Raw genomic sequence first — 288,358 nt, 5'->3', positions numbered from 1 at the left:
ACTTCTAAAAATCCATACACTTCTTCATCATCCTAGCAAAAGTAATTACAGACATATGTCTCTTTGTTTTGGAATGGTATATACTTTGTCCTGGACTTAACATTGCTTTTTAGGTGTGGTTATCCATTCACTTGAAATCAGTGAGAACTGCACAAACACAGCCAAAGGGAAAGTGAGGGCTACAGGAGTGTGCATTAACACCAAATACCAGGAGGCCCAAGAAATCCACAGCAATATCCTCTTGAGAATATTGTTAATGGCAACTCCATCTCTCCTTCAGGTATAACAGCTGTTGTGCTGATACCAGAGCATACAGGGAGTGATGAAGGGAAGGCAAGAGAAAGCATGATCATCAGTTTGTTCCAGCTCTAATGAGCTGTGGTGGGAGTATTGCGTTCTATCATGGCTGGTCTGGTGCAGACTCTGAATGGAGTGGCAAACTAAAGCACTATCAGATAGAATCAGTTTTGTATTCTTCTGCCTTTCAGGAGTTTAATAACCAAAATAAGGAAAATTTTTTCATGGTTTAGAGCGTCAAAGTAATGAAGGATGTACTATGCATTGCTGAGACCACAGAAGCACAGGGAGAACAACTGGTGAAATAAAGGAGGTGGGCTGAAAGATTACAAATCTTCTGTCTAAGGAAAGAAGTACGTGTATTTGGTTTGGGAAACAAGAAGATTTCACAGAATCAACTATCGAACTCACCAGATCCAAATCTCTTCTTCCTGACCTTTCACTAGCCAATTTACTTTCACAGATCACCAGAAACAGAGTTCTCATCTGCACCTTCAGGGTTTTCACCTAAGAATTCTTAGTCAGAAAGCAATGAGACTTTGCAGCAAAATGTGGTACCATGTTTCTAAGTGCCCCATTGCAGTAGCTCATCTCAGGGAATTCAGATAAATAACCTGATTTAAGGACTCTTTCAGGGTAAATCACACAGCTCAAAAATAACCATAGGCTTAGATGAGAATTGTGATTAACAGCATCCCTGTGTCATTTGGCACTGCCCTTACCACATTCCCATTGCAGTTTCAGTGATTTATAGAATGTGTGTCTCCATGATTACATGGTAAGCTATAAAACAGTTTCTTAGAGCTGGTTTTTTTTGTTTTGTTTTGATAGTGCATCAAATGTTTCTAAAGGCTCAGATAGGTTTCTTTGAACTGATTTTTTCTGCCTTTTTTTTTTTTTTTTTCCTGCCAAAACTAATGCCAGTCCATTTCAGATAGTGATGAAGGATGGTAAAAATTCATAGCAATGGAAATAATACCAGAAGAATGTGCTTGTGAAGTGGGAGTGGCTACCCAGCAGCACAGGCAATGCATACAAAGTAGTCAGGTGTTGTTCCAGTGAGACAGAAACTCTTGTTATTGATATTTCTTTTCCAGCTCAGGGAAGTCTGCCTTAGCTGGGTTATGAAAAAAAAAAATAACAGTAAAGTGAAGCAGGTTAGATAGCTTGGCAAACACTGAAAAGAACATGTGCATGCACATACTGTTTGTGCGTGTGTGTGAGCGGGCACGTGCATGCAAATACTGTTTGTGCGTGTGTGTGAGCGGGCACGTGCATGCAAGTACATGGGTGGCTGTCTCTTTTTTTCCACCTCATTGTGAAAGTGGAGTGAAAGGGCACTGCCCACGCTCCCCTCCCAGGACTTGACCCAGTGGCAGTGGCCTCACATTCCTCAGCTGAGAAGTGCGTCTGTTTGCTTGAGCTGAACCAGATGAAAGCAGCACTACCAAGCTCTCACTTTGCCTCAGGCCCTTGCTTTTGAAGGAGTCAGCCCTGCTGTTTCTCCTTGGGACTTATCCCTGGTTTGAGAAGACTTGACTAAAAGGAAAACCTTCCGCTTTTCAGTTGCCGCTGTAGCTTATTAAGGAGAGAACATGTATTTTTCATTTGCAACTTCATTTGTTTTAAATACAGCACTAGTTTGAATTTTATGCTTGAAAATCACAACCCCCAAGACAAATCAATGCTTTCATAAACCGGAACATGTTTTGAATAAGACAACTTCTTACAATTTCATTAATAAGTAAGAACACATTTGAGCTCTACTCTTGGTCCACTATTTCAGTAGCTGGGGCATTAGAGGTGGCATTTGGCAGTTGTAGTCCTGGTGGTATCACTGACCAGCTGCCTGGGCAAGTCCTTTCACTTCATTGTGCATCTACATTCCAAGAATTACACATTTATATCTGACGTTATACTGTGAATTGGGCAGGGTGGGCACTGTCTCTTACATCTACATTTTGTATTGTGTTCAGCATGGTTATAGTTAAAATATATTGATGCTTTTTTACTAAATGATGGTATAATTTATCTGAAGAGACTATCACTGAAATGTTGAACATAATAATGTCTTGATATGATCACCTTCTGAAGAAGAAGCTCATTTAGTGGAAGGCTCATGTCAGGTCTTATGCACTGGGGTATGAGATGCTCACAACTGTCTCCTGTTAATGCTCTCCCAAGCAGATCTGTATGTTTCTATCACGCTGTGCAGTTCTGAAGCATCTCTGGGGTGTTCTGACTCACATCTGCTAGAAACAGTTGGCCAAGCAACCTGTTAACCAGATGCATCTCGTATTTTAGGCCATGGCAGGAAGAAGCCAAGGGACAGTAATGCAGCAGGGAGATGTGCAGTCCTTTCCCTATTACTTGTTTTGGTACATTCATTTCATGATTTAATGATGCTTTGATGGACTTCATATGTTTTGCAACACAGAGCTGCAGCACACTTCATATGAAGAGACAATTGTGGGAGATATTAAGAGGTGTCCAAATACAAAGGGTATACCACCATGGTATTTTTATATTTTTTCTATATATTTTTCTTATAAGAGCTGATTATAAAAACTTTTTTAAAAAAAACAACAAAAAAATAACACAACTTTTTGCTTCCCAAGATGGAAATATTCTATTGGAATGTCTCTATTTTTCACATGTATGCACACAAAGTTTTTCATTTACCCTGTATTTCAGTCGTCACAATCTCAGTTCATTCTAAAGTTTAATCCATTTCTAAGACCAGCTGGATCTTTTTTTTTTTTTTTTTTTTCCATTGGAAGAAACCAAGGCTGAGTCAAATGGTTTCAGTGGCTTTTTGTTCTTTTCTAGCGTTGTCTGGAAGCAATTTTCTCAAGCTTTGTAATTTATTTGTCATCTTCCTCAAAATCCCCACGCAAGAAAGAATGAGAGCCTTTCTTTGGAATTAAAAACAAACAGAAGAAACCTTGACATTTGATTTTTATACATATCTTTCATATCCTGAGTGTAATAAATAGATGTTTTAAGTATTGATGGCTGGGATCTTGAAGAAAAGAAGTAATGACTGAAGTCATGTCTTCCGGAGAACAGAAGTGATAGTTGGTGTCTCCAGGGATTCAATTATACATTACCTAATGAAATTCAAGAAACTACATGTTTTCATGTTGTAAAATCTAACATACAAAAGGAGAATGCATGTCTCAATCTTTAACCTGATCTTTAAATGTTGCTTTTATACTCATGCTGACAAAGTAACTCTACAGTAAAAATAAAATCCAACAACATTGTCCTCTCCTACAAATGCCATTTTCTTCTGTTTTGCTTTTTTTCACAGTATGGGTAAAGAGGTTAATGGTCTCTTGAGCACACAAGAAGATTAAATTTTGATAATATAAGACCAAACAAGACACAGGAAAATCTATATTCAAAGCTGAAGGCCCCTAAAAGGAAAAAATCCTTATCTTTGGTTGTTCTTTCTCTTACCTTTTACTTGTTCATTTTCTGTTTTCTTGATACAACTCAAATGCTTCCACCTAGCAGAGCTGTGGCAGAATGAAATAAGGTATAAAGCTTGTTCTGAAACACACAGGTTCTAATTCGTTCTTGAAAAAATAATCCATATCTTCAACTGCATCTGGAAACTCACATGAACGTTTGTGAGAATTCAGTTTGGCCTGTATGCTGCCAAAACGCAGTGTTTAAGTGTCAGGTGTCATATTCTGTACCAGCTATGGTTTCTGGATTGATTTAAAGTTCAGTTCCTCATAATATGTGCAAACAATCTAATCTTAAAATGGAAAAAGCCCTGACCTGTGTTCAGAGCAGACCGAAGCCATTTGCAAACCAAAGATGGGGAACAGCTTTCCTCAGCGATACTGGAATGTAGCCTGGCATCAACACTACAGTACTTGGTAAACATAAGTTATGAAAAACAGAAACATTCAATAAGAGGAACAGGTATAGTCTCTACATATACCCAGTTACCTCCTATAACTTACCAACATTAGCTCAGGCTTACTGGACCAAATGCTAGTCAATGAGCTAATTTCCATGTGCAATTTGTTTTCAGTGTCAGACACAATCACTCTCAAATACTACAAGAAGATAGTAGCATTGTACTATTTTCTTGCTACCTTATGTCCAATTCCAGACAAATCCTAAAAAAAACCAATCCAGAGTTACATGAATTGAACAATAATGTGTTGTTCTAAAGTATTCTTCAGGTATTACAGTAATCATAGTCTTCAGCCAGTTCACTACTTTATAATGTCTTCCTCAGTGAAAACATAGCAAAGCAACAAGCTGGATATTTCCCTCAAAAAATCATGTGCATTCTTGAATTTTCCTCCATTACCCAAGCAAGGATATTATTGTCTCTCACTAAAAAGTCATTTTTATAACTAAAACTGAGTTGGAATTATAATGTTGAATTTACATATCTGACAACATAAAAGCCTATCAATCTCTTGCTGTTGCATGTCATGTAGGCCTTTTCATGAAGGAATCAAAAAGTGGTTAGGATGCCTACCTACACTACTCCTACTGGGATCCTCTTTTAGAGTCTTGTACCTTTGGTGGTTAGAAACATTATTCTAATCTCCCTTCTAAGTTTATTTATGATGAGTTTAATAGTTATTCTCTTTTTCAAGTATAAATGCACCACCTCAATGCATTTATAGAGAGCAACTGTTATTTCTTCTCAGCCTTCACTTTGCTAGAGCAAATAAACCGAGCTCTCTTTCTCATTAGTATAAGTATCTCTATTTCCTTGATTGACACTGCAGGCCTTCTTTAGATCTGCATTTCATTTGAACAAATGAGCCTAAAAATAAGTGAGAGAACTGCATACATTTTTCTAGATGAAGGCTTCCACAGGCTACCTGTTCTTTTCTAGAAAATACTGTTCTGGATACAACTTGGGATTGTATTTGCCTTTTCACAGCCACAACAATTAGGGGACTTGTAGTAATTTTCCAATTAGGTAACCTATGTTGATTTTTTTCCTCTTTTCTTATTACCAGATACTGAATATCCATTTTACAGAGGACATTCTCATTATTAACAAGATTAGTACTTTCTACTACTAAATTTAATCCCATTTTAAATTAATCTAATTCTCTCTCAATAGTTTCTCAAAAACTCTGCATTAATAAGAAAGAGAAATGGATGTAGGGAGGTACAGTGACTTGACATCAAAGATAGTATTAGAAACAGGATTCAGGATTTAAAACTTGCTGTTTATTGTACTTAAATTATATATTTTTTTGTATTTTTCATGTTCACATTTTGAAATTAGTTGGATTGACAGAGAATATTCTTCATAAAGGTGGGCATGAGGGGGAATTGTTGCCTCCTTTGTCTAGTTCCTGCATTAAAATGTAGAAGTCTCCACAAATTTTTCTTTCTGTCGTACTCCCATCTAAATATATGTATAACCCAAACTCCGTGGAAATCAAATGGCTTTAAGCAACAAAGTAGTCAGTGACTGAGAATTGCTGCAAGATGTCCTAGGACATTATTCTCTAATGAGACTGCACTTCTGGTTGCAAGACCCAAAAAAAGTGTTGATCAGCATGTTGGTTTATCTTAGTAAGAAGACTGATTCCAGGAATTAAAGTTTGGAGAAAAGAAACATTTATAATGTCAATATTTTTATCTTTTTTTTTTTTTTTTTCTTTCCTACTTCTATGCTTACCGGATATTTCAGAAAGGCTTTTGTTCATAATATTGAACATGAAATATATAGCACAAACCGCACTGGATGAGGAGTTTACATCAACATCTTGCACTGGTGACTGATACTATTTTCTGTAAGTGAAGGTATTCTTTTTCTGAACTGAAAAGCATGTCTGTTTACAATTCATGATTAATTATGCTATTCTATAAAATAATCATGCTAAATACAGATTGATATAAAACTTTGCATCCTTTTTCTAAAAGCTCTATGTTACTTTGACAGTTTTTTTCTATTGTTTAGATGAAGGGGCAGCAGAACCCAGTGGTTGCACGTAGAAGCCTCTACTTCACTACAGAAAATTTAATGTCATGGCATACTCCATAGAGGTCTGTCACTGTTTACTATGCCAGGTGTGGATAGCCAGTAAAAATGTTTTGGGTTTTTTTCAGTACAAGCCACTGTGCATGTTAGAACTTAAAGGGAATGTGAATAATGTTGAACACATAGGATGTTTCTTCTCTCTAGCTTATATTTTTAGTAAGCATAAACAAATCTGTCTAATTTGCAAGAGGGCCACTTTTTCCTGTGCCACCAACACACTGATTATTCATTCTGCAATACAGCTATTTGAGACCTCTAGAAAGTATTTCTTGTCCCTATCGTGGATTCCTAATTCTTAGAAAACCCTCACATATGCTTTTCTTATGATTTTTTTTTTCTTTTGTAGAGCATGTGGGATTACATGAGAGCCTTTAATAAAATTCCAGGAAGTACTAAGAACTCCTTCATAAATTTGTTGCATTTTCCTGAAAAAACCCTTGGGCTCAGAAAAAAAATTAAATGGTAGTAAGAAGAAACACTATCTCCCTAGAAAGGTTTTTAATTGTACATAAATGTACATTTTGTTTGTTTGTTATATTTAAGGGCACATTCCTGAGTCTTGCTGATAAATCGTAAAATACTTATCTATCTGTATAAAATTTTCTCTTTCTGTACATGGAAGAATTTTTTTACAAAGCAACTTAAACAGTTTTTGTTCATATAAAGTTCAGCATTTCCAGCACTTTCTCCTGTGCAAGAACTTTCCAGGGGCATGAATTTGGGACAGTTGAGTCTTCATGTAAGACATTTTAACCTGTTAAAATATATATTTTGCCTTGTTCAGCTGAATCTATTCCAGTTTGCTATTTACCTATATATTTAGTTGAAATAATCCCTTAATGGAAAACTGCTATATCTGTGTGACCTAAGTTTTAACCGTTTAGCTTCTACAACCTGTTGCTTCTCTTTCCTTGATAAATCATTGTTTCATACATGCTGTTGGCTCATGTCCCAGTGTCATGTTAAAAATTAATGAATCCTGGTTGTTTGTGCTGATAGAATGTTCATCTACTGCTTCAACATTGGTCATTGAACACTAGAAGAGTCCCTGGGGTAGGCAGACTAGTTTTGGCCTTCAGAAAATACATACAGCTACATGTTGTAAACTGGGATGTGGAGCTGACTATGCCAGTCTGACCAAGTACTCTGGATGTGCAGTATTTTGCATTTTGTGTAATAAATCAAGCACTGTCCATCCTGTTTAATATTTATTGACTTTTATTACAAACATGATGACTTCTTTACCTAAGCATATTTCTTTTTCTGTTGAGAATTCTCCAGTAATTATCCCCATTGATATCTACCAGTCCAATAGAAGCTTTACCTTCATGTGCTATAAGTTACGACTTTTCATAATAGCAATATTGTGAGTGACTTGTTCCCGTTAGATGAAACTCTTTATTCTTTCACCAATGCTTATGTTACAAATATAGTATTAGAATGTTTCAAGCTTATGAAGTGCAGTAGTTCCCATGTTTCCTTCATGAGTGACTGAATGAGCTCATCAATAACAAGCTAGTATAAAAAGACTTTTATTACTGCTTTAATTTTTTAATATTTCCTGTATGAAGAGCGAAGCGACACTTATATTTTCTCTATTTGTCCTCCTCATTTCTAGAGAACTTTGTGTCTGCCTTGCACTCTAGTCTGTGCAGTCAAGAGGTGACCTGAAGACAGTGACTTCAAAGAAAAGACACAGCCAAGGCTATGCTTATTCACTGCTTGACTTTTAAGGAATTGGTGTTGTTTAACAGGAGCCTCCACAAGACAACCACATTTGATCAGATTCTGCAGGAGCCTCAGAAGGTGCAGCTCCCCATGTAGCACTTTCTCATGCCTGTCAGTGAATGGATTCTTTACAGGCTCCAATATGGGCTACAGCAGATCCTATCATATGCCCTTCTTTTTTTTGTTTTCTCATTGCACATGAAAGCAGACAGAAGCCTTTATCACTAGAAAGAACATTATGAAATGAGAAATTATTTAATAGTTGTTATGAAACCAGTTTTTATTTAATTTCATGTATTGCAGGTTTTTTTCCAAAGTTACTTCAGCTCCTTTAGAAATAAAAGTAGGAGTCTAACCTCAGTTAAATCTAGTAAAAATTTAATCCATTAACTGTCATGTATTATATATATGAAATTATCAGTTAAAATATATTTTCAGTCTCATGAACAGGGCTAAGACACTATTCCTTTTCCTTCTGCTTCCTCCATAGGTTAATTAACAATTGAGATGAAAAGCAGAAGGAAGGACAACTCATCTTTTAGTGCCTTACAACAGGAAATTGCATTGAAGACCAGGATCCTACATCCACAGTGGAAGATCACTTGAAAGTACTGACTCTAATGAGGAGAGAAAGTAAGCAATAATTAATAAGGAAGCAAGAAAAATTGCAATAACAGCATGGCTATTTTGAAAAAAAAAACCCAAAACCACACCCATTTTGCATTTAGAGAAGAAATCACTTATGAGTAATCACAAGTAATTTCTTATTATAATTTGTTTATTCACAAAATGTTTCCTCATACACAATCTGTCAGGAACTACACGGAAATTTCAACTAAGGAGCTACCATTCTTCAAACAAGAAACAATTGTGCTTGGTTTTGTTCCTCTTTGACACTCTTCCTAATCTACACCAGACCTGCTCCAGACCCCAGGTTTTAAACCTGACAAATGCTTTAGCCTCAGGCTCTCTGTGGGAGAAGAGAAATTATTTCTTTTTGAAAGTAAGTTTTCTTTTGTTTCATTTCTCTGTCATATGGAGTTATCTCATAGATTTAATCATGAAACAAAAGAAAAATCTTCTATCAAGACAGAGTTCTTACTGTTATGAACATTCATATATTTATTAATGACTTAAAACATGAATCCTAGCAAAGATGAACACTGTAAGGTTTAAACATTCTAGAGTAAAGATTATATGCAAATACAGTGGACAAAAATCAAGAGGCAAGTGCTTAAATATGTAACTGATTTTTCATATATAATATATTGGTTTTATCTGCACATACCTAAACTTGAGTCATTTTTCTGTGGTACAAATTTCTTGTAAGGAGAAAATTCAAACCACCACCTCTATTTTGTCACATTCCACAACAAAATATGATGAAGTGTTAAACTAACAGAGCTCTCTGAAATCAGATCATGGTAGGAGGTCTTAAGCTTTTAGCAGCTGTCTAGCCTGTAAGACGGCTGTGCCAGAAATTCTAGATCTAGGTCTGCTGTGACCTGAAATTTAATTGTATAACTGTAGCAAAAGCACTTCTCGGTCATTCAGCCAACCTTCTCACACTAAGCTTATTCTCCAGTAAACAAGGTAACAGTCATATATCACTGATATAAAAGTGTTCTGGTTTTGGTAGTGACCCTTCCCATAACAATCTAAGTACTATATTAATTCTGAGCCATTTCATAAGTTTTAATTCCCCTGCAGGAACCTCTAATGTAGTATATTGTCCTTAGGAAAAGCTTTTTCAAGTTTCAGAAATCTTTCATGATTGAACCTTGTTAAAATGCACACCAAGGTATAAAACAAGCAGTTAATGGAGCAAAATCTTTCCTCTAGATTATTTTCAATAATGATTATATGTCAGGACACTATGTAGTATATTGTATACTATTGACAATGAAGTTAGGTCTTCACACCAAATACAATGAACTGTGTTGACAAATAATGAAAGTACAGAAATGGCCAACAGGGAGAGAAAAAAAAAAAATTGAATAATCAGTTTCCATGTGTCACACAGCCTCTCTCTGGAAAATTATCCAGAATTTTTAAGGATGCTTAAAAAAGTTGATCTCTCCAAAATACTAGAATTATACTGTTGCATTAGAATTGAACATCTGCATCTGTTTCCAACATTATTTATCTGTGTATCTCAAATTTTAAGACAACTGTTGATAGTTCGATTTTTCAGTTTTAAAGGTGGGGAAACTGAGGCATAGGACAATTAAACCTTCTCCCCAGGTTCACAAGAGTCAGTGCCTAAGGTGGAGATACAGTCTGTTTCCCAGCGCTAGGTTCTACCCTCCAGAACTCCTGCTTGTTACCAAAGGCTGGACAGTGATAAGATTTGTCCAACATTTCAAAGATCTAGATAGACAAAGTAAGTATTGTAACAATAGCTGTAAAATGAATGGGGAAAAATTTGCATGTCTAACAGATGCACATCTTTTGACTATCTTCAGGAAATTAATACCACCCCTGACCAGATATTTTTCTGTCAAATATTCTTATTAGAATGTTGTAATTACGAATAGCCTAGAAGGAATAAAAATATAAACAAAGTGGGGACAGAAACGGAAACCTGAGGGTAAGGAGAACACAGAGAAACTGCTGCAAGATTAACAGCATAATAAGATGGAAGAAAAATAGTAATTGAATTACTTTTAAGTTCCGTGAACTTCAAATCCACACCTCTCTTTAGAAACTCCTTTTTGAAACTGTCAACACCCTAGCTTGTAAGAATGAATCCTCATCTAGAACTATAGCAAAAGCCACATCTTCTATTGCCATAGCAGAGTAACAAAAGTGTGGTAGAGGAGTGAAGGCTGTGAAGAAAGGAGTGAAGAATCTGCAGTTATAGAAGTTTTAGGCAAGGGAAAACTATCCAGATTGTGGAAACAATTGAATAAAAATAATCAATAAATTTTAATAGAAATTAACTGCACCTCCTCTCCTGTTTAGATCTTGTGATGTAAGAGTATAGTGGACACTAGCATTCTTCAAAAGGAATATACTCCATTAACCTCACAAGGAAGTCAAGACGTCTATTTGTAGACTTGACTATGTGGGGAAATTCCTGCATAGTGAGTTAGTTTGTGAATTTACAGCACAGGAGCTTCATTGAATTAATCTCTCAATTGAAGAGACTTAGATTTTGATTCCTCTCAACTTAATTTATTATTAGGATTCTCATCTGACTCAACAAGGTTCCATTTATTCATCTTTAAAATAGGCAGACATGCCCTTTGGAAGGATTATGAAAAGAACCATTGATTATGAAAGGAACATAGTTTACACTAGGTGACTAACGTTCAGATTTTTCTCATATAGTGAGATTATTCTCAACATCACTGTTGACTAAAGATAAGATAGTTTCCTCCTGATTACAGAGTAAGCTTTCAAGAAGAGTGAACAAAAGTAGCACAAGCACTGTAAATCCCATACAAACTTATTGTGTAGTACCATCTCATTGTAAATACATTCAAATATGTTACTTTTAGACATGAAAAAGTTATTTAGACTTCAAAATCCAATTTCTATCCTCACTGGCACAAGACCACCACCCTTTACCCTGCTCAAGAAATATAACTTTTAAATTTCAGAATCTGAATTAGAACTTTATTTAATCTCTTCACCCCTTTGTATTTATAAACGCTACAAAAAATTGCAATTTATGCATAAACCAAAGCAATCTATAATTTCCCATCTCTTTACGCTCTACAGAAAAGGAATCTAGTATATTCCTATGATGATGATGAATCTAATTTAGTACTTTATTTCGTCTTTTCGGCTCTTTCTATTTATAAAAGCTGCAGAAAATTGAAACTCATACATAGAGTAAAACAATGTATAAGTAATTAAGGAAAAGTACTTAGCAGTTGAAATGTGATAACTATAATGTATTATGATATAATTTTACTGTTATAATTTCCTGTCTCTTTAAATTCTATGGCAAAGGAATCTAATATATTCCTCTGCTGATGTGTTGGTACTTACACTTCTTCTGTTTGATACCTATATATCTGCTGATGTGTTGGTGCCTATAGTGTTTGCAAAACAAAATCTATCACTGTACAGTTCATCTGTTCCTGTGGTCCCTCTGATTCAGTGTTTTCCACATGCTTGTTCACATGCTTGTTATAAGTGTCATTCAATTGCTTTGTTTATCAACTCATTAGCCTTGATTGGTGCAGTGAGTTATCTGTCAGTCTCATAAAGATTTTTACCCTGTTCAGTATGCTTGGCACCCATTATGTTTCCTTTATTCTACTGAATATGATACCATTTGGTAAATTTATTCAGTGTATTATGTCAACTCAGTTATATGTTTAATCTATTTCTTAGTGAGTTGTAGCCTTCTTGTAACATGTCATATACAAGCTTGGTATTTTCCCACTTACTGCTTGTGTAACTTGCAATATGTTATGCATCCTACATCATGTTAATCTGTAGTTCGCCACTTTATTTCTCTACTGTGAATGCATTTTATCAGTTTTCCATCTAAAAGGAAGCTAAATAGCTCCTTATGAACAAGTCATAGTGCATTTTTTAAAATGTGAAGTCTGAATTCAAAGTTTCTAATATTTTTTTAAAAGAAGCAATTTATTAATGTAGCTCTAGTGCCAAGACTGCTTTCTTTTAGTGTTATATTTACCAAATAAAAGAAGTAGAGGACTGGGATAATGAGACAAGAGTACTTGTAAATATGTAAAACTCAGAAGCCCAAAGGGGCACTGTCACTCGGCGGTCAGCGGCTGTTCTATCAAGAATGCTCAAGAGTTAAAAGTCTTAAACACCTCTTAGATTTGTCTATCATACAGAATAACTGTCCTGCAGTAATCTGAAACACACTAGTTCAATATCTACTGCCCTTGTCCTGAAATACCTGTTCTTCCTGAATATGTCTAGAAGATACCTTCAGGGAGGATGATTAGCAGATTAACCCGTAATCTTGATTTTCCTCAAACTGTTCAGATTTCAGGACTGCTGCCTAAACAAGGAAGATACTCTTTCCAGACAGCAGTGTCTGATAGAAATTAGGTATATCAGGATCTTGTATGTGAGATTATGCAGACGTTATTACGACTGATAAACAGACTCGTGGTAATTGCCTTGGAGAGAGTTACCTTGTTTACTTAAACACAGTGTCCATGTCAAATGCAGTAGGAATTTTAAATTTTTTGATGTATAGGCTGACTCTAACAAAGCACCAACTGATTGTCACAACAGAACAGATTAATTTTCTTATAAATTTAGCCAGAATTGATGACTTTATTGATCTTATTCAAGCTGGTTTTCTTTCCCTTACTGCATCAGCCTTGACTTTTTTTCCCATTTAAAAAAAAGAAGAAAAGTTTAGCTCTTTCTTTCAGCACGGTTGAAGAAATATAACTTTTCTCTCCTCACAGAACTCTTGCAAATGTTTCAATGATGAATTCTAGTGTCTCCAAACTTCAGAGCACAAACATAAAATTTGGCAGAAGCATATCCTAGAAGCCAGGTACTTCCAGTTTCTTCCATCATTAAAATTATCCAAACTGTAATTCGGTCAAATCTTCTACCCAGAAAATGCTCAGTAGAACACTTTTAGACTTCAGAAGAAAAAGATATCTAAAGATTCTCACATGATTTGGGCTGATTCTGCAACTGCTCTTTCTAGTTAATGAAGAACACTGTGGAGTTAAGTACTAATCTTCCTACTAGTGTCCTGGCTTCAGGAAGAAGAATAAAAGCCCAAACAGAGATGAGAAAAAAGCAGAAAGAGGAGGATGACTGAAAATCTTGAGATAGTAGGGGAAAGTAGTGGCAAAGAGAAAAGCAAATATATAAAAAACCCCTCCCAGTCATTTGAATGTATCATGTGCAGACTATGCAATGAGCTCCAGCATTCATGAATTACAACTCTGTTTAGGAATGGGATATAATGATTTGTAGGCATTTCCATGTATGCTTGCTTTAGACATTGCTCTCTCTCCACCCCTCTCCCCTACTCACCCATCTCCAGTAGTAAGCCTTCCATCTAAATGTGTTTTAGTGCCATTTTAGTGGCTTGGGGTTTTTTAATACGGTATGTAGTTACTTGTAATATTCACATATAATACGGAACTTAAAAAGTCTCAGAAAGATACTATATTAATCTGATTTCACAGTTGTAACCTCTTTGTACTGCTAATGCAGCACATATGCACTTTTTGCTGATATATATACACACACATGCACTCATGCACAGAAGTATACATATATATGCCTATATATATTTCAAACACTGTGAGCATGTACTCACATTTGGACTCTTGCATTAAATTAATGTTCTTCTAATATAGGTCACAAAGTAATAACTCATAACTTAGATGGCTTGTGGCATTTTGGTGGGTATGAATACAACAGTTTATTGCCGCTACCATACAGTATTAGAACATGAGTTGTCCTGTGGGAATAAAAAGGACTTAATAAATTGTACAAAAGATCTCCCTTGTAGTCATTGCTAAGATAGGGAATACAAAATAAAGGAATCAGCGCAAGAAAAAGCAGCTGTAACAAATGAATGCTACCTCGGAAAAGTTAATTCTGTCTTTATTTTTGTCTCAAATTTCCTGCTATAGTGTTTCAGCAAGTCAGTTAAGCCATTTCTGTATTATCCTTCAGCAAAATAAATTATCCTGCTAGGGTGCCTCATGCCATCACAGCTACACTGCTTTGGGTACTCATGCTAGTTCAGAGCCACTGCTAATATCCCCCTCCACCCTGAAATGTGTGACCATGGGAGACAATCTGCATTTCACAAGGGGACCACATTCTAGCAAAATTGATCCTACAAGTTTTCAACTTTTGAGATTCTGGCTTGCAATTTGGATGCTCTTTCTATAGAGATCAAAACCCACTAAAGTTATCTAGAGGTGTTCTTCAGTGAAACACCATGGTGCAGTGAGGGCCATGGCTGCTTAGGGGATAGGGAGGCAAGAGGTGAGCACAGTAAGGTGGCCAGCAGCTATGGGGCCTCACCAGACCCACAGTGCCTGAGAAAAACACCTGGGCCAGCTTCAGCTGGGACTGACACTCATCAGACCAGTTCATGGTGGGACAGGTCCAAGGTCAAGCCAGAAAGTCAGTCCTGTGAGTCAGGGTCAGGTCTGGTGAGGGTTGCCTGGGTTGAACACAGCCCTGGAACCACTGGGCAAGTTGATAGTAACGAGGCAGGTCCAAGGCCAGTTCACTGATCAGAGGCCAGAACAACGGGGCCCGTGGCTGAGCCGGAGGCTGGTCCTGCAGCACAGTGGCTGTAGGACAGAAGGCCTAGGGGTGACCTGAAATGGGGCTTCTGGGACCACAAGCAGGGGTGGGGTAGTGTCTTCTGTGCAGCTTGCCAGGGCCAGGAAGGCCCCTCAGCACACTCAGGGAGGACCCTGACATGAAGTTTAGGAAATCAAAGCTTCTACATAAAAAAAAAACAACCAGAAGAGGCTTTATATTTATAATTTTTAATGAGAGATACTGCAGCAGTTGCTGGTTAAATGGACGTGCAGTCTAAAAGCATGTGCAGGCCTGGCTCGTGCTGCCCACAAGGTTTTGATATTGTTGGCTCATTTAAGAGTGCCCTTGAGGAAGTACAGCACGTCCCACACAGCTGTAGTCCAATTTGATGGGATAAACTAGGGAATGCATATTGCCAAAGCACTTTATGAAAGTCGGTCCGTCTTGTATTTGGGTTTCTAAGAAAAGGAGAGTGTGGATATATTTTCAGTTTTATTAAGGTTAGCAATTAATGATGACACCCACAAACTGACGATGATGGCCAGAGTCCAGAGCAGCAAGCCCTCTCACTGGCAGAGCACCTACTGAATTCAGGGTCACATACTTTGGGCTTGTAGAGTTTCCATCATGCTTTGAGCAGAGCTTACAAAGGCAAAGCTTACAAAGGCAAAGTTCCACTTGTGGTATCAGCTCATGACAAATGGAAATTGCCTCCTCCAAAAAAGCACTTGGACACTCATTACAAAACCTAAATCTAACTTTCTTGTTTTGCTGAATTCACAGTGGACAGAATACAAGACATAGCAGCTTCAGCACTGGTGAGGCCACACCTTAAATACTGTGTTCAGTTTTAGGCCCCTCACTATAAGGAAGACACTGAAGTGCTGGAGCGTGTCCAAAGAAGGTCAGCCAAGCTGGTGAAGGGTCTAGAGCACAAATCTTATGAGGAGCATCTGAGATATCTGGGATTATTTAGCCTGAAGAAAAGGAGGCTCAGGGGAAGCCTTATCACTCTCTAAAACTATCTGAAAGGAGGTTGTAGCGAGGTGGGTTTTAGCAAGGTCTTCTCCCAGGTAACAAGAGACAGGAAAAGAGCAAATGGCCTCAAGTTGCACCAAGGGAAGTTTAGATTGGATATTAGGAAAAATTTCTTCAGCAAAATGGTTGTCAAGCATTGGAACAGTCTGGCCAGGGAAGTGGTTGAGTCACCATCCCTGCAGGTATTTAAAAGACAAAGATGTGTAGATGTGGCACCTCGAGACATGGTTTAGTGGTGGACTTGTCAGTGTTAGGGTAACAGTTGAACTCGATGACCTTAAAGGTCTTTTCCAACCTGAAAGATTCTATGATTCTATGAAAAATGCCTGCCTAAACCAGGCTCTTCTTGTAATGTTCCTGGAGAACCTATTCAGGATTAACTTCCTCACTCTAGAGGAAAGCTACCACCTCTCCTGGGTCTTGTAGGAACTGAAGAGCCACATATGTCAGCATGAACAAGCAGAGTCAGCATCTTCTTGAAAGGTTTTTGTGATTGCCTAAAAAGACTTCTCCCACTATAGGAGGGATTTTATACATTTTGTCTGGTGAACTATCAACATCTACTACCATCTCTACCCTACTATTTGGGTAATATTTCTTTACAGAAATTTAGAAACTGTGATTTTGAGCCAGGGTTGCGATAAGGCAACCCTGAATCTAAGGCCATTGTTCCTTTTTGAGGAGCAGAAATAAACACTGGCATAGTGTATTCAGTAGCTGCATTTATACTTCTCTTCTGAAGCCACATTCTAACCTCACCCTCATCCCTATCACCCCTATTTTCCTGACCAGGTTTACTGGCCCGTAACTTCTTTCTTCCATGGCTTACTTGTTAGAACCTCTGCACATCTCAGCTCAGCCACTTTAAGGTCAGCTATAAAACACAGAGATCCTTTAAACTCCACAGCAGAGGCTCCTGCCTAAAGTCAGCTGTGGAATTAGAATTAATAGATACCCTTTAAAGCTCACTATCCTCCCCCGAGCACTCACAGATTTATTGGAAAACTGAAGAGACAGTAGCCCTGGTTTGTATTTCTGAGCTGACATCAGTGTGACTGACTGTAGGTCCCAAGGCCCCTGCTCTCATATGTGCTGCCTGTGCCGGGCTTGGGAGCTTGGAAAGCAATCATATACTCATACTAGGCAAAGAAGTGAGCCTACCAGAGATCTTATATAAATCTGCTCCTGGAGTAGATTTATAAGAGTTTATAAAAAACATTTATAAAGTAAGTGTATTTTTTCAGGTCCTAATTTCTGAAAAGTACCTTCACAAAGGGATTTTGAATGGGTACTAAACATAGACAATAACTCAAAGTAGAGATGCCATTACTTTACATTATTTCAGCCCAGTTTATTGAACATACAGTTTGCAAACATCTGCTCCACTACAAACTGTGCTGTTTTCTTTGAGTGTGTTATGGCAAATGGGTACAAACCAGCAGAAAGCCAATACTGACCCATCCAATCTTACGAGAAGTTTGGAAGCTGCGCTTCATATCTACCATCTGTGTGCAGGTTGATCCACTCTGCCCTATTTAACTCTTAATGGCAAGCACTCTCCTTCAGTCGATCCCAGGCCAGAGAAACACACAAGAATCAAAATATACACACAATTTTGCTCCCAGTGGAGTATATAGACCAGGGCAAATCTGACCCCACAAGTATGTGGCTATGCGGAACTTAATGTGGCAATTTGTAGTGAATGGGATTTGCAATCACTGCTCTAACACAGCCTTTGGTTAATGGCAATATAATTGGTGGCAGAATGTGACAGCTTGTGTACAAAATACTCTAATTAAACACTGGAAAAAAAAATTCCTCAATTGACCCACCAAAATTAGGAATTTTACAGACTTGCAACTTCATGAGATCTGAGAAACAATACTCCAAAGGACTCAAATGAAATATCTTGTGGGGTAACAGATTTCTATCTGAAAGTATGTAGGAGACACTAACTGGACACTGCTAAATTCAGGTTAGACCTGCTTTTCTAAATTGTCACCATTTTAGAAGCTTCTGGGAGAAAAGAGGTTAGGGCAGATAGGGCACATAATTTAAATTCCAATTATTGAGGATGTTTTCACACGGAACACAGACTGTAGTGACAGTTTTTGCTAAAATGATCAAAAAATATTAAATCAAACAATCCAGTGGAGAAGACTGAATACTACAAAAAAGTCTGCAGTAATTCACTGGCACTGATTCTGCAATAATTTCCATTACAAGCTTTATTCATGTTTTTCCCCTTGTTTTTGATGCTATCCATGGATATTGAAGTCATGACGAAGTGTTTTAAACATTCAATGGAAACAAAATATTACATTAAATATGCTAGTGTTGACAGATATTGGGTTTGACAGTCACATATCAAAGTAATTTTTGCAATAAATTGGTTTTGTGCTTAACCTGTTTGAAAGTGAAAGTGAATTCATATGACATCTGACATTAACAATGAAAAAACATACTGAAATAAATACCAAATGCCCACATAAAATTTAGAGTTGAATTGTAACATAGAATGCTTGAATACTTCTGAAAAGCAGTTGAGGAAGGCAGGATAAATTTTGGTTATCCTGTGAGGAGAAAAAGAGGTAACATTCAAATTATTCAAATTGTATTATTCACCTGGGTTTAATTTCAAGGTTAGAAGCCTGGCCAATATATTAGACCTGGAATCTTTAAGAAAATATTTTCAACATACTTTATAGCTTTATTCAAACTAATAGCATTTTTGATAAAACAAGGTATTTTTGCCCAGATCACACTGCATACACTAACCTCTCACAAGGTTTATCCAAGCAATCAGTGCCTAGAACAAATAGCGAATTTCACTGAGAACATTTCAAATGATGTCACATACCATCTAGCAGCTGCTGTACTAGTAATACCATAAAATAAATACCAGCATCTTTTGAGGTGATCTTCTTTCATGGATTTGAATGTGTTCTGCAATGAAAGACAAGCACTGGCTGCCAAATTTGCCCCCTGCTCATATGCATATACACTTCAGTGGTGGCTTATCTTGTCATTGCAGGAGACAGAGCAAACAGCAGGTGGAGGGAGCCAGCGCTGCAAGCAACCAGGCTCTCGAATTCTGCTTAGCGATTTCAGGCATCGATATGAACCGAATGCTTCAGCCACCCTCACCCAGCTTGACTATTGGAGTGCTGACTGTGAAAGGCATGTGAGCTGTAAAGCTTGTCTGTTTTTCTCAGCTATCCAAGGAAACTATGTGTCTTTCCCTATTAGCTTGGCCTCTCACATATCCCTGCACCATCATGGGTACAGCAATGCGGATACCATGACAGCTTTGATTCTAGTAATAATACTAACTTTGCCTCTTGAGTTCTGCTAACATAAAAACCTGGTGGGATGGGTGTCAGTACTTTCAAAGTAAATTGATTAGTGCTGAAGGTAGCAAGTATTAACAATCTAGTTTGACTATCAGATCTTCCTCTGAGACAGTTTTAGGACAACCTTGATATTCTTATTAAATCTTAATCTTCATCCATTTAAATATTCATTTTCATAATAAGTCAGTGTATCTTTTTTAAACATTCCTTCCAGTTTGTTAGTCTTTTATTCACCTGAACAATCTTTCTCCCTCTTCCTTGGAAAGTTATTCTCATCAACTTCTTGTACAGCAGGCAGCCATCACATAGAGGCTGTTCCTCCTGTTCAACCTTAATGTCTCCTGTGCAGTGTATTCCTGGACTTGTTTCCTTCAACTGATCAGGACTAGTCTCGGCTGCATCCTGTCCCCTTAGTGGAGAAAGCCTCTTAATCATCCCTTTCATCTTTCACTGCAGGCAGCTCTCCCTTTTCCATTCCCCTTCCCATCCCTGTGGTTTATCTTTCCTGAAGGTTATAGCATTCTCCAGAGATTTAGTCAGACAGTGGTAATGAAGACCAGTCTTAGGAAACTAGGTCAGATATCTGTAACTTTCAGGATTAACATCACAGATGCCATCATGTGAGTTCATGCATAGGTACATGGCAGCTGATGATCTGCAAATCAGTATTGGGTTTCCTGATATTAATATTGTCTTCTTGTTCCCCAGTTCCCCAAGAATGCTGGTCCACGTACAGTCCTCCTCTGTATCCCCATGCCCTTGAGCAACTTGATAAGCAGGGAGGTGGATAAGCAGCACATCCCCAGCAACTTCCTTGGGTTTCTGGAGGGTGAGGGCTGGTGACTGCTTGTGAAAGCTCAGACTCATTCTGAAACTGCCCTGAATTCAGAGGGTTGATCACAGGATATGACTGCCAGCATGACACACGCAGGGGAGAAGTTACCAAAAGTTTATATTGTGAGTCTCTTTATGGAAGAAATGTTGCTTAGAAAGACCTCACAAATGAGATGTATAAAGCCAGTTCATGGGTAGAATACATCCATCTTGGGGACCTGGAAGCCTTTTCCTGTACATACCTTTCAAACACTGGGGTATGAAGATATGGCTACTGTCAAACCCAGTCAGCAGAACAATCCACTCTCTGAATGCCTACAACAATCTTTCCTGCTTGTGTGACCATTTTCACAACCTTTTAAAAGTCTTTTCTTACTTCCCCCCAAATGCCTCTATCAATGTACTTACATTCCCATAGCACTTTCATTAAACCTGCTGTTGTTCCAGTTAAATGTCTCCTAACAACTAATCTAATTCCAGTTGCTCTGAGTAAAGAATCTTTCTACTGTGTTTGCCTCTTGGCTCATTCCCTACCTGACTAACAAGGAAGTTAAGAGCTGAATAAATGGAAGCCCTGTGGCTTTTATATCAATGGATGAGCCTTTGTTCTCATTCCTAAATGAATCTCACTTTCAATCTGTGTGCACGGCTGAACTGGGTCTGTAAACTATAAGGAATGGCTCCTCGGGTATCTCGGCTGTGGATTATGAATTTGTCAGGAAAGAACAACTGAAACATGAACAGAGATAGCAAAGTGGACTCAACATGTATACAGCACATATACAAGAGAGATAACTTTAACAACTGTGTCATAAACATCTTTCTGTGTTGAAGTCCCAACATACACAGAATTTAGTTGTTTGGGGGCAAGGAAGTCAAGGGTGAGGAGTAAGACAACGGAAGATTTGTGGTTCTTAGGATTTGGATCCAGGTACATTTTTTTCTGATAATGAAGCCATTTTAAGAGGTTATCTACTCTTATTATCCTATCCTGCTTGTTCCTTCCTTTGCATAGCAATCCATTACTACTGCAATAGTATTGATACACAACTTGATTTGATGTCAGTTCGTAAACTGCATCATGGAAATGGTCAGGTTAAACAATAAGCAACTTCAACTACTTGTTGCCTTCTGCCACCCTTAGCCATGTAGATCTTGGCCTTGCCATTTACTTTAGGAGAGATGAACTTGTTGGCCAAGTTTTGCAGTTCCTGACAGCCAGCTCATTTTCACTACCTGGTGCTAGATTGAAAAGACAGAATCTGGGGACAATGACCGGACACTACTGCATTTCTGTCTCTACTAAACTACTTTGGCACTATTTTCACCAGTACTCTCTTCACTATCAGGAAAGAAATAAAGAAGTTTTTCTTCTAAACGTCCTAACTCTACAAACTTAGTAACAATCCAGTGCTACACATATGATTCAGATGAAGCTGGCAAAATCAAAATGAAAAACACTGTATTAGGAATGCATATCCGGCCATTGGTGTGATGTGCCAGCAGTGTAAATGAAAAGTACAAGGAACAGAGATTTGCTAAAATAAGTAATCCTTAAACTACATGAACCATGTATCCAGTTCGGCTAACCACAGAGAGACAAGGACCTATTCTGAGAAAAGTCAGGAAAGATGCTCAGCATGTACTCAGCAAACAAATGTTTTCCTAGTATATATAAACGGAGAGATCTGCTTATCCTTTCGTATATAAAAAGATTTCCTACTGATATCATGTATGTTTATATCAAGTACAGACAAATAATGTTGCGCATTGGCTATATAAAATCTTCCTTGATTTTAATGACACCACAGTATGAAAGTGTCCTTAATCTCTAATTATTTTTTAGTTCTTTAGCTAATGTGCTTGTTATTATTTGCAAAACCAAAACTTCAACTGAAGAAAAAAATCAGACTGCCCTTTCTTCCTTCATCTCTTTCCTCCAGATGAAATATCAAATACTGAATTACGCAGATGAAGGCTTTAGCCAACAATTTCAACATCATGAAAACAACATTCATCACAGCATGGCTGTGAGGTATGCTATCCAAAATACCAAGGGTGGAACAAAGAATCAGCATTTTTCCCCTTAGAAGGGACTCACCGTTGTCAGATTTTGAATCCCTCCAATGATGGGTAGCCCCATGACTTCAAAAGGATTATGTGAAAAACAGAATATTTGTCAAAAGAAGGACAACAGATTCTGACTCTATAGGCCATAAGTAGGGCACTATGAAGCACTCTGATCTCTTGCTGTCCGTGAGGTATTTGTGCTGGGAGCAGACCTCTTTAGTGCTCTGGAGGTCAAAGCAGTGTATTTCCTGAATGCTGTACTAATACAAACATTTTCAATGAAAAATAAATAATTGAAACAAAACAAATTATGTGAAATGTTAGTCCTATTGACATAACTGGAAAAAATATCCAGTGGTTTGAATCAGCCTTCCATTCTCTTCTGATGTATTTAGCCTAGCATTTAACTCACCGTAAAATCACTCTCCTGCTTCCGTTGCCCAGAACTATACTATACAGTATGGCTGGAGGCAGCAGCATCCACTACGATTCACAGTCTGTTTTCAGTCCCTGCTGTATGAAAGGAAGGATGGACTTTGTACGGGTGTGAGCACAGTGGTTCCTTCTCTCTGCCAGGACATTCATTCTTCCCTTTTATTCTGAAGATGCCCTCTCTGAGAACGATTTCTTTGGGATGCTCTGGGTCAACGCTGTAACCAGCATGGTTTCCTGAACTGGTCTTTCCCTTGCCTCTCTGAAACGCCTCACAGTACACAGTGAGAACTCACACTCGCAGAGTGGAAATACTCAGTTGTACATCCAGCATCCTCATATTGGTGCAGCTGCAAACTGAGGAAGGATACTCTGCACTGCCTTGGATGAATGTGAGGTTATAACATCCAGCCAACAAAGTACGACAGTATATGAAACACTAAAGCACTACCTTGACTAACACTAGTTAGTGAAGACACGATGGCAGTTTTACGTGTGATTTCTAATAGAATTAAAATCCAGATGAATAATTAACAAAAACTTAGGGATACATGCTGCTCTTCTGCATTTTTGAGCAGTTAATGTGTCCTATCTCATGTTTCAGTAGCCACAGACAATGGTGGTCAATTGTAGTGTCTGAACAATATCTTGTTTTTTAAGGCTGACAAAAATGTGGACTATATCATGTTATGGTACATAATTTGCAAGCACTGAAATAATACAGTCTTTATCCTGAAGCCCTTATAAAAAATGAAAAACAGAAAAAAGGGACAGAACAAATTAAGAGAAAGAATGTTCTATTCTTTGCAAATTCGGGTTAACTCAGACATCTCTGGCTTTAAAAAAATTTTTAAATGGGGCAATTTGAGAGGGTATAAGTTTGAAAAACATAAGGGAGAGGAGAACCAGGAAAGGTGAGAGCTGTGGATAAGAAGGTGCAGGAGCTGGAAGCTGGAGCAGGCATCAGAGAAGACAGAGACTGTCAGATGAGTGCTCCAGAAAGAAGTATTTGCTGAAGCTGCTTGGCCACACTGAGTCGCTGGTAGGTTCCAACTGCATTTTTTCCTCATGAAAAATCTACCTGTTTGTGCAGCACTGAGGAAATGCCACACAGGCCTTAATGCCTCTGCTGCAAATGCCCCCACATCCTCCAGCCTTAGTACAGTAGTGACCATATAAGCCGTTTGCATTCTGCAGATGTTGTGGCAGCAGCAGTCCCCAAATCAAATAGGAAATAAAAATGTGCATACATAAGATCACGATAGTAAGTACAGTTCTTCTGTGATCTGCATCATATTTGTATTACACTAGGGAATGCAGACATAGTGTAAATTACTGTCATTCTGATTCAGTGATATTCAACACTTGCTAAGCAGAAAGATTCATAACTAACATTTGCAAAAATCTTTAGGCTAAAGGCACAATAAAATCTTATATTTATACTTATTAACTATGTTGTGCATATTTACAACTAGTTATTTCATTTACAGTTTGTTACAATCTTCAGTTTGTAAGTCTTTAAGAGACTGAGTGTGGGTGTAAAACATTGGACTTGCGCAAGAAGGTTTGAAAGCTTCCAGGATAGAAGGGACTTGTGTACGATGACTGGATGGTAAGTAAGGACATTTTTTTTTTAATCAAGTGGTATAAACCAAACATTAAATATTAGATAATTGTACCGCTAATGCAAAACAAGTAACAAACAGACACCATATTTTCTTCTCTATCGCATTCATAACCAAAACACATCGCTTTCTGTATCTGGCCTTTTGTTTTCTTCAGTCATAATGCTATAAAGCTGTTCAAGGCACACTTTCATTCAAAAAAGAAATATTGCTAGTTTTATTCACCATTGAATGAGATCTCCTCTTTATTAGGTTAATGTTCTTTGTATTGCTGACCTTGGTGATTCTCTTCTACATTAAAAAAATATGAATCAGTGTAGAGCTGGCATACATAGCTAGCTGCTTTACCTAAACTTTGCTTCCCAACTGTAGTGTGGGGAATGGAACATGAATGAAATAATTACCCAGAACATGCAATCAGCCTGGGATTCATGCCATGAAATATCATTTAGGCCAAGAGTCCAGCAGAACTCAGAAAAAGTCCTGGACATGTGTGGATAATAAGAACATCCAAAATAAGCATTTCTGAAAGCCCACAGGAGTTTGTGGAGAGAGCTAGGCTTCAAGGCAGATATCAACATCTAACTAACATGGGTTAAGAAGAACATTTCTGTGGCCAGCTGATTCTGTAACATTTTCTGAAGGAGCTGATAGGGGTCCCTGTCAGAAACAGCACACTGAACTACTGGCTTTTGGCACAATTGTATATGCCGCTCTCGGATTTCTTGCTGCAAAGAGGAGATCTGTTTTCAAATGTCCCAAAATCCAAAGTAAACATTTCTGATGGTATTGAAGCTAGGAAAAGTATTTCTAAAGGGCTACTTGGTGAATGTTAGTATTTCTCTTTGCAAAATGACTGTAAACTTTGTTTTCTTCTGCTATATTACATTTAAAAAATCCTAACATACATGAGATGTTTCCCATGTAAACAAATTCATTCCTTCCAGAGGAATGTTATATGATGACAGGGTATTTGAAATGGTCACAGTGATCATGTGGTGAGATGATGAGACACTGTCTGCATTGGGGTTGAATGTAGTCTACTCAAATGTTTTTGGTATCCCTGTGAATATTGATGGAAAGCAAAACCATAAGCATTGGGCAAACAGTTAGGACCTTCCTCACCACCTGACATCATCAGGGCCTAAAGCTTTGGTATACAATGTGTATAAACTCTTTGTTGTTGCTAACACTAATTTAGGTGATAATTAAGCTGGCTCTAAATAGTTTAAGGATGGCAAAATTTGGTTAGTATGCTCATTTTTCTGCAGTTCTGGCAAATTCTCTTGGGATGCAAATAAATTTTGTGCTGCTATCAGAAATCTTTGCCTCTATTTATACACTTCAGGGACCATTTCTGTCCAGCACTTCATGGGGAGAGGTGACACAGGAAATGTCAATACTGAGCCACAGCAGCTGATTTTTCAACACTTCTTTTTTGTGGAGGCAGACAATGTTCCTTCAGAGTTAAGAAAATCTTTTACTTGGGCCGCTTTTGTTTGTTTTGCTAACAAAGGAAACGGACTAGCGTTTAAACTTCAGTATCTTTGTTTCATTTCTCCGAAAAAGTAATGTAACCATGATATATGTACAGAAGGCCATGCTACAGGGAAAAAAACCAAAAATGACAAAACCAAACAAAAATTAATCCTGGGCAGTACTTCTGAGATACCAACTGTGCTAAGTAAAAAATGGTATGGATCCTGTCTTAAAGAAATTGAGCCAATGTGAACATCCTGTCAACTCTGAAGAAGTAGTTCATTTACATCTGGATACTGTGGTTTAATTGAAACAGCACATGCTGGGGTCCCATGAGCAAATGATAATTTCCCATGTCCATGAGTTTCTCAAATAAAAAACAAGTAATAAATTTTTGTAAACCAAAAATACTCTAATTTTATTTCAAAGGGCAGATCAAATTCTGCTCTTAATACATGGGTGCAGCTTCTCTTACACCAAAGTAACTTAAAACAGAACCTGATCTTTTTTTCTTGGAAATAATGGGGGGGTGGGGGGGGGTGGGGGGTTAGGGGTTGTGCGTTGGTTTGGTTTTGTTTTGGTTTGGGTTTTTTTTGTTTTGGTTTTGTTTTGGTTTTTGTGTTTTGTTGTGGGTTTTTGTTGTTGTTGTCTTTTTGTTTGTTGTTTTTTTGTTGTTGTTGTTGTTTTTTAATTTAGGAATGAAAAATGATCCTTCCAGGGCTTTTGGAAAGAACCATTCAAAAGGTGTTCAAAGCCTGAGAAATCTGAACTTAGGCAATAGCTGCAGAACTGTGACATTTAACACAGAATCACAGAAACACAAGCAATACTAAGTTAAACAGCACTGACCAGTTCTACTGATTTTAGTGGAACTGGACCCTTTATGCCATCAAGGGATGTCTGAAAAACCCACCTCCATAGATATGAATCTGTTCACAAGGATAACCAGTAGTATAGGATCTCTTCTTATTAGTGAACTTCAGTGACAACAACAGGCACTTTTGATTGTTCTGTCTACACCTTCTACTTCTGCCATTACCTGGCCAATTTAACAAACTAACTAAGCATTTGAACTGTAAAAGTTCAGTTCACCATACACTTCCAAGACTCATATGGATCCTATGGGTCATCAAAGCATATGAATAGTTCTGGGGTTCTTACAGAGGACTAGAAGACCAAAGCGCAGGCTCTGTTTTAGCATCTATATTTAGTCACTATTACCTGTTATAGAGCTGCTGCCTAGGTTACTGTATCTGCAGACAACTGGGAAGGAAAATTAATGCATTTGATTAACACCTTGGGAACTGTAAAATAATGGTTTTAATGCATACTTTAAAGCCAAAGCTAACAGTAAGACCTATTTAGATTCCCTGACACCTCCCATTTAATGGTCCTTTTTCAGGTACTTATAGCATTGCCAAGCTTCAGTCATTTGGGATAAAATTTTCCATCTTAGATGTCTCCATTGGACCAGATTTGATTTTTTTGTTTGTTTGTTTTGGGAATATTACAGCAAAAATATCTCAGCTGCTTTCAAGAGCAAGGCTATGGAAAAATAAGTTTTGTCCATGTGAACTGACTCCAATGACCTTAAACTGTGTGTTTCAAGTTTCAGATTAAAACCTGGGATGGACGGAGGGACGAAGGAGTAAGCACATTTTGTATCAAGGATGTGCCTTTTGCTATTCGTCTGAAATCTGAACTTAGTTGATCAAATTTCATAGTGTTGGGGGGTGGGAGGGAAGCTCACACATGTTCAACAGATTAATATTTTAACACTTTAACTCCCCAAAGATGTCATCCATAAGGGACTGAACATGATGTTCTCATGACTTGTGCTCTGAGAGCTGAGTCTGAGCACCTAAACTGAGGTCAGCAAACATTTCTTTGGTTCTCTCAGTGACACTTCTGATTTAGGGAGTTAAAAGTAGAGGACGAAAGAACTTGGGGAGAGAGAAGGGAGTAAATTGTGATGGGAGTAAGCCACAGGGTACTACTGAGTGGGATGGAAATAAGAGATGAGATAGGATATGAAAGCAGGGTACAGAGGGGAAGGACAAGATTGTCAATGTAATCATAACTGATGAAGTAAAGACAGGCTTGGACTAAGAGCTTGAGAGATTTGAGATAAGACTGTCATCTTAAATTTTAACATTTCATAGCCTCATCTCTTTAATTTTGTTTTTTAACATATCTTTGTTGTATATAATTGCTTTTAGAGATGAACAGTATTACATATATCTCTGTTTCACTCTCCTTCATCCTAAACCTCAATTTAATTATCTGCTGAAGTGGATGTTGATAAGAAAATATGAATATGTTCCAGCTAACTTCTAAGAGAAATTTATCTTTCCCAAAAACTACAAGAAATGTTACTTTGCAAACTAATGCCCAAACACTCAGAATCATTGTAGAACACTTTATTTCAGTCATTGTAAATGAGCAAGTACTGTGAATAATACAAAGTACTTTTGAACCTGAGCACTTACTTCAGGTTTAGAGAATGGAAACACTTCAATGCTTTGTAAGTCGTTTCAGGTCAAGAAGCCTAGGGCAGCACAATTCAAACGGATCCAGGTTCTGACAGTGACCTCACCAAGAAATGCCCCATACCTCAGTATAAAGGAACTGCATGCCCCCGATTTGAAATCTCCATGGTTGTTTGGTCCTCAGCTACTCATAACAGGGAAGTCTGTGCCCAAACTGGTTCAAGTGTTCAAATTGGCATCAGCTCTGAGGACAAAGATACCTATCAGTCAGCCCAGTGTCAATCATTCCTTCTGTTCTCAGAGACATCTTTAAATCTTTTCTCCCCCACCTCATCCTCTCTCAAACTCTTATTACTCCTGATAGTGTTCTAGCAGATGAACTGCTTGCTGTGTTGAGAGTTGAAACACTGGAGAAAAAGGAGATATTTTCTGCTGGAACTAAATTATTGTGTCTTGAGTAGAGACACTAAAACTGTATTTATCTTCCAAAGGCAATTCTGATTAAACTTATCACAGAATTTAAAATAGTGCAAAATTTCAAATGAAACCCAGATTTTTTTTCAATTTCTAAATAATACTTAATAAGAGCTGAAGTTTGCATACCTCGTGACTTTGTTTTTCTCTATGAGATGGACTCAGACATGACTGTTGGGCAGATAATTATCCCACCATATCTTGCTGTCTCCCCTTCTGGAGAGGTTAAAGAATCAGATGTCAAAACTGAAAAATTCTGTGCAATAAAAATTATTAATAACCTAGTTCAATAAAATTTTTTATTAAATGGAGATTTATTTTTCTTCCCAGGATGTATCACATAAGACAACTGGAGGACAGGGAAAAGTAAATAATCTTGCTTTTCAGTATTTTCAAACTGAAACTCAGCAACATTTGAAGAAAATATAAAAGCAGTCAGTAACAACGAACTAGTTACACAATCTTGTGATCACTGTCTTCACTCCTTGGTATGTCTGCAAAACCATCTTTAGCATAAATCAGAGACACCAGGCCTGGCATCAGTGCTGGCTACAAAAGTGGATGACTGTGTGAGGGCCATTTGCAAAACAGGATAGTATCCAAGGGGTGAGTGAAGATGGCATCTGATGTAGTGGCACCAGATAAAATAAACATTATATTAAGATAAACTCCTTGTTATGGAAAAGTTACAGCTATGACAGTGTTTATGTGATCTAGATTTCAAGAGACTGAGAGCAATGTTTTTGTCTGTGATCTGTTTTTTATGAGAGAGTAAAAACACTAAACCCACAATATTTCTAATTAAAAAAACTATTCACAGTATCAACTCAGCTGTTTCTTTTTTCTGGGAAAAGAAAAAAAAAGGGTTCACTAATATAGCCATAAAATAACTTGCCTTTGGTAGTGTATTCTGCGTGCTTTATTGACTGTACTGCTGAGAAGAATAACAGTGAAGCCAAAGATAATGGTGAAAAATTATCTTTCAATACAAAAATGAGTGATAATGCTGCTGAAAAAAACCCCCAACCAACCCCAAACCCCTAACATTTAAAAGGAATGAACTGAAGTTAACAAGAAATGCAGAGCATTAAAGCACATGACCCACCTGCCATAGGTGCTGCCAAAATCTAGACTGCCAAAAATCTAGTTCTACTACTCTTTCATAATATGTAAGTCAATATGTAATCTAAAAATCTCCATGTTTATGTTTTTCAGAAATCTAGATATTGACTTTACTACCAGTCTCTCATAAATTTTTTAGTGGAGTATCAGCAAAGTCCATAAAATTGGGACTAACACAGAAAACACAAACTAAACAATGAAAAGGCAGATATATTTATCACTGCAGATCAATAGTTTACAGCCTCAACTGCTTAAGAAAATTTGGATGAAAAACTCTGGCTGTCATTTTAATGTGTTTATTTTATTTTCAGATCTGCCTCCATTAACGATGAGTAACTCCACTTGGAAATCGTTTACATAAAAAATAATGTTTTAATGTCATTGACACAGACATTAGTGCCAAGGCTGGCAAACTCATAAGAAAATGTAAGCACCTTAGTGCATGTCCCATAGTCAGAGATATAATCACTGCACAACTGGTAACAGTGGGATGTTCTTCCAATACAGGATGCAGACCAGTACGGCACCTGTACGGATGTAGTCATCTGAATCTGGCTTGATATGGCTCTTTGCTAAGCTACCTGGACTAACTGAAAAGCTGTATTCTGACAGTATAAAATGTCTGAGGAAGTATTTAAATAGTAGGACGGGATGACTTGTTGAATGCACCACCTCCAAGTTAGTTTAAACAGGTCTGCTCTTTCTATACTCAGTACAGAGAGACATGCCAGATTCTACACTTCCTGGGAAAGAGCCTTAAATCCTTCAAGCTACCACAGTTTCAATTAATTTGAGGATACTATGATGATTTATACCAACTGGCATAGGGTCCAAGACCAGTCAGAATATAGAGAAAAACAGACAGATTTAAGATGCAGGAAACATGTTTCAAGCAATGTCTGAAGGCGCTGCATATAAGTCAGAGGAGAATCATTCCTGAAAGGAAGGCTTTAAGGCTATCAACTTTTCTGGCACTTTTCATAAGCATTAAATTATCTTAAACAATCAGTAAAAGTCTTTTTTTCTGAGGTGATGAGTGATACAATCTTGGCTGAGCTAAGTCCAGAAATGTATCATAAGATACATTTAAGAAAGAAAGCGGAAACAAGAATCAAGAATTTCTAAACCTTTAAACCCTCTAATCCTTTTTATTTTGAGTCTGTGGATATAGTTTTAGTCATACAATTAATTACGCACAGGAACGGTGATTGCTTTCAAGCAGGACGACACAAAGCTTTGCTCTGAGAGGTCACCAAATCCTGTCTCACTTTGTACATTTGATTTTAGTGTCTGCCCTGCCCTCCATGCCACCCCCAGCACCAGGAAGCAGATGGGAATTCCTTTCCATCCGGCCACCAGGCAGGAAACATTTGACTCTTCGACAGCCACAGACAACCAAGAGCTGTGGTGGAAGAGCACAACAGGAACTGATGGGCTTTCAGACACTGCAGCAGCATCCGACTGATGGGCCATCAAGATTGTTATGTACTCTCTTGTCCTACCCAAACCTGAGCATTCTTGAAAAATTAGAAATGTTGACCTCAGGTACAAATGCTGGAAATGGGACTAATTAGTCTGGGAATCTGTCTTGAGAAAAATCACTCGTTCATATTATCCAGACACCCATTATGCCAAGACTATACTTGCTCTAGACTACATGTGTCCTGTCACCTTTGTTTTACAGTATTTTTTGATGCAAGTCCATATTGCATTTTCATCGTGTAGCCATCCGTGCTTACATTTGAAACTTGATTTTGCTTTCTTGCTATATCAATACAAGGAAGAGGTTTCTCTTCAAGGTACAAAATAAACGGTCTCATTAATGTATAAATCTGTAATGCATTAAAATTCAGAATGACTCACTGTGAGTACTGCAGTATGGAGTATTTATGGAGTCTAACACAAAATTACATTTTGTTGAGTTTCCACCTTTCTTGCATTTAATTCTAAGCAGATCTATAAATACAAATAAAACTCCTCCATAATATTAATACTAATATCAACTAAACATAGTCACAGAATAGTTCACAGAATAGCTGAGATTGGAAGGCACCTCTAGGGGTCATGTTGTACAACCCCCCTACTCAGAGCAAGGACAACTAAAGCAGGTTGCTCAGAGGCATGTCCAGATGGGTTTTGAACAGCCTCTCTGGGCAACTTCTTTCAGTGTTTGACCACCCTCACTATAAAAGTTTTTTCTTATGTTTAAATGGAATTTCTTGTGTTTCAATTTGTGTCCATTGCCATTTGTGCATTCACTGAATACCATTAAAATAACAATAATAAATATAAATAATGCTAATACAAATACATGAAATATTAATTCTAAGAGGATGAAGAAATAAACCATGAGACAAACAAAATGGGAGATATTATAGCTAATGAAATTTAGGACACTGTTAGATTAAGGACACAAGAGATTATTAGACCACTTCATGTGATCCTATAAATCACAAGCTAAGAATTCTCATCTGGAGATTCCTTTACTGAGACTGTTAATTTTATGTTGTTGAAAAGGGCATCTGATCTTGAGAGCGCAGAAAGAAAAATAGTTGCATATTGAATTAATTAGGAATTAGAAAACATTTCTTTTTGCTAAATTTCTTCCTCTTTGCTCTATATAGATGGAAACAGGTCCACTTGGTTTAGGTACTTTGTTTATTCATGCATTTATTTGATAGTATATGTTCTCAGTTTTGTTTTTTAAATTCCTGGGCCCTGCACTGCATGTTGCAAATGACATAACAGTCCTGCATGAGCATCCAGTTTAGCCAGTTCCCCATCAAGGTGGTTGGAAGCCTGAACACCATACAGAGATCCTGCTGAAATTCTGTTTCAAAACTTGTCTGACCTTTCCACTTCTAGTTCTGCTAACTTCTTTGCCATTTACACTATCCGCCTTCTTTACACTTCTTTGTGATGAGTTCTGCTTTAATTTCAGCCTTCATGACAGTGGATGAGATCGTACATAATCCGTTTTGTCTCTAAGTAGCAGGTCTCTTAGCTTTGTGTAGACCAAGAAACAAGTGGCTGTTCATATTCCCCCGGTATGGATGGTGTATAATGAAGCATTTAATTTTCTCCACAGTCAGGACAAGAAGGTGTTTTTCAGCATCACTCTTAGTCCAAGCCTAGTATGTGATTTAAGCTAACTGGATCTCACCATGTATCTTCAAGGAAGGTTATGATTACTTTGTGACTGTGTCTGATTTCTTCTGTATTTCCAGACCATTGATTTACACTTCTGAATTATGTGGCTTAGAGACAACATTGATTTTATAATGAATTTTTTGTTCTGAAAAGTGTTCTTAGAACAGAAAATCAGCTATGCTGTACCACAATATTATCTCTTTGCATGTGCTTTTTAAAGAATAAATTTCCACCAACCTAAGTTGTAGCAGAGACTCATCAGTATAAAACAAGCCACAGCAGAATACAAAAATGGACTTTAGAGCAGTTTTAGTCTTAATTTAAAAAAAAAAAACAACAAAACAACAAACAACAGCTCAAAACTTGAATCAACTTACTGACCAGGTAAGAACTGAAATTAAAGTACTGGAAAATAAATAGCTTCTATTTAGCCACATCACAACTATTTGGGCCTTTTCATGTTGCTAAAGTATTCCGAAAAGACCTGACAGCCCTTGACAAAAACAGAAAAGTCAGGGATTAGTGGCAAAAATTAAATCATATCATGACTACTGAGGAGGCAAGTAACTAGTTTGACATTCAATTCTATCATTGTATGAAGCACTCAGAAGCTACTCCAGTTTTCAAAACTACATTTGCATGTATTGTTAAAGTGACATATTAACAAAGATCTGCCCTGACGTGCTGACAAGCAGTAACTATTCATTTTACATGAATTGTTGTTTATCTATCTTCTAAATCCCAGATAAATATCTGAAATATTTCAAGATGTCCAGTCATAGAGAGGTAAATAATGAGAAATGAATTCACCTGTTTGTATTCCAATTTCCTTTTCTATTACATAAACACAGATATTTGCCAAATAAATGTCTAAACAGTGTGTGAAATCAGCTCTGTCTTTGTGACTATTTGCAAAAAGTGGGTAAAAGATTTTAACACTGTCCAACAGTATAGTAATTCGGAGCTCATGATTTTGGTTTTGCCGTGTTTGACTTGCATTAACTACGATGGCATTTTTGTAATGTGGACTTACACCTAGTAATAACTAACTTGAAGAAAGGTGTTAGATCTGATTTCATACTAGCACTAGCTCTCTTCCATTATTAGTTAGAAGAAATCCTACTGAAAGCTGATGATAGAAATCAGCAGGTAGGATTACCAGTGAATGTATGTAAAATTTGTGATACTGACTGGATCAGATTCTGGCAAGTCTAGATGAAAAAAATTTTCTTAATGCAGTCTTAGAAAAACAACCATTAATTCAAAGATATTCCATCAAACAACAATAAGACATCTAAGATACTTTTATCTAAATATAATATGATAGTGGAATATTAGGAACACTTCAAATATCTCTGCTGCGAGTACTTAAAAGATATACTAGCCACCTCTTAGAAGCTCATCATTGAGCTGAGTTCATTTCTAGTTTTGTAAGGTTCAGTCACATGTGAAGAAGCAGAGGTTTTCCATGAAATATAAATTGAAACTTCACTAGTCACTTGCTGTCAACATTTAAAATTATGTGTGGTAGATGTGCTTTAAAGAAAGAGAACATTAAGAAGCCTGCTTTTCAGTGAAAATGCTTCAGAAAACCGATGCATGTAAGTTCTGTCTCAAAAATTACTATGAAGGCAAATGCACAAATTTACAGCTTAATCAGGGTGACAGCTGTTATCATACTTAACATAAGGTGAAAGTTTTAGTTTGCAGATAATTTTATCATTGATGAGATGAAGAAGATCAATGTTAAGGTCTGCAAGGGCTAATTCTAGGAAAGAAGGACTACACAAGACTTTAAATGGCCTATGGCTTCATAACCCAGTTTTCCTAAGGAAGAATTCAAAATAAGCAGGAAAATTGATGAGCTATGGTTACATTTTCTTCTCACTATGATGGAACTTGGTGCTGCTTGGTGTTGTATGGTGTAAGGTTAAGAAAATTACCACCTGCCTGAAAGAATGGTGGTCATAGTTACAATTTTCTTGTTCAGGCGAGAATCGCTTCTGTTTGCATCGACAAGACAATTTAATGGTTGATTATGAACAATTTGTGTTCCATTATATTCTAATAGAAGTATGTGTAACATCAGGAGATAGAAAACCAGTGTTGAGGTCACTTAACTGTCTTTTAGTATTCAGTATTACAAAGATTTAATTTCACATGAGCTAGTCCAGAATGCAGAACAGTTATAGTAGATCTCTATTTCTTTCTCTTCGGTGAAGACATTTTATATGATGCTTTTGTGATTTAAGTGACACTATGTCTAAAACGTTTCCAATTCATTTAATTATTCTCTGTTATCAACAACTCACAGCAAAATTAAGCATTCTGGAATCTCATCTTGTTTATCGGTTATAGAAACACCATGCAATCGACTATATATACTAATAAAAAGCCCAAGCCTCCTGAGTGATTTAATTACCTACTGTCTCCTCATTCACAGTTCAGTGTCTTTCCTGGTAAAACCATTTTTAAATCAGCTAAAAATGAACACACAAATTATACTTAAAAATTAATTTAGTTTGTACATGTGTATAAAAATAATCTTTTCTTCACTATTCTTTTCCTCAGCTTCTATCTACCTGTTCCTTTGATGCAGTCACTGTCTATCCTGATTATTAAAAACATTCATCAGGAAGTACACATCATGAAGAATGAATAATATACTCATATTTTTGAAACAAAATGTTACGTTATTATTGCACGTTGATAAATTTCACTCTATATAAAAAAACCCAAACCCAACGTTCAACATAATCTAGACATTACACAATACTTAGGGCATAATGTAGGTATTATACAATACTTAGATAGTGTGGTAGACGGTGTTACAGAAAAATGTTGAGGTGAGCCATTAATTGTAGTGCCAGTTGAAGTACTGCTGACAGGTATAACTAAAACAGATTAAGTATTTCCATTTCAAATTCATTCTGTCAATCATTTACAACTCTGAAAACTTCAGTTCTTGAGCTGAGATTATCTGTGCATTATTTCTCCTTATAGGACAAATAGAAATATTTGAAACTTTGAGAGCAAATCGTTCATCTTTTTCTCTTCTCATAGACAAGCAGCTAGTTACACATAAAGTAATTATTTTGATTTTATGAATAAAAGCCCTGTGGCTGAAGACTGAAAAATTAAACTGGGCATACAGGTGTATCTTTGAGTATACAAGACAATACTTTTTCCTTTTCACCTAGAAGCGAGTTTTTGAAAATTGATGTGAGACTTCATGACAAATATTACAACGATAATCATACTCTTAACAAATTTGGGATACTATGTTGCACAAAAAAAAGAGACAGATTGTTCATTGTGCACATTCCATTAAGTATACTCACGTGAAGAATTATTTAGGCATATGATCAAATATATATAAATAATCTCTACTAAATGATGTAGGTTTAATCACAAGCTTCAGTTTAGACACATATTACTCCTGCTTTTTCAGAAACTAACATTCATTGCAATAACATATCATCCCACTGGAGAGCTCTTCTGAGTATCTGCAAATTTTTTTAGATTTCATTTCAGTCAGTCTTTTGGTGCTACGAAAAGAGATCCCTGCGCTGTGTTGTTGAATATTTACTGATGAGAAATAATAATAAAACATATAATACTGGATATGCCACATTACTTCTGCTTTTAGGCATAGATTGATACTGCATAATCTTCAATCTGCGATCATGAATCTGATTGATTCTACACCATGCTCTCCAGTCTAGGGAGATACACAGGCAAGATTAGAAAGGCTTTGTTTCAGGGTTTCATGATTGCAGACTGTAAAGCTCTGTGAAACAGAGACACAGACAAAAACCTGTATGTGTGCAAGGACACGGTCAAACAAAACCTTACCCGAATAGGAAGGCTGCAGAGGTACTTCAGGTGACATAAGCAATGGTGCACAAAACATATCGGTGCTCAAGAGCTTTCTACAAACCCTTGTATCTACCCTGGTATATCTGACATTACTTAAAATTTTGGAAATATTACATGATACCATACTAGTTGCTGTGGATATCTTAATTTCAGCATTTTGCACCTGGGAAACCATGACTTCATAAAGTTCTTTCAGGACATTTTTTTGTATGTTTAGTTGTGCACGAGAAAAGGATAAGAAACTATAAGTTTACAAGTTACATCACAAAACAACTTCCTTTCTGCTTCTTGCCACACAAACACCATATTTAAGGAAATGTGAAACAATAAAGCTGAAAAAAAAAAGACTCTCATCAAGTGTATTAGCAGTTTGGTCCAAATAATAAGTATGAACCTGAATGTAAAAACATGGGTTGTTTCTTACAGGTGGTGTGGACATTGAGAAGAAAAAACAGACTATAAAGTTTCAGAGCTATTTATTTATCTTCCAATTAATATTTACAGTGATTCACATTTTCTTTGTGTTAACATTTGTCAGTGTAAAAAAACCAAGCCATACAACTGGAAATAAAAGCAGTGGGACATGACCGCTGTTTGTTTAATTCACTGCATCCATATCCAATCTGAACTTGCAAATTAGAAAAGCTGAAAGGGTTACTCTGAGTCTCTCCATTCTGCATAAGGTTACTAAACAAAAATGTGTATCTTTATGTCCTGGCATCTTCACTCTAGAGTTAAAGCCTCAGCCTCAAACAGATTTCAAATCAGATAAAAGCCCAAGCCTCAGTATTACTGATCTCATGATCAGCTATGATTTCTACCACTAAAGCGTATGATTTTTGTGCACCTTACCTTGACAATTGATAAGGTATGGAATTCTGTAGTTAGAGAAGACAGGAACATATTTATCTAATTATTCAGGGTTTAGACCTACAAAAAATCTTCAAAATTTTCATGATGTAAACGGTCATTTATACATATCAATTAGCATAGAAGTACAAAGAAAATCACATCACATTTCCATGTAAGTCCATTTCTCCCTTAAATCTCCCCTTTTTACGTTATATGATGAACATACAGCTTGATATGAAAGGGTAAAAGAATTATTTTCATGTAACTGATTTTTAATAAACAGGGTGGCATCTTGGAGCTCATCTTTGACATTCTTTATAATGACTTTTTCTGAGCAAATTATCTATCATGAGTGGTTATTAAAATAAAAGACCAATTTCTTTAATTGCTGCAAATTGCAGAGTTGCATATATAATTGCTGTGAATTACTCATTGTCCCAGTCTTGTATTGCTTCTATGAACAATCCCAATGACATCTATGGGTGGCCAGTTAACAGATAAAAATCTACTTAACAGGAGAGTAATGTAACAGCTTAATTATTCCCTGTGACCCATACTAGATATTACTGTCAAAATGAAGCAGGGCATTCAGCAGTCTTTATTTCAAAATGATTTTGTGAGTAACAATAACTTTCTTTGCTGTTTTGGAATGTGTCCTTTTCATTCCTGTATTATTTTCTTGAATAGTAAACAATAAACATACCTCAGTCTGTGAGGCTTTCTGCTGTGGCATCCTGAATGCCTTGAAGTAAAGTCCTTGGGGAAGTCAAGGTGACCTTTCAAGGTAGTACATTTAAGTATCAAGCATAATCCTTCTGCAGGCCAAATTAAGATTATTTATGTAAAAACACAGCTGTCTTGCTAAAGGAAGCCATGTAGTTTTGTCAGATGACAACGTTTAGCAGCATGCTTGAGATCTCTCATCCTGTTGCTTCAACCCTATCACCCTAGGAAAGAAAAAGAAAACAAATATAAAAGAATGGAACTCAACATCAGCAAAATAAACAAACACCTTTCGCATAGCAAGGTTGTTAATAGCTGACAAGCTACGTAGATGTAAAACCTTTCATTCTTGCACTGGAAACAGAGGTAAAAACACTCGCCTCACTATCTCTGCAAAAGTTGAAAAACTTCTGAGCCCAGGGAGGAATTTTGTGGTTCTTTCTTTGTTTTCTATAACCAGTTTAACCACCTCTTGTCTGTGAGAACATGTAAGTCTTTTAAAGACTGATTCACCCCAAAACTATTCTGGAATCAATAAACCACTGAAACACCTGTTAAAGTGTTTTCCTTTCCAAGTCAGCATATGCTTAAGTGTTATCCAGAGAAAGGTTTACTAAACTGAAGCCCAAGAAAAGTATCATTGGTTCCTACATAAAGTCTATGTATGTATATGAACTCCACTGACATTCTAAACAGATAAAATCCTTGTATCTGGCATTAATTTAATGCTGCCATATAGAAAATGTCAGCATCCAAAGGGGTTTTTTTTGCATTCACAATAGCATTTTCTATCTTGCAATACACTATGGCCAATAATGAAATATTAAAATGACTGTTTAAAAGGTGTTTTACTGTTTTAGATACCAAAATGTCCTTAACATTGTCCCTTGGTTATTTTATTTAAACCACTTGAAACATGCTCAATTTGCAATCTGTCAGTATGTACTCCAAAAGTCCAGGTTTAAAGCCAATAGTTAAAAGACTAGTTACAGTCAGAAGCTGCAGTTATTTTCTGTTAATCCAGCAGCTACATATTTAGAATACCCTGGTAGCACCTCTAGCAATTTCACTAAAAAATTGTAAAGCAATAATATTTTTGAATTACTATGGTGGGAGGGGACATAGAAATTCAGAAGATTATAAATTTTATATTAAAATATTTTATGTATAAATATTTCTGCTCATTTCATGGTCAAAAGTTAAACACAAACATGGGTAAAGCTCTAAAAAGTAACTTCCCTTCCACTTCCCGAAGCTGTGTCAGGAGCTCACATGACCTGTATTCCATTCACAGTACTGTGGCAGAGATCTTCCCAAGAGAGAGCATTCTAGCATGACAATGCATCTATGTATAGTAACAGCAAATCAAATTTAAGAAGACCATGGGAACAACTAGAAGAACATGGAGGAATATGGAAACTGGAGAAACTACACCAGCCACTGTTTCCAGAAAAAAGAAGGGAAATGTAGGAATCTAACAAGATTAAATCTGAAAGAAATTCTAAGTGTAACATATATGCAGGTGAAACAAAAATCTATGAGAACAATACAATCTGACATAGCTGCAGCAAAATAGCTAAAAATCACTGTTTTTGAAGGACTCAGTCCCCAGGCATAGTGCATCTTAAACTGACTGACTCACGACATAATCTGCCTTCAATATTATTTCCTAAGTAAATGAACTTACGGAATATGTATATAGTTGAAATAGTTAATGAATATAATGAATGTAATAGGAGTTAATGAATATAATGGGAGTACTTAAGCACATGAAAAAAAGGTTTCCTGTCTGGAGCAACAAACCTCTAAAATGGCTTGTCATCCAGTGAAGCAAGGCAAAGCCCAAACAGTGTAAACAAAAGTACTAAAGAAACATGACTATTACATGCCCACAACTGAAGAGTATTACAGATATGTTAAAAACAATATTTTCTGATGTCATAGACAAAGTACTGGCAGATACTAGTGGGTAGGAAAATCATTCTTCATCTCATTGAAGTAGATGGGTAAAGATTCTAGACGTCTGCAATGGAAGAATAGCACTATTGTTGCTCTTATCTCTGACTACTAAGTTAGTGACATTAGTGTCAATTAGTGTGGATACTTGTTTCTGACAGTAAGACACATTGCAGTGGGATTTTCACAGATACCTTTCACTTTCTGGTATAGGAACACTAAAACATAATTTCTTCCATTAAGAGGCAAGGAAATGAATTTTAAGTAAAGAGTGGTGGTGAATAGAGTTAAATCCAGCTGGCAGCCAGTCACGAGTGGTGTCCCCCAGGGCTCTGTTTTGGGGCCACTCCTGTTTAACATCTTTATTGATGATCTAGACAAGGGGATCGAGTGCACCCTCAGTCAGTTTGCAGATGACACCCAGTTGGGTGGGAGTGTTGATCTGCTCGAGGGTAGGGAGGCTCTGCAGAGAGACCTGGACAGGCTGGAGCCATGGGCTGAGGCCAACTGGAGGAGTTTCAATAAGGCCAAATGCCGGGGGCTGCCCTTGGGCCACAACAACCCCCAGCAGCGCTACAGGCTTGGGGAGGAGTGGCTGGAGAGCTGCCAGTCAAACAGGGACCTGGGGGTGCTGATTGACAGCCGGCTGAACAGGAGCCAGCAGTGTGCCCAGGTGGCCAAGAAGGCCAATGGCATCCTGGCTTGTGTCAGCAATAGCGTGGCCAGCAGGGACAGGGAAGGGATCTGACCCCTGTCCTCGGCACTGGTGAGGCCGCACCTCGATTCCTGTGTTCAGTTTTGGGCCCCTCACTGCAAAAAGGACATTGAATGACTCGAGCGTGTCCAGAGAAGGGCAATGAAGCTGGTGCAGGGTCTGGAGCACAGGTCGTACGAGGAGTGGCTGAGGGAACTGGGGGTGTTTAGTCTGGAGAAGAGGAGACTGAGGGGAGACCTCATCGCCCTCTACAGCTACCTGAAAGGAGGGTGCAGAGAGCTGGGGATGAGTCTCTTTAATCAAGTAGTAAGTGATAGGACAAGAAGTAATGGCCTCAAGTTGTGCCAGGGAAGGTTTAGACTGGATATTAAGAAGCATTTCTTTACAGAATTGGTTGCTAGGCGTTGGAATGGGCTGCCCAGGGAGGTGGTGGAGTTCCCATCCCTGGAGGTGTTTAAGAGTAGAGTCGACATAGTGCTGAGGGATATGGTGTAGTTGGGAACTGTCAGTGCTAGGTTAACGGTTGGAGTAGATGATCTTCAAGGTCCTTTCCAACCTAGTTGCTTCTGTGATTCTGTGAAATAAAAATAGAGAAACTGTGGTATGATACTTGCAACCCCCTCACAGAGGGTAGCAAACAAAAGGCAAAGGCATTCCAACATAGGTACAGACCTGTAGGTACTAATTAATGACGAGCCTATCAGAACTCCCAGGGCCTTTCAGATAAAACAAATGTGCAATGGTGTTTACATGTGTTAAACACTTAAGCATTATGCACAAGGAAAAAGAGATATTAGTGATTCACGATCACTGAGATTACCGAGAGCCACACACTAGAACTCCGAGGCACTCTGATCTTATTACCAAAACTTCATGGATGCAGTTTAGACAAGTCACTGATGTGCACAGCTGAATTTTATGCTAAGCCAGTCTTTGAGCATGAAAATATGGCAAGTTAATATGATCCTCAACTCATTTGGCAGCATCAGCAAAGATAGTTACAAGGCCATTTTAACAGCAGAACTGGGAAGAGTCAAAAAGCAATTATGTACTGACAGAAATGGATAGCTGCATAGCTTCTGCTGAGACGGTCAGAAAATCGTGACGATGTTGCATGGGCTTCACAAGAATGATGGAATTATGAAGATGAGGTAAGTATATGCACTGCCAGTAGCAAAAAGACTTAAGACCCAGAGCACTGAGGACAAGTGATAAACTGCCCCCAAATTATCACAGATCTGCAAGTAGGTGAACAACTGTTCTATATGTGCAGACATACATCTAGCCACAAAGAAAGTGAAAATTTGCTGCATTTTTTTACAAATCTTTCAGCAAAGTAGAGATGGACTTCTCATCAAAGCTAAATAGAATTGCAGTTTCACTGCAGAACACTTTTCACACTTGTGGACACTAGCCAAGGTATAAAATACTGCCGCATTGCAAATTATAGCAAAAACAATGACATTTTTCAATAAACACAAACATCATCTGATTTCAGATGACAGAATCTGAGAGGAGACAGACCATTTTCTATTTGCTGTCTTGCCACAGAGCGAGTCACCACTGAACCCAGATAAATTGGTTTTCCAGGCGCAAGGTATTTTTGTCTGGCTTTGACTCAATTCTCTTTAATCGAAATGGAGTCAGAACTAATCCATTCCTGCAAAAAGATTTCATCTTAATTAATTGTGTTTATGATTAAACATTGACTAGCCAAAGAATTTTCAACTGGTTCGGTATAATGACCTTATAAATGTAACTTTCTCTACTGGCAGTAGTAATAACAAAGAGAAGACACATGAAAGTCAAAGCCTATTCTGGCAAGCAAGCTAATGACTGCCCAGACAAGCTCTACTGTCAGGATAGACACAACCAGAGAATTTCCTGAGCATAAACTAAACACCTGCCATCAGGCTTTATAACTCCTGGTTTTGAGCTAGTTCCCAAAAAGAAGAGCTTGCCTTTTCTTACATAGTTTGATGTCACTGACTGATTTGGGCCCTTACAGTATCCTACAAGAATGTCTGATGGAATGGTACCCTTCATTGCACTGTAGCCATCCAAATGGGGATGCATGGTATAACATGGCACTGGAATGTGATGCTCATATCTTGGACATTGGATCAGGATAATCATGAAATAGAATGGAGGACAGACAGTCATTAAGATGGACATGTCAATACTGAAACACTATGCCACTGAGCTATGACTGGTAATCAGCAGCATGTCTGCAGTGCAATATGTGATGTTAGCAAAGTCCATGGTGCCTGCTCAGAACAATCAAGATTCAGTGAGACTGAGCCCACTAATAGCACCCTCCAAAACCACTGCCTGAGTCTCAAAGGGCCATTCAGTTAAAGGAGTGCATCTCCTATAAACGGTGTTCAGCTGCCCTTGCAAAGAATATCACAGTTTTCCCCTCCAGAGGGGCAGATTAGTCTTTCATGTCTCCTTCTCTACCTCTAGGTAATGCCTCTTCCTGGCACTCACTAATCATAATGTGTTACAACACATCGCTTCACAATACTAGGACAGACAGGATTTTCCTTCTGATGGTGATAGAGCTAAAAGAAGCAGATTTGCTGATTCTCTCAAAAAGAAGTACACTGAAATAGGTTTGAAATTCACTGGAAAGAGTCAATACACTATGTGTGAGTCTCTGTAAAGAGAAGAGTAGCATCGAAGAGTACTGCTGCTCAAATACAGTAGTAATTTCTTCATAGCTGGCAGTGTGTAAACTCATTTGAAAGTATATATTATTCTGGTGTTAGCTTTCAGAGATGTGACTTAGAATTAGTACTCCTGTATCAGACATTGCCCAAGAAATAAAGGAAGACATGATTTTGGCCTGCTGTGTCAATAGTGGCAGCTATTTGATTTAAGACTGAAGATGCCTCTACATTGATTCTGATACAGTACTTGAAAAGGAATAATTGATAAGATATTATTAATCACTCCAAAGATTTCTAGGCTGTGTGGCAAACAATATACCAGAGTTTTAGAAGGAAAAAATTATTCAGAACATAACATGCCCTAAGGATATACCATTTAATTTAAATAATTATCATTTCACTGGCCAACAGAGGAAAATGTTTTAGTCACTTTGTTTCAATGAATGTTGTGAGAGGTTTCGTTTTAATCTATTAAGTAAAATGTCAAACAAGTAACTCCAAAAATCCATTCAGAAATGATCCAGGTTGGTCTAGTAGTTATAGGTGTGTTGTAAAAACAGATGTGTAAGTAAAGCGTGCAGCAAAACACTACTTATACCTCTGCATGACTGTTAAAATCAATTATTATATGCTAAGAACCAACTGATACTTTTATTTCTGCTGCAATAATGTGCGGTACTGAAAAACTGCTTAAATTATTCTACAAATTAAAGTATTTCCACAACTTTGCCTTGTTTGCACGTCAGAAGGGCAAGCCGACACAGAGGGTCATGAGTAATGTGAGACTGTGCTTCACTGTGTTTCAGGTCTATATATTTTCTTTACAGTTGTAAGGAAAACAAGCAGCTCCGAGTATACAAGAAAAAGTAAATACCAGGGAAGACATTTCCACATCAGAGTAGTTACATTTGATAAAATTGCATATTTTTTTTCTAGAATATAAGAAAGAAAGCATTCACAGAACAAATGTGAAAACAGTTGAAAAGATCCCAGGTTCCTATCTAAATAGTTGACACTGAGATGCGATCTGATCAGGAGTATTGCCCTTAGACACCTGTAAATGATCATAAAATCACAGAATCACAGAATGGTTTGGGTTGGAAGGGACATTAAAGATCATCTAGTTCCACCCCCTGCCATTCCACTAGACCAGGCTGCTCAAAGCCCCGAACAACCTGGCCTGGAACACTTCCATGGGGAAAGCCACAACCTCTCTGGACAACCTCTTTCAGTGTCTCACCACTCTCACAGGAAAGTATTTCCTCCTAATATCTAATCTAAATCTACCCTCTTTCAGTTTAAAACTGTTACCCCTCATCCTAACCTTACACTCCCTGATAAGGAGTCCCTCCCCATCTTTCCTGTAGCACCCTTTAGGTACTGGAAGGCCGCTATAAGGTCTCCTTGGAGCCTTCTCTTCTCCAGACTGGACAACCCCAACTCTCTCAGCCTGTCCCCATAGGCAAGGTGCTCCACCCTTTGATCACCTTTTTGGCCCTCCTCTGGACCTGCTCGTGCAGCTCCATGTCTTTCTTATGCTGAGGGTCCCAGAGCTGGACACAGTGCTCCAGGTGGGGTCTCATGAGAGCAAAGTAGAGTGGGAGAATCACCTTCCTCAACCTGCTGATCACACTTCTTGTGATGCAGCCCAGGATACAGTTGGCTTTCTGAGCTGCGAGCACACAGTGCTGGCTCATAAGCAGTTTTTCACCCACCAGTACCCCTAAATCCTTCTCTGCAGGGCTGCTCTCAATCCACTCATCACCCAGCCTGTATTTGAGCTTGGGATTGCCCTGACCCATGTGCAGGACCTTGTTGAACTTCATGAGGTTTGCACAGGCCCACCTCTCAAGCCTGCCCAGGTCCCTCTGGATGGCACATCCCTTCCCTCCAGTGTGTTGACCACAGCACACAGCTTGGTGATGTTGGCAAGCTTGCTGAGGGTGCTCTCAGACCCACTGTCCATGTCACCAGCAAAGATGTTAAACAGCGCTGGTCCCAATCCTGACCCCTGAGGAAAGGCGCTCATCGCTGCTGTCCACTTGGACACTGAGCCATTGACTGCAACTCTTTGAGTGTGGCCATCCAGCCAATTCCTTACCCACAGAGTGGTCCATCCCTTGCATTCATGTCTCTCCAATTTAGAGACAAGACTGTCATGCAGAACATTATAGAATGCTTTGCAGAAGTCCAGGTAGATGTCATCAGTTGCTCAGTCCAGGTAGATAATGGCAGTTGCTAATAAATTCAGTTCAGTCCATTATTAACCTATAAAATTCTTCAATCAACTTTCCTGAGAAACAGCATACCAGGAGGACTTTGTGGAAAAGTCAATAGCACAGGGTGACCTTAAAATAGGAGCGCATCAGCTGCTGAGCAGATTAATCAACTGGTAACAGCCCAGCACCTGTTAGGGTTTTTTTATGATCCACTGGCCACATACATGTTTCTATTAACCCTGCTTTTTTTCCTCCTGCCTCCCAGGAATGATATCACACAATACTCAGCACTTTTTTCCTCCAGCAGAGAGGATATCTGATGGTCAATGCACTCTGATATAAAGTAAAGGAAGATTTACTGATACTGCCAGATGAAATGCTTGGCTACTCTTCAGGATATCTTTTAGATGAAGGGTATTTCCCCATCAAAAGTAATATAAATGTCAGTACCATAAACTGTAGACATGCAGCCACACAGAACACAAATGAAATCCAGCTTTTTAAAGGAAATACCCTCTAGCCTAAAAACTATTGCTCTAGTGCAGCAGAAATCTGTTTATGTGGACTGACTAATCATTGTTAATGATTAGTTTCTTATACAAGATCAGGCATTCTTACCATAATTTCTTAAATTTAAATTATTATTTAAACTAGTGTTTAGTCTGTCATCCTAACAGCCAGTAACCATAGCCTTACAGATTAGTGCTTAAATATGATTGCTAAGTGCAAAGGAGTTTTGATGAAAGTCCCAGGCAACATGACAGAGAATCAGGCAGAGCTAAGGTCCTGAAACAATCTGGTATAGTAAATTACATTCCAGAAATAGTGCATTCATGAGAAATTAGAGGCATATCTGTGCTATGCTCCACTGTGCTGTATAGATACACTCCTAAATCTGACAAGCTCTGAGAATTAAATTGTCTTACTTCTTCATATTCAGTGTGGATTAAATTCAACTGCTATAAAAGTCAAAGTCACATTCATATTTAGAATGAAGTCTCTGCCCCCAAGACTATTTATCCTCAATTTGCAAAACAAAATGCTCTTCATTAACAAAAGAATATCTGAATCCAACACCACAAACTCACAAACTGCAGCACAGAAGTGCTGCAGCTAATCTTAGAATTAAATAGATCCAAGCTCAGTTAGATAAACCTGAAGATGACAGTGATAAGTAAATTGCTGATGTGAAGACAGTGAATTTAGAAAGCCCTTCTGTTAAATGAGAGTATATTTAAGTACTTCTATTTATCATAATTACTATCTTCTGTTACAGGGGAAAGGATGGTCTCTGAAGTTGACAGAAGCTAAACTACTTAAACTTTTTTGGGCAAAAGTATTTGAAATATAAATATATCAGAAATGCTAGGAGTAAATGTTAATAGGGGCACAGATTTAATGTAATAATTACTTAAGTAAGGGAAAATGTTGCCTTCAAAGTGAAAGCATAATTGTCAAGTGAACCTACTCTTAAGTTACAGTAATCTATTATTTACTATGGAAGGGATGAAGTCATATGCTGTCACTGCATCCAACTGCTATTGATAGAACAAACACATTTCTGTATGATTTAGGAAGCCAGCCATCAGTAAAATTTCTGCTTTATCTTCAGATATACTATAAACCTTGATGTTGCAACAACAGGGAGGATCACGACAAGCTGAGGCCTATGCCTAAAACAATGGATGGCAACTTCTTGCTTATGAACAGACTGCAAAAAACAACAATAAAAGCTATGAAATAAATACCATTATTAATCACTACTTGCAGCTGGGTTACTTGAAAGCAGGAGAAAGTCCAAGGTGACCTCTTAATTGCAAACAACATCATGTGTGTAGATAATAACCTCCATTATCCCTCCAGATACTTCCCACAGCTTGCAAACATTGTTGGTTTTCCCTCAGGGAGAGAACTAAAGAGCAATTTTATTATATCCCAGGAAATACAGAAACATAAACAAATCTAAAAACCTAAGATTGAAGTTGGTTTACTGGAAAAGGAGGCTCTTCCTTATGCTAGGGTGGACCTTGGTCCTGCAAGTAATACAAAGGGAATAAATGCAAGTGAAGAAGTACTGGCTTCAAATCCTTGTTGCTTTCCTAACTCCTTTCTTACCAGCATGTAAACTCCTATTTATTTTGTCCATTCACCACAATGACAAATCATTATTATCTGGCTGGGTGTATTATTAGTAAATTGCCTAACAATAATTGAGGTGCCCTCTGTTCTGAAACTAATTTTGTTGAGTTTGACTTGTGTTTTTCTACCTGTTACACTGGACTGCAACCTCCCAGTATTAGACAATCATCCATTCTAGTTACTTTATTACTTGCCACATGCATCACTAAACTGTTACTGAAGTCACTTGACTTGGTTGTAAAATTATCAACTTCCAGATTTAAAGCTTCAGAGGGACTAGAATTGTCTCTAGTTGCCACAGATTTTAGCATTTCTCTGTGAATGCCATTTTTGCTGGGCTTTGAGCCTTCCTTTTGGAGAATCACTGATGATTTTCAACCACAGAGCATTGCTGGAGGTTAGACAACAATAAAATGGATTGTTAGTTGTTGTTACTGTCTGGTATAACAGTGTTCCTACAGACTATCTTGTGGAAACAGGTGTAGTTAGAAGAAAACATATACCTGGCAATCACAAAACTTTACATGCTTGTGACATCAGACATCCGCATCACTCACGCATAAAGAGACTTTCACTGGCTCACGTGGTGCTTATGAGAAGCTGATTTTTGTTTTATTAATGGAAATTGATATAATATAGGGAAGAGTGAGATATAGATCCTGTAGCTGATACATGTCAGATCTTCCTTCCACCACACTGTCATAGTGTTAAGAGATGTTATTGTCAATTCCAGCTGATTTAAATATTTAAATAACAAGGCACTTCTTTTTTTCACTCCAGATGTGCAAAGCCCCATGGACTCTGCAGTAGGAACACATATCATAGATGTGATCTCTTCTGTTAGAGATTCTAAAAATGAAATCTTGGGTTAAAACTTGGTCTGTATTAACTAATTTAATACTTGATATGCTCAGGCATGGTATTATTTCCTAACAAAGAGCATTCATTACAAAAAGCTGAAGTCACTAAATACAACCAAAGCATTTATTTGTAAAACCATTTAAAGAAAACAACAAACTAAAAAAGCAGGGCCAAAATTATTCACACATTTCCACAGAGACTAGTCATTAAAATGCTCTTTTGGTGCTCAAGTTTTACACTGATGAGTATTTAGAAGAAACCCCACATCTAAAAACTCCCGTGCTTGTTAATTCATTCCACATAAAAAGCTATTATATGTTGTATGACTTAAAGAACGTTTAGGAAAGAGATTATGTTCTGCTTGGTTTTACATTAGCATGGGCATAGACGCTAAACAAAATTAGCAAGAAGGCACTGAGACTTCCTGGGTAACACAAAAGTTTATTGCTTCAGAGATTAAGATTCTGTTCTGCTCTTTTTGAGCTGAATCCAAAAATAAAAATAAATATAAATATTTATATATATAAAGTGCCTATCACCATATTGATAAACATTCTTTGGAACCACACTGACTCCTTTTGAGATGCTGAAACTCAATTATTAACCTTTCAAACTTTCCACACAGTTTCATTTCTTGAACAACTACACACTTAGTATATGTAAAGAAAATACATAGCAATTAAACAGAACTTTCGTTCTTGGGAGTCCTTCACCTTTAAGTTCAGATTCTGATTCTGTTAATTTTAATGTACTCTTCTTTTAGTATTACTTTAATGGGACTTCAGCTAGTGGATTTTTTCATGTTTCTCAGCACTGATTGATTTCTGTCTTCAGAAAAATAAAACTTTTGAAACCGGCAGTTTACCAAAGCATGACATTTACCTGGAGTGGTAGAAACCTATGTTTTAGAAATGTAAGATCAAAGACTAGTATTTGTATGAGTTACCATTACAGAGACATTACTTTTGTCTACACTCATTCCTACTCCATACTAATTACCATTTAAATCCTATTATAAGTGTGAATAAACTAATATCCTATTGTAAAGATGAGTTTAATCTTGCCTTAAGACATCAATTTATCTATTCAATACTCAGAAGACTGGAAAATTTTCAGCAGGGTTTATGAAGAAGGTGCTTTTCGAGGACAAGCACAGCAGGAGTTTTACAAATTTAAAAACATCTGAGAACAGTTCAAGACCCAACTTTCTATCAGTTAGGAAATAAGAAGGAAAAAAAAAATGGATTTGGTACATGTTCATTACTAATTTTCTTTACCTTCTTCCTGTATGAATACACCCCTTGAATCAGTTAATAATATTTTCCAAGTATGGTAGGTATTATTTAACTTGAGACCTATAGGTGCTGGAAAAATTTGGACCTATTGCTCAAAACCAACAATGTTTTTCAAAGAATGCCATCTTTAGCATTGCAGGAAATCCTGCAATATAAAGGTAAATAAAGCCCTAACTATAATTACAGAATCAGTAGTTTCAGATTTAAAATTACTTTAAAAATAAGATTTAATTGAAAGTAAAAAGACTCTGACTCAGAACAATATGCGTATTTTTATTAACTGATCTATTCTGTGAAAAATAAACAAACTCTATCCAAACCCACAACTTTAAAATTTGCTGTCTCTTTTTTCAAAGCAAGTATGCTTCATACAATGGGAGACAGATGTTTCCATGTTTTTGTATAATTTAGCTTACTAATTTAGATCTCAGTTTATTATTCAGATGTTTGATGTTGTGATATATTTAACTATTGATCATTAAAAGAAAGGAAATGTAGTATTTTAAAAACTAGGTTGTTAACAGGTTTAACAGATAGGTTTTAACAAACAGGTTTGAAGAAGTTTATGAGTTTGTATGCACCTACTCTGAGACAGATAAAAGTAATTAGAAATATATTCTGCTTTGCACAATATAAATCATGGATTAAAAATGGAAAACAAACCAGGTTAAAACAAGACAGCAAAAGCAAACAAAAAAGAATCCTGTGCGGTGAAACAGAAGGGGGTTCTATTTCATGGTATATCCCAAGATTTATTGATTATAATTTTTTATTCTATTTTTACTAGAAATCTGTTAAACAATCAAAGTAATCCATTTTCTATTAACGCAACCTATAACTAAATATCCAAGACTTCAGTTGATGAAACACAGAGAAATCAGAGCTCTTGATTATTTATGCTGGTCATGGGAAATACTTTTCAGGGGAAGGGGAGAACTGATACTCTCCAAGCCTCTTTTTCTATGCTCAGTTATTCATCTTCCAAAGATCTCCCACTCTCATCTTCCCACTCTCTTGCTGAGGTGCTTTTCTGACAGAGGATTGAGGAACATATTTGGGATCCCTGCTCAAATTCCCCAAGGGACCCAACCTTGGATTTGTCATAACAAATAAGCCAACCTCTTGTAATCACTTCTAAAAAGGTTTTCAGAAGTTCATTACATAAGTTATCATCTATCTCACATTACTCTAACCCCATGATACAAATGTCAGCATGCTGATGAATAGGTCACGTCCAACCCTTTCCTTCATCATATGGCTGTACAAGAAGGGCCTTACAAATCATGCACTGTAAAGGTTTCTGCTACAGCTGAAGCAACCAGAAGACTAACTTGTGTACTCTATTTATAGTGTTTCTAATTATGTGTGTATTAAGTAGCAGTGGCACTTAAGATGTGCTTTAGAATAACTTCCTTTTCCACTGACAGTAGTTTTTTCCAGGCTGGCTCCAATTATCTCAAGGATCTCAGCTTGACATACTAACATACCACTCACACATATGCTTAGGACAGACTTGGGATGGTATTGTCACTCTGCCTAGAGACCAGCAACTTTAGAAGAGATGTTCAGATACCAGTTCAGCTAACGTAGAGAAGTCACGATCATATGTAATGTAAATTGAATGTGGTGGTCTTTCTTCTCTTTTTTTCCTAGTTGCTACGCTGTAGGATAGCTACAGTGCTTTGCTATTACTACCACTGCTAATAGTCCTTCAATCTTTTAAAATACAATTTTGACATTCATGTATATGGTTCCATTCAGACTCACTGTCACAAAATTCCATGGATCATTATAGTTCTTGGTTTTTCAAACATCATCTTACAGACTAATGTGAAAAGTTTTTGACATAAACATTACAATCAAGGCTGATTTTTTGTAAGAGATCAAGGGAACAAAAGCAGTTTCGAATGATGGTAGCAGGAGATGAAAAACAAAAATCTCCTTTGTAGAGGTAATTTTTACAAGGCTTGATGTACTACTTTTTATTTAAATTTATCATCAGAAATTACATAGCCAGAATAAACCAATAATTGCACGGTGTGTTCAATTCTGTCATGTTACATGCTTACTATATCCATTGATTCAAATGGGATTGTAAAATCTCACTTGATTGATAATTCAAGATTTAATCCTCTGAATCCACTATTCTTTCATACAGGATTTGAAAATCTTTCAGTGGTACTGTTGTTGCCATTTTACCTCTTCCAGAAAGAAATCATGAGAAGCTAATTTTGCTTTGAAAAGAAGGAAAGCAGAGAAGAAAAGTGCAACCTTATATTTCATAGTCAGCAATAGCAAAAATAATTTAATTAATATTTAACTATTTGGTAACTGTACCTTTAAACATTACAGTGACCTTGTTTGAAGAGAGGATTCCTTCACAGTCTTGAAGTGGAAAAATGTGTTTTTAAGTTTTGAACCCTAAGGAAGACTCTCAATCTTTTCTTAAGGAAACACTTTTTGATGGCATCATTCTTCATGTTGTTTCATTATTTAAAATAAACTTGCTCCCACTGTACAAAAGACTTATCAGCATCTGGTAAAGTTATTTTCCTATTTTTGTGGAAACAGGCCAAGATGTGCAATAACAGCTAGTAACTCTGTAGTAATGAAGTAACCATTTCCTGGAAATTTAGAAGTTAAAAATATTTTAACAGAAATATCTAAAAAGCAATATTACAACATAGAAACCAGAGTTCATTGCCTTACTTCTTTAAAAGAAAGTATTAGAAATGTGTGTAGTAAAGGAAATGTTATCATGCAGCATATTATTCTTTAGTAGCTACAGAGTCATACTTCCTACTTGCCCCCGATTTTCTAGTCCATATGGCTACATCTAAACTGCAAGGCAAGAAAAGGTCTGGCTCTGTGATCATTTACAGGCCTGCTTTGCACATTTTTTAGTATGAACAGCTGAGCAAACTTGGGGTTATTTCAGGGAACACACACAAGTTAGGGAAATCAGGCTTATGCTACCCCTTCATAAGGACCTCAGCACACAATGTGAGGCATGGATTGGGGAGTCGTGCTGTGCTGTGCCATGCCCTGCCCTGCTGCCTCTCTGGATTTCAGCGGTGTTGCGGAGATGCCACGTTGTCATAGGATCCCTCCTCGAAGGGCCAGCCACAAGGTTGTCTGCTGTGGGAGGTGAACAGAACCACTGGACAACCTGAAACAAGGCTGTTTCTGGGGTTACACAGATACCTGCAGCTGAATAGGCTCAGGGTGAGCCCATGTGCTTGCTGACCACGCTAATAGCAGCATGGATATAGTTTATATTAGTATGAACTGTAGACAAGATATCATAAGTAGATGTGACAAAAAATGTAAGCAGGGAAAGAGGGAAAATCTTTTTACTTCTCAGCTATTATTGTCAGCCAAGAGCTAATGAGAGAGATGGGAACAGAAACCAGATCTATAACCCTGCCCCATACTAGAGCTTCCCCCCACTCCCCGCTGCTTTTTTTTTTTTTTTTTTTTCCATCTTGTTGTGGATGGATTTGTTGATTTAGAAATATCTTCAGAACTACTGCAGAACAAGCTGAAGCTAACAGACTACACTGAAGTATTTTGTTTGAACTCTAGAACTTACTCTGGCACATCTTCCTTTTATTGTATTGCTGTCTCCTCGCTTATCAAGAAAAGAATGAGGATGTATACTAACCATTTTAATTGGCTCATAGGGCTCATGATGACTTTGACAACTGATGTATGTTTGATATCTACATGGCAGTCATTTATTAATGCTTTGGTCAACATTTCTCCATATTTCATTCCAGGAAATTCTTCTATTCAGTCCCAGTCTCCAGAGCTAGATGAGCTGAGTGTGGGTACAGTTTGCTGATCTTCCCAAGGTTTTGCTTATCCTGCAAACTGATGATCTGGGAGAAAACTCATCTAAGAATACTAAAAATACCATTCATCTTGTGCTTTTAGCTTCACTGGTGACTTGATGTTCTTGCTTCTCTCTCTGTGTTGGTCTTTTTCCTTCTTACCCTTTCTATACATATACGTATAAATGCAGAAACGTCACCACTCACACTTGGAGCATCCCCTCATCTCATCTTCCCTTACTTCTGCCTTCAACACTCCTGTATTTTACTCCAGGAAACATACTTGACTTCACTCTGCCCATGCCCTAAGATTAGTACCTACCTGGCACTATCTCCCATGAAGGCCAGACTCTCTCTGTGAAGAGGTGAAATGCTGACAGGATGTAAAGAGCAAACCCTTGCACACTGTGTAGATTTTAAGGATAGCTGATGCAGTGTAGACATATGTTGCAATCTTTCTCACCAGTGCCAGCTCTACATTCAGATGGAAAAACACTGGGGGATCATTCCAGTGGATCACTGTGAGATTTCTTCTCAAAAAACTCATGGTAAGGAACACTAGAAATGAAGGAATAATCTATATATACATACATCCCAGTGTATATAATACTCAATACATACTCTCTCTAAGCTAGAATTCTTCATCAGGGGTGAGAAGACTTTAAGACAAAATAAGATCCTGTAAAAATTTTCATCTTGAATTTAACATGGACAGTGTTTTACAAATTTCAAGCCAAAAAAGGAGGTTATATTGTTTGTTTTGCTGTTTTCTTTTTATCCAACTGCACTTACAGTTCTAACCATGAACAGAAAATATAGGATCAGAAAGATTAAAACAAAATAGGAAGTTTTCATTTTCTCACAAGTTATGGCATATTTTTTCATCACAGAAGATCCCCTTTTCTCTCTTCAGGAAATCACTGATTTACAAACAGTAATCATGGGACTGGTGGGAACATGGAGCTCAGAGAGTTATCTTTCCATTTAAAAAACAGACACCTTTTTTGGGCTCTGTACTGATTAAGCAGTGTTCTGCTGACACAGCAAAACAAACAAACAATCTAACTAACCTCCTGCCATACTCTGCACTGGCTAAAAATCTCTTCCAAGATTCATGTCTGTACAGCTCTTAGAGCTGTTTAAAAAATATTGTTGTTTTCTTTGATAAAAGTTTTTGTAACTCAGAAATATTAACTGTCCTTTGTGTTGCTGGATAAATGCAAGTTAAGAAATCTTTAATCCTGCTTAAAATTTCATGTAGTTATGTCTTGAGAGGAGTTATGAACAAGAATTGTGCTTAACTGAGGACCAGCAAAGAGAATTTTCTGCAAAGGCAGATATTTTCAAGTTTCATTTTCATCAACAAACTTTGAATAAAGAAATGGCAATCTAAGAGTTTAGTAAAAATAAATTATTTGTCATGTAGTGATTAATACAGATAGTCCTTGCATATAGCCTACCTGTCACATCTTCTTTCTACATTCTAATTGAGACACTTCACTACAACAGGTTGTACTATGTAGTTTAAAGAAGACAGGGGTTACTAAGGTTGGAGCTAAAAGTCTACAAGGGATTATCAGGTAATCATCAAAGTATTATCTGTTTTAGAGCACCTGGATTCACATGAGAAAACTTACAGAGAAGTCTAAATGTTAGTTTGATTAGATACCTGGTTATGATTTCACATGGCTCAAACCTGTTGAGAATTTCCCCTCTAAAAGCCCCACATTCCTGTGGTATTGCAACAAATGAAGCCATCTTAAATTCACTAAGAGTGAAAGTACTGTTCAGCGGTGCACTCATGACATGTTGATATAGCAATTTAACCTACAGCACATGTATTCTAACTAGTAGATTTCTAGTAAAAATATTGATTTTACTAACTAGTAAAATCAACACAATGTAGAGATCTAGTTCTGCAGGAACATACAGACATCGGGTTTTTTCAAACTGTGACTTAACATGTGTGTACAGATCTGAGGATTTTCCTAAGTCCTTGCATCCTAAATGGAAAGAACAGAGGTGGAACAGAACAGACTGAAGAAAATAAGCAAAGCAGCAAGTCAAAATGTCTTTGTGGGCCAGATGCAACAGACAGCTTAGGTCCCTAGTGTGCACCTAAGATTTAGACTGATTATGTATTTAAATCTGATTCTCAAACCCAGACACACTGCTTTTCATGTTTTCCATTACAGCTCCCTGCGTTCTTCTGAGGATGATGAGAGTTTTCCAAGTCTCAATGAACTGGTCAATTCAATGCCTGGATCGATTCCAGGATCCAGAGACATATATTTCTGCTAAAATACATGATGTGACCAGTCTGATAGGTATTCTCAAACCACTCATAAAACACACCTGGAGCACTGAAGTCCCTACAAATGCAGTAGCAAAGCTGCTTTCTATTCAAGGAAGGAACCTGGTGAGGAGCTCCTGCCCACACTCTCTACATTATACCCTACAAGCTAGTACACTCACCATATTGTCTTCCATTCAGGACCACCCTACCACCTTTAGTATTTTGCTAAATAATTCTTCCATGTGAAATACAAGAGTGATGCTCAGAACAGGCATTAGAGACCATGAGGTTTTGCTCCTAGAGAAATGCAGTAACTAATAAACTACAAAAGATTCCTGATTCTTCTTAGGTTTTTTTCCTGGCTCAGTGATTCTCGATTTTTCCTGCACATTTTCAATAAATGCAATGAAAAATATTCTCCTTTAATATTCTCCAGTCTCTGATTAGGATTTTGTTACATGTGGTGAAAGCTTTTGGCATAAAAGCTTTTAAGCAGAGAAAAACACTGACCAAAATCTTGTATTTCCTGGTAAGGCCTCTCAGTAGTAACCTATAGCACAAAAGATGGGCACCACCATCTGTCCCTCTGGCCATATCTTAGAAGAATGAGCCCTGTCCAGGTGTTTTTTAAAGAAAGAGTTTACAGCTGTGCTCTGAGTTTTGCACGTCTGCAGAATAGAGAGATCATTTTTAAAGCCCAGAGAAGATTATCTGTGGGCTCCAGAAAGAAGAAATATTCAAGAAGGGTGTCTACCCTCAGTAGTTCCTTTTCTAGCATTCCTACCACTTTGTTAGTCTTAGGCAGCTGCCTGTTGATTTTAGGCAGCCGCAGTATCAAAGTACTGCAAGTTTTGAATCTCATTTTGATGCACTCCATTCCCAGAAGCATTACAGGAAGGACCGTGATGCTAACTCGGTGTTCCGAATTCACCAAGAGAAATAGACTGAAAAAAGATCAGGTAACAGGTAGGTTTAACCTGGACCAGTGCAGATTCTGTATTCACCAGAGAGGCATCTTAAAGCTAGGGTGGGACCTCCAGATGGTGAAGTACCTTTAACTTCTCTAGATTCACTACTCATTTCCCATAAACCTACATATTGCATTGAATTAGCCTCTTCAAGCCAAAGAAGTTTTACCATTGAGGCAACCATGAGTAGCTTTGCTCAGCATGGCAAACTTTTCCTGTCTGACGACAACTGTGATTAGGAAGTATCTGTTTCATCCAGATTTGAAAATCTTCCCAGTATCAATTGTAAGTGGAAAAAAAAATTTCCAATCTTGTAAAACTAGTGAAAAAAAATCAGAAATTTGAGGACATGTATATATCACTTAGGCTTTCTTTAGGAAAAGATCTTGAGCAGAGTTTCTAAAATTTCTCAAATTAGCGGTAGTGGTAACAGTTTGCTTTTGTTGCTGATTTATTCACAGGAAATGGCTTTACAGCATAGCAACACACCACAGATAGGATAATTAGGTACTGTGTTTTGGGCACTCACAGTAGGTTTTCCTCTAATATACTAGAAGAGGAATATTTTAAACAAAACATTTCAGAAGCCTTCGACATCTCTTAACATCCGGAATAACAAACTGTCTTGCTACCTTTGCATAATCTGCAACTCCCCAGCATCTGCAGGAAATCCACAAGAAAAACCTCACTTACGCACATATTCACCACAGCAAAATCACGTGGCCAGCAAGGTGAAAATAACAGCTGAAGCCTGATGCAGCTGGAATACATTTGAAATATAAAAAGACAAAACCACCTAATCCTCAGCATTATTTCATATATATAGTTAGATAATAATGTATATAGTAAATATAAATTTAAATGTAAATATATAAATTACACACACACACCATTAAAAATACAAATATAAAAAAATACAAAAAATTAACAAATATTTTAATGTAAATTTTTTAAATTGCTAAAATGAAAAATGTGTATGCATATGTACTAGAAGGACACAAACACACACTTACTCACTCTGTTATTATAATCTTTTATGTCAACAGAAATCTTCAGTACTGTTTCTAACTTGTTGACTTTGGAATCGCCTTAAACTGATCTTTGAACTTTGGGGTTTAAAAACTACATATATATCAATTTATATCCACAATTGCACATTTTATAAGACAAATCACTGGATAGCTTTAAAAAAAATCAGTGAGACCCTATTTTAATTTAATGCATATCTCATTAAGAGATCTTTTTAGATAACTGTTTTTAGTCCTACAAGGAAGTCTTAAGTTATGATTAATTTGTTTAGTGCCACTGCAAAATACAAGGTGAAATACTTATGTCAGAGCTTTATAGCAGACTTATAGGAAGCATGTAGTTAACTTCAAAAAAGGTCACATTAGTCCTTAATTCTGAACAAAAATATAACACAAGACTAGGGAGGGGTGAACCGCTGCTGTCCAAACCCAAGCCAAATACGAACATTTTCTTGAGTTTGAAAAGGTTATACTAAATTTGCTTATTTGTTTTCTTTCAGTTTTATGCACTTCCTAGATTCAGGCAGAAGCTCAAATATCATACAGTGCTAAGAGAAAAGCTCTTCCTCTGCTACTGTATTTCTGCTCTGATGAGAAACAGGAAATACCAGCAGTCTCATGAGAGTCCCTGTTCTCTGAAGATCTCCAGCTCAAATGGGGATCATTACACAAACCCATCTGAGCCTGAAAGCCTTTTGAAATTGGCCTCTTTCTAAGTGGGACACACATAAATATGAAGTGAAACAATGCTGTTTATCTGACATGGCTACAACAAACATTAACTATTGATAAACATTCAATGGAAACCTTTCCAACTCTATATACAGATCTCTACATATAAAACATTCTTTAACAAACAATTAAAAGTAAGATTTTCAAATGGGGGTTCAATGTCTTTGCAACACCTTAAAGGGACTGGATTTTTACAGTCTGCACGGTCACCTTTTCTGATAAGCAGAATCCTTCAAGTTTTATCATTAAGTATACAAAATCTTAATCACCCTGAACTGTGGTTTTAAAATCCTTGATTAAAAGTTTTAAAACTCAAAAGCTATTCAATTTTGATTAGCAGCAAGAGAATACATAAGCAGTGTGGCTACACTGGTGCCAAAAGTAATGCTGACAACAGTCAACAGCAGATGCTTAGAGAGAGTATAAAACAGATAAACAGAGTGATTCTTTCTCTAGAAAGAATTCTGGCAATCTGGTAAGGGACCTTCTGAGACAGAACGGATATTTGTACCATTATGTTTACTGGCAATATGAATAAATCATATGTGTATTTTTAAATTTCATTTTGAAAACAATCATATTTTTGGTCTCAGGATCTTGGGGTGATGAATCCAACAACTTAACCATACATTGTGTGAAAAAGTGCTTCCTTTGTTTTGCTTTAGAGTTTCTGTATTACAAAGTGCATAATTATTCCTTACTCGCCTTCTCCATGATTTTATTATGCTTTTTCCTCTCAACCCACCTCTGGTCTTTTTCCACACCAAAGGGGTGTTTCCTAATCTATTAACTCCTCTGTTCCACGCTCCTGACCAGTATTTTTGTACTTTATACCCTAATACTTACTTTCTAGAATAAGGTAACCGGAGCTCCGCTTAATGTTGAAGATGTGAGCATATCCTGGATTTATTTAGTGGTGTAATGACTCCATTTATTTTTGTCCTCTGTTCCTTTCCTTTTTCTTTTTATAATTTTGGCTGGTAATATGTGAGCTGATGTTTTCAGAGGCTTGCCCAAGGAGGCCAAGATGTTTTTCCTTAAAGGTAACAGCTCATTTAAAGTCTATTGCTTTGCAGACATAATTAAGGGTTTTTTTCCCACCTTGTACATTATCAATACGAAGACTCAAGCATTATCTTTCTACCCATTTACTAAACATTACAAAGTCCTTTGGCAACTAGCCCTAATTTTAGCCATCCTGAACGATTTCTGATTGTTGGAAAATTTCTTCATATCCTTTCTCCGCCACTTTTTTTCAGTCTGTTTATGAACAGTCGAACACATTTCCCAGCACATACCCTTGTGAGACTCCAATGAAAACCTCCCACCACTGTGAAAACTTACTCATCTTTTAACCAATAATTTATCCTTGAAAATATATTTTTTCTTTTCTCCTGCAGAAGTTTGGTCCTTCAGACCATTGTGAAGGACTTTGTGAAAAGTTTTTGGAAATCCAAGTATGCTTGACTAACTAGACGATCCTCATCCACATGCTGTTGACTCTTTCTAAGAATCGCAATACTTGAGTGATAGTATCTTCCCTCTACAAAATCCACGTTAACTTTTCATCTATGTATTTGGCTATTAGGTCTATTTATTGTTATAATTTATAAAGATTTGTCTGGTAATGGAGGCAGACTTATAGTCTGTAGGTTGCCAGAAGTCCATGAACTTCTGAAGTCTGATATCACACTTACCTCCTTCACATCTGCAGATACAGTGACGGCTACAAGAGACATGTTGCACACATTTCTTAGTTCACTATTTTTATAGCTGAGCTCTTTTAAAACTCCAGGGTGGGTCTGGTAATCTGATTATTCTTATTCAGCATTCTACAGATCTTCTTTAATATACAGTGGCAGATTGGCATTCAAAAAATATGATGGAATATATCCTGCAGGTTTCCCATGTAATCCGATACATACCTGTACTATTCTCATACAGAATGGCATCTTTCCACATCTTCTTGATGGCACCCATGCTAAGGACTGGAGTTGGTATGAGTAGCTCAGTAAAACTGTTTTTTAAGATTGTAAACTGTGAACATGAAACCTCTCAGAAAAGCAGCTAGGGTAGATCTTAAGAGAACTATGTGTCTTTAAGAAAAAGACAAAGCTGAGCTTGAATCACTGACTAAAGAAGCAAGCACAGGCTGTGGAGAACTGCAGTGAAGCGGCAACTACAGGCAAAAGCTTCTATCCTGTCCACATCCCACTAAAGGTGAAAGAATAGCTAAGGATAGACAGTACTACCAGATTAATACAGTTTTAAAGGGAGCTACTTAAAATTTTTAAGAGCTTTGTCATTATGTCTAATGTTCAAACAATTTGATACATTTTTTTTTTCAGCCATAAAGAGGTTTTGGAGGAGGAATATAGAACATAGGAACTGACATATGAGATCAGAGAAGGTGGCCAGACTAGGAGCAGTGTTTACTATCCTATCTGCAGTAGGGGTCAGTAGGTTTGCTACAGATTCAGAGTAAAATATTATAGCAAAGTGCAAAAATTATATCGCTTCTTAACTTTCTAAATCTCATCTAGGTTAGGTATTTTATATTCTCATTTTATACTGTCTTGAATCCTCATTATTTCTAGAATCTTCTGTCTTGTGGAAATCCATTCCACGTATTAAATTTCAATTTTGTGATTATTTTTAATCTATTTTAAATTTATTACCTTAAAACACCATTAACATACCCTGGGGTTTCTGTTATGAGAGAAGATATACAAATATACAACTATCTCACTTACTACTTGTATCTAAAATGTCTTAAATCTAATGAGTTTGCATGCTAAATTTCAATCACTCATTATATATTACATACAATTTTAATTTCATTCCACTCATGGTTTTTTAGCTCTGGTCAGAATGAGACATGTCAATACAGCAGAAATGTTGTTCTACAGCAACTTGTGTTCCCCAGAATTACTAATTAGTATAGATTAGAACAGATTACAAGAAAGCCTCTAAACACTTCTACCTCAAGGTTTTAGGGTCCACAGTTTCAGATATTATTGACCAGATTTAGAAAGGTGTGGGATCTGAACGATGATTTTTGAATTAGATTTCTGAAAAACTCATCTCTCTGATTCTATGTAGCACCTTTCCTTTCTCTCTACTCTCCCACTGGTCCATTTCCTTCATTTCTTTCTTGTTCATGTTCCCATTTGACATTGTTTCCACTTTACAAAGCATGCATTCAGATTTTTACAACGTACTTTTTTTCTGTTGCTTTATAAAAGTCCTAGACAAAAACACAACTGTAAAGACCTTTTTATAACACTGTTACAGACTGTCATTTTAACAGCATCATCTGTCATCTTAATAATGTCCCTCGTGAAAGACTGCAGCAGAACATATCACCGCCTGTAAGAAATCCTGTCAGACAGTCCTGATAAGCTCCTTTCAGCTGGAGCCTATTCATACTGTATTTAGACACAGTAACACTAGGCCTGCATACTGTCAATTTTCCCCTGGCCCTTGTAGGCTGTGGAACTGCAGGCAGGCTTCCCCTGACCGCTCTAGAACACTTTTTGCACGCAGTTTTTCTGTATGTCCCCCAGGCTAGTCTTCCTCGGCCTTCAAGACAAGGGCTGACAGTATGCCTATCCTCCCCTCACCCTCTGGGGACTCTGTGTTACAATTCATCCTTCAAGAACATGTGAGATGGAGGCACTATCTGCAAGCATCTCTTTGTTGTGCATGATTTTAAAATAAATTTTGGACATTCTTTCAGGTGAGGTCATAGGACTATGAGGAGACATGAAAAACGGTTCAAACCCATCCCAAATTCTGCCACAGGCTTCTCCTCCAAATCATGGGATCTGTCTTCCACCCAGCATGCTTTCCTCTTTCTTGGCTGCTTCCACAATGAGTCCCTATTATAATAAGAATATTATCTGTTCTTCTGCCTTTCCTAAGCCTCCTGTCCAAAAGCTTCATTGGATAAGTCAACACAAGGTGTGACAGGCTTCTGCAATTATGGTCTTAATCATGACACACTCTGCAGCCAGTCCATCTTCTACTTACACATCTGTTTGCAGGTGGTCTGCTGCTTGTGCCAGCTCCAACAAGGAGGTATCTAACAGCACCCCCACTGAATTCAGAATTGCATTTGGAGGTCTGCTGTCCTTAATGACCAAAGATACTGTCTTGAGGGCAACTGTCAAAAGGCAGTGTAGACAAAACCTTTTAGCATCCTCTCCACCCATCTACTGGAGCTTGACAGCAGTGCGTTTTTTAAGACTCAACATTAGACTGTCATTTCTTTGTCCTCCTTTCTGGGGGATTTCCACATTCAAACCACCATCCCCAGCAGAGCTCTTGAAGAAGACTGACTTCGTGAAGGATGTGGTCATCTCATTGTTGCAAGTCAGGACAACTCAAGATTTTTCATTACTATAGGCAAAACTGAACATAGAGGAGGCAGAGCAACTGCCCTAGGCTCCATACCCCACCCTGTCACCACTCCGTTAGTCCACTAGCAACACAACCTCTCCTTTCAGCCGCAAGGAGTGGAGATAGGGACCTTGCAGAATGGGGCTGAGCGTGCAAGTTGCAGGGCTACCAGAATCCCTTAATGTGGTTTTTGCTTGAGCTGCTTGAACCTTGTCTATGAGAACTGCTCTGCTGCTGTTATTACCACTTAAAAGTGACATAATTTCAGAGCTGAACTGCAGGTGCAGCCAAAGAAGATGAGAATCCCTCTCAGTCTTTTAATTAAGGACATGATTTGGCCACCCCTCTTTTAGTTTATCTCTGCAGGCACCAATTCTAGTTTGACCATGCTTTTACCCAAACAGCTTCAACATCCTCCCATCTGCATCTGGGGGGTTGAAGCTCAATGATCCTGCACTGCCCACATCTCACACAGGAGCCTGACAGCATTTGGCTGACTCCACACACATGGAAATGTTCCCTTACACAGTGATTCACAAACAGTAGTTCCCCAAATTGCAACAGCGCTTCTTACAACAGATAAAATGTAAAATCCAGAGCTAAAAGCAACAAGACAGTGAGGATAATGTTATTTATTATTTTACATAGTATATAGATGGTATTATATTGTGTATTATTAATACTGCAATGAACTGATCTGTAGGCAGAATATGTGCTTAGAAAGAAAAGAGTAGTTCTGGAACTTAAATACATACTCTTTAAATTTGAATTTTAATCCTGGAACCCTTTCCTAAAGCTGAACACAGCTAAGCATAGTGGATCCAGGTTTTGGTTTCTTGTGGTTTTGTTTGTTGAGGGTTTTTTTTAAATTGATAATAAAACAGTAGAAGTTGGATGGGAAAGAAAAAATGTCAGTCTTGGTCTATGGACCCTCTTAACACTCCACATATTTGCCTCTAAAAATGCCTATTTGTCATCATCTTCTATATTACACTGAGGTCAAGATATGATAATGACAGAAGACTAGAAAAATGCAGACAATATTATCTGTTATGTATTTGGTGGATAAAAGATAATCAGGAAAAAAGACATATGAACTGCAATTTCCTTATCTGTATTATATATCAACCTGCTTTGTGTTGGAAGGCTAAATTTTGTGGAAAGTGCATTAAAATCAATTTTGTAAAAGGTCATTTTTGCAACAACAGCTAGCATTTCCTAACTAACCTTGGGGACCCTTCAGTAAATTATAATATCCAGTAGATATCATCTCTCTATTAATAGATACAAAAAATGTCCTGCTCTTCCTAACACATGTGTATGCCACATATGGAAGTAATTTCCTGTTACAGTATTATCTGGGCTATGAAAAAGACATTCACTTCCAAGACTGACAACTTTTCTTGTATTTTCCAGCAGGCCTGGATACATGATATGAAAGCTCTGAGGAACAGAGCTTTTACATCCTATTTATTATCCATTTAATAGAAACAGATTTGTAGCATGAGGAGATGTATTACCATGGTCATATATGCATTTCCCTAGCAGGAGACAAACATTATTTTCTACTTCATCTACATGTGCTACAGCCAACATCCTTATTCTTCAAAAAAATTTTTGTTAATGAAAGTTTAGTATATGTACAGTCTTTAAATTTTGTAAATATGTTTATTCTAGTTTGCAAACAAAGCTTAATCAATTAAACTGTGGTTATTTAAAGCAGACAGTCAGAAATAGGTTGGGGAGTCTTGATATACCTCGTGCTGCCATAACTTTAAATACTGTCAGTCTTTAGGATCAGGTTGTATGCTGTTTCGCTTGTGCCATAGTCTTTAAAAGAAACCAAAACCTGGAGATTAATAAAATAAAGTTTAGAATATTGTGCTTTCAGACATAAATATGTAGAAGAGAAAAACCACAGCTTTCCAGAAGGGAACTTACTACAAGACATTAGCTGGTTGAAAACAGTGTTATAATCACATTTAATAATGATTTATTTATACAGAATAAGGTACTTGAAATGAACAACTTTATAAAAATACACAGTAGAATAAACAGTAACTATTCTGAGAAAAGAGAGGAGGTGGATAGTTCTGCTCCCCTCCCTGTTGCACTCCGGCTGGCCTGGCCACATCTGTCAAGTGAGCAGTTTGCAATGCTACAGCTGCACCAGGCAACGGCCTCGCTGCTGATGCAGTCACACAGACAAACCTGGACCTGGGCTGGAAGATCATACCTGCCTGGAAGGAGGAGGAAAGTAGGACAGGGCACCACATGGAACAAAGCACTTCTGCTACTCTAAGCTGCACTCACACTTAGCACAACTAACATAGTATGTAGCTGCAGTAAATACACTAGCAAAGCACGCCCAGTATGAATCCAGTTGAGGCAATGCTTGTGCTTAGAAGGAGTGTGGACTAAAGAGTAACAATGAAGTACTACTTCGTATACCCTTAAAAGAAAGGGTATATGTATGGAAAGAAGGAAACAGAGAGAAATTTCTAACTGTAAAGAAAGTGATTATATGCATTTCATCACCTAATAGTAAAGAGATGAAGAAAAAATTAGAAGACTTCAAAAAAGCACGATGGTCTCTTCTGTGAGTGTTCTTATGGATTATTAAACGACATATAAATAGGAAAAAAGGTCATCAGGGTACGCTTAAAATCAACAAATACGCTAAGTCTAGGACACACAGTCTGTCTATAAAACCCATTACAAGCAGGCTGTATCACATTCCCTCTCATAAACTTGCACACTACAGTGCCAAATTTAGGTTAATTGTGAAGTTGGAGGCAAATGCAAAAGCATTTCAGTTGCTGAGAAATGCTTCCCTTTATTAAAAAAAAAAAAAAAAAAAAAAAGAAAGAGAAAAAAAGCAGCATCTCCGGAGGTTCACTGCTAGCTTAGTTTCTGGTTTGTGTCAACTTGTTTATATCAGCTGCTGATTTGCGTCACTGGCTTGGCTTTGTGGTTGTATCTGGGGCCTGATGGACACCCTGGTGCATTAAGAAATTCACCACAACAGTACAGCATGTTAAGATCAGATAGCACAACCTAATGTTGTTTTCTTAAGCACACACACCACACACAACCCTACTAAAAAATTACTGGAGGCAGCTAAGAGAGGCAGACTATCAGTTTGATGTAAACCAGGTTTAAACTCAGATAATCAGGAAAATGTCTATGTAGCACCAAAAAAGTGCATGCCAAATATTTTTAAGGGTATCAAAAAGTTGTACATATATTTTTAAAAGGGCTCGTATTTCTAGGAATCAAGGTACCTTACATCTCTTAACTTCCTCTTAAGGTTTTAATACAAGCATCTTGAACGACTGCATATTAACTGTGTTGTGCAGGGAAACTTTTTGAGATGTAAACCAGTATTTTAGCTATGGCTTTAATTAGCTCCTTGGAAATCCTGAACATTTAAGCTTGAACATCTATCTGATCTTTTGGAATACTAAGCGCAACTTAACTTAGATGCTTTGCTTAAAACCTACATATTTTATAATATTTTCACAGTATATAGGGTGCCCATACAGAAGTCAATATCTCATTTTAAGCTTTGTGCCCATGATTAGACAACACGTGTTCACACATACAGAACTGGCTAATGAAAATGCTTATCTAAACTGAACACTTCAGAAATGAGTAAAAGGTAGTCTATGATGCCTTCTTGCTATACCAGATGTATAAAGCTGAAAATGCCAAGCAGACTACCGCAATTCTGAGGGCGGACTTCAGTAAAGCTAATAACCTTTTACTTCAGCAAAGCTAATAATCTTTTACTTCAGCTGATGTTCTGCTTCACATTTTTTGTCCAAGCTTCCACTACTAGCCTTACAATTCTTTCTAGGTTTGTGATGGTTCATAGAAGGTCTAGGGAATAAACAAAGAGAATACATGTCTAAAATCTTAACAGAGCTATTTCATAAGAGAAAAAAATATTTTCAAAGCCACATTTGCTTTATGCAAATGTCTTTTAAGAGACACTGAAAGTAGTTCCAAGAGCCTCAAAATACTCAGTGAACGAAAATATAAATTTTCTGTTTAAAAATTACAAATTTGATCAAATTTGTGTTAAAATATTAAAATGACTTTCAAATAAACATTATGGTTGAAATGGTTTGATCAATCTGCTTTATTTCTCTTTTTCAAAATTCCAAAATATTTGGCTGTTGCCCAATTGGAAATGAAGTCAGATTCTGAAATCTCAAATTCTTGAGTAAAGTAGAATGATTATCCCCCAGTTTGTTCTGATAATATACTATATTTTAGATGGAGGAGCTGAAGTTCTAGAGATTAAACAATGAGTTCAGAAAAGCCCACCAAAGCAAAATAACTTAAAGAATAATAATCCAATTTTAAAGTAATGGGTCCAGGAATAATCCAGGACCAGACTGTATAGTCTAGAGCTGGTTTTCAGAAGTATATGGTTCATTCAACAGAACATGGTAATGGCTTAAACGCATTTTCTTTTTCTTAGAATCATAGAATCTTTCAGGTTGGAAAAGACCCTTAGGATCATTGAGCCCAACCATCAGCCCTACTCTACAAAGTTCTCCCCTACACCATATCCCCCAACATCTCATCCAAACGACCCTTAAACACATCCAGGGATGGTGACTCCACCACCTCCCTGGGCAGCCTATTCCACTCTCTGACCACTCTTTTCGTGAAAAATTTTTTCCAGTCTGAGCCTCCTCTGTTGGAGTTTAAAGCCATTCCCTCTTGTTCTGTCACTAATCACCTGTGAGAAGAGACCAGCACCAACCTCTCTACAATGTTCTTGTCTTGGTCCTCATGAGGAGAAACATAAATAGTGCTGTTGCCTGCACCGAAAATGGAAGTGAAGGCCACAAGAGCTGCTATAGCAGCTTCACACTTCCCAAAAGATTTTACAGTGCAGGAGTTACTCCTTTAGTAATGAGAGTATAATTTCATGAGGGGGGTGGGGGGGATGGTGCATTATTGCTCCTATGAAGTAAAAGAGCTGACCTCTGTATCTCTCCAAACACAACATCTTTTTCATCCTAAGGATCTTCACTCTTTTCCCCCTCTCCTACCTGTTAATATTAACACAAAAGCTCATATAAAATCCCAATTGGAAGGTGTTAGCCTACAGTCATCACTCTCAATGGACACCAAGAGCTTCAAGAGGTGGAACATGTGGTGTCAGAGAAATGTATCACTTGGCAGCTTGGTTTGCTGTGTTTGACCTGCATTTTGAAGTAAATAGCAGCTTCTGTGCAGAGTTGTTATGATTTACTCTTTCAGAAGTATAATAAAAAAGCAAATATTGGAGGCAATTTTCTTTTCTTTTCTTTTCTTTTCTTTTCTTTTCTTTTCTTTTCTTTTCTTTTCTTTTCTTTTCTTTTCTTTTCTTTTCTTTTCTTTTCTTTTCTTTTCTTTTCTTTTCTTTTCTTTTCTTTTCTTTTCTTTTCTTTTCTTTTCTTTTCTTTTCTTTTCTTTTCTTTTCTTTTCTTTTCTTTTCTTTTCTTTTCTTTTCTCTTTTCTTTTTTCCTTTTTTCTTTTTCTTTTTTTTAAATTAGTAATCCCTGTTAAAGCACAGTTGAGAGAAGCAAAGGAGTTCTGATTTCATTCAACACCATTTGTAAACATTTCCACATCTCTGTGTGTATCAGGAGTCCTCAGCTCTGAAACTGGGAGCTTCTGAAAACAATGTGAAGTGTTAACACAGCTGGTGGAGTCTGCCACACCAGCTGGAAGAGGCACACTAAGGATCTGGTGAGTACAAGTAAGCCAGAAAACTGAGCTGGAGTAGCTCTGTGGTTTCAGGGCTGTGGCACAGACCTTGGGCTTTAAGGTATTCTTGTCCTGCCAGCTCCAGCACAGGAGGGAAAGACTCAGCTACAAAGAAACCATAAGGAGCAGTTTGCCCATAGCTCGGAGCATGAAGACTGTACTGAGGGATACCAGCCCTCCCTGGATGCCCAACTCCAGCATGGGGAAGATGAGAAGAACACAGAAGGGGTGAGCTGTGGTGTCCAGTGGCAATCTCACTGGATCTGTGCATGAAAGAACACCATCACCTCGTCCACGTGTGAGCTACTTCCCTCAGGGGCTTCTCTGCTCTCCACCACTACAATCAGTCAGGATTTTTGCCTTTGCCATGTTCTCAGGTCTCTTGCTCCTCATTCAGCCGTCCCAGAGATTCTCCCCGGTTCCCAAATTCTGTCCTTTCAGGCCTCCTTAAAAATAGCAGAAGGGCCCTGAAGTATGCCATTATGACAGTCAGAGAAACTTGGAAAGGAGAGTTTGCAAAAATATTTACTATGTGAACTCCCTTCTGGTTGTCTTCATAGGAACTGAACTAAGTGACCAAGGGGGAAATTTGAAACCAAAGCTTCTAGCCGAACCCACAATTAAATAGAAAATCAACATGCCCTGAAATGACAACTGAAAAGCTATGTCAAAAGCACAAGTCTTCACTGTCTTTATAGCTTTACAATAATTTTTTCCAATTTGTTTAAGTATGTTCTAATTGGATAAGAAACATGGGAAAAATGACTCTCTGGTGTTTTGCTGACAGCTTAAACTACTTCTGTTTAGTTCACAGGTTTGACTAACTGCTTACTGTCAATTCTGACTGTTAGTCACTTACTTTGATGTAGTAAAGTTGGAAAATAAGAAGTTAAGTTAGTCCTTTAGTCCAACAATCCTCCCTAGCTGAGATCATAAGAATGTGCAATTTTGGCTGTAATACTTACATTTTATTTCTTCAACCATTTCAGTATTGGGAGATAATTATTTTATTGTAGGAAAAAGGTGTATATGATTTAAAAAAAAAAAAAAGACAAGTAACCACTTCTGAAATAAATAACTATGAATTGAAAAGTGTACATAATGTTGTCAGAGCCTTTTCACTTAGTTTTTCACACTCCTACTTAATTTTATGTAACTGACACGGTAAGTGTGATACCATGGGTGAGGCAGAGTTAGTACAGTTAGATAATGTGGTAGACATGGTATCAAATTGCAACTATTCCTTTTTAAAATGCTGTGCTTGGTTACAGATTTATATACCAATAAATAGATAAATTTGTTCCCAAGGCCATATTTTTTTCCTCAACACGATTCATAAGGTGTGCAGACAATCTGACCTTCCCAACATGCTGCACCAGCTGGTCTAAAAGCAAGAGATACAACCCACACCCACTGTGCTTCTCAGCCTCAGAACTAGAAAATTTACAAATAATCCCAGGGAGAGGGGTTAAAGGATGGTTGTGAATTCACATATAGACAAAATATCTTAAAGAAGAACTGTAGATAGCTGTCTTTCTCCAATGACTACTTGTTTATAAGTACTTTCACACTGTGTGACTCTGTGTAAGACACCTAAAAAATCATCATTGTCCTCAGGAATGAGTCTGGCCTTTGAAGCTGAATAGAATGTCTTCTGAAGACAAATCTCAGGGATGGTCACTTCAAGCCTAACAGAAAAGGCTGTTAGACCTGAAGTGGTTACAGGCATGATAAAATATGATTAACTTTTTAATGTTGAAATATCTATCCCATCTTTCTGCCACTGCTATGAAGAGAGAAGGTACTTTTTTAACATGTTGGCCTATCAACATAAAAAGTTGAAAGCTTGCCTATCAATGAAGTTATAGAGGGAAAGCTTGGTAATGACAGGCTGTAGCTTAGAAAATATAAATATTAATCTGTGATTAATCTTCTGACTCAAGTGAAATTGAAGATGACCTCAGGAAGAAACTCAGAATGGGTGTGAACTGTGCCTTTGTCCTGAAAAATATATCAATAGAGATCTGCATGAAGGACAGCATTTCTTACTGAGGCCTTGGGAAGCTGTCTTCATCAACAGATGAAGGAAGGATTAAGTAACATCATAGTAAGTAACCCTCGTACTGAAGCTTTATGGTATCCCATTGGGCCTGTCGAAAGATTGAAGCCAAGAGACACTTCCAAACACCACTTCAAATAGCAGGACATGTACTGCAGTGTTCAATTAAGTTTGAAGTGCTGAGGAGGGCAGTCTTTGCCAACAACAAAATAACACCTTGGTGAAATGTGTGCAGATGCATCCCAATAAGCAATGCCAGATGATAAAGCACTTTATGCCAGATATGGCAAAAAGGGCCAAGTCTCTTAATATGCACAACTACACCAATGCCAACAAGAACCAAGAATATTAGACTGCCAATCCTGACTTCTCTGGGGATGTTTCTGTAATGTAAATCATCCTCAAGCAAGAATACTTCAGGTTCAGGAAGTACAGTCTCTGTAGAGTTTTGCTCTACCATGCAGAGATAGTTACAGCAATGTAGGAGAAAGTCATTCTTAGCCCAAGAAAGTCACTGCTTGGCACCAGTGAAAGCTGCGCTGATGATACCTGAAAGCCCACTTCATTGGTTGCAGGCACATGGATTGTCCATAAGAAGGAATATTAAGTATTGTTCAGATGAGACTCCTGAGGCTAAATACTAGAAGGAGAATGACATAACTTCAAAGGGAAGGAACAAAACTTTCACCCAAAACAATGAATGATACAGATTTAAGTGGTCAGATTTAAAATGTTGAAGAGAGTAAAAAATATGGAGTATTTGCTCCTTTGTTCCAAAGAGTTGAAAGTGAGGAAGAGCTCGTGGGCATGCCTTATCAAAAAAAAAGTTCTTCCATGGTAAATGTTTGGCCATATGTACAGGGACAATGTGACTGTAGATGAGAGAGAGAGGATATGAAGGAAAATGTGATTTGGCTAAACAGCCTGCCAAATACCTGGCTTTCTTTAGGGATATTTGTCAAAAATTTCATGTTTTTAAGCTGTTGCAGAGACAATACAGTTTTGTGAGAAATATATGAACAGGTCAGTGTGACACTTATTGTATGAATGGATAACCCATTTTAAGACAGAGACAAAAGCTGTAATGAAGTTATTTCTCAGCTTACATGTTTAATCAGTGCCAGTATCACAGAATGAAAACACAGTTTAATATGTTACAATATCCAGCTACTGGCTTGGTGATCACTTCAGGTCAAAGATTCAGTCTGCCTTCTCCCTACAGTTTAACAGAACACAGGTTTGAGGTTCAGAAGAGCAGAATTCTTCTCCTCAGTCTGTCAAATGACCTTCAACAAATTAGTTCAGTGTGTCACAATTTCCCTACAATTAAATAAACTACAATGATTGTGCTTCTTAGCGAAGTACTTTCAAAGCAACTGATCAAACTTCTAGAAACTGTTCAAGTGCCATTATTTGTGTATGTTTATTTGAATGCACCAAGTGCAGGTTAATATTATTAAGCTCATTATTTCTGTGTAAATACAAACATGCTTTCACACAATTTCTTAATGTAATGAATACATTCATGTAAATTACAACTGTTGTCTTTCTGGTAACTTTTAGAAATTCCTGGACAACACAGAGTAGGGCTGCTCTCCCCCATGACCATTTTTCAAGCAATCTATATTTCTCAATTTAATCTTCATTTAAAGTAGTTTCCCTCACACAGAGGGAAGGTGTCTAACAGAAAAACAGTTGTGTAGCTAGAACAGGTCATTTAAGATGCTAAAACCCTTTCACCCATCCCTCTCACATCCCTGCTGGAAGCCTAGCAGACTTGGTAAACTGGAACAGGCATATGCTTTTCAACTATTGCTATGCACAATCCATCAACTCAGAGCAAATTCCCCCTCCCTGCTGTTAAAGCCAAGACTTGAGGCTGAATCTGAACAGCTAATACAGGATCACCGAATCATTCAGGTCGGAAAAGACCCTTGGGATCATTGAGCCCAACCATCAGCCCTACTCTGCAAAGTTCTCCCCTACACCATATCCCCCAACATCTCATCCAAACGACCCTTAAACACATCCAGGGATGGTGACTCCACCACGTCCCTGGGCAGCCTATTCCATGGTCTAACCACTCTTTCTGTGAAAAATTTTTTCCTGTCTGAACCTCCTCTGTTGGAGTTTAAAGCCATTCCCTCTTGTTCTGTCACTAATCACCTGTGAGAAGAGACCAGCACCAACCTCTCTACAATGTCCTTTCAGGTAGGTGTAGAGAGTGATGAGGTCTCCCCTCAGCCTTCTCTTCCTCAAACTGAACAGTCCCAGCTCCTTCAATCTCTCCTCACAGGATTTGTTCTCCAGGCCCTTCACCAGCTTCATTGCCCTCCTCTGCACTCGCTCCAGCACCTCAATATCTCTCTCGTATTGAGGTGCCCAAAATTGGACACAATACTCCAGGTGAGGCCTCACCAGTGCAGAGTACAGGGGGACTATCACCTCCCTACTTCTGCTGGTCACACTATTTCTAATACAAGCCAGGATGCCGTTGGCTTTCTTGGCCACCTGGGCACACTGCTGGCTCATCTTCAGCTGTTTGTTAATTAGAACCCCCAGATCCTTCTCTTCCAGACAGCTCTCCAGCCACTCCTCCCCAAGCCTGTAGCCATGCAGGGGGTTGTTGTGGCCCAAGTGCAGGACCTGGCACTTGGCCCTGTTGAAACTCATCCCTCTAACGTTTGCCCACCAATCCAATCTATCCAAGTCTCTCTGTAGTGCCTCCCTATCCTCATGCAGATCGACACTCCCACTTAACTTGGTCTCATCTGCAAACTTACCGATGATACACTCTATGTCCTTATCACGATCATCAGTAAAGATGTTAAACATAAATGGTCCCAACACCGAGACCCGAGGAACATCACTTGTGACTGGCTGCCACCTGGATTTAGCTCCATTGACCACCACTCTCTGGGATCGTCCATCCAGCCAGTGCCGTTCTTGACCCAGCAGACCGTTTGCTCGTCCAGGCCATGAGCAACCAGTTTTTCTATGAGAATTCTATGGGGAACTGTGTCGAATACTTTTCAAAAATCCAGGTAGACAATATCCGCAGCTTTTCCCTTATCCAATAGTCGTGTCATTTTATCATAGAAGGAGATCAGGTTTGTCAGGCAGGACCTGCCTTTCATAACCCCATGCTGACTGGGCCTGATCCTCTGGTTGTCCATTATATGACTTTTAATGGCACCCAAGATGACCTGCTCCATGACCTTCCCTGGCACTGAGGCCAGACTGACAGGTCTATAGTTTCCTGGATCCTCCTTTCTGCCTCTCTTGTAGATGGGTGTCACATTTGCCACCCTCTAGTCCAGTGGAATCTCCCCATTTAGCCATGACTTCGGGTAAATAATGGGAAACAGCTTGGTGATACCTTCATATCTTGTTCTGTTAACCCTGCAACAAGATGTTAGGGAAAGTTAAGGCAAAATATGTCAATACTCTGATGTTCATCAGTGAGTTTACTGGCTCATTATTTTTTAAATTCATTGCATCATAGGATATTCATATTATGACAGGATAAATTAGGCTGAAATGGACCTCAGAAGATTTCTACTCCAATCTCCTGCTTAAAGCAGGATCAGCTGTGAAATCAGACAAGGTTTCTCAGAGCTTTATCTGAGAAAACAGATTTATTCAGGCTATGCAGAATGCACAGCCCCACTGGGAAAATTGTTTCAGTGTTTGACTGTCCTCATGGTAAAAAGTTTTTCCTTACATCCAGTCTGAACCAATCTTGCTTCAGCTTATACCCACTGTCTTTTGTCCTCTACCACACAACATTGTGGAAGAGTCTGGTTCCATTTTCTTGATAACTTTGTCATGGCTAGGGCGAGACTCTGCTAGGTCTCCCCAAAGCTTTGTCTGTTTTGGAATGATCAAGCCCAGCTCCTTCAGCTTCCCTTTAAAAGGCAAGTGCTCCAGGCTCCTGATCAACTTGGTTATCCTCTGTTGAACTTGCTCCAGTTTACCAGAGTCTTTCCTAAAATGGAGGTGTCTGAAACTAGACACAGCCTTCCAGATGTTATCTCATGAGATCTCATGAGTACTGAGCAAAGGGGGATAGTTACTTCTCTTGATCCTGTTAGCACGGATCAGGAAGCTGTTGGCTTTCTTTACTGCCAGGGAATGCTGCTAGCTCATGTTCAGCTTGCTGTCTGACAAGACTCCCATGTCCTTCTTAGCAGAGACCTTTCACCATCTCTGTCTAGCAGTTCCTACTGTCCAAAGCGGGTCTTATGCTCATAAGTCAAATTCCTGTCAACAACATCAGCTGTGCAACCAGACATTGACGTGTGGAATCTGTCTGCTGCCCCCGAAGCCTTTCCTCTGCACTGGCAGGACTCAAGGCACCACCTGGGCCTCTGTTCCTTTGACCCTCATTCCTGAAGACATCCAGACACTCCTGATATGCTCAAGGTTCCTGCCCCAGACATTAATGCTGCCAGTTGCAGCAAGAGAAATAGTACAAGGGCCAGACAAGCCTTGGCAGTTTCTTTGCAACATGCTGGATCCAAGTTCCCAGCAAGCAATAGACCTCCCTAGACAGCAAGTCATATCAGCAAACGGGGCCTTCTGTACCCCTAGAGGTGAGTCCCCTACTACTATCACGCACAACTTCCTCTTGGTGCTAATGCATGGCTCATCGGGTGGCTCTGTTTCTTCCCCAGAGATGGCTTTCTCTCTTTTGTCTGCTACCAGCACACTGAACCAGTTCTGCAACTGCAGAGATGACATCCTCCTCTTGCCAGGAGTCACAAGCTTCTTGTCTTTCCCAGTCTGGGACTCTCCATTTGCCCTACAACTGACCATGCTCTCTGGCTGCCCTCCCTCTGTACAGGTACAGGTTCAGTCTTTTGCCTCTGCAGAGTCCCTATGAAGATGTTGTCAACATCTTTTTTATGTTTCTTGTTGCTGTGCAGTTTGCCCTCTTGCTCCCACAGCTCCTTACCTTGTCAAAATATCTCCTCATCTAATGCACACCTTCTGCAGGCAAGGACACTGTTTTCTCCTGCTCCAGCCTTTAGGAGATGCACTGGCTACTTTGCAGCCTGAGATCTGGAGAGCTTTATTCTCCCACTGGAGCTGTGACTTGAACTGAGGCCTCTGCTGTGCCAGGGGTAGTTGCTCTATTTGGTGCTGGGAACTGTGCCCTGTGGTGCAACACTACTGATGAGTCCCACATAGCCTTCAGCAGATTTCTGGCCCCTTTCCATGTGCCCTTCTGAGCAAACTGCTGCCTCTGAGAGCTGTGCCCTGGGACTTGTGCTCTGGGACTGCTAACACCAGCTGAATGGGTACTTGACCCTCCCTAATCAGGACCAGCCTTTCCTAGCAGTAGAGGCTGGATCTGTGGATGCCAGGAAAAAAAAGGTCCCAGAAGATCTAGGAGTGAAGCCCAGAGCTGCTCAGCAAGTGGTGAGCACTGGCAGAGAACAGGAGCCCGAGAAGCAGCCCAGCTCCCCAGCATGTGCCTAATCCCACAAATTTCCATTCTGAGTGCTGAGTCCCTCTTTGCAGCTCCTAGTGCTCCCTAAAGAACAGTGCTGCTCCAGGCTTAGGTTGCCTCCACTGCAGGGTCCCTTCTCATGAGACTGGAACCCCACTTGCATATGTCCTGACACCATATCAGTGTGCTCATGAACTCAATCCCACTGCCTGCACTGCCCTCACAGCAGCTAAAAGCCCAGCACAGGCGATGGCCCCTCCAGGATGAGACTCCCCCCTCACTCCCACTTGGTTCTGTCTCTTCTTGCAAGACCAGCCTGCGAGAGCACCCCTAAAGCACTGGTCAGGCATGGAGGCCATCACCACTCACCCATGCCACCTCCACAGCAATGGAAACCCACCACAGGCATCTTTTGCACCTTGCCAAGGTTCTCCCCCAAGAGTCTCTTGAGACTATGAGACTGCTCGAACGCCCTCTGAGCAGGTCTCACTTAGCTCATGACTGCAGTTGCCACCACACACCCCTGCCACCGGTGTTGTCCTCATAACATCAAAAGCCAACAGGATTCTTGGAGAAGCCATCACTTGATTTTTAAGACAGATTTATATTTTCTACTTTCCAACAGCAGTTGGTTTTAAAGAGACTACATGGTTTTGTTAGCATCTCAGGCATTTCATTCTTAATTCCTCAGACCCCTTGGGTGGAGAGTATAAGGGTCTAGATATTGTTCTTCTTTAATAATTATTTTATTCCACTACTTAATTTTGAATGCTTCATTCACTGATGATTGCTTTATCTTACTTAAATGAAAAGTGGACAGATAGTCCCTTAAAATGTCATTTTTCCTTTTCCTGGGCTGAAAAATATCTCAGCCACCCAAACAAGAAACTATGTTATAAAAGCAAAGTTACACACATAAGGTCATGCCGTGTCCTTCAATATGCACATACTACTCCCACTGAAATGGAAAGGTTGAATGCACACTGAAGGGTAGGCTTTAGGTTAAAAGACTGATATCCTGTTTAGACTAAGATATCATCAGAAATGATAGGATAAAAATGTCACCAAATATTTTTCTTGTATCTTTTTACAGTGTTCATGTAATTCTTTGGGCAGAAGGGTCAAAACAAAATAAAACTCAACATTTCAAAGCTCTAAATAGGCTAATAAAATAAAATAAATGCCAAAACTCATAAGTTGTAACAAACTACTATGAGATGGAGAAAATATTGGTGAGAAAAATATTTCTAATACAGGATGCCAAATAGACTCTTACAGATGACAACGAGGCAAAAAGACTTTAAATACAAGAAGAATGTGCTTTAAAATAAAGTGGAATAATAAACTGAGATTTAATAATAAAGCAAGTAAGGACTAAGATTAACTAAACTGTGCCATGTGAAAGGTTATGAAAAGACTGTGAAGGAGGAAGAGTCTTTGACGGGCGCATGTGCAGTTCTCATTGCTATTGATGTACATACCTATCAGAATTTGTACGTACCTATCAGAGACCATGTGTTTCACTGTATATAGAAGAATTCATAAATAATGAGAAAACCTCCACAAAAATGAGGAGCAATGATTTATCATTATCATTCCTTCAGCCCTCTGACCTCACCAGTAGACACTAACTTATCCATTTTACATTGGACTGAAGATCTGTGTGATGAGACTGAACTCATATTCTTTGCATACCATCAGGAGACAGGTCTGGAGTCATGAATTGCCCATGACAGATATTGCTACCACATCCTCTCAGGTTTTAGAATTAATTGAAGGACTTGCATAGAAAGTACTTTCTTAAAACGCGAGGTCCTCTCAGACCATAGAAGCAGTGAGTATCCGCTATCTACTTCTTGCCACTGAAGGATTAAGAACTTGAATGTAAACATCCAATGGTTTTGAACACACCATTCCGAAATATTGTGTCCAAAGCAAAGTATTTGAGGACTTTAGTGGGGTTTTAGTTCTTCCCAAGTGGGTACATTCTTGACATTTTGTCCTAATGTCGGATGAAAAATATATACAAATCTTGAAAATTTCCACAGAACTGAAATTATGTTTGCCAGCTTGCATTAGTTAGCCCAAAAGTAATTTCAAAGGAAAATGCAACTATTTGATATAAGTATGGATGAGAACACATATTTTAGAACACAAAGGGCTAAAGTAAACTTAAGCTGTTGTTTTTAACAATAAACAAATATTTTTGTAGACACGGGGAGTGAGCCTGAGATGCCTGGACACTGCATGTACTGAGCTCAGAAGTGCACCAGGATGCAGTGCTTGGAATTGCTCTTGCTTGTGGGTTCATTGCACAAGGGAAGGAAGGAAGATCTGTGGAGGCCATTGACATCTCCAGAGTCACTAACATGCAAAGTGAAAAACTTTTTCCTGCAGCTTACAAGAGGTTTCTCAAAAGTTATACACTTTCAGTCTTCTGCAGTGCATCTTGAGTAAAGTCAGCTGACATGCTAACACAGAGCTTTGACTCAGGAGAATGAGACAATGTCTTTGTCAGGACCCTGAGTGCCCTAACAGGACTCAATGGCCTTTATCAGCCTCGCCTGGGGACTCCACCAACACCTTCTGCCAATTGGCTAAGGAGCCCCATTTAAGCTCAGGCTGTGTCAGGTGCTTTGGGCTGTCTCTGGCTTTTTCCCTTTTGTCCTTCCTGAAGTTGGTAGCTGGTAAGTGGTTTTAATTACAGAATCCCTCTATATTTTGTCTATCTGCTGTTGTTGTTGCTTATTAAGTCAGCCTGAAAGAATTCACTATAAAACTAGAAAATAGCAGCCTTGTAATTCATCACCCTCTATCAGCCTCTTAGGATGATTTTGTCAAGAAGCAAGTTATATATGTAATAGTACATTTGTGCTGGTAAAGGTCAGTATGTTAACAGAGACATAAATTGAGTAACACGGCACCGTGAGATTTCAGTACAATCCACCAAGGTTTCCTATAAAGTTTCTTAGTAAGTCAGCATATTAGCAACGGTACTGTAACAGGTCATTTGATACTGCTACCATGTCTGGTTATTAAAAGCACATTACAGAATATTAATGTCCAAGCTTTTTCATTCACCTAGTAAAACTGCTTCTGCATATACTACTACTTAGAAGATGAAAAAAACCTCTTTTTTTTTTTTTTTTTTTTAAAAAAAGCAACTTTAGTAACTGCTTTTTAAGTGATTTGGTCTTTCTGGGATCCTAAGAATATACCAAAACAGCTTATCTGGAGGAGACATATAAGGCAAAATACTTTATGTTGTCAATTTCTCCCCTAAATAATTCAAAATAAATAGTACTAATAATTAAAAATCCCAATTCAAGTATCAGTGTACCTATTTCTTTTTCAGTTCCTAAGCTATGATTGTATAATCACTATGGATAGAAGAAACATCATGACTAATCTCGTGGTTCTGAAGCTCTACTTGAAAGTATCAGTCAGCACAAAAGCTGACCTTCAATTTTTCTTCTGTACCAGTTATTTTCCCATTAGCAACTCAAGGTAAGCTATATAGCTTCAAGTTATAAAATCGAGTTCTGAGTGTACATAGCACCCACTTGTCAAATCTGAAACCAAAATTTTGCAGAAAAACAATTTAGTAACTTATCATGACAATGAAATACAAAGGGTAAGTATTAACAGCATGCATCCTTTGCTGCTTCAGATTATTTTAAATGGGTAATACTATAGTTCAGTTAACAAAAATGTACTCCAGCTAACCTGTGGTGGTATGGAATAATTTTGCGTTACTAGCAGTATTTGAAATGGGAGTTCTATTGTATTATGAAAATGCTAAGAGTTAGTCTTAATTTGCTCAACAAAATCAGTACACGGTTCCTTGAATAACAAACCCCAAACACCACATGGAATTTCCTCTAAAAGTCAGATTTAGGACCTAGCTGAAGACATTCTTCCCAGTGAAGCACAGGGCTGAAAAGCTAAGGTTGCTGCTAGATCCTGTAAGGCCTAGGAGGCTGGAGCTGGCAAGTGGGTTTTGGCTCACAGTTCATCTGGCACAGCATACAGGTTGTTGGCCTGCAGTTAAGGCCAGGGTTCAGGTCTGATTGTGTCAGGTTTTGAATTAAGGACAGCAGGGACTGAGGACCTATGTTTATCCTGGAAACTGCAAGGACTGTGGTGCTGATGCAAGCAGCAGCAATGAAAGATTCATGGCAGATTACTGTGCATCTGGTGGTCACTGGTCTGTAGTTAACCAAGATGAGTATTATGCTTAGGATTTAAGGTAGCAGAGCTGTTAAGTTTGCTTTGCTGTACTGTGTGAGGTTAGGAGAAGTAGTGTAATAACTAACCGTGGCAAGGGTGAGTAGAGCCAGCTTACTGTTGCATCAGAGTTGCATGGCAATGATTATAACTGGTTTGAATTAAGTTCAAGGTTATGATTTGAGTAGGGTCTGGAAGTTAGTTTTAACAATGGATCCTTTACAGCCTAGGGTGAGATCTGAAGCTGGGAATGTAGGAAACGCTGAGTTGCTTGGGAGTTGAAATTTAAACAATATTGTGTCCTGGGTTCTCATACCTTGCTGGGATGATGGCATTTGCCTGTACTTGGGTTGGGAAGTATTAGTGGGTCTTACAGTATAAACTATGCTAAATTCTGCAAGACCTGAAGTAGTAGAACGTAGCTAATGCTGGGAGAAACAATGGCTTATGACAGGGCAATAATGGACTGCTTGGCTATTATTAAATCTAGGAAAAAAAATGATTTGCATAGGAGTCACGATTGACACAAATAGACTGGCAGTGACAATGAGTTGCAAATCTTTTAACTTAAATTTGTTACAGAACACAGCTTTGCCATCACTGTCGTAATCACCCTCTTCCTACTTTTATCCTAGAAAAACTGATTGGCTTAGTGAAGTCAGTATATTAACATCTGTTAAGACAATACAGAAGACACAAGTTTTCTATGCTAAGGAACTCCAAGTGTCAAAACAGTATGATATGTGTTATTTGTATATAGATTGTTTAATTTCTCTACTCAGTGTGTCCAAATATTAACATCTCCATCAAATTAACAATGCCTTTGTTCTTGTAATATCTAGTACTGTCTAAATAAAAAGGTGCTGGTGAAGCCAGACAACTGGCTTCTCCCCATTTTTGTAATTTTGGAACATCTGACTGTGCTCATTGCAGGAGGATATTTCAGAGCATAGATAATACTACATCTACAACACTCATCTGTGCAAATGCTGAATGTATTTTGTCTTAGTCAAAAAATGATTTTTAAGTCTCTAGCAGTTTTCACATGTTCTTTTAATAAAAAATCTGAGAGTTGGTCTTTGTCTTTCATCTAGTAGGACTGCAAAGTTGTCCAAATATGAAGGCCATTGGAGCAAACAACATCAGTAGTGCATCTTAGGAGATGGAGAACCTGTTTATGAAGTTTTTGTAAAATCAAATAGATGAATTTGCAACTGCTTAATTTACTGTTCAAGATGTATAGTGGAACTCAAAGATGGAAGCAGCTGAAGAGGTTTATGATAGGTAATTAGTAATAATAATATCGTCAACTAGTAAGTGTTATGCCCACAAGTGTCTCGGGCAAAGGAAGTTTACTGAAATACTTAAAAATGGTTGATTTCTTAATATTTAAATAGGTTCATGATATCATTACATGAGCATGGTAATAAAGTCCTTTGTGTTTCAATTTGTTGCAAATTGGTAGCTCAAATTATTTTTACTAAAAAAACCCTAGAAAATTAATTACTTTTTCTCTGTTTAAGTAACAAAGGCCTCAAATGTGGAATATGACTTTCTCTTTAACGATCCACCACATATTCAGCTTGAATATCTAGTTATATAGCAAGACTATTAATAATGAATTTGTTAAAGTATATCCAGAGTCAGTGTTTTCACAATTTAAATTTCATGCTGAAATTCTCACTTTACACTATTTTGAAAAAAACTATATGAAGTACCTACCAGGGACTGCAAATTTCAGATCTTAGTTGTATTATAATCAACTACTTCATCATGAAAGAATTATGTCTACAAAAAGTTAAATCCTCAGCAGTTTCTTGTAAGTCATAACCTCTTAAAGTTCAAGGTGACAAAACTGATGATAAATTTAATGAGTAACTGCAGCAGGCAGGATAGTATTGGGTTGATTCATCACTGCTCATTAGTCTTCAGTATCAATTCAGACACAGTCCCACCTCATAACCAAAGTGTGCAGAAACAAAGTCATTATGACTATTTTTAATCTGAAAATATTTGATCTGCATGATCATGCAATGCTTTCCTCAAATTCCTAGGCTTCCTTGGGTTGCCCCAAAAATAAAAGTAGGGGAAAAAACCCAAACCAACCCAAACCCAAGATCGAGAATAAAACCACAGAAAATCAGCCAGCTTTTGCCACCTTGTAAAATCTCTTCTAGTTCATTTCTACAGTATTTTATTTCTTTTCTCTGTTTCTCTATGGTGTGGAAGTCCATCATGACACTTTAAATGTAAGAAGAAAGTTTCACTGAAACCTTTATTCAGCTTTTCTATTTACTGCATTTGGAAAGTGGTAAGTGGAAATTAATATGATAATGATGAGAAAACAGGACACAAATTTATTCAGGAACTTACTAAACTGATCAACAAAGTTTTGTTCAGAAAAGAATAATGTAGCACTCTATGAGAAGGATTGGCATTAAAAGAAAAACTGGATGCATATGAAGCAATGTTTTAAATTTGTAGAAAGGTGGTAATTTTTTTTGTTTGCCACACGTGGAAGTTGGAAATAATTTTTCTATACAATGACATTGTATCGTATTTTTAATTATTGCTCACGCAGAACTCTAGGTACACACAGAAGCAATTTATTTTTAATTTCGACTATTGCCTACTCCTATTGGAGTGTCTCTCTTTTAAGATTTTTAGTTTCTGTTCAGAGCATAGCATTCAGATAGAATCTGTGTGCTTTAAAAGAAAGACTGGGGTTTTCTTACCAGTGCACCATGCATTTCAGTACTGAATATAGCTGTACAAAGTTGTCAAAGTCAAAATAAAACTCTTGGCCTCGTCTGCTTGAGAAAAGGAATGTGTAGAAGATCCAAGTGAAAATAAAACTCTACAAACAGTAAATTTAAGCACATCTTACTCAGTTTCTGTGCAAAACAGTAGCAGTTCAGAACAGAAACCACATAAGAAATATTGGCTTTGCATTCTCCTCACCCAGGAAGAAAATTGGTATCATTATGGCTTAATATTTTTGTGAACATGTAACTCAGTTTACATCCCCGTGTTTGCATTATATGAAAGTTTGTGTTCCTCAGTCTCTACAATGCCATCCTTCCCAAGGAAAAGTGAATGTATTCCTTGTATCAAATAAGGCATCTCAAGCTCTTCTGTGTACGTTATCCAAATACATAATTAGTCCTTAGCTTCATGATTTCATTGTGTAAGCATTTTCGAAAGCTTATGGAGAGAAGTGGTCCAATATTACAAAAAATTCTTTTTTTATAAAGAACACTTACTGTGTTGTGATTTTGAGGATCTGTCTTTTGATTAGTTTTTTTGTTGTTTGGTTTGGTTTTTTTTCTTCAGCTCCTTTGTCCCTGAAGAATGTAGGTCAGTAATAAGTCATTAACTTGACAGCCTGGCCCAGAGTATGAACAGGACAGTCTAAGGCAATCGATGAATAACAGATCCTCTCTCCCTAGAGAAAGACTTTTACTCATACCTGTTGAGAGACTTCTTTCACCAAATCTGGTGCCCAAGTTGCCAGGAAGTGATCAAACCATTTTGGTTCACTTGATGTTCCCACCAGATTCTTCAGGACTTCCCAGCCTCTATAATGGCATGATGCTCCAATAGGAGTCAGGACATGCTAATGATGTTCCCACCCATGGGGGTAATGGAACATCTACTATTTGCCACCATGAAATCAGACTTAGGACCATCAAAGATGTAGGGAAAAAGTAAGAGTAAGTTTATTTCAGTACATTAAAAAGATTACATTACAAAGAATATATTACTACATTAGGAGAAAAATACAAAAAGAAATTACAAAAATACAGTGTCCTTTGGACATTCTGTCTGGAATTCTCTGCTCTGCCTAGCTGGCAGAACCAAGACTTGAAACTTAGTGGAAAATTTTTTGCAATGGTTAAAAGTGTGACCCAGTTCTTGGAAGAACGGCACCTCCAGGCACAGCCTTCTTAAGAACTACTATTTGGGGTAGAGTAAGGAAAACCCCCGAGTATAAATAGACCCTTGTGTATTTCCTGTAATCTTTAATCTTTGTAGTTATTTTAATAGAGATAACAAATTTCAACTTCTGTGCTAATGAAATGCAGTTTGTGCCTAAAAAGCAGCCCATGGTTGGATAATTCTAGAGACTGAATACCTCATTTATCAACAAAGAAGCACATTCTTACACTGGCTTTTCTGTGTAAACTGAGTGTGACAGGATATTTTTTAGGACTTGTACACACAAGCTCATTTCACTACATAGTTTTTCTATAGTATATACATTTGAAGATTAGTTATTGTATAATAATTGCATAATTAAGAATTACTCTTGTACTGGCTCTTTGTAACAGCTACACATGATCATGAAGGAGAAAATGATGGAGGTAGGGCTATGCTTACATTAGGTACATCTAAATCACAGCTAGTCTTATTTCAAATATGACACTGTAGTAGAGAAGAAAATTTCAGCTTCTGCTATAGGAGTTCATGATTCTGTATATGTCAAACCCCTGGGCCCCGAACCAAACTTGCCCACAAGTTCATTCTGCTCTTCTCTGTCTCACCTCTGCTTTCTCCAAGCTATCAATTTAGAGCACTTCCAACTGATACACCAAGAGGAAAAAGAAGGATGAAAAAAATAATTCCATCGATCACAGGCTAAAGAAACAGCTGAACTCCCTCAAACAGGTGGACTTTCTACTTCTCCCTTTCTGGCTTTGAGACCAAACCAGACTCCTGAAGTGGTTAAGGAGAAAGCAGGGCTTGTCTCCCAAGGCAGAGCTGCCACCACAGAGGTGGCCAGACGAAGCCTAGCTTGGGGCTAAGGATGCTCTTTCAAGGAGCTCAGGAAGACTGTGGAACAGGCACCACAGTTTTAGCTGAAATCCACCAATTAATGAAAACATTGTGAGAGTTGATGCTGCAGATAACGTCAGATTAAACTGTGATTCCTCTCTGGCCTTGGACCAGCGTGAGGTTTGTATGATCAAGCACAGAGCTTATGAAATGCCTGACTAAATGTGGGAATATTACCAATGAAACCAGTCTGACACAAGGGCACAAGACATCAATGCCTCTGTCATCCAAGTTGCCTTATATAATAGCCGAGTAAACTAGGAAAAAAAAAAAGCATAGGAAAATCACAAATTCTTCAAAGTCTTTTAATTGAAAAGAGAATAATGTGTAGATACAACCAAAGCAAAGTTTAAAAGAAAAAGGTGTTTTTCAGTGAATAAAGCCCCTTATTTCTGACATATACTTACACCTCTGTGTTACTAAAAAAATAAGCAGTGCATATATCAAAAATCCGGACTTTTTTTTTAAATGAGAGACAGAAACTTGGGTCTGAAGCAAGCAAATGCTGTCAGCTGCAAACCACTTGAGAGATGATGAAGTTCCACAGCATGTGTGGGTCATGGGAACAACAGTACCTATTAGGGGAAATCTTAGTCCTCCTCTGTGACTGAGAAACATGACATTTTGAGTGTGCAGTGATCATTTTTTTTTAAAGTGCAAAGAGGACTGTGAAATTGAAGTGTCTTATCTTTAGCCATTTATAGTTGACAGCTAATTCACTAAAAAGTTACAAAATTCCATATATTTTTCTATTTTTAGATAAGTGATCTGACAAATTTTCCTTTTCAGATGAGGCCACATCTTTTACTCCACAAACAGGGCTTTATGTAGTTGCAGTGTAGTGATTACAAGAAGGCAAAGTATGCCTCTGGAGTTCTTTTCACAGCAATTCTTATCAGACTGTCTATCAAATAGTAAAACTGAGAATAGCATTCAGCTACCTTGAGAATATTGTAGCATTCAGACTTTTTTTTTTTTTGTGCATAAGAGAACACATATTTTTTGACTCAAATGTTACAATTAAGTCTATAATTGTGATTCAGCTATATGAAAAAAATGATGCTTTTTAAGAAATTAACATATAAAAGACTGATTCTCTGAAACAAGCAAGAAAGCCTCTCAGTTGACGTGAAGCAGCAGAAATTGATCTAAATTATTATTTGCCTCTAAGAGGGGTCTTGTATTGAAGTGCATGAAAAGAATTTCCAAATCAGCAACCTACAATTATAATTTGCCAATATGTGGCTTCATATCAGAGGCTGTGATGAAATGTTTGGTTTTAATCTGTGAAATATGGACTTCTCCCACCAAACACAGAATTTCACATTAATATAAACTTGGAGTAATATAATCAAAAGAGGCATACTTGTTAGTGCCATAAAATGAAACAGAACAGAAAATCTGAATAATTTTTCCTTGATATTCTTAAATTTCATAATATTTAAGAGCTGAAAGGACCATTAAATCATCTAATCAATCTACGGAGATAAGAGGCTAGTAGATTTTATCCAGGCACATGTACATAAATCTTAAAGTCTTTAGTAAAATATTTATATTCTCAGAAGATTAAGTTGTATGTCCCAAGCAAAGACAAGGGTTTGGCTCTCAGCAGTGACAGATGCTGGCTAAACCGAATGAATGAAATCAGCAGGCAAACCACACTGGTAACTGCTGAAGGAAGCAAAAGTTTGCAAAAGTTCTTGCCAACCCAAGCCAGAGGAAAAAACTCCTTCCCAGTTCCAAAGGTAAGGATTAGTATGAACACAGTAATCACCTCAGCCTTGAAAGCTACTTCAGCACAGGCACTTACATCACCTCAATTTTCTAATAAACAGAATTAGTCCTACATTGTAACTCTTCCATAGTTCTGATTTGTTATCCTTCTTTGGACCCTCTCTAAGAACTTCCAAGGCTGGGCAAGGGCAAATATAAAAGGGCAGGGGAAAGATTAAAAGTATTGCTGGGAATTACTTAACAATAAGTTTAGCAGCAGTTCCTACTGAAAAAAAAAAAGAAGAAAAAAATAATCATGGAATAAATCAAACCACAACATGATGGAAGCAACACTCATCATAGGTGTGTTGAAAGTAGATTGTGTCAGACTATAGTTTCTTTCTGAGAGAGGGTAACAAGCTTTATGCATTAGGAAGAGACAACAGATGCTATATATCCACCTTTTGGAGAGTTTTTGACACTGTCTTACATATCACTAGTTTGCTTATGAAAATGTTACCTACTCAAGAGGAAATTAGTACATAGATGGTATAAAACTGGTGGAAAACCTACTGAGAAGTAGCTGTCATTGTTTCACTACCAATAAGGAAGGCTGTATCGATGTGACATTTGCAGGAGTCTGCCCTGGGTCTGATACTATTTGATGCACTAGTTATTGAACTGGGCTTTATAATAAAGGGGAAGCTTTTTAAACTGGCAGTTACACCAGTCTGTGAGGAACTGCAAGCATTTTGGACAGGAGGGCTATAACTCAACGTGATCTTGACAAACAGGAAATAAATCCGAAAAAGGAGACTGCAATTCAGTAAGGACATGTGCAAGACTTACACACACCGCACTAAGCATGCATATAGGTCAGGTTGGGGAATGTTTAGCTGGCAGCTCTGCTGAAAAGGATCTGAAACTACCAGGTTGACAAGCTGTATGTGAGTCAACTATATCAATGCCATTGGGAAAAAGCACACATAACTATCAACCAGAAGACTGGTAAAGCTGTTATTTTACCTTTTTCAGCACTAAGGCCTTACCTGCAATACTGTGTTTAATTCAGGCACATTTGCAAAGATATCTGGACCAATTCCAGAGATTAACACAGCAACCGGCATGGCTGAATGTCTGTAAAACACCATCTACGAGGAAAGACTGAAAGCATTGAGATTGTTCAGGCTGGAGAAAAGATTGAGGGGAAAAATTGTTAACTGTTCAAATTCTGAAGAATGCTCCTCTTGACTGATGCAAAGAGGAAGGCAATAATCCACTCTTTTTGCAGGGAATGGGAGTAATAGGCCTAAGCAGCAGCAAAAGGAGCATTATTAGCAGAGACAGAGATGTGATTGTCCCACTCAGTGCTTGTCAGGCTGCACCTGCAGTACTGTGTACAGTTCTGGTCCCCACAATTCAAGAAAGATGTGGACAGCCTGGAGAGCATCTAAAAAAGGGCCATGAAGATGATCAGAGGGCAGAATAACCTGCCCCATGAAGAAAGACTGAAGGAGTTAGGTCTTTTCTCCCTGGAGAAAAGAAGGCTCAGGGGGGACTATCACAGTATTCCAGTATTTAAAGGGTGGCTACAAGGAGGACAGAGGCTCTCTTTTCAAAAGTAACCACATGGACAAGACACGGGGCAGTGGGTACAGGTTGCACTGGGAGACGTTTCATCTTGATATAAGAAAGAAATTGTGAAAAACACTCAACCACTGGAACAACCTCCCTAGGGACTGAGTCCCCATCACTGGAGGTTTTCAAGATGTGACTGGACAGTGTGCTAGATAATCTCATCTAGGCTCCCTTTCATATGAAAGGTTGGGCCAGGTGGTCTTTCAATGTCTTTTCCAACACGGGTTGTTCTATAGTTCTATGAACTTTCTAAGAGCAAGGGTAACAACACATCAGGGCACAACAGGTGAAGAAGTTACGGCAACTCCATCTCTGGAAGATTTTTAAGAACAGTTTGTGATTATATGGGTATAGTTTACCTTGCCTTAAAAAGGACAAATAGACCGCAGGTCACTTCAGAGTCCTGTATTCTATGATTCTAGGGCAAGTATGTCAAAAATACTTTCCTCTCTTCACCTCATTTGATTAGTACCAGTTGCTGCAACTTCTAAAAGTAATCAGATGAGCTAGTCTGAGATAGGCAGGCTCTATCAGGTCATTATGAAATTTAAGTCTGGGCACACAAACAAAAGGTGAGACCTATAAAACATCAAAATTACGTAATAATGCAAAGTACACTATGCAAAGCACACTAAAAAGCAGTCAGAAACGAAAGCGATTTCATATCTATTCACTAGTAACTGGACTCCTATAACTCCGATACACTATATAGGAGTGAGAATTCAAGTGTTCTCCAGCTTTATCCAATAATGCAGAGAAGTGGGCTGCCGTGTGGAAATGGAAAACCAAAAACATTTAGACAAAAGAAGGTGATTCAATAAGCAGTATAAGAAAGTTTCAGAGAGTTGGAGTAATACAAAAATAATCTTTTAATCCTGTGAGGATCTGTAGGCCCAAGTCAGAGAAATGATCAAGAGACCAGAGACATTTAAACTATTGTTGAAATGGAGAATGATGGAAAATTACTGTATCTGATAAGTAGAATCTGACTACCTATGATCTTAGTAAAAGACTGCTAATAATATAATGACCATAGGCAAGAAACAGTTTGTAGAATCATAAAAACATCTAGCAAGAAACCTTACCCATCAAAATACCAGAGATGAGAGAAGGAAAAGTATCTAGTGAGTATTTCAGGAGTAAATCAGCTAACATTGATACTGTCATTTTCCAATACACTGGTATTATGCAAAGTAGGTTTCCCATTTGACTGATTTATGTACCTTCATCTGATATCTTTGTCCCTGATGTGGTCAGGTTGCTATGTCCTTGTTTTATAAGGGTTTTTTTGCAGTGACAGGAAAGCAGTGGCAAAACACATGGGTATTAAGTTCTATGTCCTGAAGCAAAAGATTTATCTCTATTCTCTTGCAATAACAAGAGAGTAGCTGCCTTTACATCACCTAGCTTAGCAGAAAGAGGATATAGAAAGACCATAAGAAGAAGCTGTATCAGGCAAGAAAAAAATGGTACAAACACAGAAAAAGGTGGCAATACCATGTTAAGTACAAATTCTGACTGCATTCTAAGAGTAGACAGAGAAAGTCTGAGAGAAAAACAGTGTAGAAGCAAAAGAGGGAGGATCAAGGACAATTCCTAGTTTTCTGGTCTCAGAAACAAAAGTTAAGAGCTGAGTTAATAAATATATAATGACATCAGAAACTGGGAAAAGAAAAACTTTTTGCCAATAATTTCTTTCGAAATGAAGTCATGCCTGTACTCAGGAGGTAACAGAATCAAGACAGGCATGTAAGTAGGAGTTAGAAAATGTAGAATTGATAAAATGTACATAGAAACAATGGCTAAAATAGATACTCATTATGCATTGTAAAGATATGTAAAAAACCTGTCAAGAGGGGATTCTTAAATATCTCTAGACACAGGGAGAGAAGATTGTAGAGCTAGCCAACACTGAAAATTGAACAGGTAGAAAATTATCTTCAGTTAATTCCTGGTTTCTTGGTCAACAGAAGAGGCAGAAATGGGAGAACAGAGACTTAGATCTTGTCTATGTTGGGTATTGACTGCAGGATTATTTTTCTAAACTAAATGCATCTTTACAAGTAATTTGTGTTCTTGCTTTGCACATTACTTAAGGAGGAATGTTTTATGAAATATAATGTGTTCTGTTCGTTTTGCTCTCAATCATCAAACCATTTGGACGTTTAATTAGTAATTTTCGTCACTAAGTTTCATTTTGAATCAATTTTACTCAGGAATGAATCTGAAATGTCAACTTACGCTGACTTCTAAAGCATCTTTGTAAACCTCATGTATTTTTGACAGAACTGTGCATTTAAGACAAATTAAATGCGAAGTTTTGATTTTGGTGGATACCAAAATCTGACCATACCACAGTATCAGCACATCACCCTACTAAAGGCAGGATTACCGAGTAACTCAGTGCCCATCACTGTAGAAATAAACTGCATGATAGGTTGAATGCAGAATTTCAGCACAAAACTAAGATGAGACTTCTGATGTGATTTGGTCCCAGATTGTTTCACAACAAAATGAAACCCAGTAAAAATTTATCTCATCTTTCTTGGAGTTTGAGTAAATTTTGAAAGTCACTTCAAGATATCTATCTCACTTTTGACTGCTATTTAGACATGCTCAAGCACCAAGCTGCTCTCTACAAAAAAACAGTTCCTTCATATGCATTTGCCAAGTGCAATACGTTCAACTGGACCACCTAGGGTCCATCTAGAAAGGCAGACTCTTGTACTTCATTGCAAATCTAAAGTTTTGTTATTCCTTTGATAATCTTCCCAACAGGGCTTGCAAACTTGCCATGAAGGCAAACAAATTCACTTTGTTTCATTTACCTCTCAGATACTTTCAGTGAAGCTCTAGCAAGACTCCACAACAGATTGATTAGAAATAAATAACAAGAGGGCTGCCCAAAAGTGTATCTGCAATGGAATTATTCAAGTATTTTGCAAGTTAAAAAATGGCAACCCTTTTGTTGACAAGAGTAGTGATTTTTACACAAGAAACCACTGGAAGCATGGAAAGAGATGAACCTTAATAAAGTACTGAAGTATAAAATATCCCAGTGAGATAAACAATGATTAAAAAGACAGGCTTGAAGGCTTTGAAAATAGACTTATGAGAACCTACCAAAGGACAATGAAGTAAAAACTTCAAAATGACCTGCTAAAAAAAGAAAACCTTTTAAAAGAAAGAAAAAATACCAGATGAAACAAATCAACAATTATATTTTAAAGAGTAAATTACTTTTATAAAAAAAGATTGTGGCAAGTAGTCTACAATTAAAAAACTATTAATCATAGGACACAATAGGGAAATTCGGGAGAGCTAAGCTCTCATCATTTTTCTTTATTAAAGCACATTGTATAGCTATTAATAAACAAGGCAAAAGGAAAGCAATGTAATTAAAATATATGCAAAGATGCATTAATATACAAGGGGAACAATGTTATTTTTAAAAGTTAAAAAGCAATAATGCTGCACTTACTTGCAGGCAAATTCTAGCTTCAATATCCAGTGTTTCCAGAATACTTCTGAAAAATTAGATTTAATGATGTGCTGTTACACTGCCATCCTGTGGCAAGGCACCTTCAGCTGTCTGTGAACATAAATACAGTTCTCCTGACTATAACTTGCTTTCAAAAAAGACAAGAAACCATTTTTGTTCTGAAGACACGAAATCATCAGCAGAGATTTACCTATGCCTCAGGAGATGTTGCTGAAAATACACTAAACCTACTGAAATCATGATCAAAATTTCGCTTCAGGGGGCTCATAACCTCATTGTCTGGAAAGGCAATTTGATACTACGGCTTCTGAAATGTAGGTTTTTGGCATTTAAACAAAATGGGTTTATCTTATTCTTTTCCTCATGTTATAAAAATATAATAGATAAATAATATAAATAATCTAGTATGTTGAACATATTGGTATATAACCTGAGATATGAGGGAGTGTTGATGTGATCCTCCTATAAACATCAGCCTGTGTAAAATGAAAAATAAAATTACTCGTTAAAAATTCAGGAATCTTACATTTCCTACTAACACCAGACCCTAGGATTATGCTACTTTGTAGTTCTAGCCTTGATCCAAGTCTCTGCATTAATACAACAATCAAGGCTTGAGTTTCTTAAAACATTTCAAAATCCTATGCTAGAAACACCTTCAAATAGAAGAAAAGTGGTTTTCTTTAGATGTTTGCTGAATTTTAACACCAGAATTTTTTGCTCTTGGTCTACAAGTAAAAATTATAGTAAAATGTGAAATAAGTCTTCTACATTACAGAATTTTAGCTTTTGGAAAACTGTCACCCACAATCAGGTGATAAAATACAAGAAAAAAACGTCATGGCAATAATTATTCCTCTACTCAGGGAAACACTCTAAGACAATAACTATGGCTCAACAAAGCTGATGAGGATAAAGGACATTCTTAAACACATGCAAAAGTTCTCTTCTGAGAAAGGATTGACTACATTATGCTTATGTATCCCTCTGAACTAAAGGCACTAACTTTAGGAATAAGGGATGAGTGAAGGATTGAACTAACATGGAAATCTTTTAATCTCAAAGAGTTGAAGCTTTCTGAGAAAAGGCCACGGAAATGTACACTGCCAAATAGGCATGTACATAGATTTATACTGCCAATATCGGCATATGTAGAGAACATCAGCTTTCCAAAATAGACCTTATGACTTGCTTGCAAAGCACTAGAAATTTGGAATGCAAGATACAATAATCTCAGGATGCAGAGCATCCTTCACAGTTGGTCTCTAAGTTTATTAAAGCAGCTGGTGATTGACTTTAAAATAATTTTTGTGACATTTGTCTTATCGATGTCAGTAAAATCTTCTGAGTTGCCCCATAAATTACTCAAGCTTCAATTTATGTCAATCAGACTGTTTGCTCAGAATACGCAATAACATAAACTGAACTATATTTGACTATGAAAATAACCCACTCGTTAAAGTATTATCTTCTGCCAAAATATCACTGCATCTTTAGAGCTAAGTTGCCCAGCATCAAACGCTGTTTCTATTTTGTTCACTCAAGTGACACCTAGAGGTTGTCCCCTGCATGTGATAGATTTTACTTTACCCTTTTGTTGAAAATTAGGCTCTGAGAAGAACCTAGACCCATTCTTCATCATTCTGGAATTCCTGAGAGATTTTCAAAATACTTCTGATATCTACAAACTTCCTACCTGTATGCTACAATGTTATCGTTGTGCATGTCTCTTTCTACTTCCCACACATAGCAAATGCAAGGCCTTCCGTATACAAGCCCTTGCAACTGAAAAATCAGGTGAACACAAAGAGCATGAGCTTTTCAATCCACTGAAAATGCCCATACATCCATAATAACTGCTTTAGATTTTTCAAAAGTCTTGGTTTTCTCCTTTCATCAGAACAGGATTTGCATAGTTGTCTATGCTTTTGGGCAGGATGTGTTATGGTTGGAATATGCTTTCTTTTCTTTGGTCTGTTCCACAGGCCATCAAAGTACAGACAAAACTCATCCTCTTATTTTTGGGGCTGTGAGAGTTCCCAGGCTGGATTTCTTAATGCTGCTCCTGACTTCCACTGCTTTTGCAATAATGAGCGAAGTCTAGATCTTAAAAAAAAAAAAAAAATCTCTTCAAGGAAATGGAACAAAGGGTATTCATGACACTGACATTGGAATACATATCACAGCATTTTCAGATGCAGTGAAAGTGGGATTACTAACCTGAAGAACTGCTTAATATCAGCAGATCATGTTATGCACTATGCAAAGTGCACAGGAAGAACCGTAAGACATAGGATCTCACAGGAAGAAATGGGGGAAAATAATCTTCTTTAGATCAGCACATCAAACGTTGGCTTATAGTTGCTGTGTATCTGAAATACTCTTAACTCCAGAATAGCGATTTTTAACTATCCCAAGCTGAAGGTACCAAATTTAACATATAGACATATACGCTTGGTTTTATCAAATAATCTATTGTTTATGACTAAGATCTGCAGTGTTTTCTTCTGCCTATTCCCCCAAAAAATCCAACTAGTCAGCTGAAGATGTGAGATGGAATTCTTCTCCAACATGGAAAACAGGCCTGACTACTATTTGCTTGTAGAACTCAGACTGCAAAAATACCTCTGGTCTTTCACAGGTGTAATGGCCACAGAACTCTTTAAGATGTTCTCATGAAACAAGTGTTCCTGGAAACTTGACACGTTTGTACCAGTAATAGGAAAACTTGTTGACATCTAGTGCCAGGTTTATTATAGAAGGCCTTGTAGCCTGTTACTGCTGCTGACAGGTCAAATCTTAGACAATACCAAATCTGGTTTCTATGTCAATGATCAAATATGACTGGATTTGAATTAACCATAACTGAGCCTGCCAGCTGCCGTATGCTACTTACCCTGCCAGGCTCAGCTTTCATCCAAGCTCTGAGGGACTTGCATCGTCTTCCCTTTTAACAGATTTGAAAAGATAGATCTTTCTTCAGTCTTGCTGTCAGAAAAGCTATCTAGCAATAGCCCCAACATTTGTCCTTCTAAGAATTACAACCCTAGATACCCTGGGATTTTATATGGTGGGCACCAACCCACATCTCCGTCCTGTGAGGCACAGAAGATTCCCATTTAACCCCAATCCTAATCCTCACAGGAAGTATAATTTCAAGACTAACAGCATTCTTTAAAATTTACCATAAAAGACCCATCTCCTTTCATTTCAGGCTGCCTCACTTTCTACAAACCTGTTGGTTTGTCCTATCCAGCAATATATTCTACAGTTCCTGCTGTCCCAACTATTAGAACTTTAAACATAACTAAAAGCCTCACTATAGTGAATTCCATCTTATTTAATTCTGCCCCAGAAAGCCTTCTTCCTAAATTACTAGCATAAAGGGTGCAGCAATACTGTTAGCTTTGCAGTCCCTTCCATTTCAACCGCACACTAACATCAACAAAAACAAGTGACTCAGCTTCCACAAATCCTACCTCAAATTCCCCTTTCTTCAGTTGTTATCTGCACTAGCCTCAGAGGACACAGGACTCCCTGTTCAGCCCTTACTCTCCAAAAGCCTAAATCTAATTCTAGGCCTTCCCCTCATCTCTAAGCAAGTGATTCTACTGTATGGTAGATATACTACTATACAGCCTCAAAGCCTGTCACTACAGCCCTCCCTAGCAGTGTAGCCATGGGAGGGTCCAGCAGTATAATTCACTTTTTTCTTTCCTAATATGGCAATGACTCTCTTAGAGGACGGAATATGCTGAGCCATAAAAAAAGTCCCCATCAGAGAGAAATCTCAAATAACCAGGATGAAGACTTCACTGAGATGGCACTGCAGACTGTGCTAGAATATCTGTGTACATGCACAATATGTAGGCTTGTGTTTACTGGGGAGGACAGTGCTTATGCAGCGTTGTACCAGGTAACTGAAAAACTGTGCAAGGGAGCTCTCAGGCTACTGCACAAGATAGCTCTTAGGAGTCTGTCTTCATCAGTCGCTGTCCTATAATGGATTCTCAAGAAAACGTCTAGTTTTCAGGACAATTTGCCAGATCATGGCTGACAAGCTAGGTATGGATCTATTTGTTTCTCGTCTGGAGTTGTTCGGATTGGTACTGGCATTTATAAAGGAAGGTACTGAAGAGGTAGCTTTTCTGCTGCAACCTAAACAACTTGTAGAGATGACATAAGTCTAGTCAAACAGAGGTAACATATCACAATAATCATACAACAGTATTCTCTTGGGGAACCATTTTGTCATTTTCTCTACATTAAAAGTTGGGGTTAGAATTTGGATTAGTTACAGCGTACAAAAAACATATGGGCTTTTTTCCTGAACATTGCTAGGCTACAGACACAGAGTGTGCTATAACCAGGAATGGTGTCTTGGTTAATGATTAGATCAGAATCCATTGTAGTTGTCCTACCTACACTGAACATTTGGACAAAGCATCAATCCTATGCTGCAACTTTCTGGGACTGCACCACTAAAATAAAGGTGGCCTTTGACTATTATGTCTACCTTATGACTAGCACTGAGACCATTTTAAGTGTCTTGGTTACTGTAAAAGCTAGCACTAGAACTGTCATAATTATAACAAACAACGTCATAATTATAACAAACAACGTCATAATTATACAATTCAGGAAGGGACATCTGGATATTGGATTATCTGGCCCAATCTCCTGTTCAGTACAAGGCCAATTTCAAAGTGAGATCAGGCTGTTCAAGGCCATGATTTAATTGAGTTTTGGGTACTACCAAGGACAGAGATACACCAAGGATAGAAAGCAGCAAAAGAAATGCTGAAGAGCTGTAATTTTAAAATTGTGTTACAGTAAGGCAATCCAGGTTACTTATCTTATGATAAAAGAAATACCCCTACCTACCAGTTGAGTGGGTGCAAGCATTTGAGAAAGCAGAGGACAGATTAAGTACCAGAAAGGGACAATAGCATCTGTCACTAGAAATACCTGAGAAACAAAGTTTCAGAATGTGGGTTCTTCTGGCAGCCAGTGTAACTCAACAGAATTTGAGTGACTATGCTTGGGAACTGAGTGTCATGACCACAGTATCACAAGCATTAGCTCACCTCTAGGTTGCACAAATAGCACACAGTCAGCTGAAGACTAATTTTACCCAGCCTCACTTCTGAAAAGATATGGCCACATTCATCCAAAACCTGCATTAATTTCTTGCGCCTTCTGGTGTTTGAAGGAACTTTGACATCTACAATTGTTACGAACTTTTACACAGAAGAGAACAGTGCTTCTATGACAGTAATTATGTCATTCCTACAGGTAAGAAACCCCACTGCTTAAGTTAGCTGCTAAATCAGACGGGAAATAAGTTTCTGCAGTATCTGCATAGTTTCAGTACAACCATTTGTGCTGCTATTTACAAAACGCAAACGTTCCAAACATTTTTATAGACACCCTCCTGACTCCAATCGAGGCCACTACCTAGACTTTACTTTTCAGCAAACAACTTTGTTAATCTGAATTTAAGACAGTTACAGTGTACTTTTGACAATTTTTTAAACATATCCCTGAAGGGCTCCCGTTTCTAAAGCTTTTCACAGTATTTTAAATTCCATGTTTTCAAAAAGCATTTTGTAATCAGCTCATCAGCCATGAGGAAAGCAACACTAAACAGGCTTGGAACACAGGAGGAGGTACTGCTGAGCCAATTACTGAGGTTTTTCTGTTTTGTAAAACACGGTGCCCTAGTCTTAACAACGACATCTTTGCAAGGCACACCGCTCTCGGGCCACCAGGCCTCTTTTGTTTCCCAGGTGCAGTCCCAGGGGCGGCGAGAGAAGCTGAGTGCAACGTCCTGCTTCCTGGGGCCCGTCCCCCGGCCAGCTCCGCCAGACACCGCCGGCCCGCACCCTGTGGCGGGCCCGGCGGCGGGAAGCTCCCCCGCGCCCCCAGGCCAGCGCCCGCGCTGGCGGCCCGGGACGCGCGCAGCCGGCTTCCCTGCTCGCACCGCCAGGCCCAGGCCCAGCCCCGCTCCCGCCGCCTCAGGGCGCCAAGGCCGAACGGGGCAGCCGCCCGGCTCCGGCCGCACAGAAAATGGGCGTGAGGAGAGGCAGGGCCGCACCCCCGCGCAAGAGCGGCCCTCCGAGGCCGCCCCTGCTGCGCAGGCGCTCTCCCGCCGCCCGCCCGCCCGCCGCCGCCCGGGGGCGCAGCGCTGCCCAAACCGCCCCGGCGGCAGCGCCAGCGCCAGCCTGGCGCGTTCTCCGTTCCCGCCCCGCCTCAGCCCGCTCTGCTGCGCGCATGCGCCGCGCGCGCGGTTTCCTTGGCAGCTCTGGTTGTTTTCGGCGAAACCAACTGCGCGGAGCTGCGGGGGGGAGCGCGGGAGAGCCCACCGGTGGGGGGAGGCGAGGCAGCGGCGGCAGCCGGGTGGCCGCGGCGCCGCCACCGAAGCGGACGGGGCCGGCGTGAGTGATGCCGTCGCGCTGCGGCCAGGGGGAGGGGGCGGGAGGGAGCGGGGCAGCCTCCGGCCGGGGCGGGACCCTCCGCCTCGGTCGGGGAGGCCGCGTACGGCCGCGGGGTCTCCTCGGGCACTCCCGCCGCCGCTGCCGCTCGTCCAAAGTGCGCGGCTCCAGCGGCGGGTAGGCTGGGGCACGCCTCCCCGCCGCTGTTCCCTCCCCCCGGCTCCCCTTCCCCCGCCCGGGGCGGGGGGCTCCGCTCGGGGCATCGCAGCCGTGACGGAGGGCGCTGCGGTGCCGCCCTTGGCGCGCGCGGCAGCGGCGGCGGCGCGCGCGGGTGGCGTTAGGCGGCCGGTGGCGGGCGGGAGGGTGGCGGCGGCGGCTGGCGGCCAGCACTGCCCCGGGCCCGGGGAGCGCCGGGCTGGGCCAGCGGCCTCGGCGCGGTCCCGCAGATAGCGGGAGTTAGGCCCCGCACCGCGCCTGGTTTCTCGGAGCGACCCCGGGGGCTGGCGGTAGCGGCAAGCGGAACAGGCGGCGTGGTCTCGTCCTCTGGTCTCGGGGCAGCGTGAAGCCGTCATCCCTTAATCAGCTGCTTTTTTTTTTTTTTTTTTTTTTTTTCTTTCCCGCTCTCTCGGTAGAAGTTTTGCGGTTTACCCAGGTGATGAGATGGCATGGTCAGTTGGCACTCAGCGCTCCTCCGTGCCCGGCGCGCTGAGCCCCGAAGCAGCAATGCCTCCCTCGCACGGGGAATGGGCGTCCGCACGTTAAGCGCGGTTAATCCCATCGGTTATACCCGTTGTGGCATGCGCTGGGAATGTGCCGTTGTTGCTTACCGTTATTCCTCTACGCAAAGCAAAGTGCCTGCCGGGTTGGAAATTAAAATGGTTACGGTGGTGTCTTGATGATAATTTTCATAATTATGATCTAAGTTGAGGCAGAGACTTAAAATGTAGTAAACAATAAAAGCTGTATTTCCTTACGTAGAACTGAGATCCATAGTTTTTCCATCAGGGCAAACACTGTTTTTAACATCCTGACCGACAAAAGGTACTGTCAGTGCTAGGTGAACAGTTGGACTAGATGATCTCCAAAGGCTCTTTCCAACCCACATGATTCTGTGATACTAGATGTGGGGAAAAACAAGGCAATTACTCAGAAGCTAAAGCTTTCTGATACGTTACTATTAGAAAACTCAGGTAGCACCAGCTTTTTAGAACATCCTTTTAAAGTAGTGTGAACACAAGGTTTTCACAGGCATATCTAAACTGGTAGAAAGCTACCGCACTTTCAGTAGCGTTTATTTGATATACAAGTACGTAGGTATTTACATGGTAATAGTAAAGCTGTCAGTTTTCTGGACTTAAATACTGAATTTTCATGAATGAAACCAGAAATTTTTTTTGATGTCCCATTAGTGAAGAGCAACAGATTCCACTCAGTGTTATTTTGCTGTTCAATTCTGAGTGAAAGCTATTTCAGAACTTGAAGTAGTGGTACCTACAGATAGCTGAATTCGAAACCTACTAGTAAAAGCCAAGATTTCCCACTGTAATGACTGATCTTATCTAAAAAATTAGATGTAAACAAAGCCTGATGTTCTACTTGAACTTGGCTTTTCAGCCACTGAAAATTACATTCACTTTTTGTGATAAAAGAAAAATGAGCTATTAATGAAAATCTTGAAGCATAAATATTTTGTCAACTCAGTTTCGTAAATAGTCTTAATTAGGTAGGAAATTTGCCACTTCCCATTATGTTGTACAGATTCTGTATGCTCTGTTCCATTATAGAATAGGTTTGATTTTTTAAAAAAAAAATATTTGTGATCAATAAAAGTATTTTTTGTGATTAGTGGGTTTTGTGACATGGTTTGCATAGAAAATTCTTATCCTAAGGATGCAAAATAATACAGCAAGTCAGCAATATTGTAAAATGTGAAAAGAGCAAGAATTTAATGTAGAATTACATTTATAAATACAGGTGAATATTAGAGAAGAGCAAATTAGATTATTTTTCAGGAAGGTATATAATAATTTGTGGAAGCTTGGGCTTCACAATTTTGTTTTCCTGGTTATTTCTGATGGCTGGAATATGCCACTGTTCCAAGCATGTATTTTTGTTGTTCCTGGATTGTTTTATATTAACTAATGTGGAAGAGATTAAATCTGATCAGGCAAAAATGCGTTTTACAAGATTAATCTTAATGATAACGGATTTTTTTCAGATTGGGGCACTGTGATTACTGAACTTTGATATACAGTTATCTCCTATTTTAAGGTGAGATTATCCTGAGTAAACAGCCTTGTTCTTACCCTTGTTGATTAGTAATCTATATTTAGACAGGTCTAATAGTTGCTTTAATGGACCGTGTCAAAGGTCATGTAAATCTAAATTGGGCATGTGTATAAAATAATAGCACTATCTTTAGAGGACTTTATTTCTTAATTTTACTGCCACAAGAGGATACACTGTTATTGAATAAGTAGAGGTAAACAGAAAATTATGCACTCACTGGTGAATTTGGCAAATTATGTATTTTGCAAAGAGTGCTGGTACATGTGAGATGAGCCTAGCCTTTGGAAGGGTGTTTGTTCCATTGAAAGCAAAAGTATTTGCAAAATTAATTTGCCTACAGGGTTTTTTTAGTGGTGTGATTTATTTAACCTTTGACCATAAAATTAGTTCCATACTTGGAACAGGTATGCCCTTTACTTATCCTGCTGTTGTGTTCTAGATTGTCTCTCATATTTTTTGTTTTAAATCTAAGAGCATGTCAGCATTTCATTTGTTGTTTGTAAATAGGTTTTCTGCGGGGTGGTTGAAATCAGTCAACTACTCTTAAAAAGTTTTCCATGTTCCTGCAGTCCTCAGTGGATGATAAAAGTGATAGGATCTGCTGTATTTTATAACTATATTTAGTTTTCTACTCTTTCAAATTGTAAGTATTTTTTAGTCAATTGTAAAACAGCTGCTTGAAAAGCAGCATTTAACCGCAGGACTTTTAAAATGGCCATTTGGTATAAATTGCAAAAGCAGATTTATTTTTCAGTAATATTTTCTGTTTTGATTTCTTATAAGAAGTGCTATTTTTAACTGTTACTGTTTTAGTTGTGACAGTAAAGCTTTGCTTTAGGAGTCAGAATGTGTTTTAGTTAGTGAAATATTGCTACTTTGTCAGTGACATGATGAAACATATTACAGAACAAACCATTTTTTTTCTTTCTATGAAAACCCTTGGTCCTTTCATTCCTGTTCCTTTCAAATATCCTTAGATTGTTGGATGTTTAGTATAAATGCTTTGCTTAATACATGAAGTAAGTTAATGACACCTGGCCATTGACTAATGAGCACTTTTATTAATGCCAGTCCAACCCTGACACTTTGCCTTGTTTTTCTTAATTTGGTTTGGTTTGGCTAGCCAGCAGACCAAACTAATGTAAGTAACAAATGCGAAATGATGTGAAAGTGCATAGCCTGTGGGGAACAGGAAATAAGCAAGTAACACGGTGCAAGGGAGATAAGAAGGATCTGAGGGTACGGTAGTGCAGGTACTTGAGAACGTAAATGTAGCATTGGCTCTTTCCTATAGTCGTAAAATGTGTGTGCCCAGGAGTGCTTTTTAGTGTTGAGGTCAAGTGGTATGTCTGGCCCACTTTAATGCTGTTAAACTCTTAGCCCCAAATCAGTGGCCACTTGCAAACTGCCTATTAATAATAATCACACTATGTCCTAAACCGTACCCAGGGATTGCTTGGGTGAGTGTTAGGTGGCTTGGACCAAAATGCTGCCAAGGATAATGCAACCATATAGCCTGGTAGTATTTTATGCTATGTCTTAGTTAGGATAGATATAGTCTGGGTGTCCAGTGAATGTAAGTTAGTGGTATCTAACAGAAGGTGTTAACTAGGGAGAACTTGTAGCTGTTGCCTGACAGGCTGTAGGGGAGATAGGTATGATAGTTCATTGCCTGGAAGGCTAAGGGGAACATAACACATTCAGAGAAGGCTGGGTTTCATTAGTTCCAGTGTTTACAAAATATATTTTTGTATTAAAGTTTGTTGTAAAACAGTCTGAATTTTCTTGATAAAAAGATAAAGCGGGGTAATGTTTTTATTTGCCCTCAAGCTTTGTTTGGATTGCATTTGTAGGCTTTTCTCTGCAACCAGGAGGGCCTAACATTTTTCTTTAGAGAAATGAGTTTCATGTAATTGCTTGTCTGCTTTATGTAAAATACAAATGCTTTATGTAAACATAAATATTTAGAGATTTGTCATAAAGTTAAATTTGTTGGCAGATATTAATCTTTGCATTGAAAGCTATCAGCTGGCTATGATGTGACTTCCTTGGTGGTGCTGTCATGATAGGAACCTGATTAGAAAGGCTTCAATATAAATGGCTTCATGGATCATTATTATTTAAATTAGCTGTAGGTTTTTTTAGAAGACTGGAGGCCTACAGTACTGAAGCATTTGGCTATTGCTCAGAAATATATAGCTAATTAAACTGCTGTAGTGTTGGTTTTTATTTTCTTTCATACAACAAGTATCAAATGGATGATGAGAATCTTGAGCTGAGATTTGATGTCAGAGAACTTCTAATACATTAGACAGTTTAGAAATAAATATTTGCTTAAAAGACCTGCACTCATCCTTGATGACTACAACTAGCATGCATTTAGTTGTTAGCTTCAAGTCTATGGGCCAATTACCTTAATGAAAGTTGTTAATTACTTTAAACAGAATGGTGAATTCTGAGGAAGAAGCAGCTGGTGTGTTGAGCCACTTCTGAGGACTGAAAATGCCAGCAGGTAAGAATACTTTGTCTTTGATTTTCAATACGTATTTCATAGTTAAAAACTAGATGCAGGTGATAGGAGTTACTTCTGTCTATAAATTTTTAATGCTGCATTGGCTCTGTTTTGAGTCCATGTTTATAACTGATTTTCAAAGTGTTGAGTTTTGGGGTTTTTTATTTTAAATTTAGGGACTTTTCTAAAAATTGTAATGACAGTGGTAAATATACCATAGCTGAGGATTCAACTATCTTTTTCAGTGGTGTGCCAGATTACATTCTTAATTCTTTAGCTAAAAATTAAGCATCACCTCAGGGGGGCTAGAACATCTACTGCTTCGAGGGTTGAAATGCTGTTGTTAGCAGTATTGTGATTCACAGAAAAGCAAGGACTCTCAGCTCCAGCTGATTTTGGATCTGTGCATGCTCCTGCCTCTTACTGATCAGTCTCTGTGGTGCTCCTCTGGGTTCCAGACTCAGTAGGAACCCAGATCTGATGCTTCTGGGGACAGCATGTCACCTCCGTTATCAGTGTGCTACTTACTGTTCATAAACAGCGAGGGCAATAATCTGTCCTCTACTTTGTGCTGATCCTGATATGTGTGCTCTTCAAAACTTGCTTTCTTCAGGAAACGGAGTAGATGGTGGTGATTTCAGCAACAAGTAATAGTGTGGTGTGTTTGTACAATGTCGCTGAGTTATCCTTGTGTGGTTTACATTGTCATGGAAATTCTTAACTGAATACTAAGTGAATTTTTGTTAAATTTTCCCTGATAAAACAGTTTTTGTCCTTTGTGATTTTAAAGCATGATTACGCACTTTTTTAGCAATACTGATTACTGAGCTAGTGAATCATACTCTGGATTTCATTTTGTAGTTGAAAGTGAGGCAAAGGCAAAAACCAAAGTCCGATTTGAAGAAATCTTCAGACGCCATGCTGGTCTAGCAGCCACAAAGAAATCAAAGAAAAAGGAGTTTCAAGAGAGTATTGTGGTGAGTTTGAACACATACAAGCTTTGTTTGGTTGCCTTCCTTAATGAAAAAAAGATCAGGAAAATGTATTGTGAAAAGAAGATATAAGCATTTTTAAAAAGTAAAGTATATTTCTGCATGCATCTTTTGTTTTTGATATGGCTTTTATTTGTTGTGTGTGTACCAGCAATGCATCCTTGTAATTTGGAGATATATAATACTGGTAAAAAGAAAGTGGCACATGCATGCATGCACTCATTGAAAGTCTGACAGTACTTTTTTCCCATTCACATCTTTCAGAAAGGTTTTAAGATCTGCAAATTCAATATTGACTTTATTGAGAGTTTGAGTGATGGGCTAGTAGAAATATGGCTGTAAAAATATTTAATTTTGAGTGTACTATGTCTGTGTACTACAGGTCCATCTGTGTAATACATCTGTGAACTGAGAACTGATAAGAATTTATAATAATATGAGATAATAATTAACTTTATTCCCTAAAAAGTACTGGTATAAGAATAAGAATTTACAAACTATATTAAACAATATGTGGAACTTATTTTTTTCAATTTGATCTCAGTAATCAGCATATTTCTGTGAGTGCTGAGCTTTGTGTCTGAGTGCTTCTGTGTTTACATGTCTACTTAGTACACACACATGAAGGTTTTTTTTTAAAGATTTGGGATTTATTTTGTAATTTGCAGATTAGGAATGATTCTATCACCCTGACCTTATGGTTAGATAACATTATTGTTTGTGGCATATATCTCATTAAAAGAAACTCAGAGATTCCTCTGAATTATGGTTCATACTGTAGCTTTTTTTCCTGAACAGAAGAATAAATATTTAACATGAGCCCTTTATATACCAATTATGGATTTACAATGTTTGGAATTTCAAAAGAAAGCAGTTTGCGTAAAAGGCAAATGTTCTGTTCTTTTATTTTCCTCCTGTTAGGTTTTCTATTTTCAGCCTTTTTTCTTACAATTCAGTTCTTACCAGATGTTGGAAGTGAATGTTCATTCTTTAATACTCATTTAAGACAAAGAAGTGGTATTTTATATAATATCAGAATGTTACAAGTATTTATTATATATGGACTATATTCAGAACAGTTAAACTTTGTATTCTTATGCTGAAACATAATTTTGTCTTTAGATTGACAATTTGAAGTTGATATTTGTGTGGATTTTTAAAATTTTGAATTCTTTGTAGTATATGGTATTTAGTAGTCTATACAAAGAATCAACGTAATATCTAAAATATATCACAGAAGAGTTAGAGGGTGGGTTTTTTTCTTCTTTTTTGCTGGCATGTGTATAAATACAAGACAATTCTTCCTTGGTAAGGTTTACTTTTTTTGACAAAGCATGAGTTGTTAAATCTGTACTTTATAAGTATTTCTGAGCACATAATTTATGTTCATATGCAACTACATATTACTCATATTTTAAGCTTACTTTTTCTTTAAAATTGGTTTCCATTCCGGAAGTCTCTGATGTAAGACACTAGGGTTTTGGAGTTACCTAGAAACACTTAAAAATGCAGTGAAATGAATCAGGTGTTAGTGGTATACACAAAAATTGAGGTGTTTTTAGGATCAGCATGGAAGCCCAACTCTATGGTTTTGTTGACACCATAGATTTTTACCAGTCAAATAACTAAAAAACTAAGAACTTGAGGAGAATGTGTATTGAAACCTAATACTGACTATTTTGAGTATTTTCTTAAAGTGTGGCAAAGTTGCAAGAGCTCAGGTTGGTATTTTCCGTGCTGGTTGCATTCAAGTAGAAATTTCTATAAAAGCTTCAGCAAATAACTAGTCATTTCTTCGTAAGAAATAAATATGTGTGGGAGGGGAAGAGGAGGTAGATGGGGGAGGTTGACTGGTTTTGTTCCAGTTTTCTTCACTTTATATAATTCAACTCTATACAGTTTCACATATCTTGAAATAATGTGAAATTTATCAAGTGATGGTTGTCTTTGTGTCACGCACTTGCCATAAATGGCCTCCCAGATTTGATCAGAAACAGATCGTGGTTGAGAGCCTATTTCCACTGGAAACGTTCCACTCTGCTTCCTTTGTTTGTCTTTACTGAACCTAGCCTTTCATAGATTAGTAAAACCTTTCCCATCATAGTCCCCTGTTTCCTTGAAACCTGAGTTCTGGAGCTGCAAGACGTTACTGTGATTTTTAAATTACAGAAGCAAGGGTAAGGTTGCCTGCCCGTTTGCCTGCTCTGATTTCTGTGCCCATTGTTGTGAGAGAAGGGAAGCAGCCTGACTGGAAGAAAAAAGGCTGATATCAGTAGGTTGAGTCTGAAGTCTCAACTAATAGGAATGAGGAGCTTGTAATGGAGATGGGGATAAACCTCAGCTGTGGGTAGTGAAAGGTCTGCTTTGTTGTTGAACAGCCCCAGGTGCAGTCAGTGGGTATGAGGCCTGAAGGCATGGCTGAAAAGACAAGCAATTGGGACACAGTCAGAAAGCGAATTTGCTAGTATCCCTTTCAGGCCTAACCGTCACCATATTTCTTTTTAACTAGTTGTATCTCCTGTTACAAATTGTTAGAATGAGGCAAGCCTCAGACCAGGCAATGCCCAGACCATTTTGCCCAGATAGATTAATCTGCCTAAAGTCAGTGTGAAAATGATTGAGTTTATTTGGTTCAGTCCAAATTTCATAGTAGAACAGAGGATGTTTAACTGAGAAAATGTTAGTGAAATTTTCTACCAGGTGAAAAGCAAGATACCTTTATGGAAGCAAGAACTTGTGCCCTAGAATGTAGGCTGACCATTGGATGGGCACGCATTGGTAACTGAGGTTTTGTATTCAAGGCAGGACTGCAACAGATTTATCCATGTGAAGCTTTTTACTTGTTACCTCACTGAGTCTGCTCCTTCCCTGGGTGACAGATTGCAGTCTGGAGTTTCATGAGGGTACAGGGAATAGGAGTCTATCTGCAGGCTTGAAAATTCTTGTATTCTTTTGGGTAAGATGGATGTTTTACAGGTTTATTCTGACTAATTCACTACTTTAGCTTCTGTCTTAGATGTAAAACACAACCTGCAGAGTTTGAGGTTGTAGAATTTTCCCAGGGTCTGTTTAATAGCCCATTTTTTTCCATAAGCTGACAGGCACTGAACAGTTGTTGAGATTTTCAATGGTTTTTAGCCCTTTGTTTCTAATATTTAAAATAGGAGAACTGCTAGTAGCTTACTGTATCCTTGACCTACACATTTTCTCAATGTTTTCTGTTAAAATTTGGTGAAACTTCTCCAAGCCCATCCTATCTGTAAACTTCTCGTTTTGAGCATCTACATTTTGTAGTCTTATATGAGCAATCGCTGTAAAATTGGTTCCCTAGCACATTAAAATTTTCTTAAACATCCCACCCAACTAGCTGGCATCACAAGTACATTCATTACTAATTCAGTTATCAGTAAATAGTCTTTTACAACCAGTACATACAAACACTTCAGTGGGCTGGCAGTGTCCATTCCTGATTTTTCAATTTGTGCCTGTATTATGGGAAGAAGCTCAGGTACCTCTGTAAATCTGGTTATCTGAGTTTCCAGATAGCCTGGGCAAAATCACTTGATGTGTTTCCAGGTTCCAGTTATGCATATTTGAGAAGCCTTTTTAAAAAGGAGTAAGATTATTAGGCATCATCCCTGCTATCAGCTCTGGAGTGTGAATGGCGCGTGATGTGACCTGGTGTTGGCTCACTGTGGTACAAACCTTGTACAATTGCCCACCTGCATGCTTCTTGGCTGGAGCCCATCTCTCACTCTTGTCAAGCCAGTAGTGCGAGTAGGTCTGTTCTCCAGGAAAAGTGCTTGCTCTGCCCTGGTGACATAATGTGGCCATGGAGCTGTTTTGAAAAAAACCCTTATCCTTTGTTCCGTGCTTTAAACTGAGGAGGTCAGGTTAAGGTCAGCAACCCTCTGGAGTTTCTCCAGAGACAGGCCTATCCTCTGAGCTGCTTTTTCAGCCTGACTGTCCTTTCTAACTCAGTTCAAGTGCAGTTATGTAGAGATGTTTGCTCTTGGTTGATCTTTCTGTCTTGCATTTCAGATAGGGAATCTATACCGCTATCCCTGCCTCTGCCTGAGACCTAATCTGATGGCTTTTAGGAACCTCTTGGCTTTTACTTTCCCTCCCATCTTTCCTCTCTGTTTAATTACATTATGAATTTAGAACATATGGACAAAGTGGCCTGAGTTAAGATCATACAGACCTGTATCTGCAGAATTTGTGTTTGAACTGCTGAAGCACCTTTGTGTTGCCTGCAGTATATATTAATATTCCAGGAATTTGCTGTAGTTTGAGATTGTGTTTTATTTTGTTATAAGGATATTCTGTTTTGGGTTTTTTTGTACAAGTAAATTTGCTATTATTAAGTGACTGTGTGCTGCTGCTTACTATGCATGACACATTTGTGGTTGTATGTTTTTGTTTGTAGGCATAATAAATAACAAGTTCTAGTAAATATGTCATAAAAATTTTTGCAACAGGTAGGTTTCTTTGAGGAAATGATTCTTGAGTGTCAGTTATTTTAGAAACTCTTGAACAGGTCAAAGACAGTTCTACTTCTTGGGCTTAATGAATTAATCAGAGAATCATTCAGGGTGGAAAAGATCCTTAGGATTATCGAGCCCAACCATCAGCCCTACTCTACAAAGTTCTCCCCTACACCATTATCCCCCAACATCTCATCTAAATGACCCTTAAACACATCCAGGGATGGTGACTCCACCACCTCCCTGGGCAGCCTATTCCACTGTCTGACCACTCTTTCTGTGAAAATTTTTTTTCTTAACGTTCTGTCTAAACCTCCCCTGTTGGAGTTTAAAGCCATTCCCTTTTGTTGTATTGATAGTTACCTGAGAGAAGAGACCAGCACCAACCTCTCTACTATGTCCTTTCAGGTAGGTGTAGAGAGTGATGAGGTCTCCCCTCTGACTTCTCTTCCTCAAACTGAACAGGCCCAGCTCCTTCAGTTGCTCCTCATAAGATTTATTCTCCAGGCCCTTCACCAGCTTCATTGCCCTCCTCTGCACTCGCTCCAGCACCTCGGTATCTCTCTCATATTGAGGTGCCCAAAACTGGACACAATACTCCAGGTGTGGCCCCACCAGTGCAGAGTACAGGGGGACTATCACCTCCCTACTTCTGCTGGTCACACTATTTCTAATACAAGCCAGGATGCCGTTGACTTTCTTGGCCACCTGGGCACACTGCCGGCTCATGTTCAGCTGTTGGATGTTCTATCAAAGGCAAAAAGCAGCATGACCTTAGCTATTGGTCACTGTTGGGTCTTAATTGCCAGTGTGTTTTAACCTTCATTCCTTATACCGTGCAGTTAAAGCTATCTGTAGAAATGCAGATAAGGAGGTGGACAACCCATTAGAAAGCATTATTTTGGTTTCTATAGTTTATACAAAGCTTGTTGCTTTAATGTTGGGTTTATTTCCCTTATTCTGTATTTTCAGTTATTTATATGAAATCTTCCACATCCTCTTAAATCATTGACTTATGAATAAAGAGGAAATTACTAGACTATTTAAGCAAGTAAAAGATGAAGGTATAAAGACATGTTTCTTTCATGATTTGATATTGAGATAATTTAAACTATTTTTAGACATAGGATGTTAAAAATAAAGATACCAACTGAAAAGATACATGAATGGCTTTAGATAAGCATACTTGCATGAGATTTTAGATGTTTCTTTTTTTAACTCATACTTTATTAGGACCATGTTGTTTAATATGTAGCATTAGGAAGTCTAGTTAGTGCATTTTTAAGCTTTGTCTCTTACTTCAGACGTCAGCATTTTTTTCTGTGTTAAATGTTGTCTTGGCATATTTTTCTTGTCACATTGCTTTTATTTAACAGTTTTCCTGTACAAATAATAAACTTCCTTGATGTATTTTCTGTGTTTTTACTCATATACTTCAAACTTTCTTTTTTCTTCCTACTCTTTCTTCAGTACTTAGAGTACTTTACTTGCTCTCCATGTCCTATCTTCAAGTGTCAGATGTGAATAAAACAAGATAGTGATAAAGGTATGCAGGCTCACATAATTGAGGGCATACAAAATGGAGGCAGATGACTTGCACATTGAGTGTTCTTTCTAGTCATGGAATATTATTTTTACAGATGGGCATTTTTAAGTCAGGATCCGTCCTCCAAAGCATGCCTGCTGTTGCAACTTCATTCTCAGCTTTTTCTTCTTATAAGCTTGTACATATTGGTGATCACTCATTACACATATTGTCCCTTTTAAAAAATGTTTGAGGCAAACATAATAATGCAACTGGGAGAAGTACCCCAGCTAGAAGGGGAAGATGTCTGCGTTTATTGAGGAAGGAAGATGGTCTTGGCAAAGAAAATATTGTACGCAGATACTTACATTTTCTCCAACTTTTTAAATTAATTTGCTTTCTTAATTTCTTAAAGTCCTTTCTAATGTTTTTTTTGTGGAGACTCCAGAGAGTTTATGCAAGACAATGAACCTCTGAATTTGCAGAAGCTCCATCAAGGATCACAGATCTGTGTGTTGAGCTCCTTACAGAATTAGACCTTAGTTGCTTGCTGTTCTTTGGAGTTATCATAGAATAGTTTGGGTTGGAAGGGACCTTTAAGGGTCATCTAGCTCAACGCCCCTGCAGTTGCTAGTTTCTTCCAACTAGGTCAGGTTGCTCAGGGCCCCCTCCAGCCTGGCCTTGAATGTTTCCAGGGATGGGGCATTAGAACTTTTAGTAAACATGAATAGAAATCTGAAGGAGGGAGGAAAGTTTACAATGTGTTTGTTAAAAAACACCAAAAATGGGCAGGAGGAGTACATAGACACATGCATTAGCTGAAATTTGTCTTAGCTGTTTATGCTAGACTGGTCTCTAGATCAGCTCTTTGTCATTCTACTAAGAATTATGCAGGTGTTTTTTTCAACTTTTATGGTTTTTTTTTAAAAAAAAAGTCTTAATGGAAATCTCTTTTTGTCAAGCAACTTTTGGTAAAAGAGACTACAAACAACTGAGCCTGAAGCCTGTCTCTAACTTGCATTTTACATGGAAGAAAATACTTGATTTTGTGCTGCATGTGATCTTCAAGTCTTCCATAGTCAAGCATTGGCATCTGTTTATGGAGTAGATTTGTTGATGTCTTTTTTCACTGTATATACATAAAAGCAATTTAAAAACATAGTGAAACAAAATCGAGGATGATGTGCCCAAATACAAATTTTCTTTTTCTGTGTCAATTTTCTGTTGCCTTTCAATTTGTTACTTGTTAATTTTAAACAAGAAAATAACTCAATCTTTGATTTCATTTCTCTTTGTATAATATTGCTAAAGAAATAACAAGAAGTACTATGGTTATCCTTAGAACGTAATTTTTAGTACAAGTATGTTTTATGTTCTTTTCATTTATAGCTTGACACCTTTAGAAGTAATATTGATCTAGCTAAGGAAAGCGTGAATGATGAAGCAATTATAAACAACACATACAATCCTGAAGAAGAGAGTCCCCGATTTACAAAAAATAAACTGAGAGAGAAAGTCTCAATTGCAGAGAAAATAAACAATGATATTGTTAGTGGAGAGGAGAACAAGCAACCAAAGTCTAACAAGAAGAAAAAGAAATCACCATTGCAAGAACAATTTAATGAGGAGGAAAATTTATATGAAGCTAAATTGGAGAGTTTTGAGAAAAAGATCAATGATCTTCCAAAGAAGAAAACAAAAAGTAGATCACAAACAGATGTATCTCATCAAGAAGGTGATAGAAAGATTAAAAATTCCTTGTCTGAAGCGAGAAATATAACTGAATTAGAAGACGAAGAAGAGCTAATTCGAGCCTATCAGCTGCATGTGGCTGAGGATGAGGCAAAAGCAATTAAAAAGAAAATAAGAATGAAACTTAAAGAACAGATGTCCGAATTCACCTCCACTGTTCAAAGCTATGAAGTTGTATTGAACAATGAAGTGGGCAAAAAGAAGAAAAAGAAGAAAGAAATAGCAGTTTTAAGTGAAGCTGAAACAAGGTACCATGATAAACTGTATACTGTGTGTCTGTGAATCTTAAGTGAAATGTTTCATTTTGTTTTAAGATAGGCAGAAGCTTTCTGATAAACCATACATATTTTCTAAGTGATAAACTGGATGATTCTGTTATGAAAAAATATAACCAAATCCTTTTTCAAAATTATGTCAAGATTAATATTTAACTCACAGTTTCTTTTTAACTTCCTAAAAAATATCCTCCATTATATCTGATGTTTATTTTCTGTGGAACTCACTCTTAATTAACCTAAGATAATTTTGTGCATGTTTTCTTAGTCATGAGTCATGGCCAGCAGAAGAGTATTAGTTTAACTCTATTCACATGAATGGTACTGCAATTATCTGGGAACTAGGGGGAAATGAAGGGGGGAGAGAAATGAAAAAGGCAAGATATTAATGTTGGGGGTGTATGTTGCATTTTCAAGATACACAGATGATGAGTTGCAGAACTAAAGAGGAAATTTCAAGATCATGGATTAATAATAGTAATGAGCAATTGTATCCGTGTATGCAGTAGAATGCAACTGCTGACAGTAATCCATTATGTTGCAGTGCAATGTCCCTTTCTGAGCTACAGCATCCTCCAGCAGAAGATGGCAATGCAAATCAGTCCTTGGAAAGACTATTTACATCAGAAGGACAGAATCTGGAGGAAAGCATGGAAAACCAGAAACCTAAAGCAAAGAAGTTTAAAAAAAAAACCAGAAAAGGTCTGCCAAAAAATGTTAGGATGGTGTGCTGCTTTGTTGCTTTATCCAAGTCTTTTTTTTTTTACTTTTTTTTTTTTTGCACTGCTGCAAAAATATATGTCCATAGTAACACAGAAGTGATTGAGCTGTTGAAGTTAATTATGCTTCATTAATTACTATTTTTGTTCTTCCAATTCTGAGGCTAATTTGTGAGGAAGTTTATTTATCAATCTAAAATCTTGAGGATTCATTTACTGTAAATACTTTTGAAGTGGCTAAATAGTTTAAAAGTTGCGTTTTTTAAAGCATAATATAATGATATTATAAACCACCTTTCAGTGTATTACTTAGATGCATATTATAATTTTTTAAATTATTTTATCATTTTTGTTTATACTATAAATGGTGTATCACCACTGTTTAACCTAATACCCCATTCAAACATAAGGAATACTTTTTCATGCAATGCATAGCCAAATTAGGGAATTCACTTCTCAAGTGTCGTGGAGGCTAAAATTAAAAAGTAGATTAAAAAATTGAGGTTATAGAAATTGATGAGAAGTAGATGTTTTGATATCTATTTAGTATTGTGGTTTCACTGTAATTTGTAAATGAGGAAGTTCTGAAAACAATGGTATGTTCAGGGGAAATGCACATAGAGAAGGCATCAGTTTCTGCTTGTCTTGTTTTTTTACATTTTCCTTAAAACAAGCAAGCAAACAAAAAAAACCCCTGCTATCGGCTGTAGTCCAGAGCGGGGTATTGAACTGTAGGGATTTTAAGACATTGTGGTACAGAAGAACCTATGTCAATCAAGAGGAAGATCTCTGATTTTAAATAAAAATGTTTGTTAATAGGAATAAATTATATTAATATATATTCATGTGTATGTTCATACATGTTTAAAATGCTGCAAATTGGAACATTTTGTTTTAACTTATTACATAAAGAACACGTTAAATATTACTTTACTATTGATTGCTAAGACAATACAGAGCATTTTTACTCCTTTTAACTGCCATTAGTGGAACATAGTAACCTCTGTTTACTTTGTTCCTATTTCTAGAAGAAAACACAGAAGTTGCTGCAGAAAAAGGTGAAGCCATGAAGAATTCAGAAATTTCAATTCAGTCTAAATTTGCTTTTGATGATGATCTTGTGTTGGGAGTTTATATCCACCGATGTGATCGACTTAAAACTGATCTCCTGGTGTCTCATCCCATGGTTAAAATCCATGTTGTTGATCAGAGAAGTGGCTTATATGTCAAGAAGGATCATAGGTGACTTTTAATAACTGTTTCTATTATCAGTGATTACTATAAATGCATAGATCCTTCCCTAGAAAATTAAATATGAAAATAATGCTGAATGTTAAGTTTGTGAGATCATTCATTAGTTTCTACATCTATGATAATATATATATATATATATACACTCCTACAGTAAATTAGGGCGTTATTTTTCTTTTGGTTTTGGCACTTTTAAATACCCTGCACTGCTATATTGTTCTCAAGGTCCCCCGATGTACAGCACGGTTTGTTCTGTATTCCTTTCAGAGGAAAACTTTCCTAAATCTCAAAAATATGTAGAAGCAAAGATTGGAATAAGCAAGCAAAACTCTTGTAGCATAAATGTCTGCCTTTTTTATAAAAGAACTTTTAAAATCCTGAAATGAAGTTTAATTCTTCATGTTTCTAATAACTTGTTTTCACTGTCATTATGCATAATTTTCAAATTTTTAAGAGTGTTTAAGCAATAGACTGTACCATGATCATTATGCATAAATTTGGTAACAGTAACTTGATTGTTACAATTTTGAACTTCAGCCTGTAGCATTTCTACATACATTGTAAATTGTCTTAAATTTTGTGTGGTTTTAGAAAATTTTTTTCTAAAATCAAACAAATGGTATCTTGTAGGTTTTTTTGCTTTCAGTAACTGAAAATACTGTTTGTTTGAGTTGGGTTTTTTTAAGGCCCTATAACAATTGTAACTATTTGGAAATTTTCAAACAGCAAGAGGAAAGATTCATCTTACTCTGAGCAAGAACAAATAGAGCACGTTCTTCCTATTTTGACACAACCATATGACTTCAGACAGTCTAAATCAACGGTTCCAGAGTGGGAGGAGCAAGTAGTATTTAATGAGTGTTTTAGTTATTTTATTCAACAAACTGAAGAAAGCCCTCGGGTAATCCTGTTTTTTGAGGTAAGGTTAAATGTTTTGTATCCAATTTATTCATGTTGTGATTTTCTGTTTGTTTCTTCAACAGTATATATTTGACTGATTCAGGTGTTTTATTTCAGTTATATTGGGTTAATAGCGTAACCTTAGAATACAGAATTAAGTGGATATACCAAAAAGTGTTATTCGTGATTGCTAATACTCAAACATTTTTTGTAGCAAAACCACTGTGTTTTGATAGTGGAAAGGAGGACAGAGCTTTCTTATTAAATCAACTGTCAAACTTCTGGGAAGGGCTGTTAAGATCGTTCCAGATCAGGAGGGATGGCACCATATATAAAGGATATCAATTTTTCATTTTGCATATTCTTGAAATCTGAGAAGAAGCTTGAGTACCAGAAACTCAAAGATGCAGTTTGCCTGCTTGTAGCAACACCTCTTTTCCCTTGTACTGGTGAACAAAGCTGTTGCATTTTTTTCCATTAACGTTTTAGACATCTACTTCTCCTCGCTTGTTCTTGGCAAAGTAATTATTAATTCATCCTCCAATACAGTTATGCTTAAAGGAAAAATGACAAGGTGTATATTCAACATGATTTTGAGCTCAAGTATTTCGGTATTTGTAAAGACAGAGACTGTAGTATTAACCTGAAAATGGGAACCTAATACAATAAATGTTTTTTCATTCCTTGTTTCTTATATTTCAAATAGATTATATATGCAGTATCACAGTATGCCTTTTTAATGTTCTGTGATACTCATAAATGAACACATTTATCAAATTAAGAGTGCTTAGTTGCTCAAGGCAAAAGTAATTACATTTGTGTGTAAGGATTCTTCATGTTAATGTTGGGACCAAAAGTATGACTATACTGAAAGCATGCTGTTTGACTTCAGAGTGGTTTATGAAATATCAATTTGAAGAAAACATGATTCCAAGGGTTTTTTTGTATACCATATAAACCTTCAGGAGTGGTTAAATATGAGAAGATTCTGGTCACTGACCAGAAAAATTAAGCATCATGGACATCACTGGAAGTGTTGAAAGTCAGGTTGGACAAGGCTTTGAGCAACCTGATCTAGTGGAAGATGTCCCTGCCCATGGCGGATGGGTGGGACTAGATGGTCTTCGAACATCCTGTCCAACTCAAACCATTCTTTGGTTGATTCTGTGACATAAGTGATAAAGGTAGGAAAGGAAAACTAACTTTTTGATGGCTGTTTTCCAGCTAGATTAACATCCAGTGGGTTTTAGCTGTCAGATTTGTAAACTGTATAGGATTTATGAGAATTACATATGAATGTTTTCTTCTTTTATTGTGACAGAAGGGAAGGAAGAACAGTTTTTTAAAGTCAGCTTTAACGTTCTTTTTTTAAAGCAGGTCATAGTCATCAGATAAATGCCTAAGGATCTATTATTTTTAATTGTGCACTTGTGTGAAAGAAGTACTGTTTTTATAATTTTTTAAAACTGAATTCTGCTTATTGAATCTTGTCTAGCATATTTTCAGCAGTATTTTTTAATTACTATGAAGTATATAGTCATTAGAAATATATTCATATTTGTACCAATACTTTCAGATCCTTGATTTTCTAAGGATGGATGAAGTGAGAGCCAGCTCTGATACACAAATTCAGGAATGTGGTTTCCGAAAAATTTGTTGGGCATTTCTAAAGGTATTGTAAATATTTAAATGAAGAAACAAAATTTGTGAATCTTTTTATTCAGTTATTTAAGATGATAACTGTACTAAGTGGGAAAAGATTTTTTTTAATCTTTCCAGGCAACAGATGGAAAAATAAATCCTTGCTTGCTTGACTGTTCTCTCCTTTCCCTCTTCCTTTGCCCTATAAAATTCACAGTAACAAGCTTGACAATAAAGAATATGTATTTTTTCAAGAAAGTACAGAATGTGTAAAATTTTTGTTCATAAAATACAGAAGGGGTTTTTCTCTGAGTGTTTTCTGCGTGTTCATGAGATTGTGCAAAGAAAATGATAAATCCACTAATTTTTCCTTCTCAGCTATTCTGTATTCTAATGACATTTTCAGTGGGTCAGTCTTTTCGAAGACTCCCTTGCCTAATTATAAAATACCTGTCATTTTTAGTTGCATAGTTTGAAATGCAACGACATACATGTAATTTAGCCAGCACGACTTGTACCTTTTTGCCCTTTTAAGAGACACTTGAATGTGCCAGTTTGGCCTTTGAGAGCTGACAAGCTTTAATTTGCCTGAGGGTTGTTCCTTTACACCTACCCCAGTGGATGGTAGATCTTGACAGCCATTGAGCAGTCCACAATATGAGAAATACAGGAGAAGATAATGGACTGTGAGTTTATGGGAAGGGAGAGAGACCTCCATATCATTCCATACAGAGTCTCTTCTCAGCTCTGCCCAAGATTAATCTACTGGAATCAGAGGTCTGGTGTTCCTGTCTGGATGTATAGCTGGTGGGAACTGTTCATCCAGGCATTCAGTGCAAATGAAATTGTGGCCTGTTCTTCCTACTGCATCTGCCTGCATTAACCTTTCATCAGTATTAGTGAAAGTAGAAATGTCCTCAGTGTTAATGGCAGTAGGTACACTTGTTCTTTAGTTCAACACAGAAAACTGTTATTTCCTCTGGATGGAGTGGTTACTGCTTTGCAGTATCTTCTGCTCTGAGTCAAAGCCTTACCAGTGCCCTTCACTGCATTGTTCAAATGAGGCAGATTTGAAAGAGACTCTTTGTGGATTAACAGTCCTTTTGAGATTTGAGTGATTCCAGCAAGTAGTGATTAAAAAAAAAACAAAAACAAAGGTGGTACTGCAGAGGTCTTCCGACATACAGGGTGTTACTGCTCTGCATATGAAGCATGTGTCAAAACTAGGCTGCCCTCTAAATTTAATCTTATGATCTGATCCTGGGAGTGTTTAATACATACTTACTTCATTACTTCTAGATGTAGTAGGATGGTATATCTTCCCAGTGGGAAGTGAATTTCAGAGTTTATACTGTAGTTAAGATATTAAAAATAATAACTTTTATTACTTTTATGTTAATGTAACACACTTTTTCCTCTTTTTAATCACCCTTCCAGCTTGTAGGTGCAAATGGAGTTCTAAACATTGATGGAAAAGTCCGTCTGCAATTATATTACCCACCTCCAAGGACCAAGGCACATTCGAATGCTGTTGAGGTTTATGACTGGTGGGCAAAATGTCCTAGAAATCGTTATCCATCAACTTTATATGTGACCGTAAGAGGCATAAAACTGCCAGATCATGTAAGTTAAATATATTATATATATTTACAAATATACAGACTTCTGTAGAAAGTAGGAACTAGCTAGAACATGCGAGTATGTGTGTTTGTATGCACGTATAGAATAGTTGTACTTATATGCAGTATATAAAAGACTTAATATATAACTATAATAAGAACTTCGCATCTTAAGATACATGTTCCAAACTCAGCCCTTCATAACTATCTTTGAAAAATACGCATACTTTCCTATCTGCAACTTTGTATTTTTTGCCATTGACAGAAAACTTTCAGGGTACTTTCTTGAAGATTGATACTCCTTCTCATTAGGAGAAATGCCATTTTAAGTCACTGGACTCATACAGGTGTGCAAATTGTGTAAGTGAGAGAAGATTTAAGTCACTTAACTGTGATTCCCTGCACCCTCAAGCTATAATGAGTCAGGGTTTTTTTCTGAAAAATGAAAGATTCTTTAAAGACAGGCTTACATTGGTACGTGCCAAGATGTGCATTCAAGATAAATACAGCATTTGCTCTTCTACAGTGCGAGTACAATATTGTTCTGTTACATAATTTTCAATATGTATTTACAGTACTCATAAATCTTTCTTCTGCTCACTGTTCATACAATCAAGGTTAATCTGTGAAAGCCTAGTGAGATGTTGTCCAAACCCAAGCTAATCTGTCGGATTAGTTCCTATGTTTTGGGGACATTTTTCTAATCTGTGTACTGGAATGACATCTGCAGATCTCTTGCTCAGTCAGCTTCTCTAGTGGTAGGAATTCTGTGCTCTTGAGCAGCTGTGCTTCATCTTTCTGGAAGCGTTCTGAGCCTGTCTTCATGGTCTGAATGTTTTCAGGATATGTTTAGGTGCTATCACTGGTTTACAGCTGTTCATACTTTACAGTCTCTTTGAAGTTCAAGTGATGTCATAAAATTGCATAGGCTTTCTGAGCTGTGCTTGACTTAGATATTATTTCATTCTTGTTCTGGTAAGTGGCAGATTTGCCAAGGCTGGGGTTGAATTCCAGATTAAGAGTCATGGCATGATACGGTTTTCTGTGCATAGATTTCTGCTTCCATTTAAGATCTGTTACAGATCCTGCCTAGTCTCCTGCTTCTCCAGAAGGGCCCAGGTCTCCCAAACCTTCTGCATGGGCTGGTAGATATGAACATAGATGTCTTGGGTAAAACAGGGCATCTTGCATGGAAGTAGACTCCTTTGTGTGGACAACTGGTTTAAGCTCGTAAATTGGTTTCTGCTTGAGTGGTAGGTGTCCAACCTCCCTTTTTAGTCATGGGAACCTGGACAGTTATGCACCCTGAAGTGGATAAAGAGCAACTGTCAGCCTGGAAGAAAACAGTAATTTTGCCTGGTATTCAGATGTGTTTCTGAAGAGACTTGTCTTTGTGAAACTGATCAGAACTACAGCTGGTTCTTAGTGGCCTCTGTGCCCCTCAGCCATGGGGCTGCTAGGCTGCTTCACAGCATTAAGGCTTCCTGTGTGTTCAAGCTTGGTGTAACTTGTATGTAAGGTTTGGTAAGTGTGTTTACAGAAGTTTGGAGAGTATATATGGTTTACCTACAATAAAAATCACAAATGTCCTCCTTTTTCTTTGCAGCACTTAAACATAGTTTGTTCAATACACAATACTGGTAGTATCTTTTGATTTGAAGGTGGTAGATTAATGTCAGTGGAACTATTTACATACTGAAACGATTTTTTTTTATACAACACGTTCACCAGGTAGTAGAGTATTACTAATTTTCACTGAACCAGATGGTTAATAAAAATAGATAAACATTGATTATTTGAAAAATCTCTGATACCATATAATAGACACAACTTTGGAAGCTCAGATTACTTTGTGACTTGCTGGCACTTTAATTTTTTCCTATGCAGTTTTCATGTATTAAGCCTTTACTAATCTATGTTTTTCAGATGTAAAAATGCAATGCATTTGAAGTTAAAAATACCTTTTAGTCTTCTCAGATATTACAGTGTTCATTTTAATAATATTTTTTCATGATACTTACTTTTGTTTGTTTTAAGGTTGCTCCTTCTTTCCGCTCTATGATAGCTGTTCAGCAGGAACAAAGTAGTGCAACTCTGTGTGAGCCCCAGGGAGAAGGATCTAAAAAATCATGTGAACCTTTTCCTCAGGAGAAGGAGCCGTTTAAATGGACAAGATTGCCTGGACAGGTGAGGTGTTTTTCTTTGTTTTTTAAAGAAAAATAATTTGAAGATCTACTATATTTTCATAACTTTTATTTTTATGATCTAAGTATTATGAAGCAAGTCAGTCATTAAAGCAAATTAAACAATACTAGCATAAGAAACTCTCAGAAATAGTAGAGGATACTTATCTTCTTCCACATATGGTTGATTTAACCATTTTTTCCCAGAACAATCAGGTATTTTTATCACCTGAATTCTCCAGTAATTTGAAAGAGTTGGGCTATTCAGGTAGTAGAAGTAAGACAGGAAGTCAGTTCTGATATTTCAGCTTGACTGGAAATATATTTTCCTGTTTTTTTTTAATTCCATCAGTTAAAGTTATTTTTTAGAGTGTAACAAAGGAATTTTCATTGAAGAATCTTATTAAGAAGGTTCTTGATGACTTCATCCTAACTTCTAGATCACTGTAGCTAATGGAATTAGCAATCATAAAGGGAATATTTTTGCAACTATGTCCATAAAATGATTTCATATTTTTCTGTAGAACGGCATTAGTGTGGGTTCATGGTTCTATAAAAATTTGAATAATACAAAGATATGTTGATTTTAATTTTGATTCCATACTGTAGGTCTTGTACAGATTCTTTCAAAAAGAACACTAAATATACATGGACTTAATTTTATTTCCTAGTAATGTTTGCTGATAATAATAAAATAGTAAAGAATAGGCCAGTCTGTTTTTTACGATGAAAATTTTCTTTCCAAAAATGGCAGGATACCTCAAAGTTGTATTTATGTTAATATTCATTACTTTTCAGAAAGTTACCATTCTGAAAGTAAGTGTGCAATCAAAACCAAGAGAAATGTGATCCTAAGAATATTTGCCTGTCATCATTAAAATAAAATTTGGCAGCTAATTTATTCTTAGACTAGTCCATGTACATATTAAAGAACTTCAGTAGCAACGGTGATGTATTTTGTGATGTGCTGTCTTATGAAAAAGTTTCAGTAAGGTGAGCCTGATGTGGCATGTCTGTTTGCCAAAGAATATTAAAGCAGATGTGTGCATTTTAAAATGTATAATCGCTCAAAATTACTATTTCCTTTATATATATATATTTAAATTATTGTTTTACCTTTAAAGCTTTTTAAAGAACCACAATATATCTGTAACTGTCTGCATAGATACAGATGGATGATGTTATTTTTCCAAAATGTTCTATAGAATTATGAATTATTTGATACATGAATTAAACATGAAATTAATTTGATATGTGAATTGTAGCTGCATGACCTGTAAATTAAAAAAGTTTGTTCTGAACTGAATTATTGATTCAACATAGTAATGTTTTATTTTAGAGAGAGGTTAAAAAGCATAAGAAGGCTTAATTCCGTATATAGTTTATAACAAGATGTGTTTACCTTTATTCTGAAGTAAACAGTGTATATTCAATTTTTTCATAAGTAGATCTATTTGTATATTTTTAAATGCATATGAATCTCTTCATGCTCATTTTTCGTTCATAAAGATCAATCAGGTTTTGGTTAAATAATCATATAACTACTCTGGATATTTTAATTCTCCTTAAACTTTGTATTTTGTTCAAAGAGAAAAAGCCCTTGGGTGAAAAAGAGGCAATAATTTGGGAGAGAGGAGGGGGAACTATAATACCTGTACAATTTTTTAAAATGTTTTATCGCTGTTTAAAAAAAATCAGGAATTAAAATACAGATGAGGAATGTTAAATGTGATTTGGTAGTACAAAGGTTTGAGTGCTTGGACTTAGTCTTCTGAGTTCACACTGCAATCATTTAAATTACTAACAGTTTTGCTTAGACTCCTTAAACAAGCTTGACTTACAGTCTAATTCTACAGTTAATATTATTGATGGTGGTCTTCAATAAGCACTTCTTAAGATTAAGGAAATTACAATTTAAGATTTGCTTAGGTTTTTAAAACTTATGGTTGTCTGTAATAATGGGTTGGAAATGAATATACAAACTAGATGTGGACTAAGTTCTATGCAACAGAACTGTCTCTCTTTAGAAGAATGAATTTTTCTTTTAAATTCCCTTAAGATGTTTGTAGCTTTTTAAAACATAAGCATGACAGGAACTAGATGTATTTTAAGCATTGGGTAGTTAGAATTTATAACTGTGTAATCCCAGTTCTTACCTGAAACGCTAGGCTTGCCGCATACCGAACAAGCATCTGTTCTCACTGCGAGGTGGAGATGCAGGCTGTTTCTGTATTCGTTTCTCTCATGATGGGAAAACACTGGCAGCAGCATGTGCAGGAAGGAATGGCTATCCCATTGTTTGTAAGTTTAAAATATGTTTCAGTTGTTTACTTTTTCTTATAACTCGTAGTTTGAAATTAAAGGGTAAAAGGTGTGGATTTTTTAGAGGTTTTCTTTTATAATCGTGTTTTGCAAATTGTTCTGTGCATTAAAGGCACTGGGGAAAATGTTCTTTCTGAGTTAATAGGGTTGGAGCTGGCTTTTCATACATGGCAATGTATATACAGTTTAACAGTATGAAATACACTATTTCTGTGCAGAGGTCTAATGGAAAAAACTAAATCAGTTTGCATAGGAACATATCTTCCGATAATAAACTTTTAAGTGAAATAACTTTTCCAGCCCCACCCCACACACTTTTTATGTAAGTTTTTCTCCTAACCTGTCATGAAAGTTAGGTACCCAGAACACCATCATCCCCAGAGAGACTACTGGAGGCTGCTGTCTTCCATGGTTCAGTTCACTTAGAACTACAGATATTCATTATTATTCAAACTTGGGACTGCTTTTTCCCCATAGCCTCAACTGCATAGTTCTTAAACCCTGCATAAGAACGTTGAGATTTAGAGAGAACAGGATTTTACGTGTACACAAGGTAAATGTTTTAATGCAAGGAACAGTAAGTCTAGATTCCTTTATTACACAGCCCCAGAAAATTATCTCAGTGTTAATCTATTTCAAAGATTGGTCAAGTAGCTGCCAAAATTTAAAAAAAAAAAAAAAAATTATAATCCTAATCTGTTTCTAATAATTTAAAGCAAGTAGACTGTTTCGTATGGGTTAAGATATTCGTGACATCCATGAACCACTAGATGGAAGTATATGCTTGTGGTCCATGCATATCTAGCAACTCTTTGATCTTGTTCTCTGAAAATGAGAAGGTAAAGAAAATTATTTGTGCTAGCAGAAACTCAGCCAAAGATTAGACTAAATTTTGCACTAGTGATTTCATATAATTGATTGTAAATACTTACAAAGTTTTTACTTTTCTATTTAAACTTCAATAGTGTACGAAATTCCTTCTGGACAGTTCCTGAGAGAATTTTATGGTCATCTTAACATAGTGTATGATCTTTGTTGGTCAAAAGACAATCAGTACCTTCTTACAGCATCCTCTGATGGCACTGTCAGGTCAGTATGATGAAGATATTCTGGGAGATAGCACCAGAAACAGAAAAGAAAGTGGTCCAGTTTCATGTCTTGCTACAAACTGTGCTATAATGTTTTAATTAAGATTTGATTACACTGTGATATTCTATAGCAGTGTAAAAATTGTGATGGAGTTAATCACTTATGCTGTATTTACTATATTGTTTTCTAATGTATATGTATTTGAAATCAAATCTTTTCTAAAAACCGTAGTATCTAAATCTACAGTGCAGCAAAAAACCAAAAGGCTTTATATTTCAGGAAGTCACTGAGACAGAATATTCTGTCCTTGGAGAAATTGCCGTATTGTGAATGCTGTATTAAGTTTGCAAATTTGAACATGACGTAGGAAACAGAAAGTTTAAGACGAGTTATGTCTGTAAATTGGCCACACTGCACATATATATGTTTGGGGTTTTTTTAGTTTTTGGACAGTTAGTTAAATAATTCAACTTAAATTGCTGTAAATGAAATTTGACAATATTATTTCTGAGACAGAATGTGTACACATTTTCCTCTACATTTAAAAAATGTACTTCAGTGCAGTGTTAAAGTTGAAATACTAATCTGTTCAAGGTTTAAAAGCAAAACCATAAAAATTGTAGAAATACATGAAAATATGGCTGTGATACAATTCTATTACGAGCAACTTCATAGGTTTTCATAGGGCGCTTTTTCATTTTTTTAGCTCTTCAGATCCCTATCTGTTGTTTCTGTTACGCAACTCAGTAATGCTACAGGCAGTTGCATAATTGAAATGCCAGAAGAATTGTTAAATGATATATTGTATGTGTGGAACTGAGTTGGTTTATTTTTTTTGCTGCTTGTATGTAGGCATAAAAAAAGAGTGTTTTAGGAACTTAGCCCATGTTCTTATTTAATCTGTTTCGAAATAAAAAAAATTTACATTGAAGTAAATATAAATTTCAGTCATTTATATTACCTATAAGAAGGCCCAGCTGTTCCTCAGTTCTTGAATTTGTGTCAGCAAGTTGAAACTGTAGTGGTTTGCCTCCTTTTCTGTGTAGCACGCATAGTCACTACATGAGTTACTAGTTCCTGTGTTTATTGTCCATTGCCTTAAGCACCTTACAAAGTCTGAGTGTAGGCAGGGAGTTTCTTCTTTTTCCCTTTTGCACTGGGAACACTTTGCCATTGAAATATGGTAGAATTGAAGGATGAGGACCAAAAAGTACCCCATTGCTTTAAAGTTATTGCCAGTTTGTTACTTGGATCATCACTCAGACTGAGTTCTAAGGCAACTTCAAGGGAAATTTGGGAACTTATGTGAATTCTTACTTATATAATGTTTCATGTTAAACTTGAGCCTTCCCAAGCTTTAATGTTATTAACTTGGAGCAATAAATTAACTTTTATGTTGTTAGAGCAAAACCATTCTAAAAGGTAGGTAGACTACTTGTGACCTTTGCACATTAAGTTGCAAGTTAATTGCTATACTCTAAGGGATTGCAGTTTTGTAATGAACTTGCCTCGGAGTTAGCTTAGAATTCTTCAGTAGCCACCAGAAGTAGTCACCCCAACTGGAAGGGTGGCACTCAAACAATTAAATTCCATATAGTAACTGAGCACTGTCTGAAATGTGCTGCCCACTTGTATTTCATGATCCAGGTACCATTCCATTCTTTATGGATTCAACTTTGGGCAAGGCTCAGTAATAAAATGCTTAGCATCAAACAGAAAATACTTCCTAAGAAAAATCTGATCTTACAGCTGTGAGTGGTAAAGGACAGGAAATAGATGAATAGTAAGAACTGAATTTATGTGAAAAAAACACCCTTGAGATCACAATCACTGTGTGGAAGGTAATTGCTCTTTTAAAACTTTCTGGGGTTTTATTTATATTTACTAGTCCTAGATGTTCCTTTGTGGGTTTTTCGTTCTACCTTCTTTTTTTTCTCTCTTCTTTTTCTAAATGACTGATATCCCAGAAGGTCTTAATAATTTGTTTCTAACTCCTGAAAGAAAAGAAACCGATCCACTCCATTAAATTCTTTATATATATTTTAAAATGTGCAAGATATCCATGAAATGAGTGGATAGTCATGAATTCATTTTGAAGACAGAGTACTATGTAAAGTAGCATATATATCTTAATACCTGTTAGAAAGTACCATATTAAAGGATTAAATATAGGTGGAACAAATCAGTGGGATAAACAGGTGGCAAGCATTTGCCTCTAGAACCACCAGCACAAACTATGACATCAGTTAACCTGCGTATGTGATTGCTTTTATCAGTATATATCCTAACCTCCTTTCCTTTTAGAATGTGGAAAATAGAAACGCAGGCGGCATCTGCAGTGAGAGTTTTCCCTCATCCTTCATTTGTTTACACTGCAAAGTACCACCCAATTGCTGACTCGTTGGTTGTGACAGGATGTTACGACTCAGTGATTAGAATCTGGAATGCAAATGTGAAAGAAATTCATGGGCAACTGCTACAGGAGCTTGATGGTCACAAAAGTTTCATCAACACACTTTGTTTTGATTCAGAAGGTATGTACTTTTTTCAAATAGTCTTCAGTTGAAGATCAACTTGAGTGTTACTAGTTTGCTTTATTTCATAGAGGCAATGTGAAATGCTATAATAGAATGGAATAGTTTTACCTGTGTTTGCAATTAATATGTTAGTATGGATGAACACAATGAGACACGTGGTCCCTGATATAATCTGACAGTAATCAGAAAAGGTAAGCGTAGAAGTGACAGGCAAACAAATGTGTAATGAACAGGCAATGATTACTGGGCAAATTTTAGTCATAGTTTAGTTTTAATTGTCCCTATAACTAGCTATTATTAGTTAGCTAATACTTTGTACATACCGCAACAAAAATTAGCGAAACATAAAGCACAGATGCGACTGTCCTGAGGAGACAAATGCATTGAGATGCAGGTGCAAAGCCTAGCAGTGGAAAAAAGGCAGGTTTGGCTAGAATTCTTCTAGGTGGAAGAATTTAAAAGCAGAAGCAGAAAATCTGAAACCAACTTCTAGAGAATTCTTAGAACAAGAGATGGCATGATCAGAACAGTAGCAAAGACAGCTCCACCATATTGTCATTCAGGGTTATCAACTCGATACAAAGATTTTTAAAAATGAGGTAGCAGTATTTAGATTGTGAGAATCATAATGTTAGACTGAAGAAGTGGGAAGGTGATGAACTTCTCAACATTGACAGAGAATGTGAAAACCTGAGAGTTAAGGACAGAGATTTGACCGTTGTGAATAATGTTAAATGATAGATTAACGGCTGAATGTGAGTGAGAGGGATGTACTGATGTATGCTAGTGGAGGGTGGGAAGAGTTGAAGATGGGTGAATGAATAAGATACTTGGAAGCGTTTGACTTTTTCTGGTATTAGTGACATCATTAGTAGTCAGGTTGTTCGTTTTTGGAAGTGTTCACTGGAATAGGTTCTGTGAAAAGGAAAAAGTTGCATTTTTATAAATTTGTGTTTAATAATTTTATAAAATTGTGCTTAACTTATGAACAACTGCTGGAAAACAGTATTTGTTCCTGTTCAAGGTGCTCTTGGTGAATGTATAGGTAAGTATTAGGCTATCATGCAAAGCTCATTGAGCTACAAATTCTCATTTTTGGCTGGTTCTAGAATATGAGTAAAAATAAAAAAACTTAAAAGAATATTCAGCACCCCGGTATCTAACTTATATCCTGAATCCAAATTTATAGTACCAACTTACGTCGTGCGGTATAAGCAAAATGTATTTGCAGTGAGTATATCATAGCAAAAGAGAGGAAAGAACTAGTGTTCACCTATTCACAAAAATAATAGAAAAAAATTGTTTCTTGTTCATACATCCTTTTCTGTATTAGTTCTTTTGTGTGGTGGTATTCTACTTATAAGACATTATTTCACAGGGCTCCACATGTTCTCAGGAGATAGTTCAGGACTGATAATAGTTTGGGATACATCTGTCAAAGGAAGTTCCCACCACCTGTTTAAACACTGGAGGATTAATAAGGTATGCAGGTTTCTTAAACTAGCATTGTAATTTTTGTGTACTATTCCAGATCTAGTCATTTGATGTGAATTCAAATTTTTTTATGCATTAACTTTGTTAACTGAAAAGGTGTATTTTCTTTAAATAGCGGTACAAAAGAGCTGATAGAACATGCTGTGATTCACTGACTTAAAATTTTTGAGTTGTTTTTCAACATTTTATATATATGCTTGAGGTTTAATAGCACTGTATTAACATGTAAGTGCTAATGCATTAGGTTTGTACTCTAGAGACAACAATAAAATAGACCACAGGCTTTACAGATCGCCTTTGTTCATACCTTAGAGGCCTAATGTTCAGTCAGCATTTCTGTCATCAGCTGTGTTTCAGAAGTTCAATGTCACAGCAGAATCTGCCTTGTGGTTGTGAAAAGTTGATGACCAAGGATGTAATGCCTTAATATAGGAACAAACTTTTTCTTTAACCAAATAGAATAAAATGGACGGAAAAAGAATAACGCAAGAGAAAAATGAATAATGATGTGTAAAAATGTGAGTTTTAAAACACAAACTTGTATTTTTTACTTTATTTTCCTTCTTTCTGTAGGAAATAAAAGAAAATGATATTAAAGGAACACCAATAAATCATTTGGAGGTACATCCAAATGGAAGACGTTTATTAATCCATGCCAGAGACAGTACCCTGAGAATCATGGATCTCAGAATGTAAGTAGATTTTTGGTGACAAATGCATATTTCCTTTTTTGCTTTAAAATTTACTTGGGGAAATAAAGTACCATAAAATTATTAAATGTATAGTTGTGGAGAAGAAAGATGACCTAATAATCAAGGATAGCAATATTAGGGTTAGGAAATCATTTCAAACCACTACTGTATTCCAGACTTTTTGTGTGATATTGGGTGTTTTACAATAGAATATCCAAGAAATTACTAGACTACTTGGGAGCTTAAGGAGGCATGGAGGAGAAGGCACTGGTCTCCTAAAAATTCAGTTCGCTTTTAAAAATGCAGTCTGGGCATGAAAATAACTGTAAAATGATAACATTTATTTGTGCATTAGTTTCTCATTGTTAAGACTGTGGGAAGAGTATTTTGATAATGGAATGAAGACTGTCATTATAAATACTGAAAAATGCAGTGAGGTACATATTGTGGTATATTAAGCAGGTATATTTATATTTTTAACTTAGTTTCTGATGATTTTCTCATATTTAGTAGTTATGAACATGATTTCTTAACAATAAAGTACAATAAAAAACAAGGAGATAACAGAATCCCCTGAGCTGTTGAGATTGGAGACTGTCCAGTTCTACCCCAATAATCAAAGCATGAGAGCATGTAACTCAGAGCTTTGTCCAGTTGGGTTCTGAATGTCTTGAAGGATGGAGAGTTTACATTTGTGTGAGCAACACGATCTAGTGTTCATTCACCCTCAAACTAAAAAGATTTTTTTTTTCTTCATTTTAAATGGAATTTCCCATATTTCAATTTGTGTCCATTTTCTCTAGTCCTTTCATTGGGTGAAATTGAGAAGAGTTATATCAGTTAATAAGATGCACCTGAACATTCTCTTCTGGAAAGTCACCTTAAAGATATAAAGACACTTTCTAAATTATTTGTCCTTAATTTCATGAGTTCTCTTCCTCCCTTTGTCACGCAGAAAATCAAAGGTCCCTTGTGTTCTGCATGAGAATACCTGGGGATGTTATCTTTACACTCCCATAGTGTGAGAAACTACATTCTTGTAGAACATGCTTTTGTACATACATAAACTCTCTCAGGAAATCTCACTTAAATAATATACTGGCTTGGATGCTTGAACTTGCTGAAGACTTTCCAGTCTTATATTGCACTCTTCATCTTTTACCATAAATGATAACTTCTAATGACCATGCTAGAAGGCTAAACTATCTACTCATTCAAAGCATAAAATCAGTGGTTTAACAGAGGGAACCTGTAGTTTTTAAAGCAGATAGTATTCTATGACTACCATTCCTAGAAAGAGCAGAATTTTAGTTTGAGAGAGAAAAATAAACATGCATATTAATCTCTAAGAAAGGGTTAATATGGTGTGCAATTTCTCAATTATTTTAAGCCACTTTATCCATAGGACATGTCATCTCCTTCTGTCTCCTACACCTTCGGCCATGTATTCCTAGTATTTTCTTTTATCAGCTCTAGAGATCTTTTGATGCAGGGTTAAGTCAGATTAGTGAACTGATCCGACTAAAAATCAGCCTACAAATACAAATGATTAATTTTCATTTTTATCAACTATCTGATCTAACTCATCTGATAGCTGCCCAAACAGTAGAGAAGAAATGCGGGAGAGCCTGGGAAAATAAGGGTGGAGAGGACAGCAGCAGGACTGCTGCTTTGACTGCAGCCCACAGTTACATTGGCTTAAGTCTATCAATAAACCACAGGGTCAGATACCCAGCAGTGATAATTTTACACGTCAGCTTTAACTGTTCATTCCCTGCATGAGAAAAGAGGGGGTGGAGGTCACAGATCAACACAATTCACTTTGATTGACAGCTAGTTGTTCTTAACTTTACTCTTTCAACTTACTTTTTTTGATCTTTTTGGATAATGCTGTTGTCCTGTCACTCAGGTATGTGATCAGGGATTTGGGTTTGGTTCAGACATCTCCTTACGGTTTCATATGTAGGTTAGTTTTACATCTTGCAGAGCTCTTCTGCATGATATCTCAGAGATACTATCTTTCTTATTCACACAGCTAAAACTCTTATTTGGGCTAATAGGGTTTTTGCACTGGGATCATTAAAGCATCCTTTTCTCTTGCTTGCCAAATACAATTAATTATTTGTAGGGTATATTTATTCAGAATATTGTTAAAAATAGTTTTTCTGTCATATTAACTGCACGGCATTTCTCCCAGCATATCTCTGTTGTTTTTGCAGTAACACATTTTAGAATTTACTGTCTTCTGTCTTTGAGGGCTGTCATGGCCTACTGACATTCTTTTAGCCTGAAGTTGGATTGTCTGTTCTGAAAGTATCTGCTATATTTGCATATTATTCTTTATCTTTAGCTTGGCTACAAAGAAATACATAGGTGCCACAAATTATAGAGAAAAGATTCACAGCACCATAACACCATGTGGTACGTTCCTGTTTTCTGGAAGTGAAGATGGAAAAGCTTATGTTTGGAATCCAGAAACAGGTAACTAATTATTTTTTGGTCTTAAATTGGGTTGTCAGGGCTGAGGGGGAAAGGGTTTTGTAAGCTTTATTGAAGCACTTTTGATATGGAATAATACTTCAGTAGGATATTCTTAAATCCTGAAGCCTTAGCTCCACCTTTTAAGTAGCTATTATTATCTCTAAGATTTAATTCTCTGGAGGTAATTAATAGGCAGAGGTAGCATTTGTAATATCCAGCAGGAATAGAGCACCTGAAGCTCAGCTTTCTGTGTACTGTGATTCTTTCCATGTGGAGGGTCTTAAATATTTTAAGTCAAATCAGTCTTTCTGTTGTGTTTTTTGGATTTGGGAATTAAGGTTTTTTTGAGCACACATTTGTCTGTTTCACAAGGGTGGTCAGAGACTCTGAATATTTTTGACCTTTGGAATTATAAGGTTTCTTCATGAATTATTCCCCAAACCAAGTAGTTTCAAAATAGCTACCAAAATCTTACTGGAAAAATGTTAAGCAAATGTAAGATATAGAGTTTGTCATCTTCATTGTACAGTGAGGTAAAAGGGACAAAAATAACAGTACAACTAGCAGAATACACTTTCTGGTTTTGATGTTGTACTCTCTCCAATGATGATTAAATTATTTTTAAAAAGGAAAAAGTAAATATTTTAAAACTGGCAGCTAACAATCTTGCTTTAAATTTCTTTCCACATTTCCAACTATATTACATCTATGCCACTACATAATTTGTCTGAAAACTTAAAAAGAGGGAGGAACTTTGTTATTAGTATGCTTACATGCTATACTTGCATTCATAATGCCGTCAGCTGAAGAGATAATTTTATTTATTTTTTTAAATAATTTTGTGCTCAACTTTTACTCCTATAGTCAGTATGATATAATTGAAATTTACAACCAAGATAGCTATCTCTGGCAAAATGCAAGCACAAACAAATACTGTGGAACGCCACCTTTCCAGAACTTGCTTATCAGAACAAGAGAACAAAGACAACCTGATGCATTCTCTGGGGTTTCCTGCAGCTGTTGCAACAGTACTAACTTTTCTGACTTACTGAATAAGTTAAAAGCATGCAATATTTTTTCTCTTATGCCAAATACTACTTTTCAGTAAGGAAATTGGCTGAAGAACATTTATTTACGGTGGCCGTCACTGCATTATAGTAATACAAGCTTTAACCAACTGTTCTTTTGCTGTGTCAACTATGTTTCCATGGTATTAATAAATATATTTCACTTCTCTAGGAGACCAGGTGGCCATATATTCTGAACTCTCCTACACATCTCCACTTCGTGATGTTGCCTTTCATCCACATGAACACATGGTGTCATTTTGTGCCTTTGGTCAAAACCAGCCAATACTTGTATACGTTTATGATTATAAAGGTACAGTACAAATTTTCTTGATGCACACTGTAAATATTTTATTTCAGAGGTGATTTGCTAGTATTTGTACTTATTTTGAAGGAAAAAGAAAACAGTCATTTGATCATAATACATATCTTTATCCTGGGAGATATCAAAACTGAACACGACATGACCCTGAGCAATCTGCTCTAGGTGACCCTACTTTGAGCAGGGGTTTTGGCCTAGCTAGTCACCAGAGGTCTCCGGTAACCTCAAGTTTAAATGTGTTATTGTATGTCATCCTATGTGATCTTTACAGCACTTTATCATATATGGGCAGTGTCATACAAGTATTTAAAAGCCCCTCTTCAGTATCAAGGTAGATTATGGAGCCAGAAAATACCGTCATTCTGAAAATTCATTAATAGCTTAATAGAAATCTCAGTATTTTGTGCTGGCTATATTACAAAATAATGTTGAGGAGCTGAATAGAAATAATGAGAAAGTATAGATTGTTTTAATAAACAGGTGTTATGTCTGTGGTGTGATTATGTGAGATATTTATTCCCCATGTTCTATTAAAGAGAAGATAGTGATAAATGCTAACTGAATTTTTGATATACAAAATAAAATTTAGACTTTCCTTTGCAGGCTTTTCTGATAGTTGTGGTTTTTTGTGGTTAGCTTTAGCAGTTTCATTGTTTCAATTAAGGATACAGTTGCAGATGTCATGTTGCATCTAGACAGTAGATGATACAAACTATGCAATAAATTTTGCATATCTGTAACAGATTTTTGTTTTAATTATATTTTCAATGAACATTGATTTATAAAGCTAATCCTGTCTTATACACTTGCTTTTTAAATAACATGTATCAATGAGATTACTCATATCAAATCTTACAATTTAGGTTATTTGTCTGTTGAACTGGTTGACTTTTACAGGAAAATAAAGTGGAATGACTTTACAATCAATAGTCAGCATTAAACTTTAACCCAGTAAGATATCTGCATTATAGAGAGCAATGGAAAATATTTTGGGTGAAGGTTTCTTTAAAATTTTTAGACTCTTCAGCAGACAGTCTTTAAAAAGCTAATAGGGTAGTTTTTATATATATGTGTGTGTGTATATTTAGAGATCATGCAGATATCACACTGGTAGTTATTTGTATCATCTGACTGCGTAACTAAGTCACTGGTGACAGTAAGATTTTGCATAGGTTGTGGTCTTTTCTACATTATCTGTTACTAACTTTTTGTTCCTTTTTTGGTTAAAAGCAGACACTTTTTGCTTTCAGAAGATGGTCTTACTGCCTTAGTGTTGAAAGAGTTAATCATATAGTAATACTAATTTTAGTCACTGACACAGTTTTTAAGACTCCAGCAGTATGTGTTTTACATACACCAACAGTTCTATGAATATCCTGGACAAAACTTTCATGAAGAATTATTTAAACTTTGTGGCTTGAGACGGTAATACAAAAAATGTCAATTGATTTGTTTAAATGACAATGAGCGCAACTTTCATCAAAACTATCCTATTCTAGAGTAGGCTACTTCCTAAGAATGCCTCCTGTGCCTGTATATATGTTTAGAAATTCGTGGAATTTCACTCAAGTATAATCTCACTTGAACTGGGCTGGAAAAAATGTGGTAAGTACCTAGTAAAATAACTGACTTGAACTCAGTGCAAGCTCTATAGCTTTCTTGGCCTTGAAAAATTCCCAGGTTTTTTCTTGCCCCTTAATATTTCTGAATGGAGAACAGCATTGTTTATAAGCAATACAGAAATACTAGTTCTGTGTGAGAGGTTACCGAACACTGATAACAGAAGAGAGACATTGACTAGGAAGAGTTAGGGAGAATGGGGTAGCATGGGAAAAACTCCTTGTCGTTTTCAGGTTTTGTCTGTAGCACTATTGGTGCAGATTCTGATGGCATTGAAGACGTGGCTGGCAAAATCACAATGATCATTCCTTTTTTTTTTTTTTTTTTTTTCCCATGGCAATGTAAGGCTTCACCTGACACATTAATATTGATTATTTCTACAGTTGCACAACAGGAAGCTGAACTCGTAAGAGATCTCACTTCATCACTTACCACAGCTGCACCAAGAGGGCCACAGTTCTTCAGCAGTTTTTCTGAAATTCCTGTACAAAAAAGTTCAGTGATGTCTCCAGCAGATCGGTTTGCCAGTGTTGCAAGAACATCAATGAGAATGCAGAAGGTCAAACAAAAACTTGATTCTGTTACAGTAAGTAAAATTTAATTAACTTCCAAAAGTGTATATAGTCTTCTCAGCCAGAGTTCATAATCTGGGACTAGTAGGTGTAACAAAACACATATGTGTAGTCTTGAGATCTGTTCTTCAGAAATGAATATACTGATATTAATGTACCATGCTGGACAGGTACAGTCCCGGAGGGGATTTTGGCTGGTGGAGGACCTACACTAAAGCAGTTTAAAGGAGCAAGGAAAGGCAAAAAGAGCAAGCCACTAAGCAATAACCCCACTCTCCTGCACCACCCATCGCCCTACCAAAGACACCGAGTGTAACATAATGGCAAAAGCAAGGAGACTGGGGACTAGAAAGGAGGAGAGACAAGTGTCTGAAGTGAAGTTGAGGCTGACAAAGAGGGAGGAAAAGTGATTTCTTTGTGTGTGTGTGTTTGACTATTTGTCTTGTTTCTCGATACCCACATCAGTAATTAAAGCTTTTGTATTGGCCATAGATTTAATTAAGTGAAATTCCCCGACTTGAGACAATTTTGCATGTGACAAGAATGCAGAATATTCCTGAATAGTGCTGTGCAATTATAATTACTGTTCACAGTGAGATGAACTGTATTTGGGTTTGCACTTATTATTTTTCATTTTTAAGTCCTCTTGAGTGCATGTAGTTCTAGGGTTTTTTAATGCAGTTTTAGGCATTGTCTGCATTAAGTAGTGAAGCACAAAAGAAGCAGATGAGTAGATGAAAGCAGTTGTGGCAGAGGATGCTGTAGCTACTCTCATCTGGTGGGTGCAGTATTCCCTGCCTGCATTATCAGAGATTCTGGACAGCCCCAGAGTATAATATATTAACACTAAAACTTAAAATTTCTACTAATTTGTAATTAGGAATTAAACTTTTGGATGTATATGGGTTTAAATGTGTGCAACTCCCTTTTTCATGTGAATAATGATGCATGTATGTAAGTGCAGGCTTTGCTGAGAGGCTTGCTGGAATGTGTACTCACATAAATGCTTTGCAAAAGTGTTTGTCAAAGTAGGCCTCATAAATGCTGTCACTCAGCTGTGTATGTGAGAATGTGCAAATACATCTGGTTAGACAAGTGAAAATGGAGAAGGGAGATTTTATTGAGCTGTGTGTAGGGTGGCAGGCTGCCCCATGATAGGGTTGGAATATGAAAATCCAAGTGAGAACACAGGTGTTACCTTGTACGTATTCGCCTGACAGGAAAAATAAAAGGAAACTGGAAACTGTAAACTTTGTACTGGTCTTCGGGTCATGTTTGCATGCCAGTGCTTTGTCACAGATACATGGGGATTACCATGTGGGACAAACATGTTGTCAGCATACCTTGTAGACAGTAAACCTGGCCTGAGGTCATGCCTGGGGTATGTTTTATGAGGCAAAGATGCTGGAACCACTGAACAGCAGATCTGCCAAAACAGGGGTCTCTGAGTTTGTGCGTGAAATTAACAGCAGTAGCTAATGGATAGAAAATTAAATTCTAATTGCAAAGTTTGGAGGTCTGTGACTTAGACATATGATTTAAAAATGTAATGTGAATACATTAAAAATTGTTTTAGGCTAGATAGAAATAGAGAACATTCTGAGCCTACATGAGCTTGGGTTTTTTGTGCTGTGACCAGTGCCTCCTTTCCGGGTTCCTTTAAAGCCAATGTTTTTTTTCTTTTTTTGTTTTTCTTCTTTGCTACCTAAACAGGAACCTTAATGAATGAGAGAGGAGGTTTCTTTTCTCCCTCTCCCTCTCCCTCTCCCTCTCCCTCTCCCTCTCCCTCTCCCTCTCCCTCTCCCTCTCCCTCTCCCTCTCCCTCTCCCTCTCCCTCTCCCTCTCCCTCTCCCTCTCCCTCTCCCTCTCCCTCTCCCTCTCCCTCTCCCTCTCCCTCTCCCTCTCCCTCATTAGCATTCTTGTTAGCCCAGAAAATGTGTAATTAGAACCAAGATTTGAATACTGGGATAAAGCTGTAGTAATTCACAAAAGCTAGAACATTTTATTAGAAAAAGTAAATGTGAATTTCTCTGTGAAACCAGAATTCAGAATTGGCTTCTTTACCACATAGAGAAATTACTGTACAGTGAATTTTGGCAGCAATTATTATCTATCTCTGATGCTAATGTATGTTTCTATTCACAGAAGTTTTTGATAGGAAAACACTTAACCCATCTCTAGTCAATGAAAGAACTTTTAAGTGCTTTTCATTCAGTGTTACTATTTATGTATTTAAAATCTGACTTCCATCTAGCAGTCGAATTACCTATTTATAACTTTGCATAACAAGGGGGTGTCATGTTATGTAGATATGGGGAGAATGGCTTCCTTTAGAGATAGACTATCCTAGCTCTGAAATTGTGATTTTTAGATGTCAAAATTTCCATGTTATAATTTGAAGAAGAAAAAAATCTCTGTAGTGCTTGAGGACAGCATCTATATATACTCTGTAGTACTAGTACTAGAATCACTTATATGTTGGCTGCCTTGTCTCTTATTATGTGAATACTTCTGAATTAATTAAACGTGTGTTTGGCTATTCCAGTCTTTAGTTCACAATGTATTTCTGAAAAATGTTATTAAAAGGTTATCAGAGTGGTTACCAATATTTTGATACTCAGAGGGTTTAAAGTGCAATAATAAGTGCAATTAAAGTGCAACAAGTAACATGTAAAAGTATTCTTTCCTATATACAGAAATGCTTAAAACTTTTTTTGAATTTTTTTTATCATTTGAGTATATTTATTACTATGCCAGAGTTCACTAAGGGAGTAGGTACTGTGAGAGATTCCAGAAGCTTATATCTCAGATTGTATCTAATGTACTGAACTTTCATCATTAAGCTGTATGACTATAAAGTATGGTCTTATATGATACTTTGGTATAGTATTCATCATATACTATACTGTGTGGTCCTTTCAGATAGTTTCCTTTTAGGATTTAGTTGAGATGCAATATATATCTTGTGTGAAAACAACAGAATTTCTTCTTTTCAGAAAAAACATGCAACCTTTTTAGTGAACACATACACATGATACTGATACTGTCTAAACCATCAAATGGAAGAAGCTGTAAACTTGTACTTTGTCTGCAATGAGAACCTAGAGGTAGAGATGGATGCTGAAGTGGTGTCTATTTTTTATGCTACCATTGTCAGTCCTGTAAGAATCTGTCCTCTGGGTCATCTTGGATTTGGTAGATTGTGAAATACCATGCTTGTCTTCTGAGTTTTAGTACAGATTGGGAAGAGTTCTATAGTAACTTAACTACAACTTCTACCTGAATATGAAAACTGGAGGGTTGTAACACATTACGTACTAAGTGCTCTTAAAATATTGCCAATTCAGTTAATATTTTTGGCGAAGTACAAGATGATGCTGCAATGTCTTTGCAGGCTGAAATAGCTTTTTCACTTAATAATGCTTGCAATACAAAATTTTTATCTACAGACTGTCAGAGGAGGTACTGATATTCTGTATTCTTATCTGTCATATATATAAGAAATTTGCAGTGTTTTTAAAACCTGTTTTTCACTAAGTTCATAGAATTGGCTTATATTTCTGTTAAGTTTTTCCCAAAGAAAACTTGCAGATTAATAGGAAGACATTTTTTTTTATACTGTGCATACCATAGTTGAAAAATAAAAAGGCAAGAAATCACTTAATTTAATTTCTTATTAAAAACAAAACTGCAGCTAAATAGTTTTTAGGAAACCATAAGTAAGATCCATTCCAAACCGAATATGAGGAAGATACATGTGTGCTTCTACTTAGGAAATCCAGGATAGGCCCATATATTCAACACACTAATTGGTTCTGGACACCCCTTCTGAAAAAAAATATAGAAAAATGAGAAGTTCAAACAAGAGTAACACAAATGCCAAGAGCTGTTGAAGAGCTTGCTTGTAATGAGATTAAATTGACTAGAGCTCCTCAGCTTTGCACATCATGCAAGTGGGGATGAGTGAGAGAAAAGTTGTGACAAATATATGAAAACATGAATGATACTGGAAAAAAACCTGTTTCACACAGCTGAAGTGGGGCCATACACTAAAGTTACATACACAGAGTGCTGTGAAGGCCAGAAGTGTACATGGGTATTTCTTCCTGGTAGCTGATACAGTGCTGTGTTTTGGATTTAGTGTGAGAATAACATTGATAACACACTGATGTTTTAGTTGTTGCTAAGTGGTTCTTATCCTAAGGTAAGGACTTTTCAGTTTCCCATGCTCTGCCAGCAAGGAGGTGCAAAGAAGCTGGGAAGGAGCCTGGCCAGGAGAGCTGACCCAAACTAGCCAAAGGGATATTTCATACTCTAGGATGTCATGATCAGTATATAAACTGGGGGGAGCTGGTTGGGAGGAATGAATTGCTGCTTGGGCATCAGTCAGCAGGTAGTGAGCAATTGCATTGGGCATCACTTGTCTTTTCTTGGGGTTAATTTATCTTTTTTTTTTTATTCTGTTCCTTTTCATTACTATTATTATATTTTTATTATTATTTATTTTAGTTGTTAAACCATTCTTAACCTACAAGTTCTACTTTTTTTTTTTTTTTTTTCCGAATCACTTCCTCATCCCACTGGGAGGGGGGAGGAGTGACCGAGTGCCTACATGATGTTTAGCTGCTGGCTGGGGTTAAACCAGGACAGTGGGTTCACAGAGATTTTGGAAAAATTCGTAAAGTAGAGATTCAGCAAAAGCTATTGGCTCAATGAATCAGTATTACTGCCAGCTGATGTGCAAGTTCATAAACTGCTGAGTGATGGAAGTGGAAGGGCCCATAGGAGAAAAATCAATCTGAACTTATGTACCTTATTTGCTACAGTTTACTGTTGAAAAACATGAGGATGGATATTTAATACAGCATAATTATTCTTATGCTATGGTGTATATAGACAATACATGTAAAAGTTATACAGACAAGGTTGTGGCATTATCATGTTATTTATGAGTTGTTTGTGTGATAATTCTCCATAAGAGTTACTAATATTCTTTTCATTGCATCAGATTAGTAAATAATTTTAAAAATAATCAGATTTCAGTTGAATTTAGTATGTCTGTTAAGGTTACTTTTCTTCCAATTTTGCTTTTACAGCAATTTCAAGTCAGATCCATATGGCCCATAGGCTTGGGTTTTAGTTTACTTTCATGTTAGTGGAGAACATGATCCTGTAACATAGGCAGTATTTTTTCTGATAACCTGTGCAATACATTGCACTGAATTGAGGGCTTTTAAATTAAATAGGTGCTTTTGAATAGTGCTATATACTTTTTCCTATTCCTTTCACAGTATTCCTCATCAGAATGGTAGGAGATGCTTTTCTTACTCTAGGAAATTCTACTGCAATTATTACTTTAAACATAACTACTCTCAGTTGCAGACCTACAAGGGTGTGTTTTATAAGCCATGGTGGAACCACTTTTGGGTCTGAAATCGTATAACCCTGTGCATTTCATTTACTGGATAAAAAATTTTCATATATATGTTTTTTCCGTTTGCTAAGCAGATACTGTTGAATTGTGATTGCATAGATTGTTGATGTGAAATGGCTGAAGTATTACTAGATTTATACAGGTAAAATACTTAACAGCATATGAAAACTTTGCCAGAATTTTACTTTGTGTAAGATTTTGGAAATTGTAATGAATTTTCCTTGTCAATTCATTAAATTTGCCAGTTTTAATTATGTTGTCAGTGTTAGAAAAAGTTGAACAAAGAGCTATTTTTTTCTGTGGTTTATTGCATTGTATTTTTTTTCCCCTCTGAAAATCTTACAAAGCAAGTTAGATCCTTAAAATCTGTAATATTTTCCTACATTGAAATGTTCTTTGCTTAGTAATTTTTTTTTCTAGGCATTCTTCATCTTTAGCAAACATCAGATGATTTTTAAAACAACACAGTCAAAATAGATGTAAAAGAAAGGAAACTAATGTCTGTATTATGCAGGTGAAGGAACTTTGACATGGGTATAAAATGAGTAGTTTCACAAACTCTATGCTCATACTGATCTGTATGGATTTACTGCAGTTAGTTACTCTGCAGTAATCACTAGTCTTCCCACACTTAGTAAACAAAAGAACATAGGTAAAATACCTTGCTTTAACTACTAAATAAAGGTCGTTGTCTATGTAGTTATCTTGGCAATAGTGTGTTGTAAATATGCCTTCCAGCTTGGCAGCAATGCAGCCTGAGCCTCCTCCAGAGTAAGATCTGTACCAGAACTCTGAAATTCTCCACTAGAGTGGTAACTAACATGGAGCATAAAGAGACTAAAATGGCTCTTTATGGTAAGACTGTACTTTCAAATATATGGTCATGGGAGTGTTTATTAAATTCCCTGCATATTTAATTCAGTTATATTAAGGACTTTTTCCTCTCTCCAAGCTTCTGTTTAGCATTAGCAATAAATTTAAGGAATTTCTATTTTAAACTATTTCTCGACTCTTTTATACTTCCAATTATAAAAGTTAATGAGGAATTGTGTGCATCTTTTGTTGGATACACAGATTCCTATTATCGTAGGGAATTATTACAAATTTTACTGTGAATATGGAATTCAAATCTGCATGCTCTCAGGCTTTTTACTCAAGTGATGTAAGTGATCTGTATGAATCTAGTTAGAGTATCAGGCAGTAATACTTGCACAGCAGTCTTTCATCTGTGCTGTAAGCACAGGATATCTATCTTTAATTCTTGCTTAATGTTTGCTGACATTACTATTTGAATAGAAGTCTAAAGTAGCAATAATAAGCTGCAGTCAGCTGTGACAGAAGATTTTGTTCCTCTACTGACCTTTGTCAGTATTAGCTTTCAGTAATTTATGTTTTATATAAAGGGTATGTCAGACATGAGAAGTGAATTGCATTAATTTTTTAGCATAAAACTATATCCATCATAACAATTTTATCAGAGCGTAAGATAAATTTGTCAGAGGGTGTTAAGCATTTTAATATGTGTGGATTTTACTGATTGGTCTTTTAATTTTATTTCCAGTTTTACCATCTTAGTTTTCTCACCATAAATGTTTGTACAGCATTAAGGAAAAGTTACTCACTGTTTTCTCCCTGTTGAACAAAGCAGACAAGTACATCTGAGTAATACTATATTTATTCAAATCATATTTTATAGCAGAGGATGCTAGAAACACTCATGGTGGTAAAAACCAGCAAATTGCATCTCCTTCTGCCAGCTGGCTTATTGTCACCAAGGTGTGGAGAAAGCAGCTTTTATTAAGAACTTTTTATGACAGAAAACACCATAAACAATGCACTGAGTTAATTTAATAACATTGTTGACAGCTTTTTTTATTAATGGTTATTGAGGCTGCAATAGAATTTCTTGCAACACGTCAGGTGCAGAAAGGAACATTGATCATGGCTCAAATACTGAGATACTGTAAATTGAGAGTTAAAGAAGGATATACAAGATTAAACCTCTAAGAATTTTTAAATAAAGTTTCACAGATTCCTTTTGTATGTTAGCTGAGGAAAGCATTTGTTTTTCATTCAAATAAAGGATAGAGAAAATAACTTTCTATCTTTGCATCCAAAAGTGCTGCTTATTCTGGGGAAATCTGGTCACTTTTTTTTTTTACCTTTCTCTCTTTATGGTTACATTACAGTTAATCTCTGGAATAATAAATGAGGGTTTGTCAACATAAGAAATTAGATTATACTTTTTGTTTAGGTCCATAATTTTAGAAACAATTTAGTGAAGAGCAAGCCTGTTTATACTATTTTTTTAGAGTAATAGGAATAATAATGAAATTTTCACAGAAATACATATTTTTTTAACATCTCTTTGGACAAAACCAAAGAATTCGAAAAGCCTTTAAAAAAATCTACTAAAAACGATTTTATATATTATAGGAAAAGCTTGGAGTCTAACCAGATACTTGGAGGGATGACGGGGATGGGTGGTTACAAATGTCTGAGTGCTTACATGATTACCTGAAGCTGTATACTGCATTTAGTCATGTCCTAATATTTTTTACCAGCTAGTACAGAGGAATAGGTATGTATTTGACAAGACGTGAGGCGGAAAAATTTCTGGTGTCTGTCTTCCTTCGTAGGAAGAGAAATAAAATTATAGGACAAGTGTCTTTGGGTGTGTTTTGTATGTGACACAGGTTGCATCCATTTTTCATTTGCACAATTAAAGACATTTTTAAGACATGGATTTATTTTTTTTTTTCCCAGTCATATGTTCTTTGATATCAAGAATCATAACCAGCCACAGAAGAGGTCACAGTTTACATAGTCATCTACTTGGCTCTTACTAAGCAAGACAAATCTACTTGGTGATGACATTGGCCAGTTCTCCTAAAATGTGTATATCCAGTATGTTCTTAAGATGAAATGCCAATTTGATACAATCCAAGACAGCTCATACTCTCTGTACTTAATAGCTGAGTGAGTCTACACAGCCTGTTCATAACTGAGCCTGTATTTAACTGGTTTGTGTCTTGTAAAAAGAATTTGGTTTTCCTTGTGGCTGAAGGAAGCTTACTATTCCAAATGTTTCTAGTAATTTCTTACTATAAAGAATTTCTTACTGTTCTTACTTAGTAATTTCTTAATTTCTTCTTAACATTTTTTTAAAAGGGAAATAAAGAAATAAAGCAAGCTTTTGTGGTAGGCCTGTAATTGAAATACCAGAACTCTCTGGCAGAACTGAGGAATTGAATATATATAATTATTGTGTGATGAGACATATCATCTGTAGACAATGGCTCTATCTAAACTGTTGCATCAACACCTAGCTTCAATTTTCATATGTATGTCCTGGTCAATTCTGGGCTTCTGTGGGAAAGGATAGTGGAGTACCCAAGTTACAATGGAACTATATTGCCATCTAGATGAGTTCCTGATCTGGATAATCAGAGTAAGAGGACTGTAGAGAGCATCAGGGGAACACACTTGCTTCAGACAAGCAAAGTAAATATGTTTCAGTTTTGCCTATGTGTAATGAAATGATATTTTAGCTGTCTTTCCCATTTAGTCTAGAAGTTACTTAAGAGCAAACCAGATTAATCTCTAAGTGACTGCAGGACACCTACCACAGTAGAATCCCAGCCCTTGTTGGAGTCCTCCTAATGCTACTTTCTCTCCTAGAAATGATTGCATTTTTACATAGATGTAAACTTAATTCAACCTACATTGCAAACTTAAAAGCTGTAGTACTGCACTCTTACTTTAAGCATTGCTGGTTATGTATTTTCCTCTAGCATTGAGAAAAATAGCAGAATTTATGTTTTATTTTTATTTCACATTCAATTGTCAACTTTTAAATTCTGCAGAATCATGGTTTAATCATGCCTTTAAAACTGTCTTTAAATGTCTTAAACTGTCTTTAAAAGCAGTGTCATAGAGGCCTAAAGTTTCAAAAGGGAAGTCTAAAAGATTAAGAGGTAGTATAGAGCTGGCCAGCTTGATTTGACTTGCAAGTGTATATGGAAATGTCAATTATATTGGTTGCAAAGGTCAGAAAATTGCATTCTCAGGAAAAAAAGAAAAATTGTTATTGTCAGCTTGTCAAGTCTTGCAGTATTCTGTTTTTTGTCTCATGCAATTCACTTCTAATACGAAAACTAGTTCCACTGAAAATGTATATTTGCATAATTTGCATAGAGCTGCCCTAACACAAAAAAGAAAATGCAAATCAGCTTTGTTTAAACTTGGCAAAAATTATGTAGGTATCCTTTTTCACTACAAAGACTACAAGAATGTTATAACTCTTAGTTTTGCTTAATTCAGGATAGTAGTAAACTGTGTCTTTGATAAAGCTGTGGTTTGTGCATGAAGCAAGCAGAGCCTGTTGTGAAAAATAAGTAGATTGATGGTTGGCTATCTTAGCCAACTTTACTCGTTGTTGTGAAGGTATTTAGCAATGTCTTCCCACAGCATGCATTTAAAAAAAAAAAAAAAAGATTGCTTCACTCTGTTCCGTAGTTAGTCTCAGTACTGTAGGAGAATTAATTATCCTTCACAGGACAGTGTGGTTCACCTGAAAAAAGTTCTGCTGAATCATTAGTCCTCATTTAATAGTTAAGTGGTTCCTCCTTCTGTTATAATGTTGTGGGCTTTTTTCCTCTTTGGGACTTCTAGAGATTTAAATAATACTTAAGAGCCAGTGGCAGCAAGGTCATTAAAACTGATTCTGTGTTTACTTTGGATGGACAGTCTTTTATAGCTCATCTGCGCTGAGCTTCACTGCAATTAAGAGGAGCAATGAATCACTCCTGTAAGACTGCTTAGATTTAAAACTTTCTTTTTAATATCTCTCTTACAAAAATAGTTTTTATTTTGTTTTTAAGGACTTGGAGAGGAAGGAAGAGTTACAAGATAGAACTTACGTTTTAAAGAGGCCAGTTTCCTTAAATCTTCAGGCACATACATTCAGTCTTCTAATGTACGTGTCTATTGCATTTGATTTCAAACCATGTATAATGAGCATGTGTAATGAGAGTATTTGGGTAATTCAACAGGAAAATAAAGAGAAGTGAATTAAATGCTGTACAGGAATAATTTACATAGAACTCAATATCTCTTATATAATTCATTCAAGCACCACAATCAAGACAAGTTTCTCCTGATACTTTTTCCCTCCAGGATGAACCAGGAAAGTGTCTGTTTAAGTGCTAGTTTTGAATAGTTATCTGCTGTGTTTAGTTTGATTTCCAAAAGCTGATATATTCAACCTGTCTTCATTCCCTGGCAGTATCTGAAACCAGCTTTTTTACAGCGGGTTTGAAAGAATATTCCATGAGAATACTTGACTGGAAAACATACATTTGTAACACTGATGGTGTAGTGTTCACTCAGCAAGAAATTCATGCAGGGGGAGATCATCTCATTTGTCTTGCTGCAGAAAGGCTCTCCCTAGGGCTAACAGTGGATATAAGAAGATGAAACACTAGAAAGCTGAGCTCAACGTGTTTGTGGAACAGATTATTTTTCTGTGTTTGAGTAAACACATAAGATAATGGCTTTACACCATATTTGTGTGTAGCAGAGAAAACTTTATGAAACTTAGTCACTTGCATATGTAAATTTAAGAAAAACAGATTGATTTTGTTGTTCAGAAAAACAGGCTTCTCTATTCTGCTTACATTTTGCAACTACTGTTCACTAATATTCTGTTAATTTGTACCCTGAGGTAAAATCTAGCTGGTTTAATGCCTTTTTTATCATATTCACTAGTTGATCTGATTTTCTGTCCTGATTTTATTTCTCATTCATTAGTTTTGGAGTATAGTCATTACAATTGCACACAGTTGCTGAGAGAGTACTTGACTAGTAAAAGACAGTGTTTATTATAAACTACTTTTCAGTTAAATCCATATTGCTACACAAAAACCAGATCCATTAAGATGAAGGTCTAGTGTGGTAATACAGAGATGATAGCAGATACCCTCTATGGCCCAGTTGAGTTATTCAACACGTTTTTAGTGCTGTATTACCTGAATCCCAGTACATCTGCAAATGCCCAAATATTCTGCATTACTGAAACCTGTTGAATTGTTTAATATTTATTAAATGACAGAAATAGTAGCTTTATAAATTATATCACTTCTGGAATTAAATCACTGATTCATTTTGTTTTAACTGTCTCATTTCTTTAAACAGAATTTACAAGCCAATAGATTGAAAATTTGCAAAATGTCATTGTTCTGTTCTGGCCCACAGCTAAAGTTTAAGGGTCTGATCTGGAGTTTACTGGGGCCAAAGGAAGTGCTTCACTGACAGTGGGCTTTGAGTTGGATTAAGTAACTGTATGCATTTATTCAACGTTGTGAAATAGGCTTGACTTTTGAAAGTGTCAAGGATTATGTTGTTTTATGTAAATAACTCAAATTTTAGCATATGAATCTATTTTGTTTGAAGAAAGTTACAGATATTTTATTTAAGGTGTATTTTTTCCTCCCCCTTGGCTGTATTATCAGGGCAGCCAGTGAAAATATGTTTACCAAGCAGTAAAGTTCTCATCTGGATCGTGTAAAAAAACTAAAGTTGTCATAATAGATTTTTTACATAGACTGTATTGGATAATATGTCAAAGAGTAAAGCTTGGGAAAGGTTTTTGCTTTGAGATTGCTGCATGTTTATCAAGAAACTCCATAGCAAACCACATTCTAACTACATTATCTTTGTTGCTATGGAAGTTAGAACTGCAGATTTTTTTTGGATAGCTTACAGAAAGGAAGTACCTGGTATTCTGGTCTAAGTATGCTTTATTGATTTCTGTTGGGACTAATTTAAGATATTTTTTTTTTCCCTCATTCTAATATTGAGTAATCTCTTCATAGATGCAGTGTAGTTTGACTATCCAAAAATGAGAAGTTGTTTTACATATATACATTTATAACCATATATAAATGTCATTTTTATACACAAAGATGCAACAAGATACCAGTTCAAATGGTTCTGTTCCATTGTCTGCACTGCTTGAGAGTTTGTATCCATATGTAAACATGCAATTCAATTTATAGCTGCATCAATAATTTTTCAAAGTCTGTGTCTCCAAATACTCTCTCAAAAAAAAAAAAAGTCACTGAAGTTGTTATTTAGCATCAACTTGAGTCTTAATTTTTTTCCTGGATTTTAATAGTTATTTATGGTAAGCAGATATTTCTCTTTTAGCTGTTGCATCAGTAAGTAACCCAGGAAATTACACTTTCTGATTTGTCTTTCCTATTACAGGAGAGCTCAAATCTCTTGCTTCCTGCACCATCGTCACTGTCACCACACTCCAAGCTAAGACTGCCAGGCACTCTCTGCACTCCACTGAATCCTCTGTATTCTTTTACTACTAAAAGTGGTAAGTTTCTTTCTTTATTTCTTCACTCTCTGTAGGGAATGGATAATAACTTCCATGAAGATTTTTTTCTGCCTTTATTAATTCTGCTGTGCAGATCTTTTGGGGAGCGTCCTGGTTGTTATATGTGATATAATTTATAAAATGCAGTGTGATACAGTCCAATACTGATATATGTTCCTTTTTAATGCTTTTTTTTTTTAAGCTGTACACTTTAGTGCTGTAAGTTTCTAGAACAGTATGAGATTGCCAGCTTTTCTTAATTTAATATTTTATTACTTAATAAAGTGACTTAAAGACAGACACTGAAAAACAATAAAATCATATTTTTAAAAGCATATGAACTAATATAAGCAAACGGTAACAAGAAAAACAGTTTACTTAAGAATGATACAGCTCAGAAGTCTATTTGCAGTTGTGTTTGATCTATTTTTAGGGGTTTGTTTCTAAAGCCATTTTGTATTCAGAGATTTTGAGAAAAAGGTAAACAATGAAATAATGCATTTTTGTGATACTTTTCTAATAATAGCTGTTGCATTCCTAATCATGATATTTAGTAATAAAATTGATAATTTCATGCCTTTTTCTTTCTTGCACACCTGCAAAATAAGACAATATCGGAACCTTAGTTTCGAAGTGGTTGTTTTGTATTCTTCAGAATAGTAAAAAGAAGACCGGGGGAGGGTGGAATATATAATGAACTAGAAACAGGTAATAGAGAGTTAAAATGTAGATAGTAAAGATATAAATGGTCTCTACAATTATACAGAATTATCTCCTAAAACCAGACAATTTTCTTCGCAAGTCAAGTTATTTTTACTTTTTCAGAGTGGCGGGGGAAGAGGATCCTTAGTGTGGACTATAAGATTGACCACTAGTCTCTGAATTGCTCTTAGACACTAATTCACAATGCAAATACCCGTACACCAAGTAACTTCTGTATTTCCATGCTTTACCTTAACAAAAGGGTTTAGAGCCATTATATTAATCTATCTCATGCCGCTGTTTATTGTTTCCAGAGTGCGTAAATCTTGCAGAAACAGTAGAATACATATGCTGACTTACATATTGTAAATATTTAAAATAAGTGGACTAACCCTTTAAAGAACATTAGCATATGTTTTAAGTGGCTATGCCTAATATTGCTCAAACCAGTTGTCTTGAATTTTACTTTATGCAGAAGCAGAGATAAATGTGTTGATGGAGACTTCTTAAATAGCATGAACAAACATAGATATATGTTACAGCTATTCATTTGCACGCCCAGTGTGGATTTTTCCAAAACTGACTAAAACTTCCAGACAGTCTATAGGTACAGGATATTATTTGTGTGAGGGAAGTATAGTAAAAAAGAGGTACATTTTAATGGTCTTTCAACAGTCAATGAAAGCAATGAGAAAATAGATATTTTTAGGGGAAAAAGACCATAAAATGCTAGTGGACCACAATTGAAATAGATTTTCCTGTAAGAAAATATTTTAAAACCCTAAATTACTTCTCTGACATTTTGGGCCTCCAGTTTGTTCTGCTGTGATGGAGTTGTTTTCAGTGAAACTTATGAGGAAGATGTACTCCTCTATTTCATCTTTCCCCATTGGTTATAAAGTGTGAAGATAGGTGCTCGTGTTCATAGCTCCTAGCTGCCAGTTTAATTTTACTTTAGAATAATAGAAAATCTATACTTAAATGTATCTATTCATTTATGGATTGTGCTGGAAGTACAAAACCTTTTTCTTTCTGTGTTGATTTCATATACACGATTATACATGCTTTTCTGTACTTATGTTGGACTGTTAACAACTGCCTGTAATACAGAGATCCTTCATTTTTGTCCAGCAGATGGTTACGTATTCCTGAGGGTTATGTTGGGAGTTACTCAGTTTTCTCATTCTCACACTTTCCTGTCACCTTTAGCTGTGTATTTAGTGCTTCTTAAAGCAAGATGCAGAATTCCCATTACAGTGAAGTCCCTTACGGGCAGTATGTGTAAAGCTCTGCTGGCAGTCTTTTAACCATGTAACACATGTATGTGCATGCTGTATTAACTTGATAGGGTTGTAGCTGATGTCTTGTGATATGGACAGTGTAGTAGCCTGGATACATGCAGGACTTCCTTCTTTTTACAAGACAATTTAATTATCTAGGTCTTGCGCTAGGTAGGAAACAGTGGAAAAATGGGGTATTCACCTTTGTCTATAATGGACAATAGCAGTAGTACTGCAGATGTTTCCTGACTTTGAAATCTTTTTGTATCCAGATATATTTGCAAAAATAGTTGTAATTTTGTAATACTTTCATAATAAAAGTAATATTCACTACTGTGCCTTTTAAACATGCCTATTCATTCTAACAGATGGCTTCTGTATGCTCTCAAATGTATAGTATGTTTTGGCTTTTCTTCAGGTGCATACTTTCACATGTATACAGGTTTCCATGAAGCCCCAGTCCTTGTTCTGCTATTTATCTTCCTCACTTCCCTCAAGATCAGTTATCTCGTGGTCACTGAGGCAGGACTGCCTTTGTCTCCAACCAGTTGTGCTTTATTCATTATTAGCATGTTCAGGGGTACAGCCTCCTTAGTCAGCCTGTCCAGCATCTGCATCAAAAAGTTGTCCCACGTGCATTATGGAAGTTTGAATAGCATGTAGCCTGTGTTTTTGTCTCTCAAGCAGATATTGAGGTGGTTAAATACCTCCATGAGAGTCAGAGCCTGTGACTGTGAGGCTTCTTGCTCTGTTCAAAGAAGGCTTTATCCACTGCCTCTTCTTTATCAGGCAGTTTGTAGGTGATCACCCCACAATGTCCATATTTTGGCCTCTCTTCCAGTCCTGACCCATATGCTCTGAACAAACCTGTCTACTGCTCTGTAGCTCTGCACATTTGAGCCTCTCCTTCATTCTATACAGCACTCTCATTCTTGTCTTCCTTATCAGTCCTTCCTAAAGAGCCTGTGTCCACAGGCTCTCACAACACTGCAGTCAAACAGTAAGAAACATAAATACATAAATATTTTATGTGAAGGAAAAATTCATGAAACACTGAAAATATAGTTCAGTGCCATTTATCATTCTAATATAGCCCCTTCCCTCAGCAGCAATATTTTATGAAAGCAAATTTGAATTACTTGGAAACCACTTGGTTTCATATGTCCTTGAATAATTCATAATGTGATAGCAAAGATGCCTCCTCTTATTTCAGTTTTTCCTCTGTTCTGTAATGTTTTAGAGATGCTGAGCACCCATTTCTGGTTATTTAATTAAGTTTTTAAAAAGGTAAACTGTTATCTTTATGAAGTGACTCCATATAGCGTGAAACAATCCGCTAGGGATTATTTTTCTGCATACTCAGCTGCTGTAACTTCTAACTATAAACTAATATCAGATCCTTCCTGATGTCCTTAAAGAGTTTGTTCAGTTCCGTTCTTTTCATCCCTGATCTTGAATTTACATGTGATGCTTAGATAACCTAACTTACTTTGTTCTAAATGAAATAATTTGCTGTTTAATAGTCAAATAGAGAGCTTCAGCACCTTACATAAAAAACATTCTGTGCTTGAGTAAGATGAGTAAAGACAAGATCATGGTATCATAGAGGTGAGAAGGCACACCTCTGGAGAGCATGTGGCCCAACCCTTCTGCTCAAAGCTGGTTGATCTAGAGCAGGATGCTGAGGACAGTGTCCAGTTGGGTTTTGATCTAAGGATGGAGACTCCACAACATTTCTGGACAACCTATTATGATGTTTGACCATTCTCACAGTAAAGGGATTTTTCTTATATTTAAATAGTATTCTGTGTATTTCAGTCTGCACTGGTGCATGAGATTATTACTCCCTGAATTCAGGACTTTGCATTTCCCTTTGTTGAACTTTATGAGGTCCTTCTTGGCCTATTTCTGCAGCCTATCAAGGTCCCTCTGAATGGCAGAGCATCCCTCTGGTGTATCAGCCACTCCTCCCAGTTTTTTAACATCTGCAAGCTTGCTGAGGATGCACTCAGTTCCATCATCCAGGTCATTAAAGGAGATGTTTAACAGTGTGGGCCCCATTATTGACCTCTGGAGTGCACCAGTAGTGACAGGTTTCCAGTTAGATTCATGCAAGTGGTTACAAACCTCTGATCCCTGCAGCTCAGCCAGTTTTCAGTCCGCTTCACTGTCTGTTTACACAGTCCATACTTTATCAGTTTGTCTGAGTCAGGTCATCAGCAGACTTTGTCAGGATACAGTGTTGAAAGTCATGCTAAATTCAAGGTTAACATCTTCTGCTTTCCCATCAGTGCTATATAGTGCTGTGCAAGAGCTACATTTAAAAGTGTTGTCAGGAGAATGCTTAGAATTACTAGAAAAAAATTAATTATTTTTGACAAATAGTAATTAATGACGTAGGTATCTCAAAGCAGATACAAGAAGTGGGTGAACTTGTTTCTTATGTGTTACGTATAAAGCACTTCATTAGAGAGATTTCTTAAAATTTTTAAAAAATTAATTTAAATTTAATAAAACATATTGTGTGCCACCTTCTCACAAAGATTGTGTTGAATTTGAGAAGAAGGCATGGAACTTAGGTTTTCTTACTGTCCATATTGATAGCCTGTCAGTCGGAATTTTTCATCGAGTGTAACTCATTTTGCCATATTAGGGGTTTTTTGTGTCTGCCTCAGTAAAACTGCAGTTGTGCTGATAGCTATTTCAGTTGTTTGAAAATTTTGCTAGATGTGTCTTTGGAGAAGGTCATCCCTTTCAGTTTTACCTTTGTAATTTGGATTCATAAGATCTTATGGCCGGTCCTATTTTTCACTCCACTGAAATTTCTCCATGTTCTATATATAGCAGATTACTTGATTCCATCTTGATTATTGTGTAGCGTACTTTAGGGCATCTTGTCCCTAAAAGTATGTAATATTTCAACTTGTTGAACTTTTATTCTTTCTTTTCTTTTTTTTTTTTTTTTTTTGTAATAAGAAAATTTGTCCAAGACCTGTCTTTGATAGTCAGAATTGAGTTTTTACATTCCTTGTGCTGTATAGCTCTGCTTATGTTCATGCTTCAGTGCAAATTTTATCATACCCATCCTGTAGTACTACCCTGCAGTACTGCGTTGTAGCATTATCCAGGACTTTCTTAGACATTTCTATCTTTTCCTTGTCATGTTCTCACCTTTGTACCTTCCCATTCCTAGTTGTTATTTTTTAAACAAATAAGGATGTAGCAAAAGCTCCAGCTTTCAATTAACCATTCTCTAAGGGGCATTAAAATCCCCTCTGGTTTTGTTTGCCTTCCCTCCTTAAGATTGAGGGCATCTTTGGACAGTGAAATCACCTTCCTATACTCTCAGACACTGTTTTGCAGATCCATGGCATGCCATGAAAGAAATGGCTGGCATTTTTAGGCTTTATTCAACAGTGACTCTTCAGTAACTCCCACTGTTTTCAGGGCATGTTTTCTAAAAGAAAGTTTTAGGTTTCAAGTAATTGTAATTAGCAGTGACCCTAATTGTTAAGTATGTGGGAGATTGAAGCTCTACTATAAATACTGCACATATCTTTTCACTAAAATTTTGACTTCAATAAAACCAGTTAATTAAACTTGCTCTTAAAAATTAATTACGTATGTGCTAGAAACGTGATGGTTCTTGTATCTTTAAAAAAAATCTCAAAAACAAAAAACACAACGCTTTGGCAGGGTTGAGAACAATTAGAAATTCTCTCTCCATTAACACAACTGACAATCAAAGGTGTTTTCCACTTATATAAAGTGTAAGCTTCAAAGCAACCTTTCTCGTTCTCTGAAGATATTAACAAAACTGACTTTGTATTTACGTCCTCCGTTATATTTGATAGAATATTTAAAACTTTTTTCAGTCTCAAGCAAACAGTGAAATAGATTTCTACATCAAAGATATCAAAAATATTTATGCATCAACTAAATGCTCTTAAAATACTATTTCGATTCTTGTTTTTTTAGAAGTAGAAAAAGGACATATATCAAATAGCAGAATTCACATTTTTTCAGAGATACTGCAGAAGCACTGTCAAAAGTTACATCTTCATATGTATATTGGTATCATTGATTACTTTTTTCAGTATTTCATACTTTCTTCCCAACTCTATAACATCTGTCTTCAGTACTACCACAGTCCTGGAAGACTTTAATGTTTTTGTTTCTTTGTTTTAAGGGTATTTGTCTTATTTCTGACATAATTTCGTGCCACTCAAGGAAGAATGTGTGTAGAAAGCTAATTCAGTGTGACCTTATTCTTTTCATCTCATAAGAAATTGTTAGGGGGAAAAAGCCTCATGCAAACTATCATTGAAAATGTATCAAATGAACAATTTAATTCAGTCCTACTGTTGGAATTGCTTAGTTTTCTAAGTTGAGTAATAAAATATCCTGAAGAGATATTTATAAAGATGAGAGTATATATTAATTGAAGGTTGCATGTATATGTACTATAGAGTCCAAGTATAACATGAAATATAATGTTTGTGGTGTATCTCTGGCTTATGTTTGGATACAGGTTGGTGGCATTTTCAAAGACAACTGAAAGAACTGATTGACAGATGGAACATGACTAAGAGAAAGCAGGCAGTACAGCCAGCAGTGTTGTTGGCTTTCTCACACTACTGTGCTGAAGTTAGATAATGCTGACCTTGGGGGGCCATTTTTGATAAGTGGAAGTGCCAGTAGGAGCGCCGGTTGCAGAAACCTGTTTACTGGGGTCCAATCCATTCAAGAAAATTGAATGGCACACAGATCATTGAATACGTACATGTTACTTGGTTTTGATCCTAAAATATTACTGTAAATACGGTATTTTACCAAGTTTTAAAGTTCAATCTCTTCCTATTTATTTTTTTAAAAGAAATAGCTTGAGTGTAAAAGACTTATTGTGGAGAATATAAACATAAGAAAAGAACTCCCAATTTTGTCTTGGAAGAATCTGATTATATCCATTCCCTGTTAAACTGTAATGTGTGTTGCCTCATTAGCTCACCCAACAGCTTCATTTAGATTTGCTGTGATGGGGAAAGCAATTAAGCCTGCAGGGCTACACAGATCAGAGCTATGGAAATGGTGTAGCAATTTGCCATAATGTCCAAGTCACTCTGAGATACAACTTACTAAAACTGGGGCAGGAGCATATTGTGGTGAAGAGTACCAAATACACACCTAGAAGTGGTTCAGTACCCACGCTATTAGTTGAAAGTGGTTTGAGTATAATACAAGCTGTTAGGAGGAATAGGGGTGATGGAAACCAACTTTCCTTATTTTTATATATGCGAGAGCTTACAGAAGTAGGTAGGTAAGGCTTAATAATCTCACAGTCTCTCAATTTCATTAGTATTGGTGAGTTTGCTGGAGGGGGGGGGGGGTGTTATATTGATTAAGAAAATAATAAAGTGAGATTGAGGCCTGCACAGAAGGGTTTTAGTAGTTTTCTCCCTGGTGGCCTGATATGTTTATCTTTTCCTATTTATCTTTACTACTCCAGAGGGAGAAACACAAGTTTCCTGTTCACTATGGGATAGTTGTAATGGCCTCAGTGGGATCAGGCAGTCCGGTGGGGAAAATACCTTGGATTTCGTAGTCTGCTACCAGCTGTCTTTTAGTCTTAAAATATATGGAAATAACACTATTAGTATGTCCTGTAGAGGTGCTGCCAAAATAGAAAGTGGTCTAAGAATACACGAGAAGAAATGTTTGCAGAATGGTTAACTTCCTGCAAGCTACAGTCTGCTTATAGTAGCTTATGTCATGTTTTTGAAAAGGGTGAATGTGCGTTTGATGAAAGAAATGTGTACCCAGTACTTATCTCTCACTTCTCAGTTATGTTTCTATGTATGTTTTTATGCAATTTGCTTTTTCCCTGCTCTGTCATGTATTTGAAGACCTGACGCATTTCAGAAACTTTTAAAAAATTTTCAAGAGAATTTGTCTAACATTTTTTAAGGGATGGAATTTTATTGAAATGTGTATTGAAATTCTAATAGGACAGTGGTTCTAAAAAATTGAAATCTTCTCCTATAGTTTTCTTCTGCATTCCTAAAAGTAGAAATCTGAATTGGTTTTTGTTATTTAAACAAATATCTAATTTCAGCCTTGCAGAATTCTCATGTTTTGCTGTAATTTATAGAACTCAATTACTTATAACTCTGATTGGATCAAGTATGTATGTTTTCCTTCTTTTGGAAACCGAATTACTTAAACACCCCAACCACCCCCCAGTTTTGATAACAAAAATGTTTGAAAACTGATGAGAAAGTGCAGAAAACTAGCACTTTTTAGGTGAACAAACTTGGCTTTAGTCGCTAGTTTTTTGAGTATATTATTCTGGTTTTTTATTTTCTCCTATTAACCAAAGATAATACCTTTACATTCATTAGAAGGCTTTATTTTAACTCTAAAGCACTGCATAGTCACAGAGAAATAATGATAATGGATTAAGTCTTAGATCTAATTACCAGATTTTCTCTTTATTTTTCTAAAGAGGATAAGAGAACTGAGTAGAGACAAAGTACCAGCTAAACACCATGGATCAGCTCTTCAGCAAATGAGAACTGACTTAACTACACTGAAGTTAGGTAAAAATATTTTTACCAAAAGCAGAAGAACATGAGGTCTAAAATGTTCTTTATATATGTCTGTGTGCTAATTTGAATGGGAACTCCCCTGGGGAAAATGATCATTCATTTTAAGGTATTTGTATCTCTCACTTTTACTTAGGGGAAAAGCGTGAGAGAGAAGGGAGAAAGGAAATAAAAATTTTTATTATTATTATTATTGGCTCATAGAAGAATGGAAGAACTGAAAAATTCAACTTAAAAATATTTTTCTCAAAGTTATTTTTCTTTTAAAACAATAGAAACATCCATCACAAGATTTATTTTTTTTATGCCTTTCTGTTTCTTTTCTAAGCTATTTTTCTATACCATTTACATTTTGAAGAAACTGTGTCTCAGTTTCTTCAGTGGAAATAGATTATGAAGGCTCTGTTGTCACCTGCATCCAACCTTTCCATGTACTTTGCTGATCTTATTCCTTCTGCTCAGTCACTAGAGCCATCTCTTGGATGTTCCACCTTGCACCTGCATTGACAGTAAATAAAAATTAAGAGTACCAGGACACAGCTGTGCCCTCACCATGGCTTGCAGGCAGCTCAATCAATTCTGCAGGGGAAGGAACTTCCTCAGAGCTCTGTAGCCCTACTGTGCCACCAACATCAGTTGCCAGTGTCAGAGTTTTCACTCAAGGCACAAATACAGGACCTTGTTTTAAGGTAAAGAGCTAAGTGTTTACATTTCTAAAATGAATAGTAAAAATGATTTTTTAATTTGAAAACAAAAGATGTATAAATAGATTAATCTAACCACAAAAATGTTCTAATAGAATAATAAAGTCATAGAGACAAAACCATTAACATTAATGACAATCTATTTCTTCTGTTTTAAAGGGTTGGTTATCCAGTTTCCTCTATCTGATTGATAAGATGTTATAAATGTCAGAAGAGTTTGTATTTTCTGGTTAAACTTGCTAGAATTGTTTATACTGAGATCAAAGATACTCATGTTCCTTTATTATATGTTCTTTTTCATGTCTCTTCTAGGCAAGTTAATTAAAATATTTCACTAAAAATTACACTAAATACGTAGCACAATAACAGTAATCTTTGAAGATTCCCAAAACTTTATCAGAAGAACACCATTTATATTTACTTGAAATTGGTGTATGTTGGGGTAATTACTGCTGTGCCTTCAGGCTAAAGGAAGTACTCTGAGCCAAATTATACAAGGGTGTGGATTAAATGAAGCATTACTCTCTGCTTGGCAGCAGTGGATACGGATTGCAAAATCAGGGTGTGACGTAGTACTGTGGAAAGACTCTGCCAACAGTGATTTGGCCTGAGTGTGCCCTTACTTTCTCAATTATGTGGATCCTAAAACGACCAAATCTAATTAATTCCGAAGTAGAGAGGTCCTGTTAACTGTTTTCAGTCTGAGCTTGTCTGTACTTTCAAATAGAGCTTCTCTGTAATTTTTGAGCTATTTAGCCATGAGACAGTAAGGGTTGACAAAGTGCATGCTTAAATGCAATTCTAGCTGGTTTCAGAGGTGAAAACAGTTCTTCTGCCTAAGGGCTGTGCAATATAGTATCAGTTCCCTGTCCAGGAAAAAGTTTGGGTCAGTGAGGGTGCTGCTGTCTGTACAGCAGTAAGCTTGAGTGAGTAAGATAAGGAGATCAATCCCTCCTTGCATTGCTTCAGTCCTTCTGTCCCTATCATTTCCAGAGGAGCAGGGACAACTGTGCAAAAGTAGCAGCCATGGTGCACAGTAGGGAAGCATCTCCTTCTCCAAAGAGAAGACCTAGGTCCTTTAACTTCATTCCTCGTTTTGACAATTGAGCAAAAACCAAGTGCGTTAACACAAACATGCATACATATTTTTAAGATATATTATCTGTTCTTTTTTTGGTATACATACATACTTTTTCAACTATTTTAAAAATCCTTTGATAATTTTCTAGGCAGATTTTTTATCTGTGTGAAACCACTAAACTTTCATGGATTCATATGCAGCTGTTGTTACCCTTGTTACTGAAGCACCAAGTTCAGTGAGAGCATGATTCATTCTACTAATCCATTGCCTTTTAAATTAACTTTGGGTGTCTGTGGTCCGTATTATGCTCTACAATAGACTGTGGTACCAGTGTAGCTTGATATCGTGTTGGTCCTGTAGAAACTAATGATAGATGACGGTGGCTTAGGAAAGCATTAAGAAAGCAGAAGGCACATACAGAGAAGTGAAGGCCTCTATGGGTGTTTCACTTACACGTTGCTATTGTCACACAATCTAGTGACTCAGTATTATTTACAGTGCTGGCCTCAATGTAGTGCTTTGATCCAGATGAAATGAGAGCTTCATTGGAGCCTGCCACCTCACTGTTAGCTTGCTTTCTTGCTCACTGGACACTGTAAGGAACAGTGATTCATTGCTTGTTGACTTCAAATGAAGTGATGGAATTGCCTTAAAACTCTACTCCTGAAAACTTGTGTTTAGGTGTTTTCTGCAACCTTATGGCACGCTCCAGAGGAAGGAACCTGTGCAGTCCATTACTTCGCATCTTTTCCCCTCACAATTAGGGCTCAGTTTCTTCAGTTTTTACTTCCTTGGCAGAGAAAAAAGATCTGAATGACACATAGGCAAATTCAGTAAAACTCTTCAGTCTCTTCTGCTCACTTGACCCCAGGCTTTGCTGTGCTGGGCAGTCTTTCTGTAGAAGACTCCTACTCAGACTGTGTAACAGATAATATTTGAAACTGTATCTCTCATCTGAAGATTGATTCCAGCATATCGCATCCCCATGTGCTTCTACAGATCACATCCCCTTTTCCTATCCTGTCAGTATCTTCTGTTTTGAATAGAGGGCCACTCTCTCTACTTCAGCTGTCTATGCAGGCTTCTGGTGCCTCTGATTATTTTTTTCTCCAGATTAGCTGAAGAGTGTTTCAAGTGACAGATGTTGATACCTGTCCTTCTAGAATTCATTCAGAACCTGACTGGTCAAAGGAAGCAGACTGGTGCAGCTAATATGACAAAGAATAACATATAGAAAATTGGAGCTTACTTAATAATATAAGTTGAGCATCTTTTGGTGTGATAAATTGCCTAGTAGGAGAAAACATTTTGAGAATTGTTGCACTAAACTTCTAGTTGTCACTATCCAGCAGTAGAGCATAAGAAGTGATTCCCTGGGGTTTGGTTTTTTGTTTTGTTTTGTTTTTTTTTTTCTAGCAAGGACTGTAACTGCTAAGATCCACTTTGTAAGATGTCTTTTTTTTTTTTTTTTTTTTTTTTACTGTTTTCAGGTGAAGATCATAAATAGGCTATGTTTTCCTGCTCCTTGCATCTTTGAATTTTCATTTATGAATGACCATATTTAAGCAGAGTTCACTTCTGTAAAAAAAAGATGGTCTTGTCCTTGAAGTCTTTTTTTTAGGCTGCCTCAATTCAGAGGAGGTCTCAGTGAGGTCTGTCACCTTCTCGTTCAGGAGAATCTGTTTTAACAGAGCTCTTTAACTTCTGTATGGTGCACGTTGCTAGTTGAAGAACTTTGCTTGTGAGCCAGCTACAAGCTAAAACTGAGTGGGTATTTATCTCCTTTAAGGACTCAAAGTCACACTCCTGAAATTTTTAATTTTAGAAATGTATTCAGGACTTGTGTTTTAAATTATGTATTGATTAATTAGTGGTAACTTTTCACCTTTGGTGTCCAGCAGTTCAATCTGACAATATGTTCAGCCCAGTTAAATTTGCTTCAGATTTGGCTGCTTCTGTATAAAAAGCAGAACCAACAGAAGAAGAAGGGTGGTGGTGCTACTGTGAGTGCAGTGCCTGCTTAATACACATCTATAATATACCACATCATGTACCTTGATAACAGTACTTTATTGGAAATTTGTTTTGCTTGTGATAAAGAGTATAAAGGACACTTCCATGTTTTTTTGTCTACTCATACATGGAAAGGATCTTCAGCAATTGAAATTGTAGTTTGGATTAAGAATCTTGCTGCAAATCAGCTTTTCTTACCAAAACAAATAATATTCAGGGTAAGTTCCAGGAATCCCGCAAAGAGAACAAGGTGTGTCCAGGGTTGTCTGTATCACCAGTTCTTGAGTTAATAATTTGGCACATGCAAATGTGCAGAAACCATCAAGGAAGATTTAGCAACTGTGTGCTTTTATGTGAACAAGGCTGTTAAAGCATATGCTTTGAGAATTTCAAACTTAGAGTGTTACTAGACAGTTTTCTGTGTTTCGTACAGTTGTTTGGTCCTTCTGAAGAAACAACTGTGTGGCAGATAGCAATTAAGTTGATTTTAAAGAAACCTAGATGTCTTTCACAATGAGTAATGTATAGAAATGGGTTACCTTCATAATAAGCTATGGAGAAGAGTTTTCTGTCCTAACCTCAGTAATCCCCTTTCTTACTGATGAGTGAAAACTTAACAGTTGCTGCTTTTGTGTGAGTTTTGAATTATTGGAGATGCAGTGACTTTAGCTGATGCTGTTAGTCAAACTAGAGAAGATATGCGATATTAAGCTTATATATTAAAATACTGTAGTTTTTATCAGTTTGGCACTACCCATGTAATGATGTGAAAAAAGCTCTCATGTTATTACATTAAGTACTTAATCAAATTGTATTTCATGATACTGTAGAAAATACTGAAAATACAAATTATATTTCTGTATTCATTCTAAATTTAATTTTCATATTCTGTCTACATCTTTAGACTTGCTGTCCGAAATAGTCTTGTTTGTAAAATTCCTAAACAAATAAGATACAAATTCACTGGATAGGACTGTAACTTCTACTTGCTGGTTTGATGCTGAGACAGTGTAAAGTCTTACTTTCTTCTAATACCAATTGCGGTGATTTGGATGGCTGATTGAACCTTGGAGAGAAGTCTGTTCTCTCCAGGATATCCAGAGATCTGGAAATGTGGTCTTAGCTTCATAAGGCTGGACACATTTCCTCTTTATGAACCTGTCTGTCTTGGTTTTCTGTCTTTTTACCTCTCCTCAGATCAGGTACCACTTTGTAAATGAAAGGGAGTATTGGCTCTTAGTGATGTTCTTTGCAAACAGTTTCCTTTCCGTGCTTATGTTTTGCATAACCTTCACCTAAGACCCAAGGAAAAATCTGTCTATAACAGATTGCTTTTCAGCTCTTTATCAAGTGATAATTCAATCTTTCTACCAGGGTCACCTGTACTAGAAGGTAGCCCTTAATGGCTAGGTCATCTTTTACTTTTTCCAAAACAGCATAACATTTGGTATCCACATATCTGTATAACCAGTGTAACTTCTGCTAGAGTACTTGCATGGTGGCTGAAGGCTGAGAGCATAGCAATAGTGATACTTTGTAAAAAGCATTCTTAAAGTCTCCTGCTGTAAAAGTAGTTGCAGGTTGCTGTTACATTCTAGAAAACTTTGTGGGCCTTGTAGGTGAAGGAGACTGAAAAATCAGCATCATTGAAATCTGTACCCAACTGGATCTGCAACGTGGTACTTTCATGTTGGACTTATTTTTCAGTTTATTTTCCTCTCTAATGGATGATACCAATATTAGTCTCAAGCACTTTGTCACATATTATTTAGAATCATAGAATCATTTAGGTTGGAAAAGACCCTTGGGATCATCGAGTCCAACCATCAGCCCTACTCTACAAAGTTCTCCCCTACAACATATCCCCCAACATCTCATCCAAACGACCCTTAAACACATCCAGGGATGGTGACTCCACCACCTTCCTGGGCAGCCTGTTTCACTGTCTGAGCACTCTTTCTGTGAAAATTTTTTTCCTAATGTCCAGTCTAAACCTCCCCTTTACAAGGAAGTGTGTTTAGATATTACCAAAGTTGCTACAGGCCATTATTTTATTTCCATATACAGTTGGAAACAAACTGGAAAAGACTTACTTATTCATACATGTTCTAATCACTGATATGTAGAAAAACTTTTCTTAGTTTGTCCATTGTTTGAAGACTCAAAAGTGTGCATGCATAAAAAGTCACTATGTGGTAGGTCAGTTTCACCACACACACATTCTCATGAAATATCTGACCAATCTAGTTTCTGAACTACAAAATGGAAAACAAACTTTGGAACGTATTTTAAAGACATACAATTCTCACTGCATTTTCAAAAATAGAAGGCTATCTGCTATGAATTTTTTTTCCTTACTTCTGATTTTAGACCATGTTAAAATTCTTATATATTGATTTCCTGGTTTAGTGTCTGCCAATGGTCCTGCATTTTTCAAGTTTAATAATCTATGAATTGTTTGGTCATGTCGTGGAATTTTCTTATAATAATTTCTCAAAATTAATATTCAGTACTGGCTGAAAGTGCTAATTTAATGGAGAAAAGCTAGGTACAAACTAGCTATTCTGGGCATGATAAAGGCCTGAAATACCAAGCTGACTTATTTTTTCCAGTATATGGCATGTGATGTTGCTGATACTCTCTTTCCTTGAATGCAAATGTTAGAAAGAAATGCTACATATGTTCTTCAAGCAAGGGGGTTTTTTGTTGGGTTTTTTTCAGTCAAGACTCCATTTGACATTGTGAGGCTACTGGGAATATAGAAACTCAGTAGTTTATCCAGTAAATTGCTATTTTTTCTTAGCTGAGAAGACTTTCCATTGCAAAAATGTTAATGGATTATTTTAAAAAGTATTTGTGGCATTCTAAGCAGATTTTCTTACAGCAATCTATTTGTAGAGCAATGGGCTAATATGGTTTAAGTAACTGTGGGTAACTAGCCATTGCTGAATTTCAGTTGTGGGGAGGAGCCATGCAAAGTCAATTACTTTGTTTTCCTTCCTTGCATAATTTTCATTCTTTGTATTTTATCCCTAGTCTAGTATGTTTTTTAAAGACATGAGTAGACCTCCTGAGGTCAGTAGATACTTGACTTTGAGAGTTACAGATGAGTTAAATTTTATTTAACTGTATTACTAAATAGAATTTAACTGTACTACATATTTTTAGGAAACAGATAACCATAAGTCCTACTTAAGAGCTCCGTTTCCTCTGACTCAGGGAGGGTTAGTTAATGTAAAAGCAAAAATATTACCAAACCCAAAAGTGAAGGTTGCTACTTCAGTATTGGGCATTCACAGCTCTAAGGGACTACAGCTTCTATATTTTATGAAGTATTTTTCAATAGCGTAACACCACAAGCCTTATTTAATGTAATACAAAATGAGATTATTTTCAAATTTAATTTAGTTTGTTTGCTTTTAAATAGTCCTGGTGAGCTTAGCAAAATTAATAATGACTTTCTCAGGATATCTACAACACTAGAAGAAAAATAATTCTTATTAATACAAGGTATGCGTCATAGTCTGCATTTTCCTTACATCTTTTTTATCTGCTATCCAGAACTTGTAAATAATATTGCCAATCTGATTTCAGAGTGCTGATGATATCTGTGCAAGCTTATTGATGTTTGCTGTAAAGTCACTTTCTGTTCTCTTCATTGTAGAAAGAAAGAACGGATACTACAAACCCTGCTCATTTTCAGTTGTATCTACTGCCATTATGATGTAACGTTAGAGATTGTCATAAATTAGCACGTTCCTGATTAGCATGAATTCAATAAATGTTCTTTACTTCAAAAGAATGCTTGAGACACGTGCTACTACTTGCATTGTTTATATATGGTACTGTAGAAACTTAACATTTGCAAGAAAAATGTAAGATGATGATTAGATAAGATTACTCAGAAATAATTAGGTGGGTGTGTAGGCTACTAAATGTATTTGATTTTAATCTCTAATTAAAAAGTTGGATTTTTTAATTGTTTTTGTGATGCAATAGTTTTTACTTCATTATACCTTTTGTAAATAGGGGCCAAATTCTGCTTGTTCATTGTGCCTTAGTACAGGATAAATATATTAGTATGAAACAGTATTCTCCTCAAAGCTGGTGACAGACTGTCTCCATAGTTGCTTCTGAAGTATTATTCTAAGATTCAGAGAAAATACATGTTTGTGACCTTGTACACCTTGAACCAGGAATGAAAATGATGGCTAACCTTGAATGAATATCTCTATACATTCTTTTGGCTGATGATAGATATAATGATATTGTAGGATATGGCACTGCCAGAAGCATAGTGGGTTTTTCCTGTGTTCGTGCTGTCTGATTCTGAGGTCTCTTATATGAGGATTGAAATTAGTTGATGTTACAGTGAAGGTATTTCTCTGTGGATCTACAGCTGTGAATTCAAGCCTTGCTCCATTCCACTGTTCCAGTTTTCACTTAGGTCTGCCACAAGGTTGTAGTCCTTATTTGGGCTGGTGAACCAGACACAAAGAGATACAGTAGCTAGAGGTAGCTGTACTAGCCCTTGGATAAGAAAGTTATTGTCTTTAAGCATGCTAGACCAGTTGTGTTTCTCTGTTTAGGAAGACTGTGACTGACTCGTGGCTTGAGAAACCAGAGGTCTCTTAATACCTAGAGTTGGGGCATCTACTGAAAAATCATGTGCTGGTGTGAAAGAAGCTGCAGCAATGTGTGTGGAACTGCATGGTACTGAATTGTTTAACTCCCTAGAGTTACTTTTCTAGATGACTGTTTTTAAAACAAATATATAGTAAACAATTGGTTAAAAAGGTAAATATTGCATACTTTTTTACTGAAAGCTTATTCTTCTGTGCAGACTTCTTTGTATCATATAGTATGTTGAATGGCAACCACAGCCTGATCTATTGACATAAGTTCCCAAGTTTCTTTTATTAGTTTACGAGTTTTCTTGTATTAATGGAATGGGAAAGGGAAACAAAAAGAAGTGTTATGCTTTTCCACCTATCCGCACAGATCTGTTTTGGCTTAATTGGGCTGGGGACAGAGATTGTTTTGTTTGTTTGTTCTGGGTTTTTTTGTCATTGCCATCTAGATCAATCCCTGCACTGACTGGAGGAGTGACATCTGGCAGTGGCAGAGCTAAAGGCTTCTCTCTCTCTCTCTCTCTCTCTCTCTCTCTCTTTTTTTTTTTTTTTTAAGTGTATATAGCGTGAAAATAGCCCTCATATCTGACTGGTAAAATAAACTATCAGAAGTTTCTCTACAGAACTTACAAAAAGTAAGACAATAAACAGAGAGGAATTTTATTTGTCCTGTAGAATTTGTGGTTTGGTTTTAAGTGGATAGATTAGGTTGACAAATTGGAATCCCACTTAGAAAATGAGAATGACATTGAGGACATAGTTCAGTCTTTTCCAGATGCTCTAATAGAACAAAAAAGTGGGGGAAAAACCAAGGAGAGGGCCAGTAATCGTGGACTCACCCAACGTTGAGTAGACTTCTGTCAGTGAAGAATACCTTGCAAGAACCTTACAGGTGTTTGTAGAAGTAGTGATGCCATTGCAGCATTCTTGTATATATACTTAAACATAGCATGTGAGAACTGTCTATTCTGAGAATACACATTTTGAGTGGCTTGCAAGATACGGGATCTGAAGAGAACCCTTTCCTTTGGCACTGTATAATGAGAACACTATTTTATAAAGAATAATAAAATACTCTGTTCCTTATCTCACTTTGAACTGCTTTTGAATGTAGTTTTCTTTCTTCACCTTCAGCCAAGTGTGTTCCAAAGTACTTCTAAAAGCTATGATACAGATTAAATTTCATTGAAACAGTTTTCAGTACACTTTGGTCCTATCCGTTCTGTTCAATTTGGAGTATTTTCAAAATCATAGGTGCCACACTAAGTTATGTAGAGCAGAACTTGAAGTGGGTTTTCACCTACAGCATTGGATATTAGTAAAACATCTGTTTTGCTGGTGAAACAAAAAGGTACACTTGTGTTAAGTGCATGCATCCATTCCTTTAATTTAATGTGAACTGCATCTGAAAATATTTGCAGTGGGTTTTGAAAGTATTTGTGATCCTGTGTTTAAGTAAAGGAAAACAAGTTCTTATCCAGTATATAAACAATCTTTTCTTATTTAATGAATTCTGTTTGATCTATTAAAGCATAATAGTTGTGAGGATAAAGCCTTTGAGGGAAGATTAATATATATTTAGATCATTACAAAATAATCTTCTTTCACTTATACCTAGCTTGAAATATTCAGTTCTTTCTGTAATTTTATAATACTGCTCTGAAAGCTTTTACTTTTTAAGAAGCCTAAAGTAGAGATTATACTGCATACTAAAAGATCTTTTGGTCACAAAGGTCATACTTTTGAATAGTTGACAGTGCTGAGAACATAATTCTGTTTACTGGGAATGGTTTTAAAGCCACATAAGAGTAGGAAGAGGACTAAGCTGATATACACATATTCATCTCATATCTGAGTTGACTTTTTTCCTGGTGTTTGTTGTTTAACTATGCCATGTTGCAAGAGGCCACAATATAAATTATAAGAAGAATGTTTGTAATAAGAAATATCATTCCCTAGAGGCATAGTTTATTTTCATGTCTTTCAGAATTTGTTTGTGGGTTTTTTAGACATTGATAATTAGTATAATCTTAAAGTAAAACTCAATTAAAAATAGAATAATGTGAAACTGGAATTGGTAAGATTTTTTTTTTTTTCTCTCTGCATGCTTTAGAGGGGTTTATCACAGCAATGTCTGAATATTAACTTTTTTCAGTTTTCTGTGTTTGTTTGGTGGTGTTCTGTGATTTTTCTGAGAATTCTCCAGGATGAACTTTTGATGATTTCATTAACTGTAGATTCCATGAGAGTGGAATCCTTAGACATTTATGATGCCTTATTTAATAAATACCTTTATTAATTAATAAAATTATCAGGAGCATTTCATGGAGGGAGAAAAAGCCTTCTTTTGAAAAGTTAATTAAAGCATAAATTCTGTAATGAATGTTCTCTCAGCCTCTATTAAGAGGAATGTTTCACATAAACATTTAATGTTATGTGATTGTGGACACTCCAGTAGTATGATAGTGGAATTCTGTGACTCCCTAGAAGGGCTTTTTTCCTTGTTCTGGCTCTTTTGCTATTAATTTAAAACAAATATAGTGGCTAAAGACTCTATTATTTAAAAGGAAGTGTTCTTAATCATTACTAGTGCTATTTTGGGGCGTTTTGCTGTTAGCATATAAATTTCTGTGTAAATCTAATCTGTTTGGAAGTGAACTCATCTACCTCCTGTGTATTTCAGCCCAACTATTTAGAATTTGATCATATTAACATGCTTATCTAGAGCAAAGGGTAGTTTTTCAGTGAAAGGATGCAATAAAACTGGGAACTTGGTAGTACAGAGAATGTGTTTTGGACAGGAGGACAGCTACTTGGTTTTTCTTATCTTCAGTTGCAGTTATACTGGCAGAGATTATAGTGCCAGAAGTGATCCAGGGGAAATAAGGATAGACTTTCAGTTCACTGTTCAAACTGTACAGGAAACTAATACAGTTTCAGACTCCCTCTCAAGGCAGACAGCGCACTGGTTTTTGAAAGATACAAATTCTTTGGTAGGCGTTTATCTAAAGTCAGCACATGCTTTGACTCACAAGGTAATTGTAGCAAGAGAATTAGGAGGACCCTAAAGATCTGTCCTGCTGTTAAATTGTGTCAGTGTGAAAATTCTGATCATTTGAGAAAAATCAATAGCGTCTATTATTTTGAGACATCTAACACTGTATTTAGACATTAGCAGTAGGTTCTTCTAGAAATAATTTGTTCTTCTCATGTAAAATTCCATATAAAGGAGACTACTGAAGAATCAATGCAGAGTAGTAGGAAATACAGTAATTCAGATTTCATAGGGAAGATTAGCTTCTCCAGACATGCAGGCTTTTGAAAGTGAAGACATCAAATGATATTAAGAAATATGACTGTTGGGGAGTTCCAGTAAACCCTTGGAATCAACAAAAATGTTTCTCCATTAGTGATTCTGAAGCGTCCTTGTGATTAGACAGTCTAGATTAACCTGGGTGGTGGGGTGTTTTCATGTTTGACCTTACAAAGGATTTAATGACCTTTGTATAAGCTCAGGCTAAGTGAAAGTTCCAATGGGTCACAGTGTCCTGTAAACTTCATTTTTGGATGAAGTGGAAATGTCCTTCTGCAGTCCTGACCTCAATTTCAATACCTCACTATAGTAGTTTGCACAGCCTGGATCAGAGATAACCAAAGCAAGCACTGCTGAGGCTGTTAGTCACACCTGCTCAGTGTGATTTACATGCTTCATCAAGCGTGGAACCACGTCAAGCCAATAGCTGTGTAAAATTGCTTTGAAAATCTACTGCATTATTTGAGAAAGAAGGGATGGATATTCCATTGCTTGCTGAATGGACCTTGTTCTGTGAACAAGGAAGATTTGAACCGTTTGGGATTTTTTTATGTGACTGTTCTGAATGTAGAAGCTACTAAAGAGGATGCTTGATAACTGAAAATAACTAACGGATAACTCTAAAGACTGATTCAGGCATGATCAACATGAACAAATAGCATTGGCTCTGTGGAGTGTAGACTATTTGGACCCAAATGTGCTGTGGTCTAATTAGTGTTTACACCTCAAGCAAAATAATAAGACTTTTCTGCTTGTTTTGGAAGAAGGCTCTAGTCATGGAAAACACTAAGTCAAAACCAGTGCTAGCTGCTAGAATTCAGTACAGCATGCCTTATATCTTAGAGGTACACATCTCTCTCTTTTCTATGCTTGCCGCAGAACTGGTCTGCACTGCCCTTTGAGTCTTAGTTGGGGATATCTGTCTAACCATAAAGTTTTCACCTGACAAGCAGCTAAATACAGACTCTGCACAGGAGTATTTAGATGCATAAACATACAGTCCAGAACTACTTGGAGCTAATAAATCTTTTCCTTAGGAGAACAAGAAAGTCAGTGATATTACTGATAAAAATACAGATTATATATTTTTTGTTTGTTTTTAAATTAAAGTTTGAAGATTTTTCCAAACCAGAAGTTGTTCATCACATATTTTATATAGCTTTTACCTTAGAATGGGTTTGTGTGAACTGGTACAGTGCTACAATGCTCAAATTCAAAATCCTGTGGTAGAATATTTAAACGTCTAAAGAAGAAAATACTTTTTTTTATCATGCAGACATTTTATTGGTCTTGAGTTTGTTGGGTTTTTTAACTCAAAAGAATTGATAGGAGACTTGCATGTAATAGTATATCCATATGTAGTATCATCTCAGTAGCAGCTTTTGTAACTATATGAGTATGTAGATAACAATATTCACAGGAGTAATATCCCCTCTGACTTTTGGTGTTAGTGCTGAGCTTTTCAAATAAGCAAACAGCAATTTCAAATAGCTTATTTGAAAAAGGGTGTAAGCTTCAGGTCTGCCGTCTTTGAGTATGGGCTGAATTGAGAAAACTGTTTCTGTTTTTATCTCTTTCCTCTTCTGAAAAGAGATGGGGAAAAAAAGTAATAAAAATCAAAGTAAGCCTTTCAAAATGAAGTATTTCAGAACGTATACAAGTTTTTTTGGAATTAAAATCACAAAATTTTTAATTCATATACAAAATTGAAGAATCAGTTGTTGCACTTATTCAGGATTTCTCACAAGGACGAAATTATTCACATGCAGAACTGCAGGAGCATGGTTTAACTATGATTATATGAGCTTTATTATGTTTAGAAATATCTAAATATCTTAATAATTAAACATTTATGAGTAAATCTCCTGTGAAAGTCAAAACCACTAGGCTTTAGAATGTATACTGTAGGTGGAGTTGTGCAAGCTTCCTTGTGGAGCTGTGCCAGTACATGGGATTCTGAATCTCAGAAGTCCTCTTGAAGAGCTCAGTATCTGAATAAAGAGTAGGCTTTTGGAGTGGCAAATGAAAATGAGTTTTCAGAACTTATTCCTCTTTGAAAACAAAACTTGTTTCAAATCTAGTGTCTCACAGAGAAAATCTAGTGAGCTTAACTCTGTGTTGTCTGGCATCTCTATACTTGAGAAACCGTTTTCTAGTGAAGCGGTAGCATTTTTCACTGTCGTGTTCAACTTTCAGATTTTTGTATCTTTTCTTTTTATGATGTTTTCTTAAGTATACAGCTGAGGAGACCAATAACAAAAAGATAAATCCATAGATGATGAAAGGATTTTCCTGAGCTTAGTAGTTAACATAATAGTTTGAAAAGAAAAGAATTTACAAGTACTTGTTCAAATGCACTATGTAGAGAGTGAATAAAATAAACAGCAAGATGTGTTGTGATAGGAACTCAGATGATCAAAGGGAACTACTGAATAGGCATAGTTATTCTTTCAGATAAAATAAGGAAGTAATTCCTTTGAGAGTTTTTGTGATCATTTCTGTTGGAAAACTTTGTATGCATTACTCAGAAATTCAATGAAGAGAAAAGCAATACAGCCTAGATAATAGTGTCAGCTTTGAGCACGAGGTGGCATGTGGACATAGCTTGAGCTATTTCTCCGAATCATTTGAATGGAAATATTGGATTAGTTAACCTTGTGTCAGGTCTGTTAGTTAAATAAACCCTCCAACTGTTCCTGACTGAAGGATGCATAGTTGTGACTGAAAGATGCTGCTGCTTTTCATTAGAATTTTGTCAAATATATCCTGCTAACATAATGATTTTAAAATAAAATGGTTTATTCGATGGAAAAGGATAACAAGCAGAAAATTCACAGTCTTTTCTTTTCACAGGGTGTTTCAGCCCAGTAGGAAATCCTCTTAGCCGAACACTATTGGGTAGACTACAGACGGTAAGGAATTCTATCTTTGCATTTTTTTAAATTGATGTTTGACTATAAAATGTCATTATTCACAAGTTCTCATTGTGGAGAGGGGTTTTTTTATCCTTCTTTATTCACAAAAGCGGTATCTGCAAGCAAATTGTCTACATGGACAAATAAGCTTTTGCTGCAGCCAGCTGGTAGCAAGATCACATATCTGCAAATTAAAACTTTATGTTTTTCCATTATTTACTTTCTCTTGTTTAGAAATAAATAAGCTAAAATCACAGTCCTGTGTTTTTGATTATTACTAAGAATACAGGCATTGATAAGTAGGGAGAGAAAGCTGGGACAATAACTTGAAATTGAATCCTATTTGCAGCACCATGTTTTCATTGTTTACTCACGCTTCACCTTTTTGTAACAAGTGAAATTACAGCTATCCTCTGTTTATTTAATTGCTTATTTGTTAAATATTGATTAGAAACTTCTAATAATTATATTTCTGGTTTCCTGATCACCATAATAAAAATCCAGCAGAATCTGTAAATTAATTCCAACTATATGCTTGATAAACCTGGATTAAATATGGAGACACTAGTGATGGAAGAGCAAGTGGTGCTTCTGGATACTGAACATACGTGTGGCTCTCGAGAGTTGGGCCTGTTGTACTGGAGATGTTAATCCTTCTGCACACATGGATAAAGTGCTATGTTTTAATATTCTGTCTTAATTGCACACTAATTGTAAGTTTTCAGAGAAGTGTTAGAAATGGACATAAATTAACTCAGATCATTTATAGGTGGTTTACAGTTTAGATTTGGGATTTTGTTTTAGGCTTGTTTTGGGGTTTTTTTGGACCTACCTTATTTAACAGAATCTGTTAATGGAGTTGTGGAAGGCTCATAAGGTACATAGGATTCACCAAGAAATTTTGAAAGTACAGTTTTACATTGATGTTTTGTTAGTGACTAAATAGTTCTTGTTTTCACATTTTCAATTTTTTAGCCATCAATATAGAAAAAGTGTAAATTTTTCAATCAATATTTTAATGTTCACCATCACAGCAAGCTCTTGAAACATTTATAGGATCAACTGTTTTGGAATCTACTAAACAGCAGCTAACTTAAAATATTTTTTTCTGAGATGGTTAAATTAAGGTTTTAAATGTTTTTGTTATTTTTTCTGTTATAAATTCAATAATGTATAAGTGCAGGTAAACAGTATATTGGGGAAAGTAACATATTTACAAATGACGAAATAGTTGAAGAGATTTTGAATAATTTCAGGAGATGGAGTATTTCACATGCATCTGAATTGATCTTTTTTCCCTTTTTTCTTTTCTTTCTTTTTTTCATACCTCAAGGCTTTACTGCAGCAGCTGTGTTTGCATTTCTGTTTTCTGTTTGTACATTGCAGGTTTTCATAAAGTGCAGCCTGGCACAGTTTTGGTTCTTTTCCTCTAGGCAGATTATAGATTCCCATGCTCATTAAATATTGAAGGACTGTAATCAAATAAGGATTGTAGACATCTGAAGCCTAAGGAAGTATCTTCACAGTGTCTACAGACAGATTAATTAAGATGAAAGAAGAGTACATTATTCTTATCAATTAATACTTGTAGAATAATTTTAATTTAGCTATTAATACTGCCCTTGTACTTTTGTTTCCTGTGGACTAAAATTCTACAGTTAGGTGTCCTGAGCTAGGAGTGATGATTAGTTGGACCAGAGAACAAGAACAGGAATACAACAGTGCTAACATTATTCAAGTATTTTATGTTAAGTCTCAGCTTATTTAATGTTTCATTTAAAAATTCAGTTACTGGAGTAAAGTGATTGCTTGCCATTCTTAGGGAAGGAGATGATTAAATAAATTTCCAGCACTCAGGTTCACAAGGAAAAACTAAAACAATGGAGCAACAGGGAAAGCTCAGGTTGATTCTGTAAAATTTTTAAATGTTTTAAATACTGTCTCACTTTTAAGCCAGTGGTGGGGTTTTTTTGAGCGCCGTAAGTTCATTTATTTTGTCTGCTTTAAAAAAAAAAAAAAAAAAAAAACACCACAAAACAAAAACACAAAACCCCCAAAACGTAACAGTCTGAGAACATAGGCTATTACACACTGAGGCACAGATTTACTGAACAGACAAGAGAAGCTTTAACATTCATTCCCTGTGTCTTCACTGGAGTGTTTGCACAAGTAACACTCCCAGTTTCTCTTCCATTCTGGCAGATGCAGGCACAGGGAGATGGAGTGGAGAGAAGCAGTGGTACTGTGCAGCATCCGAGAAATAAGTATTTGTCCTTCTTCATGTCTCTGAGTCTGTCACTCACCAGGGAAAGGAGGAGGGGTGACTTTGACCCTGTATGCACACACGTTGGGGTTCACTCCAGTATTTGTAGTGTCTGCCTAAGATTAATCTTAGAAAAACTTATTTTCCAAGTGTAGCTATCAAGAGTTAATGACTAATTAGAAGTGGGACTTAATCTGTATATTTATTCTGTTACAATGAATATATTTACATGTAAGGAAGAAGCATATGAAACCACCAGTAGGCTTTACATTTTTCCACATTTTTTTCTTTAAACTTTGATATTGTGTTATTTGAAATATGTTTGTTCAGTAGTAGAAATGAAATGCTGAATTTTTTATGGAAAACGCAGTAAAACGTACCACTTGTTCTTACCCAGTACTGTTTCTTCTAGGGGAATGAACGCTATCTAATGCTCAAATTCTTTTGTTTGCTATATATCTGCATGAAAAAAAGCAAAACCTCCATTACCACAATCACTGAAACTGCCCAATTAAAAAGAAGCCATAAACATTTTAATTAGTGCTATTATCAGGAATTGGTGACACTTGATACAGTTACTTATATATCAGTTTACTCTTACCTGTAATGCTCTCTTTTGTATTAGTGTCTTAAAAATTTTTTTGCTTGTTTTTGGGTTAGAAATATCTAGGCTATCTAAGTGTGTTAGTTGTGGATAGCTAGTGTGATATTCCATGGTCTAGAACTCTGAATCTATTCAGATAGAACTCTGGATCTATTTATCTTCTTCTGAGGATGTTCCTTAAGCTGAAAGCTCCTAACAGCTTTGTTCAACCAAAAGCAGTATGACACAGCGGGCTTTTTCAGCAAGCATTTTGTTCCTGTTTCTCACAGATGGTTTGCTTCCCAAAAAGACCAACTCCTCAGCACATAACTATAGCCCCACATCTGTTCCAGTGCAAGAAAAGGATTAACTAGTTTCCATCTTGCATTAAAAAGAGGAGACATTCATACTGTGTTAAGAACGATGTATTCCTATACTTATGTCTGTCGCTTTTTTGGAATCCTGAAAATGTTGCTTAATCTTGTGACACAACATTAAAAAAACTATGTTTCTAAACTGAAAGGCCACTAGTTTTTGCTGGGAGTTACTTGCAGTATATATGGTAGTTGGCACTGTTTGAGAAATGGCATGGCATGCCAGAGGCAATTCTGCTGCCTTGTAGTAGCTACATCTGTGGTAGGCAGCTGTGGCCATTCCCTTTTCCCGCTGGAGGGAGGTGTGTGCAGCCCATGACATACTTGGAGTATCTCTTTAAGAGGAAGCTCTTTGGATTGTTGTTGCCTTAAAAGTTTAACCAGTGTCTGAGAACATTCAACATAGTCTCAGGATGACTCATGGATTTTAGCTTGTTATTTCCAAACAGCTCACTCTCCTCAAGCTGCTCTTACGCTGAGTGTTTGAGAGCACATAAATACTTTATTAAAAAGAGAGACAGATTGAGACACAATAATGGGGCAATATGAGTACCTGAACCAGATACCTAAATAATACTGCTAATAATTCTGATGAATCATTTTTGAGCAACAGGAGGCACTCCCATCCCACAGGCTAAGCACATTGCCTGCACAGTTCCCTTAACCTTGAGAATGGAAAATGAGAATTAGCTGTAACCTGTAAGGCAGTGCTAACTAACAGTAGACCACTGAACAAGCCACATACTCTGAACTGCAGCTCCACCAGTCTTTGTTCAAAATTTGTTTACTAAATCAGGCAGTTACCCTTCCCCCCCCCCCCCCGCGTATGTACATAATTATTCAGAACTCTTTAGGTGGTAGGCTTAGATGTCACAGTAGATGATAAGAACTGAGTGCAACTGTTCGCTTTTATACTGTGTTCATCTGTATGTACTAAGTGTGTCTGTGACTCCCATGGCAATACTGAAACAGTCTGGACACTGGATGGAACCTCTGTGTTCAGGATAGTGATTTCTTTCATATATGGGGAGGGCAAGAATCTCTCCATTTAGTCTGCTGAGGATTGCAGTAATGATGTTCTCTGGATCACCCTAATAAAATAAAATAAAAAGCCCAAAAAACCCCCAGAAAATAAAGACAGCAATATATTTTAGATGCGTGTTTTTGAAAAACAAGAGAAGCTCATGCAAAAGACAGTTAAAGGAGGGGCTGTAAAATAGGAAAAAGGTTGAAGCAAGTTGGATAGAAATTCTCAAATTTAAATGTTGTTTATAATGTGGAACCAATCTGTTATGGGTGGAAATGCTTACTTTGCAAAACTCACATTTGATTTGCTTTTAAAGTATTTTAATTGCTGTGTAATATTTCTATTCTGCATTGTAGTTTGTATCCTTTGAAGCACACAAAATCTAGGGGAAACTGGTTTTCTTTGTGAAAATAGGCCATTGAAAAAATAAGCCTCAGCAAAGGACTTCCATCCCTTCCTTTGTTCGAATTTGTTGTGCCTCTGCTAATTTTCATATTTTTTCTGTTGTAAATCTTTCAACTGAAGAATTCTATTCTTTGACAGAAAACAAATTTGTAGGTAGAGACAGATCTTAATTGTTGCATTATATACCTGCTATTCCATTCGCTTCATTGGAAGTCAGAAGAGTAAATGGTGAAGATAGAACAATTAAAATTAAATGGAAAGTACTGGTTACAAAGACCAACCTGAGATTCTCCATTATGCGAAAGTGACATCTCTTGCATACTGTTTCAGAGTTGAAGTTCACTGCAACAACTTCTTAAACATCTACTGTAGTGTTTGCAATGCAAACAAGCTCAGACTGCAGAGCCATCAATCCTGTCTTCCCCCATGTTATCTTTAGTATAGTGTACATACTTGACAAACTTAATATTTTTTTCCTAAATACCTACATAGCTAATATTGCTCAGCGTTGCTTAACATCACTTCTGCTTTTTCTTTTTAAAAAAAAAATGTTTTTAGCAGATAATTCTTAGTTTTACATCTAGACATGAAAATATTCAAAATTCTAGTACATCAAAATACTTCATAGTAAAGTTTTAAAATAATTTCTTCTTCTAGAATGATGACTGCCTGACTGCACTGGGGGTGAGAGGAGGAAGCGGTTGTCCACTCAGGCAAGAGACAGTAAGTGTTATGCAATTTTTTGCAGTATCTTCTATACCTGTTACATGGTATCTATGCTTTTGAAAGCACATTCTCTTTTTTTGGCATGTTCCCAAGGATTTTATTTTTACCCTAGATTTTGTAATTCTTACAAGCACGTTCATAATCAGCGTAACCACGTTACTGCTGGTTTTCTACCACTATTGAAAACTAATTTTGTAAAATTTTGATGAATACAGATTTTTTGCTTGAACTTGGACCCAGACAGAACACATGTCTGAATGTTGCACTAGAAGAAATTCCATTGCTTTGGGCATAATAGCGAGTGTTTACATTCATCTTTGATCCTGAGGTGAATTTCCTGTATTCCCTTAGGGTCATTTTCTGATCATATGTCTCCAGAGAATATGATGGCAATTTCTACAATTTGTTTAAATTGTCAGGCGTGCTGAACCAGTTGTATTACAGGACACATTATTTTTTTATTTTGGGGAGACAGACAGTAGGACTTGCTTGATTGGTTTGAACAATTGGCAGTGTTTCCATGTTACTGAATTTTTGTAATTTTTTCCAAAATACAAAATATTTACCTCAGAACTGTCTTACAAAAGACGCTGCAAAAAGAAGTATTTGTTGCTCTGCCTTTTATTGGTTTTTGTGCTGCCAAGTAATTAATTCTTTTTTTTTTTTTTTTTTAATCTTAATTGACCTCATGATTTTCATAGTACCATTGGTAAGGAAAAAACGGTTGCCACTTAACTGAAGTGGGCACTGTTAGAAGTATCCCCTACTGGACATGATCATGTGAGCTTCCAGTTCTGTACTGTTTCTCTATGGTGCTCATTAGTGTGTTTTAGTTTCATTCTATTCTATAGTTCATATTTCTGTATTGTCAGCATCACCTGTAATTACTCTATTAGCTTTCTTAATGCAGGGAGGAGAGTTATGATGAAGGATTTTTCACTGTTTAGCTTCTTTATCTAAGTTCGAGATTACTGAATGCATATTTAGATAAATTTTATGTCTACTGAGAATTATGCTAATACTAATTCTTTGATGCTGACCAGCTCACACATTAGCACATAGAGTTTACAATGGTAGAATCATTTCCATCTTTTTCCATTCATAACCAATTTAATCTGTTTAATTGATGACATGGAATTACGAAAATACAAGTGACATTGGCTATATTTTTACACACATAACTCGCAGGACATCTTACTCAAAATAGAAATACAAATATGAAAAGCACTGCACAGTTCAGCAGTCAGGATTTAAATGCATGCATGAGTAATAAAAAAAGCAAGTTTTTTCTCCAAATCGCCATCTTCATAATAACTTTGCTGTCTCCTTCAAACCCCTATAACCTCCTATCACTCCTAACAACCCCTGTTTCTGGCCTTTCTACTTACAATTTTGTAGAGGAATCTGAGGTGAAGATTATACGTAGGGAAGCAGTGTTCTTTGTGTAAAATAGGTCACAATTTTGTTCTTCACTTATGATGAGGGAAGTGAGCAATTCCTTTATTCTTTCAGTTCAGTTATTTTCAGTCTTTCCTGCTCTGAATTCATCAGGACAGATTTTTCTTCATAGGGCATAGGAAATACATAAGAAATTATACTTGACTCTTTCATATTCAGGGTAGAAAGCAGGCTTCTGGTAATATATTCAATGTAGTATGCATGATGCTAACCACTATTAGTACTTTTTTCCAGAAAAGTACAGATGCACTGTATTTCACTGGCAAATGGATTTATTATGTGAAATGGAATATAAGTGTATTTTTGGCAGATATTTATAAAATTGTATATGCAAATCCTTATTTCTAAAAAAAAAAAAAAGTGGAGTGATCAAAGCAAAACTTTGCAATGATATTTTTGTACTACATTTTTCCTTCAGTAAAATTGCCATACTGTTGAAGTATTTATTCGAACACATATGCTTCATGAGCACACACAGAATGGGATCTGAAGGTGGTGTAACAATTCTAAGAAAGTGAATGTATGAAGTGTGGGGGGTTTTTTGTTGTTTTTTTTTTCCTTTTGCTTCACAAGTAAATTGCTTATAAAACTAACAGCTGCTGTTTTGAAGCTAATCTTAGTGAATTGAATGTTCTTAACCATTTCTACAATCCCACAGTCCTTTATCTTGCCTCTCCTGCTGCTTTCCCACCACCCCTGATCCCATTAGCAAAACTTGAGACAGCCTCAGCTTTTACCAAAGTGCAGCTTTGGTTTCAGCTGCTTTTCTGCAAGAGGAAGTGAATGTTGCGCTTTTTTCTCTGTGGCATGGTTGTGATAAAGCTGTGGTGCTCTTATCTCTCTTTTAGGTAGTGGCTCTTTATGACTACACAGCGCATCGATCAGATGAGCTAACCATCCATCGCAGTGACATTATCCAAGTGTTATACAAAGATAATGATAACTGGTGGTTTGGCAGCCTAGCAAATGGACAGCAAGGCTATTTTCCAGCTAATTATGTGGCTGGTGAAAGTAAGTTTACTACAGTCTTCCTGGTATACCGGTGTGGGTTTAACTGATGGTCCAAGATTTTAACATGCTGCACTACTTATTGTTTTGAAGATATGAATTTATGTAGCACATAGATGGCATGACTATGACTTACTGTGATGCAGAAATTATGTAAAGTTAGCTAATCACTTAGCAAGTTGACATATCTAACTTAGGAAGGTACTGACACTTAGGTAAACATTACAGCACTGGCTTAATTATCAGTCAACTGGAGTGATTCCTTGTCTCTTCTTACATATAACCACCTGGTTCATGCCCTTCCTTGGCAATGTTTTAGGGCACATTGAAGCATTACACAGACATTTTAGGTTTTTCTTAGGTAATCTCTGTTAGATCTAACCAGTTACTTTTGTAAAAACTCTGGATTTTCCCCCTATTCTCATGGAGAATGCTTAGTTCCCAAATAAATGGATTTCAGTATGAAGCTTTAGAAGAACAGTAATGGTTGAATCTCATATCTGGACATTGAACTTGCTACCAGGTCCTTGTCATTAAAACAGTTTTGATTAAACTAATAGAGACAAACCTAAATGAAGCTAAACAAATAATATAGTAAGCATCCTACTGAATCAACTGATGTAAAGATACTCGGTGTCCTGACAGTTGTTGGTATTCAGTTTATGGACATAATGTGTGGTTGCACACTACAAGAAATTCATTTGCCTTCCGAAACTATCAGTTGTACTGGTGTTTAGAAATCTTTTAATACAACATTTCTCAAGATGTTTTCTCCCATTTTCTAGTTCCTCCCCCTGTCTTTCAAGCAAAATCTAGTATTTATGCCTCTTTTCTAAAAAAAAAAGAAAAAACACCAAACTTGAACATAACACTGCTACCTTGATGATGGTAATTAAAGTTAGCTTAACTTACCGCCCTTCCCCTTTTTCCTCCCCTTGCACATCCTGTGTTTTTTCTCCTTCCTTTCTTCCTTGCAAAATAAGCCAGAGAGCAGTCTGTAGGAAGGGTCTTCAATGATGGCCTGTTATTAAAAAAAAAAAATAAATAATTTTGAGGCAGTTGTCCAACTGTCCAAAAAACCCTGGTGTATAATTTGTTGTTTCAGTTGCTGACCATTTTGTTACTGAATCAAAAGAAATGCATATGATATATTTGTTAAGTATCAGCTGCATTGTTGTCAGTATGAGCTTTGTTCTTAGTCATGTAAATTATTGTTTTTATTTTATATAATTACCTATATATAAATCACATTTAAATTTAAGTGTACTAATATAAATAAAAGTTAATGGGCAAATTTTGATAAATTCTTATACAAAGTTTGACTTCAAACATTTTTCACCGGTTTCAGTTCACATCCTCTATTTGGCTAGATCTTATTGTCATGATTTTCACATAAAATAGATACTTTCATAATTCTTCAATGGCTGTTATAATGGTGAATTATCAATCCTGTTTTCAGAAGAATATGAAGAACAACCTTCAGGATTAGTACCGGATTTTGCTCCTCTCCTACCTGAAGGACCAAGAGAAGCAGGGGAAGTTTCTCCAACACTACATAAGGTAATAAATTGGAAAGGAAGGATTCTGTAAGTAGTGGTAGAGTGTGTCTTATGTGTGCCAGATAGACTATTAATTTTCGATCCTTTTTGGAGAAATGTATGTGTAAACCTCATTCCAGGCAAGCAGGTAGATTTTCAGCAGATGTCTAACATTTGTCTTGTGTGGAAGTAGCTGTTCCATCATGTGGCAATTAAATATTCTGCCTGCTTTTGCACCATTGTAACAAGTGGCAAATCCCCCATTGACTCCAAGGTTTACAGAAGTATCTCTCACAGCTACCTGATGTAAATAATGGTTGAAATAACAACATGGATTTGTCAAAACCTGACATGCTTTTGGGCACTTGACTGTCATTCTTGGAATATGCATTGCCCACAGATTCTTCAAATTTTCTGCCACGGAATTTCCTTATCTATCAGATCTCTTAGGAAAAAGTCATGTAATAATATACTAATTAAAGACATATAATGTGATCATAAAGCATTACTACCAGACCAGGAGATACACTGCATCTAGACATGATACTTATCAATGGATGTTTCCGTTTAGAAGTCGCTGATGGTTCTCTGACATGTATGACTGCACCATTCCTGTAGGTTGCTCAGGAAGGTAGACTATAGAGACTTGGTAGTTTGGAAGAGCAAAGGAAAGAAAGGCTTTTGTCTTGACTGTATCTACTGTCTCTCCACTCCCGTTGTATACTTGATGGGTTGCAGTTGCATATAGCATTATGTTGTTGTTTACATATCACATACTATATTGTACGCAGAAGCATTCCTGTTTCTGTGATTTTTAGTTAGCAGTCAGAATACAGTATGTACAGAAGAACAAAGAAACAGCAGACAGTGTTTAGTCAAGGAAAAAAATAGGGGTTTGTTGTTTATTTTCTTTTTTTCAGATCTTTATAGAGATACTGCTATGTGCAAGGCAGGCCAAATGACTCTCACTTCTCCAGATAAACAGAGATTAGAAACTTTGCATAGCTCATGTTCCCCTTCTGTGAACTAAAACTCATTATTGTCTTAAAAGATGGAATACTTTGTAAGCAAAATAAAGTTCAATAACTATTAGAATTCAAGATTTTTTTTTTACTCCAGAATCTTTGTATCCTTAAGTGTGCTATCCACAGCTATTCATTTAGGCAAATGGTGCTAATGTAACTACTTTAAAAGTGACTTTTGTTCAGATTTCTTTCAGATGACTTGACTTTTCCATGTACTTTTCTAAAATTGAAGCTAATATATTGCATCTGATTTGCAAAGCTCAAAACGTATGCTTAGTTGCAATTTTTTCTCTCTTTCCAGTGACTTACCCAATTTTTGCTTCATAATATATATTGCAATGTTCAAGGTTAAAACACTCAAAGCTACTTCTATTAACCTTTTTTGTGTAGCTTTTTGGTTTTAGTAAGTGAATAAGAGGGAGGTAGCATTTAATAAATTATTGAGTACAGATTACTCACTTGGCAGCCTTGTGGAAGCCAGCTGTCTTGTTGAAGTCAACTGCTATAAATCGAATTACTACATGTTTTGTTTCTAGCTATACTTGAAAAACAGAATTAATCACTACACCAAATAGTAATAATTAATCTGAAGTATCTTTTACCTCTTGTAGCTGAGAAATTCATAGCCAAACCATTGTCCAAGACAGACAAGGGTGCATTACTTCCAGATATTCCTGTCAAGTCAGACTGCAACAAATACAGGAAAAATTACAACATTACAGGAAAGCACGAACATTTTTTTAATCTGTTTTCTATGTTGCTGGGGGCAAGGAAGGTATCCCAGAGAGAGTATGTTGCCATTTCACACATACCGAGATTAGAAAAGGGAGAAGTACTGAGATCCTTACTGTCATTAAAGACTTGATAATTTTTATCCACATTTTTTTCTGTTTTAATCTAGTAGCAATCTTGTTATTTACTGGATCAAAACACTTTATGTGCAACAACTACTGTTACTAACGTTTACAACCAGTTTTTATTATTCAGCTTTGTGAGAAGTAATGTTTGATTAGTTTTGATTGCTTATATTTTCTCAAGTGTCTATGGTTGACATATTTTTGTAACAATAATTGTTGTATTACTAGTAGCACTTTTTTAGTAACACTCAGTTTTAGTAATAGTTCATTAAAATATTCTTTGATTCTACTGGAATTTTGACTTAAATAGATGGCATATTTAATAATTAGTTGAAATATTTTACTGGTCTATATGGTACATACAGAAGCTCAGGAGGCATTAACAGTAACAATCCAAAACCAAGCAAATATGTACCTTTTTATCTTGTACAACATCTCAGGGCACCACAAAATCATAGAGAGTCCAGAGAAAAGTAATGAAACGTTTACAAATCCTCGAAAAAAATGGTGTAAACGGATATACTTATGAGATTAAACTAGCGAAGAAGGAGCAGTGAAGACAGTCTATAAAATAGTACATGATCTAGAGGTGAATTGGATACACTCTTTTTTTCCTTTTGTTTTTTTTCCCCTTTCTGCTGTTAAACAAGATCAGGGAACATTAAGCTGGAATGGAACACATCTAATATTGGTAGAAGGAAATTTTTATTTATGCCATGCTTAGTTAACCTGGTGAACCTAGCTACTACAAGATATTATTAAATATACACTCTCAGGGATTCATTTTTTAATAACACATTTTAGGCTGAGGTAATGGTTGATTTCAGAAGCATCTGAATGACTAGGAAACACAAATCTGGCTGGTGTTTTTTTAATTTCAAGTTACATAAGGATTGAATAAATCACCAAGAAGATAGTGAGTTGAATCAAATGATGAATCAGATCTCTGTGTAAGACTTGCGATGCCTTGAAGCATAAGGGTTTTGCAAAAGCTGCAAAGTGCTATATGGCAGAAACAAATTGTCACTCAGCTGTTTGTCATAATGGAGGAAAGTTCTACATCACTTTGGCTTTAGGCAATACCAGATACTTTTGAGACAAAGCTGCTAAGACGACCACTGAGGGGGCTGATCGGTTATGGCAGTTCCTGTGTTGCAGCAGTGACACAGCAACTTTTCTTCCTATTCCTTTCTTTTTTTTCAGTATAAGAGCTGATGTAAGGAAATGCCAATTTCTTTTACATGGGAAATAAGAAAAATCATCATTTTGTAATACCATATGGTCTTTGGGTTTTTTGCTTTGGCAGAAAAATAAAGCTTTTTTAAAAAAAAAATCCAAAAATATTTATCAAATAATTAAGTTATTGCTTAAGTTGTTACCACAAGCAGGAAAATATAACTGAATTTTTGGTTGTGTTTGGTTTTTTGGCCACAAGCATGTTTTCCCAAATATTTGGTTATATCCAGGTCTGCTATATCTATTATTCTTTCTGATTTTTTTGAGGAATACTTGAATATTTAACTCTGTTAAGACTGCAAAACACAGTTACTGTGAAAATCATCATAGCATTTACTCATGAGATTTTGCTACCATATGGGACTAAATAGGGCACGTAAAATGCAGAATACTACTATGGTTTTAATTACTGAGAATACCAGATAGTCTAATTAAAAATAGTATTCCAACTGCAGATATTATAAATGCATATCTAGCTCATAATCAGAATTTTATGATGAGTGAATAAAATGGAATCATTAACATTAGAAGAGGGTGTAATACTCAAAATCCAATATTAATCTTTGCAAATAATAAAAAAAAGCTGTAGTTCAAAGAACCTGCTTTCAAAATGCTTGCTACCATCAGCTTTGCATTCATAACATAATAAATTTATGCAAACCTTGTTTTCCTGCCTTATGAGTTACTTAACTCCTGAGCCACAAAATTAGGTCATAATCATCTTTAATTACAACATACATCTAAACTGCCAATAGAAATTTCATGGAGTGAAGTTCTCACTGCACTGATGAAAAATCCCAAGAAATAGGCATAGACCTGTCATCTGTCTGCTCCAGTAAATGCTGTTTTCACATTCCTTAAAAGGCAGAAGAGACAGAAATTCAGATAGGGTTCTATTAGAAACCAGAATTTTGGTTTTGCGAGATGCTGGCAAATCAAAGCTATTTCAAAGTCAATAGTGTGTCTTTTTGGCCAGAAATGTTCTGCTGTCTGTAAAATCTTGTGAATATGTTTTATCATTTTAGATGACCTACCACTCACTACATAAAATGCATCTAATTGGATTCTGAATGTTAAATACTCAATTCTACATTATGCAAGAGTAGTTGGAAGTAGTAACAGATTAGAACAAAACAGTAATTTAAAATTTCCATTAAAAGTGTAAGAAAATATTCTTCCTAGTATATTTATCTTTGGAAAATTATGGTAAAGTATAAAATAATGGTCAGAAGCATGAAAAGAAAAGAGTTGCCTTCAAGAACTACATTATTATTGCACAATTTGGATAATCTATCCAGAGATCATCAAAACTTGATGCCATGTATATTTAAACAAAGTTTGGGATTATCACTGTTCACATAAATAATTCATGTTCTCATTCTTCTTCCCCTACAGTAGGTTGTTGTCAGACTTTCTGAATACTTAGCCTAGCATGTCTGAAAAGAACCTGCCAAGCAACTGATGCTTTTCCCCAGGGCTTGAGCTCTTTCGAACTGGGTGTTTTTCTGGGCTCAAAATTTATTAAATCTAAAAATTTTAAAAGCATAGAAAACATGCTCAAAAATGTTTCCAAAAATACTTAGAAAATCTTCGATTAGTTTCATCAAAAACTTTCATTTTATAGTTTGTGCTGTTTCTATTTTCTCCTTTAACAGTGCCTTTCTTCAGGTTACTGGGGAATACTTCAGTGATTATCTTTTAGGAAGAGGAGGGACTAGAAAGATGTGATAATGCTGATGAGGGAAACACTAAATAATTAATACAGTGGAACTCTTGCAGGGAATAGAGCTGAATCACAGAATCATCTAGATTGGAAAAGACTCTGAAGATCATCTAGTCTAACCAAAGACTTTGACCGTGTCATGAAGTGTGTTTATTTTCAAGGTTCAAAGCAGTTGCAGACCCAAAAATGACATTCAATTGAATTAGAATGTATTATAGTGAAGTTTATAATTCTGAGCTTCATTCATGCCTAGTATGATTACACATCTGTCTTTCTAAAGGCATTGACATCTGGGCTGACAGAAGCTATGCTTTTCCAGAATCAGTCTGTAAAGCTGCTGTGTGGTCTTCCACATAAACTGTTGAATAGGAATTATGAAACAGATACATCTTTGCAAGTCCTAATTTTGAAATATTAATTATTTTGCTTATTCTCAAAGAAATCCTTCTGAAGGAAATGTTACTATGGTGCCATCTACAAGGAATAGACTATTTTCCTTAAATGTTACCTGATGTTAATATATCTTAGCTTTTTAGTTCTGTAGTTTCCTGGTTTTAGGTGTTCTGTTTCCCCTTTAAAATGCAGTTTGTATTGTTCAAATTTAATTACTCTCTCTTAAGCATGTGTGGTGCTACTGTATTTGTAAGTTGGTAGCTCTTTCTTTTTCAACTTCAGAACCATCTCTGTGGTTCCTAATGTGCTCTGTCTCAAAAAATGTTTACACCTGTGTCTATAGTATTATTTGAGTCACTGAAAGAAAAGGTATCTGGTCTATAAGCAAATTAATATCTGTTGGGGAAAAAAATGAAGTGACATCCATAGTCATTTGCTGTAAATGATTGGTCTGTTTAAAGATAGGAAGGATCAGGCTGAGTCACTGAACTGGTCAAGCAGAACCAAAAATACTATTGAGAGGCATTTATACTATTAAGATAGCTGTCAGGAGCAAACTAACTTCTCTCTTCCCCATGGTTTTCTCCCTGGGTCCTCATAGCCTCTTTCTGAACAGGATTGAACTATTTTTATGCAAATTTTCATGCAAAGCTGTAACCACAGATAAATTCCCAGAGGCCAAGACTTCAAGACTGAAAGCAGCTGTTCTAAACCATAGTGCTTCATTCTGAAGTATCTTGCCTCCACTCTTCTTTGCCTTCAGTTTGTTGTCCCTCAAGTAGTTGTCTACTTGACTTGATTTCTGAGACGCAGTATTTGTGAATGTTGAGCCATGACTACAGTTCTCACCCATCAGATTTCCAGTTTGTCTCTCCTAGCCCTGAACAGGCCTAGGATTTTGCAGTTTCAAAGACTAGATAAGGCAAAGTCCTTTCTGCCTGTGTCTCTAGCATTCATGGATGGAGAAACTAGTGAGTGTTGGCTTAGTCCAAAACACTTCAGTGGTTTAGCTGGTTTTTATGGGAAAGATAGAAATTCGTGCCAATGTCTCTCTTGTATTCCGAGCTATGGTTCTACTAGATACAAAGTTAATGCAGTTAGACATAAAGGTTACAGTATGGTTAATCTGATAGGTTTGTTCTTTAAAAACACTAGAGAGGGAAAAAAGCAAGTATAAATTCATTGCATTTTAAATAGGAAGGTCATAGCAAAGGAAATATATGTAATTCCACTAGCAAAGCTCCCTGTCAGTTGTTCATTTAATGGGGAAATGTATGGAAGGGTACCGAATATCAGGAAAGAAAATAATCAGTGTGGTGTGGTGTGGTGTCACAGCATTTCTCTCAAATTTGACTTGTTAAGATGGTTTTGACAGGAGCCATCAACATGATTCTGGGGAATTAAGTATGATGCTATAAATCTTTTATCCATGGACTGTGTAATAGAAAGCAAAATCCAAACTTAATACTGAGTTTAACATCCTAAAGACTAGTCTGAAAAGACACAGGCATATGTTCAGTTTTGCTGTCTGTGACCCAGTGAATCTTTAATTAGATCAAGTTCTCTAGAAACAATTTCTATGGGAGAATTCTCTCATGCAGAGTAGGCTGTAGGGCAAGTGCATTTACTGTCATGGCTTGAATCATCTAACTAGATTGCCTGCACCATTCTGTCCACCTACCAGAGAACTTCTGCAGACCATCAGTCTTAGAGACAACTCTGCACAGCCTAGAGGAAAGCACTACCAAAGATGCAGTCTCAGGATGAGACTTTGTCCCTAGTATTTCCTTTACGTATGCCCTCTGCTTCAGGTTTTGATAGGAAGTGTGTTCTGATATGTCTGATTTGTTTCCACAAGTTGCACAGGGTTTAGTGCTTGACCTCCTGCTGTGGATTCTACAGCAGGAGTCAGGAACTGATATACTTTGTGTATTTAGCATTTAATTGTTTTGCCTTGGTTGTTTCTTGTGTGGCAACACTGAGATGTTGTTAAGTATCAAAAAATGAGCTGTAAAGCAAGCAAGTCTTCTGGAAAAGGAAAGTGTATATTTTATTACAACTTTTATAATAGTAAACAAAGCAAAAGAAACTACAGAAAAGCTAAGCTTTCACAGCTGATATGAACTGATGTTCTCCTTTCCTTCTGGTGGGCTGTACCTTTCAAGGGGTGACAACAAAACTGAACACCATTACTAGTACACTGTACAAAGGAGCTCCTATTTTGTTCTCTGTTCAGTATTTGTTCTTGTGAACAGAAAAGTTCCAGATATTCATAATTATCTGAAACTTTTTTCTTTAAAGCAAACACAGCCCTAATAATACAGTATTTAAGCTCTTCAATCTGAATTAATTTAATAGCTAACACCATATCCATTACAACACTAGGTTTGCTCAATCTTAGTACGGACACAGTGACAATAGTGCAGAGCTCTGGAGCTTCCTGCAAGATCTGCCTATGCATAACAAGTGGTCGAGAGGTTTAGAAATGGGGAAAGAAGAGATCAACAGCCTCTTCAGCCCCTCCATACTCTAGACTTGTGTGGCCTGCTCCTTATGTTAGAGTGTCCTTGATGAATTCTTAGTGTCTAAGTGTTACCACTACCTCCTTAGCCAAATACTTTCTGCCTATTTTCTGAGCCTCCACTTATTCGTTTGCTGTGCTCCTCCTGGTGCTTCATCCCCTTGTTGCACCAGCTCCTTCACTGCCTTCGTGCATCTGCTGCTGACCTCACCTGTTCCTTCAGTACTGCTACTGCTTACTCACGTCACTGGGACAGGAAAAGTAGTTCAAGGAGAGGGCCAAGAGGGTCACAGAAGTGTGTGAGAGAGCCAAGAGAAGGTGGTGGCAGTGCATCAATCTGCTATCTAGTTCCTGCCTCATCACATGTTTGAAAGTTTGTAGGAATGAGGTAAGAAAGCTATTGTACTCAAACAGTACCTGGAGATTTAGGAGTCTGTCCCTGCAGACCCTAGGAATTCTCATTAGTTGCCATGTCAGGTGAACACAGCTATTTGAATGTCTCTGATGTCTGTAGTTGTGTGCTTTGGTAGTCATACTGAAATGCTGAGCTTGAATATATTAAAGCCTATGTGATGAGTTGTTCTTAAAACAGATCATTAGAACCTTCAGTTAGGCAGCTTAATTTAGTGGCTACTTTAATCTTCTAACTGTAAAACGAGGATAATTTTCTGTGTTTTAGTATCTGAAAGTATTAAAAAACGGTCAATTTTTGATAACAGAAGTCAGTCTTCTGTAGTGGCACTTAAGGGAATTCTACTAGACTGTTCTTTGGAAAGGTCCATATTTGATTATAGTATTAGTACAATGTAGAGATTCTGTAATATTTACTCTAAAAGGAGAGTAAAAAACCTGATTCAACATCATTCGCATGGGACTTTCAGAAAAAGATTTTGTTTTGACTGCAAGTGAAGTGAATTCATGATTGTATATGGCAAGGAACCACAAGATTATAAATGCTGAAGGAAGTATTAATTACTTTGAGTTATTCCCTTTACAGCACTCATTTGTATTTTCAGATCAGTGGCATTTTATTTCTTCCTTTTGTGTTTACTTTTACCATTGACTTAGTCTCAAGTTTATTACTGTATTAACAAGGATTTTATATGTGAAGTAGAAGATTTTTCTTCCTAGCCCCACCAGTGCTACATTATTATGTTATAATAGGCTGACTTTTGTCACCTGGAGTGATTTGAACTGCTTTTGACTGAAGCTTGCAGGCTTAAAAAATAGACAAGTTTCTCCTGTTAAAACTATGCAATAAGATGGCTTTTTAGCATTCTGTCTTTACTCATATAGTAGCAGAAATAACTTAATTCTTTACAGACCATGTATTTTAAACTGACTTCAAGCAGATTCACAGCCTTGTTTCTACACATACCTGAAAAATGTCTTTTATTTTATTTGCAAGTAGATTTTTTTTTTTTTTTAAAGCATGGTACTGTTTCCTTGCTTTTAACCACATAGGAGTTAACATTTTATGGCTGATAGACATTCTTTTTCAAACTAGGTATATTCTCTCCTTATTCAGGAAGCTGGTGGGTTTTCTATGTACATGTGTTGGCCCCATTGTCTGTCTTCTTTTTACCTTCCTGCTTTTTTTTTTTTTTCTTTTACAGATGTCACCAGTCATCAGTAAGTCAAGGGACCTAAATTTTAGCTCAGAGCATGACACAGATAGAGGCTCACCTGCAACACAGTAAGCAAGAAATACTTAAAACAATTTGCAGTGTTATTTCTACAACTGCTGTTAGAAAACTGTGAGAAATGTGGGAAGGGTTATTTTGTTTTAGCAAGCAGAACAAGAAGTTAGCTTCAGGATAATCATTTTAAAAATACTTCACAGCTGAAACATGAAGGAAATGAGTTTGTATGTATGTACACATACATGCATACACACGTGGACTATAATGAATATGAGAATCAAAACTTGGGGATATGGGATTGCCCTTGGCATCCCTTAGCTATGTATTAGGCTTTATTGCTACAAACTGCAAACTGTTTTTGCACCTTCTAAAACTTAGTTAATGTAAATTGCAAAAAGTTGTCATGTACTGAGAGGATGCAAGCTAGCATCTTTGATTGTGACACTTGCATTTTTTAAAGATTGTATGTATTCGTTGTGTGAAAGCTGTAAGCAGATAAGATCTCAACATTTTGAACAAGAGCTTCCACAATATCTTTAGCTATTGCAACCATTTATACTTCAAAAAATACATCTGAAAATACTTCCTGTGTTTGCCATTACAGGTATCTGTCATCTAAGCAAAGTTATTTCACTGATCGTTTTCCAGACTGGTCCCTTCCCCATATAAATAATCTGTGCATATGCAGTGTAGATGCAGATACATACCTAATTTTAACTTATCTTTAAGTCTTAATTTTCTGTCTCCAGCTGTATCTAGATTTGAAAATAAATTGTGAATGGAAAGTTTAACCCTCAGATAAAATGAGGAATGGGCTGTATAACTACACGTGACAGAATTCAACATTGAATTTGGGCCATAATTATTCTGATAGGATGTACATTAAGGAAGGAAATGCCTTAAAAGCACAGTTACTGTAATGGTTGATACAGTCTGTTAGAAGCCAGTATCAAAAATTTGGTATGACTCAACTCTGTTAGTAGAACTCAGGGCATCCACTGAAGAATGTGGGACCAGAGATTTAAAATGTGGAATCACAAATTATTTAATCAAATTAAAGAGTTTGAAATACTCATTTTAATGAAAACTAAGGCTGTCCTGAGAAGAGGTCACTTTGAAGCGTCATGCTGAAGAAGCAGAGACTCAAACCTGCTTCAGTTACTTTTGAGAAAGGTGGGAGAAGACACCTACATGCCTGTGTCACTGGAATGTGCTCCCTCCACCTGAACTACAGGGAGCGGGAGCATCATGGAGATACCAGTCTGAAGTCATGCCTCATGTCGTTGCTGTCCTATCTGGGCAAAGAGCAGTGTTGCAGAGCCTCACTCACAAACTTTCAGGGTACTGAGCTGTTTATACCTGATGATTAGTGAGGGAGAGTGAAAGATGCCATGAGGTAGCATTCGATGCTGTACCTTGTCAGGGAGAACTAATTTGAAAGAGAGCAAGGTAGACATGTCAGTCCTACACAGTGCTCTATTTTCCTTCCATGTACAGGACATTCTAGCCTTTATTATGTTTTTGCTGCATTTTTCCCTAGTGCTTGTGTTTTGTCTGACGTGGATGTGGCACTGCATGTTTTAAGATCAGAATACAAATCTGAGTAATGGCTCTTCCTGATCTAAAACTTGAATCTGAAAGTATGTACTTTGCAAGCTTTTCCATGAACTAGAACATAATGAAATGTGATGCGCTTGTTTTTGTAATTGCAGCAATGACTGCACATACCAAGTTTTTTTTGGAAGAGACTACAAGTTTTTGCCTTATTTTGAGAGCCAGAAGACAGAAGGATCTTCTGGCATTTCTGATTACACTAGTTTGAAAGACTGTTCTATATTTCTATTCATAGGCTACCTTTATAGTACAGATTAGATAAATAAATGAAACATCTCAGAAACATGGCTGCATCTTTCTCATGAAAACTCTGACTTACTTGTACCTAAAACCGTGACCTGCAGGGACTGTGACACAACTCTAGTTTTCTTGTTCACTGCAGTTGATGCATCCTGAAATATCCTTAAAAACTGACACGCACGCAAGTGTTGTGATCTTAACTGGAAAAGTTTTCTATTTTAGCATCTAAAAGCAGTATCAACAGGACTTGAGATCCAGTCCAATCTATATTTAAATAGTTGCTCCACCTAAAACATTGTTATCTTCCTGTTTTCTGTGAAAATACACTTAATATCTGTGCCACATGCTAGTATATGGTAGGAATTACACTGTAAATAAACTCTGTAAGAATCAAGTGAGATGTGATTACCAAGTATGCACTTTCACTATGGAGAAATGAAACTGTTAGCACCTGCACAACTCACTATACCTTTCTTTGAGCCTCCAAAAGAATGGTTGCTGTTTTGCCTGCTAGAACAATATTCATTATGGCCACAATACCAGCTGTAAAAGAAAGTGAATGGCAAACCCTTGTGACATGTCTGTCTTTCAGAATTTCTAGATGGAAAATATGGTTTTGCAATAGGAAAACAAATTTTATCCAAGTTGTTAGTAGATTTTTATCTTAGCCAAGCAGTTAACCTATCTTCTGCAGACTCTAGAAGAAACAGAGAAATGTTCACATAACAGATGCTAAGTGAACTAAGGTTTTTATCTAGGTACCTCAAACATTTGAGAGAGCATCACATCTGATGCTCAAATAATCAAAAGATGAAAACTACTAATCAAAATGTGAGTAGCTTTATACTGAAAATCTGCATACCATCCTCACCCTTCGAATACTAATGATTAGATACTATTTGTCGGTACAGACATTTCCTTAGAAATATTCCCATTGTACAGTTTTGTTGAGCTACACTAGGTAGTGCTCTCTGCATAAATTTAAAAGTGATTACGCGTGAGACCCAGCTGATCACTCAGTTTGGTAGATTGGTACTTATATTACTGATGAAATATGATCTAGTAGCCCGGTTTCCCCGTGCAGCAGTACTTCTCAAATTGTTCCAGGAATTCTAATGCAGAGGGTCTTAAACTCTAGAACTTTTTCTTGGGATGTTCCAGCGTTAGAGGTGCAGCAGTTCGTGTATTCATGAATACACAACTAAGCTTAAAAAAAATTCAAACCATATAGTTATCAGTCCATTAGCAAGGCTGATGTGTAAACTTTTTCATCTATAAAATATGATTACATTAGGACGGTATCACCAACAGTAATGCTCTTGCCAGGACCCTTTTTGGAGAAACTGCACACATCTCATTACATTCTTTAGTCTTGAATCATCCACTTGCTTATGTGTTTCAGCAGCGCTCAAGATCACAAACCAAGACCTCTTTGTGCTAGTCACAATACATATTTTGAACATATTTATAGTTACATAAAGTTTTACATATTTATAGTTAAAGAAAGTTGCTTCTGTCTGGAGTGGGAATTTGTGGTAGAAGTGGTGTAACATCTCCGTAATCCCTGGCATCATCTGCAAGACCACTCTAATTCCCTTGTTAAAAGCACTGACTGGGGAAGATTCAGGAGCCTGAATGATGCTTTTGGCATTGTATTAACTCTGATAAGCATAAATGGACGTTAAAGTGATTTCTGATTCTGTAAATCTGTCATAGCTCGGATAAATTAAAATGGAAACTTTGCCTGCCTGTCTTATTCTTGTTGAATAAATAACCCAGGAATCTCTCTTAAATTGCAAGTATTTTGGTATTTGAGCTTAGGAAAGAAAAAGAGTGAAATAGCTTTTATGAGAACAGGAGACTGGTAACTTGTATTTTTTTAATTGCATCTGTTGACTATTGATCAGGACTGCTGATTTTTAAGATCACAAGCAGTGCTATGATATGTTAAAAAGCAGACTAGTGGAGTGGTCTCCTCTTTTGTCTTCATAGTTTTTCTGTCTTTGTTCTGCTGTGGAATGGTAGTTTCTGTAGCTGTTTCAGTATTGTATTCAAGGGGGACAGGCAGACAATTGCTCTAACACATCAGCTGTGTGTGGAAAAAGCTCTAAATTTGGACTAACTTTGTGTTTCTTTTACTCTTTTTATAACCACTTTCCTCTAGAGGTGCAAAGAAAAAGAAGAAAAAGATACAGAGGAATGAGAGAGAAAATCAGCACAACTTCATGGGTCTTGATACTCCTGTATCATCAGTTACAGCTAATGGTGTTGAAAATGAACCCACAGCTCATGGTGTAGAACTGAAGAAGAAGAAAAAGGCAGTGAGAGGCTCAAACTTAAGCACAAGCGGAAAGATAAATACGGCCTTTGAGCCTGAATGCTATGAGGTATAGTCATCATTTAATTCCAGATACTGGTGTGATATTCAGTGTACGTGTTGAAGGTTGCAACTATGATTTTACTTCCAGGATTAACAAGAAATAACAAAATTAAAATACTCAGATGTGCAAGATGACGCCAGCTGTGACTTACTAATGGCGTAAACATGTTTTGGCAGACTTTTGCCCTGGGTTCCTTGAAATCAACAGAACTTGAATGTTCAACTCCTCACCAGACTGGTAGAATTTCCATTTTTCATGAGAACCCTACTTATAAATAAAATGTTAATCAATTTAATGTCTGATTGCACCTTAGACATTTCTATGAAGTGTAGATCAATCCATTGGGAGCAGAGAATCAAAGTGAAGAAATGTCATCTTGAGCAAAACAAGCTCAACCACTACCTAAGTTATTAAATTAGCACTTTAAAATGTGTTGTAAGTAAAATAAAGGACTGTTCAGAACAGTAAAATTCCAAAGGAACACTGACATTACAGTGTACCTGAAAACATAAGGTTTTTAAAAGCATTTTCCTGACATCAAATACTCCCTTGGACTGCATTTTGCAGCTCTAAACCAAACTGTTGAGTAGCTACCTATGCAGCTACACTCTTCAGTGGGACTACTCCTGCTTACCAATGTAAATAAGTGTTGAAAATTCCAGGCAGTTATATTTTTCAAATGAGGTTTTCTGCACATAATAAAGATGCATTGCAGTTCTGTCAGAATTCCTGACTGCTTTGGCAGCAGTCTTGCCAAATACACTTTCTTTTGTCTGGATGAAATATTTCATATTGAACTGTGCTATTTGTTTTACTTGTAGTCCTTATTCACTTGTGTCATTGATCTATTTTTTTACTTGAGTATTATGTTGTAAACTTTTACTAATGACTTCAGTAATTATCTACAGTGCTAAATAATTTATGTTTTATATTAAACGAAACACTTTCTACCAGTTAGTGTTGGTATTTTTTCTGGCTGATGATGTCCAGTTTATTTTTACTCTGCTAGGAAATTCTTCCTCCTCCCCCTCTGAAGCAATAAATAACATAAAATTAGAAAGCCCTTATTTAGTAGACAAGGCACTTGATTCCATTAAAAAAAGAAGTGAGAATAACAGTGTTGGGCACTGATGTGTGAAATGCACCCAGATGCAGAACACTAGTTGCTATATATTGTAATATCTTCCCTGCACATGTTTGAAAGCCAGAAAAATCTGTAAACTTTTGAGTAAAGTATGGCAGCAAGTACTCTTTTTTGGCCCCACTGGTAAACATTCTTTGCTGAATTCTAGCTTTGCTTTGCTTAGAGCATGTGTATGGAGTCCTCTCCTGAATGGGCTTGCATACATGTACTGGAAACTTTTTAATGTCTCTTTCCCCAGTGAGAAGTGGTGTAATCTTAGTCCTGGGTCTGCCTGATTCTAGCAAGGCTCCTAGCATCTTACCTCTCTGCTTTTGCAATGCATTCTAGCTCATTGTTCTGTATGACTTAATCTGTGGGATTTAAAGATTTTGTAAAAGAGAAAAATCTCAACATTTTACATTTCCTAAAATGTCCTGGGTCACATTTTAAATAAGAGCAGAGCATGACATCAGGTTCCACGTCAGGGAGAGCTGAGTGGTAGCCAAGATCTGGGAGCTCATTGGAAAGCATTGTAAAATGTTAATTTGGCATTGTGGACACTGAAGACAGAAATAACACTTCAGATAAACACCACAGAGAGATGGTAGTTCTAATCAAAGGCACAGCACCTCCTTTCATGCTTGCGAACTAGGGCTCCAATTATGTTCACTGCTCTGAAGCTGAATAGAGCTGCTTTGCCACACTTTCCAAATTGAGAGGAGAGGCAGCATTAGTGTCTTCCAAGGCACAGTTCCAAATAACAATTAAGCAGAAGGAATCAGATAAGAGCCAAACATGAAAATGCAGGAGTTGAAAATAAACTTTTCATAATGTTTTCTTGTAATTGCAATAGCTTTTGTTTTGTTTTTATAATTTTTTTCCTCCCTACCACATGGTTGGAGACTTCTATTCCTTTATACTGTGTCACTGTGGTACGACAGTTTTCTGCATTCATTTAACAGAAAAATGAACAAAAAGATGTAAAATTTTTAAAAAAGTCTAAGTGATCCTTCAGTCTGAAATCTCTTAAGAAAGTATTAACATGATGTAATGCCAAAGACAGTTTTTACCTTTTGTTCAGAAATATAACTGATACATTCATTTTAAGAAAAATTGCTTTTCTCTTCAGTGTTAGTAGATTCTTTATTCTTCTGACATTGCTGTTGGGATTTTAAACTTACCAGAGAGGATAAAACTTTTAAACAGTTTGGGTTAGGGTAGTGGCTTAAAAAAATAAGTGTTTAACTTTATATAATGCTTCTTGGTTCTGCGTTAATGCAACCTACATATTTCTTAAAATCACTTTACAAATGAGAATTGTGTACATTTGCTGAAAATTGTCCAAGTATTTAAAGGATTTAAATATCAGTGGAAGAGAAGAATTCCAGAAGGATTCCGCTTGCCTACTGAAAATTTTCCTTGGTTTTTTTTTAGTTGAAGAACTAGATTTCGTATCCAAAAACATGAGTGCCCTGCAAAATTGCTCCCTGAGCCATGAATTAAAATGCAAAAGTCTGTTTGAGGAGTTTTTAGAGGGTGATACAAGTTCATTGCTGGAACAAAGCAGATAAAACCTTGTTTAAAAAAGGGTAAATATTAGATATTTCTAACTGCCTGGTGATAACAGCATAATAGGTCTTTCATTGTTCTGGTGTTTTTAGGTTGTGTGCGTGTGGTTACAACATACAGTTCCTATTACATTTTTATGATATGGCAGAGACATTGAGAACAATGCATGAATCGGCAGAATAGAAAAGAATGGATGGCACATTTTTCCTGTCTTTCTCAAAAGCCATCAGATTGCATTTAGTTTTTTTCCTTAAAATAATTTGAAGAACAGACACCATAAAACACAACAAGTTTATTTGTAGCATCACTTAATTCAGAAGGCAGTAGGGGATGGATCACAGTCAAACAAGGGCTAATGAGAACACAGAGGAACATGACAACTGAAAGTCTCTGTTGACTATTGAACTAAATCTGCCGGCTGGACCTGATTGTCTGATGGAGAATTGAATGTCAGGATCATTTAGGGTTAACAATGGCCCATTACAAGCAGAAGCAGACAGCTATGAAAAATAGCCGGCATGGTAGCCATTCTGCAGAGACCGTGGATGCAAACTTGATAATGAGGCACTTCATTCACTACATCCTTCTGCTCTAATTACTGAGGTGAATAGGAAATACTTCATTTAAGGCGGGAACAGACTAAAGCAAAAACACTTGTTTGGTAAACACAGAGTGGTGGGGTTTTTTAATGATCCTTTCTAGCATGTATGAAATTAGTATGTATGCAGAGCAGCCTGTTTTATGGATGTGGAAATTGGGAGGGGATAGAAGTAGTTTCTGAATAGTGGAAGGAGACTAGAAAGATTCATGTACAGGTTTGTACTGTGGGGTTTTTCCCTTTTCATTCTGTCCAATGACTATCCAGAATGTTTTGGACAAATTAATTTATGGACGTACACCTGCACTTGTGAAAACATACTGTGTTAGTTCAAGGAGTTTTACTGCTTTTAGTGTCAAATATGTGCATTAGGAACACAACTGCGCGTAAGGAATAGAAACGAGAGGAGGTCTGAGAGAGGGAAATAAGCAACTTGAGAAGAAAACTGCTGTCTGGGGGAGACTTGCAAGAATGTGGCAATTAGAAATTGGAACTTAAGAAGAAGGAACAGAAGATGGTGATAAGGCGTGTTATAGCAGAGCTTTGGTGGCTTCAGTCATGTTTTTTAGACTTTAGAAATTAAGGTACTTAACCACTTTTTTAATACACGTAGGTTTTGTGCCATTTACAGGAGCATTTTGGATGAACTCTTACAATGCATGGAGAATATTCTGCTGTGTCTTCCAGTAACTCATAACTCAGTACTGTACTAACTCTGAGCTGCAGCCTGGAAAGGTCCATATCCTCAGTGGCTTGCAGTGCTGTGGGGACAGATGAAGCTTTCGTTCCCTAATTTCTGGCACAGGTCTTCAGAGGGCACCTTTATAGTTGTATGTTGCAGTGCACACCTCTGCCTTGATTCAGTCCATTCCAGCCTCTTCATCTGGCGCAAAACAGCTAGAGCAGCAATGAAAATTTCTCACCAAGCATCAAGCTGCTCTTTTGAACACGGAATATCATATGATCCTTTTCTTATGTATAGATGCATTCTACTCACAGTGGTTTTGGCAAGAGTTTTGCCCTTTGTTCAGTCTGTTGTATGCTGGTTGCTTGCTGCCTGCCCCTTCAGAAGGGTCTGCTTTCCAGCAGTGACATGTATATGTGGAGTCCTGGTCTTGCCAGCTGCTCGGAGTGGATGGACCCCTCTACTCAAAGCTCCAGCAAAGTCAGCAAGGATTAGACTTTCAGCAGCAATATCATGGCTGTAGTTTATATGTTAGTATACACTAAAGACTAAAAAAATATTTTCTAGCTTGGACTCATAAACTGATAGCTCTGCATTTCATCTAAAACTCCAGCCACCTGTTTTTTTGCGAGGACTGTCACGCCAAATGAATTTGCACTATGTTTGACTGTGGCAAACAAGTTTATAAGTCCTGTTTAATGCTCAAATGCAAATCCTCAGCAGAAACTGCAGATGCCACTTTTAGCGGAAAAATGTTTCCACACCGGTAAAGCAATATCAGTAAAATCTATGCTCTAAGCAGACATCAAATTTTTGTTGCACTTATATCGCCTGCACAGGCAAGGAGTATAATAAACTAGTGTGTAGCAGCTGTAAATTTTCTGAGGATTTATCTAACCACAAATACATCGAAATGGGGAAATAGGGCTATATTAAACTGTGCAAGATGCTGCTGGAACTCTGCCATTTCTGCAACATCCTGTAATTAATTTATTATGACAGGTCTGGCAAACTGAAACACCCAATACACTTGCGACAGACTGTTATGATATAGCTGTTTGAAAACTCTGTAGTCACATAAAATGCAGGTATAGCTGGAACGGAAAAAAAAAAAAAAAAAAGACAACCCAGTATTGCTATCATTTCTCTGAATCTAGAAATCTTTCCCAGACTCACATTCACCAACATCCTGGAATGTCCATGGCAAAGTCAATGCAGGCAGAGGTACTGGCTGGAAAGGAAATTGTTGCAGAATATATTGGCTTATATCCTACTCTTCTGGGTGTCAGAAGGAAAGTTAATGATGTTCTGTGGACATGTTCAACTGAGGAACCTCTTTTCACACATTTTGTGAGTCAGTGCAGGCCCTAGCCATGTGTTCTGGTGATGGAGGTAAAAAGTGAAGGTGAGACACTGAGTGCCAGTTTAACTTTCTTCTTGATCAGTCTCTATTTTTGTATCTCTGCCCATGTTAAAGACACTCCATTTTGTTTAATGTGAGAAAGTTCCAATGAAATTGTCTGTCAGTTGAAAAGAGACTTGGTACAAATTTCTCAGAAATCAATTTTTTAATGTCTCTTACTCCTTAGCTCTTACAAAGGTAACTAGTGTAGGTCCTCCATGAATTCAACTGCTGATCCTAAATTCATTGCCTCAGCTTTCAGTTAAAATGAAGAAATACTGAATTTCATCTTTTTCTGGGGTTACCTTCAGTCTTGAATACCCTGCTATTAATCCACAGCTACATATAGCTAATTCAGCACTGCACAACTATATAATTTGAAGAAAAATCCTCTTTCTCCCCTCCCAAATTTTGAGAAGTAGAATAGGTTGGTTTGCTTCTTTGCTTTCACTGCATGTTTTAATGTGCACAAGTTAAGCCCTTGTGTATCCATTGCTGCAGGTAGGATTGTGCAGAGTGAATGCGAGTAGTTACCAACACCAGGTGTTACTCACTTGGCAGTGGTTTTTTTATTATGGACTGTAATTGTTCCCTTAGTTCCACTTCGAAGTTTTTATTTTGCCATTGCATCATCAGCCATTTTTTTTTCAGTGTATGTCATCAGGATTTTGACACCTTTGTATAGACACTGTATAAAGCAACTTAATTTCATGTTCCACATTAATTTTAGCACTTAATGAGGATATACACTCATGGGTGTAGCAGTGACATCAGCCCGAGGCTCATTAAAATAAATGCTATCTAAAGCCAAGCTCTAGCAGCCTGCATAAGCCTATAATAAGCTTATACAGGGGTGGTTAATCCCCATTGTGATTTGGTATAATGTTATAATGAGAAAGTGACATCAGGGAAAGGGCAGAAGGGGCAGCAAATGTGCTCTGCAGTGTGGTTGAGGGCTCCTTCTATCCCTCCTGCTTAACCAACACCATGACTGGAGCAGATCGGGTCCAGGTGACAATGGAGGGCGACTGAAGATGGCTTTTCTGTTAACAGGCGGAATGCTACAACGCAATAAGTATCTCGGGGCAGCTTTCCTCGGTGATGCAGCATGGATGTGTGCAGGCAGACAGAAGGTGTGGATCAACACGTGGCTCTCTGCTGTCTTGCTGCCCAACAAAGGATATGGCCTTGCAGGTCCTATTCACCGAAGGAAACATCCCAGAATCAGGACTCCCAATTTAGTCCCCAAAGCTCCTAATTTGTGGCCTGCATCCAAAAGTTTGGATGAGAACCAGGTGGGCTGCTGCGGGTCAGGTTGGCACCAAGCAGGGCCAGGGTTCGGGCTTCCTGCTCCCTGGGGACACGCTCCAGTCACAGAGCTGGCACAGGGAAGGAGGTCGGAAGCTCTAGACAGCGCTTCTTACCGCATCCTTGGTTGAAGTTGGTAGCCACAGCTGCTTTTGTCTTGCCATTCTCTCAGTCAGGGTTTGATTTTCTCTCTGAAAGCAGAAAAAACCCTCGATGGCAGTTCTTTGAGTTCAGTGTCTCTGTCATTTTGTCCTTTATACTCTTCAACAACAAAATATTACAGGTTTTTGGGTCATGCTTGGAAACCTGGGCACCTGGCTCTTGCTAAGTCTCAAGGCAGTGGTTTTGACATCATGTTCCTAGGCCAAGGGGTGGAGACTTGCCTGCCTCCAGTTAGGTCCCTGAGTAGCCTGAACTCATAGGGTAAAAAGACATCTGATAATTCCCAGGTTCTGGTTGTTGGTCAGGTTCTGTACTGAAGGACAGAGACAGGTGTGTAGACGTGGTCTAAGGTACCATTTCCTTACTGGTTTTTGCTATCATCTAGCAACAGCTTGATTCTGTTTGCTTCATCAGGACAGCTAATATTTTTGACAATGCTTAGCATTCCCTGGTGTTTTTTTCATGCCAGTGAAACAGAAGGCAATACAAGACTAATAATGCTGATGGTCAGGTCATACCACTACCAACAAAGATTCCTCCTGAGCCATGAAAAACTAGGAGGAGAAAGCTGTAAGACTCAAATCCCTTTCAGTCTAAAGGTACTTACTGGGACTGGCTCAGGCTGCTTATTCTAAGAACAAGTTTTGTACGGAGAGGAAAGAGTGACTGGTTCAGCACAGTGGGGTTGACACACTGGTCAAACACTGTCAAGGTTTGATCTTTTTCCAGGCTGAGGTTGCTTCACAGAGTCATTTAAACTCCACCAGTTTCCCACGCTAAGAGCAGCGCTGTAACATCTGTGAATGTTTTGGGGTATCTTTTTTTTTTTTTTTTTCTGGTTTTGTTCCTTTTTTGAATGTGTGGTAATACATATTGGAAACTTATCTCTGTATCATTGAAGAAATCTGTTCCTAATTCGTTTGAACTGTTGGTATCTTTTTCTGGAACACTGCTGTCCTTTCCTAGAGCTAGAATCAGCTAAGTTTAGATACCTGTTTTCTTAAGACCCATCAATGGACCAGCACAGCTTCCAAATTTGAAGATGCATGTATTTGTGCCCTGAAACTGTAGCTAAGCAGTGGTTAACCTCACTTGCAGAGTTCCTTTGTGACTTGGAGGTTCTTGGCGTGAGTACATCTTGCAGGATCAGGTTGAGTCCTGTGAGTTGAGTAAGAGTTTAGTGAGAAAGAAAGAGAAAAAGAAAATGTGCTTGTCATATGAACTGTGCAAAAACAGTGGAGAAGTGCTTGAGTGGCGCACTGGTAGCCTCTTTGCTGCACAGTGCAGCAGTGTGGAAAACAGGCCCTGCTATATGCAGGATTTGTAAGCAAATGTCACATGGGATTAGGGGAAGGACATGCAATTTGTGGTGCTGCTCCCATTCTCCCTCCCAGCTGCCCTCAGTTCCCCGCTGGCCTCCCGCCTCCTGTGTAAAACTCCAGCTGAAATGGAGAAATGGGATGGGTGGCAGCGTGCCAGATGCCCGGGCATCACATGCCGCTTATCTATCTGACGGACAGCCTGCTGTCCATCCCTGGGGTGACTCACCTCTTCATGCACTCATGCCTCATGTAACTCAAAGAACTTATTCACTCCTGGACAAATTTGTGCAAATATTGATATAGCTGCCTTGTTTTGTACCGGCCCTTTTGAAGGTTGGCTTTTTTGTTTAGGTTGGTTGGCTGGTTATTTGCCACTATCATTGTAAGTTTCTTTGACTAGAAAGGCGTGAGTAGAACTGGTTTTTGCGTCTTCTGTCCTAAGGTGCTGAATTATCTGCTCTAGGATGAAAAGCATTTGAAAATGCTTTGGAAAGTTAAAGTCATGGTCTGGAATCTTAGTGCTGTCTGAAAACTAAGAAAACAATTTTTCAAAATAAGTTGAAATGATTATTTCTTTCCATTTTATTGGGTTTAATTTATAGCTGGTTTTGTGACCTTTACAAGAAATCAGATTAATTAACTTTAATCTGAAACTCTTGTCCAAATACCCAATGACCTAATTCATTAGCCTAAGTTATATTTTATCGGTATTACTAAAAAATACTAGCAGTGACTTTACAATAATTTTGAAAAAATTGATAATTATATTGTCATGGGAAATGCTGACAATGTTGACGGTTTTTCACAGAGAACTTCTGTGCTTATTTAAAGACCTTTTTTTTTTTGAAAAATCTTTGTATGAAAAACACTGATGTTGAATACTTGAATGAATGTGCTTCTTTGGCATTTTAACTGGTGTAGGTGAATAAGACTGCATAATAAGTGTAACAAATTTTGATTTCAGTACAATTTTTGATATTCTCTCATATGATATTTTTTATAAGCAAAAGGGAAATATGGTCTAAATGAAACTATCACAAGGAGTTGATGCATAACTAATTAAAAAAGAAAAGCTGCATTCAAACAAGAGTTTCCCAAGTTTAGTTATCATACCAGGGAGATATTGCAAGTGAGGTCCCTGAGGTCAGTTCTCTGTCACTTCTATTCACTATTTCCATTAATGATCTGGACGATGTAGTAGTATTTATAAAACTTGTGCGTGACACTAGGAGCTTGCAGGCTCTTTGCAGGACATGATCAGAATTAAAAATTATTTTGGAAAATGGAAGTAATGGTGCAAATGAGTAAAATAGCAGCCAGTAAGATCTGTGCTAAGTAAAGGAAGAAGGAATCAAAAGGCAAAAATATAAAGTGGTTTTTCAGTTTTATTGCAGAAAAATGTTAAAGGTGATAGTTTCAAACTGCTGATATTAGCAGGGATGAAATGTGTAAGATCTCAAATATGAATATTTCTTTCCAAGTTATGCTGGTGAAGCTTCAGCAGGAATACTTTGCTGTAGTTTTGGGCACCACATACTGAAACCTATAGACAAAACTGAAGAGAGTCCAGGGAACAACAGTGGGGGTGACAAATGATTTAGACACCTGTGAGGAATGTGCAAGGAATTGTATTTGTTAGTGTAGAAAAGAGATAAGGAATGAGAGACACAATAGGAGTACTTAATCATGCGTGGGTTTTTACAGAAAGCATGGTATGATCTATGTCCATGAGATTTTGTTACAAAGCATGTCTATTACTTTTTCTCTCTCTTGTGGACAAGCTTAGTTTTTTCTGACAGCAGTGTGACAGAGCAAAAAGAAGTATTTGTGGGGCCATTTAAATTAGATGGTCATATTTTTCCTTTCTTTCTCTGTTACGCATACTATTATTAGTTGCCTTTTTCTTCCTCTAAAATAGCATCTGTAAGACCCACTAGATCAGTGTTGGTCCTTAACAACTGTTCTTTGAGAAAAAATGACAGTGAAAATGTTTTATTCATTATCTCCTCTGTCATAAATCTCTAACTGGAGCAAAAATCTTGACCCTGAATCTTTCTCCAGAACTCATGAGCCCATGGCTATTCAGTTTTTAATCATGTTATTCTGATGATTTATGGCATGGCCTTGGGTAAATTGAACCTCCACCTCAATTTCCCTGTCTTTAGCTGGAGAAACTAATATTTCTCCTGTGGACAGCTTGAGAGCTAATCTGGGTAAGACTGCCTTGACAATGTACAGTCCTGAAGCCCTTGTCTAGCAGAATCTTAAAAGTTTAGCTGTCATGTACATAGATGACTCAGTAAGTACTTGGAAAATAGTCCATATTTATGGTGGGACTAAATTTTGAGGGGCTTTTTTAAAGTACTTTTGTAAACTCATGGTTTTCACTCTTATGGCTGGGATAGGCTATTTTGATTGTCTTATTTTGAGGGCTGGCAATACCAGACAGGAGTTGAAAAAGCTCTGGAAAAGGACTTTGTAAGGGTGAATTATTCAGATGTAGTTGAAGACTATAACCATTACAATACACTCTCCTCTGGCAGCTATAATAGGCTGTAGAGCAAGCCCCACTGGAGCTCCAAAAATCTGGGATGGGAGTCCAGCCAGAAAAGCTCAAAGCCTTGAAGTATGTTCCATGGCAAGGAAAGAGAGGTTACTTTTCCCCTCAGGTTTGTTGCATTCATAAGTGATAATTACCGTCAAAACAGGGAGAGAAGATAAATGCTGGATAAGCTGGCAAGGAAAGGACCCAAGTTGCTGTCCCCCGTAAGCAGGAATGCCTGCCTAGCGTATAGGACGGTGTGCCGATTCGATAACAAAACAGAACTGCATTAAGAAGTAGTTGAGGAGACTGTGCTTATTTTACAGTATGCGATATAATAATGCCATAACATCACAGGGTCATGCTGCAGTTCCAGTGTTCATCTCAATTGTAAGCATGCCCTCAGTAAGGAGTTGAAGTATCTTTACACTGAAACAGGACTAACGAAGTTTGTAACCACTTGGGCTTTTGAAAAATATGCAGCATGATACTATGATAGGATAGGACAGGAGGGTATTCCTGGTGGGTCCTGACTTTCAGTTCATTAATTCACTGAGCAATATGTTTAAACTAAAATAAATACCGCAGTCCAATTGGAAATGTCCCATTGTTGGAGAATTTGGCCTTTTTTCACGTCCATTTTAATTCTTTTGTGTTCGCAGTCGGTGAATGGTTTGTAATCATCTCACATTTTTTCTCAATGGAGGAATCTTTCTCTGCAGCTCAGAATTAACACTGTTTCTGTTCAGGAAAAATGTAGTCAGTGAATGCAACCATTTGGCAGAAAGGAGGGAAATAATAGTCAGGAAATTAACTACACCATGTTTTTGTTGGGTTGTTTTTCCCACCCTTTCCCATTCTCACAAACCCTCTGAAAGCGCCAAATCTTTTTGCTTGCAAGTAAAATATATTCCCTCTAACTGTATTTTAGTTTTATGCTACACTGAGTATATATAGATTTTATAGCATATACATTGAATAATACCACCAGCCATTAAAATAATTCGGCTCTTGGTGGCAAACAACAGAAGTTGGACATTTCTTCTGAAGGGTCTGCTGATGCACAGCTGAATGCACTCAATCAACATATTTTATTGTCCGTAGTGTGCTGCACACTTGGCCCTGAGAAAGCTCCTCTACTGTCTGCTCCAAAGTGCTGGAGCAGCTTTAGGGATAACTTCCATCCCACACTCCTCACCCAGGCCAAGACCCTGTTAACTCTAAAATGTGAAAGTTCCGCGAGCAAAAATATTTACATGCTTCATTGCTGGGCATGTCCTTCTGAAATCAGTGGGATTTTGCTCTGGAATATCCTAACAAAGGCTCTGATTCACAACTCTGGGAGAGTTTTAGCAGTGGCTTTGATTGCAGCTGGATTTTAGAGAGTCTAAATCAGAAAGAGGAGCACAAATAGGCTGGGCCTGAGTGCCACCGTCCCCTTCACCAGCTTTCAGAATGCACAGAACTTCCTGGGTGCCCCTGGGGCACTGCCCTTACTTGCTGCCCACAGTGGCAGAGGGAAAATGTAACTCTGGCTTCTCAGTTGCTGGTACCTCATGTAGGTCATGTTGACAGCACCTATTGTTCTGAAGCATTTGAAGGGCATCCAAGTTTTGGCATCATTAGATTATTGCCATGGTGCTTCGGCTGCAGATCCTGTACAATAAAGGAGTTTTACTTCATATTCAATCATTATGAGCTGTTATCTGCAGCTTTCATCTAGTCTCTATTAATGAAAGAACAAATCATTCCAGGGTCTAAATAGATGTTTGACCATTCAAATATATGCAAAGTGATATGATTTATGAATGGAAGGAAGTTGTTTTGCAAGCCTAGAATTCCACTTGCTCTGGAATTTCAATTTAACAGTGTGAATCCAGTTAAATCTTGAAATATTAGACTTAAGAGCCCTTTACGGCCAGAGAGCAGGTTTTGTCATGCTACATTACCAAGGTGTACTGCGTTTCAGCTGAAGGGTCCTAATGACTGGTATTTCCAAATCTCATTCCATTTCATTAGAGGACGAGTATTTATTAATACTATTACCATTGCTGCAAAGAGGAGAATAATGAAGTGTTCTCCATGATTTTGCTGATTTGAAAAAGAAGGAATGGTCTTGAGCTGCAGCAAGGAAGATTCAGGTAAGACTGAGAAAGCAGCACGTTAAGAACAGAGAGGCCCGAAGAAACTGGACATCTCCACCACTGTAGCTGTTCAAGAAGAAGATAAACAAATCTATTGCAGGAATGCTTCATAGGCTTGATGCTGCCTAAAAGCATGAGGATGAACATAATAACCTCTTGAGGTGCTTTCCAACTGTATTTTCTATTTTTATAGCCAACAAAATATCCAAGATTTGCTGTTGAAGTGTCTTGGCAAGGGAAATGTTTTCCTTTTCACTGAGTCTGCGCATGGCATCCTTCAAAGAGAGGGATAGGGAAGTCACAACTGGCACAGCCATGCAAGCTTAACTACAGCACAGCTGATGATTGCCAAAGCATTGCATCAGGGCCCAGCTTTCCAGAAGTTCCAGCCCTGTGGGCAGGCTTCCACCTCTCGGGTCTGGAGGCATTGCTTTCCTTGACGCTGCTCCCAAGAAACAGAGTGGGCGGTTTTGCTGACGGCCAGGAATGTGACTGCAGCTCAAGAATCCCCAACTCCCAGCTGGCGAGATGTTTTGAACTGGCTAGTTGGAAGTGAATCAGGTAAGGCTCAGCAGCTCTGACACCAGCACTGAACTCCTGCCGTACCAGCACAACTGAGCATTTGCCCCTCTTGCAGCCTGCCTTGTCCTTTTCATCCCACAGCTGTGAGTTACTCTCTGTTTACCTTATTTACAATTACAGAGATTTTGGCAGATCTGAGTTTGGGTTTTGTCCCAGCTGGAGATCAGCTGCAGAGTGTCCCTTCAAACTCTTCACCCTGGAAACTGAGGCACAGAAATCATGAAAGTGGAAAGCTTGGCAGAAAAGCAGAGCAAAGCAGCAAGCATCTCCCTTATTTTTAATTCATAGTCCTGTCTCTCCTCCTAACGTGTTCACACCGAAGATTGAGGGTAAAAACAAGCCCAGATATTGCCTGCCTGTTTGACCTTTCTGTCCTACCATCACTTGACTTCTGCTGGTGGGTAGGAAGCTGTCAGTGTTTGTGACAAATCAGACATAGTTATGTCTAATTCAAGTTGCTATGGAAAAACTGATGTTGGGGGGAAAAGTAAGCTGGACCAAATATACTTTCTGCAAGGGAAGAAACTTCTCTGCTAGAGAAGTTAGACATGTGATTATCACGTGACTGGAGAAGGACAAAAAAGGCCAGTGCATTTTGAGAGGGCCATACTGGGGCATCAGGTGACTCTGGCAAGGGACAAGCACCTTTCCCCCTCTGCAGCTGCAATGAGCCTGGCCCTGGAGGGCTGGAGGTGCTGGGAACAGCTCTGCTGTCACTGGTGGGTGACTTCCACGGAGGCTGTCAAGAGAACTAAATATACCTAAATGACAACCATTTTGCCAGAGAGAACTTGAAAATAACATGAATATTTGGAACACACAAATAATAATGATGAACCTTTTAATGAAGGAGGTATAAATAGCAGGAATGAGATTAAAATGAGAAGCAAAACCTAGGCTACATGTATATGGAAAAATCCTAGCATTGGAATTGCAGGATTATCTCCTCAGGGTCGTAGTGAAAGCCCGTAGTTTAGGACTTGAACAACCAGACAGAGAAGGAGCACAAGTCACCACATCGCAGGGAACAGTCCTGCCTTTTGCACAGATCATTTGGATTTCCCCGGGCTTCTTTGAGGAAGAAAGTTTAAAGTCATAAGACTCTTTGGCCACCACTTCTCCTTGAGAATCTGAAGGAATGTTTAGTGTTGACGGCTCAGCCAAACTGCAGCTTTGGGAATTCTTATCTATCCTCAAATTCTTATCTTTAGTTTCAGTTGTTTATATTTCCTGACTTCCTGTCTACAGTGCTTATCCAAGTTTATTGTTCAGTTTTACTATGCCTTGTTTAACAACTGCTCCTTTACACTCAGGAGTTGGCGGTGCTCCAGCAGTGGGTGATTTTTCTGTTTATCTTTACCACCTCATTCAGGTGTTAGAAGTAACATGCTAACCTTGGAACTGTCTCAACAATCCCAAGATGCAAAGTTTCCACATATTTTTGTTGTTTCTTTTTAAATTTTGTAGCAACCTTTTTATTTGTGGCAGAGTTCTGGGCTAGGCATGATTATTACATTTCTCTAGTCATGTAATTTTAAGCTTGGGTGGCTGGTTGGTGGGTTTTTTGGTGTTTTTTTTCTCTGATCCATCCTAGGCAAAAAAGGGTTAATTAGTCTCAGTAAAACATTGGCAGTCACTAGGGACTAGTGCAACTGAGATGAAAAACAAGGCTGCACCTGTATGCTGGCAATTTCAGATAGATTCTGGTCAACTATTTTTCTCTAGTGCTTTGTTCTGCCAGCTGCCTCAGTGCTTTGGATGCAGGTGGAAGGATGGACTTTGCTATCTATAAAAAAATTTAATGGTGAAGACCAACTTCCGCCTCGCCTCCCTGGGGATCAAAGTTATTGCATTGCCACATAACGTGGCAGAGCACAAACACGCAACAGGCTGCGCGTGCCTAGCCACTGCCTGGAGGTCTCAACTCAAAAGAAATAGCTTGAGATTTTTCCCACACACCCCCCTTCTTTCTTTCCTTTTTCTTTTTTTTTTTCTTTTGAAAGAGACAATGAATGCATGGAAGGAATCCCAAACTGAGTGACTGTACACAGAAGGGACAAGCTGCCACTGTATAACACATACCATGCAATATCATTAGTGTAGTTCCTCGACAGAGGAGCTGTTGTAGCTCTTCCAGCAATCCAATGCAAGGCGAAGGATTGCTCGGGAGCTCTGACTGTATGGCTTGATGTATTGCTCACAAAAGAAGTTCTCACAGAGAACTACAGATTTATGTCATAATGTGCTAGTGTATGATGAAAATAAATATTCCCACCTGCCCGTGAAGGTACCTGCTTTGCCCATTGCAGAGCAGCAGATAGCACACAGACTCTTTGAAGGGGCGAGATCTATTCTCACAGTACAGTATTCTTAAATAAATCTAATAAGAGCAAATTCTGCGTAACACAATGGGAACTTTTGGGGTTGTGTTACACTGTCTCATACAATAAATCTCTCCTTGACATTTTTTACTGCTGTTGTGATAGAAATAAACAATCTTTTAATAGCAGTATTAAGAGCTGAGATATTTAAATCTGACTGGAACATAAGACTTGTAGGATAGCAGTCTCCATGAAAGGACTTTTAGCAGGGGGAAAAACCCAAACTATCCAACGGAAGAGTTAAAGACCTATGTGCTGTTTGTGTGGGCTTTGAAAATACTACCAGAAGCAGAAGACATCTTATTTTTTCCCTCTTTTTTTCAATGATATGAACAGATGCTTAATTTAGTTTGTTTTGTATGGTTGTTTTACATTACTGCTCTACAAACCCACACCTTCAAAGTGCCATAAAAAGAGGAAAAAAATACAGAAGTCGCTAAATGGAGATCAGCGAGTTACAGCAGCTGGAAATAACCCACATACATATTGCAATGAAGTACGTGGGGGCTTTGGAGGAGGTAGCTGGTTTTTTAAAGAAAATTTTATTTTGAGCTGCCTATGACCTAATGCTAATCTGTCTTTAAGAAGTGTATATTTATGTATATAACATGGGTAGCTGGCTACAAAATAACATTTGGTATTAAGAAAGATTAAAATCTCACATGTCAAGAGATGCAGTACCCCCAAAAAAACAGCGTTCCCTCTTCTCCACTCCTGCAGAAAATACTTAGCTGGTTTGCAGATAGATCTAATCTATCTCTACAGCAACAGGTATCACCATCTGCTGTGTAAAGCAAAATAAGGTAAATAGTTGGACCGAGGATCTTACCTGGTTTAGTACTTACAGTGTGCTCCTACACCTCTGTGCTGTTTAGACTTTTTAACGTGTGGTGTTAATGCCACGTTTAACTTTGTGTAGGAGAGTCTTGCCAATACTCATCTTGCACCACCAGTTTCGTATGTAGTCATGGGACATCACTTTGTGCCATGTGTGTCATGTAATGCATGAATGCTCTTGTAGCTGTGATTGCCTAAGTGTGCAAGTGAGATTCTGTTTTCTGCTACGGAGAAAATCAAAGTCTGTAATACCTTTACAGTAGTTCAGCCATTGGTCTAAGAAGCTCTATCAGGTAGTCTAATAAAAATATTGCTCTCCCTATAAACCTTGTCTTACTGTGTTGTAAATGAGTCACTTTTTGTGATAGCTGATGAGAACCTGCATGTTGCATGGTGCTTGAATGGCTTTCTGAACTTTCTTTACGCACTCTGAAGTTTTATCTTTTGTTTGGCAGAATATTGACATCATTAAGATAAATGGCTCACTATTTCTCTTTGGTTTGGAGAGTTACAAGCAGTCACAATGCTATTCGTATGCTTCATTTTGCATTCAGATGTCTTAGTAATAGCTAATTATTGTCTTACAGACAGGTTGAATTGAATGTAACGTTTACAGTCTGTACTATTTGCCATAGATGCTATTTGTAAATAGGCAATTTTATGTTGTGAGCTCATATTAGACATGATTTCAAATTTCTCCAGTGCAGACATGCATTTAGTGTAAGTGGTGTTGTCTGTGGAAAACAGGAGACCTGAAACCTGAAATACTCTAATCTGTCAGCAAATAGTGGTAACTGGGCAAAGTGAATGCTGATGGCTTATACAAATGAGCAAGCTTTTACCTCAAATGGACTCACCCTGAAAGGTAAGTGTGATTTTCCGAAGAGAACTTCCTTTTTAGATGGACCAAGTTAGTGGAGAAGGCCCGAGTTAAATGCTTTGCTGTTTTGCTGTTAGCCTTTCACTTGGTAAAGCTTTGTATTTAGCCCATATTATATGTGAGGGTGTTCTGGGAATGGCATCTAGTGGCATGTGTTTTGTAGTGTGAATGCAGAAATATTGTGGATAGACAGGTGGTACCAGACATGTCTGAGGAGGAGGAGGGCTTAGTACCCTGCTTACTGAGAATGTTAATGGATTCCCTAGTTTATCTCGTGTTCTACACATTTTGGTCTCTCCTATAAAACTGCAAGATTTTTTTCTAGACAGAAATCACAGGGCTACTGATGTCATCTTTGCCGTACTGAAAATTGTCCATTCAGTCCTGGATCCCTGCACAAACCTATGCAAGACTTTTTGTATAATCTAATTAACTCATGCATTGAGTAATAACCAAATTCATTGGAGTATATGAGTAGCACAAAGCTGATTTCCAAAAGTAAAAATTGCATAATGAATCCTGACATTGACTTAAAATAAAGGAACTGCCGTAGTTCTTGGAATACCTAAAATAAGATCAAATGAAGGTGTTATATCAGTTTCCCTGCCAAAGGTTGATTCTGACTGTCAGAAAACAATACTGCACAACCATTGCATTTTTTTTTCTTTCAACAGTAGTCACCTCTGAGGCTTTCCTTGGTATGTGAAATGTATCTAAGTCTAAGTGATATGAAGCTCTATTTTGTTTCACTCCAAAGTATAAGGGTTTCTGAAGTATTGAAACAGTATAGAAGTGCTGAAATGGCATAGGTGTTTCTGAAGAAGTTTCACAGATCTCATCCCTATCTTTGCTCTATCTACAGTTCTCTTGTAATGCTATTGAACTATTCCAGTAGCCTTAATATGTTCAGATATGAGTATGAGGAAAGAATGCTGATCCTTATGATGAACTAAGTGCCTAAAACATAAATCAGTGTGGTTAGTGATGCTTTGCCTATATTAATATGCTTGTTCACTTTACTTGTGCTTAACTCAGAAGGGCATTCTGCTTATCTGTTCAGTAAAGGCATTTGCATCTTTTCAATTACTTTGCTTGAATGTAAAGTGTTGATGTAAAATGTTGCCCATCATTTGAATAATCAAAAGGTAAATTATAATTTAAAGTATAAATTAAAAGACCATTAAGTCTTGGGAGTGCAGTACTTCAAAGTTAGGGGAGTCAGAATTGAGGTTCTCCGTACAATTAATTCACCCTCCCCTCACTCCCCACTTTTCTATATATGCATTATAATACTAAGCTTAATTACACGGTCACATTTATGTGTGTGCACACTCATACACACATTTACATCTGGCTCCTAGCCAGTAGTTCCCATTGCTTCCAACTTGCCTTTACACCCACCTTGCTCCGTATCCCTCTGCATTTGTGTCGGGTAACTTCCTTCTCCCCATGTATGCTCAGCAAGGGGCCACAGCTGACCTCCTTAGAGACAGAGGCAGCTCAGCTGAGTCACTGTGCGACACCACTCTGGCCCCCGACAGAGGAGCAGGGTCACAGGTGGCTGGCTGCAGCCCCCCAGCTTCAAACGGGTGCTGCGTGCTGCCCACGAGTCTGCAAGAAGTGGAACTGCCAAACTGGACTGAGCATATGGTGCTCCTGTGCCAAACGAAATGCTCAGAGGGCATCACTTGTCAACTTTATATGGATCTTCATAGGAGTGAGTCACAAATTACACCCCGTGTAACATTTCAAGTCCCTGATCCACAGTGTGGAGGCAGGAATTTCTTAATTGAAAACAATGTAAAAATATTTTAACTGGGTACGATGGTTTAAGACCAAATGATAGTGGGGAGCCTAAATGGATTTTTAATCACAGGTATATGCAATGCAAACCAAAAAGTCAGTTAAAGTTCACGGACTCATGCTATCAGCTATGCTAACTAGGCCTACCAGGGCAGGGAGAAACTAGTTTTCCTCAACCTCATTCTCAGAAAGGGCTGAACCGTTTTTGCTACAACTTTTTTTTTTTTTCTTCGATTTTTCTCTTTATTTGTTTTCCAGTCTAGAGTGTGTGCTCTAGTCATTCTCCTACCTGTGGTTAGTCTTATTCAAAGAAGACACACTCTAACTGAAACTTTGAGTTCCCTGCAGCTAATCCACTATCACCTTGCTTGTCTGAGAATCCTGAAAATACTTAAAATAAACATGTTTTTCAAGGTGGACAAGGCTGCCTTTCTAAAACAAATGAGAACAAGAAAAAGAAATCTTAGCTAAGAAGAGTCTGGTTTTTCATCAGAACTTTGCATATGGCCAACTACCCTGAAATGTGTTAATAATTTAAGCAAATATTTTTCTACTGAAGAACATTTGCCAGGTACATTTTTGGCTGAATATCAGCAATTTTGTGGCAGGGGATGATTGTGCAAGGCATATATGCAGATGAAAATGGTCCACTCTTCCCTGTGTGTAGAGGGAACATGTGGACAAAGTGTCATGCCTGGAGTACAAGTTCTGAGTTTTTTCAAATCCTAGCAGCAACTTCCACAAGCCTGAAATAGCTAGGACTCAGACTGTCTGTATTTTGTAATATTCTTAGCAGCTAATAAGTAACTTCTGTGTGCTTTTTCACACAACCTCGATGAACAATTCTGAAAAATAAAGCTGTGTAATAAATTACATCAGTCCCAACGAAAACGCAACAGTTGTGCGGCTCTGAAAGCCGTGGATTCCCAGATACTCGAACCACGATGGGAGGCCAAACATTCACAGAATGTCCTGGACCCCATGATTTTTTCAAAGTTTCTAAATCCTCCTGAAGAAGATGGCTGCGACACAAGTTGACCAAGCATGTTGTCCGATCAGCATGGACAGCTGTGGCTTTAAACAATGACAGCCATTGTTAAGTCAATTTTAAAGTAGGTCCTTAAAGTTAATGTGATTATGCAAATGTTGCCCTAACTACCATGACTGTCTTATATCCTTCACAAATGACTGCATTGTCACTTTTCATTATGTACATACAGTCCTGGTGGTTTGGTGGTATCATTGTATCTCTCGGAAATGGACCATGTAAAGGCCATTCACTGTTGGCACTGCATTGTGCTTTTCCCCAAGCAGACCAACCTTGACCCACAAATGAGGGTGGTAGGGATTTTCAGGCCACAACCTGCGTGAGTTATTCACATGATTACTCTCATTGACTTGGCTTCAAACTCTAGCAACAGGCATGGAGGAATTAGGTTAAAATATGGTTGTGAAATTAAGTCCAGTCCACTCTAGACTGCAGTGTATCTGGACAAACCTCTGACAACCTAACTTCTAAGATAAATGGCTTTGTGTGAAATCATTTGCAACTTGGATTCAAAAATTAATTCGTTATTCACTGGGGAAAAGTAAATGTCTTGCACATCTTCAGTGTATGTTTTTCTCCATGGTATCTTTAGTACTGTTATTATTATTAATCTGATTTTAATTGTGAAATACCCTTTTAAAGAAATCTGTGATCACAAATGAGGAAGCTGAGAGATCTCAGGATCCATGTGTTCTGGAAGGTGGCAAATTTCAGACGACTCATCAGTTGGGGGACATGACTGATTTCAGACTCTTGGTTGCATTGCTTTCAATGAAAACCAGTGACTTGCAGTTTCAGTTCTCATCACAGAAGATGTTCTCACAGCAATCTCTTGTTTGGATCGTTTTCTCTTTTTCTGAGTGCAGGGTCTGATGTTTGTCTGAGTCTGTCCTTTATGATTTATGTTCTGGTGGCCAAGAGTCTCCATGACTCAAGCACACGATACACAGCCTGTGACAGAATCGGACTACTGGTTGAGATTTGGGCCTCCTTAGTAAAACCTTTCCTTTCTTTTTAATAGAATAAGTAAGCGTATATAGAGAGATATACATGGATATATTTGCATGCATTTACTTAACATAAGTAAATGTGAAGGAAAACCATCACCTCTCAGGGAAGTCAGTGCTTCTCCTTTGCTGACTTGCAGCAGCTGTCTAATGAATTAAACCTTCCTCAGGAGATTCAAGGACTTGGAAACTGCAAGGGCAACACACTGTGTTGCTCAGTTGTGTTCTTCTGTATGCAGCTTCTCATAACATCCTCATCACTGTAACACCTGAACTCCAGAACTAGGGTGACCTTTGCCATCCTGTGTGCACAGCCAACAGAAATCTGGTAAATTCAAACCTACCCATGTAGCAGTTGGGCTCTCCTTCCACAAAGCCTGTTTCTACTGGGAAGTTTGAATTAGGATATGAAAACCTGCTTTGGCGTAGCAAGACTGAAGTGGCAGCACCCTCAGCATCAGCTTCAAGAGCGTACAGAAGCATGTTTGGGACACTCAAGCTTTCTGGAATACTTCCTGTGCTCTAGACAAAAGCTGATTTCTGTTATTAGAAATCCTTTGAAAAAAAGTCAGTTGTGGGTGTTAAAGAGGAAGAAAGAAGAGCTTGTACCACTCTGACAGGAAGGCAAAACGAGGTATCATTTAACATTTCACATTCAATCCATTCAAGCTATCATATAAAAACTTAGTTGCTCCATTGATCAGTTGCCAGAGAGGATGGTAACAGGTATTTTTTGGATGTCAGACAGACAGTGTAGCAAACCTCAGAAGTGACAACTGAACAGTGGAGGGGGGGGGGTGTGGGGGGTGATGCAAATCCAGCATCTTATTTTAATGATCACATAAGTGAGTTTGCTGCTTTGCAATACCTGTGGTAAAATCGCGGGGCAGGTGTGTGTCAGGTCCCCTCTTCTCTTGTGGCAGTGGGGCTTTCTTTGAGATCCGAACAGCAGCTACGCCAACTAGACGCAATGAAAGTCTGTGCTAGGAAGCGATGGTTTTTAGAGTGGTGATGGAGCGGGTGACTATCACATCGGTTCTGTAGCTTATCACCGTACGAACTGCATTTGTATTTGTTATGGGTTTTCTGTTAGAGGATGTGGCCACAAATCAGAGGTTGGCGAGGAAAGGATTACTCTAACCTCTGATTAGAGAAAGTTAAGGGTGTGCCTGCATCGGTGCTAGTTCAAGAGGTCTCCCTCTGGGTTGCTGCTCCAGAGGTGCCACTGTGGTGGGACCATCATGGGGCATCAGGAGAACTGTTCATCCCTGCCTTGGGCAGGCGGGCGGCTGCTGAGAGGGTGCTGAAGCTGAGCGTGATATGGCCCATCCTGCCCACTCCTGGTGGGCCTCCCAGCCTGGGACAAATCACCTCCAGTGAAAGGCTTTTGTGCATGGATGGGGCTCAGCTGGAGGATGTCACTCAAGACACAGCTAGAGCTCGCTTTTCAGAGAAGGTGATCCTCAACCTGGGGGCAACAGCAGCACTGCTGTGAGTGCGTGGGGGCCTCTCCTGAGTGGGAGTGGCAGGGGCCCATCAGCTATGGGCAGCAAATTGATCCACGTTCCTTAGCCTTGACAAAGCATGAGCTTGGGCTCACTGATGTCACGGAGTGACTTTTTTCAGTTTTCAGCAGGCTTTGGACCAAACCCCATCAAGCGTGTGTGCCTTGGTGAAACGGAGGTGAACACACCAGAAGCAGTGACAAGGGAAGAAGGGATGACCAGGAGGATGAGCAGAGCAGAAGAAAAAAGCAAAGTATCATCTCTACTATTCCACTGAATGATATTTTAGGCCTTTAACTGCAGCAAACCATGGCTGTTTCTCTGTTTAATTCTTAGGTGCAGCGAGGCTCGGCTGGGCAGGTAGGAGCTATAGCCCTGCGCAGATTTCCATTTCCCTGCCGGCAGCACAGGCTAGCAGTGCCTTTATCTGCACAGGAAGGCTGAGCCGGTGCCTCAGAGATTTCTGCCTTGAGCTCGTAGGAACACAGATACTGAAAACCCGTCTCTTAAATAGTCACCGCCTCCCTTCGCCTTCAGATAACTCCTATGCTGATGTACGCTGATGAGAGAGTTAATGAAACATTAGAGTCAGCGGGGAGAGATAGGCGCGGGCAGGAAAGCACACCTGCAGGCAGCCTTTCAAGACTCTCTTGGGGCTGACTTTATCGGGAGGGCCACGTCAAGTCTCGCAGCTGGGCTGGCAGGAACCAGGAGATGCAGAGGTGGTCTCTATGGTTAGTGTAGAAACCTGTTTGTGGAGAGCTTCCTGAAACTTTCTTCTTTGCCGTTTGCAAGGGCTTCTCTGACAGATGTGTGCACAGAGTGCATCTTAGAGCTGTAGTGATGAGTACTAATTTAACCAAGTAGTAAAAGTTGTTTCCCTATGAAATGAAATTTCCTTGGGTGTGAGTCAAGGTTGTCTGTAAATGCAGATCTGTGCAGTCTGAGAAGTGGAGGCTCTTTTAAAAGAAAATTAAAGAATCAGCAATTGTTCTGATACTCAGATGGATTGGAGAAATGCTGTGTAGAAATGCCATATATCAAAAGGGATTGTAAAAAAACCAACAACCTGATCACAAATAATTTATGGAAAAATAATAGCAGAGTGAATACATTTTACAGCCCTTAACAATGGGCTGTATAATCACTGCCAGCTTGCAGACATGACTGAAGGAAGAATTTGGACCTCTCTGGTCTATCTTCATTATCTTAACCCGTATCAGTTACTGAGAGCAAAAAAGTCACAAACAAGTTTATGCTGGTATCAGGGTCTTCAGTGAAAACTGCTGAGACATTGAAGTCAAGTTCAAAGAAAAGAGGCAAACAAAGAGAACAAGTGCGTTTGGTCAGGAAAAGTGACTTATTTTGAATTAAGATATTAGCCTGGTGATTGAAAGATGTGGCCAGTGTCTTTCTGTGACCACCCAGGCAAAACATCACCATTGCTCCTGAGCAATGTCTGGGCTATCGACTGACTCCACCCATGCTAGGGAACAAGGAGACAAGCAAAATGCAGACCAGTACCTCAAAATCATTCTTTCCTGAAATGAAATATTTTTAAGATTCTCTGTTTTAAAAACAAAACTAAACAAACCCAAACAAACACATCTCAAATAGATTTCTAGGAACAAGGGTTTTTCTGTCCTTTCCCATCACCCCTGTCTCAAATCAGGGCTGAGGTGGAAACATAATTAAATGTGGCAGGAGTAGGAGGAGGTGATGATTATGATGCACCGGTCACAACCCTACAGAAACACCCTTTGCTTACGTGTCTGGCTGTGTGGGCTTGAGGGAGGGCTGATCGCCATTGACTTAGCTGGCCTGGATAAGGATCAAGATTGCAAATACTGAGAAAAAACCCTTTTCTTCCGGCTTTTTTGTAGGATTACTGTGTGCTACAGAACAGTCAATGCTGTGCTCTGTGCCTTACCATCAGCTGACTTGTTATTTTGGCACATAACTACAAAGCCTGTCTCTTTCATTCAAGCTGTAATGTTCTATCCCAAGCCAGTCCAAGCTCTGGCACTTTTTCAGCTCAGGCTTCTAGCCATCACATAGGTCAGGCCTGTGGGATTTGAACCCCCTGGGACTCTCTGCATAGAGTATGCTTTACTTTACTGGGAGAGCTGGAGAATTACAGGGTCTAGCTGGGAAACACCTCACCACGCACTGGTATTTTCCTTTTTTTGCCTTGGCTCCTTTGCCTCTTCGTTTTTAATTAGTGGCACATGCTGAAATGATAATTTGAATTCTTTTCAGAAATCAAAAGAATTCCCACTGACAACATTATTAACTTATAATTACAGTGAAGAAAAAGGTTAATAGGAATTTGAGCCAAATATCTACTCTCCATTAAATGAGAACTTGACTGAACCTGTTTTCCCTTCATTTTGGTAGGTTACTCTAGGTTTAAATGGGTCCAGGATGGCTATACACCTGTGAGAAGGGCCACTGCAAGGCCAAACAGGCATCGCTAAGACCATTTACATGGACCTGGCTCGGGATAGGTCTTGCCTGACCGATGCTCAAGATGGAATTTAACGGACAGGTTGGACTTCTCTTGGACCTTTGAAAGAAAGATGTGTGTTTCAGACAGTAAGCAGAGCATGGTTCCGTGGGGTTATTTGTGTGAGAAAGACATGTAGGAGGTGGCACTTGGTTGCAAAGGAAACATAGCAACTATTGGTGTGGGAAAAATAATCACGTTCCTGGGCTACAGCATTCAAACAAAGCCTCTTCCTTTGCTCATGCTGAGCACCACATGCATGCAGAAACATATGCAAATCAGTCTTAATCTACTGAGTGTTTTGCAATTTCAATGAAATTAGAAAGGGGAGAAAGAAACATTTTCTTTCTGTATTAGCTCTAAGTGTGGCCATCAACAAGACAATTATTGCAATGGTTTTGCATGTCAAAAATGGGGTTTAAAGCAACTGAAGGTATAGGGAAAAAAAAAAAAATCCATATACTGGGCACCTGCAGGGTGAGCCTCCATGTTTCCCAGCACTGCTCTGCACCAGGCGCTAGATAATGATCTGTTTAAACTCAGCCAGGTTTGGTGCAGTTACAGCTGGAGCCCTACAAGGCAAGAGTTTGCCTCGAAGACCTGTTGTAAGCTTGGTGTTTCTTTTTCCTTTTTTTTTTTTTTTTTTTTTTTTTTTTCCTCCTTTTAAGCTGTAACAGGCGTTGCTTAAGCTGTGGCATGCCTCAAAGGCAGACCTTTCCCTCTTCCCAAGTTGCACATCATCGAGTCCTGCAGTCCTCCCTCTCATCTTGCACAAGTGTTTTTACGGTGTGAGCCCGCAGCCTTTGCACAGCCAAGTGCTTCCCGTAGACTTCCCCTTCTCTGTAATCCATACCCAGCACCACAGTCCTGCCGGTGGTAACCGCTGCGAAAATACCTCGGGGCTGGCTCTCCCCTGCCCCCCCAGCATTTGGTGAGGCTGAACCGCACGTGTGGACAGATGGGAAACACAGGTAAAACTTGGAGGCTGCAGCAGGCACCGCTCCCTTCTCATGCTGAAAGCCAAGAGCACACAGGGAAGGGACCTTGCAGAGAGGATGGAAAAGGCATTTTTGCTCCTCCTTTTCTGTGCATGGCATAGCACGAGGGCCAGAGCACGGCTTGGGCTGGGAGGACTGGGAAGTCTGGTGGGGACTGAGTGAAAAAGACTGGAAGGCACCTGTGGGGGCTTAGCTCCTATGGGGTGGCTGCACAAGCCTGAAAATTGGAATTATTAATCTCATGGAGCTGAAGTTTGCTCTCAAGAATATCAGTCTGACTTTGAAGCACTGGCAACAATTTAAATTTCAACAATTTATTTCAAAGCTACTAAATATAATGCAATTTTTTTCCTGGCAGGCTTCATCTTTTTTCTCAGATTTTGTTTTGCTGGCAAATGCTTTTACTCTCTAGTGTTCCTGTCCTCAGAATAAGCGCTTATGCTGCATGAGGCTCTGCAGGTCTGCCCAGTTACTTGCTGTGCAGTAATGCATCAGGTTTCAAGAAAACCAGAGGTGAGAATATGCTTTAAGACAAGCATGAAAAAAATATCTGGTCTACAGTATAGGAACTCCAGTATATTTTGCTCTTATTCAGTTGGTTCCTGATCTGATGGTCTTAGATGAAGAAATAAATTATCCAGTATTTTGAGAGAACAGCACTTCCACACAAAAAGTGCAGTAAGCCTCCCACTGGCTGGAGCTGACCTCGACTTTGATGTCACTAGAGATGTGCCTTAAGTCCACAACATGCTCAGTACTTACTGTTTTGTGATGTGCTCCTTCTGATTCCTTAACAATCAGTGAGAACCAAGGATGTTGAAGCTAACTATGGTGTGCAACACTCTATTCCTTACTTATCTAAGTAAGTGTGCTGGAAAAAACCTTCTTGGCTTGATTGTTGCCTGTAACAATGCTGCCAGAACACTAAAACCAAACAAGATTAGGAGACCATGCGGGTTTAAGTAAAAAACACACTTTATTTATCTACAAGGCAGTACATTTTCGTATAAAAAATTAAGTGCAGACGAAGCTGCACCAAATGCTATTAAGGCAGCAAAGTCAGAGGCTGTTATAAAAAAACCAAACAATAAAAAAATAAAATTAAATCAGTGTTTTGCCATATCGATAAAGATTTGGTATGGCAGTACGAAGAACCATGTATTTCTAAGAACCTGATTCAGTACATAGGACCCAAGTTAGGGAACAATTAGCTAGACATAGAACAAGACAGACAACATGAACAAGACAGTGTTCTCCCAAACATATGAAGGTGCAATGCATGCTGTTACAAACCAATGAGAAACAAAACAACACATCCAGACAAAAAAAAAAATCTCCCAGGAAGAGTGTTCAAAAATATTGCTTATAAAAAAGGGGGAAAAAAAAATATAAATGTAAAAAAATTAAAATAAAAAGGTCTGAAATGCTAGTGCATAGTCAATTAGCTAACATCAACATTTGTTTTCTTTCCATATAAAGCTCTACTGCTCCTTTTACACTAGCAGCATGTCTACACACTAAGGTCTGTAGCAGCAAAACACAGTATTCATTTGGCATTTACAAAATTAAATTACTGAATAAAAATATAATTTTTCTCATAAATCTATGTTTCATACAGTAATATTTTTTAAAGCAAGCTAATTACCCCCCCCCCAAACAGAAACACACAATGTATAATGGTCTAGAACCATAACAGAAAAGAGTTTTTCAAGAGGCATGGATGTTTGAGCATTCACGATCTTGATCAGTTTCCCCCCTTTGCACAGACTAGCGTTTGTAGTAATGCTTTTCACTTCAGTATTTTACACCAATGCATTTTGTTCAGTGATTTAAAATATATCTGTTTGAGTACCTGCTCCTTTATTATTAAAAAAATTAAAAAAGAAACAAACAAAACCCCACCCCTGGCTAGCACATCACTGAAATAACAATACTGGTGTATTAGGTCTGCTTGATCTCCCAAAGTACAAGAAAAATTATCTTTATTATAAGTCTGCACTTAAGATCATTAATTACTGATTCAAACTTAATACCTAATAATTTAGGCAAGTATCATCCAAAAAAAAAAAAAAAAAATCCTCTTAAGTTGGGTGAAATCCAACAAGAATATATATATGCTGAGTGACTAAATGCACTTTGTGCTGCTCCCAACTGTTGTACCACAACAAAGATAGGCTCTTCTCCCATTCATGAAAAGTCTTCATGCAGAGGAACAGGAATTTCCCAGTGGAGGTGAAGTGTTCTCAAAACCATAATGCTTCTCTGTCCGTCGGCCCATTCACATCACCAGAGTCCGGGTGGGGAAGGTGGCCATGTACTTGCGCGCCTGATCCGTCAGGGCCATCTGATCCTCGATCTTCCCGCAGGATGCTGACTCCCAGGCATTGTTCAGATGCTAAATTAGAGACAGGCAGAGAGATCTGGGGTGAACACTATGTGATTTATTCATAGTCACAGCTGAAGCTGGGTCTGCTCGCGGTTAAGTGCCGATGAACGCACAGTAGGATGCTGTCCCGTCTCCAGAGAAATTGAAATTTCAACACAACAGGCAAAAAATTATCATCCCCCACTGCTTGGGTAGCGACCAAAGGGTTAGGCAGACCAGACAACCTGCAGAGGGGCACACCACGAGAGCCAGGATGCAAACCTCCCACCTTCTCCTTCAGAGTCTTCTCTATGTGGCCATAGCTATAGCCTTGCCTTCAATCCCTTTCTGTGAAAGGGACAATTCACTTGCAGGCGGACTTTACAGTCAACAGAGCACAGACAGGCCCACAGTTATAATGTTCAGTGCTATGACCACACAAATTCCTCCATTCTAGAAATACAGCTGCTCTGCCCCTGCATTCCCAAAACGAACCTGACGATCTTCACAGCCTGACCACAGCTAACAGAAAGTCCCGCACTCAAAGTTGCTTTCACCTGTGCGCGGCGATTAACACGTGTCCATTAGCAGAGCTCCTCTGGCAAAGAGAGGGTGGCGGGGGGGAGTGATTCTCAGCAGAAACAGCATTTTAATTATCGTGTAAGCCATTTCACTTCTTGTGGTATTTATGGAGGTTACAGGCACCATTTAGTATAATGTTAAAGTGAGATAAACATATCTGCAGAGGGCTGTTCGCACTGCATTTATTTACTCACTACACATGTGAAATGTTTCTCGTTGCCTTGAGCTATAAACAGTAATGAAATTTCAAAGCTCCTGGAATTTACCAGTATACACACACATTTACACACACATTTCTTTTTCTGTTGAACTCTTTCACTTAGTCAGTGTGTCTGCTTTTCAACATTGAGATATTCCCTAAACCCTGAATAAAAACTCTGTTATTAGGTAGAGCTAGTTGTACAAATACCCTGCATTCCAAAAATACACACGACTGTGTGTATTTTTTTTTAACAGAAAGCTGCCTGCCAGCGAGGGGATCCCAGGACTGTTGAATATTGAGGTCTATGCCCAAAATCCACCAACAAAGACAAGTCAGGAGAAAGCCTTCTCTATTTTCCTCTGCTTTCAGCAAGGATCATCTTTGCAGTTCAAGATCTACATTGCTCAATGAGATGGCCAAAGCCCTATGAACATCTAGGACATTGGGTGAAGCATAATTCGTGTACTGCAAACCATCTGCTAAGAGCAGACCTGTCCCAGTGTGCCCATGGCTCTTTATGCTTCTCCTTCTAGTTGCTAACTGTGCAAGGGGATCCTTGAATTATTCTCTGGCCTAAATGCTTAGAGAATGCTCTTCTGACCGTACAAAGTGTTATCTGAGACATATGGATAGTAAAAGTCTGTGCAACATGAAATACAGATAATTTCCCATAACAGGCCCTAATCAGGGCACTGGTACAGACACAGGGACCGAGGTTCCTGGCCTCAGAGGGCTTACAGTCTAAAAGGGACAAAACTAATGAGTAAGTAAGCAGCATGGCCAAGATGAAGGCAAGCATGTTAGTCCTCTGTAAACTTCTGCTGGGCTTCCCTAGATAGGTCTTTCTTTCCTCTGTAAGCAAGTTCCAAATGTCTCTGCTCCTGATGCCTTTTTGCAGGCTAAACTCCTGCTGCATTTCAGTGGGAGTTCCCCATGTGAAGGAGAACCGGGTCAGGCCTCAAATCACCAAGTTTCTGCAGCTTGGGAAAGCTGCATCTGTGAAGTGAACAGACATGCTATACACCTCTTTTCTAGAGTGGTTCAACCTGGGCTGGCTTAGTACCTTGTGCTGTGGCTCTGCCCAGGGCACATGCCACAGCCAAAAAGCAGGTGTGACATACTTTCTGCATGCCGCAGACATGCATGTGACATGCCACAGCTTCTTTTATGTTTTGGTTAAACAGCTTCCAGGGTAACTTTTTCAAAGGCACCTACATCAAGTGGGAACCTACAGCCTCCTATTGACCCTCAGTGGGACTCAAGCACCTGTGAATATTTTACCCTATTGTATTAGAGGTAGTTTCATCAGTGACCAAATTCATGCCTGGTACAATGCCATTGGTTTTACTTAGAAGTCAGATTTGGTCTGTACACCTCAAAAGCAGTTGGTAGTTCCAGAATATCCATCATTTCGAAGGATAAATATACGTGTCCAACCGATACTTCCCTGTGATCCCCCAAAGCTTCAATGTCTAGCTTGTCTAGAAATGAGAGATCAGCAGTCCCTTAAAAAACTGAAAACATGTGAGGAAAAGTCCATCTGTCACAGTATGTCAATTTTTAAAAAAGAGAAGTAACTTCAGGCAAGGAGTGTCCCAATTTCATAAATTAGGCTTAATCATTAGTATCTAGACTGAGCTTTTTGTATTAACAGCCACGTGCTTAGAAGAGAAAAAAAAGTATCTGTACCCTGGTATCTCCAACATCTCGGCAGGCTGCTACATGTCACTCATTCCACTGAAAGCCTGGTCTTCATTTAACCTGATGTCAGTGCAACAGAAGCCACTCAGGCAGGCAGTAACCCTCTGCCCTCCCTCCAGGCTCAGCCACCCCAGTGCCCCAGGGGGAGCACTGGGCAGCAGATGCAGCAAGCAACAGGAGGATCAGCTAGACCCCTGACTTGAGCCTGTCTGAAACAACTTACTCAAGTTTTGCCAGAGACAGCATGGAAGAATCTGCCCAGAGAGTTTTGACCCTTGTATTATTTCCCCAGAAATACATTACACTATTTTTTTTCCTCTTATGACAAATTTATAAAATGAGACTATCTTTGCAGTCTCAGTGATGGTTGTGAGAGCTTTGGTCCAATAAAGAAAGCAAAATTTGACCCAAAGTAGTATATTTACTACAGTAGTATACTTACTAAGACAACTTTCAATTCTATCCTGAGGAACTCAGACAACATTTGAAGAGGGTATTTTTAATAAACATTTTCTGCTTGAAGCCTTGGCTCTCAACAGCCAACACAAAACAAAGCACAATGCCTCTGCCTTGCCAGCCCTGCAGCGCAGTGCCGGAGGCACATGTGAAAGTCATCCCAACATGAGAAGTTTTACTTCCCTCCTTGGCAGGGAGCGCTGGGTCCCACAACCCAGGCAGAGCGCCTTGCCAGCTCTGGGCACACAATGCTACGGGATCCCATAGACAGAAAGGAAAAGCAAAATGCTTCCTTCCACGCCAGCATCGCAGCAAGTATTGACAGGGCTCTGTTACAAGACAGTGGCAGCACTCTGCAGATAGCAGCGCTTAGCAAATATATCAAAAGAGAAGACATCCAGGCAGAAAGCCAGAGGCATGCAGGAAAACTGCTCAGAAACCCAAGTCAGACCACTCCTTTCGCAGAATGCTTACTGCATCTGCCCCATCACATTGAAAGGTCCAACTCTGCAAATCAACGGATGAAAACACAAAAATTTTGTAACTAGAAGCCAAAAGACCTGATCCAAAACCCACCAAAATTGGGCATGTTTTCACTGATTCGGTGGATTCATCCTACTCAAACTCAGCCATCTTAGAGTGAGGTGTTCATTTTGGCACCTAAATCCCTAGCCAGTGGGGATAGAAGGGATTTCTGCAGTACAATTCATTCCTCTTTTTTTTTTTTTTTAATTGCCTCAAAGAGTAGAAGTCTACTCAGTTTTTCTGTCAATTAAAAGAATTTAAGTCTTTTCATCAGCCAGTACTTCCAGCAGTTTTTTTCTCTTCCACACACAGCAGTTTTCTCTCTTCAAGTTAAAACAGGGAGAGGAGGGGAGAAGAAGTATACTGCTATGAGTTCCCATATACAGACCCATGGTAAATTCCAGCTATGTCATTCTCCCTGGCTCATATTTTTTAACCTCAGTAATCCTACCAGCACATCCTTCTCCTGGCAGCAAAACTACCTCACTTATCCTGTAATGTGCCTTCTCAGCCCTCAGGCAGATGCAAACTGTAAACAAACTGTCAAAGCTGTAACTGGGATATCCAGTTAAAGCACTTTAAATAAACACTTGGACCATCTAGAGAAAACAGAGCAGAGTAAGGAGAGAAAATACTATGAAAAAGTGCTTCTAGTCCTTCTGCACTCAGAGCCTGGATCGCCTTTTCATGTGCTGACTACAAAGCTTAAGAAAGGCCCAGCATTAGGACACTTTGCAAGTTAGGAGTGCCAAAACCAAATGCTGCTGCAGTCCTGCAGTACCAAGCTTCCAAACTGATGTAGTAAAAATCTTTGGGCAAAGAACTGTGTTAGAAGACATATTTTAAATCTCTGCTATGCTGCCAGGATTCTTCAGCAACTCCAGCAAAGTTATTTGTGTTAGATACATTCCCATTAATTTAGTCAAGTTGTGCTGGCATTTAAAACAAACAAAAAAAAAGACAAAACTTTTAAAATATTTAGAAGGCTCAGACTTATAAAGTATCATACAGTGTTCCTCTACTGCAAAAAGCTGGATTTCTTGCCAGTTTCCCTTAGACTACACAGTATGGATAGTTTGCAGAACACGCCACTGAAAAGAAAGCTTGTGATAGAAATGTAGTACTCCTTCTGAAACAGTAAAACAATCAGTGCCCTAAACAAAGCAATTTCCTAGCAGAATATGATGCATATAATGTAGAATAGTATGGCTTTCTATTCAGCAGGGATGCAGAACCAAGAGAAGCCCTTTTACTTATCAAGGCCAGACAGTAAAGACTAATTAAAAACTCAGGTGACCATAAATGAATTCTACTTCATTTGCTAAGGCAGAGCACTATTTCTACTCATGTTGCTAGTTCTCCTGTGGGGCATGGGACATCCTTCTCCTAAACTCTGGGGCTTCCCCAGTTGCTCAGAAATACGACTTGCTAAATATAAGAGAGTAAGACAGTCCAACTTTTCAACTTCTATTATAAGCCTGATAGCAGAGCTAGAGAGGTGGCATTTTTAAGAGTTTAACACTGAAGGCCTTACTCACAACAAAACTCCTGTTTGAGATGAATGAGTTTTCCAATTAAGATTAATGGGGGAGATACCGAAATGGGCTAAGCACCTGCAATTTATGTTAGGATATTCAGTCCCTTTCTAGTTTTGTCCTTAAGTAATATTTTTATTCACGCATCAGAACACATTGCTGCAAAGGGCTGATAGTTAAGCTGTCACTTTTCTTCTTTTTAAGAGACCAGTGCCTACTTGGGGTGGGTATAACTCCTGTTTGCAACCTAAATTCTGCTGCCCTGGGAGGAAAACACATGATGAATGACCTGTAACTTCTCACCTCCTTTTGCTTCTCTCAGCTGTGCTAAGCACAGCTCCTGTACACATCAGACACTGGTGGGAGAAGGATCAATACAAGTGAGGGAAACCCACAGGGCTACCTTTCCTTGCTGTGCAAAGCTTAAACCTCCCAGGACTTGAGCACAGCATGCTTTTTCCTCTCCATTGACTCAACAAAGAAGAGTATGAGACTTCAGGATCTTCTTGCCTCAAAAATACCATGAAGGAAAACCAGAGAAAGTCTGCTGCTGCAGAAAAGCGTGCTGCCTCCCCTATACATTTTGTCTGACAACCAGCTGCAAATGAAATTCCACAATTCACTTTTTAAATGGAGACAATTAAGTTTAATGACAACTGACACTCTTGAAAAGGCTAACCAAGTAACTGTTTTAAAATCCTTTAACTTACTCTTTAAAGAAAATGGTTACGCAAACCACTGAAAGTCAGGAAATTCGAGCTGAAACGTGTCAGTCTGTGGTTAAAAAATGGAAAGTGACAGGAGCTAGGGGTTGAAGAACATTCTCTTTAGCTCGCAGGGCTTCTAACTTGTGTTGTTTCCTTTGTTACTTGGGGAAGAAGATACCAAAGCAGTGCTATTTTCTTGAAAGGTTCCATTTCATCGTGTCTTTTAATAGCCTGCAGAGTTAGGTGGATGGTCTATGATTTAGCCTGCTTTTCTAACTGTTAAAATGTCCACATTAGGATAGTTTGTATTATGTACTGCTACTTGTTTGATTGGCTACAGAATATAATGTGAAATAAAACATAACTTTTACACAGGAACAGCCAGAAACAGAGTTTTTATGTAACCTCTTATGAGGCACTATTCAAGCAAATACTTAGTACAGATCGTCAGCCTGCCTCAACAAGGGCTTCACACGTTATCCCAAAATCTTAACCCTTGGAAAATTCCATAGTGAGGCCAAAATCTCCCTACAGCGAAATAAAATATTGTCTGAGTGACAGAAATACAGGATGCAAAAATACAGTTAGTTGTAACTAACTCACTAACTAACTAACGCCACCAATACAAAGCAGAAGTATTTGAGATCCATGCAATGGAGCGTAAGAGTAATTCCACCCCAAGGCAACACGTGGGTTTGGTGAGACATCTCCTATTCCTGCCAGAAAGAGAATACCCAATGCGCAACCGTGAGATTTGTCATGCAGGATAAAAAAAGTTGGCTGAACCTTCATACCTTACCGGAAAGATCCCACACAGAGCTGCCTTTACATCCAATGTTTTAGAGAGTCTTTACTAAGAGATCAAATGAGCATGAAGCCCAAACTCTTCTTGGGTCTAAGGGGACACCCATTGCTCCAAAGCAACAGCGATGCCACCTAATTCCTTGTGCAGTTATATGCAGCTACCTGACCTCACATGCCAGAGGATGCAACATGCTGTTCCTCCTAAATGATGGTGAATCATATCATGCTATTTGATATGCTTATCAACTATTATTTGCTAAGTTGTGTATGATCAGTTGTGTGTCCAAAATGCAGCAAAAAATATCCTTAGAGATTGCTTTGAACATTTGTTACTCTTGCTTTCTTTGGAACTTAACAGCAAACCAATAAGTAGTTAGGCAATTTGGTGAGCCTATTGCTAGCCAGATCTTTTTCTTTATGTAAATGCAGCACAAATTATTAAAACAATGAAAAATACTGTGGGCTGGTAAGCATGCTATCTCCCTCTTATTTAAATTCAAATTTAGAAGAAAATGGAATTTTAAGAACCAAGCAAATTGGGAAAAAAACAGTTTAATGCTCTCTTTCTTTCTCTTTTCCTTCTCCATGCACACATTCCAAGGTGCAGAGAGTGCTATAATTCTTACTTGGACTGAAGTCAGTGAGAATTTGCCTAAGTAAGAACAGTTGGATCAGGCCCAAAGTATTAACAGCAGCAATGTAAACATATGCAGACACAATTAAATTTCACCCAGATGCGTTCCCTGGTCTTTCATGTCTACCTGCATGCGAGCAGGGGATTTAGTCCGGTGTTTGTGCGTGCATTTGTGTGCGCATGTTTGTGGGCAATATACCAAATTCTAAACTAGAAAGCATAAAAACATGCTAAAAACTGGTCACGTACAAAATGCTACCAGTCAAAATCAAGCACAAACGCTAACATTTTCAACTGCTTTGCACCCTTTAGATGTGCTGTGTCCCCATCACAGACATCTGGCTCCACTGGGACGGGGAGGGGAAGAAGTATTAGGGCAGAGCAGCAGCAGTTTCTGGTGTGAAACAGCCAGACCATGTGCCCTTCCTGAGCTGTATGGGGCCACATTCCCCTCTGACATGAAGCCAAGCAGCCTTACCAGGGATGAAGCAGATTGTCCCTTTTAACTGTGACACTAAGTCCAAATCAGAGAGCACAGTGATGAGCAGTCAAGACCACAATGTTATAAAAAGTCTGTATTATTTCATCCTGAAAAAACTATCTGTGTCACCATCACAGAAAACCCTAGCCTCATTCATCATTTAGGATTTACATTTCAGCTGAAACACTCAATGTTTCTCCATTGGCAGAGAGAATAATTTTACTTTCATACTGGTTCACCAAGAAGCTGAATAATGAATATAAACTGACTTTTCTTTCAGTTCAACATGTTTTAAACACTGAGGCGAGTTAAGAAGTAATTTTTACCTCAGTTCCTATTTAAGGAAAGGTCCTCTTTATGGGATGAGAATACCTGACTTTTAACATGCAAAATTAAAGGCTTTTCCTGACCAAGGACTGAAGAGTAGGATCCAGAATGGCCCACAAATTGACTCGTGTAAACTTCCTGAACAAAATCAGCGTGAGTGAAGAGAGAAGGTTAAACAAGCCCTTTCATTTACAGCAGCTTGTAAAGAAATTATTTTTAGATAGCAGGAAACATAACAGTGTTATGCTAAAGATCAAAAGATCCTATTTTACAAGCACCTCATATGCTTCAATTTTATTACAGGCAGAGTGCAGGCAACTACCACTAACAGGACAACCCACAACATACTCTGTTTAGCTACCTGAAAATGTTGCCCTAAACCTATGGAGAAGCCCAAAGTTTGGCTGGAGGATGTGACCAGGTGTCGCGTGCTGGCAAGGCAGAGGGACCAGCAGCCTCCTCCCACATGCCAGCTGGGGAGCTCCAGTGACCCCCTGCAAAGCTGGAGCCCTGGGATCCTTTGCCGTGAAATGGTCTGAATTCAGACCCTAAATAACTGCCCTAAGCCAGGGGGAGTGGATCTTCAAACCCTCCTCTTAGCTGTCTACCACAGTGCAGCAAAGAAACATAGTTCATGAGAAAAGAGCAAATAAGAAATAGGGAGTGTGAGTCTTTGGCCCCCACGACACCTCCATGCAGAGGGGAGACACAGTCCCTGCTTGCCAAAACTGCTTTTCATTAAATGATTCTGCAGTGCAAAATAGAAACCTACTCCATAGCAAGCTGTGCCAAACAGGGACATGTGTGAAATTTTAGTATTTCTCTTTATAACGTGTGACTAGAGATGCTTAATCAAAACCAGGTTTTGTTCATTCCTTCCTACTGTAAATAACCCACAATGTAAATTCTGTAAAGAGGGAGAAAAGAAAGGATTAGCTATGTGGACTACCTGTCTGAAAGTCAAGACCTGTGGAGTTATAATTTCCTTTCTGACAGTGACTCACCCTGGGGAATGAGACACTTTCTCTCAATTTGCCCACATGGAGTAGGGATATAAAATCACTTATTCATCTACCTCAAAAATACGGGCTGGGGTGGAAGGATAATTGATCATTATCTACACTGCGTTTCATTCTCTAAATGACTTCTGTCCACTAGACTTGACAAAGAGGCTGCTAATGACTTTGGTGGGCTTTGGACCAGGCCTACATAACAGCTATATTTTAAAGTAGAGCTAATGTATATGTTTGCTAACACTTGGAAAAAGCAAGCCTCACATCTGGCTTACGTTAGAACAGTTGCACGTTTAATTCAGTTCAGAGATCCCAAGACATACAAGTGGCCATAAGTGTTAGAAGGCCCTTTCAGACCACAGTTTACAACCTCATTTCTGATGTGACCTCAGCCTGCACTCAGGGAAAGGCCATCCTGGTGCTTGGCTGGACAGGCAATACCGACTGCATCTGCGCCGGCCAGCCAGGCAGTGCCAGAGTCCCTGCTCTCGTCCCAAGGCCAGCGACAACTTCTGGCCATGACCACACCACTCAACTCTCCTGCTCTCCAAAATAGCAGAGCTGCCTACAAGGTGGCTATAGGAAAAAGCCTCTGACCCGCATTCATTCTCAATCCTACCAACTTAACGCTGGCATCAGCTGAGTTACAATGTCCCATGTGTGGAGCTTTGCCCTGTTTAGATTCCTGGCACAGCTGTAGCCTCTGCGTCCTCATACTCCACAGGTAAAGGGAGATCCTCAACCACGTTCATCTGAACAATCCGTTCTTCTATACCCAAAACTTAAAATCAGTCTGTGAGAAAGCAATATATGTATGTATTTTTACATACAAAGGGATATTTTAATCAAAGAATAGTTACCTGCAGAGGACTAGCTAGAGCCCTGTTCCTAGGTACTGCAAACGTTTTATGAAAACTACCATCCTCTTCAGACACAGGCATCTTTAAAATGGAGCTGGTAAGAAGATTCTGAACAGGAAAAGGAAAAAAAACCAAACCACGGTTTTCAGTAACGCAAGAGAACCTGAATTTGAACATATTAAAAGCAAACTCAGCCTGACTGCAGAGGGTGAAACGCTGGGCATGGTCATAGACAGAGCGCTCAGTCTGGGAGCACACCTCAGCCTGGTGTCCCTGGGACTTGGCTTTGCAGGAGCATGGTCATGTGCAAAGGGTTTTCATCCAGTGAAACTCCCAAGTGCAAGAATAACGGTAACACTGAATAGTCCCGGCAAAGCAAAGGGAACCATGCTCATGCAAGGTCTGCTTTGCACAAACCAAAACAGACTCTCTCTTTTATCAGTTTTAAGTCAGTGACCTAGTCATTTCCATACAGAGGTGCAGGCATCCTCCAAGTGCAGGCTCATTACAAAGACTGTGGGCTGCACAATGACTGCAACTTCTGCTGGCTTCTATAGGCATTACAATGATCTCGTTAAGAGCGGGATTTTGCTTCTTATGCTTAATACAGGAAAATAATACGGAAATAATGACTACTTGTGAGGAAGGTCAGAGAAAATATTTCCTCTCTTGCATTTAAGAACTGAACAGGGATGTAAAACAGAAAAATCATTTGGTGGTGTGAAAACTTGCACTTACTGGCACATCTTCCACAGTAGATGTGTGTGTAAAGAGCTGAGTGTTCAGGTTTTCTCCTTCCCAGTGATTCGAGCAAAAAAAATTTCCAGCTTTATCTGTTGGAGACTCCACCTGAAAGCAGAGAAGGCACCATGATAAAAACCGGTACCTAACTGACCAGAAGGAATTTAACTGTCAGTTGCTTAATAAACTGAATAAATATTCTTCACAGCTGTGCATAATACATGTTTACAGTACTGTTTTTTACAGCACCCTTGCTCTTTGCAGAAGAAGGTTCTCTAAAAAATCCCCATCTAATAAAACTTTGAATACTTGCACTCAGTGCTCTGTCAGTATTCAGGAGTTTAATCCCCTAGAAAGGATTGAGAATATATGTATTTTTAGAACTTTAGTGACAAAGTAATATAATGCAATGTCCTCAAATGTTCAGGTTTCTAAGTCACTCCATGGAGCTTGGTCCCTGTGGGGTTCTTCTATAGTTTTCACCAATATTAGAAAGATTCAATCCAAATTCCTATTTAATTTCTTTTTTTCTTTTTAAGTTTCAAACGAAAACTGCATTAGAACGGCCCAAGCAAACCCCTGCTGAAAACAGCAGAAAGACTTCTATGGAAATCAATGGGAGATGAATTAGGCATGCCTAGTATACTATATAGAACTGACACTAAGATCTTGGGGCTCACATGAAAGAAAAACAGACACAGCTATTTAACAGAAAAGGTATTCGTATAAGTTTCTCAGCGAAGAGTGCTGAATTAAATTGCCTCAGGTAAGTTTGAGATTTACCTCTTGTTTGATTTTCTTCAGCAAAGGGGGTCCACTTTCATGTAGCCCAGCCACTATTGCAGATTCCTCCGACTCCTGCTTGATAACGTCCTGCAGATCTTCTACAAGATGAGTCGGAGTTTGAGGCTGAAAGGAAGAAACGTTATATCCAAGTCCCAGAACATCCCTCTGCACTAATATCAAAGCAACTTTTATCATTGTTTCCTTCTTACCAGCATCTTCAAAGGACCATATTTGATTTCCTGAGCTGCAAGTGCGTTTTTGAATGGAGTGGGTGTTCTTGGAGAGCTCTCTAATATCGACCTCTTGATTGCTGGAGTTCTGAAACTTTAAAAAGAAGGAGAAAAACTTTAAAGGAACAAGCCTGGAAATGTTACCCTTTTACAGAAATACGTGCATATGGGCAATGGCTGCTGTAAGATTTGGACAAGTATTTTCCTGCAATCCTATGATCCATTTTGTTTTTCTAGCAGAACATCTATTTAACTGTGGTAAGGTAGAATGGATTTATTTAAAAAACCAGTGAGTCCATATGCATGATTTTTCTGTATCAATAACCTACCTCCTCAGTTATAAAGTGGAAGTTTTACTCCAAACTAAGAAAAATCTGAATGTGTTAGCAAACTACTCCACAGGAAGCATACCGTGACCCAGCACTTCGGTTGCGCGCAGACCTGAAAAAATGAACCCTTGTGAATCTGACATGACAACGTGATAACAGACTTACACATGATTTTCCTTCTGAGCCTTGAAAGTCTGGTCCCTGTGGAACGGCGCGGTAACAGCCATCTTATGGCCACACACTGGTGTGGAAGTTAGTGCAGGGTTGTCCACATTCAGGTTTTCGTGACTAGATGAGGTGTTTAAGAACTGCAGGTAGGGAAAGGAAAAATCAATAGGAACATCCAGATTACAACACTGACTTCTTAAATTGATGTTATTGAACAAAAGAAAAAGAAATTATTTCCTTCTGACTGACGTGTTTCTCCTGACCCCACGATGTGGGTATGTGTGTATAGGGTACCTGACTACATGGCAAAACAATACTCAACAGTTTGGCTGGAGCACTCAGAAAGTCAAAATGAGCATTTCTAGAGAGGGAAGTTATAAAGAAAATTACAGTCCATTCCAATAAGAAACACTCTCCATCACTTTAAGAGCCACATCTTAAAAGCCTGATTTGGATTTTCTGCAAATTAATTTTAATTAATATTAAGAACAGGGTTCCCAAGAACGAACTGGATGAAAATGAGTAAGGTATGTTTCAGGAATAAACCCATGGGAAATGGAGCTAAATTCCACAAAGATTTATATAGGGAATCTAGGTGCTTTTAAGGCAGTAAATAAAGTGTTTATGACAGGAAAATAAATTTCCTATCATCTCTTTCAAAACAAAGTGATGTTTTCACAGCATAAAATGAAAACTGTCACCTGTGATGGGTGCACGGACTGTTTTAAATAGAAATACTGACCAAAAAAGAGGCAGCAGTACTAGTTTGGAGAAAATTGCGTTTGTATGAATTCTACCTAGTAACCTAAAATATTGTTTCCATTTCTACAAATCTGTGAGTGTAGTGGTATCCTTTATTCTGACAACGATTCACCATATTACCTCCTAGACTCAACTTGCATCAGATTAAAACAGACTTTATAAAAATATGGATTTCACTGGATAAATGATACATTAAAATACCAAATAGGCAATGGGAAATACTGTGGGAGATCATTACATGCAATCTTTGATTATCCTTCATGAAACAGTATTTCTTTGACTTCAAGGACTTAAGCCAAACCAAGGCAAAATGAACACAAGACAAACAAAAAAGCCAAAACACTTTTAAATAGTGCTAGAGCTGTGAAACAAAGCAACCATCAAGAGGAATTTGGAAGTGCAGTCAGGCCATTTTACAGGTCATTTTCCTCCTCATTCCCATTCCCCTCCACCCTACATGGCCTGGGCTGAGGATGGCAAGCCGCGATTTGAATTTTTTGGTTGTTGTCAGTTTGTCTCACAACCTGAATGCTATTTAAATGCAGTTTGGGGTTTTCTAGGTCAATGAATCATACTGTAAGTGGACAGAGATGGAAAGTATTACAAATGATCAGAGATGTTAAACTTTAGTAGTGGAAGGAGTTAACAGTAAAAGCAAAGTAAGCAATCGTATTCCCCTACAAAAACGATCCAAAAAAAAAAATAAAAATCACCCAAGTCCCACAGATGAATTTAAAATAAGAGAATCAACAGTTAGCTTGATGATGATCTAAACTCAGTGGTGAAGACTAAGAGCAGTGAGAAGATTCAAACATGGAGTGAAATCAACAAGCGCAACGGTAATTAGTCATTTGTTCCAAAGGATTAGTTTCTAAATTGTTAAGGCTGGGGTGACTTTTGAGAATTAGTAACATCTGTGCAGAAGTCTTGATCTACCTGCGAGGGAGAGAAGGGCAGGCTTTTGACAGGGGAGCGCTTAGGAGGAGTTGAGCTGCTGACGTCAGCTAGGACCAAGGTGCTACCGTGGCCACTGGCTAAGGGGCTGGAGTGCCCTCTCCTTTTGCGAAGAAGGACCCAAGGAGCTGCGCTGCTCTGTGAGGCAGATAAGGACTTTGGTGAGCCAGGAGAGCCCTGACTCGACATGATTTTGCTCAAGATTGTGATGGGGTGTCCTTGAGGTCTACAATCACTGGCCCCTCTTTGCTGAAGGTGCACGACTTCGCCTGAGGGAGCTTTGCTAGCCGAAGTGTCTGTGTCTTCAAAGAATTCAAAACTGCTGAGATCACCCCATGATGAAGGATCCTGAAACAACGTGGGAGGCACGGAGCTATAAGACAGTGTATAGTGCCACCTCATGAAAATACAGCGCTAGGATATGCCTGTAACCAACATCAATAAAGTCTTTCCCAGTTCAACTCAGCTTGACCCTGTTTATTTGAGTAGTAACACTGTGAACGCTTATTTGTGTTTTCGATATACACCTTGATCACATCAAACTGTCTAACATGCTAGTAGAGTTGCTGGCAACTGTGTCTGTAAAGAAACAGTATGTCAAATGATGTCCTTACTACCTACTTGCCCAGGGTTTTCTGCTTGGTATGAAGACAGTGCCTTTCACTACCAAAAAATGTGTGCCTTAGGCTCTAAACTAAGACTGGTCTCCTCTTAACCTGCAGGCCTGTTCTGGACATGTTGAATGGGACGTGACACTGCATGAAGCAGACACCTTTGCTGCTGAAGGACAGTATCACCAACAAATGTATTTCAAGGTGCCACTTCTGTTACTCACAGTATACCAGAGACCATAGTGAGAAAAGGCCCATGTCAATGTCAGTCAGCTACTTGGCATTTAAAATGCATGTTTCCAGTTCTTCATATATGTCAGGGCAAGCTCCTTAAACTCTGAGAAGCAGCTATTGAAGCTACAACAAAACTTTAAGAAAATGATGCAGATACATGAGCAGTCACACATAAACCTATGGCATGTGTCACTTCAAATATAAATAAGTATCATTTCACTGTTTAAAATCTTTCACGGTGTCTCTGATTTTATTTTAAGGAGACTTAATATCGAGAGGTAGTTTCAATCTCCTATTGTGCAGTTTGCTAAAAATCACACTCCCATACCAAGATGTAGCAGGAAAGGGAGACACCCACGAAAAGCATACGCATCCACACTCGAGGGCTTCATTTATGAGCAGCTGCGTTTTGTTATGTCAGAAGCTAAGCTTCAGATCTTGTAGCAATTAAAAGTTACTTGGAAAAAAAAAAGAAACACATTTAGAACTGTCTCAGTTCCTCTCCCCTTACTCCTTGACCACACACAAATCCACCTGAGGTGGCAAGTCTACTTACGGAGTCTATTAACTGGAGTGTTTCTGCAAATTCTAAGAGATTCTTAACATTATCCAGGATGTTGCTCTGGTGAACAATCATGCACCGTGCAGGGGATGCACTTTCCTCAGGTAAGCAACCGTGATCCACCGGTGGAGATGGAGTACAGTGGTGATGTTCCCCCAAACAGGAAACAGGTGCGTTGTCACCACTGGTCCTGGTACTGTCAGCAATCGTGGTGCTGTGCCAGCCAGGGTAGTTTGATGTGTGGTTCTGTGTCTAAAGGAAGAAGAAGAAAAAAAGAAACGGGGGGGTGGGGGGTGGGGGGAGGAAAAAGGCAGAAGGAACTTAGCAATGAAATTGCACAAGGTGTCAGATGCCACTGGAGGAAAGATAAAAGTAGTTGCATCATCATCTAAAAGCTTATGCCTACGAAACAATTGTCAAGATGTTTCCTTTCATCAGTGCAAGATCTTGTTTTAAGTAATATCGGCATTGTATTTGTTATCCCAAAGTTACCTCATAATTTACTTCCAAGATTATGAGCATATATTATTACTAACACACGTTACTCCAAAAGCTCAAGAAGTGTCTGCAAGTAATTTTCTGTGAGAAGCAAGAAACGGCAGATTTTCCCTACTGAGCGCTCAGCACTGTAGAAGGCTAAAGGGTTTAAGAGTTAGAGTTGCTTTTGTTTGCTTATCTCCTTTTCTTCTTCTATCCCTGTCTAATGCTACAGCTTACACCAATGCAATGAAGAGGCTGTCAAATCAACGTGGTTAGGAAAGCAGAAGAACAAATTAACAGAAGTTTCTTTCCAGTGTGATCATGCAACAGAAGAAATTGCAAAACATTAACTAAAGTTAAAAAGTGGCCAAACTAACGTATCATGCATGCAGTTGTTTTACTATTAATTTTACATATTACCCAAAAAAAGAATCTGCTGGCTATCACCTATCTTCAAAAACATTTTGGGGATTCTTGGCTTTGGTGATGGTGTTAAGTAATTATGTAAGGGTTTTCACACATTAACATCCAATGGCATATACAACAAAGTGTGAGAATTCAGTAATAGCCAGCATTTGCTCCACACATGCAGTTATGAAGAATCTACCATTATTCGGAGAAGTAAAACAAACTGTCAAACATGCACCAAGTCTGAAGCTTACAAAGTGTATAAAACACAGCTGAAGAAAAGAATACAACAGAGAAGAAAAATCTAACGTACAGGCACTACATTTTCATCACATGAACCATTGCACACGTTCAGAAATGGAGATCCCATTGATTTAAGATCTGTGGGATTTTTCATTTTCATACAATTATCATGTTTCCAATATTACATCATGTTACAGAGCCCAGCCCTGCTCCCACTTTGCGAAGTAATACCTGCAAATTGTTTGCTTTTTTTTCAGCAAAAGATATTATGAAGCAAATACAGATTATATATGTGCTATGTTTCATCCTTTTAAAACGGAAATATAGAGCCTTGATTAGTATCGAAGGCAGAGGGGGAGTAAAAAGTTAAAAAGACAAGCACTGGGGTAATGCTGCTATCCCTCCATCCAAGCACACAGTGACAATCTTACTGGTAATGCCTGCTGCCCTTTCAGTTCATTCTCAGTCGACATTAGTAGCAACTCTAATTCCTTTATTCGTTTTTCTTTCTCAGGGTCTTCATCATTATAGTGTCTCTGAAATTAAGAGTTAAGGGAAAAGAAAAGATAAAGGTCTGATAGGATGTAGCAACTAAAATGCTTATGGCTTGCCGTCCTGTGGTTATAATAGCCAAATTAGACTCAAAGATGAAACAAAAGTCAATTGTGTTTTCCACTACCAAAGTCCCTGCTGAATTTCAGTACAGACATTTGAAATGGAGAAAGTGAAAGCTATCACACCAGATGCCAACTACTGTGTTTTAAATCCACTTCAGAAGAAGCAATTACCAGTCATGTTAGAACTCCCCCACCTTCCCCATTTTCTCTCTTCACCACACTTATTACATTAAAATGTTTCCTTAATGTACAATGTCTGCATTTTGACTTATCAAATGTTTAGCAAATTGACTCTTGAAATGAGGTTCAAGTTATCTACCTGAATAGCTGCAGCAGCTGGCTGAGGAACATTGACAATATTTACATGCAGTGCTACTGGATATGGGATCTGACCAGGGACCTAGGCCAAAAAGCAAAAGACACTAGAAGTTATTATTTCTATCATACTCTCTGCCTGCACTGTGAATTTGTGTTAAACATACTTTGGTTTTAGGTACTTAATATTTATAGTCAATGGAGATTAAATAGCAAAACACCCAACAATGTGTACAAGAAAAGTAAACAGTTCTTTAAGAATATGGCAGTGATCATTACTGACAAAGAAAGAAAATGCATACATGAAGTATCTACCCTTCCTAAATGAGAAAAGATGAATAATTTATAGATGCATTTGTAAGATTTTTCTAAATTGAAGTGAAAATGCAAAAGATGCAATTTATTATCATCTAAACCTCTACTATGTAACTGTCTGAAGCAGCAGCCTGTTTCGTTATTAATCACTAATAGAAAAGGAGTCAGATTAAAAACAATACTTGTTTACTTGATTCTGACAGGCAACCCACAAACAGAATATTACTGAAGGGAACATGGGAGATTTTGACACAGAACACAGAATTAACCGGATTTAACTGATTTTCAAGAAATGTAATATTCACCACTCTAAGAAACAGTACTAGAACATGTTCACTGCTTACAAGGCATTAAAAATGTTGAACCCAATTCTACCACCTGAATGCTGGCAAATGATCTGAAATGTACGTATTTTCATCACTGAAGTCAAAGTCAAAGAAGTCCTGCTTGACATCAAACGCATACAAGCCCACCAAGAGCCGGAGAAAACCCTTCATTCTTCCTGAAATCAGGTATGGCTAAATTGCACCCACCTATTCAACAAATCGAAACAAAAAACCCCCACACATTTTCAGGCACTTACGTTTTGTGGCTCAGAGATATGGTAGTAGGGGTAGTCACTGCTCAGCGGGGGCTGGCTGGCTACTGGCAGCTGTGCAGAAGGTGGGTTGTGAGCAAAGGCCATCAAGTGGTTGCTCTTCTGAAAGCCAGTGGCTGCTGAGGAGTGACAGGCTTTGGAGGACTCCTGCAGGTAGCCCTCCTGCTCAACCTTTCGACGCATGGTAGAATTCCAGTGGTTCTTAATAGCGTTATCAGTTCTGCAACAGAAATACGTATGTTTGAGAAGGTTTTAAAATAACCATTTCTGATTCAGACAGATTAAGACAGGAAACTTCTGCTGGCATTTCTGTTTAAACCTTGACTTTCTCCTGCCCCCACCTCTACAAATGCTACCCTCAATGTCTTAGGAAAGATGCTCAGTATAAAAGGTAGGTGAAAAGACAAATGAGCCACAGTTGTTTATGTACTTATAAAAGCAATTGCTAAGCCTTAGGTCCAAAAACCATAAGAATTTCTTACAGCGTAAGTTCAGCTTCACTCCATTCACATGAGGCGAGGTGACAGCGAAGGCTACCTCTGAGTAGCTATTGCACCTTTGAGGCTACCCTAAAGGACTGCCAACATCATCTTCCTACGTCTTAATATTACAGTGGAGTTTTACCGTATCTATCTCATTGCTGGAAAGAAAGACTGTGGAGTACAGCTGCAAAAAGACTAACTTCCAAGCAACTTCCCAACTGGCCACACAGACAACAACAACATCATGCTATACACACAAATTCAGTAAACAAAGCTGTTGAGATTTTTCTTAGATGCAGAAAAACTGAGATCCAAATTCTCACATACATGAATCAGAAAAAGCAAACTTATTCAAGTCTGTGAGATTTTAAGAGTACACTTAGAAATAGCTCCTCTATTTGAAAAACATCACCACCATATGGTATCATTGAAAGCAGTATCTATGATGCGTGGAAGCTACAAAAAAGCTTTCCAAGGGGTAATTCCTTTTTTAGCTTTTTTCTAGAAGGTGAAAGCAGCCTAGGGAATGCCCGCTTAAAAGGCTATCATAATCTTAGGCATTATGTTTAGATCTTGAAGATGTTTCATCAAATAGTAGGAATAAAAATGGGAAGGGAAACCTCTCCCTTGCTTACCTTATTTGCTAGGCTACACTTTATGTTGAGTCACTTTTAGTACAGAACAAATAAGACGGTGAATCTATGAAATTATAAGCAAGCTGTGCATAAGTTTTCAATGAGACAAGTATTTCCAGGACCAGAGTTTGAAAAAGTCAGTTTCTCCTGTTTTATACACAGATTTTTAACAGGTCAGAATTGTCTGTATGATTCAGGAGCAATTGTAAACGTGGAAGCAGCTTTCTCTTAAATAATTTTGAAAAAACAGACTAGATTTCATGTTGAAGGTATATGCTTAGCTGAATTTAAATTATGTCCCACTTGCAGGGTGTGATCATTCCCTGTTAAATCAATTTAAATTACAATATTTATTGCAAGCACAAGTAATATTGCACAGACATTTAGGACACTCTTATGGTCTTGCTCTAGTTACTGGGGTTTTTTACCTATGGCAAACATTAAAAGCATGTAAAAATAGCGTGCTGTTTCATGGACTGACCAAACAGCACAGTTCCCCACTGAGAAAAAAAAGCACATCGATGTCACTGGCTTTCCAGGTTTTGATTCCAAAATTTTTTGATTTATAAAATGCAGCCTGAGGCAACTGAAATGGACTGCTCAGACCTGCAGCTTTTTCCTTTTTCCCTGTTTAAGAGCTAAAGGTATATGTCATTACCGTCCAGGCAGCAACTTTGCAATCTCTGCCCATCTGTTTCCCAGCCTCTTGTGTGCCTGGTAAATAATTCTATCTTCCTCTTCTGTCCAGGAGGTTTTCTTCACTTCTGGATTCAAGTGGTTGTGCCACCTCTCCCTGCACTGTTTTCCAATCCTTCCCTTCAAATGCTTAGCAATGACAGACCAGCGCTTTGGACCGTATTTCTGCACGAGTTCTATTACCTTCAAAGAAGGACATAAAAACTGCCTGTATTTAACAATGCATAATGAATAAATGAAATTTTTCTGTGGTGGAGCAATATTTTCAACATTTCTCAAAACTGCCACAGTAAAACCAGCACACAATTAAGGTTCCCCACTTCCCATTTATACTTTTACCCAGAAGGAAAAATCTGGTAATAGTTAAGGCACTTCTAGACTGCAATTCTACATTACAGTGCTGCAAAGCAACATTAATTAATTTGTGTAGGAAACTTAGAAAGCACTACACAAATATTAAGCATTGATACTGATAGGCTCAGTCTGCGTCTGGCCATATTAGTGTTGAGAATACCGAAGTCTCTCAGAGCTTTGCCCCAACACATGAAATCCTCCAGTAAGGCATTAATCAGATGGAAAGGAAAACTGATTACCCTTTGATCCTCCTCTTTAGTCCACGGACCTTTAATAAGTTCTGGATTTAGTACCTTCTGCCATCGGTGCTGGCACTGAACATCTGTCCGGTTCTAATGAAATGTAAAATATGCAAAGCAGATCATTCTTTAGACAAGATGAATGTAGAGCGAAAATGCTCTTGTCTAGGTACACTTGTTCCCTGATGTATTTCACTGCCAACTACAATTGCTAAACAACATTTAATGATACAATAGGTCTGAGAAGAAGGTGCTCAACTCTCAGTTTGCCCACTGAACTAGGTAAGATTTCCATCATTACTGCAGTGAGGACTGTATCACCAAAACCACACAAACTGAATCTTCACCATTTGCACAATAGCTGTCATGCTTTCACGTGCAGTATTTCTACAACAGCCTAAGTGTTCACAAATTATCTTCTAAACCATTGTTTATTTTAAATAAATTTTTATTTTTTATAATTTATCAAAGCTATCTTTCCTCTGTGCTGAGTTACTCTGTTTCAGTATCACACTGACCGTCTCCTGTGCAACACCCCTCCACCTCCATTTTTGCTTGTTTTTTCCAACCCTTTCTGAGAAGTGTAAGGAAAATTAAAGGTAAGGGTTTCCACAATATTATAACTAAATTTCTGAGGTCTCCATCTGTGGAGTTTTTATATCTCCCGCAAAAATGTAACTATAAAGCAACCACTCCCCTTTCCCTTACTTGGAAACCTCTGATAAAGAGCTGTCACTAGAACTAGAAACAGAAACCAATATCCACTTACAGGAAGGAAATTGGCTATGACTTTCCAGTCTTCTGTGCCATTCTGCTCCACAAGCTTCTTCAGTTTCTCATCCTGAATTATTAAAAAAATCAGACATAATTAATATTGCAATCTCTTATAATGCAAATGAATTAAGTTTTTTAAAAAAATGTGTCCTTCCAGCTTTTTAAGCATCTAATTCTGCTTCCTGAGTGTAAGGGGAGATGGTCTGTACTCTTCTCATTCCTTTAATTGCCCAAATCAGGAGATTTTTCTACTCCTGTGGATTTTAGTAGGTTCTTACTATGCTGCAGAAGAAAGACTGACTTTTTCTGTGCTGTTCTTTGACTCATATTATACATTCCCATTTAAGCGCTCAAAGCAATGTAACTGTTATTCTTGTACTGGATTTACAGGAGGCCGTGCATGTTTAGATGCCAGGCATCAGAATAACAGTGAAATTCAGTAACACTCAGGCACCCAGCTGTCTGGGGACCTCTGAAAATCACAACCTTAAGTTTTACATGTCTTGCAGGTAATGGGAGTTCCAGTAATTTGCTCATTGCCTATCCATGTACAATGAACACGCAATAAAACTAATGGCTCCTTTTTGCTACTGATCACTGTGAGGGATTTTTGCATACTCACAATGGCAAGAAATTTGGCCCACTATTTTTAATAAGGCCAGAAATATAGAACCTAAAGGGTAAAGAAACCAATTTCATGTACTGCGAAAGATCAAGATAGTGTAAAACAAGTGAGAACTGTCCCAAGAGATAAGAGGAGGGGAGCAACCCTCCCCTTCCCTGACTGGTGCCTCCCAGTCCGCTCCCAGTTCATGTGACAGGAAGGTGGCCATTGGGCTCCACTGCCATTCCTTCCTCTCAGGCCACATCACAACCACATTCACCTCTGTAAGAGCAGACTATGATTTAAAACAAAAGAAATAGTGCTTGCAAGAGGTGACCTGCCACTGTTTATATATCAATATACATTGTTAGAGAAGAGAAAGCCAAAACAGAACTTAAGAACTGTATTAATGTATTTCGCAATAAACTCAGACCAGTTAAATGGCCACAGGATATCCACCTGGCAAAGGAGTTTGATACCACAATTTACCCAGAAAGTCAGCACAAGGGTATCGTGACTAAAACACGTTCTGACCTTCAAAAGCAAGACACGTCTTGAATGCTCAGTTTTGGCACTGCAGGATTTCTTTCTTCCAGCTTTTAATTTATTTCCACTCAGAATCATAATGCTGCAATTAAAGTGCAAATTTCAAATGGCACAAGAGGACTGCAGCAGTTTCTGCCACAGTTGTTTGCTGCTGTGGGACACTGAACACACGTCATTTCTCACATAGCAACCATTTTCAAACAAAAAGAGGCAGCAGTTAACAATTGAGCATTGCTGCAGGTGACAATCCGTTTCTTCAACAGGGATTACACAGAGACTCACATACCTGTAACGTAGACCTTGGTGGACATGAAAAAATGTTTATACATTTTATTTAAAAGATAAGAACAATCCTCAAAATTAAACACTGTAGCTAATGGCGTTGAAACTGTCACCCTCATTCATATACATGGGACTGTCACTGAAATTAGTTTGCAGATAAGCAACTCAGAGAAGAACGTAATCCATGTTCTCTCCATCTTTTTACATGCAGGAAATGAATAAACTTGGATTTACCTCTTCACGGGTCCACCTGGTTTTTCCTAAGTGACGTTTTCCAGTCTTAGGAAGTAGGCCATCATAATCATGATCATACATCTCAACATCTTCTTCATCATCATCACTACTATATATACTGTAGAAGGAAACACAGCAAGACACAGAGTGGAACATGAGGACTTGAGCTACTTAATTACAAAGCACAAAAACCCCACTAAATCCTTACAAAGGTTACACAGATAAAAGTTTTAAAACTTGCACAACAAGATTTTGTTCTGCATTCTGTTGTTCTAGTATTCTGAACTGGTTCTGCTGTTTTTGGTATCCACAGATACAAGCAAAGGGCTGGCAACCTTCGTGTTACTCTGCATGTTTAGACCTGCTCCTAATGTTAGATCAGTGGTGAATTACACATTTGGCAAACTTTCAACCAATGAAGGATTCAAATTAAAATACAATGTTTGGGACAATAAAGAGAACTAGAGGCTGTGTCCATTACACAAGCGCATGTTCAAAATCTTTAACTCATGCCATACGTTCTGAAAAGTATCAGTGTTTTTGTATGTTTAATAGAGCAGGTAGTTATATCGTTTGAGAATACGGTTATGGTCCCTATAGGGGAAGGCAAAAGTTTGTATAATTAAGTAAAGCCGGTAAGTGGTAGCATTAACATGTAATACGCTCTAACATAAGACATGCCTGCCATTTATGGGTCTGGACAGACAAGGGCCGAGGACAAGTATATTTAATGTCCTGCAACCAACAAATGAATGATTGAACCCTTTTATAGTCTCCATTTCTCTGACTTAAGGCTTTATTACCTCTATTCCATTTCTTACATACCTCATGCTGTTTTTGAAATACTCTGCTTCTCACCTAATTCATGACTAAGGGATTTCCCCAGAGGCTATCTATGGGTAAAAAGAACTCTATTACTCTTTGCACAAACAGCACTTGGTCTACCCAGTTAACTAAAACGAGAGTGTTTTGCAACAAGAGCTGTCTTGGGCAGTATTTTATTTCCAACTTTTAAGATACCAGAAGCAGTTTTGACACTTCAGCTAAGAGATGATAACCACAAGCGCTAGAAAGGAGACAATGTCATGCTACCAGACTGAGAACTGTGATACATCTGATGGTATGGCACGCTGTGGTATGTTAAGGTATGACTAAGACATTAAAATGAAGTTATTTTGTAATAAAATTATCAGGCATCGTTTATCCCGTTGCCCTGTTTTCAGGAGATCCCTTTTTAAACTGAGCTGCAGCACGGAGACTGTTAGTCGAGCTGCAAACACCTCCGAAGTGTGAGGCTCTTAACTCTTTTAGAGTGCACTGGGCTAATCACACCATCCGTCTTCCACCCTGTTTTCTGGCTTGTGGCATGTGCTGTGAAAACCCTGTTAACTGTAAGAAGTTCTCCCCAGCCTGCCTTGTGCCCTGTGCGTAGCGTCTTCCCCAAACCTCTGCCGAGGGGCCCCTGGCTCACTCCCCCCGCCCCTTGCTGCCACCCTCAGCTCACCCCCACCGTCCTGCAGCCCACCCGGCCCCCGCTCCACTCCCTATTCCCCGGCCCATGTACGCCTGTAGGGAGAGCACCGACTGACACCCCACCCCCCCGCACCCCTCGTCGGCGGCGGGGGCCCCCCCGGGCAGCGTGCTTGGGCCCAGGCCCGAGCTCCCGCCGCTCCGAGCGCGGCTCCCGCCCCTGCCGCCGCGCCCGGCGGACTCGCTTTTCTCTGGGACACGCGGAGACCGCGGTGCGACCACCTGTGTGCCCAGGGAAGTTTTGGGGTTCAGTTTCTAAGTATCGTTTGGAAAGTGAGTTTCGCAGAGTCAAAGCGCCAGGGACGCAGCCACCACCGCTGAGGCTTCCTCCGCGCTTCGGGCGAGAAGCGCCGCCCCGCAACGGCGGCAGAAGAACATCAGCGGCGAACGGGTTAAAACGATGGAAGTGCGGTGCCGGTAATGTAACCGGGTTATTTAAATAACCGGGGCCTTGCTGGCACCTCAGAGCTGAGCAAACCCCGCTGTACTACCTGGGCTCTCCAGCAGGAGAAAAAAAGGCCCCTGGATTTCGGGACGCTCGGCAGCTGCTATAGCCAACCGGGCCCTCAGCGCTGCTCTAAAACTTTTTATTATTTTGCACCTCCGGCCGCAGCTCCGAGGCCTCCCGCGGCGCCGCACGGCCGGGGCAGAGGGCTGGAGCCCCCCGGTTCAGCGTTCCCCCCGTAGCGGCGCTGCGCCGTTCGCCCGGGCAACCGACTCGTGGAACGATACACGGGGAAAAGAGAGGAGGGAAAAAAAAAAAAAAAAAAGAGGGGGTGGAGAGGAAATGACTCGTTGCTGCTACTGTGATTGAAGGAATTCTCGGGCATCAGCCCCGCGGGGCAGAGCCCGCGCCCGCCGCAGAGCCCGCGCCCGCCTGGGCGGCCCCGCTCCGCGCCGCTCCGCGCCCCGCGGGGCTGGCGGACACGACCCCGGCGGGGCTGACGGCCGAGCCCGGGGCGGCGAAGCGCCGCGTTCCTGCGGGAGGCGCCCGTGAGGCAGGCGGCGGCAGTCCCTCTCTTTCGGGAGAGAGGGCCCGGTGATTCACCGCCAGCCCCAGCGACACCTCGGCGCTGACACTGAAAGTACAGCCCGGCACTCGCCCGGCGGCCCGCTGCCTGCTCCCGCACCCCTTCCTTAAAAAGAGCACACACACCCCCCCCAGGTCCCGCCGGACGGGGGCAGGGAGCGGCAGGGTTGCGACTTTCTCCTCTGTCACAGCCCAGCCGAAGGGGAGGGGAGGAGGGGAGGATGCTGGGCTGCAAAGAGAAAGAGAAAAAAGCCTCCACGTGTCCGACCCGCCGTCCCCGGCTAATTAGACAACAACCCCGCTCTCAGCGCCCGCCCGCCCAGCAGCGGCGGCACGGTCGCGGCCACGCGGCGCTGCCGCCCCGTCCCGTCCCGTCCGTCGTGTCCCGCCCGCCGCCCCCGGGGCGCCGCCGCCCCCGGCCCCTGGCGCGGCGCGGCGCGGGATCGCCGTCTCCCGGGAGGCGGGGGGGGCGGGCGGGCGGCCACGGGTGACAGCTCCAGCCGTGTGCCCCGCCGGTCCCTCAGCCCCCCGCCCGCGCTGCCGCGCTCCCTCCCGCATGTGCCGAGCGGCGTGTGCGGGAAAAAGCCAAGTCCCGCAGGGCGTAACTGCCCCCGCGGGGGAGAGCCGCGCTCCCGAGGGCAATGGGACGGCCACTGCAAGAATCAACCCAAACAAGCAAACAAACAAAAAAAAAAAAGACGAGGGAGCGAGCCCAGCCCCCGCGCCCGCCGCCCACCTGCCGTCCCACCCCGCTGGGAATGAATGAATGAATGAGACGGGACGCGCTACCTATCGCCGCCGAGCCAGTCCGACATTGTCCCGCCGGGCAGCCGCGGGGCGCGCAGCCCCGCCGGTCTCCGCGCTGGCCCCCGCGGGCAGCGAGCCCGGCCTCCCGCGGCGTCCGGCGGGCGTGCGGCCCGGGCGCCCCGTCTGCGGCGGCTCTGCGGTGCGTCCCGCTGCGCTGCCGCGGCCCCGGCGGCTCCGGAGGAGGGGGCGCTTCGCCTCGGGGCCGGGGGCGGGGTAGCTCAGGTGCGCGGAGGACAGGAGGCTGCCCGCCCGCCCGCCGCCCCGTCCGCCGGGCGAGCCCTTCTCCCGCGGCCGCCTTCCCTCTCCCCCGCCCCGCGCCCCGTCTGACAGGCGCGGAGCGAAGCAGCGGGGCCGGCCGCCCCCCGCCCGCAGACAGCTGGTTACCTGTGCCGGGGTCTCCGGGCCATCCTCGCACCGGCCGCTGGGGGAGGAGGACGGGGGAGCCCGCGCCCGCCGCCGCTCCCTGCTGCCGGGCTGCGCCCAGGCGCTCCGCCGCCGCGCACGGGAGTGCCGAGGAGCCGCGGGAGGAGGAGGAGGAAACAGGTTGAGATTAAAGAGTAAACTCTGTAAACAGAGATGCCATCAAACAAAGGGCCCTTGGACACTCCCCCTCCCGCCAAATCTGGCGCCCCTGCAGTGCGCAGGCGCCTGGCGCCGCGCGGCGGGCCCGTGCCGCGGCGGCGGGGCGCGGGGCGGGCGGACCGGGGCCCTCCCGCCCGACGGGGCCCTCCCGCCCGCCCCGCCCCGCCACGGCGGGGACCCCCCCCGGCCCCCCGCGCCAGCGCCGCCACACCCGCGCCGCGGCCCCTCGACGACGCGGCCGCAGCCCCCCATCCCCGCGGCGTGAGGCTTTCATTGATCAAACCGTCGGGGCGGGGGGCAGCCCTCACACCTCCCCCCCCCCCCCGGCCCCCGGGCGGCGGGCGGCGAAGGGGAGTCCCGCCGTGGAGCGGCGCGGCCACCCCCGGGGGGTCTGGGCGACCACCACCGGGCCACGTATGTGCCGCCCGCCGACGGGGGTGGCCGTTCGCGGGTGCACCTGCTCCGTGGCGTGCGGGCTGCTACGTCGGCAGCCGTCGGGGGTCGGGGGGCGAGCAACACCCCCCGCCGGACACATCAAATAAAAGGGACGCCGTGGGGATTCGCGGGAAGGGGGGGCCCCCGGGGGCTGCCCGGTGCTTGACTGCGGCTGCCGCTCCGCGGGGGATTTTTGCTATAGTTCCCCTCTCTGCTGCCAGGCGGTGGATGGTGCCTGTGACCGGCGTCGCCGCCGCGGCGGGAGAGGCGGTGGGTGTCCGATGAGCTCCAGAGAACACGTTTTTTGATACAGAAATGAGTCAGGATGTGAAAAATGGCGAAACATGCAAAGTTCCCAGGCTGCGCTGCTGCTTGAAAAATCGGGGCTTTGCAGCGGTTTCGGCGCACTCGCCCTTTCCTCAAAGGCCCGCGGCTCATCAATGAGCCGCCGACGGGGCGGGCCGGGCTGGGGCGGGGCCGAGGGGCCGCTCCCGAGCCCGCGGCGCCGCTCCCGGAGGGCCGGGGCGGGCTGGCTGCCCTGGCCTCCCGCTGTCCTCCCGTGCCGTGGGCACAGCGCAGCTCGCGGGCAGCCCCCGCCCCGTCGGGTCTCTCGTGTCCCGTAGACTGTCGTGTAACGGGATTCACCGGCGCAGGCAGCGCGGGGGTAGACAGGCGGCAGAGGCTGCCTCGCCGCGCTCTGCGGATGCACCGCTCCTCGGGATCACGAATTAACCAGAGGGTGCACGTCAATCCCGCTTTGCCCTACCCACGCCCCCGACGGGAGCTGCCGTCCCTCCCGACCTCCATTTGCCTACCTGTCAAATGGGTCTGCTGCATCGGGGGACCAGCATTAGCGCAGGGTGGAGGTGCTTCGCACAATGACATCTTTGCATCTTTGCAAGGCGTTTCTCTGCGAGTAAGGGGGGTGGTGGTGGTGGTGGTGGTGGTGGTGATGATTTAATGCTAGTGGCAGTGGGAGAACTGGAAAACCAAAGGCTGATTCATCTCTGTTCTGCACCCGGTGAACTTCACCTAAAGTGCATACTGCCATCAGCAGAGATCAAGACTACCGAGATCCATCAGATTTCTGAGGTTGGTTTTTGTTGGGTTTTTTTTGTTTTTTTTTTTTTTTTTTTAATCTGGTGGAGATGTATTTGGGGAATGAAGGAAATCAGAAGGACAGGGAAAATACAGAAAGCCATCTCCATGTCCACACTGTAGCTAGCCACTGTTGCTGAGTGTTGGTGGTGTTACTGTTGCAGAATCAAAGCCCATAGTAATCCACAAGAGTGTAACTTTTTTGTGTGTGTAAAATGTTGCTTTCATTACCAGTAATGGGAATGATACTTACACAGCTACCTCAGAATATAATACTGAATCTTCTACAGAAAGTTGTTTAAAAGTAAGAGAGACTTCTGAGTATTGCGCCACCGGTGAGTATTTCTTATGTACATAGGAGGCCAAAAGCTGGGCCTGTAGTCAGTGCAGCTGTAAGGCCATGATGGGATTCACTGGACCTGCTGTTAAGGGTAGGTACTAGTAACTCTGTGGCTGAAAAAATATGTTTCACTGAAATGGTGTGGTCATGTTGCCTATAGTTTCCCACACAGGTACAAACAAAACTGCAAGGTTATCTCTTCCTGCTTCTGCAGGAAACATTTTCCCTTGTTGATTTTTGCAAATATTTCAGTGTTAACTGAGACAAATCTAACATCTTACCGATTTGGATGTAAATTTGCTGAATAAATGCAAAGAGTGTCTATTATTGCTCTCAAGAGAACTGTTAATATGCACAGTTTTCTTCTAGAAGGTTTTATATGACTACATTTCTTCTCCACTGACTCTGAATAAATATCATTTTTTCTTCTCAGATTGAAAAAAACCACCCCATTTGGTTTATGAGAATACTTAAACTTGCAAGTAAAACATATTTTTACTGTGTTCAAAATAAAGAGGGAAATGACACCTCTGCTCCAGGTTTAAAGATCAGTCTTCCCCAACTCTGCATATATAAACCCCACTAAAAGCAGTAAGGTGTGTGCATGTACTCCACTGGTGTTGCTTCATTCTTAATGTTTAAAAATTAGTTAAAAATGAGCCACAACTCTACTATTTTATTTTCTTTCCCAAGCATCTGTAGCCTGAGGCAATTTGGGCTGTGAGGATTCTTTATAATATATCCTTGCCAAAGCCCTAAAGAAAAAGAAATCACCCTTCTACATCTGAACTTTGAGATCATATGCCCTAGATGTGCAGTAGCAGATGACTTCTTATATTACCCTTCCAACTTCATTAATTAGTGATGTCTCTAAGCCTATTTATAGTAATTGCATCAACTGACAGAGTAATTGTAAACAGTGTAACTGCATGTTCTGGTGATCTTTACTTACACAAATTATATAAGTAATTTAATAAAAGTAATTATACAAATGCTAAATACACGTTGAATTACTTGATTTCCTGCATCTCCACTACAAACACAAACCTCAAAATGGAGTTAAAGGCATGTGAAGAAAGTTTCAAGAATCCTAGTTAAACATCAAACCCAAGACATGCTCTCTTCATTCTTAATGTTTTCCTGTTGCGATCTGCTGTTTAGCCGGTGTGACTTGGGCTGAGTATTGCCAATGTTAGCTAACTACCCATAACCAAACAGAAAAGGAATTGTGAAGGAAATTTAGCTGGGAGAAGAAGAACAGCAAGCCTGAACACTGAGATTTGCCAAATGGTTATGAGATAGTTGCATAAATTCTTTCCAGGCTCTGGAAAATCCCAACAGCAATCTCCACCTATGTGTTGTTCCTACTTTTTCTGAGTTTGTCACGGAATCTGCAAGGAATACTGTGAAATCACTGTCTAGCTACTTACGTGATCACACATACACACTTTTTTTTTTTTTTTTCCTAACACAAGTGTTACAAATAGCCACATTTGTTTCCCTCTGATCTGAAGGCATCTTAAAATGCTGAAGAATTTTTATAAATGCATGTTAATATGTGCTTTTTTTGTTTACTTTCTGCATTTCTCTCAGCTTCTGCAATGAAAAACAACAGGCAACTTTCACTTTTTTGGTTTCACTTTTAGACTGTAGTTACTGTAAAGTTTCAAATGCAGTTGTGGTATTTTTATCGTTTAAAATCTGATGTTTTTTGATACTTCGGCCAGAAATATTTTCAATAAATATTGTTAACACATTTGAAGCAAAATAGAAAAGTGTGTTTCCCTTTAATGTAGACTTCCTAACATGAGTTCCTCATAAAAGAAGATAAGAAGGTTGATTAAAAACTCTGGGGAGGGAGGCAGGAGACTGAGGTTTAATGCTGCTTGTATCACATACCAGGTGGCTTAGAGCCATATATTTAGCCAGATTCCCCTACCCGTGGCTATAAATTGTGTCCAACAATATGCATTAACATTTTTCTTCCAGTAAACTGTGTAGCACATGAGGGCCAGCCTAGCGGCTGCACTGCTGGCTTCCTGAGGGGTACCTGCCTCAAAGGTAGCTGGATGTGCTGCCACCCAGATTTGCATGTGCGCCGGGACTGCAAGAACAGCAAACACGTAGGTGTGAATGGCAACCACCTGCCCTACTGAAAATGGACATTGTGGGGACCTGGATAGAGCCAAAACATATGTCAGCATCTGTGGGCCAGCAGAAGATGCAGCTACCTCCATGGTGTCAAACCCATGTTTTCTTGCAGCCAGGCTGAAAAGCCAGAGACAGGGTAGTGAGCTGAGAGGAAACCTTTTCAGGGCTGGAAACAAGATGCATCCTAGGCTATGCATCCATGTCCTTAGAGAAAGAAGGAGGGGCTCTGCTGTCTCCTACTCCAGCTGTGTAGATGGCATAGCCTAGATCTTCAGGTTTGCACATCTGGTTTCAGCACATGCAGTTTTAGACTCCACTAGAACACTGTTACCCTGTGATTATACCAGAGCACCTACACTGAAAATCCAGTGTGTTCTGGTATAGAACTAGAATAAGACAGCAACGATTCAGACTTACCAGTTGACTGCATTATTTCTTTCTATTTTTTTTTTTTAATTATTTTTAAAGTATAGTTGGCCTTAGCCCAGATCAGGTGGCAATAAAAAGTGATAAGGTTAGACTGAATCAATGGAAATTTTATATGAAAGGGATTACTAACAGAATAAGAGAACTATTTCCTTTCTGGTATAACATCTAGATTTTACTGATGGTAAAGTCTTGGATAATACTGTCGATCTAAAAGGTAAGGGAAAATCAAGAGGGACCTGTGCTGCTGCTGGGAGAAAACTTTAGGTTAGAGCTATATCATATAGAATGAAAGGAAAGGACATAACTTGATGAAATTAGGATCTTGAGTGAGGGAGCAAAGGTAAACCTTACACTCTTCAGCAGAGGCTCTTTTTTGTGGTAAACCCTCTTTGTTTGTGTATGGCTTGGAAGGAGAGCAATGCCCGAGGCCTTCCAACTGCAAAAATAGCATACTATAGGAACTGAACATATGTTGTACAAAAGCTGTTATTTCATTTGTTCTGAAACAGCACAGTGTAGTAGGTGCAAATTGAGGCTTGGGGCAAGTGGCACCAGTTCCTCGGACGCCAGCAGATCTGCACGTCAAGTCGGCTGCCCAAGTGTGGTGGGCTTGGTGGTGGTCTGGGCGCAGTGCTATGTCATCCCACAGAATTTTTTTTTTTTCTCTTTAAAGCACAGTACTAACAATAAGAAGCTCCATCTTTTAACCTATAGCAGGGCACTGACATTCAAAGCAAGAGAAAATTAGCAATATGGTGCAGTATTGACATTGTATGTTATCAGCATACCTGGAGCAATACATCCTTTCCACCTACTCTCATCACACGGAAGACTATGTAATTTCTTGTCTGTATTGTATTGCTAGCAACTAGTATTTCAAAGGCATTCGTGGTGTTTATTTATTTATTTAAAACACAATGTGATAAAAGTATTTGACAAATTTGATTAAAAACAGAGGAGAGGACAAATAAATGTAAACATAGGCAAATAAGTTTATTTTCTTAAGTGATTCATTTAAGCATACTAATATGTCAAGAAGTAGCAATATGCCTTTCAAAATGATAAAGTAAACCCTATTCACAAAAGAAGTGATTTGCTCTATGTATGTGTTTACCTAGAAGGGTGTGGTGACTATAATGTATGCCCGGCTGGCAAGCAGAGAGGCTTTTGTTCTGTAGCTGCTTTTAAAAGTGTCCTCTGAGGGACGTGCACCTTTGCACTGGTTTAAGAGAGAATTCAGCCTGCTGCTTCCCTCCCATTTTTTCCCTTGTAAATGCAAAGCAACTCCAGTGATGTTTCTTGAGGTACTATACATATACCCAGCTGTACCTGAAAGCAGAGCTTATTCTATAAATCAGAGTAGTGTAGTTGAGGGTAAACGTGTAAACGAGTTTAGTCACTTACTTGTTCGATGCAGAACATGGCAATGTCCCATAGACACCAACTTCTTAAATTCGCCCTTATTCCACTGTCACACCACTGGGAAGGCCTGATTCCCCCTTACAGCAGTCTTTCTCCCCTCTTGTTTATTGACTTAGTACATTGGAAAGAATTACATTTCACTTACAGTGGTTTAAATAAAAGGGTGGGCAGAGTCTCATCTTGTCATAGAATCATAGTATCATAGAATGACAGAATGATTTGGGTTGGAAGGGACCTTAAAGATCACCTAGTTCCACCCCCCCTGCCATGGCCAGGGACACCTTCCACTAGCCCAGGCTGCTCAAAGCCCCGAACAACCTGGCCTGGAACACTGCCAGGGAGGGGGCAGCCACAGCGTCTCTGGACAACCTGTTCCAGTGTCTCACCACCCTCACAGGAAAGAATTTCTTCCTTACCTCTAGTCTGGGTCTACCCTGTTTCAGTTTAAAGCTATTACCCCTCGTCCTATCACTACAGGCCCTATTATAAAGTCCCTCCCCATCTTTCCTGTAGGTCCCCTTGAGTACTGGAAGGCTGCTATAAGGTCTCCCCGGAGCCTTCTCTTCTCCAGACTGAACAGCTCCAACTCTCTCAGCCCGTCCTCATAAGGGAGGTGCTCCAGCCTCCTGATCTTCTTCGTGGCCTCTTCTGGACCTGCTCCAACACATCCATGTCCTTCTATGTTGGGGGCCCGAAGTGCTAAAGCTTGGACAACAGGCCCAAGCCAGAGTTGACCTACCCTGTATTTTCCTATTTGTTTGCTTTAAGTGCACTATTGTGTCTTTTCTTACTGTATGTTTTCTCTATTACTCTGTTACATTATTTAGTTATCCCCAGTAAAATATGCCCACTCTTTTCACTCTGGTGTCTGAGTTTAACTGGTATCCTTAACCGGCAAACAGGGGCCCAGAGCTGGACATCATACTCCAGGTGAGGTCTCACCAGAGCAGAGTAGAGGGGGAGAATCCCCTCCCTCGACCTGCTGGCCACACTTCTCTTGAGGTAGCCCAGGATACGGTTGGCTTTCTGGGCTGTGAATGCACATTGCCAGCTCATAGTCAGTTTTTCATCCACTAATACCCCCAAGTCCTTCTGTCCAGGGCTGCTTTTAATCCTCTCGTGGCCCCGCCTGTATCTGTGCTTGGGATTGTCCTGACCCATGTGCAGGTCCTTGCATTTGGCCTTGCTGAACATCACGGGCTTGTCAAACCCATTGTCTGCAAAATTCATTAATTTCTCCTTGTACTGGGAGATATGTAAAGGGAGACGTGCCTCCTTCGGTGGTCCTAACTAGTTGAAGTCTTTTCTTACACGTTTCCTTTTACAGGTTAACCCATTATTAATTCCATCTTGTAGATTTGTCATGGACAATTTACACTTCACACACAAAACCCTATTTCCCACACAGTCCATTATGATCTTATTAAAATCCAATATTTTATATGCTTACAACCTTCCCCCTCTCAAACCTTCTTCCAGCATTGGACTAACTGAAAATTATGAGGTGGAACCAATCCCTCTCTTCTTTTTTCACTTTCCTTCACATTTACCCTGTTGCTGTGGTAGCCTAATATAGGCTAGATGGTAAAGCTTTTAATTTCTCACTGTATTTGTTTTACATCCTCAGGCCCTATGTCACTCCTTTCTGTATTAGTCAGAAGGAGGTGCCAAAAGATTGGCAAGAAAAGTAATTTTTTCAGGCCAAGACAGAATTAATCACCTCCATTTTTATACCTTACAACCCTTGTTACCCACTGCTGTTCAAAAACTAGAAAAATTCTGTTTGCAGTAACTGTTTATACAAATAAGGCTGTGCTCCTTCCCCTCTTCCTTGTGCCCATAAGCGCTACCATTTAATTCAATTGAGCTACTCCTACATCATACCATTAGTTTTGAAAGAAGTTTGCTGGATTCTAACTAGAAGCAAGAGTAATTGGTTAAATAGGTGATTGCTATTGCTTAGACAACTCCGAAGCAATCACTATGTTATTACTGAGTATTTCTGTGTTCAACAGACTTTGTTTAACCTGTTTGAAAACACGATCACCAAATGGTTTTTAGCAACAATTCTTCAAATTGCCTGTAACATTGCACCTGCATTCATTTACATGCACTGGTTTTCCAGGGTTAAAAATGCTTTGTGGACCTGCAAAAATATTTCCTGAGGTACTTTGTAAATGACAATTGACAGCATTCAGAAACTTGTGGTTTGAGAGCTCAACAGCATAGGAAAAGGCCAGTGGAAAGTATTGGAAAAGCTTATGCTCATCTTTCTGAGCATAGGACACCTCAACACTGGCTGGGTGCTTAGTTTTCTTTAGGGATTTGAGCCTGTATTGGGTTTACATGGCCAGGTTAGCTGAAAAGTAGCCTTGGTGGCTAATTATAAAAAAGGAGTTGGTCCAGTGAACCAGTGACATAAGTGAGTAGAAAACCAGGTCTGCAACCAGAGTGACTTGCTGACAGTGCTTGGCTTTGGGAGCTCTGCTGTGCAGGAACTACAAAGATAAACTGTGAAAATGAAAACAGCTTTAAAAGGCAGGTGTCAAAGTGGAATTTTCTGTGCTTTCCTTTACTTCTCCCTTTAGTGAAGGCTGGTGAGTTATATAGAAATTGATACTTGGAAGACTCTTTCATACATTTGTTATTTAGATAGCCCGTTTTTTTGCCCTTCACTCTCTCACACGTGTAAAAGAAGCCATTAACTTTTGCATTCACACTTCCAGTGCTTTCATTATGTTCATTGCTAACAACTGCATTTTCTGGACACGCTGGTGTTTGTATCCCTGTTCTTTAATGTTTTATTACTTCTGTTTTGTGCTTTCCATATGTTTCCGGGGAGAATTCCCTTCTTTCTTTTACTAGTCTTGTTTCTGCTTGCTCTTTCTGTTGTATGCCAATTAATAATGAAGGCTATGCCTGTGCTTTCCCCTCCCTATGGCACAATGTGGTTTTCTCTAGCTCTCACTTTTTGTGAAAAGTAGGCCATCTACTGTTGCTTTCTAGTATGGATTACAGATCGCCCAGAAAATGACCATATTATGCGTATAGATTCAAAGGCTTCACAAGTGCCTACTCTCCTGTTTATAAGGACTTCTTAATTTGTAGGTGTATTGTGATGCGAAAGTATCCATAGCAAACTGAAGTCTTATTTCTTTTTTTCTTTCTTTTGAATATTAACCAATATATCTCAATCATATGTTCAGCTGCCAAAAACTTAGTCTTTCATTTTGTAAAGTGTTCAGTGTCCAAGTTTGTTAATCTAAGAGTTTTCCTCAAATCGACATTTTTCATAGTTATACATCAAGAACCTTTCCCCTTTCCCATCCTCAATGAAGTTAGAGGACAGGAGATAACCAGGTAATGATTTAGACAACTATTAGTGACAATTTTTGTCAGTTTAGCACATTTTTGTTGCATGGTGGTTGTTGGTTTGTTTTTTGGTTGTTTTATTATTTTTTTTCAGTGTGGTTATGAACAGAAAAGTGGCTTTAAAAATTGAATCTTGGTAGCACACATATCTATTCTCCATATGTGTTCTGAGTCATATCTGGATAGTATACTGATGAAAACAAGCTCTAATGTTGTCAGCACTGTAAAACACAAAGAGCCGTGAAAAGGGACCTGGCCCATCATTTGCCTGTTGTACCACCAGGTCAGCAGTCGGGTTCTGATTCCTCAGTTATTTTTGGAGATGCTACAGAAACTGAGCATTAGGAGTGTTTAACTTCTTGTCAGAGGTGAACTTGCTGTGGGGGCAGTTGTTTGGACTTCAGTTTGATGGGGACACTATTGCTAGATTAGAATCAGATACAGCCAAAGACAACTTTTCTGATCTGTACTTTTAAGACAAAATTGGATATTTCTTCCTTTCCTTCCTTCCTGTGAAAACTGGCTGAGGGACTTGTCATGCAACATTATTATTGGGAAAAAAATTCCTTTACTTAGTCACCTATGAGTCTTAAGTCTGTAAGAAAATATTTACTACTTGGTTCATTAAGAATGAGTAAAATAATTTTATTTATACCTTTTTTTTTTTTTAATCATATATGACTTCTAAGTGTCTTGCGTCTCTTTATGTTTTCACATGGAACTTTCACAGAAATTTTTTATTCCAGTTTTAGTTAGTTAATTTAGTTAGTTAATTTAGTTAAATTGCAATTTTCAGAGATATTTCTTTTTCTCAATCAGAAATACAGGTATGATCGTATTTCCTCTGGGGACTGGTCTTTTAAAATACATCTACTTTACATAAGCAAAATTATGGAACAATTCCATCTTCTTGAGTATCTCACTCTTTAAATCGGTCACTAACAGAGAGGCAGTCTTGCGCTGGGTATGATTGCTGTGCAAAAGAAAAGGAAAAGTAAAGTAGATAACAGTACCTTTAGTAGCTCTGACAATGATAAAATGAGGTGGATCCTTAGTGCTTTGTGGGTAGAAATATAGGACAAGTAGAGACAACTCACTTTTGTTAAACAAGACAATTAGGGAACCAGCTAAATTGCTGGGGGCTGCATATGAATAAGTAAAGCATCCATCCTTACTGATCTGTCAATTGTCAGATGTTGTTTTAATTTGATGAGGAGGCCAATAACTGCTTATAACCCCACTCTGTCAAATGTAATGGAGAACAGGTCTCAGCTCTTAGGGTGAGGTACTAGAAGTCAACAGTGGCAACACACCAGCTAAGTGCCATTATGGGACTGTGACAAATTACTTCTTGACAGACATGTAGGAGCTATCTGATTACATGGGAAGGGCCACTAAAATTAACCTCAGATGCCCTAAATCTCAATGTAGTAAACTAACACACACGCACACAAATATTCTCTCTTCTGAGGTGCCAGTGCCTTCTAGAGGTCAAGAATGAAGCTGTGAAGGCATTTACTCTGGGTTAGAGGAAATGTAATTCTGGAGGAGTTTGGACAGAATTGAGAAACATTTTTAATGTTTCTAACATAAATTATGAAGTAGTTAATGACAATGTCTAAATGGTCCATCTCTAGTTTTCAGACTTAGCCTAACAAATGAGCTGATTACAGGAGCTGCTTCTTAAGGCTGCTTTAGACATGGGCTTAAATCCCATGCCAGTTCATACCACACAAGTTCCTTTAACTACGCAACTGCAGGGGATAAAAACATTCAGCTGAAGGAATGTAGTAAACCTGTTTTCACACTACCAGAAGCTACTTCTGTTCAAATCGCGATACCTCTCGGTATAGACACAACGTTGCTGTTTCTCTTTAAATGCGCAGTTTTAGGTACTCCTGGTAACACTTCAGCATCTTTTGTAGAAAAGAACTCACGTTTTTTCTGGGACAAATTTTCCTGTGATTTTGCAGACATTGTTCACCTTTGCTCCTGACCTAAATTCCCATCTAAATCTAAATGTTTCAGAGACAGCTGAACATATAGTTCATAATATAGCCTGTACAATCTCTTATCTTCTGTGAATAGATAGGTGGATAGCTAGATAGACAGAGTTTCTTCTAGTGTCAGTCACTGAGATGGCAAGTGCTTCCCTGTGAAATCTGTTTTATTTAGCTGACATAACAGGAGCTGATCTGTACGTAACTGTGCCAAGCAAGGATCATCTTGTCTGCACATTTCTTCCAGTCTTTGCCTTTGCTTGAGGATATTGAGGACTGGTGATAATGCAGTAGAAATTATATCTTGCCAAAAAAGCTTTGAAACCTTGCCCTATAAACCATGGTCCTTTTTTTTTTTTTTTTTTTTTTTTTTTTCCCCCTCCATAATATTTCCTCTGGAATTCCCCAGTAAGAAAACATACTCTTAACCTTCCCAGTGACACTTTAGTTGTACTTGGCAACCACTCAGTTCACAAGTATTTTGGCTAATATTCTAGCCCAGCTGGCTATTTCTCTCCCTCTACTGCACAAAGATTGATATCCACTCTTCTGGTCTTCCTCAGACAAAGCTGGTATTATCAGAAAATTACTCTTTTTTTTTACTGCCTCACTAAAGTGTCAGAATTCAGTGATTCTCTGGCTTTTTTATATGCTGTAGGCTACTCTAGAAATAGTGGGGTTTTTTTCATCAGTTTCTAAAAGCCTCAGGGCCATCCTGTCTTCTATTTTCAGTTTCCTCTCCAGGTTTTAGGGATTACCCTAAACCTACAAAAAAAAAAAAAAAAAAAGCAGCAAGCTTTTTTCTTTTTTTCTTGTCGATAGCGATTCACTACTATTTCAAAAGACAGGGGGTATTTTGTGTCTATTTACTCCACTCCGTAAGGTCAGGCAAGTGTACTTCTGTTGGTTTTGACTTTCCCCAAGAGCAAAGGCCTGTAGATTTCCCTGACCCTGGGGTGTCTGTGCTTTCTTCTACTGGATAAATATATTGAGATTTTTGTTTCTGTAACTGGATGACAGGTTGGGATACATATTGTTATCAAAACTGTCCATAGGACAAGGTCACGCTTGGCTTTGGAGTAATTTACCCCAATGCACTGTTAGCAGAAATCTTGTGTAAGGAACGAGTCATAACAGCTTCACATGATTTCATATAAGAGAAGAAAGAGACAGGACTGTTTTATGTGGAAAGCAGCAATACCAAGAATATTCTTTGTTTTACAAGAAACATTTTCAGGCAATTTGGTACACTACACAATACTTCTTACGGGTGTTGGAAAGGCCCTGTCATTCTGTGTTCCTTTCCTTTCTGATACAGACGAGCTGACTGCAGAGAATGACCTCAAGGGTTACTGTAGGCAACACTGAAACTCACAAAAGATTCATTTGCAGAATAAGTGTCTTCCACTGGTCTCGTTTCACAGGAGAACAGCACAAAACACACCAGCTACTTCCATTTGCATGAGGAAGATGCTCTTCACTTGCTATTATCTCCTGCATTCTCTGTATTAGTAATGGTGATGTAGGCCCTGATTCAGGGAAACACTGGCGCACTTACGCACCTTAAGGAAACACTCAAACCTTCTTGACCTCCTTTTGATTAAGCACATATACTGAGTACAGAAGTACGATAGGCCTTCCTCAGTTAGCCTCTGGTATTGGAAGGGCAGAAATATTGCCAGTACCAAAAGATTAATTTCAAAATTAAAAGCATTGGCCAAATGGAGAAATCTGAAAATAACCACTATTTGCAAGAAGGAAGTTTTGCCCCAGTCCATGTAAAATGCCATATCTTGGGGAAACATACTTGCTTGCCTGATGGCTTTGGAAGAGTGTTTACCTGAACACATTGCTGTCCTATCAGGATGTTTTCAGTTTATTTTTGGTCTGGATGTATGCTGTGTTTCATCCTACAGGATCTGTTACTGTGACACTTGGATCTCTTAGCTAGATCTTCCAGACTTTGCTGAGAAATGAGATTTGATGCTCTGCATCACTGCTACATGGAAATTGCCTCTCCAGCTTTTCACCCTTCTTCCCTCACATTTCAGGATACCCACATTCTTCAGACACTTCCTTTGAACTTCTGTATCAGCTGCCTCGGTATGACATTGCAGCTCAACAGACTGCTAACCAGTACCCTTCCTATACACTGGGTCTCGACCTTTCAAGTCGAGTTCGTCTCCTGAGTTATTGAAGGCCACAGCAGCTTATTTTAGTTTGGATTTGTAATGAAGGTCACTGTAAACTAGCTCTGACAATAGAAACACCAGGCCTGTTTTAAAGCTCTTTTGCTTACCATGAAGTAGGAAATCCACTTTCCAGGGTTCATCAAAGTTACCAACACAAGTAATAGAGCCTGAGAAGAATGGCTATGAATGCTCCTCCTGGGTGTCTTTTGTTCAGTATGACTGAAAAAAGAGCCTTCCTCTGGCATTTCCTACATTTTGCATTTCTAGCATGTCTGTGTTCAAGATCAGTCTTTAAGTACTGCCTACTGCTTTGATTGCATATGCTTGCTATGCTTTTCTGTGTCCTTTCATTTGCTGGAAACACTTCCATAATGTGTGTCTCAAATACTTTGTTAAATGACTGACTTCAAATTCCTCAGGGTCATCTCAGTTGTGTTCTTTAGTGGGCAAGTGGTATATGACTAGAAAGCCATCCATCAATCCTTTCCAGAAATAACAATTACCAGGCTGTCTCAAATTTAATTATTCTCATAGAGTTACATCTTGGCAAATACTTCCCAGTCTCCCTTTGGCTCTATTACCATCTCATAAAGCTTTATTTGGGCATAAAGTTGTAGTTAGGATTCCTCAGGCTTTCAAGGCTTTCATACTTTTTTCTTTTTTTTCTTCCTTGATTAGGAAAGTTGTGATTGGCAAACCAATGTTCTCCCCTTCCTACCCTATTGCAAACTGAGGAATCTCTCCCATAGCTTTAACTGTCCTTGTGTTAAAATTTGGTAGCCACCTGAGAGAATTCCTTCTGTTCTGGATATTCGGTAACTTCATCAGCATTTTAGTGCTTTGGGGTACTAAGGCCAGACTGAGGTTTTCATCTTTCCCAAAGTTAAAGTTGTTTAGCTTGAAATCACACTGGAAAACAAGTTAGTGAAAATAGTGCAAAACATGGTATAAATTATAGTCTTTTTGTTCAGCCTGACTTATATGAATTTAGTTTTAACTGTCCATTTGGGATAAAATTTATATAAAACACACATCTGAATTAATTTTACTGCACCAGTTTAACTGAAAATGTGATTTTAAAACCATATAACTTTTAATACAGACAAACTACTACTACTTACATTCGTTTAAACTCCCTAGTTACATACACTTCTTGGTGTACTGAATTAGTAAAATGTGAAAGCCAAAGTACTTGGAGAAGTTACTAGATACCTAGTGATAAGAAGTGTCTGACTTAAGTGTTTATTGATTAGTTGCTTCTTTCTTGTATCAAGGTTTGGCCACATAAACTACAATTTCAAAAGCCCTCTTAAACTTTAGAGTGGCAGAGACGGTGGGTGAGTGTATGTGACAAATCAGAGAGAGAAAGTAAAAGAGTAAATTGGTGTAAGAAACAGGCTGTTAGATATTGATAGAAAAAGATGTGTACATACGTATATGTAAGTATACACATCAGCTTAGACAGAATTCAGACTCAGATGCAATCCTGAATTTAGTTGTTAGTTCTTGAACAGGCTTCTTGCATGATGTCATGCTTCTGTTTGTAGCAGAGTAAAAAGGATTTTTTCTAATCATCTAAATGAGAGTAGGACAAAGCCTGAAACAGAGCACAAGAAGCTCAGTCCTAGATGCAATGACTTCAGGAGCAATGGTCAGCAGCAAATCACATGAGTACAACTTCCTCAAGTGCTCAAGTGTGATCTTGGTGTTGCTGAGCTCACTTGTCAGACGAAGGGCTTAAGAGAAGAGAACTGCATGCTGCCATTGATCTGTTGCATGACCCAAAGCATATCATCTAGCTTCAGAAGGTCCAGTTTAGGGACTGGTACAAAGGGTGTTAACATTTCCATTCCTTACAGGACATTGCAAAAGTTAATCCATTAAAGTTCATGGGAGCCACTGAAATGATCATGATATAAATCAAATGGAAAGTTACTGAAGCAAAAAACTCTCTGAGTGATATCTTTATTTTAGAACAGTTTCTCCTGCTTCACTTCCTTCTTTCCACACAGTGGAGGTCAACAGGGGCAGATACAGCCCTATTAATTTTTCTGATCTCTACATATTTTTATTACATAGTATTTAGGCAATTTTCTAAAAGGGGAGCAGTATTTATGCCTTTTTTTTGAGCCTTCAACATCTCCAGCCTGAGAAAGTTCAGCTTGGGTTTTTATATCAGATATTTAGGTTTGTTTCTTCCTGGAAGACAATGCAACATGAGGGATAATGGTATCAGCGTCACCCATACAAGTGAGACCCGATTAAATAAGGTGGGACTTCTTCTTTCATCTAAGTTATTCTGAAGTCTTTTTTCTTTAAAACTTAATCACCGCAAATGCCTAAACTATTTGTGAGAGAAACTTCCCTGTTGGTTTTTAATATTCTTATCTTTCTATTGAAGCTTGAGAGATCTCAAAACACATGGAGGACCTCTAACAAGGGAACATCTGATACATAAAAGCAGCAAAGAAAACAATGGAAGTAAAAATTTGCATTAAATTAATGGTCTTTTAAAGCAGCAGAGAGAAACATACCATCCCATATTTGTTATTCTTGCAAAACATACTGTACAGCAGTGCTCAGAGCCTCCGTTACAAATGATAATGGTAATAATATTAATGTGGGTCCTTATCTGAGACCTGCTGAAGTCAGTTAAAGGCCTTCCATTGATTGCAGGGGATATTAGATCAGGCCCTTTCAGAACATATTTTGGTCAACTCTTGTCCAACCGTTATTTCATATAGGAGAAATGGGTTTTATCTTCCTTCTGCACTCCAGGCTTCTATCAGCAGAGTAACATCCAAGTGAGTGATCCAAACATGAGAAAAGTCCAGGCTGTCCCAGTGGTGAAGTATGGAGGGTGTGGCAGTTTTTAAAGAGCTTCAACACAATGACACATGGGAGAGAAAGACAGAGTGAGGGAAAATAAATCATAGAGAAAGACTGGAAGGTAAAGATGTAGGAACGTATAAAAGCAGTTCTTCAGTTTTTCTAAACCAAAAATAGTTCAGTCATGTTAAGACGTGAGCAGGTGGGAAAGTACAGCTTTGCAGCTTTTAAAATTGTATATTGTTTTCAGCTGTAACACAAAAGAGAATTTGAAAAAAGTGAAAAATGTTCCAGCAGGTTTCAGAGCAGGAAGGAGGCTATGCCAAATTATTGCTGATGCTCAGTCTTTACAGGTGTGCTTTCTCCTTCACCTTGATGGGAAATCCCCTCATTTAATCTCATAAAATGTAGCAGAATGATTGTAAGTAATTTCCCACCTGGTGTCCTTTTTCTCCTGCTTTCAAGCCACAGTGAGGCAACAGGAGTTAAGACGCTGAAGGTTATGGCACATGGATGAAACCGTATCAGCTTGCATAGCATCACTGGCAGTGGGGCTCTGGAGGGACACTGGCAGCCCTTTGTAAGGAAACATTTAGCAGAGCAGGGGCCAGCTTAAGCTGTTTGCTGTGGCTTGGTCTTCTGCTGAATACTTTCTCCCTCATTTCTCAAGAAAGCTTGCTTTGCTCTTAATGTAAAAACCATGTTACATGCTGTTGCATTTCAGTAGGGAAGTGCTGACTGTAATTGGGATGGGTATTTGTTTTATATTATTTTAGAATAAAGATGATTCACAGGGGAAAAGATCTTTAAAACTGTATCCTATTATATCCTATCTCCATTATACACAAAGAACTACATACTAGTATCTTCAGTTGCACATTTTATTGTCCAAAAACCAAAATGACAAAAGGACAAGCATAACCCAAAAGTCTCATCTCCCTATGATCTTCATTATCAGATTCCTTCAAAATATTGGAAAATTATCAGAAAATGTTACTCAGCTGTTGAAATACAAGTAATTTATAATATTTTATTTATTTTTAAATAGTTTGCATCTTACTGGCAATATCAGATTCTATATGTTATTTCAGTTTTCTTGTGCTACTTAGTTTTTATTTGATGCATATTTTTATTTCTTTTAAACCTTTAGGATAGTGCTAATATGATGTCTGTATTCTGTTTAACATTAGAAAGAATGATAACACTTTATATTGCTAAACTGATGTCACGTAGCAGAATCATTCCAATATTTAGTGTTTCAACACAGTTGTTTTGATATTTACCCAGAAACCTTTCAGAATTTGTTTTATAAAGCAAGTCTGAATATTTTGACTCTTTGCCCCAAATTTGGAAATGCAATTTCTTCTTACCTGGCATTAATCGGTGCCATTCTCTTCTCAGTTTTCATGGGGTGCATATGAGATCAGACATCCTTCTCGTCTCTTGTTTTCATTCCTCTTACCCCGCTCATTCCCATCCTAACGGTAGAGCCATAAACCAACAGTAGTCCTCTCCCCTGTACACTCACCCAACTGCCTGGGATGAGAGCTGAGACATTTTTCCCCTCCTGTAGGAGCTCAGACTCTGGGAGCCTGGTAAAAAACCCTAGATAGTCAGAAAAAAACAGAGCCACATCTTATTCCATATCATTTTTGTGAGATACTGTCTTTTTTTTTTTTTCATGATCTATTAGTATAAAGGACAGAATAGGAGATGAATAATTCAATGAGACCTTGTATTAATTCTCAAACATACCACAAGAAAACATATACATCAGAATATTCGGTAGCAATTCATGTGTATACATTGCTACTTCTGCATTTGAAATGAAAATACACAGCATGTTCCTCATGCACTGTAATTAGAAAATGTGAAAATTGTTGAAGAGCTTATTATAAATACAGAGAGAAATATTCCATTGATTTTAATTATTATTGTTTTTCACCATTTTAACACCCAATAAATAAAGTATTACAAATGAAATATTTGACTGAAGTGAACTAAACAACAGGTTAGAACAAGCTTTGAGAAAAATATCTATTAATTATTTTTGATTAATTTCCATCTCTTTAGACTTCTACTGTGATGAAAGATATAATTAAAGATTTTTCACCAGAAGCCTGATCCAAAACTTGTGAAAGGTAATAGGTGCTATCAAAGTTTCATTAAAACTAACTGGCAAGGCTCCATAAAGAGAAGCAAGATTTTGAGCATGGTAACTTGCCTGAGTTTTGAAAATTCAAGCTTTATGTTTTGAGATTAAAATTCTTGTTCATGCAAGTACAGTCAGTAAAATGTAATGAACAGAAAGTTGGGTGGAAATCCTGAAGTGCTTGTTCAGTTAAATAAAATGATTTTGTGTGAATGTACTGATTTTTGTAATACTTTTGAAAGAAATTACCAAAATGGTCTATCATTTCAATTTTCATCTTCAATATATTGATGTACTAAATATGCAGGGCATTCCATACTTCCTATTGTACCTTTTTCTATTGTAGCATTAGCGAAAACCTCAAGGCCTAAAATAAATGCTGTGACTTATCAAAACAAATAGTCACGGAATGTTTCAATTAGAAGAAAAAATCTAATATTTAAATTTTCCTGCTGATTTTTAATGAAGGTAAATGTTGGCATCTCACAGAGAATGACAGTTCTAAGTTGCTCATCTGTGGCCCACTTTCTTCAGTCATGCATGTGGCTTGTCAGCCGGTTGTCTTGTTGAAGTTGGTGGAAATTTTGCCATTGAGTGGAATAGGATGATAGCTAGAAATTTTATTTTCTTTTGAATAAATACGTATCTTTCTTAGCTTTTCCTTTTACCTCCTCACCTCCTTTACTCTTGTATCTCCACACCTCTCTCTCATTTCATACTGCCACAACCATTTCATACTTGATGGACCACTGTGGGCTCTGTTCAGCTTGTTACGTGCCACGTGGACTTTTCTTTTGTGATCGAAGTGTCTCCCTTTCAGGAAGAGCTGTCTTGCAATGCCTCTCAAGGCCCTATCTCTCTGTGATCAAAATATGTTCCTGTTATGTGAATTTAAGCTGATTCTGACCAGCCAGGAGGAAGGAGAAAAGAGGAAGGACGCTGGTGCGGTTATGGTGTTAGCCAGAGCCTCTGGGGATGAAAGTGTATTTTCCTGTTTTGCCACAAATGGCTATGGTGGCTTCAGGCAAATTACTTAAAGTGCTATACAGGTCCCTAAAACGTTACTTAGGCAGCAAAAACCACAGTCCTGAAACAACTGCTGGTCGTGGCCTGAAATTCCTCAGGCCCCTAAGTTTTTGTTTCTCTCTGCCTGTGCAAGAAATGCCTCAGCATGGACATGACTGAACAGCTCAGTGCCTGGCTCGTGCCTGAGCTTGCCTGGCCAAAAAGCCTTGGCACTTCTCTACCTACCTCCTGCTGGGGACGGGGCTTGGCTGGTAGGGTCACCTGCTGCCAGCCCACCCGGTTGGGTCCCAGGTGAGGGGACCGGCAATGTCCTCACTCTAGATTATGGTCACACTTTTGAGGTGCCAGTCCATAGCTACTCATAGTTAAAAACTGAAATGCTCAGGAGGTGGACACGGGGTCCTCAACATCAACCATGGTATGCAGCAAATCCATGCCTGTTGAGCTGCTCTACTTGCTAATGTAGATGTAGAGTAGGAATTAAGTGCAGAGATGCTCAGCTGTGTCCCTTTTGTACCTAATCTTCAATTGCCCTGTAGCTCAGGTCCCCACCCAGGAATGAGGACGTCAGTGCTCTTCTACCCATCCTGTGTGTAGGTACTGGATTTCACCCTGTGGTTGTAAATCAGGTATTATCTTGTTTGAGTAAAGATTTCATGAAAAGAAAAAAAAAAAATCTCTTACAGAGATAAATGTTAGGCCGAATTCTGTGCTTAGTTAAATACATGTAATAACCAAGGTCCTTGAATTTTCTTCCTCTACTTAAACCTTTGTGGAAAAGAATCAGAAAACCTGTCAATCTGCCCCAATCTCCTTTACTAAAAAGCAGGCCAATACTGTCCTGTTTTTTTCAAAGAGATAGCTGGGGAAGGATGGGAACTCAACAGTCTCTTCTCACTGTCTTACAGACTTTTATATTTCCCTGTGTTTTCTTAAGTCGTCTCTTCTCCACACATACTTTCTCACAGCTGTATTTAACTGATGTATATTTGACCTCCTTTCTCACCTCTCTTTGCACTCTGCCACTGTCAGGTGGTTAGTCTAACTTTCCAAAACTGTCTTTCTGTCTGTATTTTGAAAATCTTTTATTTTCATTATCTGACTCTCCTGGTGGTAACTTTAAAAAAACCCCAACAAATACAGCCTTTCTTTTATTAAGAAAAGTAATTCAATCTTTGATAAAATCTTGAAGAAGTTGAGACAACAGGAGTTTTTAAGCCCCGTTAGCCAGTGAAGGGAAGCTGAGGATTTTAATAAAGCTGTAAATATAAAAAAAGTTTAAGATGTTTTGAGTTTCTAAATCTTATGCGATAAGTCTTTGAGGGAGATGAAAACTGAGGCAGAAGTCTGGCATCGGAATACTTGAATGGCTGGTATCCAAGTCACACTGATTTTCCAGACTTGTTTTTAGTTCCAGAAAGTCCAAGAAAACTCAAAAAATCTAGGCGTACTTTCTAAATACCAGTCAAAATGATTATAGTAGGTTTCCTGGGAACTCCTTGACTAGCTGAGAAAGATTAAAGATTGTTTTTCCCTTAGTTTCAGGACTGTAGCATAGATCATGAGGGAACTGGATTAAAACCAGCCTTCACTTACTTTTTTTTTCCTTCTCCTTTTTAGAGAAGGCAAGGTCTGTATACCAAGTATCTAGCCAGGTGCATAGAAAAGCAATATATAGTTTCAGTATGAAAATGAACACCTCTCTGCCTTAGAACCCTGTAACATATGCATTATACTACACAATCTGGCGTACGTTGTGATTGCCACTTCCAGAGATGTGAAAGTCATACAAACCAACCGTGTCCTTCAGTCCATTTTGGATTAGGTCCTTGGTTATCTTTTCTGAATTGAGCACTAGGTCACTCAAAATCCTTGAACAAGTCACTGGGGGAAATCTTTTCTAAAAAGTCCCCCACATTTTGGGTTCTTCTTTTTTTAGGTAGCCTAATTTAGACACCTGCTGGTAAGTGTTTAAAGCCAGACAACCGTAAACAGAAGCATGCAAAGTCAGTGAATACTTCTAAGCCCTTTCAGCCTTACCTCTGTAAGGCTGATTAATTTCTGGTGTAATTTGGGAGGCCCAGATGAGTTACATCAGGGCTAAATTGTGAAATTTAAGTTTGTATGTATAAAATTTGTTGAGGTTTGGTTGGGTTGTTTTTTCAGAAAAGCTGATCAAGATCTTCAAACTGTAAGGACTAAAGGTAAGTCCTTAATCTACTTGTCTGTCTATAGAATATGACCTGCTTTGATGAGGTTTTGTATCTCTTGGCCAAAGACGAAAAAGATGTGTATTTGTTAGCTTCCATAACTTCAGGCACTTAAGTCTAAGACTGACCTGAACCGCTCACTCCAGACTGTTATTAGCGACAAGAAGTCCTGAACGGCAACTTAGTTCAAAAATACTACAAAAGATAGGATGAGGAGAAAACCCATTTGGTGGTCATCTTTTTACTGCTAAGCTTATCTCTGTCACAGGGAATTAAAAGCAAAATCAAGAAACAAAACATTGAAAACAGATAAATCCACAAGAAAAAAAGAATCTGACTCATGAAAAGGATGCCTTTAGTTTCCCTATTGGTAAAAATGAATCACTTCTCTGTGTGAGAGCTAGGTGAAAGAAAGATCAACTGTAAATATTTCTTTCTTTTTCCTCCCTTTTATCCTGTTCTTGCACCTACAGGCTGTGGTTGCTATGAAAAATAATTGACATTTTCTGAAGCAATATCCACAGAGGCAGAGTCCCTACAACACTCAGCCAGCTAACCTGGAAGCTAATCTAGGTTCCTTCATTTTGTTCAGTTGTCCAGGCTTTGGGCCAAATAGCATGACACTAATTTTTAAGTTTCAGCTGATCTGACCTTTTACTTAAAGCCAGTATCTTGCTGTTTGGGAAACTCTTGTACTCAGCTAAGATGCAGGGATGGTGTTTTCCCTGAGCAGGCTTTTGAGTCTTTGTTACAGAAACTTTGTGCTTGCCATTTTAGTTCACTGTTTGATCGAACCTTCTTGTGCCTTGGTGCCTGTGAATAAGCCTAGCCTTTTCTTCGTGTAGTCTGTGATAGTAAAATAAAGAGATGGAGAACTAAAGGTGATTTGACTCAAGTTAACAAAAAGTATAGGTATGATTCAGTGACTAAAGGAAATCCTCCCCCTAAAGGAAATCCTCCCCCTAAATTTGACTTCAGTGGTTGTTGGCCTATGATATAAAGGCCTAAGTATGTGTTATATACCAGTGTTTGGTAAAAACAAAACCAAACCCAACTCTATTGATTAATAATTTTTTTTTCAATAAAAGATGACATATAAACCCGAAACTTTTTTTGAGACTGTTATAAAACTCAGAAATACTCCCAAATAAAATTGCATCAATTCATCCACATAAATACAGACTGATTTGAACAGTTGAGGCCAAATAAATAAATAAATAAATAAGATAAATAAGGCAAACTTTTTCCAAGTGGAGCTATAGCCAATTTTCCCTCACTGAGCATCTGGACTACTGTTTTTAAATTACCTGAATATAAATCAATGATGGAACTGTGGAGCCATCCCCGAAGACTATCACCACTAAAGTAAAAACAAGTGTAATTGTCAGATTATCCTACCTGTTCTTGAAATACTTCAGTCAGTCCACTAGGAAAGTAAGTAAAGTCTTTCAGATTCTGTCCAAAAGACTTTATCACCCATCTGCATACCATTATCCCTTGTATTAACTGAAGTGGTCTTTGAGTCAGATCCATAGATCCATTTATCAACTTCACAATACCACATGCCTCTTCAAAACTCCTCAGCACAAGCAATATCCTTCAACCTCTTATTTAACAGGAGAACCAGGATGGCTCCCAGGGTTTGCAAGAGGGTTGAGAAGCAGAGTACATCTAGTATGCAATACGGATGTGACCAGGATACTTTTGGTGGCCCATAGTATCAGCACAGATAGGGAAGGCACCATCAGATATCTCCCCATTACAGAATAAACCAATATTTGCTCTTTTCCTTAGCCATGTGATATTGTTGTCTCTCATCCAGTTTGTGAGGCACTCCAGTTGCTGGTCTGCCACACCGCCCAGATTGTTTCTCCTTTTGTGTTTGAGGCATTCTGCTCCCGTACAGCATTATGTGGGTTTCTTCTTTGATTTTCAGTGCAATAAATTTAGACCATTCTTCCCATTTAAAAAGATTAGTGCAAACTGTGATCATTTTCACCAAAGTATTTGTGGCTGACCACGAGTTTTTAAAGTATGATATCTATTGTACAGTGCAAGTCATTAAAGAAACATTAAATATAACTGGAGTCAGAAGACCCATGGCAAAATTACATCCACTTGAGACAGTTTCTCTGTTTGGTGGGGAATCACTGATACATAGATATGAAATAAATTTTTTCAGGCAACCTTATCTACCTGATGATGACTATATCAAGATTCTGCTTTCCTCTTAGAACTCCATGTGGACAATAGCAAAGTTTTACTGGAGTTGAAATATAGCCTATCTTCTGCTTCTTTCTTCTGTGCTACGTCTATTACCTATCAAATAAATTAGTTTGGTTTGAAGTGAGCTATTCTCGGCACACCCTTGTTGCCTGTTTTTATCCCTTTATTATCTTTAAGGCACTTGACATGGATTGTTGAGTAATTCGTTCCAGGATTTTTATAGGCTGATTAGTTTATGATGCTTGGCATCTTCACATCTTCCTTTCTTCCTCTTTAAAAGGCTTCTCCCCTTTCTTGTTTTCTGGAGCCTCCTTTGTCCTCCCAAGGTTCCCACAGGCAATCACTAATATTTGGAAAATTATCCTGGTTAGTTCCAAAATAAGCTAGTTTGGCTGCTTCCAAGTTTTGCTAGTTTTGCCAAGAGTAAATTTCATCTAGTTCTGCTGGCTAGAACATAACTCATTTATCTAAATATGTTCTTTAATCTGCTTTGTCTGTGCTCTGTCTTGTACTCTTCTGTCCTTTTAAAAATATATTTTCTTCTAAATGGCTGATTGCAATGGTTTTTTTGTGGTTTTGTGTGTGTAATGCCATGCTTACTTTCTTCCTACACTATGCAATGGATCTATAGATTGTTTTCCTCTTCTAATACATTCATAGCTACTCTTTTCTTGCCTTTTATGCCTCATGATAATTTAAAACTATTTTCTATCTGAGGTTTTCTGATTTGTCCCCACTTGATCATGCTTGGAAATAATGCTTATAAAATATTATGCCTTTCAAGAGTGCTTGCTGTAGCAGTGGAAATCCTAACCTAAAGGCCAGGAAATACAAGTTTAAGTACTATTTGACTTGCAAAATAAATTTTCAAAAGCAATGAGAATTAAAGTAAATGGGAAACAGGCTGCAATCATTATTCAAAAAGGAAGTGACCATTTCACTTAAAGCTGAAAACCAGTAGCTGTATATTATATGGCATTATGAACTAACTCAAAGATATTGGATAAAACACTTCTATTTTTAGCTTTTGTCTTTTAATATAAGGAAATTATAGAAAAAATAGTGGCTGATGTTATTAGGAAAATAGTGTTAAGATTACAATATTAAAAATATATTTCTATAGAGGATTATATTGTAGGTTTGACATAGGAATACCATAGCTATATCACAAGATGAGTTATGCTGATCATGTAACTGACCTAAAATGTTTGAAAAGTATCATATATACTTCACAAATAGCTTCTGTGAATACTTATTGTCCCTTGTATGTTCATGTACCTTTCTCTTTTCTAAAGAGGCTGTGTTTTCTTTTAAAAGCTGCTGTGATATGCCTTTGAGCATGTTTCATTTGCTGTTTTGACTGGCTTGACTTCTCACTTCAACAATGCAGCTGAATTACAAGTCTTGCATTAGTTTTAATTCATCCTTTTGATAACACTAATAATAAAGAAGTCAGGCTTATCAGGGGTGAGGATCAAGGAGGATTAAGAAGCTGAAGCATGTGGGATAGAATTGAGCATGAATCAGGTCTGCCAGATGAAAAATGAAAAGATGAAGAGAGAGGAGTAGGGGGTGGCTCATGAAATAGAGGAGGAGGGTGAAAATGGGGAACAGACTGTTACTGTGAAACTTCAGGGTTTGTGGGAATCCACAAGCTATCAGACTTGCCTTCAGACATCCCAACCTTTTCTTAGAGGCACTATGAGTATAGGTACTGCAGTTCTGGAGTTGATTACAATAGAGAAATGTGGCTGTACTGCATGAAATTGGGAGCAGGTCACATGTAGCTGCTATGGTGAGATCAGGTGATATGAGTCCGTGCTGGGGTTTTAATTGCTAAGTGCTCCAGGATGTCTACAGTAAAAAGGAGAGGAGGTTCAGACACGAGCTGCCTCATGACCTAGCTCCAAGCCCTTTCCCACCCATTCCATGGGGCAGTGGTGGGACAGCTGAAGGAAAAAATGCTTCACTTTACACCTGTCATATCCTCCCCCAGGATCCCTCTGCCTGTTCTCTGGAGATACCTACTGAGCTTCTTGCCCTTGGCCACATGCAGATTATTTTAAGTGGCCTGAAGGAGCAGGAGAATTGGCTGCAATAGATGGATATCATACAAGCCAGGTCAAAGACTAGCTATGAGTTTCTGGATGCTGGCCACCTTAACTTGAAATAGAGAATAACACTGAAGGGCAGGTAATGCTTAGTCCCCAGTGAATGTCAATGAGGGCTAAACACCTGACTCTCATCTGCACCTCCCTTCTGAATCACAGGATTGACAGAAAATTAAATTAGGGAAGAGGTAGACTAAGGAGTGTTGCAGGGGTGAGTAGGAATGAAAAGGGGGAGGACAGGATCAGCAAAATGTACTCTCATCTTGGGCTTAAAGGAGTATTACATTGACAGGGATTGCCAATCAACGATGGGCAGTACGGGAGGCAGGAAAACACTTCTGCATGCATCTGTAGATAGAAATATTTTTTTTAAACAAAGGAGTATTTAATGTAATTGAAGGTTTAATGTGTTAAAATCAATCATTGTTTCATTAGAGCATTTGTTGTGTGGCTGGTCAATTTGTAGATACGTATATAGATATCCTCTGGAGTCCAGAAAGCTTTTCTCTGACTTCTGGTGTTATGTTTAAAATAGCACAATGGCTATTACTATAACACAGCTTTATCATGCGCACTATTTAGGTCTGCCAAAATAAATGGGGATGTAAAGGAAAGAGAGCGATGGTGGCTGACTGAGTAATGTTCAAACTGTCAAATTCCTTATGAACAAATTAGCTGATCCTAATCTACTTGACATTGGGAAACTATCCAGGATTTTTTTTTTATATAAAATGACTTTTTATTGGAACTGAAACAACTGCTTCCTTGGCTCTGATTACATCCTTCCTCACGACAGAGTGCTTCGTATGGCTAGCAGAGAGAAGTCCTATTCCTCGTCTTACGCATCCTGCCTGTGCATCAGTACAAAGGGTTTAGGGAATGGCATAATGAAAAACTCTTCTCTGAAGGCAGCCTGGAGAGGAAAGCCTACAGTAGGCTAATGTGGATGTGAGAACACTAAAGCATTGCTAGAAGGCTAAGCTAGAGTTGGGCCATGCCACCGTATAACACCAGGCAGGATTTTGTTGTGATGTTTCTGAAATGGGGCCTTTCCTTTCCCATCTACTTTGAATATTTATGTGCTCATATTTGTCCTCCTTGAACCTGTTGGAATCAAACCCCTGACAACAAATGCACAGAAGATAACTTCTGATGTAAAAGACTTCTGTTGTTATGTGCGTGAGCTTTGCCAGTTTTCAGTCGTCATGGGAAATCTCTTGGTGTGCGTATGATGTGCTTATATGTGGTGCTTGGGAGAGCTCTTCAGAAGTCTGTTCTTCAGGTTTTGTTCCAGTTCCAGCAGGCTGGTCCACCAGCTCAGCTTTCTGGTTGAAGAATGAACAATTTGTTACTTCAAATGCCTTTGGGGTATAGATTAAAAGTGAGGTTTGGCTAAGTATCAGTGGATGGTTGCTGGATGCTGGGGAACTAAAAGGCCACAAAGAGAGGGAAGAGAAGGAATCTCACGTCTTCTGTTCAGAAACAAAGACAGAGAAAAAAGAAAACCCCTGAAAGGGGAAAATTAAGAGTTACAGCAACCACATATTAGAGCTAATTGCCCGGACACTTTACGAAATTTGATTTCAGCGTGGGGGGAACTTAATTTGCTCTTGGCAACAGGGTAGAATGCTTAATTCAACTTAACAAAAATACGTTTTTTGAAAGAGGAAACAAGACTGACAGAATTTTGGCATGTCAACAAAAGGCAAGAATACAAAAAGAAAGGGATTAGTGAAAATGAAGATCAAGAAAGGATCAAAAATATATTGGCTAGAGTCCAGGAAACATTTGTTACATTTTATAAGCAACGCTATTCTTCCCAAGTGTGTAGAACAGAGGAACTAGCTGATCTTTACCTAAAGCAATATTGGCCACCCTGTGTGCTAATGAACAGATGTCCCCATAGGAATCAGAAAAGCGTTGATCTCCATACTGTAACTGAAATGGCAGAAGCTGTCAGGTCTACATGTATTAAAAACAAATGGAAAATTCAGTAAGGACTTGCACAACTATACTGATTTATAAATAAACAATAATGCCTAATACATTAAATATGTCATAATAAATTGGTTTTATATTTAATAAAAGCTTTTCTTGTCTTCTGCTTCTATTTCTTACAATATAAGGACTTGAGCCACTCCATAAAATGACCAGATGGCAGGCTTAAGAGAAGGAGAATATTTTTTCTATGTGATGTCCAAGTGTATTGTGGCAAAACCAGTGCCATAGGATAGCAAGAAGGCCAAAGTATAGATTAATTAAAAGAGATCAGTCAGATCAGCATAGGATGGGCCCATCGGGAGGTTTCAGATGGAGAGACCCATAAACTGCTGATTACTGACTGCTGATACATACCACCATCACCCAGTACTTGGCCTTGTTCCTTATATCCTCCCCTTAGCAATTTTGCTAGTGGCCTGTTGCAGACCTTGAATACTGAGCTACATCAGTTTTGGGTCTGACCCAGTAGGAACATTTTTACAGTCTACTCTTGCATTCCTATAATCTGATTGTATTTCTGCCATATTTTTCTAATAAATAAGTTAGGAAAAATCTACTCTTAGCTGTGATTTCCAGATGAGACTGGGTAACTAAATAAACAAGCATTCCTTTACAAAGTCAAACACACTAGCTCAAACCAGGCTCAGAGTGGTTTAGTTGGTAAATAGCCTCTTTGGTATTGTACTGAAATGGACTATGAGTGTTCACATGGTCATCAATGATACAAGCAACAAATAAACCAAGACCAGCTTGCTTTTTTTTCCCTATGTGGATGCAATCACTGATATATGCCTTTGAGTAGAATAAAAATTCAGAACAGAAATACTGGAAGAATTATCTGACTATTGCTCTTCCCCATCCAAAATTTTCATATTACTTATGTGTAATAAGATGCAGAATGAACAGACTTAAAAAATTCTTCCTGTGGTCTGAACTAGGAAGTGTATCATTTATTTTATTCAAATAATTTCTCTGCAAAGAGATGAAACTTGAATGACTTTCCAAAACCATTCAAAGCTATTCCAAAACTGTATAATGTCAATTTTCAAGTGTTGCCTGCAAAATTTCTCTGGATACCTGGAGACTGCTGGGACATTTTTTTACTATACCTAAATTCAGATCAAGTGAGGAAAGAAAAGGTTTAGAACAGAAGACTGGAGGGGCTGTCAAGAGGACTAGTAATTATAGAGATGAATTTTTCACTGCTAAACTCTGTCCACATGGGCACTGCTGACTGTGACAAATTACTTTGATTTAGCTAGACTCAAACAACATACAACTGTCTCTTTCTGGTATGGAAAAACATCTTTTTTACAGTTTATGTTATGTCATTTGGAAAGGGATTCATGCTTGACTGGGAGGAACGTTCTCATACCTGACAGAACGTTCACTGAGTTATTTTTATCTGAACAATGATACTGGTGTAAGCAAGTGACTAAACATTCCTGCATAAATAAGGCACGAGTCACTACTCAGAGGCCATGTTAGCAACCAAAAGATGTAATCTGGTGGGATTCCAGTGGTCTACTAGTATGAGATCTGTTCCTTTGGTTCAGTTCCTGGGAGATCACCACCACCACCAGAATTACAAGTAATTTACAGTCTGAGATGGATTAGTCAAGATCTTGATGTTCCGCACTAGAAATGGCCTTAAAAGATACGAGGAGCAAGAAATATAAGCAATCTTAATCTACTACAGCCCACTACTGTGGCTGTTTAGAGGCTTAAAAAGAAGAAAACTAAATTGAAGGCTTTTGATATGAAAAGCTGCTCAAGTAATTTGTTTGGAAAAAAAAAAAAAAAAAAAAAAAAAAAAGGTTTTGGAAACAACCAGAGATCGTTATCAGAGTTTTAAAAATTGGCAGTGAATCATCAGAAGTCACTTGCAGTGACTCATACTGTGGTCAGAGTTTTCATATGTCAAGCAGGTATTTTTCTCAGAGAATACCTTTGGGTGTTTCTTTTTTAATTTTCAGTTATTTAGGATACTAAATACTAAATACTTTGTATTTAGTCTTCTACAGCAGTCCATCCTACGGGCACATATGGTTCAGTCTGTCAGACAGCTAATCGTGCAACACTGTGTCCTGTACCCATTTCAGTTCAGCTATTACAAGCTTTGCATTGTCACAACAAAGAGAGCTGAACTCACCTTTGGATTACAGTGTTCTGAGAGAGAAATCTGTGTGTAGGTATCCAAGAAGCACTCTCTTGGTGATTGCTAAAGGATGGGTTGTGGGGGCCTTCTTCCCTTCCCAGGCCCTGAGTGCAGCTTCTCTGCCTCATGCAACCTGGACCTAATCCAATGCCCTCTGAAGCCCACTCATGTTTGACTTCACTGAGCTTTGGATCTAGATTACCATGTAGAGTGTAGCAGCAATATTTGTTGACCTTTCTGCCTATAACATTGCCAGGATAATTTTAGCTGTCTGCTGGAGCAATGCTAAAACTCTTTTAAGCAGAAGGATGCAGTTGTGCTCCAGACTTCCTTCTTCCACCTGTGCAATAGCAGTTCTTAGAGGTTCAACAGCAGCTACATGGGTAGGATTTCATTTTACTGTAATGCATGATTTAGTGTGGTACCATGCTATTTCCTTCAGGATATAAGCCTAAACACACTCCACCCGATTTTCAATAACACCTGTTAATTATTCAGTAGAATATTTTATTTTGACTGTACTCAGTCTCTGGGGAAGAGTCTTGCTGCTGATTTTAAAGATGATTTTTCATTTGTCTTGTTTTTTAATCTTCTTTTCTGTATCGTACGTGACATGCTTATCTTTGGAATTTTTCATCATCTTAATTATTGGTGCAGAATTGTACTGAATAAATGTGATCTATCAATGTTATTCCTCATACCTGCAGTCACATCTGGAAGATGTGAACATATATAATAAAAGGGCCAGAGAATTTCTCTGAACATTTCTTTAGAAAATAAAATATATTTATCTTTTAAAGTTGCTCTAGATATTTTTAAATAAATTGCTGGTTAATTTTAAGGCAATGACATAATTTTAGAGTAATTAATTGCTGGTTTGTTGATCTGGGGAGAAATATTCATCAGTACAATACAGTCTTTTAGACAGAGGACCTGATCCTTTATGCAGGTTCAATTTAAAAACAATAAGATTAAAGCTGTAATGCAGTTTTGCCAGTAGTTGCCCCCACGCTTCTCCCTCCTGGCATTCTTGGTGTGAAATCCAAGGGTTTGCTGTAGGTGGAATAAGCACATCTTGGGGAACAGCTCCTGGGGCACCACAGCGTCTCTGCTGGGTAGAGCGGCCAGGAGCATGGGCTAACCTGCAGCAGTGACCAAGGTGACTGCCCACTGCCCTTGTTAATGTCAATCTTGTTTACAGACAGTGCTGGCCTTTTGTCTGTCTCACCTAGGCTTGCACAGAGTGGCATGTGGCTCAGCTTGAGGAAGCAGTCATTTTGGTTCTCCTGACATATTAGAATAAAGCTGTGGAGGCACGTATGAAACAGTGTGGTCTATGGATGTGTTATCTCTTTTCTGTTGTTAGACAGACTTTTGATCCCCTGCTGACTCATTAAAAAAGAAGTTGGCAGAGAAGCCACGATGGACCATGTGCCCCACTGGTGATAGCAATGAAAAAACAATGTCTTGAACTGAAAGTTTGTTTCAGCCTTTGTTTCAGAAGATACCTTTCATTATCAGTCTTCGCTTTGAAAAATATGTTCTTACAATTAATTATGTTCAATTTTGGTCTTTTGACCTGAATTTTGAAAGTCTTACTTTGATAAATACATATGCAATATATTAAAATACTTCCAGAACAGTTATTATTTTTTAATAGGACTTGAGATTTTTGTCAGTAGTTTGGAGCAAATTGATAATGCTAATCAAACTAAAATGGTAATCAAATTTTCTGGGTGCCTATATTACAAGTCCTGTAATTGTACATTGCATTTGTATATGCAAGTAAGCATTTGAATGTTTAGAGCTGATGCATAAACATGTAAACATATTCCTTAGGTATTTTGTACACATATTTAATTGCATTTAAGGATGCATTGGGGGTACTTCTTCATGCATATGCTTACTGAATAGCCTACTGCATGCTAAATATTTCTGATTGCAGAGAGGTTTTATATGTGTAATTATTAGTTGGTTCCATAACCAGAGGAATTGTCTTCCTACCAATTTTAATCCTTTGTCCCTTAACCATTTCCACCACAACAGCCCCTGTTCAACAATAATTCCTTCAACACCTCCAGTGCAAAGAAGATGTTGATATTGTGACTAACCTGGAAATATCAATGTGCTTGGTGGCCAGCCACTATACGCAGGTTCATTGGCCAATGAGGCAAATATTTTTTGTATCTGCTGAGTTCTCCTTCCTTTCACTCTACTGCAGCATTAATATTAGATGGTATTCCACCTAGGAGTAGAATTCCAAGAAACACTTAGGATCATCATTATCATTGAGATACCTGACACACTTTGAAATTTCTAGAAACTGGCCAATGAAATCAGAAGGTATGGGGTGTGAGACATACAAAGGAAGAGATAGACAGACTTCTGGACAGATAGCACAATCAAATACTCATTTCCTTAGGAAATCAAGCTAAAAAACAAAGAGAAAATTTGTGCCATTTGACACAGTATCTACCCTAACTTTTCAACAGCTCTAGGACGGAGTTTGCCCCAGACCCTATGGTTGCCCTGGAACCCATGTCCTGAAACTAAGTTTTCAGTGAAAAAGCAACAACTAAAACAAAAAGTGTTGCACGGCTTTACTGTTGCAAGCAAAACCTTCCAAATAAAGAGCAGTAAATAATTTTTTTTTTTTTCTACTTAGCCCAAGAGAAAGTCTGATGTAATAGAGTAGGGCAATCTTATAACCACATGAAGATATGGGCTATAAATACATTGTTCTCACATAGTGTTTCCTCTGGTCTAGCCAGAATGACCTATAATTCTCTTGGCTTTGTTTTTTTTTTACCTTGAAAATAATTTTCAAAACTTTTTGTATTTTTCTATCTCCTTGACCTAACTTTAGTCTCTTTTTTCTTTCTTTCTTTTTTTTTTTTCTTGCTTCTAGTGTTCAAGGTCTCTTAGCACCTGTTGAGTGTCTCATTTCCCACACTTTGTGTCATCATGTGATAACACCAGCTGAAAGGTTCTTCTAAAACAACAACCACAAAGGCAGACTGTGGTTTTGAGAATGGCATATCTTGCAGAGGGTGACATCCAACACTATTGTGATGCCACCTGCATCTATGTTTGAAGTAGTCTCAAAAGTAATGTGAATCATGTCTGATTTTGCATGAGTGTCAGAGGTCCAGTGTAGGACATTGAAAAGAAAATAATCCGTCTTTAAAGAAGTTAGTCACTAGCCAGAAAAAATGAACACATTTTAAGCACTGAAGTCAATTACCTCCATTAAGGTAATCTGAGGCCCTAGTGACACCCTCACATGCCATGACCCCTTCTCCTTAGCTCTCTCCTAAAAAACTACAGCACCAAACTCTGTACCACATTCCCACCCTACCTTGGGATCCCAGTAGCAGCTGTATTGACAGAAGGTCTTTTTGCTTGTAGCTGCTCCTTATTCAAGTACTGTGAGCATCTTCTTTCCTAAAACTTTGTTCCCTGTCTTCAGGCATCTTGTGTGAAGAAGGAAGTGACATCTCCTGCCTACCTGAGAAGAAAACTCACCACCACCATGACAGAATTATGATTGGGCAACAACAGTCAAGAACTCCCTCTTTCCTGCCAGAGCCAGAAAAACTAGGATGGTATCTGTAAGTATCTCTCAATGTCCAAGTACCTCAGCTTGCAGGGCTGGGTCTTTTCTCTCATCATTACTTTTTACTAGAGGACATGATGCTTTTTGAAATAAAGGTACTGCCAAAAAGACCCACAAACCATGAAAAATAATGACAAAACCCAAAAGATGCTTGGATGACTAAATACAAATTTAAAATATTTTCTATTATCCCCTGCACATGAATGGGAATAATGGGTGTTCTCCTTTGCCCACCTGAACAAATGGAGAAAACTCAAAGCCATAAAAATTAACACTATACTCAAATTCACACTGAAAGGTCATCTACACAGTAAACCTTGATTTGCCCACACACAGTCCACAAATAAGATTGATTTTAAGACAGCTTCAGAAGACAACTGTATAGAGTTGTGATCAGTTTGTCTCCTTCAGAATCATTCATCTTCCCATAAATGCTCAGGATTCTCAGTCTTCAAAATGCTACATTGTCATGTTATTGCATTTACTACTATCTCACAACCATATGCATCAAAGCTGTGACTGTTCCCTCACACATTGTTTTCATTTGGAGTAAACCCAATCTACCGTCAATCAGGATGGACAACACCTGTCCATTTCTTCAGCACATACAGTCATCTCAGCTGGCTGTCAGCCTGCTTTTAAGGATAGCTACCACATTGCATATTTACCTGGGGAAACAGGAAACAAAATAGTCAAGAACTGGGATGCAGGTTTAAAATGTAAGAGTACACATCTTTGAAATTCTGAGGCCCCTAGGCTGCGGTCAGGTTTACTAGGTAAGTTTATTAGATACAGAGCAGTCAAGCCAAATAGAAGGGAGGAATGAAGGGAGTATATATGCAGGGAGTGTTGTGTATATGACAGAGAAGTAAATTGCAGATGAAGAAACCTAAGAGAATGACAGCAAGCTTAGATAAAGGTCACTGAGCTTTTCTTACACTTGCAAATAAAACAGGGTCAGAGCTCATACTTATGCACCCTTCTGCAGTTGCTGATACTTTTACAGTTTTAGCACACTTATAAACATAACTTTGGTCCTTGACAGCTAGCACTGCTACTCTGGAAAGCATGTGGGTGTTGCTAAGTGGACAGTGTGTTACATGAACATTTTCCATCAGGAGGTCCAGATAAAATGAATCCGTTTGGGATGGGGTGGTGGGGATCTTCGGACCTGGATTCAAGCCATGTCATGTGTCTTCTGGGCCAAAGCACAGTCTCCATTCTGTTTTACTTAGAAGTATAAAGGTAGCCCAAAAGACCAGTTGTAGAAAGGGAAGTAGAACAGAGCAGTCGGTGGTTTTCGGATGCAGGCTTTGACCTTTCTTTTTTTTTTGAGTTTGAAGCATTTACTCATGAGATCAGGATAAAACAATACATCTGAAATTCATGCACCAATTAAAATAAGAATTGATTCAGATAGTTTATGTAGGAGGACAGATTATGTGATAACATCATTCTCTTCTTGATTCTATAAAATGATCAGTATTCCTGGACAAGACAGAAAACAAAGTTTGGCAGAAAGGAACAATAAACTTGCAGAGAAACTGTGTACAGGTAAGTTCAATTTCCATGAAGATGATAGATGCTTCCAGGTTAAAGGTAGTTCTATTATTACTGAGTGTGGGAACTAAGTAGAAAATCAGCAGGAACATGCATGTGGGTCATAAATGAACATAAATGTTGTCTTCCAGCTCTCACTGGTGTTACCAGGAAAAGCCTCACAGTCTTCACTGGCTGTTGAATGAAGCATAATGAAGTGCAGTATTTCTAGTCAAATCACACGTGTTATTCTTGATAGATTACTTTTTGTCTTTTGCACACAGACCAGAGGTTTCATTCATCTTTTTGTAAATGTTTTCTTGCTTCCGTGGAGATCACTGTTTTTCATTTTGCAGATATTTGAGGGGACGTGTTTTGATTTTTCAGAATCAGGTGGGTTGTGAGAGCAGAATTGGAAATACTGAAATCATCTCATTTTTGTTTCTTAGTGGGAGGCCCACAGGGAAGAGCAAAAACAAGTTTCTTCAGCCCAGACAAGTTTAGCAAGATAGTGTGAAGTGAGGGCTTGAAACATATTCTCTGATCTGCAGGCCATGTATTTGATGAGTATAGAGCTCTTATTGTTGATGGTATACAAATCCCACAGGAATTGTCACACTAGAATTGCATAACCAACCACTTGGTGCTCAGTAGAACAAATCTACACTAATGAATGGGGACGCTCTTTGAGAAACATTGTTAGGTGAATTCTCACGTCCATGAATCAAACAATGGAAAAAAAAGTTTCTGGCATATAGCTTTTTTTTTTTTTTTTTGATTGATGGTGGCTTAGCTGTAATCCTTTATCAGAAGAGACTGTCATAAGTCTTGATTGCACCATTAAGACAATGGTCTTACACAGCTGACTGCAGTCAGTCATGAGTGATCCATGTCTGTTCCCCCATCCCAGACAGACAGACACCTGAAGGCCAGTGTCTGACCCTTGCTTCTTCCCGTGCTCCTGTCTGACTCTCCTGCCAGTGAGTCACAGCAACACTGGCGTCCTACTTCCAACTACCTCACCACTTGAAAGGCTGGGTGCTGGCCTCACTTCCTGGTTTTCGGGGCTAAGTTTAGTTCATGAGAAGCTGCTGAACTACAGATGGGTAACATGGAGCTGGGGCTCACCACAGTCATTAAGGCTGAAGCCGAGGTCACTAACAAACAGCAGGAAATCACCAGCTGAAGTCACAAACACTGTTAATATGAGAGCTCTGCAACATTTGGGAACATACTTGTAGCTGGCTATACTCACAGAGGATGGATGAATGGATGGATGAATGGATGGAGGTACAATGTGTTCTTCAGAACCAGCACAGCAGTCCCGATTCCCTCGCTGTTTATGCCTTCCCAGCCCCCCCAGAGGACCCCTAACATCCTACCAGCAGAAAGCCTAATAAAGAGTAATTATAAGCTAATATTTGCACACTCTGACAACTGAGATTTTTTCCACATATCTGCTAAGCTGTGGTTATACAAGTTTCTCCACACTTTGTTTTTCTTTAGACATTTATCCCTCAAGAAGGGAAACAGAGTAAACAACTACATAAGTACTGCACAGAACTGGTAGAAATGATTCATTTTTAAGTAATGATTTAATCAGTGGGCTTTCAAAAGGTGATAATTTAAAGATTTGGAACCTCCATTATTACCAATGTCCCTTTTCCTTGAATATTCGGTCATGAGGAAAATGGGTATAGAAGAATCCATTATCCCCTCCTTCCCTGGGGCTGCAATTATAATGTTAGGCCAGATCGTACCTATTACCTGCCTGCTTCCTGTTATTTTTGGAATGATCTTAAACAGGGTGAAAGTACTTATTCAAGGTGTGGGAATAGGAAGGTTTTATTTCACCTCTCTGAAAATAAACTATGTATTGAGCCAGTATTTTATATGACAAGCTAAGGACCAAAATCCATTGAATTTTATGTGAATCTTACAGTAATGTCAAATAAATTTGGAAGACACCCTGAAATAACAAGAATACACATCCTGTGGGGATCTGGAGGAGATGTTGCCTTATCATTCTCAGCAAATGCTGTACACCATGTGGCAGTGCTTGCAAACAGCACTTTTTACACTTTCTTACCCTCACAAAGTATTTACTGTTCACACAGTTAAGCGTGTTAGGTCTGTATTAGGCTCAGACTATAAATAATCGCATTGCTTATAACTTGAACAGATTGTTTGAGCATTCTCATGGAATAAAACTTGTTACACCAAAGCAACATGTTCATCCATTCACTGGCTAAAACAAGTGTAACTTTCTTCTCAAAGTTGCCAATGCAAAAAGATCATATTTAAACT

The 288,358-nt window shown here is 38.3% G+C and overlaps 2 protein-coding genes across 12 annotated transcripts; one reads left to right on the top strand and one right to left on the bottom strand.

The window, feature by feature from the left end:
• Positions 1-99,489: 99,489 nt before the first annotated feature.
• AHI1 (Abelson helper integration site 1) lies at positions 99,490-195,955 on the top strand. Of its 3 annotated transcripts, none has more exons than XM_074896373.1 (26): positions 99,500-99,587; positions 101,803-101,855; positions 104,318-104,385; positions 105,247-105,362; positions 112,779-113,389; positions 113,961-114,118; positions 115,164-115,377; positions 116,113-116,305; positions 117,863-117,958; positions 119,365-119,550; positions 121,584-121,733; positions 123,898-124,030; positions 125,017-125,140; positions 127,445-127,674; positions 129,056-129,159; positions 129,745-129,863; positions 132,214-132,344; positions 133,584-133,724; positions 135,737-135,939; positions 148,629-148,746; positions 171,926-171,984; positions 177,297-177,362; positions 179,672-179,834; positions 181,294-181,391; positions 190,741-190,820; positions 194,786-195,955. In XM_074896373.1, exons 3-26 carry the CDS (start codon positions 104,376-104,378, stop codon positions 195,012-195,014), a joined length of 3,732 nt encoding a protein of 1,243 aa, XP_074752474.1. In that variant the 5' UTR covers positions 99,500-99,587; positions 101,803-101,855; positions 104,318-104,375; the 3' UTR covers positions 195,015-195,955. The 3 variants fall into 3 exon arrangements, with proteins under 3 accessions (XP_074752473.1, XP_074752474.1, XP_074752472.1); XM_074896371.1 differs by having other exon boundaries at positions 181,291-181,391; XM_074896372.1 differs by lacking the exon at positions 101,803-101,855 and having other exon boundaries at positions 99,490-99,587; positions 181,291-181,391.
• A 27,727-nt stretch (positions 195,956-223,682) lies between these two features.
• On the bottom strand, positions 223,683-250,584 carry MYB (MYB proto-oncogene, transcription factor). 9 transcript variants are annotated; one of them, XM_074924212.1, is made up of 16 exons: positions 250,547-250,569; positions 246,796-246,913; positions 245,125-245,196; positions 244,356-244,448; positions 243,725-243,945; positions 241,935-242,169; positions 241,041-241,121; positions 240,536-240,640; positions 238,968-239,225; positions 237,549-237,914; positions 235,848-235,990; positions 235,333-235,447; positions 235,121-235,246; positions 234,335-234,445; positions 233,597-233,704; positions 223,683-223,799 (listed from the first exon to the last, which is right to left on the bottom strand). In XM_074924212.1, exons 1-16 carry the CDS (start codon positions 250,567-250,569, stop codon positions 223,683-223,685), a joined length of 2,292 nt encoding a protein of 763 aa, XP_074780313.1. The 9 variants fall into 9 exon arrangements, with proteins under 9 accessions (XP_074780313.1, XP_074780331.1, XP_074780322.1 ...); XM_074924230.1 differs by having other exon boundaries at positions 239,016-239,225; XM_074924221.1 differs by having other exon boundaries at positions 240,545-240,640.
• Positions 250,585-288,358: the final 37,774 nt, after the last annotated feature.

The sequence above is a fragment of the Athene noctua genome, chromosome 1 (genome assembly GCF_965140245.1).
Source record: "Athene noctua chromosome 1, bAthNoc1.hap1.1, whole genome shotgun sequence".
In the NCBI taxonomy this organism is placed as follows: Eukaryota; Metazoa; Chordata; class Aves; order Strigiformes; family Strigidae; genus Athene; species Athene noctua.
Note: the sequence above shows the minus strand (reverse complement) of the source record. Positions and strands in the feature narration are given on the sequence as shown.

Excerpts from the sequence above, each read along its gene's own strand:
- AHI1 (XM_074896372.1), top strand. Across the intron at positions 116,306-117,862 it reads GGGTAATCCTGTTTTTTGAG|ATCCTTGATTTTCTAAGGAT; the intron begins GTAAGGTTAAAT and ends CAATACTTTCAG. Across the intron at positions 132,345-133,583 it reads TGTTTGGAATCCAGAAACAG|GAGACCAGGTGGCCATATAT; the intron begins GTAACTAATTAT and ends TCACTTCTCTAG.
- MYB (XM_074924212.1), bottom strand. The coding sequence starts at position 250,569 with ATGGCCCGGAGACCCCGGCACAG. Across the intron at positions 246,914-250,546 it reads GCCCGGAGACCCCGGCACAG|TATATATAGTAGTGATGATG; the intron begins GTAACCAGCTGT and ends TTCCTTCTACAG. Across the intron at positions 245,197-246,795 it reads CCAGGTGGACCCGTGAAGAG|GATGAGAAACTGAAGAAGCT; the intron begins GTAAATCCAAGT and ends TTAATAATTCAG.